The 249191-nt window shown below is 39.8% G+C and overlaps 17 protein-coding genes across 32 annotated transcripts; 10 read left to right on the forward strand and 7 right to left on the reverse strand.

The window, feature by feature from the left end:
* Positions 1-7384: 7384 nt before the first annotated feature.
* On the reverse strand, positions 7385-10842 carry tmem208 (transmembrane protein 208). Its single transcript, XM_028581548.1, has 6 exons — positions 10599-10842; positions 9791-9886; positions 9080-9139; positions 8845-8981; positions 8217-8301; positions 7385-8049 (listed from the first exon to the last, which is right to left on the reverse strand). The coding sequence occupies exons 1-6, from the start codon at positions 10602-10604 to the stop codon at positions 7912-7914; spliced, it is 522 nt and encodes a 173-aa protein (XP_028437349.1). The 5' UTR covers positions 10605-10842; the 3' UTR covers positions 7385-7911.
* A 1631-nt stretch (positions 10843-12473) lies between these two features.
* slc39a1 (solute carrier family 39 member 1) lies at positions 12474-19992 on the forward strand. Its single transcript, XM_028587103.1, has 4 exons — positions 12474-12773; positions 14772-14902; positions 15556-15861; positions 18301-19992. The coding sequence occupies exons 1-4, from the start codon at positions 12659-12661 to the stop codon at positions 18652-18654; spliced, it is 906 nt and encodes a 301-aa protein (XP_028442904.1). The 5' UTR covers positions 12474-12658; the 3' UTR covers positions 18655-19992.
* A 4677-nt stretch (positions 19993-24669) lies between these two features.
* Positions 24670-27141, forward strand: LOC114558422 (retinaldehyde-binding protein 1). Its single transcript, XM_028582461.1, has 7 exons — positions 24670-24697; positions 25025-25153; positions 25299-25503; positions 26274-26452; positions 26534-26692; positions 26780-26890; positions 26995-27141. The coding sequence occupies exons 1-7, from the start codon at positions 24689-24691 to the stop codon at positions 27139-27141; spliced, it is 939 nt and encodes a 312-aa protein (XP_028438262.1). The 5' UTR covers positions 24670-24688.
* A 2292-nt stretch (positions 27142-29433) lies between these two features.
* On the reverse strand, positions 29434-45495 carry LOC114558809 (monoacylglycerol lipase ABHD2-A). 2 transcript variants are annotated; one of them, XM_028583056.1, is made up of 13 exons: positions 45309-45495; positions 43675-43725; positions 43505-43557; positions 42971-43012; positions 42473-42689; positions 39797-39972; positions 38752-38919; positions 36981-37164; positions 35874-35966; positions 35206-35307; positions 35017-35086; positions 34833-34917; positions 29434-32622 (listed from the first exon to the last, which is right to left on the reverse strand). In XM_028583056.1, exons 5-13 carry the CDS (start codon positions 42628-42630, stop codon positions 32414-32416), a joined length of 1245 nt encoding a protein of 414 aa, XP_028438857.1. In that variant the 5' UTR covers positions 42631-42689; positions 42971-43012; positions 43505-43557; positions 43675-43725; positions 45309-45495; the 3' UTR covers positions 29434-32413. The 2 variants fall into 2 exon arrangements, with proteins under 2 accessions (XP_028438857.1, XP_028438866.1); XM_028583065.1 differs by lacking the exon at positions 42971-43012.
* Positions 45496-47797: 2302 nt separating this feature from the next.
* On the forward strand, positions 47798-60820 carry LOC114560406 (EGF-like repeat and discoidin I-like domain-containing protein 3). 2 transcript variants are annotated; one of them, XM_028585764.1, is made up of 10 exons: positions 47798-48034; positions 51177-51302; positions 51387-51518; positions 56009-56122; positions 56551-56732; positions 56819-56974; positions 57101-57245; positions 58055-58257; positions 58362-58517; positions 59755-60820. In XM_028585764.1, the coding sequence occupies exons 1-10, from the start codon at positions 47959-47961 to the stop codon at positions 59896-59898; spliced, it is 1434 nt and encodes a 477-aa protein (XP_028441565.1). In that variant the 5' UTR covers positions 47798-47958; the 3' UTR covers positions 59899-60820. The 2 variants fall into 2 exon arrangements, with proteins under 2 accessions (XP_028441565.1, XP_028441571.1); XM_028585770.1 differs by having other exon boundaries at positions 58073-58257.
* A 1343-nt stretch (positions 60821-62163) lies between these two features.
* Positions 62164-66899, forward strand: LOC114560421 (hyaluronan and proteoglycan link protein 3). Of its 2 annotated transcripts, XM_028585791.1 has the most exons (7): positions 62164-62221; positions 62321-62443; positions 63058-63253; positions 63359-63584; positions 63692-63837; positions 64100-64402; positions 65904-66899. In XM_028585791.1, exons 3-7 carry the CDS (start codon positions 63142-63144, stop codon positions 66191-66193), a joined length of 1077 nt encoding a protein of 358 aa, XP_028441592.1. In that variant the 5' UTR covers positions 62164-62221; positions 62321-62443; positions 63058-63141; the 3' UTR covers positions 66194-66899. The 2 variants fall into 2 exon arrangements, with proteins under 2 accessions (XP_028441592.1, XP_028441584.1); XM_028585783.1 differs by having other exon boundaries at positions 62178-62443.
* An 8467-nt stretch (positions 66900-75366) lies between these two features.
* Positions 75367-78110, forward strand: mibp2 (muscle-specific beta 1 integrin binding protein 2). 2 transcript variants are annotated; one of them, XM_028582787.1, is made up of 8 exons: positions 75367-75626; positions 76250-76340; positions 76525-76573; positions 76799-76985; positions 77082-77153; positions 77256-77362; positions 77682-77776; positions 77856-78110. In XM_028582787.1, the coding sequence occupies exons 1-7, from the start codon at positions 75601-75603 to the stop codon at positions 77765-77767; spliced, it is 618 nt and encodes a 205-aa protein (XP_028438588.1). In that variant the 5' UTR covers positions 75367-75600; the 3' UTR covers positions 77768-77776; positions 77856-78110. The 2 variants fall into 2 exon arrangements, with proteins under 2 accessions (XP_028438588.1, XP_028438596.1); XM_028582795.1 differs by lacking the exon at positions 76525-76573.
* Positions 78111-89013: 10903 nt separating this feature from the next.
* Positions 89014-93470, reverse strand: bloc1s6 (biogenesis of lysosomal organelles complex-1, subunit 6, pallidin). Of its 2 annotated transcripts, none has more exons than XM_028574080.1 (6): positions 93282-93470; positions 92991-93091; positions 91150-91309; positions 90729-90816; positions 90544-90630; positions 89014-90403 (listed from the first exon to the last, which is right to left on the reverse strand). In XM_028574080.1, exons 2-6 carry the CDS (start codon positions 93052-93054, stop codon positions 90284-90286), a joined length of 519 nt encoding a protein of 172 aa, XP_028429881.1. In that variant the 5' UTR covers positions 93055-93091; positions 93282-93470; the 3' UTR covers positions 89014-90283. The 2 variants fall into 2 exon arrangements, with proteins under 2 accessions (XP_028429881.1, XP_028429874.1); XM_028574073.1 differs by having other exon boundaries at positions 93302-93465.
* slc30a4 (solute carrier family 30 member 4) lies at positions 93395-108649 on the forward strand. Its single transcript, XM_028574062.1, has 8 exons — positions 93395-93596; positions 94761-95278; positions 97240-97386; positions 98944-99097; positions 99990-100224; positions 102047-102152; positions 102256-102390; positions 107758-108649. Exons 2-8 carry the CDS (start codon positions 94879-94881, stop codon positions 107910-107912), a joined length of 1332 nt encoding a protein of 443 aa, XP_028429863.1. The 5' UTR covers positions 93395-93596; positions 94761-94878; the 3' UTR covers positions 107913-108649.
* Positions 108650-113485: 4836 nt separating this feature from the next.
* Positions 113486-115028, reverse strand: coxfa4l3 (cytochrome c oxidase associated subunit FA4L3). The gene is made up of 5 exons (XM_028584758.1): positions 114943-115028; positions 114780-114838; positions 114565-114653; positions 114309-114369; positions 113486-113995 (listed from the first exon to the last, which is right to left on the reverse strand). The coding sequence occupies exons 2-5, from the start codon at positions 114816-114818 to the stop codon at positions 113927-113929; spliced, it is 258 nt and encodes an 85-aa protein (XP_028440559.1). The 5' UTR covers positions 114819-114838; positions 114943-115028; the 3' UTR covers positions 113486-113926.
* Positions 115029-115273: 245 nt separating this feature from the next.
* On the reverse strand, positions 115274-120905 carry afg2b (AAA ATPase AFG2B). Its single transcript, XM_028586683.1, has 11 exons — positions 120779-120905; positions 119969-120584; positions 119687-119872; positions 119008-119292; positions 118718-118903; positions 117301-117459; positions 116962-117171; positions 116629-116856; positions 115896-116030; positions 115614-115739; positions 115274-115498 (listed from the first exon to the last, which is right to left on the reverse strand). The coding sequence occupies exons 2-11, from the start codon at positions 120557-120559 to the stop codon at positions 115361-115363; spliced, it is 2244 nt and encodes a 747-aa protein (XP_028442484.1). The 5' UTR covers positions 120560-120584; positions 120779-120905; the 3' UTR covers positions 115274-115360.
* Positions 120906-121868: 963 nt separating this feature from the next.
* Positions 121869-137744, forward strand: nnt2 (nicotinamide nucleotide transhydrogenase 2). 2 transcript variants are annotated; one of them, XM_028573726.1, is made up of 22 exons: positions 121869-122129; positions 122975-123124; positions 123888-124117; positions 124222-124421; positions 124503-124590; positions 124685-124773; positions 124872-125059; positions 125678-125811; positions 125941-126132; positions 126688-126838; positions 127799-127960; positions 128071-128181; positions 128304-128449; positions 129106-129301; positions 130179-130412; positions 131048-131208; positions 131821-132000; positions 132097-132256; positions 135190-135271; positions 136651-136769; positions 137131-137246; positions 137350-137744. In XM_028573726.1, the coding sequence occupies exons 2-22, from the start codon at positions 122995-122997 to the stop codon at positions 137494-137496; spliced, it is 3216 nt and encodes a 1071-aa protein (XP_028429527.1). In that variant the 5' UTR covers positions 121869-122129; positions 122975-122994; the 3' UTR covers positions 137497-137744. The 2 variants fall into 2 exon arrangements, with proteins under 2 accessions (XP_028429527.1, XP_028429518.1); XM_028573717.1 differs by lacking the exon at positions 121869-122129 and having other exon boundaries at positions 122741-123124.
* Positions 137745-138094: 350 nt separating this feature from the next.
* On the reverse strand, positions 138095-142120 carry dtwd1 (DTW motif tRNA-uridine aminocarboxypropyltransferase 1). Of its 2 annotated transcripts, XM_028573763.1 has the most exons (6): positions 141755-142120; positions 141538-141651; positions 140269-140584; positions 139927-140064; positions 138663-138951; positions 138095-138508 (listed from the first exon to the last, which is right to left on the reverse strand). In XM_028573763.1, the coding sequence occupies exons 3-6, from the start codon at positions 140524-140526 to the stop codon at positions 138279-138281; spliced, it is 915 nt and encodes a 304-aa protein (XP_028429564.1). In that variant the 5' UTR covers positions 140527-140584; positions 141538-141651; positions 141755-142120; the 3' UTR covers positions 138095-138278. The 2 variants fall into 2 exon arrangements, with proteins under 2 accessions (XP_028429564.1, XP_028429555.1); XM_028573754.1 differs by having other exon boundaries at positions 141538-142120.
* On the forward strand, positions 141812-223868 carry secisbp2l (SECIS binding protein 2-like). 5 transcript variants are annotated; one of them, XM_028573674.1, is made up of 21 exons: positions 141812-142317; positions 148145-148200; positions 148763-148840; positions 211888-212096; positions 213391-213718; positions 213839-213977; positions 215697-215908; positions 216355-216379; positions 216505-216620; positions 216829-216942; positions 217370-217480; positions 217578-217688; positions 218935-219102; positions 219288-219429; positions 219762-219937; positions 220092-220230; positions 220333-220495; positions 221852-222072; positions 222521-222675; positions 222874-223093; positions 223221-223868. In XM_028573674.1, exons 3-21 carry the CDS (start codon positions 148811-148813, stop codon positions 223859-223861), a joined length of 3420 nt encoding a protein of 1139 aa, XP_028429475.1. In that variant the 5' UTR covers positions 141812-142317; positions 148145-148200; positions 148763-148810; the 3' UTR covers positions 223862-223868. The 5 variants fall into 5 exon arrangements, with proteins under 5 accessions (XP_028429475.1, XP_028429492.1, XP_028429483.1 ...); XM_028573691.1 differs by having other exon boundaries at positions 220092-220224; XM_028573682.1 differs by having other exon boundaries at positions 216508-216620.
* Positions 159731-165563, reverse strand: fgf7 (fibroblast growth factor 7). 2 transcript variants are annotated; one of them, XM_028573783.1, is made up of 5 exons: positions 165316-165563; positions 164539-164871; positions 164216-164421; positions 160832-160938; positions 159731-160660 (listed from the first exon to the last, which is right to left on the reverse strand). In XM_028573783.1, the coding sequence occupies exons 3-5, from the start codon at positions 164370-164372 to the stop codon at positions 160445-160447; spliced, it is 480 nt and encodes a 159-aa protein (XP_028429584.1). In that variant the 5' UTR covers positions 164373-164421; positions 164539-164871; positions 165316-165563; the 3' UTR covers positions 159731-160444. The 2 variants fall into 2 exon arrangements, with proteins under 2 accessions (XP_028429584.1, XP_028429577.1); XM_028573776.1 differs by having other exon boundaries at positions 164216-164871.
* On the forward strand, positions 199293-205612 carry cops2 (COP9 signalosome subunit 2). 2 transcript variants are annotated; one of them, XM_028573734.1, is made up of 13 exons: positions 199293-199669; positions 200176-200289; positions 200384-200461; positions 200556-200681; positions 200783-200872; positions 200972-201049; positions 201459-201633; positions 201764-201942; positions 202177-202229; positions 203353-203450; positions 203571-203653; positions 204437-204495; positions 205171-205612. In XM_028573734.1, the coding sequence occupies exons 1-13, from the start codon at positions 199610-199612 to the stop codon at positions 205313-205315; spliced, it is 1338 nt and encodes a 445-aa protein (XP_028429535.1). In that variant the 5' UTR covers positions 199293-199609; the 3' UTR covers positions 205316-205612. The 2 variants fall into 2 exon arrangements, with proteins under 2 accessions (XP_028429535.1, XP_028429542.1); XM_028573741.1 differs by having other exon boundaries at positions 199321-199663.
* Positions 223869-229288: 5420 nt separating the features above from the next.
* On the forward strand, positions 229289-240975 carry LOC114556819 (SHC-transforming protein 1). 3 transcript variants are annotated; one of them, XM_028579876.1, is made up of 14 exons: positions 229289-229559; positions 229780-229890; positions 229989-230524; positions 233005-233075; positions 234197-234257; positions 234390-234509; positions 234629-234682; positions 237230-237281; positions 237415-237541; positions 238447-238639; positions 239062-239134; positions 240170-240263; positions 240377-240524; positions 240629-240975. In XM_028579876.1, exons 2-14 carry the CDS (start codon positions 229839-229841, stop codon positions 240755-240757), a joined length of 1710 nt encoding a protein of 569 aa, XP_028435677.1. In that variant the 5' UTR covers positions 229289-229559; positions 229780-229838; the 3' UTR covers positions 240758-240975. The 3 variants fall into 3 exon arrangements, with proteins under 3 accessions (XP_028435677.1, XP_028435669.1, XP_028435684.1); XM_028579868.1 differs by having other exon boundaries at positions 229812-229890; XM_028579883.1 differs by having other exon boundaries at positions 229812-229890; positions 234632-234682.
* The last annotated feature ends 8216 nt before the right edge of the window (positions 240976-249191 follow it).

Here is a 249191-nt window from a genome sequence, read left to right on the forward strand (position 1 = left end):
ATGTTATTGACAATATAAAATGTTTTTTTTTTTACGCAAATTTCTGTCTTAAACGGAGAAAAATTAGCTAAATGTGAGGAAAGTGAGCTAACGCCACACAAACACTTTTGAGATAGGACAGAATACCAAATTAAGGACAGAAGTGCAGAAAAGCCAGACATACAGCAACAACATGCATGTAAGACTCATCGAATAAATTTGCACATTATTGAAATATGTAGTATCACAAGAGTTTGGAGAGAATTGTGACTCTGTGTGTGCAAGTTATTACAAACTCAGAGTGTGAATGTAACACCTTTCTCTGTGTACCATGAATTATTTATGATCCATTTAGTTCCAGAGCAGAACATTCATCATTAACTTGACATTTCTGCACTGCATCTTCTGATTAGTTTGTCCAAATACATGTATCCACAAATTAAGCACTTCATGTAAATGAGGTGTCTCTAAATCAAGAATAACGTTAATCTAATCCTCACAGTCTCAGACAATTGAGTATTTAATCAGGAGATGGCAGCTGCATGGGGTTGCTTTAGCCAGCAACTTTTGTACAAAACACAATTTGTTATGCCTTCAAATTCAAAACCTTTCCAGTGATGACCTGGCAGACAACGGCCTAACAACTTAACTTAATCTAGACAGCCTAACAAGGCTGAACTGAGAATAATGACTAAAATAAACCATGAGATCCTCAGGATGTTTTAGTCATGATGTTCATGATTTTCAGAGTCCAGGTTGAAATCAAGGTCGGCTAGTACTGCCTTTGTTTTAAAATCTCACTATAACCCCCATTTTTGGAGAATTGACTGAAAAATATTTGTTTGTTGGTTACATGATAGTGCTTTTTGATGTAACTTGATTTATTTATTTGATAGCAGACAGAAAGACTGGAGACATTGAAGGAAATAGAGAGAGACGACGGGGTATGACTTGCAACAAAGGTCCCTGGCAGGAGCGTTGCGCCAAACCATACGACCACATAGGTCATTTGTTCCTATACCCTTTAATACGACCCATAGGAGCCTTTTGATTAATTAGAGCCCTTGGCGGTGGCAGGAAATATGACCTTCAAGAGCATTTTCCGTTCTCATATCTTAACTTAATGGTCGCTGTTTAAAACATGTTGTAAACGTTGTGAAATGGTCGCAGTTTGGTTAGGTTTAGGCACAAAAACGACTTGTTTATGTTAAAAAAAAGATCATAGTTTGGGTTCAAATCAGTACATTTGTTACGTTACTTCACTTCCATGCATAAGTACATGACATAATTACGCATGTGACGTAGAATGTGACATAGTTCTGTTTCTTAAGTAAAGTTAAAATAACTCGCCGTCTACTTTTATTTCCAAACAGATTTTCAAACAGGACACGGAAACCGGTCTCCTGTGTGAAAGTCCTGTGTTTGTTTGACACTTCCACCTCACCTGTCTCCCACGCTCAACAAACTTTCTGAGTCTCAATATTACGTTACATGACTTCCTGCTTTGCCATAATAATGACTACGGCCAATAGAGGGCGCCGCCTAACAATAAACGTAAATGCGTCATAATTGCTGCTTGTACAAACGACGGGATGGGATGGGATTGTTTTCCAGGGGAGGACATGAGGAGGTCTTGATTATTGACATGCATCATTACTTCACTAATTAAACAAAAATATCCAATCCGTTCGTTACATTGTGAGAAAATGTAGAGGGAGTACTCAGAGATTTGGGTGTGGTAGCGGCTAATGTAGCATTGAGTTGCTGGCCTCAAGCAGAGATAAGGACCGGGCTACAGAGGTCTGGTAAAAACACTTTTTTCTATCTCCACACTGTTAGCCCAAATTAGTTAGTGAAAACGCGCCTTAAAGGAACACGCCGACTTATTGGGAATTTAACTTATTCATCGTAACCCCCAGAGTTAGACAAGTCGATACATACCCTTCTCATCTCCGTGCGTGCTGTAATGCTGTCTGATGGCTCCAGTGGCATCAGGCCAGCACAGAACATGCAGATGAATGGTTCCAGCAATCCTACTGCTCCGAATAAGTGACAAAATAACGCCAACATGTTCCTATTTACATGTTGTGATTTATAGAGTCACAGCGTGTACAAAAAAGAACGTAACATGAGACACAGCCGTCTTCTAACTGTAAACAAACCGGGAACTATATTCTCAGGCGGAAGAATATAGTATTTGGGCGGAGTGATATGCTCGCAGCAAGCCTGTCTGAGAATATAGTTCATGTAACATGTAAATAGGAACATGTTGGCATTATTTTGTCACTTTTGTCACAATTTGGAGCAGTAGGCTAGTTGGAACCAGTTACCTGCAGGATCTGTGCTGGGCTAAGCTAATGCTGGAGCCGTCAGGCACCGTTACAGCACACACGGAGATGAGAAGGGTATGTATGGACTTGTCTTACTCTGGGGGTTACGGTGAATAAGCTAAATTCCCAATAAGTTGGCGTGTTCCTTTAAACCATCTAAGTTTTTACACAAGGTGAAACTTAACAGGTCAAGTTGTATTAACAGAACGGTACGTTTATGCAGTAGAAAAATCAATTACATTAGTAGTCATTACTAAAAATCATTAGTAAACTTAAATTACTTTTTTCTGGAGTCATGTTGTCTAAAATAAGCATGTTAGATTAAAATGCTAAGAAACAAGCAAATTTAAAACATTTGGTTACTTATCACTATTAAGAAACAATCTGTTCTTACAGAGTTTTTCTCCCCTTATGACAATATATATTTAAGAGAAATATATTCAAAACATTAGTTAGTAAAAAAAACAATCATCATACAGAAGATTGAAATTTTCAAATTTATTGTGCAGCATGGCAAGTTCCAGTCAGCAGACCGAGTCACTGATTTCCAATCAGACAGTGTTTGACACGGAATGCTTTCTCCCTGCCCAGACCCCATCAGTCCCCACCCCACCCGATGGTACAACAATAAATGTAAATAAACACACTAAATCACTAAAAACTAAATCAACCATACAAAACAAAAACCCAGATAAAATAAATGCACACCCAAAACCTTAACAGAACATTATTAGAACACACGTTAACTAGGACAGAGCCCGCTCAAAACCTATTTTTTTTCTTCCCGTGAGCCTTTGCACCGCTTCAGCGCAGAATAGTTCAAATGACCCCCACCCCTCCCCTATAGAAACTTAACATCCTTAGTTATCTCTGCTTAACATGATCTGTGCACTGCATACTTCAGGATAATTATTACAAACACTTACTGTGGTTTAGTAATGAATATGGTTTTAAACAAAACATGAAAGAATAAGTAGTGACCACTAAAACGTTTAATTACAACTAAATCTGGGTTTTCAGTGTACACCCCCAGAGTTATTTCATTTTCCAACTTGTAGTCTTCAGCCCGAACCAACACTGACTCAAGTGACATGACATGAGGCAATTTTGTCCTCTGGAGCCACAAAAGGCTTTTTTAACGTTTAACGTTTGTCACATATATAATAATACCCCTCAAGACCTGTAAACAGACTTTAATGTGCAAAAATGGTGGAGTTCCACCTGTAAAGTACTGAGTACTTTACAAGTAGAAGTACTAGTAAGCAGTACTGACTTTGTTTTTGGATGTAGCAAATGACTAAGTGACGTGTAAAACATTAACTTTTTGTCACCTTATATTTAGTTTAATAATAATACCAGACCGTCTAAACAAGGTGTTGCCTTACACTGATGGCCACACTTTGGCAGCAGAGCTAGATGTTAACTGCAATATAAAAGTGTGCAGTATTATTTTTAACTTATGTAACAGCTAGACGACAGCATAGATCATTTTCGGGGAGGTGTTTATGTGAAGACACCTAATTCATCTTGAAATATGTTATAGTCCAAAAGCAGAATATGTTCCAGAAAAACTTTCTTAAATGAATCTGCTAATAGCTGCAGCATATTAACAGATGAGACATTACATCTCTGGTTTTATTGATTTGTCTTCAGCTGGTGACAAACCGGAGCTGATGACCGGCTGGCAGGGGACAAAGTGAGATGATAAACAGAGGTGACAATCTCTGAGGACGGTGGACTATTTGCCACCAAGTCTGATGCTCAAGATGCATTCACACACTCACACACACACACACACACACACACACACACACCAAATGGGGCAGGAATTTTTCACAGCTTCCTTTTAAGGCCATAGGAGCTGTGAATGCTGCCTGGCCAGTGTCCTCTTTGTGCTTAAGGATGATGCTGGAAATAGTGATGCTTATTTGTTGCTAATTAGCTAAAGAAAAAAAATAATAATAAAGATGTGTTTGTCTTGTACTAATACCAGCCACTCCTTCCTTCACTGCAACCCAAACTGTGAGAAGTGTTTGGGTCAGTTTAGTTTGAGTCAAAACAAGGTAGAAACAGAGCAGAGATTATGAACTTGACTACACCCACTGCTCAGCCAAACACACTCAGAGAGCACTGATTCTGTTTACACAGTGGAGGCTAAATGTTCAAGGGAACACACTCTGCATCACATGTAATTGCTTGTGATTCTCTCTCTTCACTTCAACGACTGGGAGCGCTGTAGTTCAAGGGTCAAAGGCTCGACTGTTGCCCAAATGCGCCCCAATTTCCTGTTTTGTCTGGATCTGTGAGTGTAAAGGGATCACAAATGTTAGGGCCATGTTCTGCTGGAGCCAATGAGACAAAAGGCTCCACTTCAGCGGATTCCTTCTCTGCTTTCTATCTTAGATTAAATGGTTTACGTTAACTTGTAAGCATTTATTCTACTCTCACTGGTAAAATGGGTTTAAACTGTACATACAAAGCCTGAAAATGGAATGCAGCTTCTCCCTTCTCAACTCCCCTCCTTCATCTTGTCAGGATGAACCCTTTTTCACTGCCATGATAAACAAGAACCTCTCTCTCCCACTCTTTTTCTTTTCTCTCGATCTTAAATCAGCAACCAAGACAGGGACTCTCATATGCAGCAATATATTTTAGGAGATACCTCTCTGTTCTGTGTTGCACCTCAAAGTAAAGGGAAAAAGGGAAAGTTTGCATATGAAAAAACCTTAAAAGTTTTTTTTTCCAGCCACAAGTTACATTTTTTCGAAGCTTTTACTGGGCAGTTTCTAAGCAGACAATAGGTTGAGATAAACATGTTAAATCCCCCTTTTCTGCACATCTTCCTACAGCCAGAAAAAACAAAGTATTTATGTGAGTTTTGAGGGGGTGGTGCTAGATGCAAGTGAATGGCCCCAGTGCTAAATTACACTGCAACATGGTCCCTCTCAAAGCCCACATCTGGGATTGGCCCTGACAACTGGATGCCGTGCTGCTCTAATTTTGGTTACTTTGTTTATAACCCTATAATAGAGACAGTATAGGACCACAGGGCAGGAATGAAGGAGGGCAGGACACAGGCAAAGTAAAAGCAGTCATTTAGAAAAAAAAAAAAAGCTTCTTGGGATTTCAGAAAGAGCATAAAGTTTAAAGTGAAAAGAGCTGTTTGAATATATTAAATTAAAGTAAATGCCTTGCTGTTTTTGTTTCCCTTTAACATGATTCACACCATCACAGTGATTCCTCTTCAAACCTGAACACTGCAGGTTGTAGCTTGTTAAGGTTGGGTAAGCATGGATGTAACAATAATGAGAAATCTGTAATTATATTGGGAGCAGATCTGGGCTTTACCAGCCCACTCAGTCTCTTTGGAGTCTGAGCATGAACATAATCACTGAATACACTTTGTCAAAACTGGATAGAAAGAATAAAGTCACTTAGTAGACTTGATAATAAACAACATTTTCCCCTTGAGGACAAGGCTCAATTCACCGGATGGAAACAGAAAAGTGGTTGGCATTTCTTCAGTATTTGGGGATTAAATTGTCATCTAAGAGCTGATTTGTCAACTCTAATCTTAAATCTCTAATCTCAAATATGTGCGCAGTTTAAAAAAAACAAACAGGTGCTGACGTTGAAATGTTGCAGCCAGTAACTGATGCTCCTAGACTGTATTTAAAATAATAATTTATAACAAACTGCTTGCTGTCCTCTTAAAGCCTGAAGCTGCCACATCATTCAGGAGGCTGAAGTGCTCACGTCTTTAGAGCAACTGAATTAAATGTAAATTCTAATACAGAGCAGGAAATAAAAAACAAATTCCTTTAAAAGGTTAAGGTGTTGTTTTGTGGACTTGTAGCTTAAATCAAAACATGTCACTGTCAGGTGAAAACTGTTCTGTTCTCAGATGCAAATTGAAGGACTGCAGGACTCTTTATGGATCGAGAACATCCTCTCAAAACACATTATAGTCAGTAATTTAAAACTATACTAGTGCTGAAACAATGACTCAATTAATCAATCAACAGAAATTAATCAACAATAGTTTCGATAATCAATTATTTGTTTAATATTTAAGAAAAGTAGCCTAAATAGAATATTTTTGGATTTTGGTCTGTTAGTTGGACTGAATAAAAATTACGGCAACAACCGCTACTCGCTGTCCTCTCTACCCAACTGACACACTTTCTCGGCTTAAAATTACGGCAACAACCGCTAAAAACAGCACAAACTCACGGTTCTCTCTACCCGATTTACAGCCACCCTTTCTCGGCTTAAAATTACTCACCGTTTGTCGGCTACGGCCGCTGAACAGGCTACACGTTATAAACAGCCGTGGCCCACTTGCCTGGTCCTCTGGTAACGTTAGCAGTTATGGCGTGTTAGCATGGCGGTGTTAGCCTGGACCAGTCGGAAGCACTTTACTGGCTGTGTCTCAGTTGTTTTTGGGAGTAACCAACTCGAGTACGCTATATAAATCAATGCGAGTATACAAATGTTGAAATGACATAAATTGCCCGTCCTTCGTAGCCATGATAAATTAGCCTGAAGCTAATGCTTAGCTACCTGTTCAGGAGGAAATCAGCCAATTCGGCGTCCTTTTGGGCTCTAATCTGTCTCCATCTTTCAAATACATCTCCAATATTTACCCGGAGTTTGTTACTTCTCTGGTCACGCAACTGTTAGAAACATACCAAGTTTTTTTTTTTATAAGTCGGGTAGAATCTATCTCCGTGGATCCAGTTTGTTTGTTTGCTGCTTCCATGGCTGTACTACAGCTGTAGCACGCTGAGTTTGCGTTTTTACAGGTTTATGTCTGAGCAACAGAACTGAACTAAGCATTTTCCCAAGATAATTATGTTACATTTCCTATTAGAATTACATTATAACCCCTTGCAGTAAGTAAGGCCTAGCCATTTTAAAAACCAATGTGTTTATTATGCTCCAAAGATTTCATTAGGGCACCAAAAGCAAATGTTAGCCACCTGGGACAATTGAAAATAATTGCTCAATACTTTAAGCCATGACTGAAGGCATAACGTTAAGAAAACACACTGAAAAACTTCTTGAAACACATATGATCAACCCCACATAATGGAGAGATTTCTTTTTATTGCAAAAAAGTTATTTTCCTATTAAAACTTGAACAGAACAGAACCAGCTGTGTCATGAAGGATCACTGATGAATTCTGTTACATTAGAGACATTTTGAAAAATAAAGTTAAGTAAAGATAAAAGACATGCCATGAGAAACGTGGCATGGACAAGTGACTCATTTTAGCCACTATATTGCGTGGAACACTTGATGTAAACCTGCAGGGGGCAGTGTGACAGGATTGTGCAACATCAAAAACTCTTAAATCTCTGTATGAGGATTAATGATATATGGACCGTGACATTATCGAAATAGGGAACATTTAATTTCATAAATTTGGGAGAAAATCAGATTACAGGAGAAAGCAGAAGGAAAACAAGATTCCACGCTATCAGATTTGGATTGAGTTTAATTTAATAACAAAATTTATTTATGAATAACTTATGAGTTCCTCGCTATCTGTATATTAGATTCTGTGTATAAAAATACTGCTCCGTCTGCCCTGCAGCATCAGAATCTATTTGTCTGTCTGCGCTCTTGTCTTTTCTGCTTCTTCTCATTCACTTCCTCTGATGCCGGCTGGCTTTCTGCCGTAAACCAGGGGCCCAGGAGGTTCACCCACAGCAGGTGGACAGCTCGGGCCGGGGCCTGACACACACACAGACACACACACACACAGAGACACAGAGACACAGACACACAGACACACAGACACAAGATAAAATTATGAAGTATGAGAAAAGCAGAAAAGGAAAGGAATCAGGCAGGAAAATAAAGGATTTATCCGGGAAGCTGGACACAGAACATCCTCTTACCAGCAGCCAAAGATACCAGAAATAAGAGGAGATTGTGCTGAGCACTTGAACTATGGCTGTGAGCAGGATGACATCCTTCAGGTGCCTAAAAGCAGAACACACACACACACACACACACACACAATAAATTATCACTGAAAAATGACATTTGTCTGTACACACAGATAAGAACTTTGTGCCTTTCAGCAAAGGCGTAGGTTTAGTTTGGGAAAATTGGGGGACACAATGAATTCATGGGTTCTGCAACCAGAGAAAAACAACAACAATGTGACTGGCATTTATTCACATACTATTATATTTAGCAAGAAAATAATATTATAATTAATAATTATTAATACAAAAACTCAACTGAACATTTAGTTTCTTTGATGGAAAAGTGAAACTAATGTACTAATTTATTGATGCTGATTTTTCACTTGCCATGTCGTTACATCACTACAGATGCATCGACTTCTCTTCCCGTCCTCAATCAGAGGGTTAGGACAGACTGCTCTCAATACACACCTGAGTATAAAACTGTGTGCATGTCCAAGTTGTTTTTATAGTGTATGTAGACTAAAGACGGAGGTTCTCTCCCCAGTATATTTGAATTCTACTTGTATTTTGGCATGTATCTCATCTTACTTACTCCGCCATTCCCTGCTCCATGTTTAAGTCTATTCCTCCGTCCAGGAGACTCCCATCCTCAGCAAACGATGCCTTGGCCATGGCAGACATGGAGCGGTAGCTCCCGACATACACTGCTAATGCGAACACAAGCAGCAGCTACAGGAGGCATACAAGGTGTTAGGGCCAGGAAGTTAGTGGTACATTAGATTTCTGGTATATTGAGATTTTAAATCATCTTGATTATTTACACTCACCGATGTCCAAAATGTAGACGAACTGTAGAAAACCACAAGATTTACGGCAGTATATATTGCCTGTGAAGGAAGAGCAGTATATTTGAAATGGAGTTTAACGACATGACAGTATAATAGAGCTCCATTGACTGGTCGATTACTCAATTAGTAGCTTACATCTGCAATTATTTTAAAAATAATGATTGAATCATTTTAGCCTCTTTTTTTTTTTTTTTTTTTAAGCAACATGCAATATGTCAAACATTATCTCGTTCCAGCTTCTCAAATGTGATGATTTGCCATTTTTCTCTTTCATATATGGAGGTGTATGAATATCTTCAGGATTTAGACTGTGGCCTCTGATACATTTCATAGATTAAACAATTATGTAATTAATAGAGAAAATACTCAGCAGATTAATCGGTTATGAAAATAACTGTTAGTTTAAGCCCTACAGTAAAATCCATCAAAGGTTTTTCTATACAAAAATATGGATTTGTTTAATATCTCTGGTAATATTAGGCCATTACAGCCATTGTTGCAAACCAATGAGCAGGACTGCATTATTTTTTACTATATATAAAAGATATTTTTATCAATATCACAACTGAAAATAATTTATGCTATGAAAGAGGATATTATCTATATTTGTAACTGAAGAACTGTTATTTGAAGAACTGAAGTTTGACAATAAGAATAATAACAACTCATAAACAGCAATGAGGTTCTTACGTTAGCTCCTAGGATGACTCTGGTGTAGAACTTCAGCGTTGCCTCGTTCTCCTCATAGATCTGCTTCTTTCCCTTTGTGCCAACTTTCCCTTTGGGCTGTGGGGCAAAACACATAATGCAGATTCAGCATTATCAGCCATTCATTTTACAGTTTCTGCTCAATTATTGTTATTGTTTGGAACTGGGACTGCATGTGGATTTTTTTCTTCATTAATCAATTAATTTTTTAGTCAATAAAACATCAGAAAATAGTCAAAATAATTCCCCCAAGGTGATATTTCCACACCCATGGGGATGTCTTAATTGAGACCTCACTTAATCCGCAAACCTGTAGAGTTGTAAAGTTTGTGTCCTCCAATCTTAGAATTTATTAATGCAAGACCTACAAGCTAATCACAAATAAAATCTAAATAATAATGGGGCTTCACATAACCTTGGAAATCAAATCAAATTGTTGTAAGCTGTTAAGTAGTTAAAAATTAGTTTCTCTCGTAAAACATACGACCTGGAAGAGATTAAACCTGCTTTATGCAACATTTGGACTTATCTTAACTGTGATTCAACTCTGTTAAATATCCTGGTTTTGGGGGAACACTGCCATAAATCATATTGTTATGTATTTATTATTCCCTACACAGCTTGTGGTGTCACTGTTAACTGAGTCACTTTGCACAGCAGCGTCAGCTCTACTCAAACCGTTATATAATATAGAAGTGAATCAGTCAGTTGTCGCTGCCTCCATGTTTCTGTTGCAGCCATAGACTCTATATAAAGACATATACATATCTATACTGTGTGTTTCTCTCACCGCCATTCGCTCTCTGAGCCGCTGCTGTAGATCTCTTCCACTGCGCCTTCTTTGACATCGACCTGTAACCCACCGCCGATTCTTCCCGCTATTATATTATTACTGCATCAAAGAAGAAACTCAAAACTCTCCCTTATGGAAGTATGGTCTCCCTGTGGTGTGATTTCTTGTAACACACATAGACAGTATATAGTAACACATCAGCATTTGGGGCTTCTGATGAGCTCAACATATCCGGCGCATAAAAATGTCGTCATCAACTTTTTGTCGTGTAGTGTACTCTTATATACTGTCTATGAGTGTACTCGAGTGTGCTGCTGCAAAGTGCACAGTGTGTCGAAAGTGGCTAGTGAAATTTGGTGATAGGGTACCATCTGCTGGTCATTTTTTTATATAAAATATTAAATTATATAATTAATAACGTTACCAACGGAAAAAGACAAGTAAGATAACTTCATTTATTTATTCCTATATATGAAGTTATTCTATTTATTATTAATAATGTCTCAATTAGAGTCTCATTTGTATTAATGCACGATTTATGTTTTTTTCAAATGCATTTCAGCCTTGGTGAAGTATACACAAAGCTCCTGCTGTAGCCTAATACTTAACTATTATACTATATTTATAAGTTAATTAATTATAAGTTTTAATTTTTTTTTTTTTACTAATGTGCAGATCATTTGCAAGCAAGTTAGTAAGAATAACTTTAGGGTTGCCAGGTTTGAAAAACAACAACAACCTCTGATTGAGGCTACTCCTCTAGTATACTTGCTTTGTTTTTTTTAGCTTTAGTGCATCAGAAAGTCCTGTCAAATTGACATTTGGACTATTTACCTTCTATAGATTAACCTAATAACATTTATAACTGCAGACTTGTTTGGTCAATAGCTAGAATTACCAACATTGATAATTGAATTTCTTCTACCCTCACTATTTCTGTAGGTGCACAGCTATGCAGTGAGTCAAGCTAAACTAGACGTTGGTCTTTAAGATTTTTATTGGAAGCAATTGGGAACCACTCAAAACCTGTACAACAAAGTGATTACACAGCAGAAAAAAATACACTATGCCATAAACAACAGTTACAGGCCTACAACATATTGTAAAATTGAATTAGTACAGCAACAAGACAAATGGATTCATAAAAGCATAGATAACATTTTTGTCTCCTTGTTACGTGTCACATGAGTTGGTCAAAGTTCCACCAAAGAGATATTCCAAATCTAAAATTCATGGTTTCAAAAATAATTCAAGGCCCAAAGAGGTAAAACCATTCAATATTTCACAAAAAAAACAATAATTACCAAACAGTCCAAAAAAATGAATACAAATTTGTACAGCAGAACATGTTGTCTTCTGTCTTTAAAATAGTTTAAACTACTTCTACCTCTAGCAGCTACAACAGTAAAATGCTGCTTACACTTCGTTGCATCAGTATTAATAATCAATACCCTAATGTAAAATATAATATCAGTTTAAGGGGACATTTTACTGCAGATCGGGCGCTTTTACTTTATTAGGCTATATAACTTTGTACTTTTACTTAAGTAGGATTATGAATGCATAATATAGTTGTAAATAGTTTTTTTATTTTATTTTAATTTAATTTTTCTTTTATAGTTTTACATTGTTGTATTGATACTTCAACTTGGCTAAGTAAAATATCTTTCACTTTCTTCCACCACTGATTTTTATTAAAGGTCTGATGGAATAGGGGGGGTGTAGACTGTTCCTAACAGTCAGTACTGACACCTAATTACACTTCATAACATAGGCTAGGCTTTGTTGTCACAGGTTAGTAAAAAGATTTGCTTTGGGGCGCCCTGTGCGGTTTTTCCGCGATGTCACCTTTGACCCTTCTCGACCACCGTAGCCTGAACGTCAGAATCCATGTCGGCAGAATCTTTCCAAACAACACTTCTGGGGCTGCTTCTGTCTCAGTGAAAGTCCTATCGGTTAGCGAGCGGTTAGCAAGCTCCGGCTTCATAAATAACTAATCAAATGATAGTACAGTTAGGGTTGACCTCACTCTTGAACTGACAATTTTATGCTACAAAATGGAATACCTGCTTCAGGTGAAAATAGGCGCGCTGATCGGTTTATTGCTCTTAACTCTTCTTTTTGGATTTATCCCTGCTCGAGTCAAATGGTTCAGAGATACAAACGGGTCAGGTTGGTAAACCTTCATGTACTATAAGCAGCTAACGTTAGCAACTGTTAACGTTAGCAATAGTGTTCATTAAGATATCACAGAGGGACGTTAAAGTCGCCTTTAAACTCAGATAAACAATGTGGTTTATGGCATACAAAAAGTAAACGTTTTACTTTGATTGGATTACTTGTTCATTTATTACACCGATGCCGAACTAAAAAGAGAATGTCGCTGATTCATGTGCAGTTGTCATTCCTGTTCTACGATGTTTTACGATTTGCAGATAAACAAGCCAACCTTTAATTGCCAGAAGTTTCAATGAAGTTTGGTGTAATGGTCACGGCTTAGATTAGCGCAAGGTACAATAATAATAGTGGTTCCTTGTCACCAGCCGTTTGTCTAAATCTGAATCACATGTTTAAGCTGTAGATAGTGTTGTAAAGGCAATGTAACTGCTATTGATTTGATCAACTGTGTCTTAGAAACCATTAACGCAGTGATAACAGTGAGTAGTGGTAAAGTGGATAATGATATCATGGTCATACATCAAACACGACCACCATTATAAGCGAAAACTACAAATTCTTCAGGAAATGTTATAATGTATTTTCTTAGAACATTAACATATGGCTTTTGATGATCTGGCACTTTTTACTAATGCTTGCACAATTACATTGTTGTTGTTGTTGTTATTATTATTATTATTATTATTATTATTATTATTAAATAAATGTGTAAGTTCACTGCTACCATTAATAAACCCCCCTTTAACCCCTGGAGTCACCTGACCGGGATGGAGCCTGAAGCCCAAAGCCTTCTTGGCACACGGTCACATTATATGTAATGTTATGTAGCAGGCAGAACAGGGCTGTCTTGAATGTGAACTTTGGCTTTCTTAAATGGAAGTGAGAGTATCATTTCTCTCCATTACATCCACATGTCTTTAGTGCTTGCTGAGTCATTTTGACTACTGTGCTTTCATAATCATGATGTGTCATACGATCTTCCACTGAAAAGAATGAGATGCCCGCACTCTGCTAATACTCCTATACGTTTATTGTTTTTAACGTTTCGACCCTGCTGGGTCTTCCTCAGGCGAGCGTGCGGGCATCACGCTCTTTTCAGTTGTATCCAGACCCTTTTTGCCCCTTCACCTCACCGACAGGGATGTGCACACTACCACCACTGCATACTGTATGATCTTCCAACAATTATTCTAACTTTGGAAGGAATAACAGGGATTTTATCCCTGTCTCTAATGTAGCACAAACCCATCAGATATAGGCCAATCCAGTAAGAGTTTTTATTTAAGCAATTGATAACAACAAGCAAGACATTGTAAAATGCCCCATTCATTCACATAGAGCATCATGAATACTAAAGATTTTCTACAAAGGAATGCACAACAACAGAGAAACACATATGCTTTGTTTACTCTACACTTAATGGCATTTTGTCTCTAGTAGGCCTGCACGATAAATCGTTATAAAATCGCGATCTCAATTCACCCCTGTTCGCGATTTAATGACTTCGGGTTTTTTTTTCTCCAATTAATTTATTGAAAGCATTTGACATTGACATGTTGTAATTATGTAAAGACATGTTCAAGGAGTTTAGATAGAGCCTGTATCAGGGCCATATGTAGTTCAATGTGTTATATGTCACTTTTTTTGCTAGCGTACTGTACTTAAATGGCCAGTATGTACTTTATTTTCTTTATTCATTGAAGCCTCTATGTTTACAGGCTTGTGGGGATGTGACAATGTGCTATAGGTGCCAAAAAAAATCTGTTTGGTACTGCCAATATCTTTTGTTTTGTCATGGTTTTTTCATGTGTGCAATAAACATTACACTTTGTGAAAAAAATTGTGGCAGAGAATCGTAATATCATTTCTAAGCTAAAAAATCGTGATTCATATTTTTTTCCCCGAATCGTGCAGGCCTAGTCTCTAGTAATTGTACCACTGTATGTAAGTTAATGTTGAAAAACAAGATATATTTTATCTTTCCATTTGCAGAAATCCACCGCACAGTTCTGAGTCTGATCAGCTGTTTTGCCGGAGGGGTTTTCCTGGCAGCATGTCTGCTCGACATTATTCCAGATTATCTGTCAGACATCAACGCAGAGCTGAACGCTCAGAAGGTTGAGGTACATCCAAGTATGGACTGATTTGGAGAAGCTCAGGGCAGTTTGAATAAATCATCCCATATATTAGGCCTATATACACACTTGGGCTGCAACTAACAATTATTTTTATTTTAAATTTTTCTGTAAATCTATTTTTCAAATAATCTATTAGTTCTTTAGTGTATAAAATGTCAGCAAGTAGTAAAAAATGCAAAGAGCACAAACTGCCCTTCTTTTTTCCAACCAGCAGTCCAAAACCCCAACAATGTTCAATTCACAATGATAGAAAACAGAAGAAAAAAAACAGCAAATCCTGACATTCAAGAAGCTGGAAATACAGAATGTTTGATGTTTTTTTAACTTGCTAATTTACTGAAATGGTTAATCAATTATCTAATAAGACGTGTGTTGTAAATAAAGTAAGAACAGTTGACAGTTCCTACAAGAACTTTGTAGTTCTTCAAGAATAAAATAAAACAGAATAAAAGAGTAAAACAGCTATTCCTGTTTTTTCTGACAGAGCACTTTTAGATATCCTATCCTAGTCTTTACATACATAAATACATACATGTACATACATACGTACTGTCATCTTTTTACAATCTGTGCTTCCTAATTCTTGACTTTATCAGATTGACCCTGCATACTGATTAATCTCTCTCTGTCTCAAACAGATCAATTTCCCCTTGCCAGAGTTCATCATGGCTGCCGGCTTCTTCATGGTCCTCATACTGGAGAGGATTGTCCTGAACTGTCGGGAGACGAGAGGGGCTCAGGAGGAGAGGGCACCCCTTATACCGGACACCAACAGGCATGGACACGGCCATGGGACAGGTCCAGATCTGGAGAGCAGCGGCCACCACGTCCACGTTGACTTTCAGGCGCACTCCCCCTTTCGCTCCTTCATGCTTTTCCTCTCTCTCTCGCTCCACTCGGTTTTTGAGGGTCTTGCTATCGGCCTGCAGAGCACGGACTCAAAGGTAAGTTTACCACCACCTGTAAAGTAGTGGAATAATGTGACACCATTGATTGGACTGTGTTTCGTGTCACCTGTGACGTGAGCATGCATCCTTAACAAAACGAAAGACCCACTTTTAGAAAAGCAGCGTTACCAGAGGTCTAAAACTCCACAGGGATCCTTTTAAATCTGCTCAGACTTCCAGACAATATTTGTTTTCTACTCTCTTGTTTTTCCCAAAGAATCAAGTTCTTATTTAAAGTTAACTCTTCTTCAGGCTGTATTTTATACATGCACTTTGTAAACATTTGTCTTAAAAAAGTGCTGCATAAATAGAGTTGGAATCATATTCGCGGCACTCTCTTATTTCCAGAAGAAAGCAGGGTTTCAGTTTATAGCTTAAGGACGCTTTGACAGGAAAGGAATCTCGCTGTCACGAGAGTCAGATCTATGTACTCTGGTCACAAGACATCATAAACAGTCTGAGCATACTATCAGTGTTCCCTCAGGACTTTTCATGTACATGAAATGTGTCTTATCTGTCTGTTCAGCTGGAAATTTACTTCATGGTTTTAATTCAGTTAGCCTAATAGCTGGTTTGATTTGCATTGAGAGATGATCTTATGGAAAGTAGCCCATGCCAATCTCTAGGTATGGTGAAGTTTATGTGATGATGTGGGGCTATATTAATTCCAAAGGCCAAGGGAACTTTATCAGGATGCATAGTATCCTGGATCCATGAAATAACTGGCCTTTAAAAGTAAAAATCTGCCTGCCTCTATGGGAATTTAACATAGGGGTGTACTGACTTTCGTTGCCAGCAGTTTAGACATTAATGGCTGTATGTTGAGTTATTTTGAGGGGACAGCACATTTACACTTATATATATGTTATACAAGCTGTACACTTAATACTTTACATTGTAGCAAAGTGTAATTTATTCAGTGTTGTCCCATTAAAAGATATAACAAAATATTTACTAAAATGTGAGGGGTGTACTCACTTTTGTGAGATACTGTATATTGTATAATGTATAATAATAATAATAATAATAATAATAATAATGTATATAATGTTTATTTAATTAGATAAATCTTCAATAAATTAAGATCTCATTTTCAAGGGGGCCTAAGGAAATACATATATTTTTAAATACATAATTGAAAAAATACAACAAGATGCCAAAGAACAACAAAAGGAAGAAATTATGAATAAGACATAAAATAATAAAACAGACATCACTGTGGTAAAACAAATACATTTTAAACCATACTATGCTGTGGATCAAATGCAGGACAATCAACCACTCAATCAATTTATATTTGTCACATGAAATCATGCGAAGGACAATTCCAGTGAAATGATGTCCCGTCAGCTCATTCAACTTGTGCGTGATTCATCATGAAGCAGAATGTGGCCGTCAGATTAGCACACACCCGGTTGTATGGCACCGGTATCCAGGATCCAGCCGAGTCTCAGTGAAAGGACACATGAGCTCCCGACATCCTGCTGGAAACCGCGGAGGCCACCAAGCTCACTATCTGACGGCTGCACGCTGGCTAGCAGGATGCCCAGCAGAGAAGTCACAGTCGGTGTTCAATTCCTCCATGGTTGCATCGTTGCCCCCTCTGATGTTAAGATGGAGGTGGACCCAGAGTCGGTCCCACTTGTCCATATAGTCGGTATCCCGATAGCCATCTTCACCTTTTCCTCTGTGTTTACTCACAGACAGAGAGGCGACTGGAGAAGTCTGCGCCTTCTAGACAAACATCGATTTAGCTGACCACGAGTCTACTGTATGAATCTAGTAACTTAATACCTTGAGTGGATGCATTTCTCACCTTGGTTGCATTTCTCACCTTGCTATAGTGAAGTAGAAGTGTTGCCAGGATGTGGTCAGTACATACAATTTAAATTAACAACATAAGCCTGTGAGTTAATTGCAAACATTGCGGACTTGCCCATGCAGTACAATGGGCTCAACTGAATATATTAATTAATAAGTTACCCATCTGGAAGTGAGCAAAATGGATAAATCCTTGATTGCCGTAATCTAAGAATATGTTATTTTATATTTTGATGTTGATTAAAGTATGTTATTATATTGTACATTTTCTGGACAATGAAATGAGATTCAGTCAATGGATAACACAACCAGACATGAGTGTCGGTTTTTGGCTAATCCAGAAAAAATTGAATACCTGAAAAATCAGTGCACTTTATTGATAGAGCTTATATAGAAATCTAATTTTGCTATAAAGCAGCCCTGCTCTTTGATTTGCAGCATTGCCCACAATTACCTAACGTTACCGGAGATATCACAACACAAAGCTACCATGGTACAAACAGCATGGCAAAAATATCCCAGCCATTAAAATCCTCAACATTCACTATTGTTTGGGTTTAAATAGGAGCTGTTAAAGGAGCTAGTAATAACCATACACCTCTTTGCTTTCTCCAGGTATTAGAGATCTGCATCGCTATACTTGTCCACAAGAGCATCATAGTGTTCAGCCTGTCTGTGAAGCTGGTCCAGAGCGCAGTTCGTCCATTATGGGTGGCTGCTTACATCGGAGTGTTCGCCATGATGTCGCCTATAGGAATCGGCATTGGCATCAGTGTGACGGAGGCTCATCTAGCTGCTGGAGCACTCATCCAGGCCATCCTGGAGGGGCTTGCCGCAGGGACGTTTATTTACATCACCTTTCTAGAGATCCTCCCACATGAGCTCAACTCCCCCGGGAAGCAGCTTCTCAAGGTGCTCTTCATCCTGCTGGGCTTCAGCGTCATGGCATCTCTGACGTTTTTGGGCTGAGACTGAGAACAGACTGTATTTCAGCTGTCAGTATGTGACCTGGACACTTTGTGGCAACTTCTGCAGCTCACACTAACGTGTGTACAGACAGACAAACTATCTTTATTTGAAAAGAAGATGTAGGTTTATAACCGCCCACCTCTGGAGTTTTTAATGCCTATGGAGCAACAGATGTTGGTGTTTTATTTCTTACAATATACTTTTAAAACCATTTTTTGTATATATAATTTCTTTTTAAGAGGATTTTATGTAAAGAGGAACCACTTACTGCAATGATAAGTTTGTTGAAAGACAGTGGAAATAAGTGGCACATCACTGAGTCCCCTCATTTGTCACTGGCCTTGTTTTTCAAACATGCTTTGGACCTACAAAGAGAGCATCTGACCTTTGACACTGTTGAGGAAATCATTGAAAAATTGAAAAATTACTGGAATATCAACATTTCATACATTTTTCCAGTAAACTAGCGTATATGTAAACTGACTTCCTGATGCCTTGAGAATCTGTATGCCAAAATACTGTTTGCACTTTAAGGCTAAAATGTAATTGGCTTTTAACAACACACTATTTAAAAAGGCTGATCCCTATTATTTACATTATGTTGACTCACTTAAGTCCATTCCGTTTTGCCACTCTGCTGACTGCTTTATTAACTTTCTCAATGTAGAGTGCTTTTAGTTTTCTATTTTGATTGGACAAAATGAAGCTTTATCAGCACAAAGAGAAGTGCAAGATAAAGAATGAATTCTGCAAACGGATACCTATGGTATTTCACTAGCGCGCATACTTGTATTTGTGTCAAGAACTCAAACCAAGCAGGACACCACACTACAGCACATTGGGCACATTATTTCAGTGTTAGTAGAGTTAGTGAAATACAACATATTTTAAAAACAGTGTAGCACACGGACTCCAGCATGTCTCTGCCTTCAGCCTGCTTACACTCAAAGTCCAGTTTTTTGTCACACTTCCTGTTTTAGTCATGGGATAGTCAGATGGTAGAACAAAGCAGGAAGTTGGAAGCTTTGTATTGGTTTATCCTTATACAGCAAAAAATAAGTTTTGTAAGTGCGATCAAATGTGCCAAGACTCAAATGTACCTTTTTTTCCCCCTACGTTAAAAGTAATCTGTCATCACTAATGAAACTGTTCCCCAAAGGGAAAACTACTCCTTGTAATGTGTAAAAAATAACTTGTTTGTACAGTTCAAAAACATCAACTGTCTTTTTGTAAGCACACCTACATTATTTTGTGCCTTATGATTGTTAATCTCATGAAAAACTATTTTGATGTCTGTTGTGTAAACTTGATCAAAGTAAAGATAAAAGAGGAATTGTCTGCAGACTTGTTTGTTGTGTGCAAAGGTTGCTTTTACTTATGGTGCATTCACTTCCTCCTCGAGTGGTCCCATTTCCCAAATTGGGAAGTACTTCCTTCGACTTGTGTTCATGAGCTTGAGGTTGTAATGTGAAAACCACCATGTAAACCATGCTTTACACATTTTAGCTTCTCTTCCTCTAATTTTAAATTCAAAGAAAGCTTGACTTAAATCACAGTCTTAACGGCTACTGAACATTTCGGATGAGGGCTTGTGGGAGGTTTGAGGTCATGTGGGTTAATGTGGCAGCAAGATAACTGGTGCCACTAGGTGGGAGTGTTGGTCCTCTGATAGCCTCCAACAATGAGGGCAGTATTTCACAGGAACATGGAATACTTGGGATTACTAATAAGATCATTTCACAAGATAGTATAACTTTTAAAGACCCTCACTTAATTTGCCTTTTTCACAGAAGACATTTTGACATTTTTCCCTGTGTGAAAAGCAGAGGTGTAAGTGAGAATGAGAATGACAGCCAGACCACACTGCCATGGCTTACTGGGAGCCATCGTTATTGTTATTAACACCTGTCCATGTGATTTTACGTCTCTATCGGTCTTTAGTGTCTTCAGGCTTCTGACATTAGTGGGTATTAGTATTAATGATCAAGTAATTTAAATGTACATATACATCAGTTTCTGTTTCAACCACAAATGCTCATCCGTCATGGATATACCATATATAGCCTACTTTCTAATAAAACCTTCAAGTTATAGATCACATGAATATTTTAAACAGCAGAACAATTCATAATGTGGATGAAAATTACGTTTGTATTCACCCAGGCCTATTTGTCGGCTTGCATGGTGGCATGATTGGCAGGAATCCCTTCACATCAAAGAGCTTAACTGTATACCAGAGGCCTATATAGCCACGGCATTGTTAACCCCTGTTTGTTTTTGCGAGGGAATAGGAGGTTATTCATGAGCGTCCACTAATGAGAGCTGCTGATGGAGGAACAACAGCGCAGTACAGTAAAGTCTGCCAGTTCTGGATCACAGAGGCCTCAGTGTGTGGAGGAGGGAGACCCAGCAGAGCCTCCAGCTTCAGTGTGGGATGGATGTTTCCTCTGTTCACCCACAGCTCATTAAGCGCTCCTATCAGCTCAGCGATGGCATCACACTGTATTCTCCCCTTTTGCTCTCTCAGACATGATGCAGAATGCATCCTAAGCCTATAGCACAAGCTCTGCTTTTTCATGCTTTATTCTCGAGGTGCACAATGTCAAGAGGGAAGAGAAAAATATGCAAAATATGTTTGATCATTTAAAACTTTTACATAAACAATTAGAATAATGCACAAAACAGTATAGCTCTTCCTTTACTATAGTATAAAGACATATCTTTAAAAAGGGTCTGAAAAAGGTTAAAGGAATTGTATGCCATTTTGGGAAATCTCACTCTCTTGTCGAGAGTTAGGCAAGAAGATCTCATGCCGATTAAATATGAAGATAGACCTAGGAGACGGTTAGGTTAGCTTAGCATAGCATAGCATAAAGACTTTAGGTTAACTTAGCATAGCATAAAGACTTGGAGTGAAATCTGTCTACTCCAAGCCAGGAAATAATTCAGCACATAATAACCCCCATAAACATGTTGTCACGCACACTTAGTTTTTTGTACAGATTAAACAAGATACTGTATAACGTATTGATTTATGAGCTTTAAAGGTGCTAATAGGCAAATCTTTTTATCTTTGGACAAGCTAGGCTAGCTGTTTCCCCTGTAAACTAAGATAACTGTCCCTGGCTTGGTTTCCAAATCTAAAACAAATTAAAAGGACAAATCGAAGTGGAAATAGAAAGTCTAAAGCCACGGTGAAATTAAATGTGCAAAGGTAAAGGTAAAAGAAACCACAAACTTCTGGTGGTGCTACAAGAAAAGTCAGGAGATCACCAAAGTCAATGGGATTCATCCTCTGGGGAACATGAATGTCAAAATGGCAGTCGGTCCAAAAATTGATGAGACGTGTCAGTCTGGACCAAAGTTGCTGACCAATCGTCCAATCAAAAAATAACCTCAAAATCATTCACTGCTGTAAGTAACAAAAAGTTGGAGGCAATAAAGGTGGAAATAGAAACAGGGCAAACTATCATCAATCTCCAAAAAATAAAAGCAAACCTGATTGTATTCTAAATTACTGTAATGGATGACAGGCACTAGAAGAGAGGCAAGTTGTCTGATGTTGTGCAATCATGGATGAGTAATCCATAATCTGGGTCACAAAACAAAGTAGTTCCCTCTGATGAGGATTTCAAAGAATGTGCATGAGTATGAAGCATAAATCCCAACTTTCATCTCATGTCACATGTCCGCGGTTAAATATCCTTTCTGAATGGAGGACAACAGGAATGTATGAAACAGCAGGGAGAAAAAAAACATGCAAATTCTCCTATGTCATACAATATGATGTTTAATAGGTAAATACCGGTTTGTGGAGCTGGAATCGCCACATTACTGAAAAACATAAAAATCACTTAAAAACCTTTTAATTATCTTCTCATTCTTTAATTTTTCTTATTGATATAAATCATGTGTGATGAAAATGACCATCAGACCAGAGTACGGTGGCCCAGAGGCGCAAAACACAACAAAATTGCATCAAACACAGGGGTTTTCTAAAATGTTGTGGGGTTTTTTTTCTCTCTAATTTTGTGTTTTCAGAAATGTCATTTCATTTTCTTTTTGTTCGTGTTTTCTGTTTTGGTCATTTGATGAGGTTTTTTGTGAAATCTGTTTTCTAAATGAATGCGTTCCGTGTGTTTTCTGTAATGTCCATGTGATCTAAAATTGTTAAGTTTTCTATTCTTTTAATGTGTTTTGTCAGCTGTGGTTGTGGTTTGCCTGTCAGGACCAACGTAGACCACCAGAGTGAGGGTCCAGACCAACACACCTCTCCTCCTCCATCCCAGCTCCCCCTTCACTTCGCAGTTTGCATTATGTAGATCAGCCGCTCATTGTAATCCACTGTGTCATTTAACTCCTCCCCTCCTGATCCTCTCTCCTCTTGTTGTCCTCTCTGCCACTCCGTCTACTCCTCTCATCCCGTCTGCTTAAAGGTAGGTCTGCTCTTCACTTAAAATAGCACTTGCACTGTAAGTACTATACACTATTGGTATTGATTGAAAGCAATCAATTAAACTGGTGTGATAAACAATACTTGTTTTAATTGGATGTTGAATGGCAGATTGTTTACCGTAATGAATTAATGTGTCATAAAGTGTGTAAATTCAGTTTCCATGCATTGTGGTTTTGTGCGTTGCACTGTTAGATGTTCTTTTTTTGACTGAACTTACAGCCACAAAGATTTCCTAAGTGGTTGATTTTTTCTGAAGAGGAGCTAGGGCATTTGTGACCCTAAATCAACTTATGTCAACATCAGTTTTTGGCTTTATGCAATACTAAATTAACATTATTTGGCCAAATATATGTTACTGTTCTTTTATTAATTTGAAGATTTAAATGTTTATATTGTATATTTTTTGTAAATTTGTAAATTCGATTGTATTGTTATACTGTATACTTAACAGAATTTTTTTTAAATATTTCTTACTGTCCTTTCTGTTTTTATTCTTTATATGTTAAGTGTGTAGTAATACTTTGGATGTACCATGTCCAGTAAATTTTGTTTGAGATAGCATTTAGATTGGGTACAGCCCCAGTTTGTGCCTCTCATGTGTTACCATTACATTCAAGTCACACAGGGAAGCCTCTGATTTTACAAAAACAAATAAAACACTAACTTACTTACTGCTGTACTGAATGTATTTAAAAAATGTTAAGAGTATCTTCTAAGCATCTGGATGTAAAGAATATTCAGTTTCTTCACAATAAAAACAAATCCAAACAAATGTAGTAGCCTGAATATGTCCTTGCTCAATTTGTACATGAATCAAAATTTAAAAAATTGTAATAGATGTTGTTATATACTGATGTTTCTGCATATTTTCATAAAAAAAGAAACACATTATACTATTTTGTGTTTTACATCAAGACATAAGACAGTTAAAACTCTTTTTTTTTGTTCATTATGCAGCAACAGATTACAACAGATTTTTATTTTCTAAAAATTGTAATCTTATTTTCTAAGGAAATATCTTCAGAACAGCAGCAAGTGTTGTTAAACCATCTTTTTGGGATTTTCAAATATTGGCAGGCATTAATTTGGCTTAGCTCTGTGGTCCACATGTAATGGTAATACACGAGGAACACGCTGGGGCTGGATTTGGCCATTCAGTTTCATGGGAGAGTGGTGGTCAGATATCTGCTGTTTTGATGTATTGTGTCAGGCTCTTATGTAAGAGGATGTCTGCTCCACTGATGAGTAAGAAACCACTCTTCATCTATTCATCTAAAACGTCTGCACATCACTGAGCCAGAGGAAAACGTTTTGCTTTTCTACACCACCACCTGTTGTAGGCTATTTATGTAGATTATTTATGTAGATGATGTAATATATTCCAATAACTGCATTAAAGCTTTTCTGACCTCATGCCCTCACCTTAACAAGCTCTGTCATGAATAAACTAAAGGTCTGGATAACTCTGAAAGAAAGGTTTGATGTGATGATCTTCTGTTTGTGCCAATTCTCTTTCTTTCTTTCTTTCTTCTCATTCTTTCTTCACACTTAGTGAAGCTGCTGTGAGACGCTGCAACCATGGCTGCTGTAAGTTGAACTACTTTGCAACACATCAAGAGAAAGCACTTGAGTGTTGCTTTGTCTCTGTTTAAGCCAGTTTGTCAGTGTCTGGCCTCACTTCACTGGTTGGCCCTACGACAAAAACATCAGCTCTTGGAGGTTTGACTGTCAGCGCATGATGCTGTTATTGTGCCAGTAGATGCTGGCCCTGGGATGGACCCTTAAGCTGTTTTTAAGAAGTGGCTTTAGAAGTCCTTTCTGTAATCACGTGAAGCAGATTAACCAGTCCTTCACTGGTGTGAATCGTTACGGGTTAGGGGTTTTCTTTTTATTAAGCTTTTCTTCTTTATACAGATTGGATCTTACCGTATGGTGTCAGAGGAGGAGCAGGCCATGAGGTCTAAGCTGGAGAATTTGACAGTGAAGGATCATGGGCCAGTGTTTGGGCCGTGCCACAAACTGCCTGCACACACTGTGCAAAAGGTAAAAAATGATATTTAACTGGATGCCAGCATATACAGAGTAGTTCAGAATCAGAATATTAGTCCACATTGTAGAGACACTTTTGTCCCTGCAGACAGCAACATTTTGTCTTGAAGTGTTTGTGCTGTTTTTCTTCTTCCGCCAGGCGAAGGATGAGCTGAGTGAGACAGATGAGAGGCGGGCGTCGACGCTGAAGGACCTGCGAGTCATGATGAAGGAGAGAGCAGCGGAGGGAGACGATTTGGCCAAACTGGTGCTGGAGCACTTTGGGGACAAACCGGACTCTCTGATCCTGCGTTTCCTCAGAGCTCGCAAGTTTGAGGTTGTCAGAGCCCACGAGCTCATGAAGGGTTGGTAGTTAGTATACTATTACATTTCTATTGTAGAGTGACAAACTGAGATATCAAAAGTGACTTGTTTGTGGCATCTACATGCTTTGATTCCATTTCTGCAGACATTTTCCAATAGCTTCAGTAATTGAGGGTGAGAACTCTTTTGTGCTCCTGGGTTGCATGAATCCTGCCCATTACTCAGACAGGGAGGCATGTGTTCATTAATTGGGGGCTTTGAGTTGCTTCTGAGTTTCCCTTGACAAAGGCCTCATTTGTGTCCAAATAGGACAGCAAGTTTACTTAACTTGTGAACTCACAGTGTTCTTCTGGGAACTTCACAGCGCATGTGCTGGGGGAGGAGAGGAGATTAAAAGCAGAGTGGTTTGACACTCCTATGAGAAGATCCTTATGACTTGCCTATTGTTCGTGTGTGTGCTTAGGACTCATTGTAAAATTGTATTCATCATTTAATGTTTAAACAACTACTAACTCCAAAATTAATTAATAATTACATAATCCAGAATTACATTGACAGAATTCACTTGGTCAGGGCCAACAGTTTGTTTGGATTCTTTTTTTTTTTTTTTGCTATTGCTGTGAGAACGCGCACACACACACATACACACAGGGTTAATTGGTGCATAGATGCACAGTGGTGTCATTGTGTTTGGCAAATCAGCAACCTGCACTGGACACTCATACCGTACACAAAGGGTTTAGGAACCATTAGTGCCCGATAACAGAATGCAGCTAAACTTTGTGATGTGTGTGTTTGGGGGGTATTCTAGGTTATGTGCGCTTCAGGAAGGAGTATCCCGAGCTGTTTGAGAATCTGACCCCAGAGGCAGTCCGCAGCACCATCGAGGCGGGTTACCCTGTGGTACTGCCCAGCAGGGACAAGTATGGCCACGTAGTCCTGCTCTTCAACATCGAAAACTGGGACCTGGAGGAGATCACGTTCGATGAGGTAACTGTAAAGCAACCTCGCAGAGCACATCTGCAAATGATTCAGAAGTAGTTGTTTGAAATAAGTCTTTGTGTGTCACAGATCTTAAGAGCGTACTGTGTGATCCTGGAGAAGTTGCTGGAGAATGAGGAAACCCAGATCAATGGCTTTGTCCTGATTGAGAATTTCAAAGGCTTCACCATGCAACACGCCTCAGGAATAAAGCCGACTGAGCTCAAGAAGATGGTGGACATGATGCAGGTCAGAACAGACTCTCAAAGGAAAAGCTAAGAATTTCTTGATGTGCAAGTTAAGAACAGTTTGAACCAAATGTGTGTTCTTGTGCAGGACTCTTTCCCTGCGCGTTTCAAGGCGGTCCACGTTACTCACCAGCCCTGGTACTTCACCACCACATACAACGTGGTCAAACCCTTCATGAAGAGCAAGCTGCTGGAGAGGGTATGGATGAAGGGCTATCGACCCCTTTAATCTTAACCCAACATTCAGTTTCGTCCCATTTACATCAGTCATCTCCTCTGAACACTGTTGATAACTTCCCTCAGGTCTTTGTTCACGGCGACGAGATGGACAACTACTTCAAAGAATTCGACGCAGACATCCTGCCAGCAGATTTTGATGGGAAAGCCTCTGTTGCAGACTGCCAGGCTATCGCCACCAAGCTTTTTGGATCTGAAGACACTGCTCTCTGAAAGAACAGCCCCTCCCATTTCAAACCCAAGAGTTATAGTGTCCTTCACCCTAGATGCTTCTTTTGTGATCAGCTCCAGTCTATTTTGAAGCTAGGTTGACATTTTGTATTATTATGGAGGCAGTTCCTATGAGCAAAAAGAAGTATCTAGAGTTAGGAGCAGGGAATGGGTTGCCAATGACTAAATATATGGTGATATAAATAGGAAAGAAAAAAGATGTTTAGCTATTACAGAGAGAATAATTGATGTTTAATGTCTGTTACTTTACAGCACTAACATTCATTGTTACTTAAGGAGCGGAGGGAGAATGAGAAAGTTGATAATGTAAGTCAGTTTGGTTTTTCGCCTTAAAAATGAATTTCACATCATACAGAGCAGCCTTGTGCCTACAATCCTGTCAGTTGAATGAGAACATAAATGTTTCAGTCTCAGGGGTTTGGAAATGTATGAACGGCTAAGCCAGCATTTGATAATTGTTTTAGGAGCCTTCTGATGTAGTGTCATGGAAACAGTTCTTTGTCTCAACAGCCTTGTTTGAGTTGTGACTCTGCCTGATTTACCACAAAGATCCATTCTGCAATTTGCACTGTATTGGAAAATTTTCAATTAAATTGTTTTTTTTTGTGTCTGTCATTTTCTTCTTCTTGTTATTTCACCGGTTTTTAATAAGGCAAGATTAAACCATAAAATCAGGTTTATTTTCAGCTGCTTCATAAATGAGGTTTAAATGGGTCTCACTTAAGTTACCATGGAAACTTACGTATCCCTCCAGACCACTAATGGTGGTGGAAGAAGTACTCAGATAATTCACTTAATTAGCAATACCACCGTGTAGAAATGCTGTTACAAGTCCTACATTGACATTTTTACAAAAAAGTACAAACGTACTAACATCAAATAGCCTATAGTATACTTAAAGTACCAAGTATTGCAGAATGGCCCATTTCAGAATCATGTGTATTGACACACATTGACAGCAGTACATTAGACAGATTATCTGTACAAATAAACAAAAACATTTTGTTTCTCTGCCTCCTCCTTGCGCTCCTAATGGCATTTGCAAGAATCCATAGTACCCAAAGGAAAACAACCAATCAGAGCCGAGCAGCCTCTAACAGTGTCAAACTGGGCCACGGTGATCAAATATGAATCAAGATCCTGTTACAGCATTCCCTTTTTCTCACCTCAAACGTTTTCAGAAAACGGTTTACCGTTTTAGTGGTATTTCATTAATGTGATGTGGTCTTAGTTTGAATATTGGTACTTATATTTATGTAAATGCTCTGAAGAATTCTTCCACAACTGTATGTCACTTGTGCAAACTAAGTAGTTAAAGTTGTATAGTAGAAACAAATTATTATGAGTTTACAATGTGGCTCAACTGTATTAGAAAGTAAAGGTCTGTCTTTTAATCCCATAGCCAAATGTTTTTCACCAGGTTAGCTATAAACCATAAGATATTTTTATTTTACTTTATTATTCACTGAAAGTAAAGAGACAATGAAACATTTTTTCTTTTGAGAAAATAATTTATTTTGGAACACAATAACCGTATTTCCTCACATATTTAGATCACACACACACACACAACTGGTTTTCTTCAACAAAAACACCCAGTGTTCAATATCACTTGAGTACATCATGTTGTGTCACTATGTGTGCCCCATCTTCGTCGCCACGTCCCTTAACAGTCTTAAAACATCAAAATGCTTGTAAACACTAAATTAAAGCCGCATAAGGGTTGCTGTAGCTTAAAACACGGTGGGCTCTCTTCTACTAGGTTGGGTTTATAAGATTTAAAGTTTAAAAAAATCCTTTTAGAAGAACAACACTGAGTAATGTTCATCCCAATCCAATTTTTTGGATTAATTGACAGATGCTTGAAGCCCTGGGGTTTGGTTAAATACACAGGAGCACATTCTCATAAACACAGTAAAACATTTCAGATCCCATACTCCATGAAGAAAATTATCTTAATGTATATGACATATTATGGTCTAACATAATTTGACATTTACAGTCACGTTGAAATGATTAGAGGATCCCTCCTCGTTGGTTATTGCCTTTATTTTTCATACCGGTTCCCTTAAATATTGTAATATACACTATCTCTCTCTTTATTTATTTTTATTATTAAATTTTATATATATATATATATATATATTATATATATATATATATATATATATATATATATATATATATATATATATATATATATATATATATATATATATATATATATATATATATATATATATATATATATATATATATATATATATATCTCTCTCTTTAGGTTTTTCATTGTTAAAGTGAAGACGTTTTGGTATTTGTCAATCAGAGGTGACGACAGTATTCATCTTACTCATTGACGCTCACGCTCTGATGCATTTGCACAAGAAAATAAAACACAAGAAGTCATACAAAATACCCTAAATAATTGACTAGAAAAAAATACATCCAAATAATACATCCAAACCTGCATTTTTGTGCAAAGTTGGGGGAGGCAAAAATCTTAAAACGAACATAAATGGCGCTCACTGCAGAAACTGGGTTTGTGCTGGTGTCATGAATATTCATCAGAACTTTGTTTTACGACCCAGAATAAACTAAACCACAGCTGATTTGGTTGAAATGAGCTCTGTGGACAGAGTGAACCATGAATATAATCTCAGTGCAGATGAATAAGAGGATGCACTTGTAGTTTGGTCTCCCTGACGACAGATGGCAGCAGTGAACAGTGATTTGTGTTTTGAACAATGGAGGAGGACATATATTTTGAGGCAAAAAAGAAGGTGCATTTGGGGATTCACCGACCCGATCTGCCACGATGTCACTGATCCATGTTAAATACAGTTTCATTGTCAATGTCATTATAAAATGTAGCGTTCCTACTTTCAGTTTCAGTAATTAAGTCATGGCGGGTTGCTGACCTACTGCCATGACAATCCCTGCTCTCCACAGTGCATCAAAATGATCGAGTTCCACTCTGTGAGGTGTACAGATTTGCAATGTGGGGAAAAAAGAGAGCACTGGTCTTAGATCGGTGCATGGTATTGGCAGATACCCTGAGTTAAGAGGGATAAAGTTGGATCGGTGAATCCCTATTAGCCAAGCCAGCATTGGCGAGAAACCTAGATTACACAGTATTTGCACTAAAAAAAAAACTCCAATAAAAAGGAGGTTAAATTTAAGCCAATTACATCTCAAAATCCAACAAATCTACATAAACTGTGGACGTGAAATTGCCCTTGAGCCAAAAAACGACCGATTTAATTAGTGGTGGTTGGTGACTGGCTACTATATAACCCATATTTCCCAGGTGAAGAATGAACTTTAATGCTCAGGATAATTATATGTCATAATGTTGCGACTAACAGACACAAAGATAAATATAAATGGTCCTGACCTGCCAAACTTCCTGCAACAAATGCTACTACTTGCAAATACTATCAAACCCAGATCTTTTAAAACACAAACAACCTAAACAAAATGTGCTGTTGTCAATCACTGCGTACCCCTTTGTCATCTAAAACCATCCATCTGTCTCATCACAGTGTTAAGATTACTTGGCTGGACTTTGCCTTGGAAGAAGCTTCCTAAGCCCTTACAAGGTGTGCAACAAGTTCTCAATTAGATTCAGGTTTTGAAAAGTCCACAGGTCCCATTATTGCAGTATAACTTCATCAAGACACATTTCAGATAGATTCCAACGCTCAGCTCAGTCAAGAAAATAAGCTATCAATGCAGTATTTGCAACACAAATATTCCCTTGAATTAAAATATTGCTTATTTCTTGCATGCAGTGTTCTCCATCTAATTATACAGTATAACAATCACCAGTATGATTACTCAAAGTACAAACAATCCTCTATAAACATTTGGTTTAGCATTGTTATCCCTCAGCTCTCCTTACTCATCACACCTCACAGCTTAGATTACAGGAGAATATCTGCTGAACTTTCCCTAGGCAAATTAGAGGACACCACAGAATCATCTGCCGGAAAACACAAAAGTGTACCAACATGTTTGAACCAAGTCAAGTGTTTAGAGGGTGGAGTGCTAGCGTCTGTGTAGTAAGAGAAGGATATCAGCCTTGGCTGGACCTGCAGCTGTTCAAAGGCAGAAGAAAGAGTAAGAGGGCTCAAAGACAACAGACAACACAGGGAACATATGAGTCATCTAACTTTTCGTTATCATCATCGCTCTTTTCAGTTCTTCCTCTCATTCACAAGGAGAGCTAAACCATGAATAATCTCCATAACTGCGCTTTGACTAATGAGGGTGAAAAAAAAAAAAAAATTCAGAAAAAAAAAAAAAAAGAATTGTGTCATAAAGTGCATTGAATCAAAGTGATAAAATGCGACCGTGGGAATGTGCACGGATCCCCTCTGGGGTTAATCCCTGGTCACGTCTGGTAAGCACTGAACACTTTCAATTCAAGTGCCAAAAACAAGTGTCAAGAGGATGTTATGAGCTGGAAATAATGTGTTGAATCCCACCATTATACTTGCATTTTCTACTGTACATTTTCTACCAACACGAACAGAGAATTTGGATCACACCTACCAAACACAAAAGACCACATGCTCTGTCACGGGTCTTTAACTCTCGGTCTACACAGGCACACACAGACATACACACCACATCGGTGTTAAATACATACAAACAAACATACATACATACATACATACATACTACAAAGATGCTGTGTTGGTTAAGACAGCAGACTAGGCTATATGGCCTTGGCGGTGATAAGCAGTGAGCTTCTTACAGGTGCGGTAAATGGGCACCGACTGCAGCACAGTCCTTGATTACTGTAATAGGAGGCTTCTCATGTGCTCTTGTTTTTCACTGGACTACTCTAGAGTGGTGCTCTCATTTTACTTTTTAATGCCAGTTTGACTTCATCTCTCCTCATATTTAGTCAATGCCTCCATTAGCCAAGGATCGTTGTTGAGTACATGAAGAGAAACAAAATGTTCCTGCTCTGAATTCAAAGTCTTCGCAACGGAAAAAAAAAGAGCACAAAGGCAGTTGTTTTTTGTTCCTTTACATAACGTAAGGTGATTGCGATTACAAAGGGGAGACATGTTTGACCGGGATGTGGGTCGGGAGCGGTGAGTAGCACCAGAGGAGAAGGCAGAGAAGAGAGAGCAGTTTAAGGTTTAGTTTAGGCGTCTCCTCAGTGCTGGGGCATTGGTGTTGGAGAGGGTGAGAAGGTAGGGGGAGAGAGAGAGAGAGTGCGAGAGAGAAAACGGTCAGAGGTTTACGCTTTTTCCTCTGCGCAGGAGCTCTCACTCAGGTGGCCACTTTGGCACGGCGGCTTTTGTTTCTCCCACTGGCACATGGCGTTGGCGTAGCCCACAATCACTTTGTCCATCCAGGTGAGGGGCTGGGGGAATAGCACTGCGCCCTCGAAGAAGCCCAGGTGGCCTCCGTGTAGCGTCAGGGAAAAGATCACATTCGGCTTCTTTGCTGGAGGATGATACAGCACACAGGAATTAGGCTTCTGTACTCTGCACAGTGTGTAATCATCAGTATCATAAAACCAAAACGTATCCACATATGGGCTTGCCAGGGATCGTTTTCTGCCTGCTACAGATAGCGTAGGTGTGTAGCTCAGGCTGTCACACAGCTTTTTTGCTTGCGTGGTTGCTGCAATACAGCCAAAAGTATGTGGACACACCTGTCCATGCCTTGTGTACAAAACAAGGTCCCTAAAGAAATGATCTTTTCAAGAGTTTTGTAGAACTTGATTGGTTTGCAGAGAGCTCGGACCCTCAACCCCATCAAAGTTGTTTAGGGTGAACGCTCTTGTGGCTGAATGGGAGCAAATCCCTGCAACCAAAATGTGTGGAGAGCTTCACAGAAGAATGGAGGCTGTTATAGCAGTGAGTTAATGACGCAACAAAATTAAATGCTACACACACCCACCAGGTTTCAAAACTCTCCTTTAGACACTTAAGAGTATGGGTGAGGACTGACACTACAACTGTGTTTTTCTACAGTCTATGAATATGGCAAAATGAAGTAAATTCACTCATACTGATATCATTTCATTCACAATAAATAAACCCTGAACTCAAAGTAGGGCACCTCCACAACGCAGACAAACCCTTAATCTCTTTCTGATTGGCATATGAACCTATGCAGAGTGCTGCAGCTGTGGACAACCAGGCATAGTGGTCTCCTGAAAACTATTGGCCTGGATCTCTTTATTCTCCTGCTCTTATCTGGGTTAGTGGGGTAGCCTGATGCGGTTGACTTGTGAGTAAGATCCCACGGGGCTTTCACCACTGTGCGCTATTCATGACAGCTGCTGGGACAAGTGAGTGCTCGTTCAGACCCAGAGCCACCGCCTCACCAGGCGCTGAGTGACAGGTGGGAACAGTCTGGAGAACAGCTCGTAAAAATAGGAAGAAGAAGGCAAACTAAATTATTGTTTCAAGCTTTTACTTTGTTTTACTGTATACAACCTGTTGCCTCCTTTCCAGGTGCAGCATTCATACTAATTAAACGTTATCCAACATCGTAACATTGCCACATTCAGTACATAAACGCAATAAAGAAAACCAGGGGTGTCTATACCTTGTATTAGCATTTTAGACCAAATGCAACACTTTCACAGCCACAGAACTGCCTTAATATTAAGATGTAAACTCTTATCAAACACATTTAATCCAAGGTAATTACAGAACTAACACAAGCGAGTGTGTATTTCTGTTGAGTCCCTCCCTGGTAGTTATGCGTATGAGTCACTGTATCGCATTTTAGGGCAAAGGGCAGCTGATCCTCATTTCAGTAAGTGTTGCTCTCTAGAGACACATGTAGGATAGAGCACGAGCACACACACACACACAAATATAGCACAGGCTGAAAAGAAGGAAAGAGTAGCTTGCCTCTTCTTGTTCGTAAAATGAGGTTCATCTGCTTCCCCAGATAAAAATCTGTCAAGACGTTAAACTCACTTCAAACTAGAGCTGGGAAAAATATCAATATTATATCGATATCGTGATATGAGAGTAGATATCGTCTTAGATTTTGGATGTCGTAATATCGTACTATGGCATGAGTGTTGTCTTTTACTGGTTTTAAAGGCTGCGTTACAGTAAAGTGATGTCATTTTCTGAACTTACCAGACTGTTGTAACTGTTCTATAATTTGACTTTACCCACTTAGTCATTATATCCACATTACTGATGATTATTTATCAAAAATCTCATTGTGTAAATATTTTGTGAAAGCACCAATAGTCAACACTACAATATCGTTATCGAGGTATTTGGTCAAAAATATCGTGATATTTGATTTTCTCCATAATCGCCCAGCCCTACTTCAAACACATAGGTAGAGGGACACTCAGCTATATGTGTGAGTGAGTGTATAGCTGCTCGAACACCAAAAGACTTTAGACTAATACTTCTTGACCTATGTGCCACACCCTGTTCTGTTCAAGCCAAACTCATCAGAGGTCCTTCTGGGTTTGCAGACATGTTTTCTGAGAAGCATGGGGTGTTTAATGTAGCCAATAGTTAGACAGGACAAGCCTGTTGTATTTAAAAACCTGTTGACTCAAAAGAGGATCAACTTGCATGTTCTTGCTAAGGTGAACATAGCTGTTAAATAGCTGTTTAACACTATGGTTTAGCGTTTCTGCTGTTGCTGTGCGGTGTACGGTTAGTTACCTGCTAGTGTGCGAGGGATGGTGAGCAGTGATTCGTGAACCAGAGGGTCATCTGCAGAGTTCACTAGCAGCAGTGGCACGTTTACCTGGAACATAAACATGGAAAATCCACACATCACACAAACAGACCAAAAAGAGAAACATAACATGAGATGATGTGAGGTGTACACGAAAGCAGTTCTTACATTGTGAATATAATGTACACAGCTCTCCTTCTCATAGTACTCTTTGAGAGAGCTGTGGCCGTGGAATTTTCTGTTCAAACCCCAAAAACAAGAAGTGTCATTAAATAATCCCATTCAACAAATACATCACAGATATTTCATATTTTCACAATTGGCAAGCGATCTCAAATTATTGGTTTCCTAACATACCTCATGATGTTGTCGTCGATCTGCATGAGAGATGTCGCTGTGTACAGCGGACCAAGATCTAGATCTATCATTTTAACTGGGTTTCCCCCAAACAGACTGTGCCTGTAACATGCAAACAAAGTACATTGGTAGGTACACAAACATTATTCATAAAACATGTTGAAATCACTGACTGCTCAGTGTCCCCTTGATTTAGAAAAGACTGCAATAGCCTTCAGCAATATCTCCAAACAATATAACAGTATTGGTGCCATTCATAACTAAAACAGGCAAAGCTAAAAAGAACAAAAAAAAACTATTAAAGATGGTGTTCCCTGAATACTTAACCTGAACAGTAAACCATAATACATTAACAGAATAATATTTTGGTATTTGTTCTCCTTTGCTCTCCCCAAAAAGTCAGACTACCCTCCCTTCAGTAAAAAGAAAAAAAATATGTAACCCTCTACCCTTTTTGACCCACTTCCTCCCTCATGATTTCCATACAGTCCCTTACTTTTAAGTGTAACCTACTAAATCTAAACCATATTCTCTTCGAGCAGAAAAAAAAAATTACTGTCTCAACCTGCACATATGTTTCATTTAACTGATCTGCCTTGCTACAGCAATGAACAACTGTAGCATAAACTAAGATACATGTACAGCATGTGCAGGACCAACAGTGATACCTGTGTGAGAGGATGATTTTCTTCATGTTGTCAGCCATGAGAAAGTTATAGAAGCGTCTGAACTGGTCCCACTGTAGGAATGTTTCCTGTGCCCTGAGAAATAAAGACAAACACACAGGAAGTTAGCTTTGTGCAGCCTGTCTGCATTCCAAACAACACACTAAATGTCCTGTGTAATCCGCTGTACAAAGAGTCACGCTGGTGGAGAGTAGCAATGGTCAGGCATTAACATGCAGCTCACTGACAGAGACAGGCTAAAGCAACACAACAACTGAAGATATTTAACATATAACTGACCATTAAATAGAAGTTTTTTTCTTTTTCTTTCTGGCATTTAAACACCATTTGAGGCTAAATACATAAATAAAAATAATCAAAAGTATGTTTGTTAGTCACATATTATTTGTGGAAAAGAGGGATAGCTACAGTTCTAAAGGAATGCTGACACAAGGGCCAGCTTAGACACTGTTTGGACACTGATTTGAAAACAGAAAAAAAAAGAAGAAGAAAAAAAAAGGGGGAAAAAAACTGAAAATCCAATTTCTCAAAAGGCCAGTTTATAGCACACACCCTTCCGCACTGCATTCATCCAAATGTTAACAGACCCAGCCTGTCATGTCTGCCAAGAGACGCTGGCTGCATTTAAAAAACACAGAAGGTGTGGCTCATTCTAACATGCACACAGGCTACAGAGTCTGCTCTAACACCCACATGCACTAGTGGTTTAAAAAAACACCACTATCATCGTAATACATTTGTTCCTTTATTCTGGACATGTTGGCAGTGAAAGGGATTTACTGTAGGCAAAGTCTCTCTTCAAAATGACAACTTAAGCAAAACTATCTATCTATCTATCTAACTTGCTATCTATCAACTAAGATTAAAATACTAAACTGAATAGCTGAAGGTTTAAACAGCTGCCGAGAGATGCTTTACAGACTTGTGACTATACGTGTGATTATATTATGCAAACACTAATCATTTTGTGGCATTATGCTAAGCTTCATTCACATTTAGAAATGTGTGCACATCAAGTGATAGTGTAATAAAAGGGGCTCTGATTATGCAATGCTTTTTTAATTAAAAGATGAGAGGACAACAACCCACCTGAGAGCGCTGTACCCCTGACAAACGCTGACACAACACAGCACTCGCTCCTGGTTCAGGCTGTTCTCGCCCAGGAACTTGCATACGATGTTTCCACCTAGACTGAAGCCCACCACCATCAGTTGGGTCTGAGGATACGTCCGCTTAATGTAGCCGACCATGGCTGCAAACTCCCATGTGCACCCTGTGAGGTAAACAGTACAGTTACCAATCAATACCTAACACCTCTGCTGGACGCAGCGTTTTTTCTATGCTCAGCAGTTCCAGCTGAAGGTGCCTTTAGTTCAGAGCATTACATTTGTGACTCTATCGACCTTTAAAGTAATGGCAGCAGGTCTGAAATCTTATTATCTCTAATTCTGGGAGCTTTAGGTTCACCCACCAGTTCATATTGCCTTTTACCTTGAAATGAGTTTGTACAGGGATTTCTTCTAAATAAAGGCAAATTGTAAAATGCCATTAACTAAACCAGATTACATCAAAATGAAGTGGATGTGCCACAAAAGGATATAATCTTTTAAAACTGCTTTGAACTAATATTCAGCTGTATTCACTGCTATGAGAATGGCTTTTGACCAGAGCTTCTTAAGCCTCAGACAATTAAATGAGAGCACCAGACTGAGCCAAAAAGTTTGATGCAGTACTCCCGATAATTTGACAAAATCAAATTCTTTCCCCCCCCCCCATTTAGAAAATAGGTTATCATTCCTAGATAGTCCCAATTATGAAAATGTGATTCTTAAGCCCCTGACACACCAACCCGACAGCCAGCGTTGGCAGAAAAGGCAGTCAGAATGATCATTCGGCTCCCCGAGGTCCAAAAAGTGCCTCAGAACTAGAGCTGGGCGATATGGCAAAAATCAAATATCACAATATTTTTGACAAAATACCTCAATGTCGATATTGTGGCGATATTGTAGTGTGTAGTGGGACTATTGATGCTTTCACAAAATATTAAAACATTAATTAACATTTTTGATAAATAAATCACCGTGGATATAATGACTAAGTGGGTAAAGGCACAATGACATCACTTTACTGTAATGCAGCCTCTAAAACCAGGAAAAGACCACTTGTGTCATATCAGGATATTACGATATCCAAAATTGAAGACAATATGTAGTCTCATATATTGATGTTGATATAATACCAATATATTTCCCAGCCCTACTCAGAACACACTGAAGCGACGCCGACTTGAGTGTACGTTCTGCGCGTGCGCGAGACGTAATACGTCTCCATAACCGCAGGCGCCGTTATCTGTATTTTCACCCAAAAAATGAAAACAGGCAGCTGATTGGATGAACGTATCACGTGGGTCTGGCTGCTCCCAGATTTTTCAACAAGGCACAATGGCGACTTCCTTCGGAATACGATTTCATGTTTTACGAAGAGAGTTCTCCGAAACATGTTTCTGAAAACATTTTAAGCAAGAAATAGGCCATGCTGTTGCTGAAAAAACTCGACAAAGGTCAGTTTAAAAGATTTTCGTCAGATTTTGAGAGGCTTAGTCACGCTCGTCATTTCCGGGTTAGCCCTCCACCAATCAGATTGGTCATTGAGTCCGACTGCCCGCCCTCCGACCCAGCAAGTCAGTCAGATCGGCCAAAATGAAGGCTGACAGCTCCTCCAACAGACAACGGCACGGAACACACCAAACAGCCTTGAGTCACCGACCTCGCCAGACTGTCTGACGGCAGATTATCGGGTTGGTGCGTCAGCGCCATTAGGTGACAGGAGAGTAAAACTGAAGACAGCTCTTCGGCCTTACCGTAGGTAAACATGCGTGGAGAGGTAAGCTCGATGTTGGGAAGAGCTCCCAGGTGGTTCAGCACAGCACAGCGGTAACCGTCCTTCTGGGCGTAATCCACAAAGGTTCGGATGTAATGCTTCTCACTGTGGTTACCAATACCAGGGCATATCACCATGGTGATGTCATCTGGTGAAACAGGCAGATGGATCGAAGGGATATTAGCCAGTGAGAAATATGTAAGCAGAGAGTAGGTTAGTCTCCTAAACAGCACATTATTAGATTTCAAAAAGCAAGGCAAAGAACTGCAGCTGATGCAAAATAAAGGATAAGGCTTTGTCTGTAATTTATAGCTTTAGAAAAGCAGAAAGGAAATAGTAACGCTACTTATTTGGGAATCAATGTCGTGTGAGTCTTAAGCTTTCATAGAGGACCACAAGATCATAGCTGAGGTGGTGGGGTTCAAGGTTCAGCTGAGGCATTCAAAGAAAGGAATCCATCTTTAAAACTGTCCTCACACAGCTGCATTACAAACAGTTATGGCCCATTTAAAGATTAATGGCTTAAGACTGAGTAATTTGTATTATCATAAGCTGAACTGGTAAACTTATAGTAAAGATGGACATAATGCCAGTATTTTTCATCAGTTGGTTTTTCATATATCTTGAGTCATGTTTATTTATATAGCTCAAGTCCCATGGTCTGTCAATGGGTCTCGAACTGGATAAAAAATAAATAAATAAATACATACATACATACATACATACAACAAAATGGGAGAACTCTCAGAAAGATTAGCAGAGGACTGATCCCTCCTCCAGGGCGGACAGACACTTAATAGGTGTCACATGAACAGACTACACAAAACTAGCAGTAGTAGAATTGCAATATAACTAAACAGAATTACAATATACAACTAAGAACTACAACATATACGATATATCTATGTTTGGCATGGCAGTGAAGAGCTACTTAGCCATCATCTAATAAGTATCGTCCAAATAGCAGCAACCAACAAAAACAAATTGTTGGTAAAGAAAAAGTAGAGCCTGATCAAATGTGTCACCTCCTGTTCGATGGTCCCCCTGTGGCTCAAAGAGGTCAAAGGTCGCAGTGGCCCCGTCCTGCATGGGTAAGTACTTCCTGACTCCACTGGGGTGAGGTGAGTTCACCCGGCCAAGTTTACCATACAGTGCCGTTTGGAGGTGGCCGCTTTTACCCCACAGTAAGGGAGGAATGTACCTGGAAAACATTACCACATTGTTATCCTGAGCAGATATATTTGCATTGGTGGTTTATGACACAGGCATGAACATTCTGGCACATACATTGCATACAAAGTCACATGCCTCTTGCAACTTTTGAAAGATTGCTCCATGCTCCTAACAGACATCAATGTTTAACGTTGGTCTGTTGCTATGTTTGGATAAGTTATGCCAAGCTTGTGCACTTGAATTCCAGTTACACCTTTGTAGGGGTTAGCTGTAGGAGTCAAGTCTTTGGATTACATAATATTTCTTTGAAATATTGAGCCTTATACTGTGCCTTATAATGAATCACCATTTTATATACACACACTGAGACCAAAATAATGTCACTAACTTGACAGGAAAACCCCCTTTATTTTTTCTTAGGTGCCGTTTTTTTCCGTTGGCTATCTTATCATGTAAAGGAAAGCCAAGTCAATGCAATATTGTAATCATTACTAAATCAGAGTTATAGGGATAACAGCCAAAACAACCATTTGTTTGCTTTTCATGTAATGTGGCAGTCATGAAAAGGTGATAAATGAATGCTCAGTTCATGTGACACTGTCATTCAGTATTGACATAAGCTATTCAACGGGGAATTTAGGAACATTGTAGTTCACAGGTTCAGTTAAAGACAAACTAGACTCCATTTATAAACACACCCTTTTAACAGTACAAACCCAACTTGTTGATTGTGTCAAATAGGTGAACGCCTTTTTCTTCCTTTTCTTATATAATATAACATCATATCCGAAATCTTGGTAGACTTGCTAAAAATGAGGTGAAGAGTGGGCCATCTTGGAGTCGATGGGAATGAGAAACAAGATCAGCATAACTGTGAACTAAAGCACAGGCGCCACATGGACACTAGTTGTGTATAGAGTACATAGACCAAACACATAGACAGTAAGTAGCAGCAGAGGGCAAAGGGTTTAATTACATCAGTAGTTACACAAGTCCCCAACCTTGAGTTGCCTCCTCCCTTACTGTGCCTCCCAGCAATTACTGCACCTAGGAGGGGTGTCAATCAAAAGGCAGTACTACTTCCATTAGGCGACAAGTTGATGTAACCACTTCCAGTACGTACTGTAAGTTAAAGCTTAACCACAGTTTTCTAGAAGGTACTCTGAAGGCTTAATCTATGACTACAAGTAAAGGATAACCCCTCGATTTAATATGGATAGGAGGATAAGCACACTGCCAGGTTAGTGGAGTTCATCCATAGGTAACAGACAACTTTAAACCCAAATAGCTTTTTTTATCCCCCCCCCACCCAATCAATACAGTTTGACAATCCCTATTAATAAATCTAATTAAATACTTTTAAAAACTATTCAACTTATGTGATTAAAAAAAATAAAGTGGCCGCAGGTGAGCCTTCGGTTTGAATTTATCTTAGAGTCTATTTTTTTAAGTGGTAAACACAGTGATGTGTGCTGTTGTTCCTCAAAGCTATTAGGTAACGGGAAAGGAAACAGATGCGTCAGTGTGGTTTGATGAAGCAAAGATCTTAAGTCCAGATCAAAGTCCAGAAGTAAAGTCACAGGCCTTTGGTACTAGCAAGCGGGGAAACACCAAACACTAGGATTAAAAATAAATAAAGACTAAATGGCTTGTACTGACAAATTGTTTAAAAAAAAAAAAAAGAAATCCACCAATCTTAATTTCTCTTATTTATCTTTTAATTTTGCCTCACATTATTGTTAGGCTCTATTCAACTATGATTCTGCCTATGTTTTGCCTGGGGGCAAAAATAAGTTCCTGTAGATAAAAAAAAGAAAGTCAGAGTGACCAGATAACCATCTAACACCCAGACGCATTTAAAAAAACAAATTGTTAAGTATTGTCCCAAACACAGCCGAACAAAATTGCTGTTGACTCTTTCCATTGTGCAATTGATCTCGGTTATACAACACAGCAGGATTACAAACGTGACTTCTCAACAACACCGATGATGCCGACGGGTTCCAGGAATTAAAATATCTCAGTTCAACTACACACCGGGGAATACATTTCTGTGAGCAAAATATGCCTGTTCACAAGGGAATGATAACAAGCCAGGCACAAAAGTAAACATCAGTCACTGCAGCTGAAAGGCAAAGTGCTCAGTAACAATCGGTTATATAAGCAGACACTCGCGATGAAGGCTTAAAGAGAGCCACCACAGAGTACAACACCAGTAGAACCAAGGACTGATAGTTGACATCAGAGTTGCCCTAAGTGGGAGACATGCATCGTCATATATGCAAATGTGTATGAGTCAATATTCGTAATGAAAGTTTTACCCCTTAAAATACAGCCTGGTGTTTAATTCATGCCAGAGCTGACAGTACAGCCAGATATCTCTGGTACAGACACACCCAGGTCTGGGTCAACACTGATGACAGATGGGACCACCGCCAGACAAACTGCTATCTTCACTCACAGCCCCAGGTGGCCGAAAAAGCAGTGTCATTTCCATGGAAACACAGAGAGCTGAGAATGCAACTCACTCTTTGGTCAGCTGAGGACAGGACTTGAGAAGGAAGCGGTTGAGGGGCGTGTCCTGGTAGGTGAGGTCCGGGGGAGCAGTGGGGCTCTTGAGGTTCAAGCAGCGGACGATGATGTAGAGGACCGTGGCCACCGCCGCCAGCTTCATGCCGTCGAACATTGCCGGCAGCTCTGGAGAGATGGTGCTCACGTCTGACTCGTGGGGGGGTCATGATTATTCTGAAAAACAACAACAGTGGCCCAAACTTGTTTCAGTGCTTTCCCTTATGAAACACAAAACATAGTTTAATAGTAAATAAATTAACAAATACACAGCCAATAAATTAAGAAATGCATTTTCAAAACAAAGTTGTACTGTCTTTTAATGATTTAAATATGAATGAATAAAAAGCATACATGACTTGTACAAAATAACACAATTATTTTCTGGGGTGATTAAATCAGAGATGGGATAAAGCACAGACATGAAAAAGAGACATATCTCTTGATGTCTGACTGACCTAAATATTCCTCTTGGTGCCCGAGGCGCTGCAGCGACAGATCTGTGGGAATAGAGAGTAAGACCAACTCAGTAAGATAATAAAGCACGGTCACTTATTTAATACACTCTAATTACAGCTTACGAAGTGCCAACAGGAAGTCTCGCTACATAGAAAAGAGAGGTGCTGACACTACTTTAAATAAATCCTTGCAGATACACTGCACACATTGCTTCTATAGCAAAGCACTGATACAGTTGTATCCTTAACACTTTTACTTAAAAATTGCATATTTTCAAAGCATTAAACAAAATCATCTGAGCTGTGAAATTACAGTTTTACTGGGACTGTAAAGAGTATAGAAAGGTCTCCTTTAACAAAAAGTTGTGGTACAGGATTTTCAATAATAGATGGCAGTGTTACCATTGTTATGATCAAGTAGTCACATAAAATTGCCATAAAAAGAAAGTGAGCTGTGTTGTCACCATTGGTACAGATAAATGATACATTACGCAAGAATGAAATAAAAAAGCTGAAAATGTATTTAATACTCACATTTTATGCTTAAGTTAGCCTCCAATAACAATTTCAAAAGTATGTTGTCAAACCTAAAGACAAACAAATTGAAAACACAATTAGCCCTTCATTATAGTAATTGATCAGTATTATTTTCCATTTTCCCATAATTATGTTGAAAGTCTCATATGAATGCCTCAACTCCTCACCAACATCCTGTTCAGTGTCTCCTTATTCCAGTGTCTTGTCACAAACGGACTCTACATAAGATGCACCAGAAAACAGATGTCAGAGTAATTTAATTTAGTGCTCAAATGATTAGTCAATTAATGGATATTGATATTGGATTGATCTTCAGCCTTTTATCAAGTAAAAACACCAGTGAAACCATGAGAGCCAGTATATTTATCTTCCCACATGTTCTTATTACTATAAAGCAATTAAGTGTATGCAGTTTTATTCGACCAAACCTGTAAATAATAATAATAATAATAATAATAATAACACATGTGCTGTTAATTATCAGTAATTCATATCAGAAACATGTTTTTTTATTCATGGAGTGGTGTGTTGCCATAGAGGGGGGAGTTACCACCACTGCTCTATTATAAAATTTGAATTAATGATTATCACCTACAAAATAGCTGTAGCCTCAGTCTTTTAGAAGTAATGGATTTAAACACCACTAGGGCTGCACAATATATTGTTTTGTTTTTTTAAATCGTTATCGCAATATCAACTTGCGCAATAAACACATTCTGAAAGGCTGCCCCATATTGCCAAAGACACTTAGAGATTATTTTTGTGTTGAAATAAGATATCAGTAGAAAACTGCACTTTATGATGTAATTATTTAGTGGTGCCTTTTATGTTCAATTCAATGATGTTGGAAATGATTTTGCTCAACAAGCCATTTATTGTGTTTTAGAAGAATACTGAAAGCAGCAGAACTGAGTACACTCTCATATCTATTTATTCATCACAAATAATATAGTTATCGCGATATTCAACAACGTTATCGAATATCGCATATTTTTCTCATATCATGCAGCCCTAAACACCAGCTGTGTAAACACAAATCAGCTTCAAACAAACATGGTGCCAAAATTATGCCCAGCTGCTTAAAATTAGCTTCATTAAATCCACACAGCTAATCTCATCCACTGTAAACAAATCCAGTGAGTACCAGAAATACCTGGAAGTTGTGTCTGGCTAATGCCAAGAGAAGTGCGTTTATTCCTGTATAAGCCACGCTGTGTCACTAAATAAACATTCAATTTGGCATCAGAGCAGCTGCTAACATTAGCTCTTCCTTCTTTGTCACGACTGACAACAAGCCAAAGAGGACTTTACAGACACCAGGGCACAAATACTTCCGTTAGTTACCGTTAGTTAGCTAACATAGCGAGAAAATAGTTATAAATAGCCGAATTCCTGGACGTAAAAAAAGGAAGTTATCCTGTTCGTCTGTGTCTATGTCTGTGTGAGAGCAGGCCAACAATCCCCGCCGCATCTGGACTAGAAAATGAAAATCCTGTCGCCTTTTAGACGAGTTTGCTGCTGGTCATCCTGAATATTTAGCTAGCGCAGTAACGTTAAATTCACATTAAAGCAATATAGACGAAAATCAGCACCGTTAGACCTGTGTCCTTCTTAATCCTAGTGTCACGGATCAAGAAAGAGTTATTATGTTATTAAGCAGAGTAGGAGTGTTGTATATCTAGCTAGTTCATATTTCTGCCGTCAAGTATCTATCGTTAATGTAGCCGCATCATTTAAGCAGCGACACACTGACCGCACACAACACACAGTACGCACACAGCAGCATCTTTAGCTCACTTACCTCGGGTTAACAAGAAATTAATGAACTCCTTGCTGCTCAGACGCGAATGGTCTTATTTATATTCGTGGCCTGTCTTTTGTTGGTTGTGTGCCTCTGATAAACCATAGCTGCTGGATGTGTAGCTATTAACGTTACGCCCTCTGTTAGCTAGCCACATTAGCTCAACGCAGCACCGACTATGGATTTCATTTCCTGGAAGAATCTTGAAATTTGCATACCGGGTCTGTCATTGGTTAAAAGAGGCGATGAGCTCACTTTCCACGCCCCCTAATACTGTATATTTTTATTATACTATATGTTTACCTTTTTATGACAGTGTTCTAGAGATTTTTTTACCGCAGGTCTCACACCTTTTTAACTAAATCCTTTCCTCAAGTGACAGGAACGTGAGCTGAAACTAGCATGTAGTTATGATTTATTGGCTCGCCAGATACTTTTCGGTTATGATTTCTCTATCAGCAAATACAACTAACGTTTAATTTTTAAACGTTAGGGTATTCATATCCAGATCCACTACGAGGCAAGAGCTTATTACTTAGTATTGCTGTTTAGTTAGATATTTTCTTAACCACAGCTTAGTGACCAATTAAGTTAAACGTGTCCAGTAGTGGAGTCCTACTAGCCTACTACGCATGGTTCTTTTACGTGTTGCATGTTGCAATTACAGTAGAATATCCACCTGATGGCGACAGTTTAACATATGCTTATGAAGCTCTCAACCCCAATGGTCTTCATAACAGTAAAATAAAGTTACACTTTGCGAAAACAGAACAATAATGCAATTTCTAAATTATAAATATAGTAGTATAATAATAGTAATACTAATAATAATAATAGGCTAATAGTGATAAACTGTATTTTTACAGCACTTTTTGTTTTTTACAAAACAATGCAACAGAAAGTGCTTTACAATAGCAGAAAATAGACAGAATAAACAAAAAAACATACGCTCTTTCTTTCTTAACCAAATGAATAGCTTTTTTTTTATAATTGTATAATTTATAACAGTCAAGGTACAATGTGTTTTTACATTTGTCAAAAAAGTATTGACAACTTTGAGATAGAGACAATATGTACAACAAAACATAACAAATAAAGAAAAATAAAGATACTGGGGGTCTCACTAGTCAAGTAGGGAATGTAAGTCCAACAAATAAAAAAGTCTCTAGGCGTTTTCCTTTGTCAGATGTAGCAAACAGCTTAAGCTTATTTTTTCAAGAACTCTAATTTTTTTCCCTTTACAAATGTTCCAGCTTTAATTGACAACCAAAGGAAATAGTGGCCTAAGGACTGGAGCTGGCTGGGTGCTGTAGGCTACCTGCTGTGTTGCTAAATAGTTGGTCAAATTCAGTTTTCCCACGGGGATTAATTCAAAGTAGGCTACCAATTGGATGTTGGGAGTGGGACCTCACAAATAAAGCCTGTAAGTGAAACATGACAATTATTTAATGAATGGGTGTTAAAATGTCATTCCCGTGCAGCAAATATTTTCATATTCACCTTGGATGGGTGAGAAAAAAGACCCTAAAAAATCCGTGTGGCTAATTCAAATCCCCGCCTACCCTGTTGTGGGGGTAATGGTGCCTTCAAATGCTCAGAATAAAACAGGTTATTTATAACACGTTATTATAAAGGGTTGTTTGTCGTGCATTAAAGGTCCCATGGCATGAGCATGTCACTTTATGAGGTTTTTTAACATTAATATGAGTTCCCACAGCCTGCCTATGGTACCCCAGTGGCTAGAAATGGCGATAGGTGTAAACCGAGCCCTGGGTATCCTGCTCTGCCTTTGAGAAAATGAAAGCTCAGGTGGGCCGATCTGGAATCTTGCTCCTTATGAGGTCATAAGGAGCAAGGTTACCTCCCCTTTCTCTGCTTTGCCCGCCCAGAGAATTTGGCCCACCCATGAGAGAGAGACATCATGGCTTTGCAATGGCACATCCTAAGGAAAGCTCATTGTGGGACTATCTCTGGTGGCTGTAATTCTGCACCAAGACTGGATTTCGGGGAAGAGACTTCAGATACAGTAGCCTATTAGTAATGACAACTAGCCATAGATTGTAAAAAAGAATATTAACAGTCTATGCAACTAGCCTATCAGACTGTGTCATGGATTGCAATGGCTTTCATTTTAGATCTCCAGGTACCAGAGCTTATTTATGTTAAAGAGATAATAATTAAGTCCATGAAGCCTGTAGCTGTTAATATAGCCTAATAGTCTACACAGGCTATTGTTTAACCTTTGTGCAATTCTTTATTTTCGCTCTTTGATTAATTTAGTTGTCTAGCTTGTTTGGTCATAAAACTTCAAACAAAAGCTGCAAATTTTCTTTCTTTCTTTTTTTATAGGCTATTTCTTCTTTTTTTTTTGCCTACTTAGCCCATAGCCTATATTTAGGCTACCGTGAATTACTATGTTAGGAAACGTCACTGTCTGTGTTTACTGACGGCTCCGAGCTCTCCGCCCATACAACGTCACAAATCTTTAACTCGGGTATTATCGAAAAATCCCATGTCCCTCATTCATCACTTCGTCCTTCCTTAATAGTCTGAATTCCGTTTTTTTTTCCGACAGCACTTTAAGGCATCATTAGTTAGACGTCTAGCGGCACGAACAAACAATCCTGCGGAACAAACAAAGTAAACAAATATGAAACGTCCCGGAAATGTTATAACAGCGACTTTAGCAACGTTTACTCTTCTACTTTGCCTGTGTTCAGTCAGAGGTAAGTCCTTTTTTGTAACCACCGACATCAATCTGTATAATCGCTTTCATACAGAACTCCTGTTGCCTGTTTGTGTTGTTGACTTGTCTCATAGGTTTCTACTTCTAACACCAGACTTCATTTATTTTTTCCATATAATCCACAAGAGGACTTTGGCACAGATTTTAGCCACCTAGTCTTATTTTCCATGCCATGTTTCCTGTTTCCTAGTTCACCCTTCAGTTCATAGAACCTTTTACTTTTAGGCTAGGCTACTGACTCATGAAGATCCAGGTTGGTTTTCTCTAGTGTGTGTCAAGGTCTCTTGGTGATGAGGAAACTGGGGCCTTTAATGAATGACAAAAAGGGAGATGTGCAACCGGTTGGTCCTGTCTCTTAAACTACTGGAGCTGCTATGTATGCCAAATGTATTTTATTTTACAGCTGTTTTAACAAAATATTTACAATAGTTTCTTATTTAGCCTATGATCATTTCCCATCACCAAACTACACATGACTTGAGGTTAGTCATTAATATGCAGTTTTTCCTAAAAGCACTCAATACGTTGCCTAACTTAAGTTCCATCACAACATGCCATCTTATTATTTTCATGGAGTAGGCTAAAATAAATGTGAGACTACTCTGTTATTACACGTGAGGCTTATTTCACACAGTGATTCTATTTTAAGAGGCAGGTTTGTAAAATAGATGTTACTTGCAGTAGTGAAATGTAATGATGTACATCACCAGGGGGGCTTTCAGCAACCAAGGTAATTATCACCATACAAATTCTCCTATATGTGCTCCATCTCTATATGTGGAGCCAACGTGAACCAGCTGTCCACTCGCCTAACTTTAGTTTAACCTGGAAATTCGGTGGCAACCAAGATCACTTAAAGTTGTTTTTTACGGTCTTTACTGTAGGCTATGTGGCTGTCGTTCTTCTGCTGCCATGATGTTTGTGTATATTCAGGGCCTATTTTGCTTTGCTCATTACCCACCTGTCAGTCAGGTGTGCTGGGTGTCCTGAGCCACGTGTGAGCTGCTGCACTGTAACGTTGTGTAACTGCTCGTTCCTGAAAGAGCCGCATGCATCTTTGCAACCTGGGTAATCCTGCAAGCTCTTAATACCGCACATGCTGTAGACACGTTCTGTTGTCAGTGTTGGCAGCATAAAAACGTTTTATTTGTTGACACCTTTTAGATTTTTTCATTGAAATCAATAGGTTGCCAAATATTATTTTCAGTATCTACTGTATGCAATAGGAAACACTAACTGTTCTCACGGTTTGTTGTCATGCTCATAAAGACAACATTCCTAAAATATATGGCTGAAAAAGACATTCCAACATTTATTCATAGGGCACTTTTTTAAGATTTTGTTTACACATTAAACTCCATTGTAACCATTTTTATTTACCACATAAAACTTATTTATAACTCCACTGGATAAATTGTTCCCTCTGGTCAATTATGTTATCTGTCAAAATAGTCAGATTCGTTCTCAGGCTAAAACGTGTCACTTCCGTAGCAAAGCCAGTATGCCTAGTTCTAAGAGGTTTGACAACAACTGTCACATGTGTTCTAGTATGAAACAGTTTGAGCAGTGACAAAATCATGTTCACCGATATCATCCATATGATATTTCTATGCCACATTGTTGAGGCTGCAGTCTGCAGCATTTACACATGTCCTACAAGTTTTTTTTAACTCATAGATGCCAAAGAAAATTACAACAAAGTCCAGTAGTCCCACCTGGTGTTGCTCAGAGCTTGAATGTTGACTATGACGTGGCATCTAGTGACTCAAAAAATAAAATGCTTTGTAATTTTGACAGCTCCAGTCCAGTGTGACTCATAAATCTGTGTGCTGCCGCTCCCACTAGAGGTCAATACCATAATTTTCCTAATCCAGCCAGGATCTGTGACTCAGCACTTTGGGCATCACAGCCAAAGCTGCAGCACCACTGTTGTTACAGACGCCCATGCCAGACAATAAAAGGAAACACAGACGTTCCCTCTTTCTCCCCTCCCAGTACAGGGACAACTGCATCCCAAAGTCGTCATGTTATTTTACCATTATCACTTTGATATTGAAGGTTTAGTAGGTACCGTAATAAAAAAAAAACCTTAGTCATATTTGCTGAAACTGTCACTAAATCATGACAGTAGCACATAAAACAGATAATCTGTAAAAAAAAAATGCCCCTAATGGGATCTGCACGTTTCCAGTGTCAATGACTGCTCGGCAACTGCGGTCAAACTGTAAAACTAGGCAGTGCTGATCAGCCTCAATATTCTGTTACTACATTGCCTATTTCTTTCCTCAAATGTTTTCAGATCATATTTTAATGTACTGTTTAGCTGTAAAATGAAAAAAGTTTGTGACCAAGTCAAGCCAAAACCAAGCACCGCTCAGCTCTGATTGGCTGTTTTCCTTATGGCAGGAGCACCAGGAGGAGGCGGAGGAATGTGATATATTTTTTTTTTTTCACAGATTATCTGATTTATATAGTACTGTCAGAATATAGTGACAGTTTGTGCAAATATGACAAGTTATGTTTTTATAAAAGTTACCAACTGTAGCTTAAAAGGGGCCCTCAACCAATTTTACACATCATTATGCACAGGGGCAGTGCCAGATGTTGCAAACATTTTGGTTTCGTATGATGCCAAGCCCGCTATAGCCTCGGAAAGACAGTTATGTCGGCCTAAAAGATTTGGGGCTTTTGAGAAAACATTTGGAAACCCTTTGTTTCACCTCAATCTTCTTAAAATAACATACTGAATCAATTCATTTTACCAGAATGACTTTTGACAACCTCCAGAGAATGAGTGGCAGCTTGTTCTGTTCAGATGTGGCTTAAACCTGTGGTTTGAAATAACAACAGCGATAGCATAACAAGGTCAGGAGGTGTTGTAGCTGCAATTCACTGTTTAGTTTATTGTAGCTACTGGCAGTGGAGAAGTAGGTGTCTTTAGTATCCATAGTAACATGTTAAATACAGTATACCACCATTGTACACACAAAACCTATTGTATGGGTCAAATGTGAATTGCATTGGTAATGGCTGTGTTAAAGTCTTGTCGGATGGATTTTTAATAATGGTGGATGTGATTTTATAACTTCAACTCCCTGTTGTTTTTTTTGCCATTTACTCAGGTGACTACTGTGAGGTGAATGTTTGCCATAATGGAGGAACGTGTGTGACAGGGATAGGAGAGGATCCATTCATCTGCATCTGTGCGGATGGCTTTGGTGGAGACACCTGCAACCTGACAGAGATAGGTACGGAAAAGTGGAACCTTTTGGAGGAAAAGCATGGTTAATCACACACTTGAAACTAATCTCTTTACTTCTTCCTTCTCTCAGGACCCTGCAGTCCTAACCCCTGTCAGAACGATGGGGCGTGTGAGATCATCACTCCAACCAGAAGAGGAGACGTTTTCAACGAGTACATCTGCAAGTGCCAGCCAGGCTTCGAGGGAGTGCATTGCCAGATCAGTAAGCTACTTCTGGATGTGATTCACGAGTCTGAGCTGCTTCTCTTGCCCTGTGCACACATCTAGCTAACATAAATATGTTGTAGTGAAAGTTTCTTTTGCAGCAGGAGTAAAGTTTTACAAGTTTAGTAAAGTGAAACAAATAAGACAGTCGAAGACTAAACCAAGTTAGGTGTTTGTATTTTATTAAAAATATATTTGCAAATATAGGAAGAACATAAATTTCACAAAAGACAGCAGCCCAATGTGGAAAAGTTTCTTCAATGAGTGAACAGGAACACTGAGCTTAAATACATCTTCAGAGTGACCGCACACACGCACTTGGCTTATCATGACTCTGCATTTCTCACAGGCAATCTGATATACATGAAGACAATCTAAAAACATAGGAGACATCTCGGAGCCATTTCGCCTCCTCCTCCCTGTACGACTTTCACCCCGCAGTTACATGTCAACTGGCATGGGAAAACTAGAGATAGTTTTAGGGTGACCTTGTAGCCCCTATCTGTTCAGACAAACAGTGCTCACATTATATTCCAGACTTTGTGATTCTCACTTAGTTAGAATCAGAATCTACATGTGGGAATGAGATAAACATTTTCTGTTACCAGCAATATTCCATTAAAATATTACCTAAGTAAGAAAAGTATCATAAAAATATGTACTTAAGGTACAAAAAAGCAACAATATAGAAAACTGGAAACGATCAAAGCAGTTTTCTGTCAATCAACTAATTGATTTAAGCAACTAATCATTTCAGCTGGACTTGTAGGCCTATATATTTGTCGAGCAGTTTGATGACAATAAAACATATTTCATAAACATATGTTTTGTGTACAAAAATCCTAATTCTTCTTAACCCAAATATGTCAGATTACAATAGTATCTGTAAGCATTTGACAAAGCTCTGCTACAAAGTCTTTTGTCTTTGAAATCCAAATTAGTTATTCCTAAAAATGACACAATTTGTCTTTGAAATCAAAAATCATCTGTTGTCCAACAGGCAGTGTAATAGAAATGGCAGAGTAGTCTCCACTTTCAGCAGATTTCTCTGTAAGTGTGAACACATGAGGTTTTTCCATCTTGTCACAGCATCAGCGAAGATATGTGTAGTCAGCTCAGCAGTTCCATGAAAGGGCCTCATTCAGCGGGTACTGCGGTCATTCTCTTTGGCTAATTAGTAAAAAGACCACTCCAGGTCTCTTAGCATGCAGACGCCTTCCACGCAGGTTCAACGCTGCATCTGTGTGTGCTTCAGCTTGACCAAATCAGATCAGAAGAATTTGAGACTATTGAATTCCATCATATCCTCTTAATATAATGACTTGGTGTTATTGCTGAAGTTTGGGTTTAACAGTGGAAGAATGACTTGAAGGAATGAGAAAAGGAAGGAAGGATTATTTTCTTCAAGCGTGAATGTGATTATCAAAATCCTCTGGAGTAAAAGAAGTGTTTGAAACAACTATAGGCTTTGTGTGAATGACTGCTGTAAGCAAAACTCACGGGAATGAAAAAGATGAATAGAGATAGAGAAGAGAATTATAGTCTGAATTAAAGTAACTCTCAGGACTTCAATTCATGCTATTACTGAAGAGGCATGTTTCTCTCCCTCCCAAAGCCCACAGCCTGACCACCAATTGTAGTCTTTCTGCAGTCTGGTTGTCTACTCCCAAACATTTTCTAAATTGGTTCAGTCGGACGTCACAGGCTGGACTCGTGTTGGAATGGGGTGGAATCTGTCCCATATATTATGTACAGTAAATGCACAGACATAAATTTATAGTTTAAACTAATGATATGTTAGTAGTACAATAGTATTTCAGAGGTTAACAAGTCAAAGTTACTTTGTCAAATGGCAATAGTTGCATTTCATTTGCAAGTAACACTAGAAACAATGGACAAATTACATGCAGGGCATGAATGTCATGCCAACAGTATTGCCAAAACATGTGAATGCTATTAGCTGTGTTGTGCCAGTGTTGTCACAGCCATACAGGCATTTGTTGTGAACAATCCTCTTAGTGTTAACGGGAACAAGAATTAAATCTTGTTCTGATCCATGTGGCATCACGTCAACCTGTCATCTGCTTTAGGCCTATAGTCTGGTTGAGTTCATAAGGGTTAGTAGGAGACTTGAAATAAGGCTGGACAAAAGTTATATTTAATTTATCATTTTATAGTGGAATCTTATTTTGTAGTGTGTAGCGAGTGTTAAAGAATTAGATCTTGGTTCCTAATCATCAGATACATACCCCGTTTACACGTACGTGGTTATTTTGAAAAATTGAGACATTTCCCTTCGTTTGTGCCCTTTGTTTACACGCAAATGGAGAATTAGCCTCTGAAAATGATTCTTTCTAAAAACTCCGGCCAGAGTGGAGATTTTGGAAAACTTTGTTTGCATGTAAACTGAGAAAAACAGAGGTTTCATCTTTGTTCAAAGGAGAAAGAGGAAGTGATTCGTTAGTGTTGTTGCTATTTTCGGGATTCTGATTGGCTAACATGGGCTTGAGCTTCTCGTTACACTGCCACCTACAGGTTTGGCATGCTCTTGACGGCATATATACACGGGTTCAGGTAAACAAACTTTTCTGGACAGGTGTGCACTTTGTTATTTTTGAAAACGGAGAGGCTGAAATGTCAGTTTATGAAAATAGCTGGCCACGTGTAAACGTAGCCTCAGACGTTTTCTTCTGTATCAAAAGTAATCCAGGTGATTGTTGTCTGTACAATACGAAAAGGAACTGCTAGAAGCCAAAGCAGCGGGACTTTTCATGGTACAGATGCGCCAGAATGTAAACAAAAAGGCTATAGGCTAAAAACACAGAGGGCTTAAGTTAAATACTCAGACATTCAGCGGAGGATAAATTCAGTGCATTGGTGACATTCAGTACATGATAAAGCTAAGTGATGTTCCACAGGTGGTATATTTACCTCATGGTCAGATATTGAAGCAGGGCTATGGAAAATGAGGGGCTGAAGTTAGGTTAAGGGCGATCTCGAAGGTGCATGCTTAGGAGCCACAGGAGCATGTTTTATGTGTTTAGCCATGGGTTTGAAGTGAATCCACTTGGAGCAAGCAACCGGGTGTGGAGCTGCACTCAGACCTGTTCTGACTGTCTCACTGCATATGTTAGGGAAACATCGTACAAAATACATTAAGATGCAGTCACAACCAATAATTCCCTGCAAGAACTGTTTTTGACTAGACCATAATGTATGTATACAAAGACCATCATTACCAAGGGATCTTAATACAAGTCTTCCAGTAACACAACACTGCTGGTTTTCTCTCTCGTCATCAGCTGGTTATCTGCAGTCACCCAGAGACTTAGCAGCATACAGAAAAAAGTATTATATTGTTTAGCCGAACATCTGAATAGTGTTTGAATTATCATTTCTCTCAACATTTGGTTTAGCATCCCCCTGTGAAAATATTTGGGTCCTTTTGTTAAGATGAATGTAAAGAGTAAAATGTGCTGTGTGTACTGCTCTAGATAAACCATGTAGACAAGCTGTGCAAGCATTCCACCCTGTGGCAATTGGTGAGCATTACATGTGCAGTGTTCAAAGGGGGATACTGGGAAGTAGTCTGGCTCAACAGATGTACATTACTGGGATAAAGCCTGATGCGCCAGATGTCCCTCCCCTTCCGCTATCTTCGCTATCTATTTTTGCAAGGGCACCATTGCTGCATCCGGGACTTAGTGCCACCCAGGACGGTTGTGATTGGTTTAAAGAAATACAAACAAGCCAGAGTGTTTATTTCCTCTATCCTAGAATAGATACACTGTGTAGCCAGACCATACCTGTAGTCCAGCGCTGACACAGCGCAGTGAAGATAGGTAAGGCAGTGCGAGCATGTACAAGAAGTGACCACAGACTTCCTTTGTTGCAATGGCTACTGTGGCGGAAAGCAAGGCTTTTATCTGTTAAACAGAATCTAAAGTAAATAGAGAAAAGACTGGACATATGACATTTATTGACTAATTTCACTATCAGCTGAAATACGAACTGTATTCCAAAAAGCCCAGTTTGTACTTTCTCCATTTGTGGATATTGGAGCTGTTATTATTATTCCATACACAGTTTTTGGGCTAACTGATGGTGACACAACATGTAAATTCCCTACTAAAATCTCCTGTGTCTGGTCACATTCATCGTGCCATGGCACAAAATAGAATTATCAACCGTGACCTTTAACCCCTAACCTGCTGTGCCCGTTAAACTGGTTGCCACGACTGTCTTCTCAGTGTTGCCCTCAGGGGCATTTCTTTCATCGTGTTCGATTTAAGAGAACATAATTGTATCATCTGTATGTTGGAGACACAGTGAGGCTATTGTAGCCCTCCACCTGCCTCAACCTCCCTCTGCTTTTTGTGGGCAGGTGTGCACCACGTCTCGAACAATCATATTTTTTGTGATTCCTGACTAAAGTTAATTTAAGGAGTTAAAAAAAAAAAATGCAACAAGTTGTTGTCTTTTTTTCAGACGTGAATGACTGTGCCAACCAGCCCTGTAAGAATGGAGGGATATGTCGAGATCTCGATGGAGACTACACCTGCCAGTGCCCTTCACCGAATGTTGGAAAGCAGTGCCAGCTGCGTACGTTCACCAACTACCATGTCATTTAATTTCACACACTTTTCTCAGATATGTGTAGCCTAATGTCACTTGCTTTTCCTAAAAAAAACTTTTTTTCAAAAAATGTAAAAGGAAATCAAGGACTGTGTTTATGGAATTGGCCAAATGAATGTGTGTATTAAATGTAATAATTACCATTGTAAAGAGTGGCATACTATCCTGAACAAGTAATTTAGTTTACACAAGCATGAGTAAAAGTTCACTCTTTCATTCTTCTTTCATTTCTTGTTCTTTTAAGTGGAAAGCTTGGAAAATACAACATATTTTTTAAGCACCACAGTTACACTTTCAGTGGACACTCAGCAAAAAAGTTGCACTGTAATTAATGTGATTTAAACTGTGTAATAAATGTAATTACTCTCTTCCACCCTTGATAATATATGTCCCAGGTTGCATTTCTCTGCTGGGTATGGAGGGAGGAGCAATTGTGGAGTCCCAGATTTCAGCTTCCTCTGTGCACTACGGCATTCTGGGTCTTCAGCGCTGGGGCCCGGACTTGGCTAGACTCAACAACCAAGGCATCGTCAATGCCTGGACGTCAGCCGCCCATGACAAGAACCCCTGGATCGAGGTGAGAGAAGTGAACACTTTAAAATCATGAGGCTGATGAATGAGAGCTGTGAAGCTGACTAACACTCGTTAACTTGTTGACAACAGATTAATATGCAGAAGAAGATGCGTCTGACGGGCATCATCACTCAGGGTGCAAGTCGCATGGGCACGTCTGAGTACATCAAGGCCTTCAAGGTGGCGAGCAGCTTGGATGGAAATGCTTATACCACTTACAGAGTGGATGGCCAACGGAGGGACAAGGTAAGAGCACTTTCCTTGTTATAAATACATATTACTTACCATGTTTTCCAGCAGAAAGCTTCTCTTTCTTCAGCTTACTTAAGATACTTGCCTTATGTCCTGTGTCTGTGTGTCTGTGTGCTGCAGGTTTTCGTGGGCAACGCAGATAACGACAGCACAAAGACCAACTTTTTTGACCCTCCCATCGTGGCTCAGTACATCCGCATCATCCCTGTGGTTTGCCGCAGGGCCTGCACACTACGCATGGAACTGGTGGGCTGTGAACTTAATGGTAAACACACAGAAAACATCCAGTTACAATTATATTAATAACGTGCACAGCAAACTTGGCATGGTGGATAGAAAAACGAATTTGATGTCAATGAAAAAGGACAGATGACCTACAATAACTTCAAGTTAAGGCAACTTATAGCCTCTGAGAATTTTCCATTTTGAACAAAGGATTTAAAAAAAAAAAAAAAAAAAAAAAGACATGTATAGTTCTCTGAAGTAGGGAAAAGTGAGCAGTCTCTTTTGTTTAACTTTCCTTCTGTCTCTTGTTTTACTGTGTTGATTTCTTCTTGCTGTGGTTACACTGACAAGTATAATGACAGTCAAAGAGTTTATTTCAACTACATAACAGTGCCTCCATGCATTAGTGGTTAGATAGAAAATGTATAGTATAAACAGTATTCTGTGGGTAGACCTCACTGTGCAAAAATAAAAAAGCAGCAATTCCAAGCACACACAGAGACCGAAACCATCTACATCATTTTGTCCTTTGTCTTATTTAAACAAAATACCTCAGACATTTACAGAGAAGCATGGTGAATGTTTACACACTGCATACATAGCTTTATACACTTTATTGCATGCATTCTTCTGTGCGCCTCTTTCTTTTCCTTCCTCTTGGTCATTTGTGGGTGTAAAAATGATTTTAATCGATCCCATTCTTCCGAATATTTAAAATGTTCTTCAGATGGAAGGAAAGGTGAAGTTAATTTCTTTGGGTGTATTCTTTCTTTTTTCCTTTTCCTCTTTTTTCTTTCTGTCGCTTTGGTTTCCTCTCCCTCCGTCTCTCCGTCTGCTTTTGATTCACAGTTTATTCAAACACGGCAGGTTGCTCAGAGCCTCTGGGAATGAAGTCTCGCCTCGTCTCAGATGGGCAGCTTTCAGCCTCCAGCTCTTTCCGCACATGGGGTATTGATACCTTCACGTGGCACCCTCAGTTTGCCCGACTGGATAAGCAGGGAAAGACAAACGCCTGGTCCCCTGCACACAATAACCGCTCAGAGTGGATCCAGGTGAGGGGGAAACCTACGTGGTAAAATGTCATTATTGGTTAAAAAATGAAAAGGAAAAAAAAAAAGCCAGCAGAGTATGACTGTTCTCTTTGTTCCTTCACCAGGTCGACCTAGAGAAGACAAAGCGCCTCACAGGCATCATCACTCAGGGGGCCAAGGACTTTGGGGTGGTGCAGTTTGTGTCACTGTTTAAAGTTGCTTACAGTAACGATGGAGAGTCATGGAGTGTGGTGAAGGAGGATAACACCAGCAATGATAAGGTCAGATATACTGTATGTGGATCCCTAAAATGTATTTCACTCATACAGTTTAATACTGTATATGTATGTCTTTGTAAATTAGTCTCATTTCAATGCAGTACTTTAAAAAAAGGCTTTTAGTGTTGAATAATTTAAAACCTCTTTTCAGAAGTGTTTTTGAATAAACCAGAGTCCTTAAAGGTCCAGTGTGTAACGTGTTTAGTTGTTCATTATCAAAATCTGTGTTGCCCGTTCACGAACTTGTCCTTTTTCATGAATATTTACCACCACCATCAATTCCAAGTATTCTTTTTGGCTTGAAATTTTACATTTGCATTTGCATGAACTGGGGTAGACGCTCCATAGTCATGTGCCATCTTTAAATATGTTAGCCGGTAAGGGACATACAGGACATACTGCTCCGCCTTTCGCGTTTTCGCTGTCACATGATAAAATCACGGGTGCTGCTAATGCTGCTAATGGGTATCGTAGCTTCCCGGCCCCGTGGAGGACCAAACGTATTCAAAATCCAAATTTCAGGAACAGGAGGGTTCTTCTTCGCCCAGAAAAAGAAAAAGGATATTGAAAGGAGCAAGCTTTTTGAAGCGTGAAGGCTACCGTAGCTGTAATACGTACTTTGAACTGCGTGGCGCGAGAGAGTTGATTGTGATATATGATCTCAACGCTAGATGGGAGAAATTCCTACACATTGGACCTTTTAAAAAGCAATACAGTTTGTAAAAAGAAGTCCAAAATATCAGCTTCCCTTTGTTCTCTTTCCCTTTATGATGAGATTAATTTGACATCTCTTGCTGGAGGAATGGAACACTAGCCCTCTCTCTCTGAGAGAACTAGGACAGTTTTAGCCACAATGGCTGGACCCAGATGATCCAATAAAACTGTAAAACAAGCTTTGATGTTTTTACTGAGCACAGAGCTCTGGTAGGCTCATGACATAATGATGCTGCCCCAGGGGCTTTGTCTGAAAGCTCTGAACGTCTGGGTGGGACTGTTAGGCTCTGGGTCAGAAGGCTGTCAGAGGGCAGCACAGCTCAGTTTGATTAACAACCCCCGATGACAACTGGTCAATAAGACATTTGGTGGATGTTTTTACCACGTGTACATCTCCTCCCTCCTTATCGCCTGTTTCTTCTTACAACAGAATTGTTGCTCTCAGGAAAATTGAACATGCTTTATATACAATAACTTCTGCTCAATTAATAATTATTTTTACTTTAACCGTAACATTTATTTGCAGCTTTTCCAAGGCAACATTGACAACAACACCCACAGGAAGAATCTATTCGAGCCTCCGTTTTTCGCCCGATACATCCGAGTCGTCCCCTGGGAGTGGCACGAGCGCATCACTCTACGCATGGAGCTGCTGGGCTGCGATGATTAGTAACTCATCAGTCACTAATCTAACAGTGCTCCATCCTAATCCGGTCGCTCCATTTCCTTAAACCCCGGCAGAGAAATGGATCCGGGACAGAATCATCGGTTCTGTACCCCTATTTGTTTCTCTGGATAAAGATTCTGTTGGTTGCTGGGACTGTAACACTTATATCACATTCTGACTAAAGACCTTTTGATGTTTTTGTTAATAACATTGTTTGACATTGCTCACAGAGAATCTTCTATGAAGTATCAATGATTTTAATGTTAGTACCTTTATATATAAACTAAATTTGCATAGATTTGCTCTTAGTCCTTATTATTAGCTCCCTCTAAGAATCTAAATTGTTTTCAGGTTCCCTTGATAATCGTGCCCTTCACCTATTCCAGTTGTACTCCAAGCTAAATTGCCAGTTTTCAACTTTTTCTGTCACTCCTTTGCAGTCCCACACCAGTTAACAACCCATATGTTTTTTGTTTTAGCAGTGTGCAGAGGACAGATGACAAACATCCTCACCAGCATACTCACCGTATCTCAGCAAGCTGCTTAGTTAAGTTACTCGAGCACAAACTATAACGACGCAGGGCCTGTGCAATATGGAGTATATTTTGGCATTCCCAAATATCCTGGAAGAGATAACATTTTCCGAGAGTAGAACATTTACAACTTTCCAATTTGAACTGCAGCACACTGATCTGTCAATCAAATGACGGACTGACAAACTGTAGGGCTTTTTCATGTGAAGTCATTCATGTTTTTTTACACATTTTATCCGCTTATTCCGCTTTCTTACAAATAATATCCTTCTAATTTAATCCTTTTTACAACACGTGAAATATGTAGAAAGATGTGTAGAAAATAAATATTGTTTTACATTCTTTTTTTATTATTATTAATTGTTGATCTTAAACTGAAATTGTTTATTAAATGTTAAAATAAATCTTTGTGTGTGTTTCTTTTCAATCAAGCGACACAAAACATGCTGTAGTATGAGCTGATTAACCAAATGGCACCAGTTACATAACAGTTTATTTCCCACTGCTGGCTATAAGAGTCCCATTTGTTTAGACAATGTCCATGCCAGAGCGGGTGTTGGTGGCTGATTTCTGCATGAACAGACAGGTCAGTGAGGCCACATAGAGGGGACACAAAGGGAGCAGCATGAAGGAGAAGATACTAGCCATTTTAGGAGGCATTGTTCAGATGTTGATATCATCCAAAAAGTACTCCTCCTTTTGTAACATATCACTGCCCAAAGCTAACATGTAAGGACGATACAGTAGCACTTTGTATCTGACTTGCTGCTCTCAGATAAAATAGAATTAAACTCAGAAGAACCTGCTGTCAGTTGCATTCTGCTTTCTTGCGTAAAGCACAAACTCTCCCTGCCACACTAAGATGTTGGGAGTTGTCTCCATGCTGGACTACCAGGCTTTGGCCTGCTGTTTACAAGAGTAATTACACCCTGTTAGATAGTCATCTCCCTGCTAAGCTCACAGTCCTGGTATGTTTGGCCCCTGGCAACAGCTTTCATCTCTATGAAATGATTGCGGTGGAGGACGGAGCATCTCTAACACATCTGTCCTCACTGTGTAACTCTATGCTTACTGTATGTGTATGTGTGTTTTATTACACAACATAGCAGGGTTTCCTATAAAAGATCACAGTGCTTCCAGGGGGAAATAACACAGCTACCAGCTGGAGTGATGTGGGAAACCTCTGCAACAAACAACTGCTTTCAGAGAGTTTAGGAGGGATGTAAAGTTTTCTCCCAAGATATTCCTCCACAAACAGCTGTACAACATAAGCCTATTTCTTATAGTTTTGTACTACAATGCAGTCAAAACTGTCTCCTTAAAAACACAATGGTTTGGTAGCATAAATAATATGGTGTTGAGTTTGAGATTTAAATGGATAGAGGTTTTTTGCAGTAAAATAATTTGAATTTTTGGTAGTTTTGCAGACAAGGATGAGAAACTGTAAACAAGAACATAGAAAGAAAATCAAATATTACAAATCTACACTAGACTCTTAAATATAAACAAACAAAAAATCATTCCTAACATAGTTCTACTTGAACTACTTGAATGTACAATACTAATTAATTAAATTGGGGACTTCTCCATAACTGACAGACAGACGGACAGACAGACACGCACGCACGCACGCACGCACGCACGCACGCACGCACGCACGCACGCACACACACACACACACACACACACACACACACACACACACACACACACACACACACACAGGTGAGTTCCCAGTGCATCAGCTGATAGCGGCAGAGCAGCACCACAGCCGTGCTACTCTTTAGTGAAAAGTTAGGATACACTTATCATTACTGAGTTGTACCTGTTTTATCATCGACAAAAGGTGGAGGAGACTAACCTATTATTGATGTTTTTTGTTCTTTGACCAGAAACCCTCCTTTTGGAGAAAGTGATTTATTCTTAGCAGACTTCTGACTTCTGCTCCTTGGCGTCACAGCTTTTCTCTCCTCAAGGATTTATACCACGCAGGCAGAATATCAAGGTGTTTCACGGTAAGTGAAGAAAATAAAATCAACAAAATGACGTCAAATATGACGTGAAGCTCTTTACAACACCAATCACTTACTACTCAAATGAGCTTTTTTTTTTTTTTTTTTTTTTTAAATGTATTAGTCCTTTAGTTTTTGCATTTTGACTTTTATTTTTATTTTTATACTCACCTGGCGTCTGTTGCTGTTCCTAAATTGTCACAATTGCCATAGGTATTCTTATCAAATGTCGAGTATACCAGAGATAGCCAACACATTATGCTCTTAATCGAAATTGTTGTAGCCTACCTGCAATGTAGGAAAAACGGAAACTACAATGCAAGTCATCAACATTTACATCTTTTGAATCGGTAATTTTAAACTGCAGTTTTGTGGTGTCAAAATGCAGAAGCATTATTTTCATTAACTTATAAAGTGCAGAAAAGTTATCGAAGTGGCAAAATTACATTTTCATATAAAATAGACAGATCTCACTAAAATGGTATCATGCTGCCCTCTACTGGCACTGTCCTGTCACAACATCCGATGGTAAAAATATAGCAGGGTGTATGTTAATTGAAAATGCTTGCAAAAATAACGTAGTTATACAAAAGTAATTATTCCACTGTGCTTTTAAGGACTACTCCAATCACATTTCTCTCTGCGGGCTTTGGGGATTGCACAGAGAACATTAAGGATCCACATTTGTCCTCACAGCCAGGATGATGATTTGTTGCCTCCAAACTCTGCTGTTGTTTGGGGCTCAGCTGGTTTTCTCAATCCCAAACAGCTTCTTCTACCATGACTTCCTCAATGGAAATGGCAACAAAGAAAGTATGCACACGATCAATAAAATATATGTCTATGTGAATAGCTGCAATATGTGTTCTGTTAGTCCATATTTTCAAGCTCCAGATGTAAAGTCAATATTTCCTGCAGTTCATTTCAGTGGCGTAAAGCTCCATGTGGACTCTGCTCAGCCATCAGTGTTTGCAGTCACAGGGGGAAATGCCACCATGCCATGCAGTTTTTGGTATGAGCCTGAGTTGAGCTCGCCAAGGGATATCCGGGTCAAGTGGTCCTGGCTCCCGACTGCTGCTGGGGGACAGGAGACAGACGTGCTGGTGGCTATCGGCTCCCGCAGTCGAACTTTTGGGGACTTCAGGTGGTTGAAATGACACATAATTATAATAATCAGGATTACTCTTTTCTGTTTTTTCATGGCTGTATGAGCTTGTGTGTCCTTTAACTCCCAGTATGTCTGTTGGCCAGGGGTCGTGTGCAGCTCAGACAGGATTTCCCAGGAGATGCTGCACTTGTGATGACTAAACTCCTGTTGAATGATGCAGGCCGTTACCACTGCGAGGTGGTGGACGGACTGGAGGACAAGAGCACTTCAGTTTATCTGGAGCTACAAGGTACAATACACTGAAACCATGAGCTCCATTATCAGAGGCAACCAGAGTCAAAACTTTTCACATAGCCTTCTAGTTGATTTTAGTTGTACGTTGTAAGTATTACTTGTACTGAATGTGTTGATTGTAAAAGGCCTTTTTCACAGCAGACATTGTCATAGACAAAAGCACATACTGTAGGCTCTGTTCTATTCAAGTGTCCATTGAATAACCTTTTAAGCCCACATACTTTGTGTAATAGCGTCTAACTTATTCCTCCACCCAGGTGTGGTGTTCCCGTACCAGCACCCTCGTGGTCATTACTATCTCAGCTTCTTGGGAGCCCAGCAGGCCTGTGAGGAGCAGGGCTCGATCCTGGCCACCTTCACGCAGCTCTTCCAGTCGTGGAAGGAGGGCCTGAACTGGTGCAATGCAGGCTGGCTGGCTGACGGGACAGTCCAGTACCCCATCACCCAGCCCAGAGTGCCCTGCGGGGGGCACGGCCTCGCCCCGGGTGTCCGGAGCTACGGCAGACGACACCTTCACCTTCATCGCTACGATGTCTTCTGCTTCTCCTCTTCACTCCGAGGTGAGGTGGTGTGAGACCAACAATGGCAGGTTCACAATCTGTAGAAAAGGCCTTCTTCACAGCAGAGTTGGACTTGTCATCAAAGGAAACACAAAGGTGTAACGAATAACATTAACAATGGTCCCAGTAAGCCATGACAGTGTGACAGTGAGCCCGCATGCACATACATGCGCATAGTTGTATAATCCAAAGCAAAATTCCTCGTATGTGTGGCAAATAAAGCTGATTCTGATTCTGAATACCAGGACCCTGAAACTGAAGCAGCTGAATGGAATTTAGCAGCCATTAATGCCATTATTTTCACCTGTGCTTTTCCTACTGTGGCATGTCAAAATGTCCTCAGTGAAAATGAGCCATGCCATGCCATGCTCAAGTACCACACTGGAAACTATATTTGCCCAGAAGCACTTCTTTATGCTCTCTGACGCCTCTCATTAGAAGGCGCTGTAACTCTTGAATGTCCCATGACATGGTGCTCTTTAGATGCTTTTATATAGACCTTAGTGGTCCCCTAATACTGTATCTGAAATCTCTTTCCCAAAATTCAGCCTTGGCGCAGAATTACAGCCACTAGAGCCAGTCCCACAATGAGCTTTCCTTAGGAAGTGCCATTTCTGTGTCTGTAGCTATTGAGGAGGAGAGAGGGGGAGCAAGGGGGAGAGTGGGGGTGTGGCCTTGATTAACTGCCACTTTGCTCGTTTGAAAGCCATGATGTTGCTCTCTTTCTCATGGGCGGGCCAAATTTTCTAGCAAGATTCCAGATCGTCCCAGCAGGATACCCAGGGCTCGGTTTACACCTATCACCATTTCTAGCCACTGGTGGACCATAGGCAGGCTGGGGGAATGCATATTAATGTTAAAAAACCTCATAAAGTGACATTTTCATGCTATGGGACCTTTAATAGTGTGCAGCAGCCAACATGAAGTCTGCATTGATCTTAGCTCAACAGCTCAACAATTAATTATGAGCTCACATAGGCCTTAAGACATCGAACACAAATAAATGTAATTAGTAATTCATAGTCTAATCACTGGGAACTTTCCTAAATGCTTTAAACATCACAAGGGCATTGAGTTAACTGTTACATACATCGACTACAATTCAAGACTATTATTTGAACCTTCAAAGCTCATCTCTAGAAGATTACTTTTGCTGTATATGTCACTAGTTTGCCCCAGCTTTCATCCTTATTGTTTTCAAGCAAAGGTTTCCCACCTTACAAGCTAAATAAGCCAGCATTTCAATAAATCTAAAAAGAGAATTGATAACAGATTAAAGAATAAAGAATGAATACCATAATCCCATATTTCTGACTTGAATATGTTTTTTGCATGAGTTAAAAGTAAATTAACATAATAAGAAATGTAAGTCTCCGGGACAAACTCTAGTCAAATGGGTGTCTGTTGTCAAATGTTGGAGGTCTGAAACACAGAAGTGTTTAAAGAGCCTTATCCAGCCTGCAGAAGGTAAATGTAACACTAAATGTGTTTTCTTCAAAAGGGAAAGTCTACTATCTTAAGCCCTCTCACAAGATGAACCTGACTGAGGCTCAACAGGCATGTCAGAAGGACGGAGCAGAGATCGCCAAGGTGGGACAGCTCTACGCCGCCTGGAAACTCACAGGGCTGGACAGCTGCGACGCTGGCTGGCTGGCTGATGGAAGTGTTCGGTATCCCATCACAAGGCCACGAAGAAACTGTGGCCCCTCTGAGCCCGGGGTGCGCAGCTTTGGCTTCCCACCTCCCCAGCACAAGCATGGAGTCTACTGCTACAAGGCAGTTGATGAATGAATGAATGTAGATCCCCCTCTTCTCTGGGGTCAGAAATGTAAAGGTTTCTTAAAAATATGTTTCTTTATGAGCAAGCTGCTTCATTAGTACTGTGTAAACCCTGGAAACCTATATAGCGACAATAGAGATCTGAGGGGTCCTGAGATGATTAACAGAAGAGGAAAGCAGCCAAAAAAGTGTTTAAACAAAATGATATTTACTTTTTCAGGCATTCCACTATTTATTTTCTTGTGATTTTCTTGGATCATTTTATATACTCATGCCTTTAAACTTTTCAGGTAACATGGAGAAAAAACTCCTTTTCATTCAGTCTTTGTTTAAACAAGTTAGAGTGTGTTGATGGGTCACGGGTAGATACAGCTTACAAGTAACAAGTGAAGAAGGTTGGGAACCACTGGTGTAAAACCTTAGGTTTTTTTTCTGTTTTATCTACATCTCACTGTAATTTTTTCTTCTGTGATTTTCTATTTTTGTACATGTGAGCAAAGCCTTTACTATGATGTCTCAGTTAATGCTATTAAGCATTAATAATATTAAAGCTATTCAAATTATTCTATTCGCCGATGAAGGCCAAGACATGATTCAGAAAAAGTTGGACATTGAGTTAAGATTTGCTTCTCAGTTCTACTGTATAACCATGTAACTCAGGAGATTTTCACATCACTTACTTTTTACATCATTGGAATTAAATTATTTTAATAACACATTTTTGTATAACAAATGCTTTTCCTAACCATTAAAATTGTACAGAAGATTCCTGTCTGTCTGTCCACACAGTAATTGAACGTCCACATACACACAACTTGTAGGAGCTTTATTTGCATAAATAACTATTAATAATATATTTCAGGCTTGAAAAAACATCAGCTGTTTTTTTTTTTACATTTCAAAAACACTGGCCCAACTATTAGTACTGTCCAGCTGTGAGACTCCCGCTGCATCTGTCTTGAGGTAGGCTGAGCTGTCTTCACTGCATAAATAATAGATTTTTCATTATTAACCATACAGTGCAACTCTCTATCTTAGTGTCAGGAGTATAGGTCTTAACGCAGTGTGTCAACTATTTGAAGGTTTAAAGAAATACAAACAAGCCCGAGCATTCTTTCCCCAATCCCAGAATAGATAGGCGATGTACAGCATACACTGTGATTGTAGGTACTGGTATACTGAGTCAAGGAAAAGCTGCTGTTAAAGAAAGAATATTCAAAATATCCTGAGTTGTCTATTCTTTTTATTCTGTTCTTTCTTGTTGAAACTTCTGACATCCTGACATATAATTTAAACAAACCAGAGGACCGCTTCACATAGGCGATGTGCGAGCACTGTTTACAAGCTAATCTCAAATGGTAGCAGCATCATGTTTTACAAATGATTGTTGCTAGCAAATAGCAGGTGCATTTGAGTGCTATTGGGTTTTTGCGTGCTAATGTATGGGGTCACAAGTATGACATTTGTTTTGATTATTAAAATACTCCAAAATGAATGTGAGAGGAAATTTATATCATGTTGCAAATTGCTGCTTTCATGTTGTAAATTTAGTGAAACAGGATAGAAAGTGATGGATCATCTCAGCAGAGTATTAACAACACTTCACCAGACCTTAACAATCAAGTTTTTCACCTCCACCGAAGATGCAGTGAGCTAACACAAAGATACTATCGATTATTCTTAATCAAACAGTTTCAAAGAGAAGTCTCTCGATTTTCAGCCTGACCTCTGCCTTTTTCTGAGGGGACAACTTTTTAAACATTTTCACAAGGCTCATGAAGTAGTACTCATCACATTCTTGTGGTTTTTCACTGTTTATCTGTACAGTTGGATGATATTTAGAAGACTGTGTCTCCGTACTCTTCGTCATCCACACAGTGTCACATTCAACGATGGGAGTGACTAGCTGGCTGCTGCTGCTCACTCCTTGGCTGTTTTGGTCATCTGAATCTGTGATGACGGACGGTTACGTCTTTGCGTTCCTGTGGGGACAACACAAACAATTTGTGAGATAAACCAGCGTCCAAAGCTTGCTTAAACTGAAACTTTTCTGGAGCTTTGTCCATCCACATTTACATTTGCAATAAAAATGGCTCTTTGTAGATGTTTGCAAAGCAGTTATTTATCCATGTACAAAGTGTTGTACAATAAGAGGGAGTTTTTCTCCAGATATCTTTGAAATGGTGCCTGATGATTTCACATACAGGATATTGTTCTATCGATTACACCCAATCACATGCAACTTATGATTCCAAAAAAGGAATTACATCCTCCAAAGATGCTGCAGCCTGCAGCCTGCAGACATCATCACAAGATCACTATCACAAAATGTGACATTCTTGTGTACAAGTTAAAGCCGGTTGTAGAGTGAGCAGGCGTAACAGGCAACAGTTTAACAGGCGTAAGGAGCACTATGAGGAAGAAAAGGAGGAGCAAGTCCCTGAAGGTGCAGCTACTTTTTCTTTCTGTATGACACAATATTAAATGCAACATAATAAACTTAAATGTTAAGACACATGTTTAGGAGACAATGCACATGTGCCATGACAAAAAGCAATACAATATAGCATGCTTACTATATCATCATATAACTACTTAATAACATTAGCTCAGTAAAAAAAAACTAAGCATGTTGCCTGCACTTGTTATGAGGGAAATGCAGCTCATTTAAAATGTGAGTTAATTACTGGTGTTGGGAATGTTGGGAATAAATGGAAGGCCCGGAGGCCAGAAAAATCTGACTCCAATAATCTCTCTAAATTCTAATTCCCCGCATATTCGTTGATGACCTATATAACCAGAATACCATAAATGAAGTGTGGAGACGATAGAATAAAGTAAAATACTTTTACTGAACAGTATTTTAAGCATTACAAAGCGCATGTTTTCAACCGCACAATGAGACTAAATTTCCCGAGCATCCAGACAAAACACGAAGCCTCCCAGTTTGTGAGCCCCCTCTAACACCGTCCCTATCTATTTATCTCCTCTTGGGGTGCTGACTGCTGACTCTCCATTACCAGGCAAAAGTGTGTGTGTGTGTGTGTGTGTGTGTGTGTGTGTGTGTGTGTGTGTGTGTGTGTGTGTGTGTGTGTGTGTGTGTGTGTGTGTGTGTGTGTGTGTCTTGAAAACATCAGCTGGTCCCACTTCCTCTTCTTGCTCTTCATGACCTTTTCACCACACACATACATCAACCTAACGGCTATTTCCTATTATCTCGGTCTGGTACAAAAAACAGTCTCTGACACACATTCATCTCTCTTATCAATAATAAACTATAATTTAAGCTTTAAGCTAAACCATCCTGTGCAACTGAGTCATTCTTCCATGTACAAAGGACGCAAGTGTGCTCCCTCTAGAAATTGTAACCATCTTTCTCATATGCACACAACTCCACAATGAGCACAAATGATCTCTTTAGCAATAAAAGAGCACATCTATAAAATAAAAATATCTCTATTCTGGAAACAGGAATGTGATGTGAATGTGTGCAAAAGGACAAGAGGATCTAGCTACTACTTAAACTATGATCATTTAACACAGCTCATGTAAAGACAGATGAACACAGTAATGCACGGATGGGTTTTATATTTGCATCTTCAGTCTTCATTGAGTTTGAATCTGATTTTAATAGGATTTTGGCCCTTTAGATTCTACCGAATAGCTTCTTAATGGCTATTAGTCAGCTAAATAAATATGCCTGCTTCTCTGTTGAAATGTTTCTAACGTGAAAATGCTTAACTAAACTTAAAGGTATTTCTTAGCATCTCCCTAATGACGGTTCAGTGCTTTTAGAGTAAAGTCAACACTAAAAAATACACATTAATATGATTACCGTTAATGTTTGTCAGCTGGCTAACATTACCTGCAAGATAACAGGAACATCAGAGGAAGACATTGTACCACTGTATTTACCTGACAGATTCAGAATGTAATCACAAAATATCACAATGACAATGTGGAGTAATCAGTCGCCTCATGGACTCATGGCAGTGTGCTACCCACCCGGCCCGTTAGGAGAGCTATCAGCGTGTGAGTGAGTGTGTGTGTGTGTGTGTGTGTGTGTGTGTGTGTGTGTGCGTGCAGAGAGAGAGAGAGAGAGAGAGAGAGAGAGAGAGAGAGAGAGAGAGAGAGAGAGAGAGAGACGTGTCATATGATCGTTAACGAATTTAACACTTCAGCAGAGGTGTTCATTTCCATACAGGTACAGTGGCTTGACGGTTAACGGTGAAGTATGGATTTGATTCGCGGGGGTATTTTGGCGACAGTAATGTTATTAGTGTTGTAAGTTAGCAGTAGACTTAATTAACCCGGGGTGAGTCTGATGAAAACTGATGTGTCTGCCCGGTTTAGCTCTGAGATTTTCTCGCATTGCACAGCGCTGTGAATGAATAATCTCTGAGATTACGTTATGTTCTGACAGCTCACAGCAATTTAATACAATAGCAGGAAAAGAGTCCCCCCCTGGAATTGTCGTTTGTTTATTCAAAGTCAAAGACAGTCCAAAGTAGTGCTACTTTGCACATTTTTGTTGGTCTGAGGTGTATGTTACATTTTAGCTGCCAAAGCTCCGCTGCTTTCTGTCTCTGGTCCTCAGTGTGAGAGGGGGTGTGGCCAGTGGCTAGAGCAGCAAAAGCCAATGTGTGCTTCTTTTCCCTATATATTTAACAATCTCTTTTGCATTTCTAATCCAAACAATGTCAAACTTGGCACTACACTTACTCGTGCATGTAGCAAGACACCCGTCACGTTTGAAATCCATCGGACTAACGGTTCGAGAGATATGCGCATAACACACAGACAGACAGACAGATGTTCCTGCGATTTATAAATAGATAAAGAGTTCATCATTGTCGTTTGTTACTGTATTTGCTTACCTTTAGCTGTGGATCACTGTTCATCTTGCCACAGAAAAGAACTTCTACCAAGTGTGTTTTTTTCATAGACAGTAAAAAAAAATTCAGTTTTCTCTTTTTCTTCTTCTACCTCCTCCTCCTCCTCTTCCAAAATGTATTTTTATCTGACTGTAAAGAAAAATGGAAATACATTCCTAAGCTACTTCAGACTGCAGGTTTGGTTTTACTCTACAGCAGCAGTTTTACAATAATTTTACAGTTTTAGCAAGAAGAACAAACAAAGACCTTATTCATGCCTGTTATTATCATGTAATCTGTATCCGCTTATTAGGATGTTAAAGCAAAGATGTTAAAGCATAGTTGAGTAGAATGTATAAATTAAAGGATGTCTGTCTCTTGAGAACAAAACATAGGCAGAGCAGGTTGAAACATTTCCAGTTTCCAGTTTCAGAGCCAAGAGTGCAGCCAGCACTTTCACTGAGTACTAAGTAGAACCACAGAAACAATGCAAACTCTAACCTCACAATCTTTTTCACAACAGAAACAGGAAGCAGCCACAGTTTTAACTTGTTTTAAATTTGTCTCTCATGTCTATTATTTTCTGTCTAATATTATTTATTTAACCATTGATCATAACATTTTCTTTTCAAAGAGACTACAATTTTACTTCAGAAAATAGAAAAAGGAGTTACACTTGCAAATGCAGTACCTTCAATATTTCTTATTTGTTGGTTATTTTGTTTTTTAACTTAAAAAGTTCTCGAAAACAGAGAACCACCTACTTGGCTTCAGGGTAATCAAATCCCTTCCTCAGATGACTAAACGTTTGAGCTGTTTCCAAGTATTTTCTTTACTGTCATTCCACTCACATGCTGCCCTTTGTTAATGCATGTGACAAAAAAAAAACCTATCAATGCATCTATCCCTACTGGAGTGACTCAAAGAGGGGGAAAGCTTCAGATATTGTAATTTTTTAATTCCTATACTTTTGCTATTAGCAAACCTAAAGTCATCTTTACTTTCCATCTTCAAATCTTAACCAATCTCTTTTAGCTTATCCATGCACACTATACTGTTCATACTGTATATATCTAGTGTTATCTGCGCCAGTCAGAAATCACCACCAATACTATACAATAAAAGGAAACATGATGACGCACATCGGAATGAAAACAGCACCCTAAAATTACAGGTTGAAATTACATTTGAAATTTTTGTACTTATTATTCTCTTAATTTTGTATTATTCCTGTTCAGAAATTTTACATATCATTGTAATCAAGTATCCATCGTTATTGCGCTAAAATCCAATAAAAAGGTATTACTGTAAATTGAAAATATTGCAACTTCCGATAACAATAGAGCACCAGCCACCCCACTCATGTTCTGTTTTCACTCCTTCCATCTTAAAAAATAAAATAAAAAAAAAAACGTTATCAGAGCATCAAATCACACACCACTTGCCTCAGTAACCATTTCTTTCCTCAGGCAGTCCGGTTGCTGAACAGCTGACGCACATATGCATGCCACTTGTTGTGTTATCGTGTACCGTATGTATATTAATAATTGTTCAAATACAGGTCTGTAGTGTGTGTCCCTCATGTTAGGACAGAGAGAGCCAAAGCACAAGAATTCCATTGTATTTCTAATACACATGACCATAAAGTTGAACTTTAACTTAAATGGGGATTTCCTTAAAAAAAATCTTTCATTATGTTTCGATGAGAATTCAAGCTCAAGACAGAAAGAAGCATACAACAAAACAGTGTGAGTGCACGTGCACATGTACGTGTGTCTACCTGACCATTGATCTAAATAGATACCTGACAGAGAGAATGTACCAAAACTGAGCAGAACAAAATGTGCAGTAACTATTAAACTGTATCAACTCTCTCAGTTATATCACAAATACACAAACTTTAGAGAAACTTCAGGTTGTATATTCTAATCAGCACTTATTCATTCACTGAACAAACTTCTGTCATGGAGAAAATCTGACATCAATGGAAATACAATCAGATTAAATGTTAAAAAAAAAAAAAAAAAATGCAGAATGACACAAATGTGACTGCTGAAAACCTGAGGTGACATGTGACGACCAAACAGTGAGGGAGGGGAGCAGAGGAGAACAAAGTGTACAGTCACAGAAGTATGTTGGCAGACCCTGCAGGATCTCTCAGGTGGACGATACAGTCTCATGTGGGACAGTGAAATATTTGCTGTGCAGCTGATTCAGCATTTCAAGTGTCATGTGAACTATTAACGCAACATTGAGTTATTACGTAAGAATGCTCATGAATAAGACTGTACAAAGGAGCCACGACAACTGAAATTGGTCGAAAGGAAGCAGATTCATGCTCTGACCTCCACGTCCATGGCTAAAAGTGGATGACACATGTGTGAATGGACACAATAAGGACACTTATTATTAAACTCACTTACCACAGGAAAAAGATGTTACATGGAAAAAGAAAAGAGCACACTGCGTCATTTTACAGCTACATACAGTAGACGTGTTTAAATGCCATCAAATCCAATAAAACTGGAACTAAATAAAAGCCTGCCATAAAATGTGAGCAAATATCAACCAAAATCCACAAAATAAATGACAAGTTTTGGTAAGTTTTAGAACATATAAAGCACTTTTAGCTCCATCTTGCATAACACATGTTGTTCAGTGTCTTATTATTACTTCAAAAAACAAAAGCATTGTGTTGATTTTTTTTCACTCTGAGTGTAATTATTAGTTTTGTTCTTGCATGTTAGGGCCAGTGGTAGAATACATGTATTTCCATGTTACGCTACCATTTACTTGCTCACACTGTACTGTCTAGTAAGATCTGCCCCAGTTAAAAATTACCACCACTACAGTACAATAAAAGGCAACGTGATGAAGTACATGGGAATGAAAGCCACACCCTGAATGTGATGCCCAGAGGAGCAACATAGAACATTAACCAAAGAAACTTAAGAATATGAAAATAACTATGCAAGGTGCAGTCACAAAACTTTCCAGGTGTGTAGGTTGAAAGGGGATAGTATTGTCATTGTATCACAAAGTCTCAAAATGAGAAGGCAACAGTTTGGTGGACAATGTTAATCTGTCTTGTAAACCTGACTGATATCATCCTATTAGTATCAGTAGAATGTGTTTCTCTCCAGTTGATCCCCTTGAAACAATATACCATTCTAATCCATGAATACAAAAAGCTTTTATATTGCTGTAAACATCAAGAAATTTAAGAAAATCTCCTCCAAATTGGCAGACTGAAGCTGAGTCACACTATGAATAGAAATCCTACAAATTCCACTTCACTTGGCGACTTCCTCCTCATAGCTGAGGTTCTCAAGGGTGTAACCCCCAACATAAGTAATATTTTGGGACAACCTCAGGAAACTGTGTCATGGATTTGGTTTGGAAGTTTCTAAACACAGAGAGAGGTCAGCTGCAGGCTGGTGAAATAAACACCACAGCAATGTGAGTGTGTCAAGACGTGTTATCCTTTGCTTTTGTTTGTGTCCCTGATTCAATATGAGCTCTTTTCTATGGCAGTACTGGCAGCCTTATCTTGTATATTATATATATATATATATATATATATATATATATATATATATATATATATATATATATATATATATGTATATGTATTGGTGTGTGTTATGGTTAAGCGAGTAGCTGATAATACTGCTGAATGCAACTAAACTAACATCGGAAATAATAAGGGGGGAAACCCTGACAGGTCATCTACATCATACCCACAATTCAAAGTTGCCCGATAATTAGTCTCTGTTAAGGTCCTAGTGGTCAAAAGAGGTCCTTTATTTCTATACATTACTTAGGGTAAATGTTACCAACAATGAACTGCAAATATCTATTCTCTTTGATGTTTTTGCAATGTTAACCTGATCTATATTTTGCTACAGAATGTATTTGTATGAACATTAAGAGTGGCTTTGAAGAGTGGTCCCTTTCACAAGCTTAGTTATGTGTTAATGTAAGCAGTGTTTTAATGTAGTAGCCTACTGTAGGTCCATGTGGAGCTGTAGTCTAACTACTTTAAACTCAAATGCTTGGTGATTTGCAATGCAGCAATACATAATTTCTTATAAACTTATAGTAGGCTATGTTTCGCATTTTAAACCTAATATATTCCACCACTGCTTGTACCTTTTTTTTCTTGCATTACAAATTAAGATTACGTCATAGAAGGTGTAGAGTGGGCGGAGTGAGGAAGGGCGATGGAGCTGCGGTAACATTCGTTCCTGATTGGCTGTTGTGGGTTTACTGTGCAGCCCGATGTGTTTAAATAGCCAATCACGTCGCCTATCCTCAGTATGTATAGAAGCTGCAGTAGCTAACGGCCCTCTCTCGGTGATACACCGCGTCCCAGTGACACCTCCGTCTCTGCTCTCACCATACCCACTTAACTCAAGTGCCATGGAGGAATTAAGTAGTTGACGTTTCCTGTTGCAACCTTCTCTTTTTAAGCTTTCTTCCCGTTCGGTTTACTGACGTTTTGAACTCTCGGCGACTTTCTACGACCTTTAACCATCCTAAACCATGAAGTACATCATCGGCATCGGCGGGTGAGTTCGGACAGATATGACCGGTAGCTAAACTAAGCTAGCTGGCTAACCTAAACTGCTAGGCCTCAAAAGCCCGGCACACGTGGAGAGAGGGCGGTTATGACAACCGCAGAATTGTTGCTTCCTTTTTGTTGTACTGCTGTTTTGTTCAAAAATTGTCGGTTTCTTTTAGCACTATCGTTTAGTTCCTCTGGTAATTTCCGTCAATAAACCGAGCTAAAGCTAACGTTTACAAGCATGTAGCTAGCTAGTAGAGATAAAAGTAAACCCACCACATGTCCAGTTGACACACCCTTTTTTATTTTTACATGTTTGTATATAAATGCTATAAGTCTACTAAATGTGTGTACTTGTGTTAACGTTCAACAAGCTGCTCTGATGACTTATGGTCAAAAACCTGTGTTAAAATCAGTGAAGATTAAACTGATGTAATGGATAATTACATATATTTAACATTACCTGACATGGACATTTTTTATTTTATTGATGTATAACTGCTCTATCAAATGTTTCAGGTACAATATCTTAAGTGATAGTCTGATCGTTCATCTGTTTTACCACTCTTTATGTGGGTTGCATCATCCACCATTCATTTCCGTTTTTTTATTGCTTTGTCCCTTCAGTGTAACAAATGGAGGGAAAACCACCCTCACCAACAGACTGATCAAGAACCTGCCCAACTGTTGTGTGGTACATCAGGATGACTTCTTCAAGGTGAGCCACATGCACACACGTCTTTTAAATTTTGGATATAGCCAACCAAAGGTATTGCTCTGAGTAACACAAGTTTGTTACTACATACTGTTTGACTATAGTTAAACACTATCAGAGCCTTCCATATAGCAGAGTGTAGCTCTAGTGGAATGTACCTGGGTACATCTTATCATGTATGTTTCAGCCCCAAGATCAGATTGAAGTTGGTGAAGATGGCTTTAAGCAGTATGATGGTAAGCCTGGGTTTTTATGAAAGGGTTTGAGTGTGTGTGTGTGTGTGTGTGTGTGTGTGTATATGTGAATTTTGTGTGTTGTTTGATCCTGCTGTAACATTGTTTAATTTCTAAACTGCATGCAATAAAGACTAACTTGAACATTGAACATGTGTTTCTTACATGCATTTTGCAATTTTCTATTCGCTTCTCCTTCCATCCTTTCTCCCCCACTTTTCTCTTCAGTCCTTACTGCTCTGGACATGGACGCCATGATGAGTACTATCTATGCATGGTTGGACAACCCAGTGAAGTTTGAGAAGTCTCATGGCGTCAATAACACCCTGGATACTGAGATCGTCCCAAAGTCTGACCAAAAGGAAGAGGAGACTCACATCCTTATTGTGGAGGGCTTTCTGCTTTACACCTACGGGTAAGAATTTATGCTCATTAAATTTCTGTTCATGTGTTTCTCACTGTAAAAGAAATGGGACCAGTAGGCCTTGACATTATGTCTCTTACCTTGCAGACCATTGATCGACGTGCTGAACCAACGTTACTTTATTTCCATCCCATATGAAGAATGCAAAAAGAGGAGGTGGTAAGTTCATAAGTGTTCAGACACTGTTCTTAACTCGTGTTCTTAGTCTCGTCTGCTTTTTATTTTTTTACTTCAAGTATTAATTGGTGTGTCACTCTGCAGCTCTAGGAACTACACGGTGCCAGACCCCCCCGGCCTATTCGACGGCCACGTCTGGCCCATGTATTTGAAACACAAGAACATCATGGAGTCAACAGCTGTTGACGTCTGTAAGTGTGGGCATTATCAGAATCAGAAAAGCTGCCAAGTACATTTTTTATACATACAAGGAATTTGTTTTGGTGTCGTAGGTGCATGTCACACATTATCTAAAATAAGTTAAACAAACGGGTTAACAGAACAGACAATAAGTATAAATGTGTGTATACATACACACACACACACACACACACACACACACACACACACACACACAATGTAATAAAATAAGTAACATTTAAGATAAAAAGAGCAGATTAGTACAGTCACTTATGTTTTAATGATTTAAAGTTTCTCCTATTTATTTGACTTGTGTGTTTGCTATTACAGTGCAGCTAGATGGAACCAAGTCAAAGGAACAACTGTTCAACTTTGTCTACGGCGACATCCTGAATAATATCCAGAAATCTCTTTAACAAACAAAGGTAAACAAATCATTCAACTGTCCAGTTATCAAATCTTTGTATCCAAATGTGAGTTTCTGATTGTTTTTCTGTATTGCAGGTCATACGATCGGCTAAAAGGAGCATATACTCAGCCTGCAAGCAGACCACCGCCTTGCCTTAAGTTTCTACCTGGCAGCTCAGTCAGCTGACTGCTACGATTTTTTTGTAACTGTTTTAACTGATGGCATCAATGCTGGCGTGTTTTTATATCTACCATATTTATTGCTTTGTTACAGCCTACACTCAAAAAAGTGTTAATGGATATGTTCAGAGGATGGTTGCACTTATGTCAATAAATGTTCATCCTGCCAACTTTTGTGCTTTACTGCTTGATTTTATTTTAAAGAGTGACCAGCTCTTACACTGAAGGTATTACAAACCTTTCAAAATGTATTCAAAGTAGTCTCGGCATGTGTGAAGCATAAATTTGTAAATTGTCTTAAAATAGTCTCTTAACAATCGCAGCCCTGGGTAGCTGCTAAGTTGAGCACAGTGAGCAAGCGGCTTTCACTATCTCGCTCCCAGGCAGCAGTTGGTGTAAGTGATAAGTGGAATCACATGGTTCACCCTCGTGGCCTCAGTTCTAGAGCACAACCCTTATCTAAATTCAGACACATTTGGACTGTTCCCTGGAAGGGTTACCTTCAGAAACTACTACAAAGGTCCCTTTTAACACCATAGCATTATTATAATGCAGATCAGGTCACTTAATGGAAGAAAATGCATTTATATAAAGTCCTATGCAGGAAAATTGGTGCAAGAGATAAATATATTATAGTATTTCACAAACTGGTACCGGGTTGATGTAAAAATAAGCCAAGCTGAGCAGCATTTCTGGGAAGGAAAGCAGCATCACTTGGGGAAAAATATAGTGGACAAACTCCATTTCAATCCCACACCAACCTTTTGAGTGTAGTTTTTTTTTTTTTTTTAAGAGCAGTGGTTTAATTCCATAAGCAAAGACATTAATTCTAAGATGCTTTCCTCCAGTTGCAATAAATAACTTAACCATGTTGTCAGATTCTCCATAAAGCTGTGGCAACCTAAGATGCTAACACTGCTTAATGTGTTTTTTTTTTATTTTTTTATTGCAAACACACTATATTAAATCTGTATATTCTTATGGTTGTATGTGTACATACACAATCTGTAATAAATGTAATACAATATGTTAATGTGATTAAAAGCTAAAGACATATTTTCATCTTTGCCTTCATAAGTAGAACAAGTTTCTAACAAAAATAAGAGTAGAGTAATTATGCAATGCCATAATTAATTATTGTGCATGTGTGTAGTATGGCATTTGTTTGCATGTAATGGAAAAATACAGCTCATAAAATCAAAATTAAATATCCAAAGTAGTCATGGGTGTGTCATTCCCCTCTGAGGGAACTAACTGTCCTTCTTTCACACTGCTCTGGCCTTTCTTCACTCTACTGTAAAAAGCACACGTTATGTAATGTTACTATAGACATGTATGGCTTTGAAAACAAACCCCATGATATTTTTAGCTATTGCCTCTTTTCATTTAACAGTCACCGTTTCCCCACTGCAGTGATATTCTGGAATAAAAAACAATCCTCAAATGTTGATATTAGGCTACACTGCATGCAGGACAAATGGAGAACTGACAAAGAGAGCACGTGTTGTATTACTCACAGAGCACAAAGTAGCTCTTAGTTTCCTCTAGTTCCAGACAGACAGCATGATTAGTGACACCAGTGTCCCTGTAGCAACTGCTCGGACATACACACAGGCAGAAAAAAAAGCATGTTTTTTCAATGCACTTTTCATTTTTGAGTTATTTAGTTCATACTTGAGGTTTTAGTGTCATATTTATGCATTTCTTTTTTTTTTTTTTTTTTTTTTTTTTTTTCTTTTATTTAGAATCTAATACGTAGAACAAATTAACAATTACAAAGACAAAAACAAACTTCAAACCCCCCACCCACCCCTACCACTCCCCCATGCATTCATACCACAATCATCACCACAATCAACTCCACATTCATAGTTTTAACAAAGAAAATAAAAACTTAACATAAATCAATCCTCTAATTCAAGTAAACAAACATTCCATTTCTTTTCATGCTCAATTATTCTATTATTTGTTGCTAAAAAATTTTCCAGCATATGCTGATGATAAACTCTATTCTTAAAGTGTTTTATACATAAATTTGATATAGTTTTAGCTTTAAAAATAAACATTTTACCTATCAAAATAATCATATTCAAAAACTGTTTGCATTTACCCTCATATACACATAACAAAATATTCTGAGGTGTGATTCGCAAAACAATATCCATAGACTTTAACCATATCTGTATATTGGCCCAAAGTTTAACAACATGCGGGCAAAAATAAAACAAGTGCATCAGATCTTCCTCCTCATCCCCACAGAACCTGCAACAAGGGTCTTTTTCTATCTGCCATTTAACCAGAGACTTTTTTTATTTATGCATTTCTTGCCTTAAATGACTTGTCAGTATCTAGTCCACCCATGTCCTTTCTGGTACCTTTACATTACAACATACGTGCTGAGTCCTCACACACATAAATGTGCTATGAACTTCCAGGTCCTCTGGTGTAGCCTGTAATTGTTGTGATTTTATCTTTTTTACCAGAGGTTTCAATATATATATTCATGCATCAGCTCTAAAACACAAGCTAAAAAAACAATATATGCCATTTAAACTCCAGAATATTCTTTGCTTGCTACCATTCAAGCTCAGGATGTAAATTCAGGTCACGGTATGTTGTATGGAGGATTGATTTTAAGTAGTTCAGGCCACACCAGTATGTCCAAATGTATCAAGGGAGAGAGATAGTGAGTGGGAGATCCTATTACAATCATGTTAGGAATTTCCTGCAGCCTACTTTAGTTTTGAGCTCAACAAACACTAAAATACTTTATCCCATTTGCTAACAATGCAATTAATTAGCTTAGATCAAATATTTTAAGGTGAAAAGTTTAACTTTGTGCTACTTCTTGCAAAGTCACAAACAGATATATCAGTTTTTCAGTATTCCAAAGCAGGTATTCTGTGTGACGACATCCTCATGTGGCTCAACATTTTACTAGTAACTCACAATATCTGAACCTGTACATCAGAAATCTTTTGGCGATGGTGTTATTTTCCTCAAAGGGTTGCTAACTCATTTTAAAAAGGGCGTTTCTTTACAACGTGTGAAAGCTGGTCAGTCTGGACTTGAATGGGTGAGATAAGCAGTTATGTAAGCTTGACTGCTGTTGGTATGACCTCCCTTGGAAAAAAACATCATGGCTGCATATGTTTTACTGGCCTCTCCTTATTTAATATTTTACCTTTCTGTGTCTTGTCTTTACACAGCAGTGTAATGGACAGGGACAACTCAAAATGTTTAGAAAGATTTCAAAAAGTTTTTTTTAACCTAAAATTGCATTATTTCAGTACAGTGGGTCTTAGCTTGCATGAACTAAGTTACTGTGAACTCATTGTCCTCAAATTACAATATTTCATGGATGAATAGCACCGTGGAGATATGACATCGTCTTTTGACACCCGTACTGCCTCGAGACTACAACAAACCTATTTTCTAAACCGCACCAACCACCACACTGTTATGAGAATTGCAGTACTGGCTCCTACTGGATCTTGTTTGTGTATGTGAGCACGTGTGTGTCTGTCTTTCTGTCTGTCTGTATGGGTGTACGTGTGTCTGCGCTGTGCCCGTCTCTTGCTCCGTCTCCCCATATGCACCTCTCCGCAGGGCATCTAAAAAGCAGAGGAAGCAACAGTCTGCTGTGGTTGACTCAAATAGACCATATAAACAACACTATAAATCCTCCGTTCAGACCTCTAACTCCATACAGTTAAGGTTTGGATTATCACATCTCCACCTCACACATGGCAGACAGGACACGGCCGTGCAACCACTAACCGTCCTGGCGGCAGAGGCGACCGATACTCTGTGGCCGCTTGTCTGAAAACAATTTCTTTGTCTTTGCTCTCAGCTTTGCAATGCGTCCTTTAAGATGTTTCCTCCAGTTTTTTTTTTTTCCTTTTGTTAACCGACCAAAGAAAACAACAAATACAGGGCATATTCATTTGGGCCTAATCGACTCATCCTTTTCCCTACACCACAACCCTCTGGTCTTCAAAGCCTTTTCAGCCTACGAGTTGTGTCTATATTTACTGCTTTTACTACAGTCTAAGAGGAGCCCACGAAACCAGCCACTGGTGCCATAAAATCTTTTGTGACGATTAGAGATGCTGCGAGGACTTGTTTATGAAAACAAAACCCTCTGAAGACGACATGGCAGTGAGCTGAGCAGGGTTAACACCACACCTGTGGGGCTGATGGGAGGACAGCTTTGGTTCAACCGCTCTGTCTGTGTTTACACTGGGTGGAACTGGCCTGACCACAGTGCAGACACAACAAGACACTCTGTAACTCATACATGGCATTAAATTCACGGCTGTGGCTGCAGCACAGAGGTGGTGGAAGAAGTATTTAGCCCCTTTACTTAAAAAAGAAAAGAAAAAAAGAAGTCAGTTACAAGTTAGAGTGCATTCGAGAGTTTTTGACTGAATTAAGTTTTCCTTTTAATGCTAGAGCATTATAAGGTCAACACACTAAGGTGTTAAAAGTGGCACGTTTTGTATTTACATAGGTTATTTTTTATTATTGGATTATTGCTACTAAACTATTAACATATACAAAGCAATTTAGAACTCCAGGCGTTATTGCTTTGTATTGATTTAATTGAAAGTGTGTTTGAAAATGCATCACTAAAGCACAATATTTAAAGCATGACAGCACTGACGTGATAAGAGCTTAAAGGTAGGTCCTACTTTAGTACATACTTTTTACAATTTAATCTATTTTGGTATTGTACAAATAAATACACAAAAACACAATAAACAAACTTGAGGCCCTCCTTGGAGAGGGGCCCTTTGTCAAAATCACATTTCAAGACCTTTATTATTTCATTTGTTTTGTGCTTTTATCAGTGGTGGAAAGCAAGTACATTTACCCAAGTAGGCTACTGTTCTTAGGTAGGCCTACTTTACTTACATGTTCTGTCATAAACTTGAGAATAAAATATTGTACTTTTCACTCGACTACATTTATTTGACAGCTGCAGTTAATAATTGTTTTCCAGATTAAGATTTGAGATTAAAAAAGGTACATTGAGTAGGATTTTTTAGAAGTTACAAGTTAGAAGTGTGTGGCGGTGTCTGTATCTGCAGAGACCCTGCCTCTGCCTGTATTTATTTTTTATTTTGCTGTGATCTGGACGTTTCTGGGCATCAACCTCTATAACAAAGTAGGAACAAGATGCCAGATTGTCATAGACAGTATATAAACTGGACAAACAGATCCTGTTGCTCTGGACGGAGACCACTGAAGGATATTAGAAGCACTTTTCCTTGCAGAGACGGAGAGCGTAGGTATATGTAAGGAGATAAAATGGGCACAGGCTAATTATTGCTAAGTAAAATGCTAGTTAACTTTAGTAATTAAACTTAAACAGCTAATGTAAGTTGAAACTGCCTGCGAGCTTCTCCTGTTCTATACGGTAATTCCTCTACTATGCGACAGTAAGTCGCCTGGTTATGACACAATCGTTGCCTGTTTTTACAAAAACGTCTGCTACGGAGATGTAAAATGGGCTACAAGGTAATGGAACCCTTTATACATTGTTGTGTTTCTTTAGAAATAAACAATGGACAAATAAAGTCTTTAAACGCTTCAGATGTAAAGTTATTCGCTGTCAAAGTGACGTCAAAATGAATGGCAGTCAGTGGAGCGCTAACGGTGGTTGAGCGTTTGGTAGCATCAAAATGGCTCAGTCAGATGTAGAATCTCCCGCTAAAATTTAGTGCAGTGGAAGTACCATAGAATACAAACACTGAAGCAAAACACACTTTAAACTGTCAAAACTGTGCTTGGGTTAATATGTTTAGTTACTTCCATCAATGTATACTATCTAAACAAATGTTTTGTTTGGGAAAGATGCGGTGGTTACATAGTAAACTTGTATGCTTAAATATCTACTCTGTACCATCTGTTGAGTCAGAGAAACCTAATTACTAATGTCTCCATGCCCACTTATCCAGACTTGCGTATGTAGAGTTATATAAGAAGTGGTTGAGAAGGGAAAATAACCTCATTCACTGTCACTTTGGTCAGAAACACCACACAGAGATATGTTTTCCAGAACTTTCAACCCAGCTCTTCACACGGTACACAGCGTGCACGGATACTGCTACACGGCAACAAAATGGTAAAGGGGAAATAATAACATAATGCAACCATCCTCAAGTGTGGGCCCGAGGACCATATCCTGTTATGGTTGGTCTGGGTGAGGCCTGGTGCTACCAGTCTGAAGCAGACCACAGCCTCCCACTCCTCAACCGTCTGATTTACTGTTTACTTAGACAGGAAGGCCGTCAACTATACAACATCATCATCGGCTGCTCCTTCTCTGTGGCTCGCTTGTGGCTTTGGCGAAGGGTGGTGGTGGTGGGGGGGGGGCTGTGTTTTCCCCGACGGCCAAGTTTCTAAAAGCAGAGACAAGTTAAAACCAAATGCTTGGAGAAGTAGAGCCTAGCCTCGGAAACCACTGCTTCTCTGAGCTGTTTACCTTTGAAGCCTCATACTGTACGCCCCCTGGAAAAAAACAGAGCCCTATTCAATCACAGTATTGACTGATTAAGAGCAGATCATCATTCAGTAAAATCTCACTGTGTAAAAACTCGGAAAACAGAGTCAAACCAAAGTCATTTTAAAGTGAATGAATACAATAAAGATTTATAATGTGGCTGGAAGTTCAGGAACAAAAAATACTAAGTTGTTTTTTTGTCAGATTTTTGTATTTTTTCCACCCAAGGGCCTTCAGAGCATTTTTGGGGCCCTAAGCAGAACTTTATTTGCTCCCACCCTTCATTCACAAATTTGAATGACCTAAAATCACTAAAATACAACAATGAAAGGGGATCTGCTCATTTCATGCTGGTTTTGAGAAATAAAATAAATTAAAAGTGCCATATTTTACTTGAAAAAGGACAGATTTTCTATTCTGTTATAATAATAATACACCTGTAGGATTTCTCTTCTTGTTTGCCCCTGCCTCACCAGACCCGAGCAAAATATTGTTTTGGCCTTCACGTTACAGTGACCCAGTTTTAGAAAAACAGCAATCAGTGTTGCAAAATGCATTCATGGAGCCACTGTATTTAGACACACACAGATTTCTTTTTTTTTTTTTAAACTAAACCCAAAGTCAAGGTACTGAAAACTATATTCAAAGTGTGGTTTCCACTGCACTGCCTCACATTCATCAGCATAGAATCAGGTTGCCCCCCCCTTCCTGAGTCTGGACCCCTCCATGGCCACACTGTGGTGCAGTTTCCGCTCCAAGAAGGACTGGGTGGGGGTAGACCAGGCCATGTTGGTTTTGACTGAGTTTCCTGATGTAGTAGTAAGTATAAATTTAGAGTTTTATGTGAATAGGAGGGGGTGAGACAGACACATGGTGGTGTTGGGATAGAGAGGAATGTAACCTACTTTTCTGTCAACAAATGCCTCTTTGGATGGATGAAAACATCTAGTGTTTACCAATTCAGTGACAATTAAAGGTTTGTGGGGGAAAGTTGAAGCTGAATCAGGAACCAACTAGGGCAAGAGTCAGTAAACCAAGCTCGGTCCTTGTGCTCCGTCTAACAGCTTGTTAATTACAGTCAACTACATTGACCTGGCGTCCAAGGTGATCAGGTAATCTGGCCATGATTAGATAGGCCTACTACATACATAGAAAAAAAACAGCAGAGAATGTTGGTGAAGTAACGTTACTAGTTTACACCCTAAATGTGTGTGCGTGTGTGATGCATGGAAGACAGAGACTTTTCATAAAAAAAGATTACTGACAGGATGAACTAACATCAGATCTTCCTCTCTGCTTGAAGGTGTGCTAATCAAGGGGGTAAGCTTCGCTTCAGAACTCGAGCCATCATGGCGCCATTTTGTTGCTAACTGGCCATCACCTCCTGTTAGCATTCCACTGACCGCCATTTTTTTTTTACGTCACTTGACTGCGAATAACTTTACATCTGAAGCGTTTAAAGACTCTATTTGTCCGTTGTTTAGTTCCAAAGAAACACGACAATGTATAAAAGGCTCCATTACCTTGTACCTCACGTTATGGCTCCGTAGCAGACGTTTTTGTAAAAATAGGCTAACGATTGTGTCATAACCAAGTGACTTACTGTCGCATAGTAGAGGAATTACCGTATAGTACAGGAGAAGCTCGCAGGCAGTTTCGACTTACATGAGATGTTTACGTTTAATTACTAATGTTAACTAGCATGTTAGTGATCAATAATTAGCCTGTGCCCATGTTATCTCCTTACATACACCTACAGTCTCCGTATCTGTAAGATTGGGAATGATTGAGATTTCTCTTGGCACAGCTACCAGAAGACTTACAACTTTCAGACACGTTGCTCACGTCACATTCTCTCAGTTGGAGGCTGCGCAGTAAAGCTGGCCATCACCGGAAAAGTGCTTCTAATAGCGTTCACTGGTCTCCGTCCAGAGCAACGGGGTCTATTGGTCCATTATATACTGTCTATGGTGCTAATCAGTAACGTCCGCCGGTGCAGAAAGTCTGTGGAGCACATTTGCCCATAAAAGCTCAAGCTCTGTCGAAATTCGTTCTGATCTCTGCTGACACCTGGTGGACTGAGATCCTTAATACAGTCTATACAGACAATCATTGTGCATGTGGGACTGAACAGAGGAAGTTTACACTGTGTTTCACACACACACACACACACACACACACACACACACACACACACACACACACACACACACACACACACACACACACACACAAACAATGTACTAAAGCCAGTAGATTAAAAATGTAAGTCACTTTACAACAAACCAATTACAATATTGAACATATATACACAATATGAATGCGCTGATAATGAATTTGAGTACCTTAATAGGTTGGCCTATATTATGGCTTATATACAAGATAATGCTTCTAGCAGCAACTTTATTGTGGGGGATTTTAATGCGGATCTCTCTGATAATAGGTCCTTGTTTGCTACTCATTTAAAGCATTTTTGCTCAGAAAATATCCTTTCTCTGGCCAGTGAAGTACTTTTACCAAACGATAGCTACACTTACATTAGTGAGGCGTGGCATACCACGCCTGGTTAGATCATTGTATATGTACCAGTGATGCTCATGATTCTATTGTATCCATTCGGATTAATTATGAATTTGCTATGTCGGATCATGTGCCTTTCTCCTTGGTGGTGAATGTGGGCAAAGTTCCATCTCTTAAGTGTGTGAGCAATGAAACGCAAGTTGAAAAAATTAAGTGGTCCACTTTAACGACAGAGGACATCTGTACATATACTGCCCAGACTGAAACTAGGCTGAGTAATATTGAGCTGCCTAAAAGTGCTGTAACCTGTAATGATATTAACTGTCAGAATCTGCAACACAGTTGAATTGTGCTCATTGTATAATAAGATTATAGACTCTCTTCTGGTCTCAAGTCAGCATTTGAATAAGATAAAGACATATAAAGCTAAACCAGGCTGGAATGAATATGTGGAGCAGTCTCATGCTGAGGCTAGAAGGGCCTTTAAAGCTTGGGTTGAATCAGGCAGACCAAAGTTTGGTCATGTTTTTGAGTAGATGAAGAAAGCAAAGAAAAACTTCAAATATGCCCTACGATTTATTAAAAATAATGAGAATACTCTTAAGGCTGACTTACTGGCAAGAAAACTGCAAAGTAATAGCCCTACAGATTTTTGGAAAGAAATAAAAAGAATGAATAGCAATAAACTGTTCCTACCCACACATATTGATGGTGTAAATGGAGCAGAACAGATTGCACGGATGTGGCAAAAAAATTAACAGTAAAGATAATTACAGACCTATAGCTCTGGCCAGCACTTCGTCACTGTGTCTACAACATTAAGGTACTGGAAAGGTGCATTCTGAATAAGATGGAAGAGTTTTTTCTGACTTCTGATAATGGCTTTAAACCCAAACATGGAACAGATATGTGCATTTTTGCTTTGAAAGAAATCTTGGATCTGTACAATAGACATAATACAACAATTTTTATGTGTTTTATTGACGCCTCAAAGGCCTTTGACTATGTAAACCATGAAAGATTATTCTCTAAGTTGTATAAGAAAGGCACTCCAAAATGTCCAAAATTCTGTTTTTTTGGTATGGCCATCAGTTAATGTCTGTAAAATGGGGAAATTGTTTATCTGCATCTTTTTGTGTGTCAAATGGAGTAAGACAGGGCAGCATTTTGTCTCCATTTTTATTTAATGTTTATATGGACGAACTTTCAAGATTTTTAAATGATTGCGGAACGGGCTGCAGGGTTGGCAACAGTACCATTAACCACCTAATGTATGCCGATGACCTTGTTATTTTTTGTCCATACAGCGCCGGGTTACAAGAGCTGTTACATGTGTGCTCACAGTATGGAACAGACTTTGATATAAAATACAACTCAAAGAAAAGTATTATGATAGCTCGAAGTAGAGATGACTCCAAATTGACATTCCTTGATTTCTTTTTGTCAGGTAATAGACTTAAGGTTACTAATGAATGTAAATATTTGGGACATTATGTGACTGCAGACTTGTCTGATGACAGAGATATTTACAGACAGTGTGGCATGCTTTATGGACAGGCTAACATGCTGATCCGCAGGTTTGGAATGTGCTCAATACCTGTTAAAATCAGACTTTTCAAGGCATACTGCACTACCATGTATACTGCACACCTGTGGGGACGCTACAAAAAACGTAGTATGCAAAAGCTAACGGTAGCGTATAATGATGCCTTGCGGATGCTACTGAGGGTCCCACGATGGAGTAGTGCAAGCCAAATGTTTGTAAACGTGGGTTTGCCTAATTGCCCTGCTGTACTACGTAATCTTATGTACAGGTGTATGTGCAGGCTTTCGAGCTCGGCGAATAGTATCATCACTGCACTGACAAATCCTGACAAAAACTAAGCTCTGTACGATACTCCTCTGGTATTTGGACTCACTGGCTTATGAGCCTATCCAGGAGATAATGTATTGTTTTTTATGTGTGTTTTGTTCTTTTTTGTAATATGGACCATTTTTTTACGTGTCTGAAATAAAGCAAATAAATAAATAAAAATAAAATAAAAAACCAGTTTGAGTTGCTTTTATTACTAATTGTACAAACAGTTTCAGCCGTAACTAGTGCATAGAAGCCTTTTGAAAGGTCTGTTAAACAAATTTACAGATGTTGTGTTTGGCGGGGGCAAAGTTTGGTACATATTAACATCCATTAACATATCATCTGAACCCCAGAAATACTGTCAGTTAAGTTTAGTGCAGACCTATTGAAACAACATACCTTTTTTATAACATTCAACACTAACAGGGCATGAGGCCCAGGAACAACATATATTAACACTTTATCTTTAACAAAAGACAGCATACACATTGATTCTCCTGGTGGGAAGTACCAGCATTTGATGATTTAGTCCATGTCTTTGGTTTGTGGTGAACTTGGCAATGTCCCACCTAAAGGATCATACCAGACCTTTTGTACGTTTTAGCCCATTTACTAACAATCACATATACTGTCTATTATAAATGAACCATTTCCCAAAGCAGAGTACAGTCTCGTAGTTTATGAATGAATTTCTTCCTATCCATTTCTTTCAATAAAGACGGTTTCACACTTTCAAATTAAACAATTCTCATTTCCTACTGCAGTGTAGGTATAAAGATGGGTGTGTGTCATCATACAAGTGAGGGGACAACGGGAGTCAAGTTACCAGATAACAATTCATGTCTTTTCTATAATATTGTCGGAAACAAAGACAAACCAAATGTTTATAGCCAATCTCAGTCCTAGTTTAACAACTTCATACCATTTCTAAGCATAAATTGTCCCCCAGAATAAAAAAAAAAAAAAAAAATAGTATTTTAGTAGGTGGTAAACAGATGGGACTCAAGTTGATTTCTAACACCACAATTCCAATTAAAATGGTCTGTACTTTAAAAAAAAACACTGAGACAAGAAACCTGCTTGAGATAGGCAATAAAGCACTGTAAAAATCATGTCTACTACATAATATTCAGCATGATAAATTACGTGTATTAGGCACGTTTTAAATAGATTGTAATACAATACCAAAATGAATGGCTGCCTGGATCTGGTTGGAAATCTTATCTGTATCTCATCTCTCCTTCCTCTGCCCTCACTTTGATTCTCTCCCCTATTTAAAAATAAATAAATGATAAAGGCCTAAAAAATGCCAAGAAATAATCTTTATTAAAAAAAATCTAAAATATTTGCACTTTGGAAAATGGTCAGCAGTAATTTTAACGAATAGTTGATATGTAATAAATAGGCTAAAGCACCTGCATGGTCCATTAATATAGCAGACAGACATACTTGGGGATCCTACGTTCTTTTTGCAGGTTTGGCAATAAGCTGCCTCTCTCTCTCAAGCTCCTTCTCACGTTGCTGCTCCTTCTCCAGCGCCTCCTTCTGCTTCTTTTGCTGCAGCTTCAAAGCTCTTTTCTGAGAGAAAAACAGCAGTCAACATGTATTCAGTGTATGAATTGCGTTACTTGCATCCATCCACCAAATGTTGCTACTTATCTTTGACTATACTATGTCAGCAAAACACTCATGTCAAATCTGACTGAGACGAGAGATACCTTCAGTTTAGTTGTTTTTTCGTGAAGCATAATCATCTCTTTCCTAATGTTCACCAGTTTATTGTGGTAAACCTTGGCCTCTGTAAACTAAAGACAACAAACTGGATTAGAAATCATTCCTGCTGGCTGGTGTAGAGAGTAACAAACAAGAGAACAAATGAGATTATAATTCAGTCCAAACATACCAGTGAATTGAGGTCCAGTAAAGCATTGCATTCCCTGAACTTGGTGACTTCTTGGTCCATTGTGTCTAACAATATCAGCTGATTTTGTCTGTTTGAGACAAAATTTAAGGAGGAAGAAATCAAGCACACTTTTCCCTAAATCAATAGGTATAAAAATGTAAATATTCTAATCATTGAGACAATGACAGGACGTTTAGAAGTGTCCCACAGAATTGAACGTGTGTGAAAGACAGTTCAGGTTGTTTTACATGACTTAACACATGATCGAACGCCAGCATGTCATACTTTACCAGAGTGGATGAGTGCTTATTAACAATTTGTGGTGACATAATACTGGTAAAAAAAAAAAAAAGAGTATTATAAAATATCGCAGCACCTCAAGTGTTGTGTGTTATGAAACACTAAGCAAGGATATACTCACGTGAGCTCTTGGAGGGCCTGTTTAGAGTTCTGTAGATCTGGTAGGTAGTGTGAGAGTAATCCCTCTGTGAGTTTGTCCACAGCTTTCTTATCCACAAACACGTTCTCTGCAGGGGCTAAGCTCTCCAGATGCAGTGATTCCTGCTGTTCCAACTGGAGATCTGTCAAATATTTAAGAAAAGATTTAAATATTTAGTATTATGTCACACAAGTCTCTTCAATCTTTATTTTTAACTAGAAGTGTTACAAAGAGAGTTACAAACTAGGAATATGAAGTTTGAAACATGAGGGTCTAATGATGCTTTCATGTCATATAGGAGAGATGGTGAAGATGAGAAAGCTTGGCATGTTTATGACTTGTGAGTGTTCATGTGATTAGACAACTCAAGATATGACTGCAGAGTTGGTTGAATTAGGGTTAAAAAAAAAATGGCAATCACAATACAACGCTATATTAAATGTAAGTTTCATTTAGGGCTGGGCGATATGGAGTAAATCAGATATCACGATATTCTTGACAAAATACCTCGATATCGATATTGTGGCGATATTCTAGGGTTGAAAATAGGTGCTTTAACAAAATATCTTCACACTTGGATTTTAGATAAATAATCATCAGTAATGTGGACATAATGTCTAAGTGGGGAAAAGGCAAATAATACAACAGCTAGAACAGGCTGGTAAGTTCAGAAAAGTACATCACTTTACTGTAATGCAGCCTTTAAAACCAGGAAAAGACAACACTTTGTCATATCACGATATTACAATATCCAAAATCTAAGACGATATCTAGTCTCATATCACAATATCGATAAATTGCCCAGCCCTATTACCTTGAAAAACACTTAGGCTAATGCGAGGGATCCATGCACTTCTTTATTACTAAGTGCCAAGTCGAATATATCAGAGCTTTCAGTGTATTTCATTCACACAGGAGTTTACAAAAATAGGCTTTACCAAAAGGTTATTTCATACAGACTATTTATTGAATTAAGAGAAACCATGTTATATATATCGTGATAAGATATGATCATTATCAACATATGTAATGACCTACATTGGGATAGAAGATTATTTTGGCCTTGAACCACTGCTGCTGCTTTGATTTTGAAAATCTGTCACTTAGATTTTAATGCCCAGCCAATCTACTCCCAACAAAAGGTTAAATAGTAGGGCTGTGCAATTAATCGAAATTCAATCGCGATTATGATTTTGGCTCCCAATGATCACAAAAACTGAATAATCAAGGAATAATAATAATCAATTATTTAGCTCATTACGTTTTGCAAGTAAACTCTTATTTTCTCTTGTGTTCTGAATGAAAAAATAAAGTTTAAATAGGAAAAGTGTTATGGCAAATTTTTTTTTACTGTTGATTTATCTAACTTTTTCCACAGTTTTTTAAGTTCAATAATAGCAACATGTTTCCAGAAATCAACGAGTAATCGTGTTAAATTATCGTGATTTCAATACTGACCGAAATAATCATGATTATATTTTTTTCCATAATCGAGCAGCCCTATTAAATAAATACATAAAATAACTGCATGCTTCACCTTTAACTACTAAACATTGTTTTGATGCTCACTGACCATTCTTTCAACCCCCACATAAGTGAATAGGGATGCATGAGCTCGAGCTCCCCTATGCACAAACTGGGGCTGGATTCAGCTTATCTCTATTCACTCTAGTTCACGCAGCCTGGTCATCGCAGGCCAGACAGCAGAGAGCAAGACCCGCGCGCGCGCACGCACGCACACGCACGCACACGCACACACACACACACACACACACACACACACACACACACACACACACACACACACACACACACACACACACCTTCACTGTGTGGAGGTTCACTCTGGGTCGAAGGTCCTTCATCTTCCATCTCCTCTACCTCCATATGTAAAGACTCTGTTGGCCCAGACTGCTTGTACAACCTGAAAAACGGCGATACGAAATGAGACAGATTTTTTTCAGATGAAAATTATGAGTCTAACGTTAGCTTAGCACTGCATCGAGCATCTAACCGTTGAGGAAGCATTTTAACTAGCTAGGATAGCTTACTGAGCTGCTTCATAACGTTACAGCGTGACACATTAGCAACCAGACAATCTATAAATATCTCACCTCAGTCAACACCGTCTTACCTATTTCACTGTCAATTTAACAGTAACCGTACGCGTGATAGGTTGAGTTATTTCAACCAAAAGCAGGAGAGACAACGTCAGAGATTTTTGGATTGTTGTTGGAAAAAAAAAAAATGTCATGTGTCTCCTACGTCATCACGTGACTGTGGGAGAAACCAAACTTGCTAGTGTTGCTTCTTGATGCGGAGGTAGCAGTAGCTAGTGTTCCGACTCTGATGTTTACACCACTATTACCATGACAGTCTTTAATTCAACGGCGAACTAAGTTAGTACATTCGTAAAGTACATCTATTAGGTAAGTCCCGGTCATACTTCTTTCCAAGTACCACACTGTAAGGCTTGTCTGTATCGCAAATTGACACGAAAAGGTAGCTTACATTTACTAGCTAGCTTGTTACTGTTTAGCCGAAGCTGTTTTTAACAGCACTTTATCAGTTTATTATCAGCTCATGTGGGGAATATGAGAGACTTAAGGACGTATCTTTGTAGTCACCAACTTGCCATGATGACTATGTCTGTTGGGGTCTTGAGTTGTTGAAATTGCTGAACTGTAACGTTAACGTAGAGGGCCGTCCACACCAACATCGATAGCCTAGATAGTTTTAAAAATCGTTATAAGTGGATAGTGGAGTCGACTGTGGCGAACGATATCGTTGGGCTCACCTTCAGAGCGATTTGATGAACAATATAAACACTGACAGCCAATCACAATCCATCTGAATTGACACCATGGCACAGCAGATGACACTGCGGAGAGACGTGTAACGTTATTTGTTACACACAGGTGGGTCAGTGGCGTGGCGTGGCCTTAACCATATATTTTTTCATAAAATGTACCCGATATACAGATATTCCTGTAATCTTACGTTGCAACGTCTGCTGCATTAGTTTATTATTATCAGTGTGTGTGTGTCAGTCACTCACTGTTGACATCACTGTTTACAGAACGTTGGGTAACACTTTACTTGAAGGTATCTACATAAGAGTTACATGACCAGGGCGTAGCACAAAATTCTGGGCCCTGTAGAAAGGCATTTTCTATGGGCCCCTCCACGCATCCACAGCTATTCATTCTAGCATCTTTTTGGGCCTTCCTCACATGAGGGCCCTGGGTACTCAGTCCCCTTTTTCCCCCCAGTCCATTGCCCCTGGACATGACACTGTCATGAACACATGAACCCTAACTGTAACTCTAACCCTATAGCCCTAACTTGTTAACTTAATGACAGAAGCGTTATTTCATAAACGTTTATGACTTGTTTATAATGTTTATGACACGTTCATGACAGTGTCATGTCACTCTTATGTACATACCGTCAACTAAAGTGTAACCGAACGTTGTTGTTCAACTGTGTGGATGCTCACATAATTTTAGTTATGGTTATATAGTTATCGTTCTTGGTGTGGACAGCCCTTTACAGTCTCTCTGGTGTCCCTTTCATTTCGTTGTCTTCTCCAGGTGCTTGCATGCAGTAGAAATGCAAGATTTCAACCTACAAAGATGTGATTGATTACCTAGGAGGACAGTTACTTACAGACAGTCACAGAGCCCACCCGGATATACCTAGTCGTTAAAGATGTCAGGTGGGAACCTGTTGAGCAAGGTGCGGTCAGCCTTTAGGAGAGAGCGGAGCGACTGGGACCTGAGCGACACGGCGCCCTTTGACTTCTCCGACGAGCTGGTGGACGATGACACGCCCAAATTCAACAAGCTGAAGGTTGTGGTCTCCGGAGAGATGTCCGACTACTCTGCCGGAGCTCCGTCCAACGGCGTGGCGGTGAACACGCTGGTGATGGCAGATGATGATGACTCCCTGCTGGACTCTTCTTCCAGCCTGGGCAGCCCAGCTGGGTTAAACATGGACCCCTGTGACAGCTGCACCAAGAAGAGGGAAAGGATCAAACACAAGAGAGTGATGAAAAGGCTCATCATTGCAGCTTTGCTCTATTTCCTTTTCATGACAGGTGAAATCATAGGTAAGCACGTGCAGAATGAACCTACAGCATTATTTATTATTATATTAGTCAGTGACTTGTCACCACAGGAAACTTGTCACAAAGAGGTGGAGGACAAACTGGTTAACCCCTGTAAAGCTTTGAAGATGTGTTTGCCTGAACAAGGCTGGGAACACAGGACATTCTCTATATTTAATAATTATCTATTGTTTATCGTCTAATGTATTGTTACTTTTTCAAGGCATTGAGCACCACAAATCACATTCTTTTCACCTCCAGTGTATTGTGGTGGAGCGAGAAATCTTAAGAGACAGATATATCTAAACCTGGGCGTACCAACCAAAAAAAACAATTTGCATGCCTTAATATCTCGAGAGAAAAGCGATAATATGTTTTATTGTAATTTGGTGTAATTGAGCCCAGGATGTTAACATACAATCCAATAATCACACACTATTGCCTCAGAAGTGATTGTAGTCAAATTATCACCTTTGTGACGCAGTCTCGAAAACAACATTTAAAAAGTAAGCTTTGTAGTATTTGTGTCAGGGTTGTTGTATATGATTGAATTAGGGACAGCACATGTGTTCGTAATATCAAAGTAGGGATCAACCGATATGGATTTTTTAGTGCCGATACCAATTTACTTGAGCCAATACTGCTTTTGCTCTCTCAATTTACATCATAAAAATGTAAACCCTGCCACGCTGGATTTGTTTTCGGAATCTGCTCTGCCATTTCTTTAAAAATAATAAACAAAAACACAGATCAGTGTCACTTCTGCAATCATCTTACATTCATATCACCCAAATTATGTGTGCAATGTGCATCATATGGATGGGTGCACTGCATTTGGTTAACTGTGCAAGGGTAAAAGGCTTTCATCAACATCTACAACACAGCCTTGATGATGCATTGCTTGATGACATAAGACCGATATATTCAGGTCATCACAAAATGTCCTTTTGACACATTTAAATAATTTAAGAAAACAATAAACCTGAAAAGTAGCCATTGAAATAAAGTACTTGATTTGTAATTTAAGACTGCCATGGTGGAGGGGCAGTGCATGGTCTGCACGTGAACTGCAGCGTCTCCAGCAACACAGAGCTGCCTGTGGACACAAGTCTGTAAATAATGGCAGGAAAAAACTATTGGCAAACGCAGCAGCCGCGTATCGGCCAGCCGATAAAATCGGTCTATCACTTTATCAAAGCCATTGCCTGTATCTTCCAGCTCAACATCAAGATTATAATTGCTGCAGTTTCTGTCAGCCTGGGTGGCCCTTTTTAATTGATCTGTATCCAACCATTATTTCATCTTCTGGTGTAGGAACTTGTGCTGGAGCTTGTGCTGAATAATCTCCTAGATTAATATTAAATGTATCTTAAGTGGTGTTGTTATTTTGATAATCTTTGGATCATACATTTTCTGGTTGAACATTATTATACCAAAAAGAAAACCATGGCACAAAATGACAATGTTGTGACCAAGTTGCATACTGCCCATTTTAAAAACTATTAGGTTGACATGTGCTAGACATTTTCTGTTTTACAGCCCATGAAATATGTTTTTCACACTAGGGGGATTTTGTTTTCTTTGTGTCAGTGTTTCTAATAAAAAAAAATTGGTTATGGGAACATGGCCTTTTTACTATGTTTTTTCTGATAGTGTGTGAAGGTTCACCACCTTTTTGTTTATTAGATTTCATTCTCTCTGGGGCAAATCATATACAATTTTATGCCACTGTTTTCAAAATTCAATTATCTATCAAGTAAAAAATCCCCAAAAATGTACCTGTGGCTCCAAAGAGCATCTGTCACAGCATACCTAGAAATCTAACCATGTACTTTGCTGTCGATGTATATCTGCATGGAGCCAACACCCGTCTGCGTGTTGCATCTCAAAATCTGTGCATGCTCAAATAGCTTAGATAGATCTCAGCGGATGCCATTTTAATTGTCTTTCCCTTTTACTTTCAGGTGGTTACTTGTCAAACAGCTTAGCCATTATGACTGACGCTGTGCACATGCTAACCGATGTGGTGGGCATTTTGTTTTCTCTGCTGGCTCTCTGGCTCTCCACCAAACCTCCCACAAGAAGATTCACATTCGGACTGCACCGCCTTGGTAAGCCTTAACACTTCCTCTTACCATTTCCCCTTTTTAGATTTAGTTAGAAGTATATATATAACTGGAACAGACACAGTCATTAATAGAACCGAATAACAGACAATAAACAAGGTATGTGTTCAATTAAAGCAGTTACTGCCAGGTACAGTAGAGGACATTTATTGAATAGTCTTGAAGATACAGGGAGCTATAAGTGTTTTCATTTTTAGATGACATTGCAGATTATTCCATGAGGCTGCTGCACTAACAGTAAAAGCAGTCTTTGCTATCTCACGCTGTTCCTGAAGCATCGACCAGTGACTGTAGTGGGTCAAGAACGTGCCAGAGTAGCAAATATAAGGTTAACGATGGCAACTGTCCAACAAGGGCTTTCAAAATAACTAAATACCTCCGGCCAACTAACTTTGTTATATAAAAAGAGTGAGTGAGACTGCTAATTATCACCTTTCATGATCTTAAGGACAGCATGGTGAATGGAATTTAGGGGCCTCAGAGTGGAGGCAACATCTCAAACACAGGAAGTGAAAGAGAAACGGCTTCACAATCCTCTTTCTCCACGTCAGAGGGAAGCTGGCTCTGTTGTAGTTTCCCATCAGGGTTTTCTATGTTATTTCTATGTATGCTAAGATATTTGTATTCCAGTACCCAGTTTCAATATTAAACCCAGTCAGAGTTAAGCTGTGCTTTGTAAATTACTGTAATCTATATTTCTGGATCTGGTGAATATCATGAATTGTGTTTTATTTTCATAATGGACTAAAGTGGGATTAAAAAGGGAATCTTTCAGTGTTAAAGCTGACAGTTGAATTTGACAGTCACACATGAAAGGATACAATATGATTTAAATAAATAGAGAACAGGATCCCTGTAGGCGCCATTAATGCAAAATATATTTGATCAGAAACAGCATGTAGCATAGAGACTGAGATGCATCGCTATATGGCTTAAAGCTAAATGTGGATTGTGATAAATATTACATTTTAACAGATTGGATAATTAAAATTGTTCAATCTGCCACACCAACATATTGGGCATTTTGATATTGTTTCTTACACCAGTAGATATTTGTAAGCAGTTTTTGCCCCATACTGTTAAGCTACCCAGTATTGTTCATCCCTAGTTATTTAGGCACGGCTGTTGTAGGGCTGGGCAATATATCAATATCGATATATGAGGCTGGATATTGTCTTAAATGTTGGATATCATAATATCCTGATATGACACAAGTGTTGTCTTTTCCTGGTTTTAAAGGCTGCATTACAGTAGAGTGATGTCATTTTCTGAACAAACCAGACTGTTCTAGCTGTTCCATTACTAACCCTAACCCACATATAGTTATTATATCAACATAACTGATGATTATTTATCAAAAATCTCATTGTGTGCATATTTTGTGAAAGCACCAATTGTCAAGCCTACACTATCGATATAGAGGTATTTGGTCAAAAACATCGGGATATTTGATTTTCTCCATATCGCCCAGCTCTAGGCTGTTGTTGTTTATTGTTAGGAATATGCTTTGAATATACAACTGATTGTGATTTCCTGACTTAGAGGTGGTATCGGCAGTCCTCAGTGTGGTGCTCATCTACATTCTGACGGCCATACTGCTCTATGAGGCGGTTCAGAGGACGGTACACCAAGAATTCGACATAGATGGAGATGTCATGCTCATCACTGCAGCTGTGGGTGTGGCTGTCAACCTCATGTAAGTAAATATGTATGTACTGTATGTCATATGTAAATGTCTGTTTAGAGAAAACTGTGAGGCTTTTACAAAACAAAAACTGAAGTGCAGCTGCGTAACACCACTGAATAAAGTTTAGATTCTCTGCCCGAGCCCGAACCAGACCCGACCCGGCCAGTGTGTCAGCATGCAGACCGTGGCGAAGGATAGTATTAATTAGGTAATCGAGACAAGAAAGTCTCCTATATGGGTCCAGGGCTTTGATTATGTTGCTGCCTTGATCTGTAACCCACACTGTTTAGCTGAGAGCAAAGGTCGAGTTTTTTTTTTTTTTTTTTTTTTTTTTACGTTTCTTCATTCACATCTATTTACGATCCATTCCATTCTGAATAAACAAACAGCGCAGTTTACTTGCTTCGTCCTTGTTGCATTACCGGTATTTATTAAGATAATTCTAAACAGATTTCTGTAGTTCAAACAACTCAGAATTGTAGTTGAGAACGTCAGTTATAACGGACCACGTATTAAAAAAAAAGTTGGGTTTAAATCGGGCTCAGGCTCGGGCTCATAATTCCAGTTAATGTGTCGGGCCGGGCTTGGACACAACGTGCACAGGCTCAGGTAGGGTCGGGCTTGATTTTTTTTGGGCCAGATCTAAGCTCTACCGCTGAATGCATCCCTGTGACTGTGAGTGTCAGCAAAAACAGTTCAGTCCAAAGTGCTGTCTAAAAATGCACTTCATAGCTTCAAGTTGCTGTCCTCAGTGTGTAATGTTTGACCATAGTCAGGAGGTAAATAAATACAGACTCGCTGACTGCAGTTTCTAAGTCAGTCAAGCCATGATTGGGTAAAATATATGTAACGTCAATGCCTAAAATAAATCCCTCTTTCTTTGTTTTCTTGTGTCTTACAGAATGGGTTTCTTGTTAAACCAAGATGGTCACCTCCACTCTCACGGCCATGGTCACTCTCACGGCCATGGTCACTCTCACGGCTCTGCAGCTGCCTCAAGTTTACAGTCAGCTGGGTCAGGTCAGCAGCAGAGGCAGCACGGCAGCCTGGCTGTAAGAGCTGCCTTCATCCACGCTTTGGGAGACCTCGTCCAGAGTGTCGGGGTGCTCATAGCCGCCTACATTGTCCGCTTCAAGGTACCCTGCCTTATTAAAGAATGGTTTGCCATGAACGTTAACAATTACCACAGTTTACTTCAAGATTCAAGATTAACTTTATTGTCCCACATCATGGGAAATTTGTCTTGGGCACTTAACCCATGCTGCAGCCATAGTGAAAACAAATAAACACAAACAGCATGTACAAACAACAGATAATGTACAACAGGCCATACTACCTGATGGTGTATAGAAAACCCAATCGCTTTCATCTGATATAGCTTAACATTTTCTTTGGTAGCTAGATTTTCTTTCTATGAATATAGAGGATTATTTGCAGCTGAATCGTGCCTAACATAGTAATGTTGTTGTGCGTACAAAAATAATGATTTTACTTATTAAACTGTAAGCATGGTGGCCCAGTGGTTAGCAGCAAGAAGGTTCTGGGTTCGAATCCAGGTCGTTCCAGGCCTTTCTGTGGAGTTTGTATGTTCTCCCCATGTTTGCGTGGGTTTCCTCTGGGTGCTCTGCTTTCTAGGTTCTCCAGTCAGTGCCCTTGATCAAGGCACTGTATCAGATCTGGAGTTGGTCCCTGGGTGCTGTAAATGGCTGCCCACTGATTCCTTGAGGGATTGGTTAAATGCAGAGAATGAATTTCGCTACATGTGTGTGTATTTGACAATAAAGTACCATTCTGGTAATTTAGGGAGTGGTTGAAAATGTTGTTGTACAGAGATCATCCCAGAGCACAGTGTGAACCATTTAGTTGTATAAGCATGCTCAGTAACAAGGTAAATGCCAGTGTTAGTTGAGCTGACAGTTATCCATGTTTAACTCTTGAAGCTCTGCAGTGATTTACCTTTGTCAAACACTAACTTTTTTTGTATAGATGCACCGATTACAACTTTCTAGGCCGATTCCGATTTTCTTTGAGTTAGGCCAGCCGATACAGATTTTAGCCGATTCCGATTAAATTTTTTTTTTAACCACTTTCCAGCACACGCAAATATTTATTTTCTATCTTTTCTTTTAATAGAACATTTTGCAATGAACATAGACATTTTTTTTAACAGATAAGGGATTACTATAAAATAGAACTATATAAATTACTCCTGGTGTGGGAAATTCACACACATCTAAAGTGCAATGTTAGAACCATTTCCTTCTTTTCACATCCAATACCCAACAAAAAAAATGTGTTTTGGTTTTTGGTGTTGTCCCTCCACGCCCTACTTTTTCCTTGCAGGTGGTGCATATTGCAAACTTGTTATCTTCTTAACAGCTGACATGTTGCAGGTTAATTCACGAGGTTCCCTACATGTGCGAGAATAGCGCGGACACTCGCTTCACACCGCGAGCGGGTAAACGCAACACATGGCGGAAAAGTTGAGAGAAAGGAAAAAGAGGCCGTGCTGTCGCCTCTGTGTGTGCGTACTTCCTTGAGAACTGTAACTCGTAGAACTTACGTTGTCAAATAATTGTAGCATTGACCGGCATGAAATCGGCAATGTCATGGTCGAGCACGTGAAAACCAGCCAATTCCGGTCACCGGCCGGTCTATCGCTGCATCTCTATTTTTTTTAAACCATTTACAAACATTTAATCTCAAACAAAAATATAGACATTTCTTTCCACAAATGCAGTATGTAAACTTTACCAACAATACCTTATTGAACTCATGGAATTGTACCATGCAGACATTCATTTTCCAGTGATGTATTTCTGTGTAATTGTTGACTTCTAATTGGTGGTCCCTATTTTAAAATAAAGGGCTGAGCATGCAATAAGCGTCCCAACAAATCCATGCATTCATTTGAAACTTTGACTTTAATTGATCTGACGTTACCCCCTGACTTCACAGCCAGAGTTTAAGTTGGCAGACCCCATCTGTACCTACATCTTCTCTGTTCTGGTTCTCTTCACCACATTCCGCATCATACGAGACACAATAGTCATCGTGCTGGAGGGTAAGTCATTGGCCTTAATTCCAGAGTCCTGTCAGATTATGTTGAGTATTCAGAGAGGCGGAGGTGCATTATGGTGTTGTTTTTTATCATCCTGCTGTGTCAGGTGTTCCCAGGCATCTGGACACCCGGAGAATCAAAGAGGACCTTCTGAAGCTGGAGGACGTCCAATCAGTGGATGAGCTGAATGTCTGGGCGCTGACAGCTGACAAGACTGCAGCACTGGTGCACCTGCAGCTCAGTGAGTAGCTACATAACATCAGTACACCCAATACGGGAAAGAGGGATTTAAAGGAATATGTTTCTAAATACAGTACTATTCTGTGAATTATAGTCAACTATGGAATTTATTATTCAGACACGATAGTAATAGTTGCCCATATTTACATTTACTTTAAAAACGGATGTTCAATAATTACTGATTTATTAGGACTTGTTTATTAACCGTCTACATGATAAATATCTTATTGTAGGTTTTTAAGTTACATTAAGGTAGATGTGTATATAAAGGGGCATCAGAACATATTCAGTGTGGCCGGGTTGCTCAGTGGGTAGAGCAGGCGCACATAAACATAGATGTTTATGCCTCGACGCAGTGGTCCAGGGTTTGAATCCGACCTGTGACGATTTCCTGCATGTCTTCCCCCTCTCTCTCCCCTTTCTCCCCTAGCTGTCCTATCAATTAAAGGCGGAAAAGCCCCAAAAAATAATCTAAAAAGCACTTGTGATGTTTTATACAGATTTTTCTGGTGTTTCAGCCCTAATTTGGGAATAATAAAATTTAGTTTTCTTGTTCTATTTTTTGTCCTATCCTATGATTAATAAATCAATTTATTGTTTGGTTTATAAAATGTCAGAAAATAGGGGAAAATTCACATCACAAGTCACTAAAGCCCAAAGTGACGTCATCCTCAAGCTTGTTTTGTTGAACACAAGATATTTAGTTTGCTGTCCCATCAGACAAAGAAAAGCAGCAAATCCTCAAGCAGTAGGAACTAGCGAAGATTTGGCATTTATACTTGACTGAAAAATTTATTAAATGATTTATCAAAATAGTAATCAATGAATTGTTTCAACTTTAATAAAGTGAATCGCATAGTTACTGAAAAGTGAATGCAGAAATGTAATTTAGATAAATATTCAACAACAGCCATGTCAACACGTGTTATAAATACCATTGGCAGTAATTGCAGCTTGACGTGTTGTTGGATATGATTGTTGGTTCAGTGTGTCCTGATTTTGGCACGTCATTTGTTTAAAATTTTCTAAAACTCAGTCATGTAAGATAAAGAGTGTCCAGGCACATCTACCTTCAAGTCTTGCCACAGATTATCAGTGTTGTCAGTGTTCTGGCTTAGCTGCTTTTGGCTTGACCACTTTGATTTAGAGGCTTTCAATATTGTTTTGGCAGTGTGTTAAATGTCTTTATCCCTCTATAGCAAGGTCTGCTCTGGAATTTGCTTGTGTTTAGCTTTGATCTTTGTTTTGGTGATGCTGCCACCATTAGGCTTCACGGTAGTGATGATGTTCGATGAATGATTTGCTGAGACTTGTTTTTGCCAAATGTAGCACGTTGCAGTATGGCTCAAGACTTCAGTTTTCATTTCATCAGGCGCCAGTTCTTCCCTTTGATATCCCCCTTTATTCTTGCACCGCTCATGTACAAAAAAAAAAAAAAAAATCACTATTTGTAGATTAGTGACAACATTTCAATCATTTATCATTTTGATCCAGTTTGAATTCAAGCTGTTGTATCACAAAATGTAGGGTGTAAACCTTTACTGAAGACATTTAAAATAATGTTGGTCTTTGGTATTTGCTTCTGAGTCTCTTTACCTGTATTGATTTATTGGTTTACTCATATTTCTGTTTGGCAGGCTCCAGATTCTTCACAAGAGGGAGCTGTTTGGTCATTTTCAAAGCAGTTCTACACACGTGACCTGCGTCACCTATAGGAAACAAAAGTAACAGCAGCAGCAGCAGTTCAGACCTGCAGATGTAGACATGTCGGTCTGACCTGCTGCCGTGACTTCTCTGCGGCTCTGTCTTGATTGATGCTATAGATTTGAAGTCCGAGTCACAGAAAGTACAAATCTAATTTTGACTTCACGTGTGGGATTAGAGGTGTGAAACAAAGTGCTCCGACCTTTGATCTCATGTCCCCCCCAATCCCGTACTACCACACAAACTGAAAATCACATATACTCAAAAAAGACAAGAAAAAAACATTTACTAAACAAACATACTAAGATTATTTTTGGGGCATTTTTTCCCTTTGTGGGGGATGACCCGCAACAAAGGGCTGCAGGTTGGACTCAAACCCGAGCCGCAGCAAAGGACTCAGCCTACATGGGGCGCACGCTCTTAGTAGCTAGAGTGAATTTTTTAGTGTCTGAAGAATGCGTTCTCAATGACTGATAGCCGACTTCAATAACGTCATAAATCACAAACTATGGCAACAACAAGCGGGCCCCAGTTGTGTGCATCACTTTTAAGTGTCCCCTGGAATCAGTTGCCGTTGTGTTATGAACTTCTTGCTTCTGAACGCTGCGCATGTGCCATCAAAATGAGGTTTTTGTGTGTTAGTGAAGATGTTTTTTCATGTGCTTGTGTTGTCTATATACATGTGTTTTCTGAATTTGCAGTGCGTTGAGCTCTCAGGGCTATCGTAGAATTGACTCTTTCCTCAGCAGACATCGGGCCCGTTCGAGATGAGCCGGGCCTGTGCAGAATAGATCACCAGCGATCGCCGCCCAATGCATGCTGGTTAGATTTGTGTCCGACTTGCTCTGACGCCATGGGTTCATGAGTTTGACACGTGGGCAACGATATGCTTACGAGATCAAGGCGACCACATTTTTTTTTAGAGCCAGGCACCGCAGTTGCTCTCCACCGACTGCGAGACCCAGGGCATGATGGGAAACGCCTGGCTCTCAGCTGATCTAACAGCTGATTGGTTCAGAATTGACTCAACAATATGACGTTTTATATAAAAGTTTTATTGAATTGGATTTTAATTGAAATTTGTCCGATAGAAAGGCTTATTGAGTTAACACAATACATGTTGTGTGGCTGATAGTGACGTTTAGTAGTTAGAGAGACTAAATCCGTTCAAGATCTACAGTCTGTTGTATATTAACATCAGTCAACAGATCGCATGCAGAGCACTTTAACAGCTACTGTGTCATAATAAGAACGACTGGAGATTGTGTACAAGCTGATATATGGGTCTGATAACATTTTAATAAATCGGAATCGGACCTAAGAGGATGTTAGTGTTTCTGTGACTTCCTGTTCAGACTGAAGGCCATTTTATAGTTGTGCGTAAAATCTGCAGACCCCCGCAGACCCCTCTGCGTCTACGCCGGACCCGACGCCGTAGACTGACGCCGTAGACTGACGCCGTAGACTGACGCCCACCTCTCGAAAAATGTAACTACCGTATTTTTCGGACTATAAGTCGCTCCGGAGTATAAGTCGCATCAGTCAAAAAATGCGTCATGAAGAGAAACAAAACATATATAAGTCGCACCGGACTATAAGTCGCATTTATTTAGATTATAAATACAAGAGTTATTCAACTACACAATAGCACACAGAACAATACGCTGAATACGGTAGGTGTCCGGTAACGTAACACATTAACAGTTATTGAACTATACAATAGCACACAGAACAACTAGCTACCAGGGCGTGGAGCATGGAGGTATTAAAAGCCCCTCCCGACTCCTTCCTCCAGCTCTGGCCGTCTTGCTTTCAGCCCACGATTAGCCGATTAGCTTTCTTTGTTTTCTTCATTGCAGTAAGAGTCACCTTTTCGCCAGTCTCCCTCATAAGTTTCTCCCTCATTTCAAACTCTCTTTCTGCTGCTCGATTACCGTTTTCGGCTGCATATTTTACTACCTGCAGTTTGTTATCTCTTTTCTTTCTCAGTTGTCTTTAGGAGGAGCGTTCTAGTTGTCACAAGCCTAGAGCGCCCTCTCGCGGCTGTAGACGGCAATGTTTTCAGTATAAAATAACATGTAAAAACATGTTAAATTATATATATTTTGATATATAAGTCGCACCTGACTATAAGTCGCAGGACCAGCCAAAGTAGGAAAAAAAGTGCGACTTATAGTCCGGAAAATACGGTACACGTCGCAACGATGCACATCGCTCGGCCGTGGCTTGGTTGCATTGCATTTCCCCTGATTCATTTCCTGGTTCTCCTTCTCCATAAACAACATGAAATCAAGGAGAGGGTTAACTTTTCCTGCTACAGATTTCCCACCGTGGTCAGAAAACACAGGGGAGACACTTTGTTTCTCTCACTAGGACTCTAGAGTCGCTACTCGCGCCGAAGCTAATTGCCGTCACTCTCTCACCAGCGCACAAGTATAACATCAGAGTGGAGCCTCCGAACAACTGTAAAACGGCCTTATCTTAATACTGTGTTTATTGGTTTTCAGAATACAAGATTAACAGATCTATGCAATACAAATACCATTTGTTTTCTTCTTTTTTTTTAAGGTGAAAAAAAAAGAGACAAAAAATTATAATAATGAAAATCTGAGAAAATAAATTACCAAAATAGACGAGTATACACATACATATAATATACATACATTAATAAAGTATAATCAATAAAAGAAATATATAATAAATATAATAATAAAAATAATAGTAATAGTTGCTTACCAGTTCAATAAGAAAGGATTAACTGATGCGATGTAAAAAAAAAAAAAGAATAAATAGGTATCTAGATACACCTACAATGACAACGACCAGGGACTAATAATCACATGAGAGGAGATTTAAAGCTTAGATTCAGCATAGACTATAAAAGGACCCCATATTTTCTCAAATCTAAAAGCATGGCCTCGCAGTATTAATCTTAATTTCTCCAGTTTCAAGTGCTGCATTACATCTCTTAACCAGACAACATAACAGGGAGGCTGTGGGTTTTTCCAGTTAAGGAGAACCAATCTCTGTGCTAATAACATTATAAAGGCTGCCATCATACCGTTAGCTCCCCTGAGAGGACTTCCATCTCCAAAGACACCAAATATACCAATCAAAGGATCTGGATCTCTCGTCTTTCCGACAACATCAGATAAAGTCTGGAAAATAGACCTCCAATAATTGTGTATTTTAGGACAAAGCCAGAACATATGTGCCGACATGGCGGGAAACTGTTTACATCGGTCACAAGTAGTATCTACATTAGGATATATTTTGGCAAGTGTGAAATGGCCTTAAAGGTCTGCCTGAAACGGCTGTAAACTGTCCGGCTTGATCGCGGCTTTTTGCCTCCGCCCCCGGCTGCTGCCGCCTGCTCCCGTCCACTTTACAGGCGCGGCGCGGCGCATCTCTAACGAGCCTATTAACAGGAAAACACAGGTGTGACTTATGGCATTAACGATGGCTCAGTGTCCCTGAAGGCTACTTGTTCCAGTGAGTCAGCACCAGTGCCCTGAAACTGGCTCACCCAACCTGAATGCAGCTGGTATTAATTTGATTCGTTATACCTGTGATTTTTCCTGCAATTGCATGTGGAAAAAAGATCTGTTGGGACACACTGCAAGTTGTCATTACATTATATTCAAGTGCATTTTTGTGTTCACAGCGCCCTCTAGCGCCAGCAACTGGGAGGACGTGCAGGCGAAGGCTCGCCACCTGCTGCTTCACACCTACGGTCTCACCAGGTGCACAGTGCAGGTCCAGACACACAGGCTGAGGCCGGTACGCAGTTGTACACACTGCCAGCAGCCCAGTGCCTAAAGAGAGAAACTCGTGTCTACATTGACTTCCACAGTGCATTTCGTGGAGCCAGACGGCAGAGAGTACAGTACACAGAGGGCCTGGATGTCGCACCGCTGTCACAGCTCAGTGCCATAGCAGGTGCCAATAAACGGTATGTAAATGCAAAAAAACAAAAAGACTGGTGCCAAAGGACAGAAGATGCACATTTCCAATTAAAAGGTCACTACAGCCTCCAGGGACCTTAGGCTCGCAAAGCTTAGAGTCTCAGCAGAAAAGAATGAATACGAAAAAAAATATGCTCTTAATTCACCATTAAAGCCTATTTTAACAAGTAACTTTTTTGTATTTGACTGTTTGATTTATCACAACTTATGTTTTGTCATCAAATGTAATTTTTTTTTTACTAGGTGTAAGGACGGTATACTAGGATTTGATTATTTTACTGAGGAAGGCAGCACATTAAAAAACCTTGTTATTTGATAAAAACTGTTTTCACAGTGCAAATACTGTAAGCTGTCCTCACCACAGGCAAACGTGAGGCACGTTATCATTGTGTCCTTTAGTAGACATGATATCTCATTAAACACACTTAATCATTATTTTCTTCAGCCAAAGTCTGTTGTAAGGCAGATTTTTAAAAAAAAGATCTTAAAGCTGTCTGCACCGACCAACTCTTAAAATGCCAACACTTTTATCACTGACATTTTATTTCTAGCATGTCTCTTAATTAATTGTGGGGAGCACGCAACTGACAATCAAAGTGTGACTGACTTTTTTTTACAGTGGTTGGACCGACTTCACTATGGTTTTAGCTTCACATTCTATACTCCTCTTTCGTTTGTATCATTAACGGACCGTATGATAATACAGTCGGGTTTGTGGAATCTTTGGTATTTCAGAGTTGCTGTGTTTTCAGGGAGGGAGGTGTGAGTTGAAATTAGCCAGTAATGGTGTTTATAGTTTAAAGTATTTCTCTGTGAAGTGTTGAGAGGCTGTGGGGGTTTATGGTCAACTTTTCCACATCTCTAACATTAATCAAGGGAAATCAGGAACTGGATCACTATTTGTTTGTAATAAAGTATTTCATCTTTAGTGTGGCTCTTTGTATCTTGTTTTTTTGGGACAACTTCATGTTAGGAAATTGAAACTTTTATTCTACACAATTTATCCACAGATGTTTTTTTTTACAATCAAACTGAAAGTTTCTACTCAAATCTGGATAGCTATTTCCCACTGAATCAGTAACTGTTGCAGACGCTTGACCGATCTTCGGCCACATATGTGTTATTTAAAATTCCAATCAAAGGAGTACTTATTAATATTGATTTGAGACGGTTAGTGTGATGTAGCTGACTGCATACTGTATAAAGTGCTGGATATGTTCCTGTCACTTTTCAACACTAGGCGGTGTACTTTTACAATAGCTGAGAATTTTGTTTTCATGACATGGTCATTTTGATAAGATAACATGCATAAATATAGTTTGCATTACATTCTATTTAACCCCTTAAATGATGCACACATGGGCTGAACTGTAGCGTAAAACACAAATTTCTGTTCTTGTTCTATTCATGAAGAAACTGCTTTAAAAACTAGTTTTTGCATTACTGGTTGCACAGGTTTGGTGGAGAATAAAGCCTTCCTCTGGGACAAAAATGTATGTGAAAAACTAGTTTATAAATATACAGCCGAAAATTGGTGAATTGGTCCTTTTTATAATGTCAAAGCTGAGTAATGTTTGAATATATTATCTAGTTTATTTGTTAAATTGGTGAAAACAACAAAAAAATACTATTGCATGTATTCACAACATACTTGAAACAACTAATTTGAGGCTTTTTACACAAAGGTTACAAGGTTAATAATTAAAATGTAGACATATCAAGGTTTAATTATTGACCACATGAGTTAAATGGGAGCGTCTCAGTTTCCAGGCAACTCCTTTGTTTGTATTGCAGCAGAGCCAGTAAAACAGCATCCAACTTACTGCCCTGCCTTACATGAGAATACCATAAACTGCCTTAATGAGCCCTTCATTGGTCACTAGTGAACTGTGGAGGTAGGTCTGTCAATGCGAAACTACTAGTGAACAAACCATTTAAAGAAACAATGTGCAGGTCAAAAGAGTTCACTTTCTAAAAGTGTTTTCATAGTTAAAGCATTGAATCCAATCCGATCCATTTTATTTATATAGCACATTTAAAAAACAAAGGTTTACAAAGTGCAGGACAAGAAATAAATCATAAAAAACACATAGAACACGTAAAACAACATAAGACCGTGCAGTTCTCATGAAGTATGCTACTAGATTGTTATCTAGGATGGGGAATTCCAACTCTCACTTCTCATGCACTACTGTAGCACTACCGGCTTTACATACTGGTCACGTGTTCTGTGGTGTCATGATGTTTGTGACCGAGTCACGTACGCAAGTTCCAGCACCGCTGTATCCTTCCTCTTCTGTCATTGTTTCCCTAAATAACCTTTCAGTTGCACAGGCTCGATAGGTTAAAATAAGCTCTCTCTCTCTCTCTCTCTCTCTCTCTCCCAGTATATTTGACTAAATCATACTAGATAGATAGCGTGATAGATAGATAGATTAAAAAGTAAAATTGCAAGAATAATGATTTCTAATATTAAATATAAATTGAGGGATAAATATATGAACACATAACCTACAGTCCACCCAAAGGGGATTAAAAAGTAATTACAGTGCAAGAATGATTACTGTGGAAAATATAACAGAGAGTAAATATATAAACAAATCCAAATGGTGTTGACTGACAATCCAGCCGCCTAATGAAAGAATGCAGGGGAGCAACAAATGCCACAGTCCCACCTGTTTACATTCTCTAAAGCTATGAAATGTGACTGGGAATCATTTTAAAGCAGATTTAAAACATATCACAGTCGCAATAAAGAGAAAGGAAATGTTTAAAAAAATGTGTAACACCCTTTCCGACATAGTCATGTATAGCCCAACGTGCACAAACAGTAACACCAAATAGGATAAGAGTTTCCTGATAAAAGATAAACTCCCAACAGACCAGGAAACAATACCTAAGCCTCTTCTTTTCTCTGTCTCTCTCTCTCTCTCTCTCTCTCTCTCTCCCTCTCAATTCATCCCCTTTGTTTAATAATTCATTAAAGAGTTTCAGAGTCAACAGTCCAATGGGCTGTGTATTCCAGATCTTGCCATAGTCAGACACTGTAGGAGGGAGGGTTTTCTGATGTTTTTGGTCTCTTCTGAGATATGAGAGGGACGATAAGAGGATTTTCTGTTATTATGAAACACAATGAATGCCCATACAACCATAAACTAAGCAGATGAGTGCATATTGCCCATTGCTTTCATGGCAGTAATTACTTTACGGCTGCCCTAGCTGGCAACAATTGACCATTTTCTTGTCTGCAAACAACATTCAAACAAATACTGACTGCATCTTTTAGATAAAATGTGGAGATTGAAGAATGAAAAAGTGAAGTTTTACTTGGTGGAGTTTGAAAGGTCATTATTGACCTTATTAACTCACCTTGTAGGAGGATATAAGGCTTTTAGGCTTTATTGTGACTTACTCTTCGATTGTTGTCGTATATGATCTTCAGGAGTTCATTTGTCACGGGATTGTAACTGACTTGGCAAATTCAATCTGTTGTTGAAGATCATGTGGGACTTTGAGGTGAGATTGTTCTGTCAATTAAATATTGGAATTTTAACCTACTCGTATAAAGCATCGGACCCTTTTCCAAGACAGACATTTTGACTTGTCATAGCAGGAAAATAACATTAATAATGCCCTTTCCAGTGAACTGGTTTTGTGCATGTTGGCTTCCTGGCAAGTTTCACTGGGACACCTAAAGGGAGAAGAGCCATCCTTACAATTATTAGTTACAACCATGGGTGTCACACTGGGGTTGGAAAGGGGACTGAGTATCCAGGGCCCTCATGTGAGGAGGGCCCAAAAAGATGCTAAAATGAATTGCTGTGGATGTGGGGAGGGGCCCGTAGTGAATGCCTTTCTACAGGGCCAAGAATTTTGTCTGCTGTGAAAAACATCTATTTAATGATGTTTTTACTGAACATAATCACAACTCAAAAGCATAGGCTGGCATTAATCTTTCATGATGTCAACAAATCCTAGGAAAAGACTAAAATAAACAATACATTAGTCCATTTTTGAATACATTCTGACTTCCCCAGCCTGTCTGAGGCCCTCAGCCACAATGCCCATTTGTTCTTACTTAACACATACATCTTTAAAGGAATAGTTCGACATTTCGGGGAATATACTTGTTGGCTTTCTTGCTGAGAGTCAAATGAGAAGATCGTTTGCCATGTTTGCACACTAAATAGCTATGAAGCTAGAGCCAGCAGACTGTTAGCTTAGCTTAGCATAAACTGAAAGACTGAAAACAGCCCTTTTCTGTCCAAAGGTAACAGAATCCAACTACCAGCAGCTCTAAAGCTCACTAATTAACGTTGTATCTTGTTAGTTTAATTGATACAAAGAGTAAAAACAACAAATTGTGGGTTGTAAAACTTCCTTTTACACCTTAGCCTTTACATAATTTTTGTACAGATTAAACAAACAAGATATAACATGTTGATCAGAGAGCTTTAAAAGGTGCTAGCAGGCAGATTTTTTGAAACTTTTTGATGGAACCAGGCAAGCTGTTTAAGATAACGCTAAGTTAACTGGTTGCTGGTGCTCGTGTCAACCCTGTCATTTGACTTTCAGCACAAAAGTGATCAAATCTGTCAAACTATATATTTAAACTTGAAAAAAAGGCTTAAACTGCTGGGCACTGTAGTTTTTTAAATACATCTTACTGAGTTATAAATTTTCATTTTTCACAGACTATTTTTAGTGGTGGATCTATACACTACATTGTAATACTCTAGTGAGTATGCAAAACACCTGTACAGTGCATGTGGGATCGATTTAAAATAAACTACAGTGCAAATGTTCATCGTAATGGAGGAATATGTGACAAAGTGCCATTATGTGGCTCATTTATGTGTTTTGGGACAACAATAGAACTGTTGTCACGGAGGTGTCAATAATAAAATGAATGGTGGCTGAATTGTAGCTGTTTTGGTTTCAAGGTCCTGGAATGCTGGCTCACTGTCACACGTTAATACAATGGACCCATCGTTAATGCTTTCAGTAACCCCCTGTGGTTTTCCTACTATAATAAATCAAAATGTCTGCTCTATGGCACAGAGCAGTATAAGCTAAATCAGGCTTTGGCAACACAGACTGTTAGTGAGATCAATTCATTGTTAGTTTTGGTCTTTTGGGATTTGGTGACAAAAGAGAAAAATATTGTTTTTTATTATGTTTTGTGATATATTTACATTAAAAGAGGGGATCGATGCAACACCTCTTCTAGCCAAACTCAACTTGTTAGCACTGCATTTATAGGTCAGACCATAGGGTCAGACACACTTTATTTATGAGACAAATGATGGTAAAAGGAGCTATGACTATTAGCTCTGTAACACAATCCAGACTAAGAATATCAGTCTAAAGACAAGAATACAAATATTTCCACATAAATGTTTATACTTTTTTGAACAAAAGACACTCTGATGTTCACAATTATTTATTGCCACTGTACAGTACATTACTAGGACATTATTATATTACAACTGTGTTTACATTTTGTGTCTTTCACATTTAGAAACTATCGTACATTCACATCTACTGTAAGAGCAATTAGACATCACAGTTTATTCAACGTAAATGTAGCTCTCTAGCTGTAATGAAAGAAACCTGGAGTAAGATAGTATTTTTTCAGTTTATGGCAGTATGAGTATCAGTTACCCTAGTTTTCTACTGCTGTGGATGGATGTCCTCGGTCTGGGCCACTACATAGCCAAGTGAAACCCCAACAGTGGAGCAGAAGCATCTCCGCACACTGAGTGTCAAAGCATCCTAGTTTGTGCAGAAAGGATTCTGTTAGACTGATGGGGGGGGGGCAGGCAAGTGGTCAGACTGTGGATCTTTCTAGCAGATGCCCGCCTTCTTTTATTTGGTGAGGCTCTTTACATACTCCAGCTCCTCCACTGGTTTCCACTGCTGATTGATGGTGATGAGCTGCAGCAAAATGTCAGAAATAAAAATGAGGCTTTGCCGGACCTATTTACAAGTGTTACATCAACTTAAAGTGACTTGTAACATGAGTAGCATGGACCAACATGTGTGGCTACATAAACAGCATTAATCTGATGTTGCAATAGCAGGCTGGTAATAATTTGATAACATTTCTTCCTCAGTGACTAGGCAGATTGTAGCTGCATGCTGGAAGATTCTGCTTGTATTTCAGCCAATAAGAATAAAATGGCTTGTTAACTGCCATAGAATTATAACAAGCCAAATTTTATAAAAAGTGAGGAATTTTAGAGATTACCTTTTGGGGTTTTGCTGGGTTAAGTCTCTCCCATGGTTCTGGGTTTAGGGTCTTATTCAAGCTAAAAACAGGGAATGAACATGTTGCATCATCATTAAGCATTTTTTTTTTACATGCCAGAGGCTGATAGAAGTCCGAATAAAGCATGAAAATGGGGAAACAAATTAAGCGCAATTTAAACCACTTTATATTTAAAAAATAAATTCAGTGGAATATAGTTTTATCAAAATAAGAAAAAAAGTACAATAACACTCACATAACATCAGGTTTGGTTAATAGAAAGTAGATAGCAGCCGAGGTGGCTCCTGTTGCAGCAAAAGCCATGAACCCTATCAGAGGGATCAACTGAAATACACAAGTTAAAAAAAAATAGGTTTTCAAATGTGCATCATAATATTAAAATGCATGTCATATTCTAAATGGGCTACAAATCCAATATCCACAACAACAGTAAGAATGTAGCCAGCTCACCTCCTTTTTCTTTCTCAACATTTGGAAAAATCCCACCATTTTTCTAATTTCTCAAAAACCTAAAAGAGAAATTGATCATATTTCCACTTAACAATGATGCTGATAGTCAGTTCGCTGAAATAAAGTCAGTGAGTCATAGAGGCAGCTGTGTGGAAGGTCTCACCTGTTGTTGCCGAGGAGTCCCTGATGTGTCTTAGCGCAGCATCCTGTGAGCCTGGCTGATGTAGGCTGAATGACGAGAGGTAGGACGAGGTGAAAGGCACGTAGACAGACACAGCTTCCTGCCCTAAATGCTACAGTGGAGTCCAATCCATTACATATCTAGTTTGCTGATGATCAATACATTTTCTGAGTGTGCAGCACCTTCTTGTGGTCACATCTGAAAACTGAAAGTCAATGGCTAAGTAGGTGGTTTGGAGTGCAGATCACAAACATTAAGACATTTTAAATGCTTGTCAGTGACGAAAACAAAAGAAAATACCATACACCAAAAGTCAAGTTTTACTTATTTTATTTTCAAACCATTTTTTTCTGTAATAATACATTGTATCAATGCAGAGAACATGGTCATATGTGGTATGTCATCTTGGAGGTTTTTGATATGTTTGGATCTGCTGAGCAGTGAGAGAGGGGCTCATTTTGCTGAGGGCCCGAAGGAAGTATGTGTGTTTGATTATCGAAGCCTCCATGTTCTCCTCTTGTAGCGCCAACAGAGCAGCCTGGAAAAACAAAAAAAAAGTTTTCAGGCATGCTTACATACTATCCGTTTGTCTATGTCAACACTTGGTACCAGGATTATATTTTGTATTTCAGAAAATAAGGTCTTCACATTACCTCTTTACACAGATTTTCCAAGTCAGCTCCAGAGTAAAACTCGGTCTTTGCCGCCAGCTCCTCCAGACACACGTCAGCACCCACGGGCATCGACTCTGTACACACCTTCAGGATGCAAAGACGAGCCTAGATAAACGGATATACAAGGTTAGTTGAAGATTAGTTAATTAAAGATACACTGATACAAAAAGGCATGTATCATCTTTTTAATCTCTTCTGAAAATGTTCTTACAAGATTGCTCTAGTACATAACTTGTTATTCCCTTGAAATAAATGACTAACCTGCTGGTCAGGGGGTGGGACATAGATGATGTGGTCCAACCGGCCAGGTCTGAGGAGGGCATTGTCTAAGCAGTCAGGCCTGTTTGTGGCGGCTACAACCATCACATCTTTGTTGCATACTTCCTGGAAGTCCAACTGTCAAAGAGCAAAAAAAGTTTGTAGCATAAAGTGTCTGTTATGGTTTTGGTGTCTTGTCTTATTTTGGTAGTCTGTTTTGTGCTCTGTTTCCTGTTTTATTTTGACGGTCTTGTTTTCTGTCTTGTCTTGTTGGTTTTACTTCCTGTCTTGTGTTTTCCCACCTTTTTTGATTACTCTGCCCAGCCTAGTGTGTTTCACCTGTTTCCCAGCCCTTGTGTCACTTGTCTTGTGTTATTTCATCACCCTCTGTATTTAGTCTTGGTGTTCCCCCTTGTCCAGTGTCAGATCATTGTTTGTATGTTTCTGTGTGTGCCTGTCGTGTCTCCCGGTGTTAGTTCGTGTCTGGTTTTTTGCTCCGTGGATTTCCTTTTGTTTCATTTTTGGTATTGTTGTTTTTGCCTGCTGGCGCGCTCAGGACTTCCTTGTTTTCTTTTTGTGTTTCATCATTAAATCCTCATTTTTACTTACTCCTGCCTGCCTGCCTGCTCTCTGCATTTTGGGTCCGCCTTTCCGTGCTACACCCTTAACAGTGTCGACTAAATCGCCTCATACTAATCAGCTGTTGTGTTAAGTAATAGAGGGAGGAGTGACACACCGTTTCCTGCTTGCGATTCTCCTCCACTCCCTCTGCCTGGAGGATCTTCTCCGTTCCTCTCCTCTCCAGCGTCTTCAGGCCAATTCCATCCATCTCATTGAGCAGCACAGACAGGAGGCGTGTCTGTACGCTGTTCGGTGTCTGACTGTTTGACCGCGAGCCAATCAGAGAGTCAATCTCATCGAGGAACAGGATACAGGGAGCACAGGCCCGGGCCTGGCGAAACAGCTGCATGTGGACAGACAGGTGCAGGTGTTTATGGATGAAAACAGGAGGACACAAACACAGCAGCCGTTCTCAGGTGTTATTATAGACCGTGAAAAAAGAAAGTACCTGCGCAAAAGCCTTCTCCGAGTCTCCGACATAGGGAGAGTAGAGGTCGGCACCGCCGACAGACAGGAAGGCACAGTGAGATGAGCTGGCTGCAGCCTTGACAAGCGTCGTCTTTGCACATCCTGGAGGTCCGTAGAGCAGCACGCCACGGGGACGACACAGACCCAGACGAACAAACGCCTCGGGGTATAACATCGGCCACTCGATACTCTTTGGTGTTTAGACACAAAAAAAGGACAGATGGGGGGGGATTGAGTACTTAATTCCACTGACAGGAAAAACATGCTCACAACTTTATGTATTTTATGTAGTATAATTCAAGACCTGCCGCTTATTTACCTGTCTTAGTTTGAGTTTGACCTCCTCCAGGCCTCCTATCTGTTCCCATGACATCGAAGCGAGCTCCGTCCTGCCCAGGCTGCTCCGCAGGCAGGACGGACGCACCGCCTTCAGGGCCTCCTGGAAGTGCTTCATGCCTAACGCCTGCTCTCCTAAACTCTGCAGACAACAATAACAAGAGCAAAAGAAAAAAACATTAATAAGTCTTCAATCTTCAACACTGGATGGAATCAGTTTTTACACTCAATTTCAGCTCTATTCAAATTTACTTTATTTTATCAGGATAATCCACTTAGTATTAATACAAATTTCCAAGGAGTCCTGGGTACATACCCTGAATGTTATGACTGTGCAAACCACATTTTAGGTTTATTAGGTACACATGTCCATATGTGCAATGTAGCATGAATGAAAGTGCATCTTTGTTTTTCAAATGAATTGCCTGGTCAACCTTAACATATCCAGCACAACATAGCCCAAACAGTTGTTTTGACTGTGCCACAACTCAGACACTACTTTAAATATGCATACACACATGTTGGGTTGCTGAATGGTATAGAAAGCCTGCAGGATGACTCAGCTTGATTTGTGCCAGTTCTCATTAATATTCAACGAGCTAAGCTGCTTGACTCTGATTGGCTAACAGCTAGCCAATGAGAGCCTGGATATCAGCATCCTTTACCCAGCGCAACTGGACGAGCTCATGAATAGTAATGAGCTCAGGCAACATGACGTCAGACTGACCAGCTTTTGTAATTGGCCTGATTTCTCCGCGTATTTCTTTTCGGTGGCTAGAGCTGACAGAGGAGGTAGAATTTCATTTTCACATTTACCACATAACAAACAAACACATATGGACCTAACATATTTCAAAAAATGCAAGAAAAAACAGTTTTGTGTGGCAGGGCACCTTTAAGGCGTGTGACTGGTTATTGTTGATTTTGTTTAGATATGCCAAATTGTTATTATATATAATTAATAAATAATACATATAATTATATAATTGATTATTGGTCAGACTATATCTTTTAGTTATTTATTATTACTTGACCCTATACACGTTCATAAAACAAAATTGACAAGGGGAAAACAATTAAACTGTTTTATGATAATAAGGAGGCGTGATTTTCTTCATAGGCTGTGTATTTGCGTTCTAACAATATCTGGGTCACATGACAGTGATACATAACCAAAATTTGTATCCTGGGATTTGTTTATTAGTTTAATTCATTTAAAAAAATAAATAAATTAAAATTTCACCAAAAGAGACAATTATATTGTTAATCTAAATTATTTCTGAGACAATTAATTGTACTGCATGTAGCTCTGAAGGGAGCTGCAATGTTTCCCTAGAAGTGATAAAATATCAGTATCTTATTTCTATGTGTTACGTTGTTTGATTGCCGTGATTGCTTACCTTTGAGTTTTCCCGTATAGCTTGCATGGCAGCCTCTCTGCACAGGGCGCTGAGATCTGCCCCTACATAGCCTGTGGTTCTCTGTGCAAGCTCTGCCATGTCCACACTGGGACACACAGGCATCCTCGCACACAGAACAGACAAGATGGCTTTCCTCTGCTGCAAGGTGGGAGCTCCAATAAAAACCTGAAGGAAAGATGTAAAAATTCAGAGCCTCATAGATGCATTTACATTTTGTATTATGTATTGGGTTTCGGTTTTTCATAATACATGTCTAATTTCATCCGCACCTCTCTGTCAAATCTTCCAGGCCTGCGCAGTGCCGGGTCTAAGCTGTCCGGCCGGTTGGTGGCTCCGACGATGAGGAAGCGATCTGACTGATTCATCCCGTCCATCAGCGTGAGGAGCTGAGCGACCAGGCGGTTCTCTGGCGCCGACGAGCCGGTTCTCTTCGGACACAGAGAGTCTAATTCATCTAAGAACAGCACACAGGGACCCTCTTCAGCTGCAGATCGAGCCCGCTCAAACACAGCACGCAACTTCTCCTCACTCTCACCCGGCCGTGATCCCACCACCTGAAATAATCATCAAAACATAATAATAATAATAATAATAATAACAAAGTAATTTATTTTAAGCAATCTCAATCTATCTGGCACAACTCCTTGAAGCCTATAATGCAAATAAATATAAGGCACATTATTATTAAAAGAGCACTTTTTAGTAGTTTTAGAAGACTTGAAAATGTGAAGGAGAACTGTCTTTCTGACAGCCATGAATGGTCGAATCCTCTTATAAAACCAAGGTTTTAGCCTTTAATATCTGTGGTTTTACCAATTGTGGCCAATGTTGCAAAAAGGGGAAGGTTTTATATCAATATTGGATTCAGAAAATTCATCATAATACACATTGGCTTTACGGAATACAATTGCACATTCAAATATAATAGTTATTATTATTATTTTTTACCTCTGGCCCTCTAACCACCACCAGGCTGGCTCCCACCTCCCGAACCACTCTGCGGACCAGCAGGGTCTTGCCCACACCTGGCGGCCCCACCAGGAGCACACCTCTGGGACATGACACACCCAGAGAGCTCAGGGTGCCCGGATAGAGCAGGGGCAGCTGCAGTATTTCTCTCAGGGAGGTGCTCACCTACCATACAGTAAAAATCAAAATGAGGCGTCACATAGTGGAAATACACACTCTGGATGAATACCAATAATGTCATTACAGTGAACATATGCTGACCTCCTCCAGTCCCCCGAGCGGGACGGTGTGCTGGTCCTGCAGCTGACTCATGTAATGTCGGACTGTCTGGATGCCAGTTATCTCCACACCAGTTTTTGAGGTGATGAATCCAGCACTGGCAGAATCCAGATTGACGCTTTCAATAACAACATATTTAATCTCTGTATCAAAATCCTCCAGGTTTATCACATTCTTCTCGTGGACATACACACCTTTAAGCATGTCCTTCACTAGCTCATGAACAAGTCGAAGAGGTGTGTGTTTCTTAAAATCGACACTCTGGACCACCACAGTTATCTTTACAGCTTTCAGTTTGGGACAGGGCACAGGTGTCAGCTGGCCAGGGTCCAAGTTGAGATGTGTGGGTGGGTGAGAGATCAGGCTGGGAGAGGAGCATTTCAGGTCCATTAGCAGGAAACCCTCTGCCAGGTCAGGTCGAGGCCAGGCGGTGCACAGGCAGCTTCCCCCGGGAACAGACACCAACAGAGGGGAGCCCAGACTCAGACCAAGCGCAGACATCAAGCCTGGACCCAGCCTGCATCTCTGAGAGCCCCGGTCTGATGGATCCACTGACAGCAGCCTCAGAGACATTATTGTCCATCAGCTAACAGTGACACTGACAGAAAAATAAAGGCAGCAAATAACGATACAGAAGGAGTGAAGCTAACGGTAGCTACCTACTCTAGCTGCAGTGTAAACTTTAGCAAGGCTTACGTTACATGCTACTAGCTGTTAACTGCTAACAATTCTTAGCTACGATCAATACTTTTATTTATTTTTTAGCACAAACTGTGAGACAGTTATACATACCAGACAATGGGTGAAACTAGTGAATGGTGGCCAAAACGTGGTTTTGGCTGGACGAGTACTTGTTTACAAAAATCCAAGCGGCGTTAAAGAAAGATGGCCAACCAAAACGTTTCCCTGTGCTAGATTGTTTACAGTCTATGGACGAGACGTGTTGAACTGTTAAACCTGGTTTTCAAAGGTATTATGAATTTACATCAAAATAACTCATATCTGGTATTATCTTGAAAGTCAAAGGATATGCTCTTATCCGTAACACCATTATTATACGTTTGTTACGGTTGTAATTGGGTTAAAGATTACTTTTTTTATTTTTTTTACATTATATTAATATTCTATATTATTTATGTAATAATGTACAACTTAATTCTGCAAGTCCAGAATGTGGAATTATTTCTAAATACATATCATTTAACACATTATTCTGTACAGCCTAATAAGCAACACCATGAGTATGGTACATTTAAAGAATTAAATAACCCACAATTTTAATAAATTGCCTACAGTAACTAAGTTAAACTTTTTACATAAGGTGAGAATTTGGAAAACTTTAATTCTTTCGTAGCTTTAATAAAAGGGTTTATTTTGTCTGTTTGGTTTTATAATTTCCTCTGCTACTTAAATAAATATAAATATTTACTAAATAATACAATTAATTATTACTTAAATAATAAATAAATGCATGCCAAAAGATGAATCATCACCGCTAGTACAATAATAATAACAACAATAATACGTATTATGATTATTACAAAATATTATTGTTATTATTATACATATTTAATAATATATGTAAATATACACGAACAAGGAAATAGTCATGGTCGCCCAACAATTAGGTTACATTTACACATTTCTTGTCCCTGGCGCTCTGGCGTCACCCTGCGTCCACAAAAGAAAATGCTGTGATTTTAACGAATGTAAACAAACATTATGTCTAGTAGATATTCCCCAATTATGTGTTTGTGTGTGTGCAACTTTAATATCTTTTTTTTGTTTTAGAGCTGCATAGGAAGAGAGAGGGAGGGACTATCGCGAGACCGCGTGTGTGTGTATACCTTTTGAAAATAAATGTACCTGGGACCATTTGTGATAAACATGTTAATCCAGCCTTTAATTCGCAGGGCGTCTGGCGGCGGGGAGTTTATCTGCTTCAGGGGTGGTTCATGAGTGAAGCCACATGACTTTCTATTTATACATAAATAGTGTGGCAGCGATATCGAAACTGCGGAAGGTCGTTTGTCTGTCGGTCTGTTCCTGCACGCAGACGAAGAAAGGGTAGGACGTCTCACAGGTGACCCTGCTGCTGAGAGAAAGTTGAAACATAAACCTGCTCTTTCTGGAAATCTGAAAGGCAAGTCTGACAATAATAACGCAATCAACTTATCCTTCAATGTATTAATGAATTAGTAAAAGTGGAGACTGAAGACATGATTGACTGTGTGATTCAGTGAGTGAATGAATGGAAAAAATAGCAAATATATTTGTCTTAACAAGTTAGGTTCAGTTGGAAAAGTATTCACAGATTTGAACTTGGATCAATAACCATAGACTGTATCATCTGGTTAAAATGGTTAAAACACAAACCACGCTTCCTTCCTACTACCATAGTAGCCTAAGGTAGACAAGGAGCTACAACCTCATTTCCATCAAAGAGAAAAGAGTTGAAATCAAAACACCAAGCAGAGTACTACAAGTTGCCACACTTGTATTTGTTTATTTTTATTTTTGGTGATGAAATTGTGTTTTTTAAGAGACCAGTATTTAACACCTTTTTTTACAGCTTGATTGTGTAAGAAGATGTGTGTCTGAGTCCTGAGCTGTTCCCTTTAGCCCAACAACATTTGATTGGATTTCTCTGCCCTGCTCACAACCGTAGACTGTATCAAACAGCTCCCAGCAACCAGGCCAGACTTGGCACAGTCCCCCCCCCCACCCTGTGCCGTCATAATTCCAGATCTCGCGAACAAGCCCAGAGTGTGTAATCAACCCTGGGCCCTATGTGTGTCTCGTGTCCAGCAGAGCTGAAATGTCACTTTGCTGTCTGTAGGCCTTGCAGCACAGGCACCCTGAGTGTGTGACTAGGGGGGCTCAGGACCTACTTGTGAAGGGGGGATTATAATGTGCTTTGTTATTTGACAGAAATAGTGTTAATTTACCACCTACCTCTGCTTGTTTGTGTTCATATTCACGAGCCAGAGAGAGGACACTCAGTGGCCATGTCGACCCTCCTGCGCTGCATCTCCAGCTCTTCTGTCGTTTTGTTCCAGCGAGGGGCCCACCAGAGGATACCTGGAAGAAGGCATTTCAGGACTTTCCCTGTGTTATGGGACCAAAAGGCCTCTAGAGGTAGGAAATGCACAGCTCTATTAAAATCTCTCTGCTTAACCTTACAATGTCTTTCATAGAGGACAGCCTTTGCCTGCGTGCTTTCTTTTGGTTTGGATTGAGAGTTTATTCAAGGACACTTTCCCTCTGGCCAGAAGAATGGAAAACTCCACAGATCATCAACTGTTTGCTAGAGATGTTCCCAAAATAGGGAGAGCTGTAGTGAAGCAGGCTGTGGCTATGCTCACTGTAGGAGCTGCTGCTAACATGTGAGAACACATGAGAGGTCAGTTAAAGGTGACATGTTAGTTAAAGTGTAACAGCAGTCTGGCAGATTATGTTGCGACATTTGTTTATGGAGTCTGTCCGCGGGACACATGTCAGCAAGTGTTTGTGAGAGTTTTGCGAGTTACTGAGTCCTTTTTAAGTTTGAATTTTGAGGGTCTGTGTGGGAGTGTAGGCCTCTCTGTGTGTGCTGGCTCCGAGCCAATCACCTGCTAATAATGTCTCCATGGAGGCGAGGTCACCATGCCAAGTATGGAGAGAAATGTGTAAACTGACACTCTTCCCAGCTACACAATCTCAGCTGTACACACTAACTCTCCTGTAGTTGCACAAAAAGATAAAGAAACAAAAGCTCCCCTATATTTTATTATAATTTGATGTTGCTTTTTGTATGAACGTTTCTAATAGTTATTTTAGTTTTTTAGGAAAGAACTGTTGATGCGTTGCATAGCTTTTATATGTTCTGCAGACTCAACTATCAGCCGGGTCTTCTGCTCAGGTGTGCTCTACAAGGACCTGGTGGTTGGGGTTCCTAAGGAGACGCTACAGAGTGAGCGCCGTGTGGCGTTGTCTCCTGTGGGGGTAGAGGCGCTGGTCAAACAGGGCTTTAACGTGCAGGTGGAGAGTGGAGCTGGAGAGGCATCCAAGTTCTCTGATCAGCAATACAAAGATGCTGGAGCCACCATCACTGATGTCAATGGAGCGCTTGGCTCAGACTTGGTCCTTAAGGTCCGTACACGTCTGCTATTTAGTTCTACAGTTCTGTGTATAGTGTGTTTTGAGTCTAGATAATACTGAATTTCTATTCCTCTAACATCCCTTTTCCGCTGTAGGTTCGAGCCCCCAGTTTGAGCGAGGCAGACCTCCTGAAGCCTAACTCCACCTTGGTGAGCTTCATCTATCCAGCCCAGAACCCAGAGCTGATGGAGAAGCTGTCAGAGAGGCGGAGCAATGTGCTGGCCATGGACCAGGTGCCCAGAGTCACCATCGCACAAGGCTACGATGCACTCAGCTCCATGGCTAACATCGCTGGGTAAAGAAAAATATACATTTACGTGCAGATTCCTAGGAATGTCTTGTTACAGTAAATGTAACTTGAATGTTTGTTTTGTAGGTACAAGGCTGTGGTTTTGGCTTCTAACAACTTTGGCAGGTTCTTTACTGGTCAGATCACAGCGGCAGGAAAAGTACCCCCAGCTAAGGTAACTGTATACATGTTATGCAAGTCAACATGAGTGTCTTCCCACAGTCCTCAAAGGTCCCCACTTTGTACAATAATACTTCTGTTGCACTAAGGTCCTGGTTATTGGAGGTGGAGTGGCTGGCTTGGCAGCAGCAGGTACAGCCAAGTCGATGGGAGCCATAGTCAGAGGGTTTGACACGAGGTATAAGATGGAACATTATGTCTCAGCCTGCAGACTGAGTGATGGTGGTTGTTATGATCATGACGTTGACAATAACCTGACTTTTTCTTGGCTATCAGGCCAGCAGCCCTGGAACAGTTCAAATCATTTGGGGCAGAGCCTTTAGAGGTAGACATCAAGGAGTCTGGCGATGGAGTCGGAGGTTATGCCAAAGAGATGTCTAAGGAGTTCATTGACGCTGAGATGGCCCTTTTCGCCAAGCAGTGTAAAGAGGTGGACATTCTCATCACCACTGCCCTGATTCCAGGTCAGTCGCACTGGTACCTTCTCCCCCTCGTCTTTTATCTTTAATAAAGTTTAAAGCCGCATTAATCAATAGTTGTTACATAGTAACATTGAACCAGTGGGGTGAACCCACTGAGAACTACTACCGAACTCTACAAGGCCTTTTGTTTTAGCAGCCTGGAAACTCAACTGTTCTCATCAATCCTTGTTGGCAGCTGTTTCCAGCTAATAAAAACCTGTAGGCTACCTGCCCACAGCTGACAAAGTTTCAGATTGGCTGGTGGTGAACATACAAAATTGATCATCTAGCAGGTAAAGACCCAGACATTTTTCAAGTTGGTGGAGATTAAAACAAAGCTGAAAGAAGGCTAAATAAATATTGTCAGGTGGCCAGACACACAACTTCAAATAAATGCAAATGTTGCTATGTGTCTTTTGATTGTGTAAGTAGGCAATTAACTGCTAACACATTTGCCATAGCAACTCAATAAGATTGTTGCCTGGTGTTTTTTTGGCCCCCTAGTGGCCAAGAATTGAAATGTGGATCCACTATCCTCTGACTTTCCTGTTTCTTAGGTTGCATGATATAATGAACAGTAGATGCACCTCATCTATCCTGTGTTTCCTGTTCCCCATGCAGGTAAGCGGGCTCCCATTCTGATCAAGAAGGAGTTTGTGGAGTCGATGAAGGACGGCTCTGTGGTGGTGGATCTGGCTGCCGAGGCAGGGGGCAACATCGAGACCACCAAGCCTGGAGAGCTGTACGTTCACAAGGTGAGGTTTCTGCCTCCAGCCAGCAGACTTTGATAAAGAACAAAAGAAATCTGAAAAAAAACTGTTTTTATGTTTTGTTCACCCCTGTGTAAAATGTACTAATGATGTACTTTGTTTTTTATTAACCAGGGAGTAACACACATTGGCTACACAGACCTGCCCAGCCGCATGGCCACCCAGGCCAGCACTCTGTATTCAAACAACGTACTGAAGCTGCTGAAGGCAATAAGCCCAGACAAGGAATACTTCCACTATGAGCCCAAAGATGAATTTGACTATGGAACAATTGACCATGTCATCCGTGGGACTCTTGTTATGAAGGTGGGTTTCTATTTGTTGTAACTGTCCACTGGCAGCCTGCGTCTTTGCTGGCATCCCTCCCTCCCTCCCTCCCTCCCTCCCTCCCTCTTGGCACATCAGATCCTGTCATGCTAAAATACTGTGCCAAATGAGTCCTAAAAAACAAATCCCAGCTGGGAATAGCAATGTTGGATCCCAGTAAGAATGTTATGAACGTTTCAAAATATACTTATCCAGGAATTTTGGCTGCGACACATTGTTTATGGCAGAGAAGGCATGCAACCTCAACAGGACATATCAGGTTACCCCTTGTTAAACTAAGCATTATTCAGGCCCCTTAAAAAGAGAATTTATCTTTTAAAAACCACTAGTAACTGGTTCGTGATTGCTGTTTGTTCAGTATAATCTCCTATGTGGTCCGTGAGTTTGTGTTTTGAGTGCTTCCACCATGGAGCCGAGATCTCCCACAATGCAAGACTCCAAAAGTCTTGATGTCTGTTTCTCACGCAAAAATCTGTGGACGTCCTCTGTGTTCTCACACTAGGCCTCTTTGTGTGTGTTTTCTAATGTGTCCAGGAGGGCAAGAACATTTTCCCGTCCCCTCTTCCAAAAACAGTCCCCCCAGCCCCAGTGAAACAGAAAACAGTGGCAGATTTGGAGGCTGAGAAAAAGGCGGTGATCTCTCCCTTCAAACGCACCCTGACCTCTGCTAGCGTCTACACTGCAGGTCGGATACGAATACACAGATGCATACAGAAAAAACTACTAGACATTTGGCACAATTTCATGTTCATGAAGTTATTTAACAAGGAATTGGAAAGACCCTTCTCTACAGAAGAACAAACAAAATGAACTGGATAGCAGTATAATGACGTATTATGTAGCTGTGTTTGGCCTAAATTGCTCAGCAATTGCTTGTTAAAAAATTGTTAAAAAGCATTTACCATAATTTCTTATGTTGTAAAATGTTGGTTGTACAATATGTAGCAGTTCAAAACAGAGCTAAAACAATTAGGTGATTGAATAAGTTAATCACCAGCTAGCTTGACAATCGGTAAAAGTACATTTTCAAGCTAAAACCTCTCAAATGTGAGAAAGATGTGCTGCTTTTGTTGTCTTACATCATAGTAAACAGCATCTTTGGTTGGACAAAAAAGCAATGTGAAGACATCCCCATGGGCGTGAAAATATCACCTTGGGGGAATTAATTTGACTACTTTCTGATGTTTTATTAACCAAAAAAAATGAATTGATTATGAAGAAAATAAACCGCATATTAATTGATAATAAAAATAATTGCTCATTGCAGTCCTAGTTCCAAACAATATCTTGACATATTTGGACATTTTTGCCTTTAAAAAAAAATATATATATATATTATTATTGCAAGAGCACACCACCTTAATGGAACTTTAATGTAGACACTTCGTTATGATGAAGCACAGTGGGGAATACAGTTTTGGTAAAGTATGATGTACGAGTTCAGGAGAAACTATGAATCATCACACATGCATAACCTGTTATGAAAAAAGAAGTGTTTGTATTTTTGCCTCTTCAATTATTCCATTGCTTTTAATGGAAAAAAAATAAAAAAAAATAAAACGAGATTGAAAAACATAACTGCATATTTTTTCCACTACATCAATAAGGAAAGAACTGTACACAAGCAACACTGCTCTCTCTGCAGGTGTGTCCACCTGTCTGGCTCTGGGAATCATCTCCCCCAACGCAGCCTTCACTCAGATGGTCACCACCTTTGGCTTGTCTGGGATTGTGGGATACCACACTGTGTGGGGCGTGACCCCCGCTCTGCACTCACCTCTCATGTCTGTCACCAACGCCATCTCAGGTTAGAAGTCAATATAAGATAGTGGTGGCCAAATTTAGAAACATGGTATAGGTGTTTTTTGCAATTTTTTTATCCCTCCCCCCGTATGTTCCGTCTGTCCTCTCCGACAGGTCTGACAGCAGTTGGAGGTCTGGTGCTGATGGGTGGAGGTCTCACACCCTCCACCTTTCCTGAGAGTCTCGCTCTTGCTGCTGCCTTTGTTTCCTCCATCAACATTGCCGGTTTGATGTTCAACTCCCAAACACAAAAATGAACAACAGAGAACAAGATTTTCTCCGTCCAATCAAATGAAAAATGGGGTTTCTTCTGGAAATGTGTTTTCTTCCTTTTTCTGTGAATGCAGGTGGTTTCCTGATCACCCAGAGGATGTTGGACATGTTCAAGCGTCCCACTGACCCTCCTGAGTACAACTACTTGTACATGCTGCCTGGGGCTGCCTTTGTTGGGGGATACGGAGCCTCAGTGGCTGCTGGGTACAACATCGAGCAGGTCACAGGATAAATATATCTTCATTCCACTCACATTTGTTCTCATTAAAATATACACAAGTAGCTTGTTTTTATGTAACCAGTATTAAGTAGCTTGTCAGTGAATGTGGTTTGTGCTACCCAAGATGACTGTGGTTGTGTTTAAAGTGATTATTTTTTTTTTTTTTTTTTTTTTTCTGATAATTGAATTGATGAGTATTAGGGTAGCAGATGTCCTTAAAACTATAAAATGTCAGAATACTTAAAAATGTCCGTCACGGGCGCCTGGGTAGCTCACAGTAGAGCAGGCGCCCATATATAGAGGTTTACTTCTCGACGCAGCGGCCGCAGGTTCGACTCCGCCCTGCGGCCCTTTGCTACAGGTCATTTCTCCTCTCTCTCTCTCTCCCCTTTTAAGTCTTCAGCTGTCCTAAAAAAATAATCTTAAAAAAAAAAAAGAAATGTCCGTCTCAATTTCCCAGAGTCCAGAGTGATGCCTTTAACTTGTTTTGTGAGACCAATAGTCCAAAATCTAAAGATATTCAATCCACTTACATTAACAGTATTTTAATTAAGCTTTTATTCATACTTTTAACTTGACTGTGTCTGTAACCGTGTTTAAGCGTTACACAAATAAGTCTGACTAGTGTTTTTTTTTTTTTTTTTTTTTTACCTCAGATGATGTACTTGGGCTCAGGTTTGTGTTGTGTCGGGGCGCTGGCAGGCCTCTCTGCCCAGGGCACCAGTCGCTTGGGAAACACGCTGGGCATGATGGGAGTGGCAGGGGGCATCGCTGCCACGCTCGGTGCCCTCAAACCCTCACCAGAGCTGCTGTCTCAGATGTCTCTGGCCATGGCCACTGGGGGAACCCTGGGTAGGTAGCTTCCTGATTTTAGAAGATCTACAATTGAGATACGCGTGATGATCGACTGGCTGCAAATTGCCCACTCTGGCACTGATTGTCATCACTGCCTGATGGAGTTTCAGAACAGATCTTGTTGTTGTTCACTATCTAAAGCCCCTAGAAGGCATTCTGTTCTGTATCATGGCAAGGAGACTCCCAACCAACCAGGGAGGGTTTCAGTCTCCATTTAATAAGAAACAAAAATAATAAAGCTTGGGCATGTCTCCTTTTGAAGTCCAACAGTTTGTTTAGAAAACTACAAGACCATCATGAATGAGTTACATGTTATTAACTTTGTATGTAACTCCTCCGGTCTTTGAAGAGTGTGAGTATTTTGCTAATTCATAACAGAACATCAATCATCCTGTCCAGATACAGAGATGAGTGGATTTCGTCCTCATTGTTGTGCATGTTAATAGTAATCTAAGAAAGCAGGATGAGGAATTGCATTTTAATCAACACACACACACACACACACACACACACACACACACACACACACACACACACACACACACACACACGCAGGCAGGCAGCAGAGCATGAGGGTTTGCTCAGTGATAATTTAGTGACCCTATGTTTATGATGAAACACACTTAAATACTTAACTTAGGACTCATTAGATTGTCTTTGAAGACCAGGCCCTGCTTGTTAAGAGTAAAGTTACTGAAAGCAGGTGTTTGCCTTTTAACCGTCTGCTTTTTAAAAACTTAATATTTTCACTCTTTTGTATTCAAACATAGCCAATATGCATGAGAAGTGTGGTGCCTGGTGCTTGACTTAGCTAGACAAACTAGTAACTCCCAGAGATTTACTCAAAGCTGTTTGTCGGATCTTCATATCTCAGGTCTGACCCTTGCCAAGCGTATTGAAATCTCAGACTTGCCGCAGCTTGTGGCCGCCTTCCACAGCCTTGTGGGGCTGGCAGCTGTTTTCACCTGCGTTGCCGAGTTCATGATTGAGTACCCCCACCTGGACACTCACCCAGCCGCCAGCGTACTCAAGACTGTGGCGTATCTGGGCACCTACATCGGAGGCGTCACTTTCAGTGGCTCACTGGTGGCCTACGGCAAGCTTCAAGGTAATTGATGTAACTCATAAAATATTTGTAACACGAACAGTATATAAGTACACACACACATACATATATATATATATATATATATATATATATATATACATACATTGCGTGTGACATGTTTTAAATTCTGTAGAATGTTTCTGTAGAAAGTCTGATCATTGTTCTCCATTTGACACAGACACACTAATATCTATATAAACACACTGAGCTTTGCGTCCTCTGGTGCTGATTGTCTCTTTCATCTAGTTAAAGCCAAAGATCCTCTGGTAAATCCAGGCCTGGACTGGGAGGGGGAGGGATTGTTTGCATGTGTCAGCAGTTACTAATTTACATAGCAGTGTGACTGATCAAGAGGAACACATAAGAAGCTTTCTGGTAATTTGTAATGGGTACTGGCTGCATGGCTTTGGTTGGTGAAGGGCGGCTGTCTGATTTGTGGATGGGACAGACTCTTAGGCGGCTGATTAGAGGCCTCGACAGAGAAGTCTCAGAGTTCAAAGACACACGACACTGCTTAAGAGAAAAATGTGTTTACATGTTTTATCTTGTAAAAGTATTCCCCTTCAGCCATACAAAATGAGTGACAATTATTTCTGGCTTCTCTGAATATTTGTTGGAAATGAATTTGGTTATAGGCATCCTGGACTCCGCCCCCCTGCATTTGCCAGGACGACACATGCTGAACGCCGGTCTGATGGCAGCGTCAATGGGAGGCATGGTGCCCTTTATGCTCAGTTCCAGCTATGGTACTGGCATGGGGTGTCTAGTGGGAGTGTCTGGGCTTTCCACTATTATGGTGAGTTCCATCGATTCACTAAGCCAAGAAAAAGTGAAGCAAAAAACATATTAAAAATAACTGGATGATGCTGAAGATGTGCAACTTTTTGTCTGTAAAAATGTATTTCATCAACTAAATATTAAAAATGGATTTGGATTGTGCTAGAATGTCAATCACTCTTTTTAACCTTGTGTTGTCCTTCGGGTCCCAGTGACCCGAAAGACAACACAAGGGGTTATGTACTTCTGTTTACTTTGTTGAGAATTGCTCTCTAAACCCTGTCTCTTGTAAAGTAAGTCAGTAAAGTTTATTTCTAGAGCACATTTAAACACAGTTTAAGCTGACCAAAATGCTGTACAAAAAAGTACTAAGGTGCTGTATTATCATACATGGGTTACATTTTTACTTAGAGCAAAAGTTGGTGCCGTGTCACGTCAGTGACTTGTACTCTTGTGTACCCAGTGAGTAAAATGTGATGTAATATTGGTAAAACACTTTAGAAACTTCATTATAAGCGATGATACACATTTTAAACTACCGGTTGTTGCTACAGATTAGGCAGAAGCTGGGTTTTAGTTGGTTTAAGTGGCTCATATGTTTTCTTTAATTTCTTCTTCAACCTCCCCATAGGGTGTAACCCTGACAGCAGCCATCGGGGGCGCTGACATGCCTGTGGTTATCACCGTGTTGAACAGCTACTCTGGATGGGCGCTCTGTGCTGAAGGCTTCTTACTAGATAACAATCTGATGACGATTGTCGGAGCTCTGATTGGCTCCTCCGGTGCCATCCTCTCCTACATCATGTGTGTGGTGAGTAGACACATACATGTATATCCGGCCACATGTGTGATCTTGTACAGCGTACTCAGCACAATGACCTGAGCCTGTGTCCTCTTCTCTTCCAAGGCTATGAACCGCTCCCTGCCTAATGTGATCCTGGGTGGGTACGGCACCACCTCCACAGCGGGCGGTAAACCAATGGAGATTGTTGGCACTCACACTGAGGTCAATCTAGACCAGACCATTGACATAATCAAAGAAGCCAACAGCATCATCATCACACCAGGTACACACTACATGCAACACAAGACTTTAGTGATTCCACTGGGTATTTGGGTATTTTTGATTAAGCAAATCAAAAACTGATTTTAATTTAAAAGAAAAAAAGAATCTAGATGCATGACGGTGCTGAACACATTTTTATTATTTGCTGTATAGAATCAGGTTACAAAACTGTAAACAAAGTGACAGAGGTTTAATTTAATATTATTTTTTTGTTTTGTTTAAGGTCCCATGGCATGAAAATTTCACTTTATGAGGTTTCTTAACATTAATGAGTTCCCCCAGCCTGCCTATGGTCCCCCAGTGGCTAGAAATGGTGATAGGTGTAAACTGAGCCCTGGGTATCCTGCTCTGCCTTTGAGAAAATGAAAGCTCAGATGGGCCAATCTGGAATATTGCTCCTTATGACCTCATAAGGAGCAATATTCCAGATCCAGAAGGAATTTGGCCCACCCATGAGAGAGAGTCATCATGGCTTTCAAACGAGCAAAGTGGCAGTTGGTCCAGGCCACACCCCCACCCTGCCCGCCCCCTCTCCTCCTCAATAGCTACAGACACAGAAATGGCACATACTAAGGAAAGCTCATTGTGGGACTGGCTCTAGTGGCTGTAATTCTGCACCAAGGCTGAATTTTGGGAAAAAATATTAGGTGGACCACTAAGGTCTATATTAAAGGTCCCATGGCATGAAAATTTCACTTTGGTCCCCAAGTGGCTAGAAATGGTGATAGGTGTAAAAAATTTCACTTTGAGAAAAGGAAAGCTCAGATGAGCCGTTTTGGAATCTGCTTGTTATGAAGTCATAAGGAGCAAGGTTACCTCCCCTTTCTCTGCTTTGCCCGCCCAGAGAATTTGGCCCACCCATGACAGAGAGACATCATGGCTTTCAAACGAGCAAAGTGGCAGTTGGTCAAGGCCACACCCCCACCCTCCACCTTGCCCCTCCCTCTCTCCTCCTCAATAGCTTCAGACACAGAAATGGCCCATACTAAGGAAAGCTCATTGTGGGACTGGCTCTAGTGGCTGTTGTTCTGCACCAAAGCTGAATTTCGGGAAAGAGACTTCAGATACAGTATTAGGGGACCACTAAGGTCTATATAAAAGCATCCAAAGAGCACCATGTCATGGGACCTTTTAAAAAACTGTCAAAACCTGGAAATGTTAAAACTGCCGATTTAGCATTTCACTCTTATAACACTGTCGTTGAATCCCTTTAATGTAAGGATTCAGGTGTTTTATGCTAGTAGCGGCTAAAGTAGCCTCGAGCTGCTAGCCTTAAGCAGAGATGAGTAACAAGCTACAGAGGTCTGATAAACTCCCCCTTTGCTATCTCCACACCAACATATTATTTTCATTTTGAAACCTGTAGTCTTTAGCCCCATCCAGTGCGGCCTCAAGTGACATCATTTAAGGCAAGTTTATAAGATTTCACGCAGCTCCCTCTGGAGCCAAAACATGCATTTGTACTCCTAAAGTCCAACAGACAGCTTAATCAAGACAATGTTTGAAAAGCTCATGGTCAAAAAGACTGCACAGTAGTGAACGTGTATATGGCTTGAGAATAGGCAAGTTAGGCTAGTTTGGATTTTGATTAAAACCAAACCATTCAAATGTTATACTTTTTGTCATTTTAGTCAGCTAAAGTCATTTTACAGCATGCATACATATAGTACAGTAGCAAAAGCATTTCCCCCAGTAGAAAGTGGAGACATTGCTGAAAAAGACCATAGCCTTTGGTAAAAATAGGTGTAGAATGAGATTTGGGTTGACATCAGAGACTTTAATATCAGATTCTCTCATCACTTGACAGCGTGGATCCTCCACTGCACTCCACTGCACTTTTCAGACTGTCTCGATCAATTGCATCTGTGATCTTTCTCTCGTCTGATTAACTTCCCCTTACAAAAAGGCGGAGCCTGACCGCTCTGCCAAAATGGGGATTCGCAGCAGCTCTGGAAAAGCTAAAAGCTTTTACAAAGCGGGATTAACTCAGAATATTAAAGCAGGGTAACCAGAAGAGAGAGCCGTTTGTCCAGAAATGATCCCCCAAACTGAGTAAAGAGTAAAGGATGATGGATTTCATTTTTGAGTGTGAGGCAGTCACCACATCCTGATTTATTAAAAAGATAAAGCCAGATTTGTCTGACAACTGAGTAGTTGTCGAGTGGCCTCAGCAAGAGGAACCACTCTGAATAACTTGGATAGCTGTTGTTTTCAAGTGGCTCCAAACCAACCTAAGGACAGCTGTGTGGTCCCACATGCTGGTTAGATTAGAGAAACAGTGAAAAGTCATAAGAGCAATTGAGTCCAGACCCAAGATTTCTCCATGTGCTGTCAACAACAAAGCACGGCAGTGAGGAAACAGAAGGCTTAGTTGTCTGGGGAATTAAAATATACGGGTTAACGGCGACTGGCTTTAAAAAAAACTTGATTAGGGGTAATGCTGAAGTTCAGCATTACTGCCTGAACTCTACAAGGTACCTGACCACCCGGGTTAAATAAGGGTTAGACCCAGAGAAAGGAGTTCTTTGCACGCAGGGGACCCAAATGCACACCACACATGTGAAAGGTTTCTGAAGAAAAGCATTTCTCAGACCAATGAACCATTATGATTTAATACAGAGAGGAGACTTGTGGTTGATGAGGACAAAAGAAAGAATGAAGTGTAGAGGAATCACTGGTTTTATTGTTGTCGAAACCCCTGCTGGATTGCTGTGCTTTCATTTAAAAATGAACAATAACCGTGACAAATGCTCATTTATTCCAACAGGGCCCTTAACAAAACACAAAACCAGAATAGGAAATGCTATTGGATAATGGACTCCAGCCACTATATATTAGATATAGATATTAGTGAAATAAAGATGATTAAAGATTAAAATGCACTTTTTTTTTTAGGCTATTTCATGTTTATTCTCTTTGTGTTTTTGTGCATAGGTTGGGGTCTGTGTGCAGCAAAAGCCCAGTACCCGATTGCAGACATGGTGAAGATGCTGAAGGAACAGGGCAAAAATGTCAGGTGAATGTTAATCTCGCTTTGCCAGACCCTCCTCCAAAGCAAGCTGAAGGAGGGTCTGGCTACTCCACATAGCAGTCGGGGATGGGAGGAAAACGTGCTCCGGTTTATTGGCATTTCCTTAAACCAATCACAATCGTCTTGGGCGGTGCTAAGCTCCAGTGAAAACCCACGGTTACGCTGCAAAATAGGCTCAAAACTTGTACGTTTAAAAGTTGTTTTAGTTGTGCAACAGAAAACTCAGATTGGACAGATAGTCTAGCTAGCTGTCTAAATTTACCCTGCAGAGATCTGAGAAAATGTTAACCATAGTCCTCATAAATCCCCCGGAGTTTAAAATAAATGAGTGAAATCCGGCGGTAACGGAGCAATCCCGGAAGTGGAACGTCAAGGATGTAGACTAGGTGAATATCTGCCCTCATGCTGTTCATCTCCTTTATAAACAAGATTATTGCTGCTTTTTTCCTCACTGGGTTTGCCCTGAGGAAGTTTTTTCAAATATTATTTTAAATGAGGCACTCTAACCGAAAAAGCAACTCCTTACCAACACCTGATATGTGAGAAATATTTGCATCATCTCCTGTTAGCAAAGTGGGAAACTGCAAAGTACTTTTTTTTTTTTTTAAGTATACTACAAAGTACTGACTTAAAGAAGAGACAGACAGAAGTACCTTTTTAGTACTGTACATTTATCAGATTTGACTTGAGTATTCTAATTTGAATGCTACTTTATACTTTTACTCTACTACATTTCCGAGGGAAACGGTTTACTTTTTACTCCATTTATGTGACAAGTTACTATAGTTACTTTTCAGATTTTACATAATAATAAACATGTCAACATGTTATACAGTACATCAAACTACCCAACAACATATAAATAAGTTAACAGTAGCTTCCTCTCCACCAGCTACAATATAAAAATGGTACTTGCATGATAATACATCAGTATTAATCATTAAATTATATATAGTCATTCCGCTGCATAATAAGTACTTTTACTTTCAATACTTTAAGTACATATTGCTGATAATACTTTGGCTTAAGTATGATATTAAATGCAGGATTTTTACTTCTAGCAAGGTATTATGACCATAGAAAAAAAATGATTATGACAGGTATGTTGCTACTTTTAGTAAAAGTACTAGCAGTACTTTAAGTAAAGCTTAAAGTACTGAGTAGCTCTCAGTACTACACCACTGAATATTCCACCACTGCTTTTTTTGCTTTTATGTGAATTTACAACAAATCTGAACTTGCTTAGAAAGTGACGTGTGCATTTTAAGGAGCAGGGCACCATTGATCAGGGAGCTGTGAGTTTTCCATGTAAATCACTAAGTGTTGATGAGCAGTAATAATTTGCGTCCATCCCCTCCAACAAGGTTTGGTATCCACCCGGTAGCCGGTCGTATGCCCGGCCAGCTGAACGTCCTTTTGGCCGAGGCTGGTGTTCCCTACGACGTGGTCCTGGAGATGGATGAGATCAACGAGGACTTCCCAGGTAAACTCTTTTAAAATAAATAAATCTAGAGAGAGCTGATAAAATAGTTGCTACACGGTTGTCACTTTTGCAGGAAGGAGTCGGATAATAATACAAGATCAATTATGTGTAATAATCTCATCCGCACTCGGAGCAGCCTTGTGTTGTGTCTTGATATTTAGACGTGTCATGTTTGCAGGGCGACGGTCTTGTTTTCGTAGCAACCAGGCATGCAGTCTTGAGACACATGGTTCTGTTTATGACAGAGGGAGATAAGTGCGGTGCTGGGGAACCCAATGACATTAGTTAGGACAATTGCAGAGCATTTTGCCAGCGGTTTGTCTGTCTTGTGTATAAATGTGTAAACGTCTGTGGCCCACAGAGACAGACTTGACACTGGTGATCGGAGCCAACGACACAGTGAATTCTGCAGCGCAAGAAGATCCTAACTCCATAATCGCTGGCATGCCTGTCCTGGAAGTGTGGAAGTCCAAACAGGTAGGTCGTTTATTTACCTTTGATTGCCGCTCAGACAATATCACTATTTTTTAGCTGTGATACAAAAAAGTGACCACATACACTAATTTAAACTTTACTCCAGGTGATAGTGATGAAGCGTACCTTGGGCGTGGGCTACGCTGCAGTAGACAACCCCATTTTCTACAAGCCCAACACATCAATGCTGCTGGGAGATGCCAAAAAGACGTGTGACGGCCTGCAAGCGAAGATCAGAGAGACCTTCTACTAGTGACTCTTCATTAGCTCACCATCATCGACAGTAGTTTAAGTACAGAGGCACACTGACCGATACGGCATTTCCACCATTGGCTTTCAGGATATATATTTTTGGAGAGCAGATTTATGGGTTCTGAAACAAATATTCAATTACAAAGATGCCCAAGATTCATAAGATGATTTTTTTTTTTTTTTGAAGGGACATGAATAGCTCAAACTGAAATGTGTACTGATTTGTAAATACAAATATTTAAAACATATCCAAAGTCTTTTTCCTTGCACATTACATTTTAAGATTTAAATAGGAAAATCATACTGTTACTTAGATGGATCAAAGTGGAAAGAATATTGATTAAGTCTCGCACACAAATGTCAAACATGCATTTTTTTTTTTTTTAAATCTGAATAATTTCACATTTATTAAGAGAAATGACAGACTATTTCCCATCTGATTTTAAAATACTATAATTAACTGTTTTTGTGTTTCTCATTTTGCAGACAGAATTGTTGATTTTTTTTTTAAATTGCTATTATGCTGTTTGTTGCAACTGTAGGATTTTTATTTCAGAGCTATATGTCTTGTATTTACTCATGTATCAAAACACACCTTATTAATGTTTGGCAACTGAAAACCCTTTTTTATTATTGCATATTCTTATACAAATAGTATTCCTTACAAAATCAAATGACACTCAGCCAAAAAAGTCTTACAAGGGCTTGCATGTGAATCTACTCTTCAGCTGTAGCTCACAACAGTCTCTTGTAGCCGATTTCAGTTTTTCCTCACAGCATTTCTCAGCATTTTCCAGCAGCAGTCTTCGCTTTGTTGACAACTGAGTGCAGGTAGGAGTAGAAGAAGAGAAGGTTATCATATTCTCCTTTGTACTCCTGAGAAAGGCAATGCACTTGGAAGTCATTGAGGAAATAATAAATGGCCTCGATAGTAGCTAGGTAGGTGTCTGGTTTGCCCTTCTGATGGCGCCAGAAACACGTTTTCCTCATCTTCAGCTCTACCCGGAGCAAATCTGGACGAGAACACACGTCAGTCAGAAGAGATACACACGAACACAGAGTGATATCATGTTAAACAGCGTTGTGGGTGAAGTAAATTTGCCCCAAATAATTACCAGCAATCAGAGCTCTTTGAAAAGCTGAACAAATACAATCGTTCATGATTACCTTGCAGTCTCTCATCTGTGCTGATCTTGTTGGTCTGGTTCCATGTGCTGTCAATGAAGACCACCCTCTGTAGGGGATACACCCTTGACTCCAAGCCCTTTGCTTCATCTGGGTTCCCTGACTCCGGGTTCTCTGCGGTGTGTGTGGAGCCTTGGACTTCCTCACTTTTCCGCCTCTTTATGCAGGGTTCATAAGAGGAGCCATGGGACCTGCTTTTGGTCCTGTCACGCAAACACTGCATCATGTCTTGAACTGAGACAGCCCCTGGACCGGGGAACACCAACACCACCTGGAGAGAGCAGAGGAACGACCCAGATTCAGAGAGGAACATACAAACCAAGACTAGAGTACTAAAAGAAATGTGTTTTTAAAATGTGGTGATTTGCTACATTTAGGAAGCACTGAAAGAGAGAAATACACTTTGGTAGCAGCAAAATAAAGTTGAAAACATGAGATCGTTCAATTGAGTAAAATAGATGAAAGCACAAAAGGGGAAAAAAAAAAAAATCTAAGTTGGAAACTGTCAAATACAATCAACAGACAAGGCTTGTACACTAAAGCCACTGTAATTCTGTATGTCAAGTCAAATTACAGTATAGGATTTTGCCAAATATAACTAGTGCTATGAAATTTAAGACTTGTCAAGCATGAAATGTGAAAATGCAGCAACTGACAGGATCCTCTAAATGGGTTACAAATTCCGCACTTTCATTATAGTTTTATCCAGTATGGATCAACATCTAAAATTAGTTATACTACAACAAATACCGTACAGGGACAGTATAGTTTCAATCAAGTATTAAAAAATGTATATGAATGAATACATTTTTTCCAACAGGTAAAAGAAGAAAATTAAGCAACAGAAATATGAAGATAATAAAGAGCATTAGAGCTGAAACAATAAGTTGATTAATTGATTGGCTGATAGATAAAAATAAATAGCATCTTAATTATGGAGGATTTGCTGTTTTTCTTTGTGTTGTGTGATGGTAAATTGAATATCTTTGGGTTTTGGACTGTTGAGCGGACATAAGACATTTGAAGACGTAACGTCTTTTTTTTTTATCTTGGGCTTTTGAGAAAAAAAAAAAAAAAAATGCAACGGCAGTTGAGTTGTCTCTTTCGATTCTATAGACCAAACAATCTGGGAAAAATAATGGGCAGATTAATTGAGAATAAAAACCATAAAGGGTACAGCTTCACAGTGACACTCAAAAGGTGTGGTAAAATAAACTCCATTCCTTGATGACAAAAAATAACTAACTTGGTCCTTTTCATAGTCAGGTATGCAGGGGTAAGTGTATATGGTGACGTCACTGGGTGCGAGGATCTTGGCGTGGACTGCAGTGCTCTTGCCATCCGTCTCATTGGGATGCTTGATGATGTCTATCTTCACAGGAAGCTGAGCACGACACACAATATGTAGAGTCACGTCCAGAAGACAGTTCCATTTCAACCACACCATGTGCAAAATGTTATTGATCTTACATTAAAGAAAGAACTTGACATTTCCACAACATTATGATACTACTATTACAGCAATTCCATACTCTAGCTGAAGGCCTCTCTTAAAAGAACATCAAGAGGGTCATGACCTCTTACTGACCGTGATTAAGGGGATTTCTTGCAGGCTGACACCCAGTAATGAGCAGCATGTGTAGCAGAAGAACATCCTTGATCCTCCACATTTAGAGCATTTCAACCTGCCCCTCTCCTGTGCCTTCTCCAGCACTGCATGTGATGCCAATTTTAGACCTTGGAGAGGCTGCTTGGCAAGCTCGCAAGTGTCTGATGAATCACTAGAGACGGTTGTTTTGTCACGGCAACTAGGATGGAGACGCTGGTTCTGATCCAGGCTGCTCATTCTTGCTCTTTAAATGTTGACAAACCAGTGCTGAAGTATGCGAGCCCTACATTCATAACTGAACAATATTGACAAAACAAATGATGCAAATATTAGCAGACAGAAATAATCCAACAACTACACAACTTTCAAACTGAGGGGTGCACTAATGTGGAAAAGCCATCAAACAAGCTAGGGGTTGTTACTAAAAAGCTCATACAGTGGTCGTTTTTCAGACAATTTAGTTGAATTTGGTTGGGAGATATTGTGCATATGGATATAACAGACTGGATGTCTAGGATTTTAGTTGCAATGAAAGTATGTAGCCTAGCTTGAATGCGGTCTTTATAGTCTCATATCACAAGCTTTCTGTTTGTGTACCTCAACTCTGAAATGAACTGCCTGATAATGACTTTATTCATGACCTCATTTGACTGTTCTTCAGAGTGAAATGATCAATAATGCTCTTTCTGCTTATATCCACCATAATGACATAATGATATTTTCTGACATCACATTATCCCATCTTAGTTTACACATGAAAGCAAAAACAATCATTCTCGATATGGTGTCACATTATGAGCAGAGTTAAAACATCCTGGTATTTGATTTAGTCACTATCGACCAGTTTAACAGACAGAGTTCTGAGAAACGAGAAAAAAAATACGTACAAGTGAGGGAGGGACATGCTGTTGCATTATAGCATTAAACGAGATGTAGCTAGTTCAGTCCATTAACCACTTGACAAAAGTCAGTAGAAAGACTGTTGCTACCTAGCTAGGTGCAAAGGGAGCATTAGCTAATGTCAGCTAGCTAGAGAATGAATGTAAAGTGAGCTAAACACAGGCTACATAACGTTACAGCTTAGTGATTGCATTTAAGTTAAAGAGCACAGCATGTAGTTAACACTGAATCCTGAGGTAACGTTATCTTTCTTTCCTCTTAAGCTCAGTGAAATCTGACAGTAGACTATACACTGTAGCTACATCTGCCCCAGCTTACCTACATACGTTGCAGTACAGTCAACATTACCTGATCGTGCTAGTGAAGCTAGCTTCTGTTAGCTAGCAAGCTTGAGATGCGCACATCTGTAGCTTCCATCTTCGGCTACGAGCAGACAGAAATCATAGTGGCTAGGTAGGTTAGCTAATAACAAAGACCAAAAGACAACAGAAGTTGGTGTAGTTCAGTTGATTTGCAAGCAATACGTTGTCCACTTGTTCGTCAATCGCGTTAAAAACGTGTTTACCGGTATATATGTTGTACGACAGCGTGAATGTCTTCTTCTACGCCGGAAATACTGTTCCGTATAAAGGAAAGAGTACTTTGTTGCTAAGCACCGAATTCCGAAGGTGTGCGACCCGACGTTACCTGCAGGTGGTGGACAAATGACGCACTGCACGATAGCTAACGTTCCTAACACAAACGAGAAGAACCTCGTAGTTAGATCATGTTAATTTAATAAAAGTCATTAGTTACTGTAAACGGAGGAGTCTGTGTTAGCTAGTTAAATAAACCAGTAGCTACGTGTTGAGTTACAGTTATTAGTTAGCTAGTGGTAGAGTTCAAATTGGCTAGCTAAGCGTCAGGGAACCTTCATTTTACTCCGTCAATCACGTTGTTACGTGTTATGTTAATGGTGTCGCCGTTAAGTAGCTAGCTAGGTTAACATTAACATTTTCCATAGACAAATTTAGTGTAGGCTATGTTTCGTTATTAATTTGAAAAAAACATTCACATAGCTTGTTTTTGGGGGAGTTTCGTGATAAAAGTTATCTTCATATCGAAATAAATCAACAGTAAATGTCAACAGTAAGTATGATTTGTACATTGTTTTTTATTTCCAAATAATTTTAAATAAAAAGTTGTAAATTCAGCTAACAAAGTTTCCAAGGCTTAAAGGTGCAATATGTAATATACTATTTACTGTATATTATCAAAAAATGACCACAATGTGTCATCAGATATTAAGGAAACATGCTAAGTTGAAATACTAGCTTTGCTTTCTGACAACAATGCTAAAGCCAGTATTTTATATATATAGCATATATCTTTTTGAAATGTCTGTTCCATGATGCAATGTTAATGCGTCATTTGATCCAGAAGCTAGGTTGTCAGTGTTGGTAGGCGGTGTCTGACGGTGCCGGTTGGGGGTGTGATGAACAGTGGCAATAATAGTCACGATAAAGATAATGGGACAGTGACTATAAATAGTAGTGATAGTAGTTCATGGCATAGCAGGGCACTGCAGGGCGTTACAGGATGTAGCAGGGCACAGCAACTGCCTATTTTGACAGCCAGGCCGGGTTGCCAGATATACCTGTGAACACAAACCCAGCGCGCTACAGCTGTAGCTAGTACAGCCGTGGAAGCAGCAAACAAACGAACGGGATCAATGGAGATAGATTTATTCTACACGCCCTAAAAAAAAACTTGCCATCTTTCTAAAAGGTTGCATTACCAGAGACGAGGTAAAACACAGGTAAATATTGGAGATGCATTTAAAAGAAGGAGACAGCTTAGAGCCAAAAAGGACACAGAGTTGACAGTTTCCTCCTTAACAGGTAAGCGTTGAGCAGCTTTATTCATTTATATCATGGCTAACGTAGGGATAGTCATTTTCATTTATTTCAACATTCATGTGCTTGCAATAAATTATATAGAGTACTCGAGTTAGTTACTTGCAAAAAAAAGAATTAGACACCGCCAATGAAGTGATCCTGATTGGTGCTAACGCCGCCGTGTTAATACAGGCTAACTGCTAACGTAGGATCCATGACATATGCCAGAAACTGCAAGTTTGACTTCCTCATAATGGAAACATGCAATTTAACTTTGGCAAAACACCCCATAGCCTGAGTTGTTGGACTGGGACACAGTGTTTTCTACAGGTCGCTTTGCAATGTAAACGTTATGTTATTGTTGCTGTTAACGTTACCATTGCTAGCTTCAAGGTTGTGTATGTAATGTGTAATGTACAGTGTACAGACAAGCTGTATAACGGGTCTGGAAGTAGTAGTACCGACATCTCTCCCCTGCCAAAATTGTTCCCCCGCTTCTGTTCAGCGGGCGTAGCCGACAGACAGTCCCTGTGCCCTGGGTACAGGCGACCGTGAGGTCTATTAAGTGGCTGTTGCAGTGACGTTAAGCCGATTAAAGGTGGCTTTCAGTCGGGTACAAAGCTCCGCAAGGTCGCAGTCTTTTTAGCGGTCGTTGTTGTTACAGTTAGTCAATAAAAGATGACTGTCAGCCGGGTACATAGCTCTGTGAGAGCACAGGCTTTTATATGCTGTGGAGTAATGTCTGGCAATGCGAGACTAGCATCAAGCTAACATTGACATTGTGTGACGTTGGGTTTAGTGTTCTCAACCTGGCAACTCCCGTGAACTTCGACGCTGGGGAGGAGGGGCTGGGGAAGATGACTCTTTTCAGTATTTTGAATTTGGACTGCAGCAACCATTTTAAACGCTAGCTGTCAGTATTACATATTGGACCTTTAAACCTACATTGTGTAATTTTTTTGAGTTGATTCTTAGCAAAAAAAACTTTTGTTCTTTCACAAATACGTGCTCATTCATGTGTAATTACAGTGGGGAAATAAGTATTTGACCCCTTGCTGATTTTGCAGGTTTGCCCACTTACAAAGAATGCAAAAATCTACAATTGTAATCATATGTACATTCTAAGAGTGAAAGACAGAATCCCAAAGAAAATTCCAGAAAATCACATCATATGAATTTATTAAAATTGATAACCATCTGATGAGGAAAAACAAGTATTTGACCCCCTGGACAAACAGCAAGTATTCTGGCTCCTACAAGCCAGTTAGTCTTTCTTTAAGACACAGCCCCAATCCGAACCAATTATCTACATCAAATACACCTGCCTCACCTCGTTACCTGTATAAAAGACACCTGTCAACACCCAAACAACCAGCATCCAACATCACCACCATGGCCAAGACCAAAGAGCTTTCTCGGACATCAGGGACAAGATTGTTGATCTGCACAAGGCTGGGATGGGCTACAAGAGAATCGGAAAGCAACTTGGAGAGAAAAGATCAACTGTCGGTGCAGTTATCAGGAAATGGAAGAAGCACCACACCACCGCCAACCTCCCTCGGTCTGGGCCTCCACACAAGATCTTGCCTCGTGGGGTGTCCCTGATCATGCGAACGGTGAGGAATCATCCCAAAACCACAAGGGGGGAACTGATGAATCAACTGAAGGCAGCTGGGACCACAGTTACAAAAGAAACTGTTGGTAACACACTACGCCGTTATGGATTGAAATCCTGCAGCGCACGCAAGGTCGCCCTGCTCAAGAAGAAACATGTACAGGCCCGCATGAAGTTCGCCATTCACCACCTGGACGACTCAGAAGAGGCCTGGAAGAAGGTGATGTGGTCAGATGAGACCAAAATAGAACTTTTTGGCCTCAACTCAACTCGTCGTGTTTGGAGGGCAAAGAACACCGAGTACAACCCAAAGAACACCATCCCCACCGTCAAGCATGGTGGTGGCAACATCATGCTTTGGGGGTGCTTTTCAGCCAAGGGGACGGGACAACTCCATCGTATTGAGGGGAGGATGGACGGGGCCATGTATCGTGGAATTCTGGACCGACATCTCCTTCCCTCAGTGAGAGAGCTGAAGATGGGTCGAGGATGGGTGTTTCAGCACGACAACGACCCTAAGCACACCGCCAAAGCAACAAAAAAGAGTGGCTGAAGAAGAAGCACATCAAGGTTCTGGAGTGGCCTAGCCAGTCTCCAGACCTGAATCCGATTTGAAAATCTTTGGAGGGAGCTTAAAATTGAGTTGCCAGGCGACAACCTCGGAACCTGAATGATTTGGAGGCTGTCTGCAGGGAGGAGTGGGCCAACATCCCTGCCGAAATGTGCACAAACCTTGTCACCAACTATAAAAAACGTTTGACATCTGTGCTGGCCAATAATGGCTTTTCTACAAAATATTAACATGCTGTTTGTCCAGGGGGTCAAATACTTGTTTTTCCTCATCAGATGGTTATCAATTTTAATAAATTCATATGATGTGATTTTCTGGAATTTTCTTTGGGATTCTGTCTTTCACTGTTAGAATGTACATATGATTAAAATTGTAGATTTTTGCATTCTTTGTAAGTGGGCAAACCTGCAAAATCAGCAAGGGGTCAAATACTTATTTCCCCCACTGTACTTCCACCAATTAATCAAAGTATTCTCGTAAGCGTAGCCTCCATCTTTAAAAATACATTAGCCAAAGAGGGACATACCTCCGCCCTTCGCCCTTTTACACTCAGTGGCACCGTGACGAATGCCAGCAGGAGATTACTCGCCAGGGAAGCGAAAAAGAGAATTAAAAAAATGACAACGTGACAGGCAAAGCAGCAAGACCAAAGTTAATATTGGACACTTGCGTGTAAACGATGGAGATACTAAGAGCTAATTTTGGGTTTGGCCACCGTAGGACTTAAAACAAGATCGGTATGGGAGGGACTAGAAAGTAATATTCAGTTGGTTGTCATATACAATTTCACCGCTAGATGGGAGAAATTCTTACACAATGTAGCTTTAAGTGTTTTGTGTCTAATATCTTAACATATCAACAAAAACAGAAAACCCTTGAAACGTGTCCTATTTTGTGTACAATCAAGGACTTGGGAGATCAGACCAGTCTCCTCAAACATTGCATTTATTAAGCGTACAGTATGTATATTTAAATAATCATATACTCTTGTTATACTATTCGAATCATCACATTAAACATAACCAACAACAATATGACCAGGTAGCCTATATAGCCTACAACACATTACATAGAAGCAATGTTATGAATATCCATAAAACACTTGACTATACAACAATTAGATGCATCTCTCAAACATTGCATTTTAAAGCAGTCAACAGAAGGATATGCATTGCTATGCATGTGCCATGAGACACACGCACACACACACACACACACACACACACACACACACGCACACACGCACACACGCACAGAGACTTTGAACCTACCGGTACTTTGAGTGGAGGCAGCCTGTCCTCTCTCCAGTCCCTCCTGTCATTTGAAGCTGCATGCTTATTTAAGCCCTTGTCTGTAAATCTTAAACCCCTTAATGAAGAAGGTCGCGTCCGATGATACAGATGTGAATTTTGTGCTAGCATAACAAAATGCGGAGTCCTTTTCCACTGAGTAGCCTACGCAAGGCAGTCCCTGTTCAAATACCAGCTAGAGGAAAATTATCGGTTTTTTTTAACCAAACATTTTGACTGGATATTTCCTCAACGCAACCTGTTTGGGTTTGTCCGTCACACCCCCTGATTCAACAGTTAGTTGTGGCCCAAATGCTGCCCGTCACGTCGTAGCCTAACTTTCTTTTTAGTAAAGCCGTGATAGGCTGTTGCAGTGTAGATTCCCATCAATCAAACAAAAATCACACCATTGTTTATTTATATTTTTAATGTTTTAATGATAAAGAATGCAACATTAATGCAACACAAAATTAGCAACTATGATAATATAAAATTAAAGTAATTTTTTTAAGAGGTCTGTGCCTCAAGTGGGGGGGCACAAGCATTTTTGGGGGCGGGCCCGGCCCCCTATGGTCCGCCCATAGCGACGGGTGTGGCTTTCATCCTGGACCTTTCTTCCTTTCATTCTTCCCCCTAGCTAACTTTACTTAGAATAACAGACTTCCTGGGCATCACAATTTTTCATATTAGTGTATGTACAATGATAATATGAATATAAATGAATATTGAAGTCAAATAAAATCTTAATTCAGTCTAATTATTATGATTTTTTTCCACTCTACTACAATGGAAAGTTATGAGGTGCTCTGCAACCCGTCATTCTAATCTGTAGCTTCAGAATAGATATTTGGCAGCTCCTATGTTTACTTGTGTCTGACTCCCCGCTCGGTCAGTCTGCCGTTTCCTCTTTCTCTGTTCCTCCAACAATGCATTCCTAGCTTTCTGCTTCTTTTTTGCTGGCTCAGCCATAACGATAGTGTGAAAAAATCCATCGCTACCTTGTTAACCGGTTCCTGAATGGGCGTATGTGTGCAGTGCCGTGAAGCAATTCGTTAGTGCAAAGTTCCCCTTTAAGACACTTTCATTTTTGAAAAAACTTGAAAAAGTTGGTGGCCCCCCAGCAGTAACTCTAAGGATCCCGTAGGGGCCCCAGAAGATCTCTGCTTTAGTCCAATCAAAGCTGGTACTATTAAAAGTCATGTTGCATTATCAACATTCAAGTATAACCGATATTTCTGCAATGTGGCTGATCAAAACTTGAAAGGTTAGTTCAGGGGAAACTTGTGTAAAATATTAATATGCATTTGTCTCATCCAAAGCCAGATGTGCTTCAGATGATGTGAAACAGATTGCTTTACTGTATGTCAGATTTAAAAAGATACCTGAGCTTTTTATGACAACAGACAATCACATGCAGACTTGCATGGCAAATGGATGTGTATTGAATGAGGTCTTCCAGTGTCTGTGATATTAAATTACAAACAATCAGAAATCTGCCAAAAGTGTACTGTGTGCCAGGTTGCTTTAAGAATCATTGCAGTGAAACATAGTTTATCAATATAAATCATATTTTTCAAACCATGCTTACCTGTCTTTCCTGTAGGCTGTGATGTTCAGGATCTAGGAGTCACTTGGTGGTTGTTCCTCCACAGGTTCAAGGTGATTATGCTCTCTAAAACTTTACAAAATGTTTTAAATGTTCTACTTTAGTTTCCATAGACAGGATTTTCTGATTATGCCTTTCACTTTTTTTTGGTCTTTATGCTCTATGTTGCCTTTGGCATTACATTGTCAAATAGCTAGACACAACAATATCATGGTTGAGATCCATCCGCCTGCATCAAATATCAATGGATTGACTGTTCCTGACATGTCATCATTAAAATTCATGTCTTTTTTTTGTTTAGTCTAACACAGAAGAATGAAAAAACAAACTGTCAGGCAGCTGCATTTTCAGGAATGTTTGTTTTACTGTAGACAGCAGTCCATATAAAATCAAAAATAAAACGTCAGTCAGAAATTTAAATATAAAATCAAAAATTTGAAATATGGTCTTTCAAGTGTATCAAGCAATCAACATAGCATTTCATTGAGCATTCCCTGGATCAAAAAGGCAACTGGATGACAGATGGCACATACCTGCAATGCTTCTCTTAGACTGACAGATTTTCCATATTTGACATAGTGTGAGTTTTTGAACAGTTGCACGTGTGCTTTTCAGGTATGAAGCCCAAACAGGAGCTGAAGTTGGCCTGTACAGCAGCTGGAGATGAATATAAAGGGAGAAACCCTGCCTATGGTAAGATATATACTTAAAGTGTGTTTTTGCACGTGGTTTTGTTCTCACTAGTGCATACATGTGTTAATGTGCGTGTCAATGACATGTGCCACGATGACCTCCCAAATCCCAGAGTGATTTTTGCTTAGAATATTAAGTTTAAAAACCTGCTATGCATCCATAATATATATATGTGAAAGCAAACTGAAAATCCAGCATGTCTAAGTCAAAAGCTTTAATCATAAATCCAGTACAATACAGTGGCCTTGTGTTGCAAACCATCCTTTTTTTGGATACCTCCCTATTTCTACAAAAAAAGAAGTTTCTTTGTGCTGATCAAAACACCGAAAACACTCAATAACAACAATGTCCCTGTTTCTCTGGATAATCCACAGACTCTGCTATAAATAGTTGTCAGTGGGACTATTTATTTCCATAGAATGTAGTTTCAAGTAATCATAATGTAGCAGCAAGGGTTAAAAAAAAATGCAGATCAATGCCAGCACTCCTCTTTTAATATAATAGTTTCTGAGATTTTAAGTTTTCAAAACAAGCAGTGTATTTGCAAGGGATTATTCCCAGGCCTCCAAAAATAACCACTGAATACTATGTACTTGGTTTACTTTCTCAGCATCTAAAAGACAAACGGAGCCTCAAATGCTGAAAAACTTCAGTACTGTTATGGAGTTGGCAATACATTTATTGGACAAATAAGAAAGCTAAGTAGCCAACATTAGCCACACAAACCAATGTTGGTGCAATATCTGAAACATAGCAAATATCAGCATTTGCCTGCATTTACAACCACTCTCATTTTGCACCCATTCTAAAATAGTATAACCTCTTTATGTATCTTCTCAGCGTGGTGGACAATGTGTCATATGACTTCTTTATGAGCATGTACCAATTCAAATAACCATCACTGTAATCCACCTATGCTGACCTAGAGCTTGCAGATTAGTCTGCAGCAAAATTTGATCCAGAAGCTAGGTTGTCCGTTCACTGACTTCTCTCGCTGCTGGACCACACTACTGTGGTAAAGACACAACGACTCATTACCTGTGATTAGTGATTACTGAAACACTATGAAGCAATTGTTTGTAAAATGGTTTACCGTTTCGAAGCATGTGATACAGTCAAAACGACAACATCTACTGGCCAAATTCTTGGTATTGCATTTCTACGAATGAAGTAAATCTGAGACTGTAATCAAACAGTCAGAATACTTACTGCTTTTGTTATTGTTATTTTGTTCAATAAAGCTTGTATTATAAAAACACAAAATCACTTTTTAAGATACTTTACAGCTCTGTTTTTAAATACAGTAGCAGAGGCCTCTTTTGGGATGGACACGTGATTTTTGGCATTGTGACGCATCCAAAACATCTCGCCTACATACATCCGCTTTGAAAGGTTGATACTGTGTCGATTAGACTGCTTCAAGCACAATATCACAACATTTCCTGTCCTTTTCTTACTGAAACAAATACAGTTAGCAATCCCTCTACAGGGCTATATCCATGGAGGACTGATTTAAGTGGGATACATTTCAATACAAATTTCAAAAGTATGTTCACCCTCGATTTCTGCCTGACTCCTGGGGGCAGACACTTGGATTGGCAATGCAGTAGGTGACGTCGAGCTAGTTAGTGTTTGTACCACAGTCAACAGCAGAAACACAGCAAACTATGTGTAACGTTGGAAAAACTGCCTGTATTAACATAATACGCCAACAAGAATCTATGTGGTTATGTGAAAAGCACAAAAAGGAACACTGAAAGCAGAAACTTGCAAGTTTGAGAAAGTTTTAAAATCATAAATACGTTAACGGGTCTATCTATGTCTATTTAGCATTTTAAGGCTGTCTATGTGCATCTGTTTCTTTGTAAAACTTTTTGTCTTTGTTGAAAATAAACCAATCGTCCCATATGAGCACATTTCGAGTTTACCCCCACATTTAGTGAACTTTCATAAATGAGGTGTTGGCTGGAAAACAATCTCAAACGTCCTCATGGCAAAACACAAAGAAGTCGTTAATGTTTCATTTGAAAACTTTGACGGAGACTATACCATTTCACTAGACGGGGTAAACCCAGCCCGATCTGCCGGCGATTTGATTTCGCCCTGCAGCTCAGGCTGGAAACCTGTACGTGTTTATCTATCCTGCTTCGGTTACAAATTTGCGGGCACCAATCACAAACTGGCTTATCCACCTGGCACACTATTGGCGGGGACCAAGCAGCTTTTTGTTTACATTCAACAAGCTGGCCACCAAAGCAGCAACCCGTTGATGCCGCTGTCGCTGCTATGTCACCCTGAACGTTGGTCTGATTGGTTCTAGGACTATCCAATTGCGTACAGAGTCATTTGAACTATGCCCGCTGATCACGCCTCTTGTGCAGAGAAAATACAGAGCAGACTCACCAGACTAATGTTCAATCTTAAAAGATTGAGCTTGGTCTGGTGATAGCCAGACTACCATTTCACTGGATTTGTATTGCTATAACTTGGGTCCAACCTGTCAGCTATTGACTTTTGGAACCTGCAACAGGTTAGACCATTTAGAACGTGCATGTTTAAAATTGTGGTCTACTACATTCAGAGGTGTCAAGTAACGAAGTACAAATACTTTGTTACCTTATTTAAGTACAAATTTTGGGTATCTATACTTTACTGGAGTAATTATTTTACAGCAGACTTTTTACTTCTACTCCTTTTCACGCAATTATCTGTACTTTCTACACCTTACATTTTAAAAATAGCCTTGTTACTCCTATTTCAGTTTGGCTTGTTTTCATTCCGGCTTGTCATCGTTCAAAAAGACACACACAAAAAACAAACCTTTTCAGATAAATCGCGCCATCCGGAATGAGTGAATTTGATTGTGGTTGGATGAGAAGTATAAACATATACCCTTCCGACACCCTATTGGTTTGTACGCGATCCATCGCCTATGCACAGACCCGGTGCTAATATGGACCCGGTGCCTTAACGACTGTTATCTACCGGACCGAATAGCAACGCAGATTTCGGTGCCTTAGGTGCCACTTAAATGACTGCGCTTCTCTCTGATGCTCCGAAAAAACAGACGTTAGAGGGAACTGAAACATCGCCGCATGGGACGTTAGTTAACACTACACTCGACAGCAGCTAACGTTAGCCTACCGTTAGCTAGCAGCTGGAGTAAACATGGTTAAAATGCTGTTAAAAAGTGTGTCTGTATTTCACTGGAGAGGATTGTAACACCAGATGTAGCCGTTGTCTGAAAAACACAGAAGAGATGAGTCACCTTTTTCAGCCCTTCTGAGTTTTCAGGTATGATTTTAATATAACATTATAGTCATTATGGCCTTTAGAAAAATGTTTTTTTTGTGGAGGTGGGGTAGTGCACTATAGGCCCCTGTGGGGCAGGCTAAGCTTTTGTCCTTAATGGCATTTTTTCCCCCTTACATTACTTTTACTTTTATACTTTAAGTAGTTTTGAAACCAGTACTTTTACACTTTTACTTGAGTAAAAAGCTTGAGTTGATACTTCAACTTCTACAGAAGTCTTTTCAAACCCTAGTATCTATACTTCTACTTGAGTAATGAATGTGAATACTTTTGGCACCTCTGACTACATTGGATCCAGTGGAATCTTGGCCATTAAACAGTATTATTTGCTCTTGTAGTGTGAATATTTGTTTTATTTGTTTGTAGTCCACAATCATTTCCCAATGTACAGTATCTCAGTTCAGGAGTGCTAAATGTAGCCTACCTTATATACGTACCTTAAGCCAGTAGTGCCAGTTGTCTTTTTTTAGGAAAAAAAAGGTGACTGAATAAGTTTGTTGTCTTTCAAGTCTTAAATATTGTAGGTGATTATCTTGTTTAATCATAATCTCTCTGTGTGCATTTAATACACTGTCTGGTAAGTGCAATATTGCTGTGGAGGTCCCTCTTTCACAATGATCTGGTGTTCTGGGGGGTTCCGTACGAAGGGCTGCAAACAGAATTCCCCATGTTGCATAATCACATATTTCCTCTGGGGAAATGAAGGTTTACGGCCCTGAAATGTATCAAGTTCAGCTGCGTGTTCCCCCTCCCCCTCATGGCCTCCCCTTTCTCCCGCTGTCCCAAGACCACCTCTCCACATCGCACGAGACTCCCCAGCCTCTCTCCCTGTTTATCTTCATTTGCCTTACTTTCTCATCCGCCCCCTCTCTGTTTGTCTCACTCCATCCTTTTTTGCGGTGCTGTTCACAGCCAGTGTCAGGCTTCCTTCAACCTTCCCGTAGATGTTGCCCTCATCTGCACATGCTGTTTGTAATATGGGACACATGTGGTTTTCCGTTTTCATGCTTCCACACAAATGCAAATATAATACTGCTGTTTTAAAGCATTGCAATGAATAGTACATCATTGTCATCAAGTCATTATTCAACCCAGTAGGTCCATCAAACCGCACAGTAGCTCTTTAGCTGCTTTATGAGCGAAGGAAATAAAGAAGTATAGACATGCAATCAATAACACTACTCTAAATTGATATAATTTCTAAAATTGTGCTTTTTCTGTTCTTTAAAACCACAGCAGACCACTGTAACTGTTGATGCGATATCAGCTAATATAGATTATAGTTAGCCTATACATTTTACCCTAAGTTATGACTGCATCTGGTAAGCAATTACCAATATGTAATTATTAATAATACAAAATAAAACTATTTAGACATGCTGTTTAAACAATCTATTGGCATACATTCAGTGATGACATTATAAACAATGTCTTTTACTAGACAGAAACTCTGTCATTGCTTGAAAGAGTACAGCCAGATTTCATAATTTTGCTATTTGATAACTTTAATGCACAGCAGATGAAGAAAAGTGCACGGGAATCCCACATTTTGTAAAAAGAAAAAAAAATATTAAAAGGATTTATGATTTCAGGAGCAACTTATTAAACAAAATCTTTAGGTCTTGAAACACCTTGTAAGTATAATTTATGTGTCTGGTGTGCCTGTGTTGCGTCTTTTCTCTCGGAAGTCTGTTGCTTCACATCTATGACAGTTCTCTCTCATTCTCCTTGGCTTCAGCCTCTCCTTGTCCTGCTGGGAATACACAGCCTTGAGTCTGAAATGTGTTTATATTTTGAGCATGTTACAAATTATCTGCTAAGACTAACTTTGCGTGACTTGGCAGAAGCCTTCACCTTGCTCAGATGTTGTTTGGGTCAAATGTATTTCAGGGGTTTGCTCTCTCAATTTGACTGTCTTTATCTGAAAGGGGTTCTCCAAACCAGATGTGAACTCAGGAAAAAGGTAAAGCTCGTGCTCTCTCTCTCTCTCTCTCTCTCTCTTCTCTCTCTCTCTCTCTCTCTCTCTCTCTCTCTCTCTCTCTCTCTCTCTGTGTGCGTGCCTGCCATGTGTTTATACGTATGTATGAACGTATGGTGTAGGCAGCCTGCCAATATGTCTGTGATATATTTCTGCACTAACAAGACTCCACTACTCTACTCATATACTCACTTATACAATATGAACCCACAGGGAATTAACGTGACATTTGAACATTTTTATCTTCCATCATAAATTAATAGATTTATTCCCGAGTTGTATTACCACATCTTAACCTCCCTTATCAGATTGAGAGATCTTATTCATGCATATTATAGGTGGAGGATTATCCAAGGACACTAAAGTTTTCCCAAACGGATCTTTCAAATGTCTATTCAATCTTCATTGAGAACAGCTCAACAGATTTGATTATCTTGTCATTTAATCGGCTAAATTGGGAAATTGATTGCTTAATATCTCCGGAGGACTGCAGTCATATCAGAGTTTGAAAAACTGTAGTTGCTTAATGTGTAATAGGTTTTCTCTACATGCCTGTGCAAATTATAGATTTAAAGGCTGAATAACCCCGCTTTTATCAAATTATATTTAAATATTAGGTTAGAAATAATCCTCAAACATTTTGTAATAAGATCAAAATCACCGCAAATAACAGATCATACATTTTGTACTTATTTATCATAACAGTTTTATCATGTAGCAAAAATGAGGCCATATCACTTGAGATTACAGATATTTAAAAAGTTGTGACTAGATATAACAAGGTCAACTTTCTTATTAATGGTCAGCTTACAAATGGTAAAAAAAAAACTTGTTTATTTCTCAAATCTGACTTATTAAATTATTGAGGGTGTGTTTAATTTTTTATCACAGTGTGTCAGCAGAATACAATTCTCTCTTCATCTCACTGCAGAGCTCGCTGCTCAGCTTCAAAGTTTCATTATGTGGCAGAATAAAGGCATGGTTCATATCCAGATTTTCTTCATGAAGTTGCATGAAGCAATACTTTTTTTACATCAAGGGCCCTATTTTAACGATCTGAAAAGCAAATATCAAATGCCAAACGCAAGTTTGTGGGCGGATCCCAAATCTAAAATGGGTTTGTCTGAAGTAGCTACATTACTCATAGGTGTGGTTTGGGCGTAACGTGCAATAAACCAGTCCGAGCGTTATCTCACATGCAGTTCAACATCACATCTCCTTAAGTCCGCCTACTAATATTTCCTCATTTATGTAATCGACACATCCATGATTCATGGAAATGTTGTGTAAAACATAGGGCTGGGCGATAAATCGATTTTATCAATTAACTCGAATGTGTAGTTAACGTGGATTTGTTTAAATGAAAAATCGATTTTCTCCTTAACATCCGCTGACGCTCCCCTCTGGGCTCCCGTAGCTCCGAACGGGCTCATCCCTCCCCCCGCGCGTTTGCCATAGAGATACACAAACAACATGGCAGCGACAGAGACTAACATTAATTATTTTCTTAACCAGTCGTTTCATTACTTATCCGTAATCTCCGCCGAAATGACCGGTCACTCGCGGTGCTGTGTCCCCGGCTGAGATTCACCTATTCTGGGATAACTGAACAACCAGCTACCGCTGACCTGAAGGAGCACCATTCGGGGCACCAGAGGCGGTGTTGAGGAACTCTTTTGCAGCTCAACACATCTACTAAATGCCACTGATACGACTGAGCTGTGACGAAGGTCTGTAGCAGCTTAAACAACTTGCAATCGCCGCTCTGTAGCACGGAGCTGCGCTTCGACGTTTGTTTTTATCGCTACGAAGGAGCTTGCTACAGGTATGCTACATTCAAGAGACCATCATGGGATGTTAACGTATGTTACTCAGCAACAGGTGAAAATAGGGGCAAGGTTGCGCAATAACGCTAAAATGATTTAAACTTTTAGCGAGGAACGAGAAGTGAATGACCTGTAGGCCTATGTGTGAAAACAGCTTTATCTCACGCATCCGTTTTGTTGTTGTTGAATATATAGCCCCCCAAAAAAAAAAAAAAAAAAAAAACTGGTAGGGAAAACACTCAAACCAATTTATATTTCCACAAAATTGGCATGAATAATCATAATGGTATACATGCCCCATGTGTGTGCGTGTGTATGAGTCAAAACAAAATAAAACTTGTTTTGAACAATTTCTTTGTCATCTGCAGATTGATTTTAAGTAGACGGAGAAAAAAATCGTTTTAAATTTTAAAAGGATTTTTTTTTTTTTAAAAAATCTGGGATTTTATTTTTTAGGCCATATCGCCCAGCCCTAGTAAAACAAGGTCATATTTTTCCTTGTATTGATGTATGGTTTGCAAAAATGGGAACTGCTGGGTCCGTGAGATGAGAGAAGCAAAGTGTATGCGCGGTGTGCACACTCTACATTACGGCCAAGCATGCGCCCTTAAAATAGCATCTGAATAACGCGCCACTGACTTTAGACCAGGTTTTTCCAGGTCTGTGGCGGAATTGTTTTCTGAAACTGCAAAATAGCATTAGGGAACATTTACGCCGGAACACGCCTCCTCTTTTTGCAGAACCCCCCCCCCATTCCTATTGTGCATCGGGTGCACAATAGGAATGATACATGCGTCGCTGTACAAAGTCAATGCGCTAAATAGGGCCCCAGATGACAATGAATCAAATTACTTCCTATAATGTGAAATTGTTGCTTGTACTGCCAAATCCACATTCACTAGCAAGGACCACGTCACAACAATGTCATTTAGAAGTTTAATGAAAATATGGGATGTATAGACGTTAGAAGATGGATGAATGGAGGAAGAGGGGAAGGGGGATGATGGAAGAAGGATGTTCTGGGAGGACGAACAGAGGACCGGTTGGAGGAGACTCAGTGTGGGGGTTCCGTCTCGGAAGAGTTTTCACCCAAGCGTATTACGGACCCCTAGACAGTACCTAGATGAGACATGAGACCGTGTGCACCGGATTGAATAGGAAGGGAAGAGGAGATGAAGGGATGAGGGTAGGAGGGATGAAGGGATGAGTGTAGGAAGGATGAGGGGATGAAGGGATGAGGGAGGAGATGATGATTTGATTAGTGTAGGGATGAATAGAGGGAGGGATGAGGGGGGGAAAGTGAATGGATGAATGAAGGGAGGGATGAGGGTGGGACAAGCAATCTGAGACAAACGGGGCAGTGGTGTGGTTGAGGCGTGGCCCCGCTCCCGAACCTAAGTCAAAGCTATAGTGTGTAGTTTCTGCCGCCCCCATGAGGAATTCTAAATAATGACAACAAAACTGTTGGCGCGTCCACATGATACAAGCCTTTCGTGACCGCGCACAAACAGTAGTCTACAGCTAGTAGCCAAGGTGGACACGGAGGATTAAAAAACGTGATAGACTCTTCAGAAAAGGTAATTAAATTCACTCGAGGTTCTGCATGGGAAAGTCACCGGACGCCACAATCCTCAGAACATAGCCATTAATTAGCTTTGTAGCAACTCATTTGGCAATGGGTTGAATATAACGGACGTTCATTAAAGGTGCCCTGCCACATGTATTTCATTACTTTGTGGTAATGTCTGAAGTTCTACCATGGACTCTGTAATTTTTGTGGAAAAAATGCCTTGGTTACCTTGTTTCAAGCCATTCTAGCGTGATATAGAAAGCCTGCAGGAAGACTCAGCACGATTTTTTCCAGTTTATAATACTCAACGAGCTAAGCTGCTTGACTCTGATTGGCTAACAGCTAGCCAATGAGAGCCTGGCTATCGACATCCTTTACCCAGCGCAACTGGGCGAGCTCATGAATAGTAATGAGCTCAGGCAATATGACGTCAGACTGACCAGCTTTTGTAATTGGCCTGATTTCTCTGCTTATTTCTTTTCGGTGGCTAGAGCTGACAGAGGAGGTAGCAGTTCATTTTCACGTTCACGACATAACACAAACACATATGGACCTAACATAAATTCATTTCAAATAATATAAGTAAGAACGGTTTCTTGTGACAGGGCACCATTAATATCAAGAAGTTACGCACTAAAGCTTTAACCAGTTCACTTCATAAAAATAATCAACAGTATTCGCAGATGTGGGTTGTATATTAGCAGGTGTCTGATGTGAAATAATGACTTGCTGAAGAAATGTAGAAAATTTAGCAAGTCAAGGAGCGCCAGATATTTTTTCTAAAAAACTGTCAGACCAAAGCAGGAAAAAGTGCTTGTGAATGTTAGAAAAAATGACATAAAAAAGATGTCTGTGTTTCTCTCTTTCTACTCAATGTGTGAAGGCCCTGACATACCAAGCAGACGGCCAAGAACTAGTGGCGACGAAGGCTGACTGTGCCTTACGTCACCCCACGTCGCCCCACTTTGTCTTGGCAAACGTTCTGCGCCTGCGTGAGAAAATAACTCCCCCTATGTTAGCAGGCGGCGGTAATCTATTCTTTATTCAAAAAGGAAGTCGAAAAGAAGTCTCTCGGCAGTGGGAGCGGAGCGGAGGGACCAAACGGCCTGCTGCTGGCTCGTTAGCTAACACTAGCTTACTCATTTTACCCAACATGCCTTCATGCTACACTGGTTACAGAAAATGCGCAGAACAAAGTTGTCACTCATCTGGCGATAGCAATCTCCTTTTTAACAATCTGACAAGAGCGTGTGAATGAAACATTAACATTAACGTAAAATTTTACAAATTTATTTGCCAGCTGGTGGGTCAGCTGGCTCCAACCATGGTACAGAGAGAGAGGAAGAGTGATCTATGCTCTTTATAAGTTTTATGGTAGAGGATATTGAAATGTAATTTTTTGCCAGTTTTGACTGCTATTGAATTAATCAGATGAGATGAAGATGAAAAATGCGAAGAGCCTTCTGTGTGCGCTCTCACGGTCCTTTGTTTGCTTTCCTCACAATACTTTTCTTCTTACTTTACTAGGCTGCCTACTTTTTTAACAGCTCTCGTTCTAGAAGTGTTTTCCCCGTTCTGTATCTCCATTGACGTTTCATTACTGTAAATGCTTTTATAAAGAGTTTTAAGCCTGGAACCAAGCCAACCAGCTACAAGTGACCTTAAAACATTTGATTCGGTGCAAAATATCATTTTGAAATAGGTAAAAAAGCAAAGGTACAAGACTGTGTACAGAAACTATCATAGACTTCAATGGTAGAAGCTCGCTCTAGCCGTTGGTGGGTGCGGTAAACATTTCCATGGTCCCATCGCTGCTATGCTTAGGATTGTGGGTAGTGTAGTATTTCTCTATAAGATTGCGAATAAAACATGTTTTTCTTTAAACATGATGGAGAAAATGAATGGGATTTTACTTCTACTTTTACTACACACTGTTGAGCTCTAACGTTATCCCCTGTATGGAGAAATTGCAGTGATATCATGCAGAGAGAGTTGGCCTTTTAAATTTGAAATGAGTATTTGATTAAGTCTGTTATAAATGTGGGAAGGTCTTAAAACAAACGAAATAAAATTGCCGCATAAATAAACGTGATCTTGTGGTGTACAGGGTTATTAACTCGGATGGAAAGAGATTGCATAGCATACACATTTCTTTTGTTGTTCATTTTGTATTTTATTCTGGATATCTTTTCACCAGCAGCAGCAGAATATTTTAGCATTTCAAAATCACACCTTGATAATGAAGAGGGAATCAGTGAGCAGCTACGATGCATTTGACCACAGTCTGGTCTTCAATGCAGGAAGGACAGACAGATCATCCACAAACAGATTGTCCTACATGCTCTAATTTTACTGAACATGCATTTGTAGTTTATTGTGCTTCTAATTTGTGTGCTCTGAGCACTTGTACCAGGAAAAAAAGACAAGTCCAGCTTGCTTCAGCACATCTTGGTCAAGCCAAATCTCCATTCTAGACCTTACTGTTGATCATACAGGTCTCCTTATCTGGCTGGGTGTAGATCATCTTTGGAAAAGGATACAGTCCTGACTGTGTAATACATTTTACTGTTTTATAAGTAAACACTTAACTGTTTTATATGGAAATATAATATTTAACTCAAAATAACAATAACATTGAGTAGACTTTAGTGGTTTTACAGTTTGTGTACCAGTTGAAGCTATTTCAAATATTTCCTTGTTTCAACATCTTATTTGAGGATGTTTGGAATAGTTGAATGTGCCCATCTGATATCTGTTGCTTATGAAAACTACAACATATTATTGAACATTACATAACTGCTCTATAACTTGAGGAGAGTGGAGCGTGATGTCAGTAATGAGTTTACGTGTGTCTGTTAACATATATAATATGTGATTGAAATCATACAAAATTTGCAACTCAATAGTCCTCGGCTTTTTCAGTCCACCCTCCTCTCCTCTTCCCTGCACTTCATAGGGATGAAGTGAGATGCTATATGCTCCCTCCTGGTCTTCTTCCCTCTCATCGGCCTTCCCTTCTGAGACAGGGCTATAAACATTTCTTTGCCATTTTTAGTCCTCTTTGCAGAGGAGTAAGCGTTGAAGTAGTTTTCTAGGAAAACCTCCTTGAAGTTGCAGTTTTCATTGTAGATCCTCTGTAAAGGATGAGAGAAACATTACTGCAATACTGTTGTCTTTACTGGCAGTTCTTGGTCTTGATTATTTCAAATGGATGTTTTGCAATAGTTCTATTTCTGCTTGACTGGATCATCTTAAAGAAGTGTATGCATTTTCTCATATATTTATATATTATATATAAATATTACCTTGCCTTGCAGCTGTCCAGCCTTGTTCATAGAGATATAATACTGACTCTTCACACCTTTGATAGCCAGTATGCCCCCCTCAGACACTGTCCTGATCTCCAGGATACCTGCCAGACATTCACACAGTTAGGAAAATGAGACATATTACAGGACAGATAAGACACTATCAACATCCAGCCTTCACTCCAGCTCTACAACATTCATCTTCATTAACAAACTGGATGGAAGTTCCTGTGGTTAATCAGTCTGTGGTCTCTCTGGCTTTATTCAAGCCTTGTTAATTGGCCTTGGTGGCCATTACACAAACCACAACCTATGTCATAGCACATATGGGAGAAAGATTAGGCCTCGCTCTCCTGGGATTGAGAAAACTACCTCCTTGAATGAGCTTTGCACGCTACGTTTTAGGCCTGCTCTTCAAATCTGTGGGAGACTAAAAACACTCATGCTTAACTATTTTGGTTTGTGATTTCTTATTATTTTGTTATGCAATATACATATATCTCTTCCAGCTAAAGGCCTCCATCACTTTGTCAGGTCTCATCATAGGAAAAGCTATTATAAGGTCTTCCCTTAGTTCTTGTGGTATGATGTCGCTATTACAAATATGGTGAATCATAAAACATTAACAAATTAACACTATATCCAAAACTTGTAACAGTAAAACTAAGATTAACACACAAATATGCATTTCAAGAACTCTAACAGAGTCCATCTCATTGATTGTTAGGTAATATAAAAACCTTGTTTTTAATGTTAATGTATTGCAGAAATTCTTTCATTTGACAGGTAGCTCCTCAGACTGACATTGAGCATGCTGCATTTTAGTATTTGCTCGATCACAAACAGATGGCAGTGACCCAATCTTGATTTGGAATGTTGTTTGTGCTCTGCTCTGCTTGCACTTGATATTTGACTTAATATTACTGCCCTTTGACTGTGCACGCACATGTATTTAACCCTGCTTTTCTATTCCCCTGTTTGATTTTATTTATCATGACTTAACAAATTAACACATTAACACTGTTGCAGCTATATCTTCATTTGTAAAGCACTTATAAATTCAAAGTCAGTTGATCATTAATTCATTGTAATATATATTGGTGGCAACTGTAGATGCAACTGCATGTTTATTTCTCAAGTAGGGATTTCACTAAGTGCTTCATGCTTAGTTTGTTTTTATGGTTGGTAAGAAGCGTGGAACTGCTATTCCCATAATATTACATGTAACAGCTACCATTGTTTGGTCTACTGTGTAAAGATGGAACACATTTCTACGCACATGCACACATACATATTGTTAACATTTTGGCTCAGACGGAGATAGGATATCCTCAGCTTGGACAGATTAGTCATCACTCGCTGGTCCAGCCTCTGGCTAAGTAAACTCATTTGTGGGTAATCCCTAATCTTACTTTCTCTGAACAGAGTTTGAATTCATTGTTTACATTTGCTTCTAAGGATGTTCTGATGTTGAGATTAATATTGCCTGCTTCATACTAAATACCTTAACAACACTATCTGTACTAAAACTACAACATACTCCATATCTTTATCAGATTATCTGCATTTCATTTTTGGCAAAATACAGTGAATTTAATTGTGGGTGTAATTAGTCTGTGTTATTTTTATTTGGCTGCATTTGAGTGACTTAATAGGAAACTAGGTTAAAACATATTACTACTCTACTGTCTTTGAATTCCCTGTTTTCTAGTTGTCATGCTGTGGTTTAGAAGTTGTTGATTGCCTACTTGTAAGTTGTTTATCTGCTGTTTGCTGTTTCTTAAAACAACGTTTTTGTAACTATATTTCGTAACAATTTTGTTAGAAGTAAGTCAGTTATCTTATACATAACGTGTTTGTTTGCTTTTGAGCACTTCTTTACACATTCAGAACAAAATTGTCCTGGAAACTGTTGCAATACTCCTAAATCACCAGAATGCACACATACTATTTTCTTTTTCAGAAACATTTCTACAGCACAACACTCTCTTTTCTATAATGCCCAATATCAGTGTTAGACATTCTAGTTCTCTATACATTGCAGATACGAAACACATCTTAGACGTTTAGATTTTTAATCAAAACAACCCTTTGAAATGCAATTAAAAAAAAACTTGTGCGGTGCAACAGATGAATTCATTGGAAGTAAGTCTATATTTTTGTTGCAGAGGCACACAAAATGTGGAGGCCCAAAAAAATGCAGCTCCAAGTTTCTCATTTTGGTTTCTTCTTTTTGGTAAAGGAAAAAAAAAAGGCTTTCATGCAATCAGCTTTTCAGGACTTCTTCACTGCAGCCAAAAAGTATGACTCACTGATTTATTACATATATATCTGCATCACACTGGTCTCATCAAAGCCTTATTGATTACATTTCTGTGTGCTTTTAGCGTGCGATTGTCAGCCACATATGGGTGTATATAGTTTTTTGTCTTGCGTTGCCAATTGTTGCACAAGCATCTTTTCCATCCACTTTGACGCATTTCCCTGTCAAGTCAACATTCCAGCCACCGCCAGACTCTCAGATAGGAGGAAATGATAACTACTTAAAACATCCTCATCTTGACCGAGATTTCCAGTGGTAAATGTTGGTTCTAAAGCAACAAATTTAACAATTTACTTTGTTAAATTACAATTACCATGGTTATTAAATAAAATGAGTCACTCAGCAGTGAACTGGCATGCCTTTTTTGACAGTTGTGCTTTTAATTGTATGGAACAGTAATTTTGGACTAAGCACCGTATGGTGGCTGTGTTTGTGTGAGATGTCAGTTGCTAACCATAGTTTCATCAGAAGGTTAATATCATACGTGTTTCCATTTCTAATATGTATGCCAATTCTTTGTCCTAAGATCTCATTCTGACACTGCAAGTTTCTGGGAGAGTAAATCAGGCTGAACAAATGGGTGCCTGTGGCGATACGAACCTGAGGTCACAGGGGCCTGGCACCCATCAGGCTCCAAGACCTTTCAGTTTACTTCATTACAGCCTGTGTTTAGATGGTGTTATGGTTTAGCAAGCCAAAACCCCCACCTGCTATATTTTACCTCTGTCACTTTGACCGCTCTAACAGAGACACGTGACCCATTAACATTGTGATTACACTGTGGAGAATTCTGTACAATAACACCTCCCATGTGCTTCTGTCACCTTGACAGGCCAAAGGTTTTTCACTGACTCAGTGGAAACATCTCACAACTAAACTCTGCATTGTAAAATTACAGCATTTTAAATTCTCGGACCCAAGCTCACAGCTACTTTTAAGTTGATTGACATTTGGAAAATATGTTCTGGCAAATTAGTGGTGTTTGTTTATTACTAATAAATGCAGAGGAACTCATAGTGATCCATTGGTTTTAAAATTAGACAAAAAGTCATCCTTACTGTAGCAGTTGGTGGGATCTTGACTCCCAGTGATGTTGCCATAGTCATCAATTGTTAGGAACCACTGTGTGCGACTGAACAGCTGTCGGATGCGCACATCTCCTCCCTCCATGTAATCGTAGTTCCTGGTGTGGCGCTCGTGTTTGGAGCAGTTCATGATGGCAGAAAGTTGTTCTGGAGTGCAGTCACTGTAGACCACACACACACTGCCGAACAAGAAGATTACATGCAGGTACAGTCCAGAGAACAGATTTTGAAGGTTCCATGTCAGCATCCATTTGTGCATTATAATACAATGCAGTGGGGATCAATGAACAACATACTTAAATGTGAGATAGAGATCTGTGCACTATCCCTCTGCCCAGTAACCCCCTGATCGCTGACTTGTAAGACTTGTGCTGTGACCTCCGGGTCCCTGTTCCTGCAGCAGGGGTTTCTAGTCGGACGTTGAGATGGGGTGGTTGTTGAGGAGACTTTGTGAAGCTGGTTGTGGACGGCTGAAAACTGTTGCCTGGTGAGAAAACAGGTGACGGTATTATGAGATGATGTCTCTCTTAGTCCTCAGTGACGATCTGCGTTGACGGCTTCATCCTTAGAGACCATAGTCCGACAAGGGACGTCATAATCCAGGTCAGGAAATGTTACACAGGATGTCACTATAAAAAAAATATATATTTGATTCTAGCTAATGCAGTTGGAAAAAAATCAAACTCACAGGTTTGCTTACAAGTTGAGATTTTTGTTAAAGCTGCTTCAAAAAAATAATAGATGATTACTAGGATTCAGCCAGTTCTATAGTAGAGTTCACAAAAACAAACACCTTACAAAGAGATTCTGGTTTTCTGTTCATACAAATATGTTTTGAATATTTCCAAGCAATAAATCAAAATTCCTGTGGTGTACTTTGACACATATGTCTTTCTGTCATGTACACAGAACAGTGAAATATTGCATCAATTCCCACTTGCTTCACAAGTCTATCGTCTGTAATCTTCTCTGTATTAGCATACATACAGTATGTACTTTAAAACAAACTATGCTGCTTTTCTTGTATAAAAAAAACAACAACAAACAAAAACAAACCATAGTTTATGACTTACATGTACTCTGAGTGATGACAGGACTTGTCAGAGGTGTGTTCCCTTTCAGAGAGAGTTTTAATTTGAAGACTCTGTAGTTCTAAAGCTGTAGTCTCAGTTGCAAACCAAGCCCAGTAATGCAGTAAAGCTAAGCAAGAGCTGGGAGCTTCTGTCAATTCCCATAGATGTCTCCCTGATTCTGGCAGGCTGACTATGTGCATCTTCCACTGTCGCTGTTCACTCTGCTTAGATAAATGCCTCCTGCTGACCTCACTTGAGAGCAATTAGATCCCAACCAGTCAGCTGTCCCTGGCCGAGATGCAATGGAGAAACACCCTCTGCCTGCCTCTCGCTGTCACTCACCCATCGGACATGAGAGGGAGCTATAAACGCTTATAATAGCAGACTCTCCTTGGTATGCACTCCTAAATACTTTAAGAACATTTGCATGCACACTCACCCTTGCAGAACTTTCTACAACCTCTCTGCCATTTCCAAAAAACATCTCAAACTTAAATATTTTTTTGCTTGTTACTGATCTCATTATGATTCACATTAAGATGTAGTGACGAAGCTTTAAAGAATTTATTCCCTATCAATTTAAATGTCAGAATTAATTAAAAAGTGGTTTTACTTACCTGCACTGAATCATTGGTTAGAATTTATTGACTGAAGTAAAAAAAAACTTCAAAGAAGCCCTTTAGTTCTCATTCTTATTGAGTGTAATAGTGGGAAGTAATAAGTTATGGCTGACAGGTATCCATCCAAGAGGAGAAAAACAGAAGACATAACTTCTCAGAGGTAGTCATCTCTTTGTCAGGGGTCATGCACTCTTTCACTTTTCGTGTTTGTATTTAAAGTCACAATTTATTGCCTTACATACCTGGCCTTTCCTTGGACTCACTACTTCAAAAGTTTATATGGGCCCTAATGACGCGCTTCCCTGTGGAGGTCAGGGCTGCAGGCCTGAGAGAGAGAGACTTCTGGCAGTTCTGGCTCTTCAGTAGGTCTCCTTCTCATCTCTAAACTGGGGGTCGTAAAGACCTGATGTATTAGGTGTCACTCTGGCCTAGTCATCTGTCCCTTCTATCACCTCAGAGACCATTCACACTTTGGTCTTTAGAACGCATAGGCCAAGGAAACATCACTTAAGAATCACTTCGAGAAGCCACCTTCTTAAAGGGGTGATAGAATGATTATATACGGTATTTCACACTGTTCCTTAAGGTCTCCTAATGGGGTATGTAACATTGGTTGGGCTGAAAATGGCCTGGTTGATATTTTATTGACCCTTATGCATCCTTGTGTTTTGGCCCTATTTGTAACAAGGGCTTTTCTTCCAAATATGGTATGCTCATGAATATTTAGATGAGCTGTGTGCTGATTGGTTGAGCGAATCCCCATACACACACATTAGAGACACGCGGTGATTGGTTGAGCAAATCCCCATACACACACATTAGAGAAGCGACAGAATCTCATATTCCAGACATTGCAATGTTTTCATTACTCTACATTACTTTCATAGCTCAAATATGGGACGTTTTACAAAAATTGATGGCTAATTGCAAATTTGGTAAGACGTGTTGGACTTTAGGAGCTCCACACAGTCTGACGAGAAAGCGGCAGCCTGCTGGGCTCCATACCCAGGGCAAAGTCACACTTTGTGGATTACTGCACTACCGAGGCTCCGCAGCTGGCTGCCGGCATAACTATAATATATTTACAGTTTGAATTTCATCACTGCACTTATATCACAGCTACCCCAAGGTCTTACAAAGCTAAAAAAAGTTAACAGTCCGATTTGAATTTAAGGCATTTTTATGAACGTGAGGGGTCTTGTTAGGAGGAGCAGCTAGCTAGCTATATGTCCCATTCAATACAATGGGAAAATATCGCAGCTAGCTAGCTACACTTTCGGCATAACTATAGTATATTTACAGTTTGAATTTCGTCACGCCAGTTATATAACATCTACCCCAAGGTGTTATAAAGCTAACCGTTGGGTCAGATTTCAAATTAAGGCATTTTTTGTGAACGTTGGGGGTCTTGTTAGGAGGAGCAGCTAGCTAGCTATGTGTCCCATTTAATACAATGGGAAACAATTGCGGCTAGCCAGCTACACTTTCGGTATAACTACAGTATATTTACAGTTTGAATTTCGTCACAGCATATATATTACAGGTTCCCCAAGGTCTTACAAAGCCTCTCGTTAGAGGTCTCGTTAGGAGGAGGCTAGCTAGCTAGCTCTCATTGATGGACTCCAGCTCACCGCGGGCTCTATCAATGAGACTATCAATGAGACTCGTGGACAACAGGCATTTATTTCCCCAATCGTTTGTTTAAATAACTCAACACACATATCCATTATAAGATTAACTGGAACCTGCAGTAAGAGATTGCGGGCGTAACAAGCTCGCTGACCGCGCTCTCAGTCACTCACCGGCCGGCCATTTAGCAGGAAGAGGGGAGGGAGAACAGCGAGCTGCAGGCCCTGGAGCTCTGTCAGGACAGTGGCATTTGGTAGTCCAGTCACCCAGAAAGGGTGAGTTTGCGCGGGTATTGAGCACTGCGGGCTGCCGGCCGTGACGGAGCTTAATCGAGCTCACAGCAGGCCCACCGAACTGTTGTTATTCAACTATGACAAGGTAAAATCGGTTTTTCATTCTATCACCCCTTTAAAAATACCAGAGAACTAGACATTAAAATGAATGCAAAATTCTAGATTTTCATACATTAACATTTCAATATAAATAGAAATATAATTCCATGAAATACGTGTACTTCATATGCAATACTTTGTTTGACTCTTGAATAAAACATATTTTTTCCAGACAGGTGGACTGCAGTTTATGAGAATTTTACAGAACCATTACCCATAAATTGCCACCTTCTCATGGTGGAGGGGTTTGTGTGACCCTAGGAGCTGTGTTGTCAAGGCCAGGTAGCATCTGGAAGGGTCCCCCGATTTAAATTGCTGCCAGGAGAGAGGCCAGATAAGGCGATTCCAAGACCCCTATGAATTGGCCTAAACAGAAATGAGTGACCTTGCCTGAAATCGGGAAGCTGGGGCCCCCTCTTGTAAACAGGCCTTTAAGGGGAGTTTGCAGGTGACACCTTAGTGGCTGGGCCTGGTCATGATTAAAACAATGCAGGGTCTCCATGTGGGCTCACTGCCTGCGAGGATCTGCATTGGGTTATAGTACCATGCCAGTTGGGCGACAGGTGGGACCCTTGGAGGACTGATCTTTGGCTTTTGAATGTCACTTTCTTAGTGGGGAAGATGCTGAAGAAACCCAGACCAGAACTGTTGCTCCTTCATTTTAAAAGGAGCAACAGTTGGGGCGGCCTCTAGCTCACCCAGTAAGAGTGTTCGCCCCATGTTGGCCGAGTCCTGCAGCGGCGCGGGTTCAAATCCGACCTGCTGCCCTTTGCTGCATGTCATCCCCGTCTCTCTCCCCCTTTCATGCCTATCCACTGTCTCTATGTAATAAAGGGAAAAGCCCCCAAAAATAATCAAAAAAGAAAAGGAGCAACAGTTGAGTTGAGTCAGGCATCTGATCAGTATGTCTCCCTGTGGTGGTATTTCTGGTATGTTCAACTGGGTGCTGATCCAGAGTGCTTGAATGATTGTATATTCTATCTGGCTTGGGAACACCTCAGGATCTCCCCAAAGGAGTTTGACATGGCTCCAGAGAAGGGTGTTTCGGATTATTTCCCCAGCATGCTGCCACCACAACTCAGACTTGTTGTGCAATGTAAAATGGAAGGATGGAAGGCTCTGCCACTCCATTACTTCCTTTCAATAAGTATCTACATGCCTCACCATTACAATCAGTAACGTCTCGGGGAAAGATCACTTCCAGTACTGTCAGTCATCCACATGTTGACCATTTCATGGCATTTGGTATAAGGTTGGGATGCAAGATGAATGGAGGGTACTGTATGTATCACTAGATAAACAGTTATTCAATCAGTGACCCTTGTCAGCAGGGAACAAGGAAATTATATCTAGTGAGGCCGCTCGGAGATGTGTAACAACTTTGCTTCCGTTATTGAAAACAAAGTCATGTAATAAAGTGAAGGTATACATTTAGGGAGCTGAGGGTCCAACAGCATGCCACTGCAACAGCTCTTGGGATATTTGATTGCAGCAGTTAAATGCACCTCTTTCTAGAGAACTCACAGAGTTCACAGGTTAATGGGCAGATCATTGACCATACAAGATGAGAAAAGGGGAGACAAGTAGGTTGTAAACTTGGCAGACTTCTTTCTTTAACATACAGTATCAGGTTTTCGTGCTCTCACTTTGTTCTCGAAAGATGTTTGTGCTTACCCGTCTGACCTTTGCTTTGACTTACAGCACATCAAATCAGTTTTTATCCTCTGAACGAATCAATTACCTTTGTTACAGGAACTTGTTTCCCCGAGCATTAATTACTAAAGTAGTCCCCTGTTTTGCTTGTCAAATTTATCTTACTGTTGTATTCTGTCCAACCCATTCGCTCCGAAACTGTAAAACGATCTGCCTGAGGACTCCTTAAAACACATCTGGAGACAGTTCTTTTAGTTGCCTGAAATGTTTTTGTTTATTTGTCACTTTCTTATTTCCTTCCTTTATAATAATAAGACTAAAATATAAAACTATTATAGGTAGTAGTAGTAGTAATTGGTTTATTAGTGGTGGTAGTAGATTTACTTGTGTAATAGTAAACAAATTGCTATCAGATAATCAAATTGATTTATTCTGTCTAACCGAAACATGGCTGGGCCCTGAAGATGTCTAAATGAAGCGACTCCTCCCAGTCATGATAATACTCAAATTCCTAGAGGCTCAGGCCGAGGAGGGGGAGTTGCAGCCATATTTGATTCAAGCCTGTTAATTAATCCTAAACCTAAACTAAATTATAACTCTTTTGAAAGCCTTGTTCTTAATCTTCAACATCCAACATGGAAATCAGTACAGCCAATTATATTTGTTGTTGTCTACCGAGCTCCAGGTCCATATTCAGATTTTTTATCGGAATTCTCTGAGTTTCTATCATATGTAGTCCTTAAATCAGACAATGTACTCATTGTAGGTGATTTTAATATCCATGGGGACGTTGACAGCAATAGCCTGAGTATTGCTTTCAACTCACTACTAGATTCTATTGGCTTTTGTCAGAGTGTGCATGAGGCCACGCACTGTTTTAACCACACCCTCGACCTCGTGCTGGCATATGGCATCGAAATTGAAGATGTAATAGTATTCCCGCAGAATCCTTTATTATCAGACCACTTCTTAATAACTTTTGAATTCTTAATACCCGACTATACGAAATTAGATAAAAGCTTCTACACTAGATGCCTATCTGACAGTGCTATAGCTAAATTTAAGGACGATATTCCAACAGCACTAAACTCAATACCGTGCTTTAATAAAACAGAGGACCTTTATGTTAACTTTAGTCCGTCCCAAATTGATAATTTTGTAAACAGTGCTACGGCCTGCTTACGGACCCCTTTAGACTCTGTTGCTCCCCTCAAAAAGAAGATGATGAAGCAAAGGAAACTACCACCTTGGTATAACTTCCAAACTCGTAAATTAAAACAAATCTCGCGAAAACTTGAAAGTAAATGGCGTTCCACCAAACTGGAAGAATCTCGTTTAGATTGGCAAGACAGAACCCCAGACCTCAGAAATGCCAGATCAGACTATTACTCATCACTAATAGAAGAAAATAAGAACAACCCAAGGTTTCTATTCAGCACTGTAGCCAGGCTGACAGATAGCCACAGCTCTACTGACCCATCTATTCCTATAGCTCTGAGTAGTTATAACTTCATGAGCTTCTTTAATGATAAAATTAAAACAATTAGAGATACTATTCATCACCTCTTGCCCTCAACCTCTAACGGTTCACCTTTAAACGACAGACTGCTAGAAAGACAGATAAGACCTGATATATACTTAGACTGCTTTTATCCTATAGACCTTCAACAACTAATGTTAAAGGTCTCTTCAGCTAAGCCATCTACCTGTCTCTTAGACCCCATCCCAACGAGGCTACTTAAAGAAGCTTTACCCGTGGTTAACACTTCATTACTAGAGATGATCAATATGTCTTTATTAAAGTAGCTGTGATAAAACCTCTTCTGAAAAAACCCACCCTTGATCCTGAGGTCTTAGCCAACTATAGACCTATATCTAACCTTCCCTTTCTCTCCAAGATCCTTGAGAAGGTAGTCGCTAATCAGCTATGTGAATTTCTACACGGCAATAGTCTATTTGAGGACTTTCAGTCAGGATTTAGAATGCATCATAGCACAGAGACGGCACTGGTGAAAATGACTAACTACCTTCTAACTGCTTCAGACAAAGGACTTGTCTCTGTACTTGTCCTACTAGATCTTAGTGCTGCATTCGACACTATTGACCATACCATCCTATTACAGAGATTGGAACATTTAGTTGGCATTAAAGGAATTGCACTAAGCTGGTTTAAGTCCTATTTCTCTGACCAATCTCAATTTGTTAATGTTAACAATAAATCCTCCAGGTACACTAAAGTTAGCCATGGCTTTCCACAAGGCTCAGTGCTTGGACCAATTCTATTCTCCTTTATATATGCTTCCTCTAGGCAATATTATTAGGAAACACTCAATTAACTTTCACTGTTATGCGGATGACACCCAATTATACTTCTCAATCAAGCCAGACGAAACCAGTCAGTTAGCTAAACTTGAAGTATGCATTAAAGATATAAAATCAGTATCAGAAGTTATTGTGCTGGGTCCTAAACTTCCAAACCTCATTATCTGAAGATATAATTACTCTGGATGGCGTTGCCCTGGCCTCCAGCACTACTGTCAGAAGTCTAGGAGTTATTTTTGATCAGGATATATCCTTTAATGCCCACTTAAAACAAACCTCTAGAACAGCCTTTTTTCACCTTTGTAACATTGCCAAAATTAGGAACATCCTTTCTCAAAGCGATGCTGAAAAACTAGTCCATGCATTTGTTACTTCCAGGCTGGACTATTGTAATTCCTTACTATCAGGATGCTCAAATAAGTCCCTTAAGACTCTCCAGCTGATCCAGAATGCTGCAGCACGTGTTCTCACAAAAACAAAGAAAAGAGATCATATTTCTCCTGTATTAGCTTCTCTGCATTGGCTTCCTGTAAAATCCAGGATTGAATTTAAAATCCTTCTTCTGACCTACAAAGCTCTAAATGGTCAAGCACCTTCATATCTCGAGGCGCTCATAGTACCTTATTGTCCCACTGGAGCACTGTGCTCCCAGAATGCAGAGTTACTTGTAGTTCCTAGAGTCTCTAATGGCGTTTTTCCATTACATGGTACCTGCTCGACTCGCCTCGACTCTACTCGCCTCGCCTCGACTCAGCGCACTGTGCGTCCCTTTTCCATTGCAGATTTTAGTACCGCCTCAGTGTGGCTGGTCGTCATAGCGACTGCCGTGGGCGTGGCTTGGTAGCGTTGCATTTCCCCTGACTCATTTCCTGGTTCTCCTTCTCCTTAAACAACATGAAATCAACAAGATAGTTAACTTTTCCTGCTCCAGATTTCCCACTGTGGTCAGAAAGAACAGGGGAGACACTTTGTTTCTCTCACTATATGACTCTAGAGTCACTACTCGCTGCGGAGCTAATCGCCAGCACTCTCTCACTTCTCCCTCGCTCACCAGCTACACACACTAGCAATGCAGTGATCAGTGACGATTCTTTCCGACCAATCTGTAGCCTGCAGGGTTTCACGTCACCTTCTCGGCTTGCCTCAGCTCGCTTGGAACCTCGACTGAGGAGGTACTAAAAAAAGTACCTGTTAGCAGGTACCAGGGACTTTTTTTTGTAATGGAAAACCAAAAAAGGCGACTAGAGGCGAGGCGAGTAGGTACCATGTAATGGAAAAGCGCCATTAAAGTAGAATGGGAGCCAGAGCTTTCAGCTACCAGGCTCCTCTCCTGTGGAACCAGCTCCCAATCTGGGTTCGGGGGGCAGACACCGTCACCACTTTTAAGAATAAACTTAAAACTCTCCTCTTCGATAAAGCCTATAGTTAGGGAGTGAGGAGTTGCAACGTACTGGCAGGGAGCCTGTGTAGGCGCACCCCCACCCTATCTCTGCTTCTCCCCATAGAAAGCTTACGTATACTTAGGGAGTAAGGAGTTGCAGCGTTAACCTAGACCGGCAAGGGAAGGTGTGCTCTTTTCTTCTTCCACCCAGCATGTTTCCTTGGATCATGATGACACCTACATCATGGTGACAGCTTTACGCCCTGCTGTGCCCTATTACACCCTGCTACGCTCTGCAATGCCCGGCTTCGACTTGCTATGAGCCTGGGTCTGTCCGAGGTTTCTTGCTGAGTCGCGGTGTCGCCACTGTCGCACTTACGCATTCCTGCATGCTCTTGGGGGAATCATTGAAATTGTTGGGTCCTTATAAATTATAGAGTGTGGTCTAGACCCACTCTATCTGTAAAGTGTCCTGAGATAATTCCTGTTATGATTTGACACTGAAAAAATTGAATTGAATTGAATAAAAGTGAAATAGCAAAAGTAATGCAATGCTGCAATAAGAACATCATAAGGCTACTTCAGCGGGCTACTAACATTTGCGTCCTCAGTTGACACGCCATGTATAGCATATACACTGTTATGAAAACTTACTAGGCCCAGCTCTGTCCAGAGTTTACAGTAGCATAGGAAGTGCAGTGGCTGTGAGGCAGGCACACTGGACCTGCGTGAGTGAGCCTCTTTAAATTTCATTCACCGTATGCCTTCACTTTCATCAGTCTGCCTCGCTTCTTTGTTTATCTCTCTATTTCTCTCTTTTTCTTTCTACTTAGTCGCTAAAATCCTACAACTCCTTTTAATGGATGTTGTTGAAGCCAGTAGAGAGTCTGTGGGGTTCAGATGATTGCAGTGTAACACGCAAACATTCAAGCACATCATAAACTCAAATCCCTTTCCAACTCCAAATTCAGACTATCCTCCAGCTCCAGTCTCAGAGCCTCGCTGTGTGTCTGCCTGCCTTATTCAACATAAACCCACTGTGAAATTATCATAAGTTTGTCTCATTGCTGCTTTTTGTGAAGTTAAAGTGTCTATTAGGTGCATGTCTAACTTTTCCTGGACCATTGTACCATTTTACTAGTTATCATTGGGATAATTAAAAACAAAAGTTATTGTTTTAGTAGACTGTTGTATTGTTTAGCTTTTTGTTGCATTGTGTTTTAACGTTAACTTGTTCAGACATGAGGAGTCTACAGTATCACAGGCACACACAATTTGGGGATTAAGTCACTATTTTTATAAACAAAATACAGTGTTGTAGGGCTTAGCTTTCCAGGAACTTGTTTTAATAAAACCGTTGTCATACAAATCACACATCACTTCATTGTCTGTAGGCTTGATATGCAGTTGTTCAACAAGTTGTTTCCCTCCTGTGCAGGACAGGAATATTGCTTTGTGATGCATTACTGTGTTATATTTGAAGAACCTGGAGTGTTAGCACATGAAGCTACATCCAGAATTTATAATAATTTCCACTAGGGCTGCACAATATCTAGTTTCATCGTCTACATCGCGATGTGCGCATGCGCGATAGTCACATCGCAAGACGTTGCGATGTTGACGCTACAACTTCTTTGCTGCTTGATAAAAAAGTAAACTTTCACCGTTCTCCTTTCACATGATTGTTACCAGCCGACCCTTCCCCTTTAAGACAGGTAGCCATGTGGGCAACGTGTGTGTATGTGACGTAACGTTAGTCCGACAGCTAAAGCTAATAAAGTTAGCCTAAAGAAACAATGTGTCTGTCCCAACTAACATTACGGTTCAGAGCCGCAACGCTGGAAACGTAACACTAATCTACAACAGCAGTCTGTGTCTGCTATAACGTAATATACACTGATTTAAGTGTTCTTGAATACACAGTTTGTTGCTAGTGCGTGACATGCAGGCTCTGCATGCACAGCGAACCACCAATCACAATCAATGTTGATCAATTTATCAAACAACCAAAGCAGGCACTGCTAGTCGACCACAACCTGAAATTTAGAGGAAGCAACATGCATGCATTATTAATATCATTCACTTTAGCCTGGATTGATAGTATATGAATACAATGGAGTCATGTCAGTCAATCAGTGTATTTCTACCTAAATTCCCTCTCCAAAATCTCTTCAGAAGAGTAGTCACAGCGCTTACTTGCTTTGGTGTTTTTAAGGCATTAAAGTTCAACAAAGAATGGTTCACATAAGAAATGTTCCCTTTTCATTTTACTTTCTATGTAGAGCTATTTGTCATCTTGTAAAAATTAGTCTTTTTTTCATATCGCAATATATATCGCGGGGAAAAAAATATCGCAATGTCAGTTTTTTCCAATATCGTGCAGCCCTAGTTTCCACTATTACTACAGAGACATTTGCCTACACACAGTGTCTGCTCTCAACACTCTAAAAGCATTCCTGGAAAGAGAAAAGCCTCTGTGTCTGTATAGGTGTTGTGTGTGTTTGTGCTCTTTACCCTGTCTTCTAGTGATATGACTGCATTTATGCTGGGAGAATGCATTATGTCTAAGCTCAGTCTATTCTTAGCACTGTTTTCGACTGTTTGGGTTTAGCTTTTGCTTTCTAAATTCCATGATAATTGGGGATCTCTAGGGATGGAGCCTCACAACATTAGCTCCAACTATAAATAACTAGCTTACAAATACATGCACGCTTGTAACAACACTGCACACACACACACACACACACACACCCACACACAAAATGGCCCAATGGTGTAACTTTTTTGTAAAATAGCAGCAAACTGTTGAAATGCCAGTTCAGTTCAAAAACTGAAAGACGTTCAGTTCACTGGGAACAACATAGCAGAAACAAAATACTTAATTCATATGGATTACTGTGCTTTTCCAGCCAATATCATGTCTCTCCCAGGCCAGTATCACCTTCTCTCAATCATATAGCCTATGAATTAGATGAAAAGTAATATTTTCATGTTTAGGAAAACTTACATCTCACCAAATAAAGGATGATTTAGCTCCCTATATATTTAGTTTAGGTACTTTTTTTCTCTCTTAAATTGCCTTTTACGAATCAAATGTGTCCAAAAATGCATTTCTTTGCAAGTTAATTGTTTCACCAAAACCACAGATTTTAAGTGTTTAGGCTGTACTCACTAGTTAAGGCCGTGTGCCAACAGGAATAGTGAAGCTTTGTCTGTGACCGCAGGCTTTACTCTCTTATCACAGCACGCATGTACATACACAGTGTCACGCACACACAACCACACACTTCCACTCTGCTCGGCTCTTTAAAGCTTCTCTCCCTGGGTTCTGCTGACACAGAGTGTGCAGTAAAAGGTGACACATGGTCACAGCTCAGGAAGTCATTGCTGCCTCTTTCTGGTCTGAGGTGTGAGATGGAGGTTTCTAATGTTCTTTGGTCTCCTTCAATAAATGGTATTACCCACAGCAATCAATGCAACCTGAGTGATTTGAGTGAGTGACAAACCTAGCGGCTCAAATATTAAGCAATGATGAAGTGATACAAGTGAGTACAGCATGCATGTGTTGGTAGTCACTCTTCTTGATGTTGTAGGCAGTTGCAATGCATTAGGGCTGGTGTAATCGGCCTTGTTAGAGAATGTGAACCGGCGTTGTGCTTCACTGTTGGGGGAATACTCTGATCCCATCTAATGCAGGAACAGCTGTTAGGGATCACAGTCTTAACTGCTCACCATATCTGTTCATGTATCAGAGAAAGCAGAGCCTTGTTTAGAAAGACATGCTCTGCCTTTGTGGCTTTAAAGGAGAAAGAGGTTCTAAAGATATTTATAATTTTAAGCATCAATGCATGAAGAAAAGTTACCAGCTGTTTTCTGGGGTAAAATTGAAATTTTTTAAATAGCTGTCTATCAGTTTCTTTGTATTTAACACAAACAAGAACTTTGTTGTTACTCCTCATACAATGTGTTACATAAAGTATGCTGGTTTGTGGGTCAGTTTTATGAATAAATGCCATACAGTAAATATGTACATATTTGAATGTCCCTGCACATATTCATGCACATATTCATCACTTGTGTTTAGGGTAATTCAGCAGACACGGTTCATATTGTGTAGACCAGAGGACACCGTTTTTCAAAGCATTCTTATTCGTTACATACAATTGACAGCACAATGTAGTGAAATTCAATTACTGCATCCTTACCCATCCTAAGTATTAAGAGCAGTTGACCACTATACATACAGCATCTGGGGAGAAACTTGGGGTTCAGTGTCTTGCTAAGGAACACTTTTGACATGCCTGGGATCAAACCGCCAATCTTGTGGTTGAGGGGCAACCACTTTACCTCCGAACCACAGCCACCCCAAAGTCGTGCTAGCCCGGAGTCAAACCTAGAATCTTCTGATCGGTAGTCAGACGTGTTATCCATTGCGCCACTGACCCTACATATAAGTTATACTTGATAAGTTGCACTTACAAGTTTAGTGAGAAACATGGGCTTGTGCTTCACTGAGGATCTTTGTCATTCTCCATTTGCAATCGCATTTGTCCAATACTTTGATTCATGACCAAATCCCTGCTAAATTAATGACATCAGCCTCAGCTGTACTTTGTGTTTAGTACTAATTATGTGCTAACACACTGATTTAAAACACTATACCTGCTAACAATAGCGTGTTGGCTTTGTCATACTAAGCATGTTTGCATGCTGACTTTAGCATTTAGCTCAAAGCACGGCTATGCCTAAGTACAGCCTCAAAGAGCTGATAACATGACCGTAGACTCTTAGTCTTTGTTCAGCTTTCAGTTATGTGCTCTGCCATGCATTGTATCTCTATTATTTCACAGTTATAACAGTGGGTACGTTTTTGGATCATTGTATGTAATTTGTTATTTATTTCTGCTCAGACAATTCTTGGTGAAGTGAATTGTTTATTGGAAAATATATCTATTGAGAAAACCATTAATAAATTATAAAACGCTAAATGGCAAATTCCATGCCAAATTCAAGAATTCAGTCCTTATTATGAACATGGAGGTCTTGCTGTCTTTCTCTTTCACCTCTCCTGTCTCATGTACTGCCTTGGTTTGGCCCCTTGCTTTTGACCCATCTTGTTATCTTAACTTTAATATCACAATGAAAAAAAAAAAAAGTCATATAGCTATAATATGTTGCTCTCATCAGCCACATAGTTACTCAGTTGCCTTTTTCCCTTTTACTCTGGTTGTCTGGCAGTCTATGATTTTAGCATTTGAACTACATCGTTCCGATATACATGAGTCAAGTCTGTTTTAAAATCAAAAAGCTGTACAGTTTGGTGCAGGAATGTGCAAGAGTTCACAGTATAAAGTATAGAGAATATTTAGACGATCATAATGATCCAAAAGATGTGGGTTAATGTAATGCATTGTGACAGATGTGTAGACTTAACTCTGTAACTCTGCTAACTACCAGGCATTTAAAAGTAGCTTGTTACATACAGGTTACAGACACCGTAATACATACGTTACATACAGTTAAGCCTAGCCAGGAATATATCTGCTATTTGTTGTTAATATATTCTGATTAATAAATATTCTTATTTTAGTGAGGAAAATATCATCGCCTGATAATACGTTTAGTATCAGAATTGGACTATCCAAATAAATTGTGATCATAATTATTCCCAGCAGCCATGTGTTCTCTAAAGAGAGCTTTATAATTATCTGAAATGAATACGTCAGATAACACTCTACTCTCGGAGATTGCTGTCACGACCGTTTTCAGAACACAGTTGCTTTCCTCTTTGACACAAAATACTTCCAGATGAGCGTCCCATTATTACTCTGATTCCCTGAATTACTCTCTCTGTCCTATTTTTCACTTCACCGTCTTTCTCTAGCCATTGCCTCTTGGTTAAGTTAGCTGTGCTTGTCTATGTGTTTCCCCAGTAATACAGCTGGACTGCAGGTTGTTTTACAATAAAGATAACATGTTAAAAGAATAAAACTGCACAACATGCCTTTAAAAACACACTAACAAATAGCGTGCTAATAAAAGGCCATGGCTCATCTACGTGCAACACTTAACATTCAAGTCTAATCATAAAAAGTAGGGGGGGATTTCATACAGCAGGGTGCAGGGATAATAATGTGTGAGCACACCAAGTGTATTAACTTCATGAAAAGAGCCATGTGGGGCTTCACTGAGCTAAATGGGGCACTTAATGAACTTGGCATGAATCTGGCTTTGGAGGGGGGATGGGAAAAGGAGTGCTGGGGTGCATGTTCTCTAACTTGACATGTCAGATGGTGTGTTACACAGGACCATCTGTTTGGAAAAGGGCAGGCACTTTCAAAAAATACTTGACAGGTGATTGGATGAACCATCTGTCTATCGAAGCTGGCCGAAGCTAGTCGGAGATGTGCGAAAATATCTTTTCCATTGAGAAAAACCTTCAGTGACGTTGTTTGCTCTTCTTAAATTAAAAAATACTCTCGATTTCTGATATAACTGATGCTTTTGCAGCATCTACTCAAACCTCTTTAGGTGAGGTATCATGTCACCTGCAAAATCCATAGGGTTCTTTTTAGTTTGGACCAATTAGGGTAATGCCAGAGTAGCCATGTAGTCGCCCAAGTTCTTTGTACAGGGGCCATTGAAGGCCATGTCAGGCTCAGCTCTCAACGTCGGGTGCTGGCTCAACTTTTATTGTTCTACAGTAAGCTGCACATTGTCATTGACATTAAACACAGTTAAAATGCTGACAGCTAACGTCAAACTGTGTAAATTGTGACTGTATTTCACTGTAGAGGATTCCAACACCGGGACGTAACCGGGTAACGGTCTGCTCTGCATCTGCCGTTGTCAGAAAAACAACACAGATGGTGCGTTCACTTGAAACAGGTAGCCTCGTGGTGCATTCAAAGTTATTGTAAAATACCCTTTTCCCATCTGGTGGTTGTTTTTGTCGTTCAACAGTAATTTACTGGTGAAATAAGTTATTGTTATAAGTTATAGTTATTACATTATGATTAAATCTTTAATTTTGACCGTATGGCCTTAGCAATAAACAAGCCATTCTTTAATGTCGCCGACTGTTGTTTAGTACCCTCCTTTTTTCTTTCTTTCTTTTTTACTTTATTAAAATGTATCGCTTTAGCACCGGTATTGGAAAAAAAAAAAAACAATACCCAACCCTACTGAGTATACAAACATACAGAGGTCATCCACTGATAATGCCGCTGGCCCGGTCTAGACAGTTGATGAGCACATTTTTTAAGCAGTTTTGTTGATTGGGGTTTCATTAACTCTAGCATAATAGACATGTTTGTTTATCAAATTGTCAGAAATGACAGGCAAATGTATATAGATTTCTGTCAAATAAGGTAACACAGACTCATTGCCTGTACTGTATGCAAACCGATCACGCTTACTGTCGTCAGTAAAAAAAAAAAGGCCCATTCTGAGTCAGGAAAAACCCTGCAGGCACTTATTTAATTATGGCAAAGAATGATATTTCATGAGGCACAGTTTAGCGATCAGTCTTGGATTGATCACATATTTTACCTCTGTGCCAGTTTTATGGAACAAATTGTTGTTTATAAATTAGAGCTCACTGCTTAACAACTTTCACTTTTCACTCTTGTACAGTATATGATTGACACTGGTTTTAGAATCCAAAAATAAAATGTGTGCCCTGAAAGTCGATTCACTTAAAAAGAAAACTTTGCAACAAAAACCAAAGCCCAAAATAAAAAGTGAATGCTCTGTGAATCACTTGTATGGAACACTTAAGCTGTGGTGTGGTTTGGAGTTGTTATAGACATACAGACAGCAGGAGAGGCCAGCGAGGGAGGCTGTGAGCAGAGACACCTCCAGTCAGTCATAAGGCACACACACACACACTCACTCACTCACTCACTCACTCACTCACTCACTCACTCACTCACTCACTCACTCACTCACTCACACACACACACACACACATACACTAATCAGCTGTCCTTCACTTTTGTATCTGCAATGGCAATTTGTGAAATAATAAGCAGGCTAAATGACTCATGATCGGAATTAATCTCCCTCAAGTGAAAGGCTAAATAAGATTCCTTCTGGGGCAGAGCTCGTTTTGGATCTATCTAAAGTCCTCCTTAATCTTCTCATAGCTACTGGCTTTAGTGGAGCCATAACCATAACACTGAGTCACTCAACTGTTCATTAGCTTCTGAGAGGAATGTCTGTGTCATTTGTTATGACAGAAGTGAACGAGTGCCAGTATTTTGTGTTTTATTTTCATAACCCTTATTGCAAAAGGCTGACAAGTCCATGGCTTCAAGACTTCTCAAAACATGAAGAAAAATCAAGTTAATATCTATTGCTTTCAACACTGAACATAATCTCAGTGGTATTTACATGTTTATTTGCATCCACAAGTTAGTCATCAGTCATGTTTGTCCAAGCGGATCATCTATGCAAATGTCATATGCAAGTGAATCTGCATGTGTGGACATGCACAAGCTGAGGCTCAATGTCCATGTGGTTTTATTTTTTGACTAGTAAAGCACCGCTGTCTATTAGCTTTTTGCTTTTAACAGTGCCTCTCAATCTCTATCGTGCCTTCATCTCTGTCTCATTGTAAAGATGGATGTCATTTTTGAACGGTGGAGGTAGGAGAAGCAGAGCAGAGCTGGAGAACAGGAGCTGATGTTGGAGAGAGAACAGACACATTATCCCTATGAATTCCTGATAGCAGCTAACTCATCAGGAAGTGTCTCTGTCTGCCTTGTGATTGGCCTTGAGCTTACTAGGTGATTAGATATTGCTATTTTATGACAGCCTGGGTTTTTCCTACTTCTATACACCTTTTTATCTCTACACATTCATCTTAGGTTACTCAACGTCCCCGGCTAAGCATTATTCTTGAAAGGTCACAGATCAGAGTTTCTTAGTGTTTCATTAAAGTCCTCCATCCCCTGGGAAGGCAAGACTTACCATAAGGGGAGGAGAGTTTAGTAGTTTTGTAGACAGAGACAGATGAACTGGGGTTGTTCGTGTGGAGAGCAGGTGTTGTCTAGAGGAAAGAGCCAGGTGTGTGTGTGTGTGTGTGTGTGTGTGTGTGTGTGTGTGTGTGTGTGTGTGTGTGTGTGTGTGTGTGTGTTGTCTAGAGGAAAGAGCCTGGTGTGTGTGTGTGTGTGTGTGTGTGTGTGTGTGTGTGTGTGTGTGTGTGTGTGTGTGTGTGTCCAACAGAGACCCATGTGAGGCAACATGCATGCGAGAACCCAGGCCACAGGCCAGAGGAAATAACTTTTGAGATCAGTTATGTCCTGAACTGGCCTGGTTTATAACCAAAGGTGTGCTGCTGTCGTCCGCTTGAGCAAAACAAATTGCTCGAGCTACATATGTTTCGGTTTACCCATGACATCTGTTGTAGGGAATTAGGCATATAAAGCACTTGAAACATTTACCTAACTGGCATTCTGCTTAGTAACAATGCATGGATAGTGAAAACTATTAACATTTTTGAGTAAAATGTTAAAGCAATTACTAAATTAGTGCAGTTGAACCATGCAATCAATGTTTTTTTTTTAAATGTTTCCGTTTAACTGTGAGTAATTTTCAGATGATGTCAAATTTGAAAAGTAAAAGGTGAAAGGTAATTTGTTGCTTTATGCATCTTCATCACAGGTTTGGTTACTTTAAGCTGAACCACGTTTATTGGCATTGTCAACCAGGACGTGCAACTCGACAAACTGTCTCTTAATAGTAGAGTATGCGGCTAGTCTCAGACCATAGTTTATGTCAGGTTTTGTGTTTTCTAATACTCCATGTCGCTTTGAACAAAATCATCCGCCAAATCAATATATGCAAATATTGTATTCGGAGTGAGGGGAACTAGTTATTGGCATTTTACCTTTAGTGCCAGGAGGTGTAATAACTCTATGTAGAGGTCAGCTGAAAGCACTGGCGTTTTAATTTCTAAATATATATTTTTTCAAGTTCAGGAATTTATTATCAGAGAAGATATTTATGTTATGTGACCTCAGTGACCACCACCCACCCCCAATAAACTATTTCAGCCTTGCACCCCTTGTAGAAAAGACTGAATTGCCCGTCTTTATGGCAAGCTTTTTCCATTAGTGAAATAAGACTAGTATTTGAGAAGAATAGTACAGTGCCCGTTCAAAAGTGCCTCTTCAGAATGGGCCGATTGCTTAGCCTCCGACTTGTAGCTTTCTCCAGAACCATTTTACCCCGAAATAATGTTCAGAAGGCCCCCAAAGCACTTAATATTGCAACCCAACTGTATACTACTGACTTGCTTACTTCTACTTCATAGAAAAACATTGTACTACATTGACAAAGAAATGTTACTGATTACGTTGCAGATTCAGATGATACTCCAAAAATATCATAATTAAAATATGATGCATTATTATTCATGAATCTATCAGCATTATATTAGAGCTGAAAGCTCCACTTTGAATAGACTCTAAGTAATTCAAAGTGTTCATTACATTGTTCTGATAATGCCTCTCTTTGACTCTTTACTTGCTTTCTTGCTGATGTTATCTTCTGCCTTCTTCTTAATACATATAGTGTCTGCCATTTGTTTAATATCTAGTGTAGGCAAAAAATGTCCTTAGCGTAGTGTGAGCTATTTTACCGAGTTTCCTGTTATCGGAATGCTCTGAGTGAATTTAAGTTGTGCTTTATTTATGTGCTGCTGTTGTCAATATGGAAGTCAGTAAAAGTGTGTGGTTCACACTGGTTTCGATTATGGACCCTCCGGTTTTTGTTTTTATTACCCTACAGTAGTTAGCATGCATTAGCTCAGAGGGATAGCTTTGCTTGTTTACTTTATTACGTGAACGTCTTTGTCACCCTGAACGTCTCACCAAACCACGTTCAAAAATCTGGCAGCGTGCTGCATTTGACTTTGCACATGCGGGTCACCACATTCAAAGACAGACAGCCGGATGGACTCACTCACAGAGATTCCTGCCTTTATAGTATGATGACATGCCAAAGGGATGAAAACACTGAATAAACAGTCCTGGCGAAATGGAGGGATAGCATGAGTTTACAGATTAGTCCTTCCCACAGGGCGGAGGGGCCTGTTTCACAATGTGCTTTCACTCAGCCCATATCTTGAGTTGCGTGAGAGATTTCCATATCTCACAAACTCTTGTAAATCACAATTGAACAGTAGTAACTCAAATAATGAACTCCAAACACGTCTGTTTTCAATTTGGGCCCAGGGGTCCTGCCAAGGCTGGGGCAGGCTCAGAGACCATCCCTCAGCTTAGATTTAATGGCCTCATCACCCCAGAGGACTGCAGGAACGCCTGCCCTGCTCCTGTCACACTAGGACACACACCTCACACCTATACAGCTGGGGGTGGGTGAAGTGTAGGAAGGTGTGTGTCTGTGTACATTAATGTACAAAGAAAAGGAAACCACTCATATAAAAGTAAAAACAAAATGGTTAAACGTAATATTATTTTTCTTTATTTCACCACAATTAAATATACATATTTTAAATTACATTAAAGATTATAATTGACTAGAAGTTGTGATAGACTCATTGAAATATTTTTCCACTGTATAATGTGAATCTTTGGTAAAAAAAATATATCACTTGTCAGTTGCAATGTGCATGCTTCGAAATGCTGGCTCTATCTGATCTTTAAAATTACACAATTCGTGCAAGCCAGAGAGCTACATTCTCTTTCTCCAGCTCACTGCTGGCCTTACTCAGCAGCAATTGGACACACCAGTTCAAATACTCTCCAGTTTACATTCAGGGCCTGTAACATGGAATGCGTGCATGAATCAGTTTCAGAGCTCATCAATATAGTCTCTGCGGTGTGACTTCCATGTGGTCACACCACTCACCTGTACCAAAGACCAGTGCTGTTCAGGGGCCATAGCAGAGAAGATTACAGTGATGTTGTAATTCCTGCAGAGGTTGAAGAAAGCTGTCTGTTAAATTCAGCTCACTATGGTGCTGTGCATGTTCTTGAAACAGGCAGTGTGGATTACCATATCCCCTGTGGGTGGTCTTGCAGTTGTGGTTTGCTCAGACAGTGGGCAGTGCTCTGTTAGGGCCTCTTTAAAAGGGCTGGTGTGGCAAATGGGCAGTAGGATGTACTTCGGCAGGATGTGTAAACTCACTTTGAAGAGGACAACAAGGAAAACAGCAGTGGAATATTTTTGTTAGAGCTGTCAGATCAATCACATGACTAGTTGATCATGCAAACTTTGGGAGATTTGAACAAGATATTACGTACACTTTATCACCAAAGCTGAACTGTGTTCACTATGTTTATTCCTGGGTAAAGGTTTACGGAAGGACTGTGTAATCCACATAGATAATCATGATATACAGTAGGAGCACCCTGGTGGCCAAGGTGTGAAGGTGCTGATCATGAACCTTTAAAGGGATACTTCACCGATTAGCATTTAGCTTTGTATCAGTAGAAACCCGGTACTATTTTCGAATGACCGTGCTTCCCTCCCTCATGTCCCCCTGAGACTAGATTTCTCTGTATTGTGTGTCTGGAAAAAAAAAACTCTGACGCAAAAATCGTCATTTTGAGGCTTTTTTGGCCAGAGGCTATAGACTACTGCCATTAGAAGCTAGCTAGTTCTGCATGTTTTCAACCCGCCCATAGGGGGTGGGACTGTCACTACCCAATGGGGGTCAAGTGTCAGCCATCTTGAAGCTAAGCTAACCGGTTCTCTCTCTTCCATGCTACATAAATAAGCCGGACAGAGTTGTCCCTCATCTGGCGATAGAAACCCTGCTTTCCCCGTTATGTTGGCTCAGAGCTCAACAGCCTAAGTCCACAGGTACAAATTAGTTTTGCACCAAATGTATCACCACAAGTGTTGCCAAATTTGAGGCCCCCCACTTTGTGATGCGAGAGAGCATATTTGTGAAGTTGCAGTGACAGATTTGAGTAATCACTGAGTTGAGGTTGTGATGGAAAATGAACCCAAGTAAAAAAAAGTATACGAGTAAATGTTGTATTACAAGTTTGCAGATGTGATTGTGTTCATGTAAATATCAATCTACACATTTGTGAATGTTTTTTCTGTGACTTCACATTCAGAATACAGGTGTATGAACATTTTCTACAAGTGCAAATTTCAACTTACAAGTTTAGATTTTTTGTTCTGCAAGTTCTCACATCTTATTTTACAAGCTCTCACATTTTGCACCATATTTAACTTCATAGCACGTCCTTGTTTGATAGTAAATGCCGTAAACATATTCTTTGTACATTTTTACAATCATTCACCGAAAGAACCAAGCACGCCTGTCTTATTGCACGATCCAAATCTTCTTCAAAACTTGCCATTTTCAGCATGTAGCTCAGAGGTTCTGGTTGTTGTTTCCCAAAGTGAACGTAGTTTGAGAATGGCAACACACGGAGAGTGGAAGAGGAGAAACATCTGATGTCAGGCAAGTATCCTGGAAATGTACTACAGTTGATCCAGACTACTGAGCTATTAACCTTATAAACAATGCTTATATAGGCATAGATTTGTACCAAACTAAAGTAAAACAGTTTGAACCAAAAGTATACTTACTTAGAATCAAAGACTGAACTAAAGATCGTCAGAGGCAGCAACATCACAGAATTTTGAACAGTGATGCAAATATAACGATAGCAATGTGATTGCTTAAAGGGGTGATAGAATGATTATATAGGGTATTTCACACTGTTCCTTAAGGTCTCCTAATGGGGTATGTAACATTGGTTGGGCTGAAAATGGCCTGGTTGATATTTTATTGGCCCTTATGCATCCCTGTGTTTTGGCCCTATTTGCAACAAGAGCTTTTTTTCCAAATATGGTATGCTCATGAATATTTAGATGAGCTGCGCGCTGATTGGTTGAGCAAATCCCCATACACATACTAGATACGTGCGATGATTGGTTGAGCGAATCCCTATACACACACATTAGAGACGCGACAGAATCTCATATTCCAGACACTGCAATGTTTTGTTACCAAATTCACTCTTGAGACTTTTTTATGCAAGAAATCAACTATATAAAGCTCAAATATGGGCCATTTTACGAAAATTGATGGCTAATTGCAAATTTGGTAAGATGTGTCGGACTTTAGGAGCTCCACACAGTCTGACTAGAAAGTGGCAGCCTGCTGGGCTCCATATCCAGGGCAAAGTCACCCTTACTGCACTACCGGGGCTCGGCCGGCTGCTGGCATAACTATAATATTTTTACAGTTTGAATTTCATCACGACACTTATATCACAGTTACCCCAAGGTCTTACAAAGCTAACAAAAGCTAACAGTCCGATTTGAATTTAAGGCATTTTTATGAACGTGAGGGGTTTTGTTAAGAGGAGCAGCTAGTTAACTATGTGTCCCATTCAATACGATGGGAAAATATCACGGCTAGCTAGCTACACTTTCAGCATAACTATAGTATATTTACAGTTTGAATTTCGTCTCGCCAGTTTGAATTTCGTCACGCCACTTATATAACACCCAAGGTCTTATAAAGCTAACAATGGTGTCAGATTTCAATTTAATTAATTTTTGTGAACAGTAGGGGTTTCGTTAGCTGCGACTGTCCCTTCAATCCTATGTGTACAGATTACGGCTAGTTAGCTTCATTTTTGACGTAATTAGAGTATATTTACAGTTTGAATTAATCACGCCACTATATAACATCTACCCCAAGGTCTTATAAAGCTGACAATGGTGTCCGATTTCAATTTTATACATTTTTGTGAATTTCAGAGGAATATAAGAGGAGGCTAGCTAACTCTCTTTGATAGAGCTCCATCCAGCTGTAGGCTCTATCAATGAGACTCGCGGACAAGAGGCGTTTATTTCACAGATCGTTTGTTTAAATAACTCAACACATTATAATTACACACATTATAAGATTAACTGGAACCTGTGGTAAGAGATTGGTGGCGTAACAAGCTCGCTGACTGCGCTCTCACTCACACACACTGGCCATTTAGCAGGAAGAGGGGAGCTGCAGGCCCTGGAGCTATGTCCAGGCAGCGGTGTTTGGTAGTCCAATAACCCAAAAACCGGTGACTTTGCGCGGGTATGGAGTGCCGTGGGCTGCCAGCAGTGACGGAGCTCAATCTACCTCACAGCAGGCCAGGGTCTGTGAAGGAAGGCAGGCCAGGCGGCGAGGCAGCAACACAGGCAGCACCGGCTGCTGAACTCCGACACACAGTCAGACAAAATTTGCAATTAGACAAAATGTAAATGTTGGGGCGTGACAAAGAGAGAGACTAGAGCCAAATGAGGAGGAGCCGCCGAGTTGACGTCAACTAGGCTGCTCGTTGAGATTAGACCGTTTTTCAGAGGCAGTTTCAAATTGTGATATTTGCAGAGGAAAAAGGTGTCAATGGGATTTTGAGGTTCTATGTATGTCCTAGTTACCCACTAAACTGTCATTTTTCAACTATGACAAGGTAAAATCAGTTTTGCATTCTATCACCCCTTTAAAGAATAAACAACTAAATAGTCAGTGAATAGACATCTTTGTGCTGAGCTGGATGGAACAAAAGTCAGTGATAAAGTAAAACTCTTCTCGTCTACTGCCATGCTGCAATAAGATGTTTTTTTTTATGACCCTGGTGGAGTCATTAATAAGCCTGAGATCATAGGCTTTGCCCAGACATCCACACTTGACTGGGCAATTCCTAGAAAAAAGAACCCAGCTGTCCAATGATTGCATGCCCTGCAGGACCTCACAGGGATAATGTTTAATTGATCTGATTGAGTCATTGGCTGTTTACAAAGCAAATTTCAAAGCAATGAAAGATATCACCATTGTAAAATTTATTTTCACTTTTTCAGTTGTCCAGTAGTAACATTATGCTGGAATCATGGCTTGCTAGACAAGTCTTGGGCAGAAACCACAACCATGTAAGACTAGAAAAAAGAAGCTGGTAGAGTAAACATAGCTCTGTGGTCTGGATGAACCCCACACCAAGGCCATGTGGGATACGAGGAGGGCTTTTTAAAGCATCCAGAATAATGCATGCGAGATTATGGACACCACTGTGTTTACTGATCTAAAGATAACATGTAACAAATTCATCATCATACAGACCTGGCTCACACATGCTGAGTTTTCACAAGGATGTATATTAACACATTTCTTGGAGTATTCCCCTCTCTCTTAAACTAATGGTTGATTCCTCCATATTTGACTATATTACATAAAGACAGGCAGTAATAAAACAAACTCACACTCTTGTCTATGTGGCCATCGAGGGATGGGAGTGTCACATGAAAAAGCATGACAGAATTTAAACCTGAATACATTGGAGCTAAGTAGGAACAGAGGGTGGCGGACTCGTGTTTGCTTTCCATTTTCAGCTCTCGCACAGATTCAGGCCACCTTGAAAAATCTGAAAACCATTATCCAGGGCCGTCGGTCAAAAGTGCAGACTGTATTGGATATCACAGTGCTGTGCCTCACAGAGAGACAGAGTGATGAGGATGAATATAGAGGGGGAGAGAGAGGAGAGCGGGGAAGGGTGGTATTGGGGATGAGATCTCGTGCGAGAAGGGGAGAAATTGAGACTAACAGAAGTTCAACACGCCTTCCTGCATAGACCTCTCAATTACAGCCAGCTCACCATGTCATTCATGTGGATGTGTTTGGTTTCACAGAAACAAAGGCATCCTCACAAAGTGATGTAATTCAGGGTGGCCGTTTGTCAATCTGAAGTTACCTTCATGGTTGTCTGACACACCACCTTTTTCATGCAACAGCAGATTAGGTATAGACAGGCCTGCAGACAGGCTTTCCCCCACTATTGTCTCTTCCACACGCACCCACTGAACATGCATACAGAGGGGTCACGCACATGGAGACAACATCAACCGCTCTCTCGTACGGCTCTGAACAAGCTGCTGACTAATGCCTGTTAAAGGGAGCCAGTAATAAAGATAGGTGTGTGTAAATGTAGGTCTGTGAGTGTGACCTGATGGGTGCTTCTTTTAATGTGCGTTGTAGTTGATTTAGCTTTATAAAAGTGTTTACTGTATCTACGTGTGCATGTGACTGTATTGTGACCTTGTCAGTCAGCTGATCCCTTTGCTGTAGAGCTTTTAACATTCTGTGGATGTTACAGCATGATTCTTTATATATTCATCTTCAGTGATAGTGGAAATTAACAATATGAAGGAGCAAAACTAATGGACTGCACTGCATTTTGGAATTACTGGGTTCAAATAATATTACAGCTCTACAAATGTTATATGCACGTGTTTGACAGCTTGTTTTTTTACTGTCCTTGTTTCTTCAAGGCTCCAGCTGGAAAACAAAGACAAAATGGTGAGTAAAAAGAAAACTAGAGTAGTCTGACGGAATGACTCACATTGAAGTATATAAACGCAACTTTCATTAGTCTTTTTCTTTATTTGGATCCCCCTACGTGGTTGCTAGCGTTCTTGAGACCAACACAGAATAATAAAACAAATTTAAATAAGCAACACATTAAACAAGGAAAAACAACCATCACAAAATAAGTAGTCTGATGCAAATTGAATTGAAATCAAAAACATACTGTTGAAAAACCTCAAATACTAACTAAAACAAGATTACATCTACATGAGATTAATTTATTTTTGTTTCAGCGTCTAGGAAACTTTTGCTCTGTGGGTAACATATTTGGGACAGAGGAAGCTCTATAGAGTTTTGATACGTATACATATTTGTAACCAGATGACCTTTGCTCAATTTACGTGTATTATATCTATTACAAAAACAAGCACATTTTTCAAATATATATATATATATATATATATATATATATATATATATATATATATATATATATAAACATTTTTATTTAGCACAAGAAGTGTCATCATTAAACTGAATGGCTGCCCCATAATATAATATACCGCAGAGTCATTTGTACAAAAATAGTGACTACAGCATAAGAGTGGAATGCTTTTCAAAGAGTAAATCATACAGTTCAATAATGTCAGTTTAGTCTTGTCTCTTTGTGTTAGCTTTAATAATGGATTTTTTCTTAATGTTTCCAATTTCAGTTAATCATATTCTCTGGAAATCCTTTGATATGCAAGGATATTGTCCAAGTATTCTCCAAGGAGGAGGAAAGGAGCCCAGGTTGATTTTAAGAAGCAAATTATCCCCCTTTAATGATAGGAGAGTAAGGCGATATCTTTTAAAATATTAGATCATTAAATGAGATCATCTTAAAGTAATCATCCCTTGACAGCAATCATGACAGATCCTCAGCAGTCTACCTCCGACTCTCACGCTAACATGCTGATGTCATTTAAAGCTTCCCATTCTAAAAGGATTGTTTGTAGACACTAAAACACAATAATAGACTCTTGTCACGTTATGCCGTGTTAGAGAACAAACAGGTGTAAAAAAACAAAGGAAACAAGTAGATGATGGGACTTCATTAAATGATTCAATACCATAAATAAGAAACTTCACATCACATTTGACAAGTGATGATTACCTCCCTCCTATATGTTTTTTTCCACCTTTCTTATAGTCTGACCACCTGCTACTTGCATATGTCATGCTAGTTAGTGCCTAGTCATGCCAGTGAAGACATAAAGTAAATGAAAGCCAGATATGTGCTTTGGGGTCTAGTGAGTTGTAAGGGGGATGTGTAATGGGAAAGCAGCACACTCCCTCTGCACTGTACACAACAGTCATTAGGCAACCCATCTGCTCAATGCTTGCATGCTAAGCTGTGATTTTCAGGCTCTGGTGTGTGTGTCTGTGTTTCTGTGTGTGTGTGTGTGTGTGTGTGCGTGTGTGTGTGTGTGTGTGTGTGAGAGAGAGAAAAGGCCAGTAGTGGCGGTATGGAGCAGAAGAGATGCTGCGTGTGTTCGTTCGTGCGTGCGTGTGTGCGTGTGTGTGTGTTTCTGCTATTATCTGGATGTCATCATAACCACAGAAATCAGGGCCTGATAGCATCTTCTCCACCCCCCTGCTCCTATCCCCAGCCAGAGTCACGAGAGCCGAGGGTCTCCTTTGACCACACACACACACACACACACACACACACACACTCTGACACTGACACATAGACACTCCATCATGCTTCCACATTTTGTAGGTAAACATCTCCAGATTGGTGTAGCAGGATGGAATTCCCGCCTTTGTGGGAAATGTGCCCAGACCCATTTGTAAACCCTCTTCTCCGCCGCCTCCTAACTCTTTACAGATTGTAAAACTCTGGATTTCCATCGTAGGTTACACTGCTGAGGTTCTCGACCCTTCTTTCTGTGGGTCGTGACAGACCAAAAAAAATAAATATGCAGTCACACAAAAAAACCAAGATATATTTATCTTTCTCAGGCTGAAACTTCTCAGTTTGCTCACATGTATTCATTTCCATGGTATTTTAAGAACATACGCACACTATGCTATAGCCTGTTGCTTCTGTGTAAATATGTGGTTAGCAGACTTCAACATAACGTAGACAGTTTACATGTGGACAACACTGTAAATGATATAGATTTACTGTATTTTGTTGTATGTTACGCATTAAGCCCATGACTTTACTCAGGGGGAAAGTGTTTGCCTGTTTCCCCTTCACAAGCCTAATCACATGAAAGCGTTGGCAGTCGGCCAGCCTTTACTGTGGACATGGCTAAACCTGAGCCATATGCCTCATCTAAATCAGTAATATATGGTGTAATAACATTTATTTTATTATACTTAGCACGAATCTTGTGCTCATAAATGTTGAAATGTTGTGGCAACTGAGTTTGAGTTCATAAAAACGTCTGCACGCAAAGTGTCATCTGATGCAGCGCTGGCCCTAGTAACCTAAACACTAGCCCCAGACTAAGCCCCACAATATGCCTTGGTCCCCGCTTCAGCTCCGGTCTTACTCCAACTTGTGCAATAGGCCTTTGTCAGTTCTTTAGCCTTATCTCAGTTCAGAAGGACCTTACTCATATGGGACCACAGAAAAAGAAAAACACTGAATGCTGAACTGCTATTTGTCTGTCTCATTCCCCTCCTCATTGGATTGCTTAAATCTTGCAAATGTGGTTTTGATGTGTGTTTAATTATGCCTCTTGTGAAATGTCTCTGTTTACGGTGATCCGTGACGATTGGAATTAACGTCTGTGAGTTAATATTTCCAAGAGTGTTGACAGCTATGTGTGTGTCACCTCCACAGCAGCTCCTTATCTTGTATGAGCAGCGATTTCATCAAGTGTGGGAAATGGAAGATCACAGTGGAACATCCATCTCTGGGGAGGTTGTGCAACTAGGCCAACAACATCTTACATCCAAGTAATGATGCACCAACTAACAGTCAGGAAGACACACATATGGACACTTGCTGTCTCAAATGTAAACAAGGCTAGAGCCAATGAATGGCCATCAATCCACACTATGATCAAGACGTTTTCCTCCCACTTACATGTCCTCTGCCTTTCTTAGAACTGTAATTTGTTGCTATTTAACATTGAGGGCACTCAGAGACAGATAAGGTACATCAAAGTAATCTGTCAGCAAGGACCCTGGTCCCATGTAATGGAAAGTTACTATTTGTGACTGACTGGAAAATCTCACATGCCGCCCTGGTAGTAGACCACCAGTCTCAGCTCACAATATGGGCGACTCACTAGTAGAGGAATAAACAAAGTAGATCCTAATGGATGAATGTGAGGGCTTTTATTTGATCCGGGGAATGCTCATAGACTTTAGCCTTAGACAAAACAAGGTCAGACACACAAGGCTGCAAAAGACACTCTGCAATATATACAGTGATATATTCAGCAGTGGTGGATTTATTCAAGTACTACTGTACTTAAGTATGAATTTGAGGTACTTGTACTTTTCTTTTTCGTGCTACTTTCTACTTTTACTCCACTACATTTCAGAGAGAAATACTGTACTTTTTACTCCACTACATTAATCTGACAGCTTTAGTTACTAGTTATTTTACAAAGATAAAGATTTTTGCACACTGGTGGCCATGATGTTGTGGCCATCCTCCCCACGTGGTTCGGGAAAAGTTTGATTTTCCAGTTTGCTTCCTTAGTGGTGAAGGAGTTGGCTAAGGTGAACGCTAGCGATGCTAAGCTGATAGTTGTTGACATACTGTACGTCACAACCAAACGTTAGCGACTGGTTATGGCAGATCCAGAGTGGCTCTGGGCAGGTCCAATAGTTTTAAACTTCAACAGAGTACAAGGAGGTTCAGGGAGCTTAACGCTTGTCAATGGAGAGTGGCCAGACTCTCTGTCCAAATGAAATGTACGAGAGTCTGGTAGGACTAGGCTAACTTCTTCCACCACTGACATTCAATCACTATATCTGTGTTATTGCAAGTTGACTGCATGCAACTGTGAGTTTTGGCTCTTATTCTTGTCTACAACATTTTGGGGCTTTCATTTGCTTTGCCCTTTTAAGATCTTTACTTTTCTTTTAGCTTCGGCGACAGCCCAATGAATGTTTGCAACATGCAGGTTTGTGTACAATCTTGTCTAAATAAACAAAAGGTTGCATCATCTGTTGGAAAACCAACACCGGTTGAATCCTGGACACATTTTATGTCTGGGGTTTTCTGCAAAAAAAATGTATTAAGTGATGGACACATAGAAGCAATAACTCACTGATCTTTACCCAAATGTGTTGATATTCAGTAGCACACTTGGAGACATTGGTTATAATATTACTGCTAGTATTAGTGTTGTTTAGTCTTATTTACAGTATTTGTCCCACAACGTGAAACGGTTAACTGAAATACAACACATGGTGCTTTACGGAGAGCCAAGCACAATCTGAACTTGACTCAAATTGGCAAAACGGAAACTACCATCATTGCCTATGCTCCGAGGAAACCACACAGAGCATAAAAGATACAACTACATATTTTTTAAGCTTGTTGTTATCTTCTCTTCCAGTGAAAGAATCACAATTAGGGCAGATGGCACACTAAAGCCATGCCAGCTGAAAAGAAACCAGAAACTAGGAAAGAAATGACAAACAATACACAGGAAATCAAACTACTTGGTATAATATGCATGAAAAGAAAGACAATAATCCACTGCTCGTAGGCATTCTGAGAGCGTCCAGAAAAATGCACAGTATTTGATCTATAGTTACAGTATTTGGAAGCTTAAGACACATACAGGCCTTTCAACAGGAGCAGAGTTATGTGCAAGCGGAGGTTTTATTACTCAACTTTCTGACAAGCACTTTACAACTGTGGCTCCTTTGAGCTTGGCTGTCAGCTAAGGGCATACATCACGCTGCTTACTCTGACAGGTCCAAACTGTTACAACAAAAGGTAAGTTCATTGCTACAGTCTCACACTGTATGAACCAGCATCCTGTCTTCCAAAGGATTTGATGCTGTCTCGTGTTAATGAAAGCATCTAAAGGGTCACAAATCTTCTGTCAGACTGGACCTGAATGTGGTCATGTTGCTTTGTATAAACGTGAAGTTGGAAACCACCATAGCCTCAGCCTTGGCATTTGAAATATGTAAGGGCATCTAAATATACCCCATCTACTGGTTTGATTTCCTAAACTGAACTCCCAGGGATGGTGCACCAAAAAAAGGGAGAGAACATGAAGCAGCAGCAGAGGAGGAGGAGAAGGGAGAGGGCAGAGAAGACGATGGGTATCTCATAGAGTCCCATCATGCACTCTGCATCCTGGACCTGACCTGAAAGCTGGACTCGCTTTTGTGCCACATCTGTTTTTATTTTCTCCTGCAGAAGAGAATAATAAAACAGGGCAGCTTAGAGCGGTTAGCCTGCCATCCCATTGTCAGCGGGGGGGGGGTCACATCAGCGAGTATGGGTGGGATATTCTGGTGCTCTGTGCTGCAGGGAGAGCTTTGGCTGGCTGGACTTCGTGACATGTTTGCAGTCAATAAAACAACAGTAAACTCTTAGAAACTTCCCTTGTACTCAGACGAGTAATATCATTAACGCTGTAGGCAGAAATTGCTCTGCAATTCAAAAGGTTTAAGGGATATTACTTGACCGAAACCAAAGATATGTCTGACTTCACACTCTTTCAAGGAGTAGTTCAACATAGAAACGCTTTGCAGTAACTTCCTTGAGTCTTGTTGTAGAGGGATTTTGTCACCTTTGGACAGAGCCCGCCTAGCTGTTCCCCCGTGTCCAGTCTTTATGCTAAGCTAAAATAACCGGCTGCTTGCATATTTACTGTACAGATATAGTTGCTGTACATGATATGAGAGTGGTATCAATCAAATATTTTTTTTTTAACCTCCATACATTTCTATTATACTCAAACTCTACCCCAACACCATAAACTCCAACCCACATACCCCACTCTAAGCACATACCACAGTATGCTAGCGTGTGATGCTGAGGGGCTGCATGTGGACTTGGCTGCATTGGCTGTTTCAGCTCTTGGAAGTTGGATTTCATCTGTAATAACAGCCCCACTTTATGGAAGGTGTTGCATAAAATTGAGACACGCTTCTACATACCTTGTAAAAATGAAAACAGCAACAACAACAAAAAAGAGAGAGAAAAACAAACGGGCTAGTCACGCATCTTGCACAAGTTGAGAAGTGAGAGCAGCTATGATGACCTAAGGGTAGATATTACAAAGTTGGCAACTGCAGATTCTCAGGGCATTTAACAGTATGCATGCAGAGGCACACATGATTAGGCAGGTGTGTATATTAGATCATATATATATATATATATATATATATATACACACTATATGAATATCTTTGTGTGTGACTGTGCGTGCATTTGCGTGCATGTATGAGTAATGACCTACAAGGGAGTTGGCAGCAGTACAACAAGGGTAAGCACCCTTGTGTTAGCACTTTAGTGGTGAGAGGCACTTGTGTAGAATATACAAGCAGGCTGCTGAGAGAGGTACACAGGCTTTTGCTGCCAGATGCCAAGCTGTAGATATATTAAAGACTTGTCTCATGTTTGAGGAACTGTCAGAAATTAGATTATATTAACTCTATTAAGGTTATTATGTTCGGCATAAAACAGTTTTTGGCACCCAAAAATTAAACGGCTTATAAATCCCAGTGTATATATTGATGCCAATGGAATAATATATGTACTAATTTTATCAAATGAATCATCTGCTTGGAGGTGTTTATAAGGCTTAATACCACACTTGTTGATGTCTAAATAAGGTTATTAGGTTTACATGGCAAGGTTAAACATGATTGCTTGTGTTTATCACACCATCTTCCCTGAGTCAGTCAGATAAAAGTCTTTGGCGCGCTAAGTTGGTGCCTGAGATAGAGTTGTATTAAACTTGGGCAGGGAGGGTCCTCCTTTGCCCTTCAAGTACTGCAGTATCAATCCACTGCAGCTGGGGAATGCCTTCAGAGATTTTCAATGTGTTGAACCGTGTATTTCAGGTATGTGAAGAAACCAAATGCCATATAATTTGAGGAGGTTGTGTGGGCGTTGTGATGACAAATCAGGGTGTATTAGCACCCATGTGTATTTTGTCTCAGACCCACAGCTTTTCTATCGTTTCCATTTTCCATTCCGTTTTGATGCAAACCCAGCGCAATTAATGACTGCTGACAGACACGACACAGGCACCACTACTGCATCTCACGCATGCACCAAATGGGAGTGCACATACTGTATCATGTCACTAGAGTGTGCACACACACACGGGTCACCATCCCAGTGCTGATGCAGAAAAACCAATAAAACCAATAGACAGCCACATTATGGCTTCAAGTAAGAGATGCAATAACACAGGTGGTATATAATATAGCTGAGGAAAGTGCACTGTGTGAAACATTTGTACACAAACGCCTGTACAAGTAATATTAATCCGGACATTCTTAATGCTTTTAAAGTCTGTGAATACATTTCCCCCTCTAGTATTGGTGTTGGTGATTCATGTCTATTGTAAATATTATGGCTGAGAAAACTGACTGCGTAGGATGATGGACTTCAGTTTTTCACACTGACTTTTTTTTTTTTTTTTAAATAAACTTATGAAACATAACTTGATGACACACAAGCTGATTGCGTAAATTATCGGAATAGGGGCGTCATCTCTTCAGTAATAAAAAAAACTTTCACAGGGTTTGATGTGGAATGACTCCCTGAGTGAGGCAGAGAGGCTGGAGAGGGATGTGATGCTGCCAATGGTCTCTCTGCGTGGCAGCCAAGACTGTTGAGAGAACAGTCACTTTTTGACATGAACCTGATTCACAGGGCTGACTGAAATCAGACACGCACAACTAAAGTTGATGGGATATTTGCAATGATGGTAATGAACAAAATATATTTTCTCAAGTACTGTATATAAGTATACATTACAATTGATCCTTTTTTATTTTACATTTCACTTTATTTATTTGACAAGTATAGTTACTTTGCAGATAAAGATTTTTCATGCAAAACATAATCTTATAAAAATATGCTTATTTTAGTTATTGATTAAAATGCACAACAGTACAGTAATTAAAATCAGCTCCACTTAATAAATCAACCATAGTGAATACTTGAATAACATTTGGCTGATAACAGTTTTGTATTTTTATTTAAGAGATCATCTGAGTACATAACTGTATTGTGAGGGGTATATATTCACATATTTACTTCTTTTAAGTAAAAGTTGCCATGCCACAATGTAAAGTATAATACGTTACACGAATATGTCTTGCATTCCAAATCTATCACAAACAATATTATCAACAAAATGTATACATTATTAGCAGAATAATAATCATAATTTAATGTTATATCATTACATTAAATATTATTGGTATTGATTGTAGATATCAGATATGTACAATACAGTGTCTATCTATAACAATGCATCATATTTTATAATTTAAAAAAAACCTGAGTATGTTTTGTATTTACAATCTGAATCTTGAAATGAACATGTAACTCCCTAAAGATGTCAGATGAATGTAAGCAGCATCAAATGGAAATACCCAAGTTAGGTAGGCCTAGGCTACTTGAGTAAATGTATTTAGTTATTTTTCACCACTCGATGTAAGACTAAAACTCATTATAATATTACAGTAGTAGCCTACACTGTTTAAAAAGTATGCAACTACAGCCATGTCATACTAAAATACTCAGAGGATTGCAGCTGGTGAAACATTTTCACAATGTAAAGTTAATCAAGTACCAGAGGCGATCCAATAGCACCATCTATGGACTGAAATCGGGCTGTTGCTTCTTGGCATCCTGACACACACACACCACCACCACCACCTCACCTTCGCTGCAAAACACAGCACAGGCCGGGCTACTGACTGTCCCTGAATACGAGCAAGGAAGACCATCAGGATGTCTGACATGGAGGACGATTTCATGTGCGACGATGAAGAAGATTACGACCTGGTATCTGTAACTGAAATTATTTACTTTTTGCTTATACATTCTAACCGTTTAACCGTTGAGCGCTAACAGTGAAGGGCCGACAGTACGGGCTAGCTAGCTAATGTTAGCTGTTTAGTTAGCTTGTTGGCTAATACCAATGATGACAGCAGATGACTAACGTTAGCTTCCTAGCTGGCAGCTACAATGCAGTTGGCTAATAATATTAATGAACTTGAACCATGCTAGCTAGATAAGTTAGCTAATGTAGGGTGTATGCGTTCAGCTGTCTTTGGATTTAAGTTACAGGCATGAAAAGCAAACCAATCGGCTCTTTAGCAAGCCATGGCATTGGCTAACTTAACGTTAGCTTAAGGCTCATATCTGCGGATTTATATTCAGGGGCAATTTGCTACCCCTGCCTTTTGTGTTAGCTAGCTAAGAGTTAATGATATCTTTTGTTAGCAAACGTGTAACTTATGTTTGGCTTGGATCTTGTGATTTGAACTTTGACATGATTATGTGCTTACATTCAGGAATACTCAGAGGACAGTAACTCGGAGCCAAATGTGGACCTGGAGAACCAGTACTACAACTCCAAAGCCTTGAAGGAGGATGATCCCAAAGCAGCACTCAGCAGTTTCCAGAAGGTGGGGTGGTATTCCATTAAAACATTATGTTCTAATCTCAGTTCTTTAAAAGCACAACATTTGCTGACACCTGTTGGTTTTATCGTGTGTTCAGGTATTGGAACTAGAAGGAGAGAAAGGAGAATGGGGATTCAAAGCACTAAAACAGATGATCAAAATCAACTTCAAGCTGGTAGGCTCTGCAACACATGCCATAATTTGTTTACACTTACTCCATCAGTCATGACTTTTTGAGGAGTGTTTTTCTTTGTGTTTCAACCCTGTAGACAAATTTTCCCGAGATGATGAACAGGTACAAACAGCTCCTTACATACATCAGAAGTGCTGTCACCAGGAACTACTCAGAGAAGTCTATCAACTCCATTCTGGACTATATCTCTACCTCCAAACAGGTAGGGATTGACAGTATGACATGGGAAAATCCAGCTGGCAGTTACAAATGTTGTATCCTTAGACCTTGCAGTTTTCTGAAATGTGTTTTATGTGTTGCTAGATGGACTTACTACAGGAGTTCTACGAAACCACATTGGAGGCTTTGAAAGATGCAAAAAATGACAGACTGTGGTTTAAAACTAACACAAAGGTAAACAACAGTTCTTCTATGACTCCAGGTAGTCTTAAACCATCATTTCCTAGTAAAACAGGTGTTCAAAATGCTCTTTTTTTTTTTTTTCCCCTGCAGTTGGGGAAGCTGTACTTGGAGAGAGAAGAGTATGGGAAACTGCAAAAGATCCTTAGGCAACTTCACCAGTCATGTCAAGTAATTAGATCAATTCTTAATCATGTTTGTCTATATATGCAATAATAAAGTTAATACCTTTTTTTTGATGAGATACAAAAAAGAGGTTTTACCTTGCAGATCTCATAGAATATTTTGTGGTTGCTCAACTTGTTGATTGCTTTGTCATTCAAACCTTGTTAAACAGTTAAGGGTATCAGTGTCTCAGTATAAGAGACCAAAGTTTTTTTTCTCAGCATGTGTGTGTAAATATATATATATATATATATATATATATATATATATATATATATATATATATATATATATATATATATGTATGTGTGTGTGTGTGTGTGTGTATATATATATATGTGTGTATATATATATATGTGTAGATTTAACCACAATAATGATCTAATAGGTGGTTCTATATTTAAATCAACTACAGACAGATGATGGAGAGGATGACCTGAAGAAAGGCACACAGCTGTTGGAGATCTATGCTCTGGAGATCCAGATGTACACAGCACAAAAAAACAACAAGAAATTGAAAGCCCTGTATGAGCAGTCACTTCACATTAAATCTGCCATTCCTCACCCGCTCATAATGGGAGTTATTAGAGGTATGATGGTGCACATATCTCCTTCATCCATAGCTCAGTTGTTTAGCTTTGTCTTAAGTGTGACTGCCAATACTATGCACTGTCATAGCTGTTCACTGAATGGCCTGTGCTCTCCTCTGCTCCTGACCAGAGTGTGGTGGAAAGATGCATTTGAGAGAGGGTGAGTTTGAGAAAGCTCACACCGACTTCTTTGAGGCCTTTAAAAACTACGATGAGTCTGGCAGCCCAAGAAGGACGACATGCCTGAAGTACCTGGTCCTAGCCAACATGCTGATGAAGTCAGGAATAAACCCTTTTGACTCACAAGAGGTATGAAAGTCATTGTTACCATTTGATATGTTTCCTTTTAATAATTATGCATATACTGTATGTAAGAATTTAAAACATGAGAGAGACTAATGGCTAGACTAGTGGTTGCCACATAGTTTTGTGCAATCTTTCTTTACGCTGAAAGTATTTTTGGGGGTTTTCTGCTCATTCAGTTGACATTTACTTTATTTAACTTTTTAGTGCTATGCATAACTTTTCATATTTTTTCCACAGGCCAAACCATACAAAAATGACCCAGAGATCCTAGCAATGACAAACTTAGTAAGGTAAGCATACATTACTGTATTAATGTAATTTTGTTGTCCTTTGTTTACAACCAAAGTCTTGCTATTATAGTGTTGGCTATTATTTCTATCTGTAACATTTTAGTCACCAATTTTATTCTGAGATCTATACCATGTTGACGGCCACAGTTTTACAAAGCAGCACAAATGGACAAGCGACAAGAATAGTGAGACTACTTTAGTACTGAGAGTTGTTTAACCCGACTGTCCAAACTATTTGTAAGTGAGAACAAAAGTGAATGCACCTACAATGTTTATAGCAGATCATTTTTCTTTTTCTTTTCTTTTTTTTTAAACAATAGGCTTAGATTATATGGTTGAACTGTCTGACTCTTGTATGGTTATCCCATGCATTCAGTTGTAAGGTTGTTTGACAGAGTAACTCCAGAATACACCTTTTTATTCAAATGTGTGCTAGCAGGCCCTCAGCACACTGTACGTGACTGTGCTGCTTTGTGTCCTGCATCTTTATATCACAAAATGTTACTGTTGGTAGCCAAAACTATAACATTGGACCCTGAGTGCTAGTAATGAAAAAGTGTTTCTATAATGGTTTGAATGGACAGATGCTTACATTATTTCCTTTGGTCAGTATTTCAGCTGTGCTTGTCATTCACTGTGTCACAGTTGCATATTAGTCATTACAGTTTGGCGTGTGCAGTATGTTCACTTTTTTAATGGTTATCTTGCATCATTTCCTCTTTAGTACAAAAGGGTACATTACCAACATTAATTATCTTATTATAATTGTATACCAGTTGCCAAAACTGTACATTTCACAGTATTTGCAAAAAGTATGGAACATGACTATTGTCTTCCCAAAGCCTTTAGTTGTCTTCTGCTTCCTTGTTTGCTCTCGTTTGTCCTCATGTTTACATAAATAGCTGGCACTGTCTCAAATTGCTCACGTCCCATGCATATATTTAAAATTGTTATTGCATAAACAAAAAACTAAGAACACACACCCACAACTGTAACAAGAATAGTGTTTACAAAAAGTCCAATATTTTGAAATGTGTTTGACAGCTGTCAGGATGAGACTTTTCATGTGGGTCAAGGAGACACAATGTATAATATAACAACACTGACTGTTTTTTCCTTCCAGCGCCTACCAGAACAATGACATCACTGAATTTGAGAAAATCTTGAAAACAAATCACAGTAACATAATGGACGACCCCTTCATTAGAGAGCACATAGAGGGTGAGTGGTGAACGTGACTTCAGTCCACATGCGCGATACATGTGTTGAAAAACCTTTTTTAAGCTATTGACTTTTTAAGCTTTTTTTTGTGTGTAGCTGATCATTGATGTTGTGTTGCAGAGCTCCTGCGGAACATTAGAACTCAAGTACTTATCAAACTCATCAAACCGTACACGAGAATACACATCCCTTTCATTTCTAAGGTAAGTCCACGTGATCAAAACATTTCCCGTACTGTACAGTGACTGACTATCTGTTATCTTTCCTTGTTGATCACAGTCTCTTGGAATATTATTAGAAAGCTAATCGGTCATATAAAGGAAGAAAAAGGTATAATTGTAAAAAGCACAAAAATAGCAATTTGGTAATAGGGGCAGAACTTTATTGGCATGCCTTAAGTTGCATATAATACAATTAAATACAGTTTCACTAATAACGTAATTCATACATAATAATGAAGTCCACACACAAAGTAACACTTGACATAAATAATATATATTATTTTAGTTTTTCTTGTCAGTTATTTTTTTAAAGATTCTTCTAAATACCTTTTAACCCTCACTAGTGTGGTAATGTCTTTGTCTTTAATTTCAGCTGTACATGTTCACAAAGCGTAGTTGAGATTGTATTGTACTTAAAATGACCGTAACAAATATAGAGAAGCTAAAAAGGCAGCATCAGTATGAGGATATAATGGTATTTCCTCATGTCTCTGGTTCATCTCTCCGTATGCATGACCGTCATCACTAATGGTTTACATAAATGGTATTTGTTAATGCCTTTTTCACATTCTCTGTATTTATTTACTTGTTAGTTTACATACTTGTTTGATAGGTTTTCTCCACAGGTCTTTTGCAACACATCTAACAAAGTATTTACAGCAGGATTTTTAGTGTATTGAATTCTGTGCATCCTTTAATGTTTAATCTAGTTGCCCTACTTTACAGATGTGAGGATGATTTTTGGCTGTTTCTCTTGTGTTTCAGGAACTGAACATTGATGTGTGTGACGTGGAGAGTTTGCTGGTGCAGTGCATCTTGGATAAGTAAGTTACTTCCTCAAGTGCCTTCTGAGAAGTCAAAGAAGAAAAAAAATAGCTCCCTTCTTGTTAATAGTTGTAGTTCCTCATATTTTCCATCTTTTGGCCCTCAAGAGAGTCAGGCGGTATGAATTGACAGTTTGAGAAACATCTTTTACTAAATTCATTTCATTTTGTAATAGTGATATGCTATTTACAGCCTCACATCCCACACTGTTGAATGCAATGTTTAAACTAATAACTTTTACATTGTTTAACATTGTTGGCATCATTCTCTTGACATGTTAAAGAGGTTATTTTCTTAATTACTGCCACTCATTTTGAAAGCATAAGCAATTTGTAAAAAACAAATGGATTTTTTTTCTTTTCTTTTTTTCTTAAGTACAGACTTTCATGTTTAATAAACAGTGAACTCTTCAAGATTGTTTTGGGGATTTTCAGTACTGGGCATTCCCAATCAATCATGCCACATATTTTAGTGTTGTCATTCAATGTCTTTACTGCATTATCCCACAATTAACAGCCAACTCAGATATACAATTGCATCTACTAGAAGACTGGAACTGTTGAATTGGCATTTTGAGACTCAACTATAAGAGCTTGACTAAAATGTTTAGGGAATTTAGTTTTTATTGCAACGTGTGGTTTGTCTGATACCTTCTTTTTATTTCTTTTTCTCAGCACGATCCACGGCCGAATTGACCAAGTCAACCAGCTACTAGAACTGGACTACCAGAAGAGAGGAGGGGCTCGCTACACAGCTTTAGACAAATGGACAAATCAGCTGAACTCTCTCAACCAAGCCATTGTTAGCAAGCTCACATGATGGCATGTAAAATCAAGAGACAAGGAAAATGGCATGTTTGAATACATCCATAAAGTATGCTACTGTGCTTCTTCAAGTAAATCCTCCGAGACAAGATGCACAGCACAGGTTTTGAGAATGCCACCATATTCAGGAAGACGCCAGGAACTCAAAGAACGTGTTCAAAGTGTGTTGTTTTGTGGTGATGAGAGGAAATCACTGACACATATTTTTGTTTTCATGTTCCTGATTGGCAGATTCTTCCATGTGCAACACACAAATGCTTCAGTTGTTTAAAAAAAAAAAAAAAAAAAAAAAGTCCAAATGTGTATGAAAACGTGTACACAGTATTTTAATGTACACTGTTGCCTGTTGGTAATAAACATTTCTCTCAGCACTAAAAGGATTCAGCTGCCTTTGACTAGCTACAAAGTTTGAACTCTGTGACTGACGAGTAGGAGTCGAATAAAATGTTTTTAACTGTCATAAATGAGACAAAAATAAATCTTTCTTTTACTTGGATTTGAATCACTCTTTGAAGGTATTTCTGTGCTTTCGTGACATACTGCATTTCCTAGCCAGTAAAAGCTTTTTGAGCCTCGACGGTTTCCGTTCCAGGTGACTCCTATTTCCATACTGAGAGCAGTTCGCTCACTCGCAGGGAGCTCAGCGCCCAAGCTACAAGCTAGTCTGGAGAGCGCAGCCAGCTGACGCAGCAACAGTCGGCGGTCAGTAGGACCTGGGTGTGAGTCTAATAAGCCTTCAGTGATTATTATTATCATTTATAATGAAGAAATCAAGAGGACCCACATCCTGACGTCCACATTTTGGTCAATGACTGTCTGTCACGGTGACGGTTCCTGACATGGACGCTAGTGACAATAAGGTATCTAATATCTTTTTTTTTTTTTTTTTTTTTTGGGGTCTGGCTAAAGCTTTAGCCTGTGGACGAAGGAACGTTAGTTTATGCAGCCGAGGCCCAACATCGCACTCTCGTTAACGTTATTAAAAAAAAAAGCCACTATTCTGTTATTGTAATTATAACGTCAATTAACAGCGTTGCTTAGTGGTGACTTAAATTTGCTATTTCATACCAACAGCACATTATTAGCTAGCTAGATGTTGGTGTTGTGTCATGGGAAGCAGCAATCCAAACAGTTATCAAATTTGGCTAGTGAGCTAACTGCAGCACATTAAAAAATAACTTATAATGCATTTCTTGTCTTTTGTCACAGTTAGCGTATTTTCGGTCGTTTTACAAAATTATTTAGATTTATTTCCGTGACAATATTTCTATGCGAGAAGACCAGAAAGACAGTCTTGTGTTAAGTGTTAGCTTGGATAGCTAGCTAGCTTCAAAGCTAAATACCTCAGCTGTCATTTGACGGTGCTTGTCATTTTAAGCAGAGCGATAGATAACGTTACAGCTAACGTTAGCAGTATTTTGGAACATGTATAGTTGGGTCACATTGTTTGGAGAGGTAACGTTAACGTAAAAAGGACTTATCAACAAGGTTTCAGTCGGACAGGAATGTGTGCATGAGAGCTGTATTGTCATTAGTTAGTTTCGTGGATCTTCAGTAGAGGAATATCTGGTTCTACTGCATGTATGGCATTCCTCTGTCGCTGTTTGCAATGCAGAAAGTTTAGTTTAGTGCGGTTGGTTTTGGTCTCCCAAGGCGTATTGCCAATGCCTCAGATTAATCCGTTAGCTTGCACATTGAACGATGGTGTTTTCTGGCTGACAACACGGGGGCTGTTTCAGATTTACTGGATCTCAAAATGTTTAATGTATTGTCGTGATATATCCGTTCTGTCTTCATTAACGTAAAATCTCCTTAAAAGCTTTAATGCATATACTCTACTTTCAAAACGGCCCATCCGGGTTGCAGTATAGAAACCGATACGGTCTGTTAGTGTTTGAAAGCAACTGGTGTGAGAATAACTGCTTACACAAATACATAAAGGCGTTTGAGATCAGTAGCCCCCAGTGTAATCACTCCGAGATTTTTCATCCCCAACGAATGCACATCTGGGTCTGACCTCACTGCCTTTTCCACAATCGCAGCTATTCTCACTCACCCTCTCACTAACACACAGCTACTACAAAGACACACATGGTTGTTTCAAGAGATTGATCATCTGACAAGCTCTGTTTTTTTTCTTCACAACTGTTTTTTGATAGTTAGATTTTTCACCACTGTTTAGAAAACAAGGTTCACCATCAGTGCACACAAGGTCTTCTATGCTATGGCTTGCTTTATAATTAGCTTATCAGTGCTGTTCTTATTTTATCCTCTCACACTTAATCCTATAACAAAACCCTGTCAGCTATACCTTACCAATGTACAGGTTCAGACCAACTACTGTATTCCTAAATCCTTGCATCAGTTTGGGCATGGATGCTGCTTCCTGAGGGTTTGTAAAATCTTTCCTTACAACTGTAGTTTGGTCTTCTTTAGTGAACTGGTAGAACAGGCTCTATTCACCATGATACTATTTACATAGTATGGGATCTATAGATTATCGAAGGAAAAGTCAGAGAGCCACCCACGGACAGTAGCAGTGGGAGACAATAGCTGTCTGTGTGACTTCCACTGGCCACACTGATCACTCTATTCATGCATCCCAACCACTGTTTCAGAGAAGTGAGGGGGCGCCTTTGTACTCTGAACCCTGTCACCTTTCCCTATACTTTGCAAAATAGCAGATTATTTAAATTGACCTCTTAGACAGAGTGGCCTCCTCAGGTTAGACCAATGCCACCATGATGTCAAATGAGGATCACCCTGCCAATTAGGAAAATGCTTTGGGGTTTTGCTACAAATTGGTAATTTCAATTACCTCTTGATTTAAAGTTGTATGGCATTATAGCAATAATTGTTTGACATGTTGGAACAAAATGTTTGTGTGTTGCCCATTTTCAGTAGGAATTCTTGATAGTTCACTTTGTCTGACAAGCATGTAAGGAAATTTAGGAAAAGTTAATGCATTTATACCGGCACTAACAAACATGATATTATATTGCTATTAGTGATGTTCTTTATTTGTCATGAATAACTTATTAACAAATATCAACATAATATATAATATTAATATTTTACAATCATGACTTTTTAGATAAGGAACACTAGGTTTAAAAGTGTATACAATGTAGAAAGCATTGTTCTATTGGTTTTTAAATATAGAATGTAGTACATTCAGCAATGATGTGTTTTTTTTATTAGATTTTTGCTTAATTTATTAAGGTAGGCCTGCCTGGTGTCATCACCAAGCATATCTTATCCATTCCCTTTTAGTTTTTTAGTTTAGATGACCGTACAGTATAAAGTTGTTTTTGGCTTTGAGATACAGAGACTCACCTCAACATATTACCAACGTCGTCGTTTATATTGCTCAACTCTGTTTATCTAGTTGCAGATGTCTTAGTTACATGAGAAATTGACGGTGAAATACAGGGCTTGACATTAACTTTTTGAGGCACTTGTCCTTCGGACAAGTACATTTACATTTCACTTGTCCATGCACAAAAGTCACTTGTCCGGGTAAAGATTTATCATTTCATACATTTTTTTTGTGTTTTGCTAATGCAGAATTTGAACAAACCGTTGAAAGCATCCATACTCTATCAACATTAATAAAATTCAGTTTAAACAGTAGAAACAAACGTGTCCCAAGAATAGATTTCCCCTTCAACAAGAAAAAAGGATCTCCAGACTCATAATACAAAGTTATACTTTGCACGCTGGTGTGCAGAAGTTAATATATTGAGATTCTAAGTGAATATTTTAAAGTTTCTCATTACTTTCAGATTCCTAGTCAATATTCTAAGTTACTATGTCAATATATTGAGATATTTTGAGATATTGAGTCAATATATTGAGATTGTAAGTCAATATTTTAAATGTTCTCATTGCTTTGAGATTCTTAGTCAATATTCTGAGTTACTAAGTAAATATATTACAATACTAAGCCAATATATTGAGCTTAAGTCAATATTTTATAGTTTCTCATTACTTTGATATTCTTTGTTTATATTCTGAGATACTGAATCAATATATTGAGATACTAATTCAATATTGAATATATTGAATATTGACTTGAACTTATACTATATCTAAAATAATTTTGTAGACATAACGTGTTTTTTTTTTTTTTTTCTACAATTTCACTTGCTACCCGGCAGAAAGTTACCAAGTGATCCTTTAAAAGGTGTAGCTATTTTACAGTTGATTATTACCTGATATTTAATCCTGCAAGTCGCAGAGCTGAGGTTTTACAATAACTGACGGACAAGCGAGTAGCGGAGTAGCGTTACGAGGCAGAGAGCTAGCCGTCAAGAGTCAAATTAACTTCATGCTTCATCCGCACAAAGCACACTTCTATCGCCACGAGTGACCGCTTTATTCGGCTCGTTTTCTGTGAACGATGTGGGGACGGCGTAACGTTAAAGCGGAGTTCGCATGCTAACGTTAGCTAACTAATACCGGCTGCCTGGCTTGCTGGTTTCGCCGTGCTTTCATGCTGTATCGCTTACAGAGAATGAGCTGAACAGTGGGCTGGGTCTAACGTCAGCGGTCCGCTCACCCGCTGCTGCTGGGTCTAACGTTAGTTAATGTATTTGTTTCAAATCGGTAAAGTCAAATCTGTAACATAAACAGAATGAGTGGCACGTAACGTATAATGCTTCATCCACACAAAGCACATTGCTATCGCCACGAGTGACCTCTGTTTTCAGCTTGTTTTCTGTGAACGATGTGGCGAGGAGGTAACGTTAAGGTGGAGTTAGCAAGCTCATGTTAGCCAACTAACACCGGCTAGATCGCCGTGCTTTCATGGTGCTTCGCTTACAGAGAATGAGCTGAACAGCGGGCTGGGTCTAACGTTAGCGGCCCGCCGACCCGCTGCCCGGGATTGTGGGGTAAAATATGTATTTGTTTCAATTCTGTAACCTAGACAAAATGAGTGGCACATAACGTGAAGTAACATGGTATTTTGTTTAAGTTTTAACTTGTCCAGTGTGGCAAGTAAATTTCTCTTCCACTTGTCCTACAAAAAATCCACTTGTCCCCGACAAGCGGACAAGCCTTAATGTCGAGCCCTGAAATAGCTATGACCCTTTATTGACATGTTGTGTATTTAGCTTAAATCCATCAGATCATATATATATATGTGTGTGTGTCTATATATATATGTATGTATGTATGTGTGTGTGTGTGTGTGTGTGTGTGTGTGTGTGTGTGTGTGTGTGTGTGTGTGTGTGTGTGTGTGTATATATATATATATATATATATATATATATATATATATATATATATATATATATATATATATATATATATATATATATATATATATGTATATATATGTGTGTGTGTATATATATATGTATGTGTATATGTATATATATATATGTGTATGTATGTATGTATGTGTGTATGTATGTGTGTGTGTGTGTGTGTGTGTGTGTGTATGTATATGTTATCTTTGATATCAAAATGTTTTATGTGCTTGTGTTTAGGCCTGATACCTTCTTTTAAAGGTGTCGTAGGTAGGATTGTGAAGATCCAGGACTTAGCCAAAAAATTTGAACATCAACAACTTCTCAGTCCCTCCCCCCTTTCCACTAAAGCCCAAAACTGTCTCCTAAGCCCCTCCCCCCGCAAGGGAAAATGAATGCTTGTGCATGAGCAGTGATTGACACGCAGTTAGACACCCCCCTGGCCCTGAGTGGCGCATCTGAACAGGGAGCGGTGGATTTTTGCAAATTGCACTACAGGCTGTAGGTGGTGCCAGAGGAGCCAGATTCTTTTTTTTTTTTTTTTAAATGACCTGCTTCATGTAGTTCGACTGGAATATAGGGTCAGTTTCAGCAAATATGACAGTAAGTTAGTTTTATAAGGCTTACTTACTGCATCTTTAATGATAGTGGGTAGACACTCGAGACTGTAAACCAACTGGAACAGTAGGAAGAAATCAGTGCTCAGCTGTGATTACCACTAAACAAATAGGTTGGTCAGAGTAGACCATCTACAGCTCTCTCTCTTTTTTTTTTTTTCCCCCTCTCTCTCTCTGTGGCAGAAATTCAATACTCAGTTTAATAACTGAAAAATGCCTGTGCATAGATCCACTCATACAATTGTAGTTTTAACAATCTTTTGAGAGTTGATGTTGGTAAGTTGTGTCATTAGTCTTACAAATGTTAAGCCCTAGAGAGAGAGCTTAACAAACTACACAAACCTGCCCTAACAATAAAGTCAATTTATGGAAGAACGCAGGTAGATTTTTATTACTACGCAGATATGGATTGTTGCTTCCACCCTAGAACTAATCCATTTGATAGGTGTGGGATGGCAATAACCATAAGGAAACAATGTGATCCTTTGTACTGTGTAGATGGAGAGAAGACGAACAGTGGGCTTGATAAAATACAAGTCAAGAATGTGGTGACAACTTTATTTGAGCAATTTGAGACCTAGATCTCTGCTCTTCGGCGTAGACCTACTTCTCACGCAAACAAACCATGTAGTCAATAATTTGGCTGCTGTTGCTCACAGTGTGACTGTAATGGCTGTTCATTTCTTTTTTTGCAGGATGTGAAACTTTCAGCCGAAGTGGAACCATTCATCCCACAGAAGAAAGGTCTCGAAGGATCCCTAGTCAGCATGAGTCTTTCTGGAGAGGCAGGCGGAGGAGGAGGAGGGGGAGGTATAGGAGGGGGCGGTGGAGGGGTGGAAACCACTCCCATACCCAGCTACCTCATCACCTGCTACCCTTTCGTCCAGGAGAACCAACCCAACAGGTATTGTCTCACAGGGGGGAGATTTGAGAATGGGTGAAACTCTAAAGCCAGTCATTTCATCCCCCTTTTAAGTCTGAGCTAATGGCACCAGTAGTTCTAGCAAATATTGCTATTCCTTGTGGTATTGTTAGAAGTCTGGTGTCCCCATTTTGAACCGCACAAGAACAATCTGCTCTCTTCTGGACCTTTCTATTTTCAGATGGACTCATTCACTGCACTGTTTACTATAACAATAATAAGAAACGCTGTGTCCCTGATGTGTTTCTCAAAAGAGATCCCCATCAGATCCTTTAAACAGTGTATTGAGGGAGAGCCATTAGATTGCTGAGTAGTTTAATACTGCTTATGGAAATGGAAACCTCCCCAGAGTTAGTTTACATGGAACAAACTATGCTTCCAGTGGCTCTTTCTTTGTCCCGTGTGATCTGCAGTATCCTTGCACACATCCGTTCCTCTGTTTCCTTCCCCCCCTATTTGAATTCAAGGAAATGCCCGCTATAGTCGGATATGTCATCTGGATCCTTATCAACATTTCTGTATACCATGTACCCCCCAAAAAAAAACAAACCATATCATGCACAACATCACTGCGGCATCACAGATGTTAACACAACACCCCTTATTTGAGCCCCTCTCTTACTAAAGGGGCTTCTTATTTTGTGGATCACATTTTAATCAGCCTCACCAACATTGCTGGATGTTTGGAGAAAATACAAACTGAGAAATGTTTATAATAAGGGAAACTAAAGTCACAAAAACTTTACACAATGCCAGGATTAATTCAGGATGTTGCGATGTTTCTCTAGACTGAGTATGCAAGTTTCTTAACATTGAGTTTCTGCCAATACAGAGTCATTACGTTTTTTTAATCTCTTCCTTTCCCATATAATGCCGGTGCACAGTACACCATTTCAATTGGCCTACAATAAAATACCATTTGACAGCTAAATAGCTTAGTATTAAGACTATTTAACCTGCGTCACAGCCTTTCTTTTATGGTTTTATATGACAATTTGTAAAGTGTCCTGTAGTATTTTCCATAATATCCATATGTAGAGGCGTTTCATTCTGTTAATGTTATGACAAGGAATAGAAATAGTGAAATGCAGTTATCAACCATGAAAAAAAAGCACTGAAATAGATAAAAAAACAAAAACTAACAAAAAATGAATATCCGGAATTGCTCAAAGACTGCACTGCTAGAGACAAATTATTTGAGTTTGGTGTCTCTTCTTAGTTGGAAGAGTAGAATATCAGAAGTCATTTATCATATTACCTCTCTACTCCTTCACAGGCAACATCCTATGTATAATGGAGGGGAGCTGCGCTGGCAGCAGCCTAACCCCAGCCCTGGTGGTTCATACCTGGCCTACCCCATCTTGTCTACGCCCCAGCCTCCTGTCTCCAACGACTATGCTTACTACCAGATTATGCCCGCTCCATGCCAACCTGTGATGGGCTTCTACCAGCCCTTCCCTGGCACCTATGCAGGTCCTGTGCAAGCTGGAGTGGTCAACCCTGTCTCAGCAGATGTTAGTGAAAGACCACTGCCTCTGGGGCCAGCATATGGGATGGCCAGTCAAAGGGGGAGAGGCATGGTCCGACCTAATGTTCTCCCAAAGGTCAGCAGCTTATTGTGATACTGTCACATTGATGCAATTTATGTTATTTGTATCCCTCAAATACAGTGTCCCTCCTCAATCTTAGTGAGCATGCCCTGCCTCTGTTTCTTTCTCCTACAGCAACAGATAGGTGTGTGCCAGCCTCCGAGGGGTCGCCGGCCTCCAACCAGAAGTGTAGCTGTGCAGAAAGAGGTTTGCACCCTGGGGCCTGATGGTAGGACCAAGACAGTCATGCTGGTAGATGCAGCACAGCAGACCGGTAAGAGTACTGCTGCAAAAATTAAAGATACATCGAAGTCCTACCATGCAGAGAATATACAGATGTTTTTTAACAATCAACTTTTACAAATTTAACAAAAAAATCAAACAAAAACTAACTAACAAGCCAACTAAAGATAAGAAGCCTGTTAGCAGGGGGAAATTCTGAGCTTGAATTGATAAGGCGAAGTGTATGACCAACGTCAGTGATGTTCTTCTGTCTTGTGGCTGAAAGGAAGCAGACGCTTAAAACATTCCAGACTTTGTTGTCTGAGCAAGAATCTTTTCTGTCTAAGAGGAATCGGTACACAATGCCAGTAAGAGCGGTGTCTGGTCGTACAGGTTGATGTTGATGATGCTTGTGCTTAACTTATAAAAAGAACTGGAATGCAGAGTTTCCAGTTGGAGAGGTTAACATGTGTGAAGCTCATGATGTCATCAGTGATGTTTCCGTTCGTGAGAAAGCTAATGAGCCTGTGTAAATAGTTTGGCTACTCAATTATGGTTTTACTATATGTGGCATGATAAATGTCATACAGTTAACTAAAAGTAAACTCGGTCCAAGTTTGTGTTCAATGAATCTCGATTAATTCATCATTTTGAACTTTTGAGCTTATCGCTTATTGTAACTTTACTTTTATATAATTTTACTTAGTGTTTTACACGTGTATTTGTATGTATGTATGTGTGTGTATGTATATGTATGTATGTATGTATATATATATATATATATATTAGGGCTGTCAAAATTAATGAGTTAAGTTTTTAATATTTAACTTGTTAAAAAAAAATTAACAAAATTAACGCAGCTGTGTTTGTTTACTTCATGTGGCGGCTGAGAAACGTAATACGTCTCCATAACAGCAGGCGGCGCTACTCTGTATTGTTGCCCAAGTAATGAAAACCGGCAGCTGATTGGACGAACGCGTCACATGGGTTTGTTTTCTCCGGATATTGAGAGCCAGACTGTCATGGCGGCCGTTCAGAATACGATCTCATATTGTACTAAAATAGTTCACTGAAACATGTTTCTGAAAACATTTAAGCGAGAAATAGGCCGTGCAGTTGCTGAATCTGTCTTCATTTCAGCTCAACAAAGGTCAGTTTAGAAGATTTTCGTCAGATTTTGAGACTAGTCACCTCATTCCGCTCGCCATTTCCGGGTGAGTCCCGACTGCCCTGCCGCCGACTGAACATAGGCTCGTTGGAGATGAACTGCTCCTCGCCTGTAAAGTAGACGAGAGTAGGTGACAACAGCCGGGGACGGTGACAAAAATCTGCTCTCAAGTCAGACAGTTTCTAGCCGTTTTAGCAGCCTTCAGCAGGACTAAGCCAAATTGTTGCTGCTGTTCTGAAAGATATTAAACATTCTGAACTTAGCAGAACCTTTCCTTGTTTGGTTTTTTCTTCATATTTGCAAAGTTAAATGATTTAGCATTTAAATATCCATTATTATAAGCTTCAGTCTCAATTTAAAAAAGCGATTAATCGCAATTAATTACAGCAAATTCTGCAATTAATTAGTTAATTTATTTTAATCAATTGACAGCCTATATATATATATATATATATATATATATATATATATATAATTATAATTTCACTTCATGTCATTTTATCCCTGTATTTTAACTTTGCACTATTTTAATGATGGTAGCAGTTTTATTCCACTTTGTAACAAGTTAATTTCAGGTCTGAGTTTCTCCTCCTTTGCCCTCAGATTTCCCAGGTGAGGTGTCGGGGCGGTGTGCTGCTGAGCGGGCTAGTCCCCTGCTGTGGAAGAACCGGACAAAGAGAAGACGGGCGTCCCATCCAGCTGAAGGCTACAACGAGCAGGGTGCCAGTGAGGCAGATATAGACAGCGACAGTGGCTACTGTAGCCCCAAACACAACCAGGCGGCAGGGGTAGCAGCAAATACAGCAGCACCCACAGTAAGTTGGCTACTTACCATCCGCTCCTGACTCAACAGGCTTACAGTGAACAATACATAAATGTCTATTTTGACTTGTGTAATTGCAGGTAGGAAATGATGATTGCAAATTGTCAGATTGTAGCTGAAGTTAACTGAATTTCTGGCTGGAAGTATTTTCATTGCATAAGTGGATTACACTTTTAAATCTAATAAATATTATGGTCATGGCAGTTTTTTGTACAATAGTAGCAATGGTAGAGGTCATAGACATACCACAGAGAACAACTAGGACGTGTTGCAACAAACAAGACTTCTGTAACAGCACCAATGGGAGAGGTGTAATGTAGTTTTAAAATTTCCTTTGCTCTCACAGTGGTGTTGGCATATTTACATATGCACACATACTTACACTTTAACTTGTCTTTTTTTTTTTTTTACCCTCTCCATATCTTCTATGATGTATAGGGAGTAGAGGCTGGTGTAATGACAGGTACGTTTGATGCAACATATTTTTTAACCCTTCCTCCCCTTCCCACCTCACATGTTCACACAGTGCTTTTATAGCCATATTTATTACACATAATATATTTTTTATTTTAACATGTTATTTACTAGCAGGTACCTGGGTAAATGTGGCCTCTCAGGCTACCCAGAAGTCCTGGGGAGACAGGAACAGCCAGTTCCACAGAGCAGACCAGAGGAAGAATCCTGAACATAGGAACTTCTCACAGGTACTGTACAGTAGATCCCATTGCCGCAGACACTGAGTAAAAAGGTTGCCGTATGTCAGGGGAACAACTCTGGTATTAAGTAATGAGAATAGGTAAAATGAAATTCATTTTGGCGTAAAGGCTGCATTCTGTAAGTTGCACGTAAGCTTACTGAGCAGCAGATGAGGATGGATCAATGTACAGTAATTCTCCATTCTCTCGGGAACAGAGCCTGCATGTGTATACTGGTGTTGTGACTGGAACAAAAAATGCACTGAGACAACAAATAAGGAGTATTTTAGCATCAACTGAAGACAGGGGTATCAACAGAATGAATAGCCAGGTGAGCAGGAAAGCACATGAGTTGGTGTCAGCATTTTCTTATCCTGATTTTGGCGTCATAAAAAAGTGATATGCAATATTAGCATCCCTAATTGGCCGAAATAAAGGATGCTAATTCATTTAATTGCTATCTGATAACACCCTGACAGTTTTGAGAAATATATATTATTACAATAACATGAATAATTAGCATACTGTTGTTGGTTTAATGTGGCATTTGAAGATGGAACTTCTTCAGCAGAGGGCTATCAACACTTGTCGCCAGTTCCAAACACACATCTCTCACATAATGCACATCTGCCCGTCACACACAGTCAATAAACATCACTTGACAGCATGTACACAAGTACCCAGAAGATAATGAACTTATGGAATAGCAGTGGTACCCTGTTTGACTAATGTGTTCTCTCTCTGTCTCTGCCTTTTAGGATTTCCACAGTGGCTATCCTGGGCGTGTGCCGCCGAACCAGTCGGAGCAGAGGCTGCAGCAAGCAGGGGTCACTAGTACTGAGCTCACCCCAGAGCCCCTCTACTTTGAGGTGAGAGGTTTCTTGCAGCACTGTCACCATCACACTCATTATAGATTTGTTTTAGGCAGAGTCTGTTGTGCTAAAACGTTTTCTACATTCTTGTCAGGATGAAGACGAGTTCCCAGATCTCACTACTGGAGGGGCTGTCCAACGCAGCACCAAACCAGAATCTACTTCAGCCCAGACAGACGCGCAACCTAAACTGCCTAAAAACCTGGTAAGGAAAAGCACTTTATTTATTTTTTTGAGAGAGAGAGAAAAGGTCCTAGGTCGGAGTTGAACCCGCGACCGCTGCTGCGAGGACCGAGCCTCTGTACATGGGGCGCACGCTTTACATGTGAGCTACCCAGGTGCCCTGGAAAGGGCTTTCTTAAGACAACTGTTTATAAAGGCTCTCTGTGCCATGTACTGACTGAATACAGGACTTACTAAATACTACGGGTGTGTATCTCTCCCTCTCAGATGAATTAAAACATATCTACATAAAGGGTGTACCATCTTATACAAAAATAATGCAAATTAATAAATCAATACATTTGTAAATACGCAGTGTACATGTCTCCTTCTTAAAGGTCACTTTATGAGGTTTTTTAACAACAATATGCGTTCCCCCAGCCTGCCTATGGTCCCCCAGTGGCTAGAAATGGCGATAAGTGTAAACCGAGCCCTGGGTATCCTGCTCTGCCTTTGAGAAAGTGAAAGCTCAGATGGGTCGATCTGGAATATTGCTCCTTATGAGGTCATAAGGAGCAAGGTTACCTCCCCTTTCTCTGCTTTGCCCGCCCAGAGAATTTGGCCCACCCATGAGAGCGAGAGATATCATGGCTTTCAAACGATCAAAGGGGCAGTTGGTCAAGGCCACACCCCCACCCGCCACCTTTCACCCGCTCTCTCCTCCTCAATAGCTACAGACACAGAAATGGCAGATACTAATGAAAGCTTGTTGTGGGACTGGCTCTAGTGGCTGTAATTCTGCACCAAGGCTGAATTTCGGGAAAGAGACTTCAGATACAGTATTAGGGGACCACTAAGGTCTATATAAAAGCATCCAAAGAGCACCATGTCATGGGACCTTTTACGTTAGTAGCAAGGTATGTGGTGCTGCGGGCATATTTTACCATACAGCTGCACGTTTTGAAGACTGCAAATGTGATGTAAACATCAGGCAGCGTTGTACGCAGTGCTGCTGACATTTCTTTCAGTGTGTGAATGTTGTGGATCCTTGAGTATGTGATTTGGGAAATGTCGCAAACCTGCAGGAGAGGCACAGGTTACACTCACAGATACACAAGCACAGGCTATAGGCACAGAAGTGCAGAGGGATAGAGAGTGCACTTTGGAAAGATTGTTTTTTGACAACCGTATTGATTTTTGCAGAATTAGTGTTGAATCTGAGTCTTATCGTATCGGTTTATCTTTACACCCCTACTTAATACTAACTTGTGTCTCTGCACGCATCACAGCTGGATAACCTGCCAGAAAACTCCCCTATCAACATTGTGCAGACACCCATCCCCATTACAACCTCTGTTCCCAAGAGAGCCAAGAGCCAGAGGAAGAAGGCTCTGGCTGCTGCCTTGGCCACTGCACAGGAGTACTCTGAGATCAGCATGGAACAGAAGAAATTACAGGTATAAACTTCCACTATGTGAGCTAGTCACATATTATGGCTTTTTGATGCGTTTCTATGCCTTATTTCATCAGTTCTGGTCCTCACCACTGCCTGGCCTATGATTTCCATTCTGAGCCTGAGTTGTATTTGACTGGTTCATTGGTGGTGTGACCTTGTTCTACCTTATCTTTCCCCATGCGGCAGGAGGCCTTCACCAAAGCAGCAGGGAAGAAGAGTAAAACCTCTGTCGAGTTGGACCTGGGAGACATGCTGGCAGCTTTGGAGAAACACCAGCAGGCTATGAAGGCCAGACAACTCACCAATACCAAGCCACTGTCTTTTACAGGTATTCATAAACTCAATCAGACATTTACAAGTGGTAAAAGAAGATAAACGAGCATCTCACAATACAACAGTCCTGCAGTAAATGACAATATTGGGTTTAAGTTTAGACTGTTAAAGTTTTGATTTAACTCAATTTTAGTTTTGCTGTTTTGGGCTAATGCTAAAATTCTGCCATGTTTATGCCTTTGTAAATGTCCTTACATTTCCATGTAAACAAAACATTAAATATATATTGATTGTCTGACTCACAAAACACACACTCCTAATTTCTTTTTAACCTGCATGTACTTAAACATTCTGCCTGTATTCTGACTTTGTTGTCCTTCTCTCCAGTTGGAACAACTACTCCATTCCACGGTTCAGGCTTGACCAGCATGCCATCCATGTTGAAGGGTCATCAGCAGCCATACTCGGCCCCACACAATGCCCTGGATTCCACCGCACCCCGTATCAAGAGAGGGAAGGAGAGGGAGATCCCTAAAGTAAAACGGCCAACAGCCCTTAAGAAGGTTAATGATTTCATTTGAAGTTAATCGTTTAGGAGACTTAAGAGGAAGATGTTATTTAGTCTACATACAAATTGGTAAAAGAAATGGAGATCTTTGAACCTGCAAATCTTTTTAATGCCCTTGTTTTTGACATGTTTGCTCTGTGTTTTGATAGATTATCTTGAAGGAACGTGAAGGGAAGAAAGGGAAGACGAGTGTAGAACAAGAGTCTTCAGGCCAGGAGGAGCACGGGGAGGAGTCTCTACATTTCACTGACGATCTTGCACGAGAGCCTGCCTCCCAAGAAAGTGAGGGTAATTTATTAGTAAGAAGTGAAAACAATTCAGTGGTGTACCCGTATTTTTTTACCCATGATATATTTTCTAACTATTTCTGGTCTGCTGTTTGTACCACAGACAATGGTCTGAGTATGCCCAGTGATGCATCCCTTTCCCCGGCCAGTCAGAACTCTCCATATAGCATCACCCCAGTGTCCCAGGGTTCTCCTGCCAGCTCTGGCATCGGGAGTCCTATGGCCTCAAATGCCATCACCAAGATCCACAGCCGACGTTTCAGAGAGTAAGTACACACTCTCACCCCACACGGATTGAGAAAAATAATATTGAACAGGGCCGACCTTTTGTAGGAATCCCTGGCATTGAAATGTCTTAAGAATGCACCATGTGGTGATAACAAATGGTTAGCAAAGCAAATGCTTGTCCCACTCCAAAACCAGAGCCTTGGCTGTGAGAAGTGTACTCTAAAAGTTAACGGGTGTTTTTAAGGGTGGAACTGTACAATAAAGAATTGTAGAGTATGGCACAGACGCCGAGCACATTGTTCCTTCTCAGCAAAAAATGTGTGCCACTGGTCACAAACGCAGCTTTGTCTCTGTGTCTTCAGCTGTAGGCCTATTGTCCCAGCCCACCCTTCTCTAACAGATTTTGCATTTAAAGCCTCCAAAAGGCCTCTGTAGCCAAGCTCCTCCTCCTCAGCTCTAAACGGCAGGATGCTTGTTCCTCAGGCCACACTACGTCGATCTTCCGATTTTATCAAACCACGGAGCTACTGGGAGTATGCATGCTTGCTGATGGCTCTGCCTTTCTTAAAAAAGCTGCAAGGCTCATCCTAATTCAGAAAAATGGTCCGATAGCAACAAAGTACCACCAACAAGCAGTTCAACAAAGTTGTCATAAAACAGCTGTATAAACTTTGGGTTACACTTGAAGGTATCTACATAAGAGTGACATGAGTCATGACACTGTCATGAACGTGTCATAAAAACATTATAAACAAGTCATAAATGTTTATGACATAACGCTTTTTTTAGTAAGTGTCATTCGGTTTTTGTCATGACAAGTTCGGGTTAGAGTTCCTGTGTCATGACAGTGTCATGTGTTCATGACAGTGTCATGTCACTCTTATGTAGATACCTTCAAGTAAAGTGTTACCAAACTTTGAGTGAGTTATTTTCAGAAGAACAAAGATTAAATCCTCATAGGTCTTTTTCAATTATTATTGACATCAGACTGCTCTGTGTTTTTTTTTGTTTTTTTTTTCTATGAAATGTCAGAAAATACTATAAAATGCCCGTCAAAATGTTCTAAATCCCAACAAAATTGGACCAACACTCCAAAACCTAAAGCTATTCCGTTAACTGTTGCATAAGACAAAGAGGAGCAGCGTCTCATCACAATTTAAAGGCTGCAACCAAATAATGTTTATCATTTTTGCTTGAATTTTTTTGCTTTCTCTGTTATCAAAGTTGTTCAGATTCTTTTATTTTTTTGTCAATTGACTCGAAAAACATTTTGTAGCATTATTTGTCCCAGTTAATATTTATGTCAATCGTCATTGTTAGCTTTGTAGCCACCCAAAAGATGAAAGCACTCATTTGAACATTTTTCTCTGCCCTCTCATGGTTTTAATTTGCAGGTACTGTAACCAAGTGCTGAGTAAGGAGATAGATGAGAGCGTGACGATGCTGTTACAGGAACTGGTTCGCTTCCAAGAGCGGGTCTACCAGAAGGATCCTACCAAGGCCAAATCCAAACGCCGCCTGGTCATGGGTCTCAGAGAGGTCACCAAGCACATGAAGTTGCATAAGATTAAGTGTGTCATCATCTCTCCCAACTGTGAAAAGATCCAGGCCAAAGGTAAAGGATGTTACTGTACACTACTGTGTAGCACATAACGGCAGACTGAATAGCTAGACTGAATATTGGACTTGCATTCGCCAGGTATCCAGAAATGCTACTCCAGGTGAATGATAATGTTGCTCTGTAACTGCTGGATGTGTAAATAAGCAAGAGTTCGCCATATTAACTTAAAAGTTAATTATATGTCCATGTAATTTAAAAAATATATAATTATGTGTCCACTGCCCCCAAGTGGGCAAAAACATATTGCAGGTTTAAATTTCCAAAAAAGAGAAAGTCATGGTAAACACTCGCCACAGGGCAGAACCAACTTCGGTATTCCCAAAATGGCAGGTTTTTTGCACTTTAGTGTTCAAGTCATTAGCTGATATCTTCTGTTATTGGTGTTCATTTCTTTTCTGAAATTTTGATACATTTGAGTCACTGATTGTTGACTGTGTTGTAGGTGGATTGGATGAAGCTCTATACAATGTAATTGCCATGGCTAGGGATCAGGAGATCCCGTTTGTGTTTGCCTTGGGCAGAAAAGCTCTTGGACGCTGCGTCAACAAACTAGTGCCTGTTAGCGTGGTTGGCATTTTCAACTATTCTGGAGCTGAGGTAAGTCCAACCTATCTACTAAAACCCATTGACTGTTAATATCTATCTATCTAATGTGAATTAATGAACAAATAAAATATATATACAATGGGTCAGTAGTTGTCAGTATAGAGCAGTAGAAACAGCATAATCTCTGAACATCTCATGTTTTTATTTTTTTTTATTTTGCCTCTTACTGACTTGGTTAAACTCCTTCAGGGTCTCTTCAACCGTTTGGTGTCTCTGACAGAAGAGGCTAGGAAGGCCTACAAGGACATGGTGTCAGCTCTGGAGCAGGAGCAGGCCGAGGAGGCTCTGAAAAATGACAAGAAAGTCCCACACCACATGGGGCATTCCCGCAACCACTCTGCAGCTTCTGCTATTTCCTTTTGCTCCATCTTCTCTGAGCCTATCTCAGAGGTCAATGAAAAGGAATACGGTAAGCTCCCTCATTTTCTGTCGTGGCTTTTTAGGGGTTGTCCGTAATCACTGTTGGAACGACGTATTCAGATTACTTAAGTAAAAGTCCCAGTTATGAAGCATACCAAATCTATAAATTCCTTCAGAGACCAACTGGAGGAGTATGGTGGAGACTTCAGATGCCCTGGAGCCTGTAGAGGCTGTGCCGAGTCGCCCTGCACCTGCCACAGCCACCCAGAAAGACGGTGAGACCCTGGCGGCCACCACCAACGCTGCGCCGCCCGGCTCCACTGCTGCCCAGCCCAGGGCAGCGCCTCCGACACTGACACAGGGTCCCAGTGAGAGAGACGAGGTCCGGGTTGACGACAGGCTGGAGCTGGCCTCTCAGCAGAGCACAGAGACGGGCTCGTTGGATGGGAGCTGCAGGGGCCCGCTGAACTCCTCCATCACCTCCACCACTTCCACCCTGGTCCCCGGGATGTTGGAAGAGGCAGAAGAGGAGGAGGAGGAGGAGGAGGACTACACCCCTGAACCCATTTCTGTGGAGGTCCCCACCCTCAGCAGCCGCATCGAATCCTGGGTGTCAAAGACCCTGGAAAACCTGCAGCTGGGGAAGAGCCAGGAAAGTACGGAGGAGGAGGAGGAGGAGGAGGAGGAGGAGGAGGAGGAAGACGATGAAGAGGAAAGAGGGCAGAGTGAAGAGGAGGAGGACCTCGATTCCGCGGACATCACCGAGACGAGGACGGAGGGTAATGAGCAAGAGGAGGCAAAGAAGGTCACTGGTTGATGTCACCTCTCTTCCTCATCCCTCTGTTCTTTCATCCACCCGTCGTCTGTTGCTCTCACATCCCTCTTCACAGCAACCAGCAGCTTTTCGTCTTCGTCTCTAACCCCTGACACCAGACATAATCTCAGGTATCCAACCAACTGACCAACACTCGCATGCATTACAGAGAAACTGACCAACTTACCAACACACAGCGTCGCAGACCCAACCCCAACTAACACGGTCGACCCCTGTCCAGACCTGACATTAGCATACGTCTTGCGTCTTCCGATCACAAGTGGACAGCTCTAAGTACAGATGTAAACGAAATCATGGTAAATCTTGTGTCTTGGCTGTCAGGGTCAGGGTTAGGGTTAGATTATCCTACTGTCTGTGATGTGTCGGGTTTTTTGCTCTGCACAGATCAAAGAGCTCTTTGTCCCGGCTTTCTGCCTCAATGCCACTTTTTTGCCAGGTAACGACTGCGGTGTTGGCTGCTGGTATAAAATAACCTTATATTTTTAGGTTAAAGGTCCCATGACATGGCTTTTATATAGACCTTAGTGGTCCCCTAATACTGTATCTGAAGTCTTTTTCCCGAAGTTCAGCCTTGGTGCAGAATTACAGCCACTAGAGCCAGTCCCACAATGAGCTTTCCTTAGTATGTGTCAATTCTGTGTCTGTAGCTATTGAGGAGGAGAGGGGGGGGGGGCAAGGTGGAGGGTGGGGGTGTGGCCTTGACCAACTGCCACTTTGCTCGTTTGAAAGCCATGATGTCTCTCTCTCATGGGTGGGCCAAATTCTCTGGGCGGGCAAAGCAGAGAAAGGGGAGGTAACCTTGCTCCTTATGACCTCATAAGGAGAAGATTCCAGATCGGCCCATCTGAGCTTTCATTTCCTCCAAGGCAGAGCAGGATACCCAGGGCTCGGTTTACACCTATCGCCATTTCTAGCCACTGGGGGACCATAGGCAGGCTGGGGGAACGCACATTAATGTTAAAAAACCTCCATAAAGTGAAATTTTCATGCCATGGGACCTTTTAATGAAATGTACCCCAAATCACAGATATGAAGGATATTACTGCACTCCTGTAATCTTGCGTCCCAACAGCTGCTGTATTAGCCATGTGTTTACAGCGTGTTTATTTGCGTATAGTGGGGAAGTGATCGTATAAGGGGTCACTAAAGACCCATGTGGAGAAGCCTTCTAATGCCTGGTGTGAACACCCGTACGGAGAGCCGCCCACTTGTCATCGGATCGCCCAAGGTGTCTGTTAATGCCAGGTCTGAACCAGGGCCCCGACACTCATCTTGTAATTTAAAAGGATGCCCTCACTTCTTGGGGCCATAACCTGCTACACTTGAATTCAGAGGGAAGTTTTTGACTTTCCTCCTCCAAAACTGAACTCTTTTAGAGTCAGGGACTTTTCTGGGAGCAAGTGATGAGCGCTTAAAAAAAATGTTGAACTGCTTTCTGTAGCTCACAGAGGAGGAAAGTTGGAACCTTTCAGCTCCCATCTTACTTTAAACAGAGCTCAGAAGGTTTACAGCTCTGAAAGTATTTGTGTGTGTGTGTGTGTTTGTGTTTACAGGCACATTGTTTGCATTTATTATTGCTGTGTTCTTGAGCTTTATCTTTGTAAATAATGTGTTTTTTTTCACCTGCTCCACGAGGGAAGGAAAGACATGCATTTCTTAAATACTTCTTAGTTATTTAGCTTTCCTCGCAGAATATTAGTGTCAGGGGTTCTGTCTTTCTACCCAAACCACTCCCACCTATCGGTCTTCAGAGAGTGTTGTTTTTTTTTTTTTTTTGTTTGTTTTTTAAATGTTCAAATAATAAGTGTCCCATTCTGTATTCAGATGATTCAGACGACTTTAACTTCTAAGAAGCAAAACAAGCTTTGTGTATATAACCTTGTGTATGTGGTTCTACTACAGTATATCTAATGGTTTGTCATATGGATCTTGCCGAGTGTGAAACTATTTGGTTTGTTTTCCTCTGACTGGAGTTCCCCCAAATGTTGTCTGTGTTTCATAAAAAAGAAAGTGCTCCTGTTTTGTTTTCTCTAGTGGTGTGTGTTCTCTGATGGGGGGCCTCCCAAGGCTTGGTGATGACCTAACGCCATCTTTAGAAATCCTAACAATGGGCTCTTCTCATCTCTCATGTTTTGTGCCTCATCGTCTCCTTGTCTCCTCTGTCCTCCTGCCTGTGACCCCAAAATCGATCTTAGCACGCCGTCTTGAATGATGCCTCGATTCCTAAAATGCATCTTGAGGATAGAGGAGGCGTGCCAGAGGGGCTATGAGCGAGGATGCACATGCGTATCGTCTGCAGAAGTCCTTTCAGCACCTGTGACATTAAAAAAAAAAAAAAAAAGAGGTGTGACACACAGCTGGAATATACAAAGCATGGCAGCTGCGCCACACGTCCCATTTAATTGACGTCGCTTTAAAATGACGACTCCAAAGCACGGAGGTCTCGGTTTGATTTAATGCCCGTTGCCTCGACTCCTCTCTCCTCGCGCCTCTTCCTTGCCTCCTCCGCTCGCCTCGCAGGTGGGAGGGACTAGGACACGAGGAGAGGAATCAAAGATGTACAAACTGAGAAATGAGAAGAGGGGATTCAGATTTTTCTTTTTTTTGTCTTCTTCTTCTTTTCATCCAGAAAGCTACTTTTCAGGTGTTTTGTTAAATAAGCAGTAAGAGAGAAGTTAATTGTAAATCCTTAGGCTTGTCGCGGTAGTTTATGACATGAAAGAATCAGGGTACTGGAAAGTTACGCTAAGTCTTAGTTTTTTCCAGTGTATACTCAATCTCCTTTTTTTAAAAATGCCACTTAAATTAAATTAACTCGATAGGATAAGCAGGTGTTTACTGGTATCAAACATTAAACATGAATTTAAACAATGCCGTAGTTGACAAAAAAAAAGCAAATATGGTTGCTTACAAATGCAACGGAGCACCTAGCTGCAACTGCCAGCCAAAAAGTCAATTCCCCACAGCTGAGAAGGTCCCTCATCACTGGAAGTCAAACAAGTGGTCACAAAGTCATGCACATACTAATGATAAACCCTTGTAAATACAAGTGTACAAAAGAGATGTTGCATTGTATAATAAAATACAATCATCCTGTTATTAAAGCCATTTGATAGTTTAAACATTTTAACAGTTGGAATCCAATTTGATAGTGAATCCTAGAGAGGTGTGTGTGTGTGTGGCTGTGTGTGTGGCTGTGTGTGTGTGTGTGGCTGTGTGTGGGGCTGTATGCAATGTAAAGCCCTGAGATGGGAGATGACGTACTGAATATCATACTTATGAAATTGATTATGAAAGTATTTCTAGTATGATAAAAGGTACGCTGTGTGTAGGCTTTTTGTTGCTATGACTTCCATCAAAGTGTTTGAAGTATGTTAATTGACAACAAGTGTGTTTCTTTGCACTATGTAAATACAGTACTGGTAAAGGTCTTGTAACTAATGTGAACAAAAAACGGTTCAATGAAGTACTTTTTTCAGCGTGTTCCTCGTCTTTATATGGATATTTAAGACCGTCTCCTTCAGACTGTACATCACTAGCAACGTTGTTATAGGCTGTTTGTCATAATCCTGTTATCACTCCTAACCTATATGGACTGATGATTAACATCATTAAAATGTTGTTTAAGTAAATCCTTTGACTGATGCCTTGTCTTCTATCCACTGTTGATTGTTTCATCTGTATGTATGTGCATCTGGGTGTCCAACTCCTTTTCAATAAGGGCCACACTAGAAAAAGAATCCCACCAAGGGCCAGACATGTAGAGTTTTTTGATGTGCTTTTGTTACTGCGTGTCACTTTTTTTTTTTTTTTTTTTTTTTTACATTTTGGTAGCTTTTATCCTCATTTTTGTTGTTTTTGTTCGGACTTGTATGTGGCTTTCTCAGATATTTGTCACCTTTTTGAAAATTTGTTGCTTTATCTGACATTTTTGTACGCTTTTTGTCGCATTTTTGTTGACATGAAGCCCTACAAAATACATCAATAGAGTTCATTAGCCATAGAATTTAGCAAATCAAGCAAAACAATGATACTTTTATTTTTTATAACAACAACCTGTTCCACAGCCTGAATATGAAAACTCTCTGCTCCTGGGGAAATTTCTGAGTCTCAGTCGGCAAATCTGCCATACGTCTGCTTTGAATGTCAGGCAATTGCAGTTTAAAAAACACTCAAAATTTATTGTGAACCCAAATTGATATACGGGCCGGTTCTAAATCTGCAACGGACCGGATTTGGCATGCAGGCCTTGAGTTTGACAAATGTGATGTACACAGTTAGATTGCAGCAGAGCTGAAACAGAATAGGAATCTGCAACTAGTTTGATAAATGATCGGTGATGATAAGGTGATTATTCATTTCAGTCATTTTACGAGCAAAATGCCAACTATTCTTTGTTTCCAGGTCCTGAAATGTGAGGATTCAACGCTTTTCTTTGCTGTTTATGATAGTAAATACAATGTCTTTGGGTTTTGGACTGTTGGTTGGATAAAACTATTTGAATCATGTCATGTTGGACTCTGAGAACAACAGGCTTTTTTTAAAAGTATTTTTGCAACATTCCATAGACCAAAAAATACATCAATTAATCAAAAAGCCTTTAGATAATCACTATAAAATAGTAAAGTAGTTGTTAGTTGCAGGCCTAGATTGCACTTTAACTAAACGTCCACTAGGAAGGGACAAAACTCTGCTGTACACTATTTCATACACTCAGACTTGAAGACTTTTTTTCTATTGTCACATCCAGATTATTTACATATACAGTTGTCAAGTTATTTGCAATTAAGCGGTTTGTTTTACGTTACAAATAGTTCTTTACTCTTACATTTCTTTAATTCAACTGTAATTCCAGGTCCAAGTATGGAAGTACTACTACACTCTGCCTGCCTTTTGCTGTTGTTAGATATAAATCTTTTATTCAGGAATAAGTACAGTATGTAAAACACTCTTTAGTTGGTGCTTGGCATACTGCTCTGATTGGAATCAAACGGAAATGCAAATATTTCAGTTAAATCGCCCTTCCTCTTTGCAGGTCAATTGAATATTACATGCAATAGGTACTAATCTCTTTTATTGTGTAAGTCAAGTCTATTTGATCTATTTCTACAAAAGATGTTCTTTAGATTAAGTGAAAACATTTTTATAGGGAAAGCTGGTGTATTAATTACTCATCTGATGTTAGAAGAGAGGAATAGAGCGCTCATGTACTGTAGTGTGTGTGTGTGTGTGTGTGTGTGTGTGTGTGTGTGTGTGTGTGTGTGTGTGTGTGTGTGTGTGTACAGCATGAGTCACCCTACCGTCCTGTGATTGGATGGTAGTTTATGGGTAAGGGAGGGGGAGAGAGCCTTAGGGACCGTCTGTCAATCTCTCCTCCGCTCCATTCACACATTCATCTACATGCACCGTCATAGAGAGATAGAGGAAGTGAGCGAGAGTCTCTCATTCCTAAAAAAAGAGAAAAGTTCATTCATAAAAAGCTGCACAGTTCTGCTGCGCCTCAGAAAGAAAAGACCGAGGGGAGGAAAGTTGATGTGGAGGTGAAGCCGAGCTGGAAGACTGGCAACTGACTGAGAAAGTGTATGGGTTGTGTGAGAGTTATGATGGGGGTGTACACAGCATGACTAGAGCAAAGCAGACTGGACTGTAGACTACACAGGACATCCCCTGTCCCACGCTGGTGAGTTGAATCTACTGTAACGGACCGTAATAATTTGAGGACATAGTACGCCAGATGCTAAGCCATTTCCCAAACATCAACTGATAAGGAATTCAACAAAAATGTTCAACTTAATGTATTTCCAGCCCTTCCTGTTTTCTGCTTTCTGTAGTCAAATCTACGTTATCAAGTCAAACCGCTGCGTGTAATAACTGTGAATGTTTAGTCTAATTCTTGGCAGGGTTTCCTGCTCTCTTTTCTACTTTGTCCTAGTGCTCTCCCTTGTCCAGTTCCCTGATTATGAGAGAGCAAACCTTACCCAGGTTCAAATCACAGAAAGGACTCTCACCAGGTAGCTCATCACTTTATGTCATTACAGACATAATCAGTGCAATGAAAATCACTGTGCTGCATATCCGATTGTCACACTTTCTGTTTCATCTCTTACAGGCATGCTGAAGCGCACCAAATACAGTCGTCTGCGCAACGATTCGCTGACATCTCTGGAGGATCTGCCACAAAGAATGCTGCCCCCTAGAGAGGACCTTTGCTTAGACTCAGATTTTGCCCAGCTGGATCCCGGGACGCCTACACATCACGGGCCGTCCACCCTGAGGGACTTCATCCCCCGTGTGGCCAACATCCGATTGCAAAGTCCTATTTCCCTGCGGGGCATGAGGGGACAGACGGACTCAGAGGACAGAACCATTGATGGACACACTGACAGACCCTTGTCGAGAGCAGAGTGGAGCTCAGGGAGATTTTGTAGCCAACCTTCCCTCAATGTGCCCCTATCCACTAATAACTTGGCTCTGCGCTGCACAAAAAGACCCATAACCCTGCATCGGATGGCCAGCCTGCCCTGGACCCCCGGCTGTCCTTGCTCACAACACAGAGACGGTCTCTGTCGTTTGAAGACCTCCTTGGCGGTAGATGACTGTACAGTGGAGGAGACAGCAGACAGAGTGGTTCACCATCACATCAAGGTACCTGTCACATGTTAACACTCAGAAATCTAATGGTGTAGCAGACTGCGACTAAGAGTGTGGGATGTTCTTTGCCGTACTAATCTTCATGTTTTGACAATTTGTCTAAAATTGTGAATGTGTTATTACTAAGATATTGTGTGTCAGTGTGAAAGCTTCTTCACTTTACACTGAAAGAAAGTCTTTACTAATAATTCCTACCAGTGCCAACACACACAGCCATACAGACCCATTGACACACACACACACACACACACACACACACACACACACACACACACACACACACACACACACACACACACACACACACACATATTGACACTCTGTCTCCCTGTGCTCTTTCCACACCATCACACTCACTTTCGTACGTTCATCCCCTCCCTCTCAGATTAAGCTTCCTGTGTAGGCAGTAGTGACTCATCCTGGCTCTCTGCTTCTCTCTAGATCTGCTCTACTTCACTGTGTGTGTGTGTGTGTGTGTGTGTGTGTGTGTGTGTGTGTGTGTCAATGTATCCGGTATCAGCAGAGCCCATGCTGTCCTAGAACCGGAGGTGTGTCCGCATGGGTGATTAAGAGCAGGGCCTGTGAGCTGACCTCTGATGGAAATGAGAACGGATTGTTTTATTGTCCTTTATAAACATACGCACGCACGCACGCACGCACGCACGCACGCACGCACGCACGCACGCACGCACGCACGCACGCACGCACGCAGGGCCAATAGAAGTGGGACTGGCCAAAGTGTATCCAGGCACATGGCAAAAATGTTGTCTGGTTGCATTAAGATGTCCAAAACTATTTCTTAAGTGCAGAAGTTGCATATCGGATAACTATGGACAGGCTAGTCCACAGTTTTGGTCCATAAGCATAACTGTATGACCATACATTTAATGCTCCACTTGATGATTGCCTGTGATGATTTCTCCTCTAGAACTATTAGCGGGTCAAAGTTTTCTTGTACTGTGAAATATCTCAACATTTACTGGATGGATTGGCACCACAATTTTGTACAGACATTCCTCATTGGTACCAGATGATAAATCCTAAAGACTTTTCATCTTGTGCCATTATAAGGTTTTGTGTGAAAGATTTTGTCAACTACTGTATGGATTACCATGATATTTGGTAGACATTTATGTCCCCCTCAGGGGGGTTGTAACAACTTTAGTGATCCCTTTTTTTTTTTATTCGCCGTCATCAATTCGCTAAATACTTCGATTAATGACCAATCCCTGAAGAACAAATGACTTTCAGCCTCAGCCGTAGTTTGTATTAGCATACAATATTAAACTAAGATGGTGAACATTAAATCTGCTAAACATCAGCATGGTAGCATTGTTCCTGCCAGCATATTAGCATGCTGATGTTAACATTTAGTACAGCCTTACTCTTAGTTTTGTTTACTTGATTTTCTTAAATAGTTTTTTATTGATTTCCTGGGTAGTCCAGCCTGCCAAAGATTGTCAATTGTTGAAAGACAGTCATGAAGAGAGAAAATAAAAGCATGACCGAAATGTGCAATGTCAGAAAAGATATGGTTTGATTTTTGCTATTTCTTGGAAAAATTCAGTATACAATGAGTGATCCCAAAACTTTTTGCCGCAGATTGAACCTGTCGCCATGTCCACTTAAAACTTTGTCTTTCTTTGAATGTGCTCCAGTATTTATAATGTTTCTTGAGCAGTTGTTAATCAATTTAGATTTTTGAGGTCATTAGGAACTACAGATATACAGTTGGCTGTCATCTGCATAGCGACGGTTTCAAACCAGATGCGCAAGTGAATTGCTTGAGTTATAAGAGCACAAAATGAAGCGCAGACCAACCAGACTCCATTTAAATAATCAATAATTTTAGGGTGTATAGAGCCAGCATATTTCCACATGGTAAATGGGTCAATTAAGGGTTTATTTCAACCAAACCAGAGTGGTGATTGTTGGAACAGTGGAAAGACGAACCAAAATGGCTTTTCATAGTTTTATTTTGTTTCTGTCAATTTTGAATGGTGTATTTTACAATGATACAATTACTATTTGTTTACATGGAGTCTGGTGATCTCAGGGATGTTTTTATGTTTAAAAAAATGATCTTACTGAAAGATCTATCTCTGTGGGGATCCTTTCCATAATGTTTTAGACGCTTTGAACAATAATCTGAGCATATCAGTGGCAAAACAAGCACTTTTCTGACGTAAATTGAAGGTGCACAATTGCCCATTAACTTACATTGTAGCTTGTTTTGCTGACTGGCGACTGCAACGATCTTGCTTATTCTATAATTTCAAAGATTCAGTCACTTAAACACAAAAAACATAGGAAAAACAAAGTTACCAATTAAATGAAAGAGAAACAGGCTGGAAACATTGTACACATAAGCACTCTGTCTAAGATCATTTACGACTTTTATTATGGCTGTTTCTAGATATATTATTTTACATTGGAATCCGTGAATAACTGTTTTTTTTCTTGTGTTTTACTAGTACATGGGTAGTGTGGAGGTGACCCAGTCCATGAGAACCCTCGACTTTGATACAAGAATGAAAGTCACACGGTAGGAGGTCCTCCCACTACCACCGTACACACACACACACACTCCCTCTCTCTCTCTACTATATGTGTGTGCATACATGTGTGTAATGGGGTTACTTGTGATTCTGGAGTTTGGCCTCCGTTGGTTTTTTGTCATGAGGTTAACATAATGATAGAATTCTATCAACTGTTTGGACTTGGCCGTCCATTATCACATATGGTCTCCTTCACTAACAAGAGGAAACTGCTTTATAACATACAGTATAGTCGCCAAGCAACACGTGTGGTTTATTTGAAAAATGTTTCAAAGAGGGAAATCAAATTAAATGTATAATGTTTTATAAACCGGGGCTTTCTCCTCATTTGATATTGACATCCTTGTGCTGGATGCCATAACGCCGAAGGACACAGCTACTTCTGTTCACAACAACACTGCTGAATGATGGGGCAGAAAATCTAATTAGATGAATTTCCTCCCAATGATCTCTCATAGTCTTATTAAGAGCAGAAAGAGAGAGAGGGAGCGAGACCTCAATCAATTACATACAATTTGTTTTCAAGGAGAAGAAAAGCACTTCCTGGAAAAAAAAGTCTTGTTTCCTAGATAGTGGGATGTTACTTATGTGTGTGTGTTGTGGGTGTTTGTATGGTTTGGCCTCTCTTACCCAAGCGTCAGCTCTCTGAAAACAAGCAACTGCAAAGCTCTGAAGAATTACAGCCTCAATATGAGCACACATACCAGGAGTATTCTTGTAGCCAATCTTATAGATCAGTCAGTGTTTTAATCTCCTTTTCATCTATATATTTTTGTATCTACTGTTTGTATAGCTTTACCTAAACAGGCAAGTACATGTTGCTGACAATACCTTTGCTGGTTGCATGTTGCTGTACAGTTTCTTGTAAAGTAGTTTCCTTCCTCATGTTCTCACATGAAAGTCACATGTTAGCAGGGCACACTGGATCACATATTTACAAAGGTATCTCTGTGTTTGGTGTGTGTATGTTTATAATGTGTGTGTGTGTGTGTGTGTGTGTGTGTGTGTGTGTGTGTGTGTGTGTGTGTGTGTGTGTGTGTGTGTGTGTGTGTGTGTGTGTGTGTGTGTGTGTGTGTGTGTGTGTGTGTGTGTGCGTGCACATGCACAGTGAGGCAATCAGCAGACTGTGTGAGAGGACATCAGCCAAGAGAGCAGTGAAAACTAAAAGGGTAAGACACATACACACACACACACACACACACACACACACACACACACACACACACACACACACACACACACACACACACACAGCAATCAACACAGACACAACTAGAATAACTGATTTTTGTCATCATCAGCCTGTATGCAAGGGACTGTCTGCTCTTCTGGGTCAAATCAACCTACAGTTTTCTGGGAGCAGGAGCATTCTCACTGTCTCCACAGACAGCGTGACTCTGATTGCTGCCTCCTCCTTACAGGTGACAGCTTCAGCACGCTTAACCAAATTATGACTGTCATACATCTAAATTATTGAGGCATTGCATTAAAAAAAACTTCTGTGCTTCTGTTTTTCTCTCTCTCTTTTCCTCATCCTCAGAAGATTGCCCACCACCCCATGCAGGCCATTTCATTTGCCTCAGGAGGAGATCCAGTATGTTCATATTCTCAAATGTTTCACATGTACCAACATGTTCATGGGCAGATAGGGACACAAACACATACACACACATACACAGTGAGTAATTTGATTACAGCTGGGTTTGCTGCCATTTATGGAGGATTGAATTATTTCCTACCCCAACCCTAGAGCCCTCTTTACTTTTTATTGGTGGTGCAAGGTTTGGGCCCGTATTTATCAAGCCAATAAAAGTGAAATGTTGGACTTAAATAAGATAAATAAGATAAGTGAAATAAACTAATAAAGTCCTTCACTCTTACTACTCGCAAACTTAAGAATAAATGTTTTTTATCAAATTTCCTTCTGACTAAAAATACTCCACAAAAGGTGTCTTTTTATTTAATTTAATTTTTGTATTGGTATCCAGAGCATTACAGAAAAACATTAACCATTAAAGACATCTTGTATCCTTCCCAGCACCCATACCCTCTCAAAAGTAGGCAACAAATACACAATACAAGAATGTATTTACAAAAATAGACAGAGACAAGCAATAGAATCCACATCAGTAAGATCAAAAAGCATCTGGCCAACCTCCTGGTTATTACCCGTCACATTTTTCATGGACTTCACATACAGTATAGATAATAAAAATAGAAGACAAAAAAACAAACAAAACACTTGCCTGTCTTTTGATAACTTGTGCATAATCTTCAATAAAAGTCTTAAGAGTAGATTCTAGATAAACAAGTGAGCACACACCTTCTGAGGCAAGTATGGAAATGATTGTACAAAATATCACTGGTAATGAGGAATAAGTTATCTGAAGCAATATGTTTAATTCACCATAGCTTCAGCCTACTTTTATGAAATTTGATTAAAAAATTTGATAGGATGTTACAACACTTTGCGGGATGCAAATAAATAACATTTAGCCTTACATTGATTTTGTTTGCAATCACTTTTCATGCATCTTCATTGTCTGCACATATCAATGTGGCACTAAATTCTCCTATTGTTAAGATTTCTTTAATGACTCTACCAGCAGAAGTTTACTCCCTGTTTCACTTTGGTTTTCTTGTTGTTTCAGTCATTTTCTCATCATTGTATATTATAAATAAATAAGAAAGTTGTCACTTGCAACTGGAAGGATTTTACACAAATAAAACAAAAGAAAAAAATAATTACATGTTTGGCAGAATATCACTGGACAACTGTGAGGACTCAAATGGGTAAATTCTTATCTCTGATTGGCTTCTCAGGATATTGCGTTACTATAAGCAATTTATAAAATCATTTCTTGTGACTTAATACAACCATCAATCAATGACTCAATCAACTTTATTGGTCACATAAAATTGCACAAGCTACAATTCCAGTGAAATGTAATCCCATCAAAGCTGGTTTGTGCTTTCATCATTTTTACACCTCGACGAATCTGTGTCAAACTAATTACTCGTATCAATTTTTTTTCTTTTTCCCCTCTATACCCGCATTATTTCCATATGACAGACTATGGGTTATTTATCCTGAGTGAAAAAAAAAATCAATGCTGCACAGTTAATGACTGTCTGAACAGCCAGCAGGACATGTCCGTTGTTACAGTAGCTGATGTCTAGGCCAAACCCTGCTTAATAAACTGCTTGACTAACAAAATCTGATATTTATGGTTTGCGTCCATGAACTCACTTTTTCAGCTCTAACAGTGAATACAAATTCTGGGTACACACTCTAATATTTCCTTGCCATTTTGATACTGCGACATCACACTGGCCAAAGATTGTAGAGGACAGGAAGGCAGTTTCTCTCTGGGAAACAACACCAGCAAAGCTATAGATGGGATTATAGCTCGCTGTTTAATTAATTAGCTAAAATAATCTTGTAGTGTACTCTAAGCCTCGGCTCTGTTGGCTTGGACACATAGAAGATAGCGGGGGGAATTAAATCAATCTGCCACAGAGGCTTTATGGTGAAACATATTCAGCTGACTCTGCTCTAGTATTAGTATCAGAGAACCACTGATAGGGAGTGAATTAATTAAACAGAATACACGTGGATGTCCATTTACTGAAAATGTCTGCTGTGTTTTCAATGATCAAATTAGGAAAAGATTAGAAATCGCAAGGCTGATTACAGATCCTAAACCCACCAGATGTACAGGTTATTAAGTGAACTACACAACAACAGTCAAGAGGTTTTTCAGTGACCTTGTGCACATACAGAGAAATACAGAGAATACCTTTAAAGCGAGATTATGTAACTTTTGAAAGAATAAATAACACATTCCTTCTTTTACAAATGAAAGGTTGAATGCATGGGCAACAAAATGCACCATTGCTAAATTCAATACACTCAGGGGTTTTGCTGCTAAAGCCTTACTTTGTCTGGTATGACCAGTAGCTTATGGTGGCTAATTTTAGCAAACTTTAGACAGATACTGCTGTGTAACTGACATTATTATTATTATGTCAACTTTCGGACTTTATTATTGTCTTATCTACTTGTGCTACTGTTAAACTATAAGCTACGTAGACACAGCTTTCAGTAACACTTTTTATTTTTCTCTCAATTGTTTTACAGGACATGGCAGATTACATCGCTTATGTTGCCAAGGACCTCGTCAATCAGAGAGGTGGACAGTTTAATTTCACATTACGATAAGCACGGCTTCCATTGGACTTTCTGCCTTCATTGTGTAAATGCACAACCTTTTACAGCCATTATTATGAAAGAAACATGTCTCTCTTTCTCTCTGTCTCTGTCAGCATGTCACATCCTGGAGTGTCCCCGGGGTTGTGCCGGTGAGGTTATCAACAGCATCGGTCAGGCTTTTGAGACTCGTTTCCGCCAACTTCTCAGCCACACACCATCGCTCCTCTCCAACAATCCCAGGTTGTCCTTCTGTCTACAATATATATATATATATATATACTATATTGGTGTGTTTAATGTACTGTATTTTTCACCCATCTAATCACAAGTGCAATTTAGACTCTCTACATTGGTCTATAATTCTTTTCACTGGGTTTTATAATAGCATAGTTCTTTTTGAGTTTGAGTTTGATCTGGGGCGCCTCATCCTTGGGTTACTTGGTTTTTGTGTATGTAGATTTGTGTAGAGCTGAAAGATGAGTTGATAAATCAATTAGATGATAGAAAGAAAATGAAACTACAATTATTTTGATACTCTAGTAATCGTTTGATTAACGTTTCAAGCAGAAATGCCAAACATTTGCTGGTTGTAGCTTCTCAAATGTGGGCATTTGATACTTTACTTTGTCTTATAGACAGATAATCTAGAAATACTGTACATAGCAGCAGCAGCTTTGGGTTTTGCCCTTAGTTGAACAAAACGTGCAATGTGAAAATGTCGCTTTGGGAATTTGTGTATTTTTCACTATTTAATCTTCTATAACCGAACCAAGACAACAATTGGCAAATTAATCAATAATGAAAATAATCATTAATTGCAGCCATTTCTTTGTGTAGCACAGTTTTTGGGTGTTTAAATCCAAACACGCAGAAGGACTCAATTTTATTCAGCAAACTCAAAGGAATCTATGCTTTTTATTTAAGTATTTGTCTCTATCTTTGTAAGTGTTCTTATGTGTGTGTGTGTGTGTGTGTGTGTGTGTGTGTGTGTGTGTGTGTGTGTGTGTGTGCGTGCGTGCGCGCGCGCGTGCGTGTACTCCGCTTGACTGCATATGCGTGCGCATTAGTGCAGCAGTAACAGTCATGTCACAGCTTCTCCTCAGCAGAGGCAGTGAGGTGAACATCATGTAACTTTATGCGTGCAGGTCAGCAGCAGTGCGAATCTGTCACAAATGGAGCCCGGAGGAGACAATAACAGACCAAAGGTTAGAGCAGGAAGGCGAAGCCAGGAAGCACCGTGACTACTACAATGTGATCCCAGGAAAGACGCCGCCCGCTGGTGGAATAGAGGACCTGCTGATTACAAGAGAGGACAAACAGGATGCTGACATACAAGGGGTAAGGGCCCACTGACATTGTGCAGTTGTAAATGTTACAATGGTTTAATATGTGTGGCATTATATCATTATGTCAGTAGTGGACTGCTTAATTTGAAGTATGTTGATGTTTTAAAGATAATTTTACACTTTAAAAAGAAAGAAATAATCTTTTTTTTTATCTGTTGGCCACTGAGCAGAAGCAGTTGAGCTTTAAGTGCCTTGCTCAAGGACACCTCAGTTGTTGGTAATAACTTCCCAGAATGATTGTGCTAGTCTGGGAATTAAGTCAGCGACTTTCTGATCATGTCTTACACACACACACACACACACACACACACACACACACACACACACACACACACACACACACACACACACACACACACACACACACACACACACACACACACACAGTGTATGACTCATCTAGTGCTGTTGCAGGTTTGTTCATCTCAGCCTGTTTCACTGTGTGAGAACTGCTCCATCACAGAAGAAACTCCAGCTCCACCTGCAGGTGAAACTCATCAATACACTGCCAGCCCAAGTTGAAATGGTTCTACATAACTGTATATGTCTGTATGATACTTCATTAACGTGTGTTGCTCTGTGACTATGTGCATGAGAAAGTGTAGTTTAAACTCACAGGATTAATTCTAGTTCAGGTAAACTTTGTTTAAAATGATCACATCAGATTTAAATGCAATTCCATCTGTGCTGCGTCATTTAAATTTAAAACCTGATTTAATAAAACGTACATAGTTAAATGGTTTGGACCAATGTGCAATATTAGTTTAAACCACAATTGACAATACTATAGGCCAGAATAAAAAATTCTGATCAAAACAGTCACAGACAAAAGCCCAGAGCCACCACTGCACCATCATGCAGCAGTTACCGCAGCTATCGGAATGAAAACTGTTATTTGTACTTCACACACTTAGAGCTGTAGGAGAAGAAAGAGTGGCACCAGCAAGATTTTTGCTCACTGTTATGTTTTGATAGCAGCTCCAACTTTTCTGTTGAGTCTATTAGACACCTCAACTGTCAGTTTAAAGTTAACCACAAATTAGAGTTTAAATTTGAGTTTTACAATCTGGTGCCGATTTAAAAGTAGTTTTAGAGTAAAATGAGATTTAAGGGAAAAGTCTACAATAAAACCTATATATTTAACTTGAAGTTTAAAGATTTGGTGCAAAAGAATTGTAAAGTGATAGCCTAGGTAAACCCTGACGAACATCCGGCAAATTTGAGATTTGCTCCACTCTCAGTTACAACTGAGAAGGGTCTGGTGTCAACCAGGCTAGTAAAGTGAACCATAATCAATAAAACAATGCCAATATAAATTTAAAAATGAATGTGCAACTCTTTTTTGCTTCAGCCTAATCCTTTCAGTCACTATTTACTGTTAGAGTATATATAATTGTTGTTTTTATGATGACTGAATAAACTACTACTACAACAACAATAATCCTGGTTTATAGCTAATCCCAGTTGGAGCATCCCATCCTTGTCAACTATTATATTCCTTATATATTTCTATCTCCATCAGACTCGGTGGTATCGGTGGTCAGTGCTAAACAGTGTACCCCACTCTCTGACACACGGATCCACCTGATCCAGGAGGAAGGCTGGTTCCACGGCAGGTGGATAACCAACATCCCTGTTTCTTGACTACCAGTGAATTACTTTCATGTGTCTGTCTGCTAATGCATATCTCCCTCTTCCTTTCTCAGTAACTTTGTGTCCTTCATCCCAGGTTAGGAAGAGAGCAGGCGGAGTCACTTCTCACCTGTAGTGGGGATTTCCTGGTCAGAGAGAGCAGCTCTGCCTCTCGTCAGTATGTACTCAGCGGGATGGAGGGAGCCACCGTGCGGCACTTACTGCTGGTGGACCCACATGGGCAGGTCAGAGTTGTGCTGTTGGATTTTAAATACACAAAGCATGAGACGAGACAAATGGCAGCTGGCCTTAATGTTTAACCTTGTTGTCTGTGTCTTTGTGTAACCAGGTGCGGACTCGTGATCAGGTGTTTTTGAGTGTGGGTCACCTGGTGCGTTTCCACATGGAGAACCAGATGCCCATTGTCTCTGGAAGCAGTGAGCTGTGTCTGAAACAGCCAATCCTACAAAGACACTAAAACACACATTTGTAGACTGTCATATGCATATATTAGCCTTCAGCAGTGGTTCTCCTCAGTGGTTTTGGAGCTGAAGCACAATGTGCTAAAGCAAAAAAAAAAGGAAATGTTTAAACCTTTCAACACTTTTAAATCAACCTGTCAACATGTGAGACACCACTTCCTAGAATATTTTATTATTTGGTCATTAAAGTTCATATTATACAGTACAGGCCAAAAGTTTGGACACACCTTCTCATTCAATGCATTTCCTTTATTTTCATGACTATTTACATTGTAGATTCTCACTGAAGGCATCAAAACTATGAATGAACACATGGGGAATTATGCACTTAACAAAAAAGTGTGAAATAACTGAAAACATGTCTTATATTCTATTTTCTTCAAAGTAGCCACCCTTTACTCTGATTACTGCTTTGCACACTCTTGGCATTCTCTTGATGAGCTTCAAGAGGTAGTCACCTGAAAACCATCTTGATTGGGTTCAGGTCCGGTGACTGTGGAGGCCAGGTCATCTGGCGCAGAACTCCATCACTCTCCTTCTTGGTCAAATAGCCCTTACACAGCCTGGAGGTGTGTTTGGGGTCATTGTCCTGTTGAAAAATAAATGCTGGTCCAACTAAACGCAAACCGGATGGGATGGCATGTCGCTGCAGGATGCTGTGGTAGCCATGCTGGTTCAGTATGCCTTCAATTTTGAATAAATCCCCAACAGTGTCACCAGCAAAGCACCCCCACACCATCACACCTCCTCCTCCATGCTTCACGGTGGGAACCAGGCATGTAGAATCCATCCGTTCACCTTTTCTGCATCACACAGAGACACAGCGGTTGGAACCAAAGATCTCAAATTTGGACTCATCAGACCAAAGCACAGATTTCCACTGGTCTAATGTCCATTCCTTGTGTTTCTTGGCCCAAACAAATCTCTTCTGCTTCTTGCCTCTCCTTAGCAGTGGTTTCCTAGCAGCTACTTGACCATGAAGGCCTGATTCACGTAGTCTCCTCTTAACAGTTGTTCTAGAGATGTGTCTGCTGCTAGAACTCTGTGTGGCATTCATCTGGTCTCTAATCTGAGCTGCTGTTAACTTGCGATTTCTGAGGCTGGTGACTCGGATGAACTTATCCTCAGCAGCAGAGGTGACTCTTGGTCTTCCTTTCCTGGGGTGGTCCTCATGTGAGCCAGTTTTGTTGTAGCGCTTGATGGTTTTTGCGACTGCACTTGGGGACACATTCAAAGTTTTCGCAATTTTCCGGACTGACTGACCTTCATTTGTTAAAGTAATGATGGTCACTCATTTCTCTTTACTTAGCTGATTGGTTCTTGCCATAATATGAATTCTAACAGTTGTCCAATAAGGCACTTCTGCACAACACAACTGATGGTCCCAACCCCATTAATAAGGGAAAAAATTCCACGAATTAACCCTGACAAGGCCCACCTGTGAAGTGAAAACCATTTCAGGTGACTACCTCATGAAGCTCATTGAAAGAACACCAAGGGTTTGCAGCACTATCAAAAAAGCAAAGGGTGGCTACTTTGAGGAATCTAAAATATAAGACATGTTTTCAGTTATTTCACACTTTTTGTTAAGTACATAATTCCATACATATATTCATAGTTTTGATGCCTTCAGTGAGAATCTACAATGTAAATAGTAATGAAAATAAAGAAAACTCGTGGAATGAGAAGGTGTGTCCAAACTTTTGGCCTGTACTATATATGTGAATTGTTAGATTTTCTTACCATTTGAGTAAATTCTCACACGCCCCGTGTTGAGAACTGGCCTGCAGAACATCCTGTCTCTCTCTCTCTCCCAGGCTGAATTTGCTGGTGTTTTAAGTCAAAGCACAATCACCGATATCAGAAGGAATTTACCACAATGTTGGCAGACTTTCAGAATAATTTTTGACATGGTAACTAATTTTTCTTGTGTTCATTTGTTTTGATTTGTTATTGCCTTGTGTCCTCATTTCCATGCTTGAGTTTTGAAACCCACTTATTTGTTACATTCTGAATAAATAATTCAAATGCTACAGAAACAGATTTGCAGTTTAGTCTTAGATGAACTGGCAAATATGCAAATAGTAATGTTTTTGTTCCACATAAAGTGTTATTAAATACATCTTCAGTTCTTATACAGAATGGATTACTGGACTTTGTCTGACATTTTTTTATTGGTAATCCTCCAACCACAAAAACCCAACTTTATTTCTTCTTACACTTCCATTAATCCAGGCTACTTTATCTTACAGTACAAAACGTAACTGATATGTTTAGGTGCAGGCTCTAGGGAGGTTGTAAGTGCATTGATTTTTCCTCCAAATGTCATGAATATGTCAGAAAACAGCACATTACCAGATGACAGACGCATTGTAAAAATGAGTTAATGGAGATAAAATATTTATAGAACATAAAAATGATATTCACAAACAACTTTTTATTGTGTCAATGTTTTATTAACGTGTAGCTGAGACATAAAGGTGTAATTTGTTGTCTTATTTTGGAAGGTGTCATTAGTTTCCTGTAGAGTTCAACAGCCAATCAAAGTGCTCAATGCAATATGCTGCACAAAGGAAGGAAGAGTTGATTCATTTAATATTTCCTTTTTTACATTCTGGTATGGAATGTGACCAAAGGGCCAAAGACACAAGTCAAGAGCCTCTGGTAAGATTTTGGAGACACAGGAATACACATGCTTAACTAGGCTAATGGTAACTCGTTCAGTATATAAATAACGTTACAGTAGTAATGCGGATACGACTAACCAAATTAGCTAATATGTAAATAATAATAAAAAACCTTAACCGAAAATAAGCTTTACTGATTACTGTAGGCCACAGACCCAGCTGATTTAAAAAGGATAAATGAGAAGAGGCGTCAAGTAAAAATAGAAATACTATAATATAAAAATGCTCCATACAATTGTGCAAAATGGCACTTAAGTAAAAGTACATGCTATTATTAAAAAGTTCTTAAAGTATTAAAAGTAAAAGTACTCACAATTCAGAAACCCCCTGCATGCATTTATGTACAATCGTAATCTGTAGCTAACAATAACGTTAGAGTAACAAGTAAATGTAACATTAGTAGGGAAAATAATACATTTCTCACTGAATGTAGCTAGTGGAGAAGTAGCTAGGTAATGCTTTCCACAGCTAACTACTTTCTTGCTAAAGTTAGCTGGTTACAGGGACCGTAGGAAATACCAACAAGTTAAATCTTTAGTAACAGAATACTACAGACAGAAAAAACTGCTGGTGCGAATACAGCTCAGCTCATATTCTGGTTGTGAAATTTGTGCGGGGGGTAATTTTTCAAGGCTGGGCGCCGCCGGAGTCTTTCTTCCGGCTGCCGCCTAGCTAGCTTATTGCGTACAGCACCGGAGGAGCTAGCTACTGTAGCATCATGCTGTAGCATAACACAGGTGCATCTCCTCCTTAATCAAACTCTCTCTCTTTCTCTCTCTCCCTATCTCCGTCTTTCTCTTAACGTCAGCTTCCATTTTTACTAAAACTAGAAAGAAAACAGCCCAAATGCATAGTAACATTTTACTTGGGCAACTTGAATAATAAACAAACAATAAATAAATCTGGCCACTCCCTTTGGCACTAACTGTTACCTACATTCCCACTATAAACAAAGTCAATGTTTTTGCACTGTGATTTAAAATACTCCTATTACACTGACATTGCACTAACTTTATGTGTATAGTATTAGTAACTATATATTTTTTTAATTCTGTTTTATGTGTGTGTGGTGTAGCATAAACGGGAAAGTCTGGATCGACTTCCAGATATTCCACCGGATGTCCCTTGTCTTGCAATACGCCGTTCGTTTTGGGTACAACAACGGACATTGTGCAACAAGCCAGGCCTGCTTGGTTCTTTTAGGGGAATGATTGTAAAGATTTACAAAGAATATGTTTATGGCATTTACTCTCTAACTGGGACGTTTTGGGGCCGATTGGCGGTGATACACTGGTAAGAGCAAATTACGTTTAACCATGTATCCAGCTAATTTAAATAGCTCACGTTACTGTATTCTGTGAACAGTTAACGTCATTTAATATTGTCTGTGGCGTTTTCTTTTGCGGGTGCAAATGTTCCACCAAAACAAGTTCCTTCCCGAGACTGTTTAGCAGATCAACTGTCTTTGCGACAGGAGCTTAGCACCACCCAAGACAATTGTGAATGGTAAAAGAAATGCAAACAACCCAGAGCGTATTTTTCTCCTATCTAGGAATGTATGTGTGGAGGGGCCAGACCTTACTCCGCAGTGCTGTGGAGATAGGTCTGGCAATGTGAGACTAAAGCTGCTTACACACCAACCAGATGGCCGACCGTTGGCAGAAAAGCCCGTTAATGACCTTAATCTTCTGACAAAAGTAGTCAAGACTGCATCTAAAATCATTGGGGTTCCCCTTGAATCGCTCAAACGCATTTACTGGAAACGCAGCACTAAAAAGGCACAAGGTATTATGCAGGATTCTAGTCATCCTGCATACAATCTCTTCTCCCACCTGCCATCAGGGAGACGTTTGCAGAGCATCCCAACGCGCACAACACGTTTTAGGGATAGTTTTTACCCCCAGGTAATAAAGTTATTAAACGACAGGGCTGTGGTCTGAATTAAGTCACTTATGGATATTGTGTTTGGATATTCTAGATGTTTTTAAATGTTATTTTTTTTTAAATTGTTATTATTGACTGGTGCTGAGAGAGTGCTAAGGCACATTGTATTTCATTGCTGTGGTACTTCGTACTAATATGCATTTTTGTAAAAATAGGCGCTATCTGTAAAAGTCAGATATCATCAAAGCTGAAAGCCATCCGGACCAAGTATAGGCAGACTGTGGATACCCAACGGCGAAGTGGACATGGGCGAGTAATCACTCTATATTTTGATTTATGTAACGAAATATGGGGTGCCACTGTGAGCAGATCGGAGTAGACTTTTGCGTTTTTACCCTTTAGACGGGAACATGACGGTGGAGCATTTTTAAGATTTCCACTCTGGAGGGTGGTTTCAATTTTTAGCGTTTTTAAGCCCCAAAAACGCAGTCGCCATCTAAACAAAAGGCACATCTGATAAAATATTTTGTCGTTTTCACCCGCGAGCGTTGTCGTGTAAACAGGACCTAAGGGGAACATTCATGAGATAAGAAATGCACTTTGAATAACGCTACATCTCGCGTAACGTTAGCAACCTGATCTCGCTCCGTTGAATCCAGCGCACAAAAGGGGCTAAAATAAAATAATTTCCATCTGTTCGGTAACTTACTGGTGGAGCAGCTGCAATTTGTTGATGGAAAAAAAACCTGTAACAGAGAAGACATGGTTGACATGGAGGAGATTCAAGTGTCCCTGAGGTAATGAAATCAAGAGTACAGTCATAGGAGGTTTACAGTTGTTTTGGTCTGTTGGAAATTTGTAAAGTGTTTAAAATTAATTATTTTGGGTTTAATAATGCAAAGGACAAGGTAGTCTTGGTGGGAATAATATTGGGTGATAATATATTGAGCTACTACATGAGAGGGAGCTGGAGTAAAGGGAAATATATAGCAAACTCTTTATTTGCTCATGACAAAATAAAATGCAAGTGAAATATGCAAAAGTAGTATGCATCTACTAAAAATTAGTAGAATGCGTACTTATAAAATAAAACTACATTATTTTACACAAATATATATGTAAATTTCATTTAAATGCAATGTCTAGTGACTAATGAACCAATATGATGGGCAAATGTACTATATATATATATTATGTCCCATCAGTTCTGCAGGTGGGGAATTGTGTCACAGGTGGCTTAACTAGCAGATTATAAGAACCTGATAATGATGATGAAATGTGGTTTTTGAAAACATAAATAATTTTTTTTTTTTTATTCATAAAGACCAATCTGTATTGAAGTGTGGTTTACCTGAGAACCTCTTGTTTAAAGTAACATATCCTGATCCCCTTTCTTTTTGCTCTTAGTTTTGGAGGTGAAAATTCTAGCGAGGAACCATCAATAATTGACACAGAATTTAAAGAGGAAATGGGCAGGTGTCCTCTTTGCTCAGATAAAAAAAACACAGCAAAGTCTGACAGCGGAATTACAGCATATGGCAAAGAACACCAAGCAGTTGCAAACAAAAAACAACTTTTGAGCTCATGTTATCTGAAATTTACCTGTCTGGGAAGTGAATATGGTCAACTGAAGCTGGTCATAAATGCACCAGCTGAACCTGCTCTCTAAGAACACATCGCAAGAAGAAGCACAGCGGAGCCTGCTCTTGAAGAACACATTGCAAGAAAAAACACACTCTGAAGTAGAGAACAAAGAGCTGAAGAAACTTCTGAACTCCACTTAGTAAAACTTCACTCTTCTGGGAAGTAAGTATGGCCAACTGAAGCTGCTCATTAACGCAACACGGTACAACTTCACCTTTTTGTCTGCTGAAACTACCGGGCTGAGCCTGCTCTTGAAGAACACATCACAAGAAAAAGCACAGTTGCAAGTGGAGAACACAAAGCTGAACATGTTTCTAAATTCAACACTGGAAAACTGTGACCTTGTGGAAGAGGAGAACAGGCAACTGAACCTGCTTCTGAATGAATCATTGCACAGCATCACCATGGAGTCTCAAACAATGAAAAACAATCCTCTGTGCAGCTGGCAGCAGAAAATCAACACCAGCATTTAATGCTGTTCTTGTTCTCATTGGGGGAATGCTGTTGTACAGCATTCCACCTATTGTTATTCGTGTCGGCCATTTTCTTTCTTTTTCTTATTATTATTCCGTACGTTTTTTGGCTCAGCGTAACTTCTGCATACTTTCACCTATTTAAACCATTCAACTTTTAAAATGTTCAGCTCTTTCAGCTAATGATGGGACTTCTTCAACTTTTTTCTACTATTTATACTTTTTAAAATTTTAAGCTTTTAACACTTTTTTTTAACATTGAAGTCAACGAGAGCAGCCTTCAACTCCTTAAAATCTTCTTCCGCTCCCAAAATTTTCAGCTCCTTCATACTTTCACCTACAGACACCAAACAAACTTTAAAATGTTCACTAAATATTCAGCTATCAGGCTAAGGCTTTTCAGGATGATATCTTTTAAAGTTTTTGTGAAAAAGCTGTTTAAGTTTAGTGATCATTTCAGGATTTTTTATCGATTAAACAGAGTGTGTATTGGGCTGCTTAGAGTGATGATGTCATCATTCAGAGTGTGAAGCTTCAAAAAAATTATCTTTGTCCCTTCTCTGTAAATTGCTCGTACACCCACAATTGTTACTTGTCATAAACAATTTATACATCAAAACGTAGGTATTTTTGTCTAGTTTCAGAAAATGTTCAGTGTTGTGATACACCTTTTACTTTTGGCTGGTTGAGCTTCCAAACGACAAGAGTAACACAACTCCCTCCATTCACTCTCCTGTATAACTTTTTTCGCATTTCCCAGCGAAACGCACAGCGAACCATTTATTTAAATCGCTGATATGCCCACATTTTTATGTTTATTCACATACATTTTATACCGATACGTTCACAAAGGCCTTGTGGTGCTCAGGGTGACGTCATTTGACTGATAGCAGTTATCGTTTTGCCAGTGTTAGGCTTTGTTTGAGAGCTCGCTCTCAGTCTCTGTATAGCTGTAGCACAGCACAGCTGACAGATTCAGCAGGTGTTGCTCATCAACTTGATTAAAGAGATCAAAGCATGTTTATAAACATCTGCTGGCCATTGGTTACCATGACAACACTTTCACAGCCACACACCCAGATACTACAGGCAGTAATATGAACAGTAGTCTATACAGATACTACAGGCAGTAATATGAACAGTAGTCTATACAGATACTACAGGCAGTAATATGAACAGTTGTCTATACAGATACTACAGGCAGTAATATGAACAGTAGTCTCTTTTTATCTCTTTTTCTCTTTTTTACTTAACCAAACACACAGACACACACTCACACACACAGACCCGCACACAATTGCACATACACACGCACATAGACACCCACACACACATACTTCTGTCTTCCTCCCTCTGTCTGTCTCCCACCCTCCCTCCCTCTGTCTGTATCCCTCCCTCCTGTCTCTCTCCCTCCCTCTCTTTATCCCTCCCTCCCTTCTTTCTCTTTTCTGTCTCCCTCACTCCCTCTCTACCTTCTTCCCTCCCTCTCTGTCTCTCTCCCTCCCTCCTTCTCAATCTCTCTCTCGCTCTCTCTCTCTATCACTCATTCTCGCTCTCTCCCTCCCTTCCCCTCTCTCACTCCCTCTCTCCCTTCCTCCTTCTGTCTCTCTCTCCAGGGTCATTTGTGATTGTGATTTCATCCATGTATATAGCCCGTTTCTTTTCAGCCAATATATCCACCTCTCAGCTCTTTAGGGTCATGCTTGTTTGTTCTACGCAATGGATATGGCTGATAATAATAC

This window comes from Perca flavescens, chromosome 1 (assembly GCF_004354835.1).
Source record: "Perca flavescens isolate YP-PL-M2 chromosome 1, PFLA_1.0, whole genome shotgun sequence".
Classification (NCBI taxonomy): Eukaryota; Metazoa; Chordata; class Actinopteri; order Perciformes; family Percidae; genus Perca; species Perca flavescens.

What these genes read in the sequence shown, in the direction of transcription:
- tmem208 (XM_028581548.1), bottom strand. An exon ending in GAGTCATCCTAGGAGCTAAC is followed by an intron (nt 9,140 to 9,790) that starts GTAAGAACCTCA and finishes CTTCCTTCACAG; the next exon opens with GCAATATATACTGCCGTAAA. An exon ending in CGTCTACATTTTGGACATCG is followed by an intron (nt 8,982 to 9,079) that starts GTGAGTGTAAAT and finishes TGCCTCCTGTAG; the next exon opens with CTGCTGCTTGTGTTCGCATT.
- slc39a1 (XM_028587103.1), top strand. Translation starts at nt 12,659, where the DNA reads ATGGAATACCTGCTTCAGGTGAAAATAGGCGCGCTGATCGGTTTATTG. An exon ending in CAGAGATACAAACGGGTCAG is followed by an intron (nt 12,774 to 14,771) that starts GTTGGTAAACCT and finishes TTCCATTTGCAG; the next exon opens with AAATCCACCGCACAGTTCTG. An exon ending in TGAACGCTCAGAAGGTTGAG is followed by an intron (nt 14,903 to 15,555) that starts GTACATCCAAGT and finishes TGTCTCAAACAG; the next exon opens with ATCAATTTCCCCTTGCCAGA.
- LOC114558422 (XM_028582461.1), top strand. An exon ending in CTGCACACACTGTGCAAAAG is followed by an intron (nt 25,154 to 25,298) that starts GTAAAAAATGAT and finishes TTCTTCCGCCAG; the next exon opens with GCGAAGGATGAGCTGAGTGA. An exon ending in AGCCCACGAGCTCATGAAGG is followed by an intron (nt 25,504 to 26,273) that starts GTTGGTAGTTAG and finishes GGGGTATTCTAG; the next exon opens with GTTATGTGCGCTTCAGGAAG.
- LOC114558809 (XM_028583065.1), bottom strand. Translation starts at nt 42,630, where the DNA reads ATGTTCGACGGCATGAAGCTGGCGGCGGTGGCCACGGTCCTCTACATC. An exon ending in TCCACGCATGTTTACCTACG is followed by an intron (nt 37,165 to 38,751) that starts GTAAGGCCGAAG and finishes TTTACCTCACAG; the next exon opens with GGTGCACATGGGAGTTTGCA. An exon ending in CATCCCTCGCACACTAGCAG is followed by an intron (nt 32,623 to 34,832) that starts GTAACTAACCGT and finishes ATCATCCTCCAG; the next exon opens with CAAAGAAGCCGAATGTGATC.
- LOC114560406 (XM_028585764.1), top strand. Translation starts at nt 47,959, where the DNA reads ATGAAACGTCCCGGAAATGTTATAACAGCGACTTTAGCAACGTTTACT. An exon ending in GGGAGTGCATTGCCAGATCA is followed by an intron (nt 51,519 to 56,008) that starts GTAAGCTACTTC and finishes TCTTTTTTTCAG; the next exon opens with ACGTGAATGACTGTGCCAAC. An exon ending in TGGAAAGCAGTGCCAGCTGC is followed by an intron (nt 56,123 to 56,550) that starts GTACGTTCACCA and finishes TATATGTCCCAG; the next exon opens with GTTGCATTTCTCTGCTGGGT.
- LOC114560421 (XM_028585791.1), top strand. Translation starts at nt 63,142, where the DNA reads ATGATGATTTGTTGCCTCCAAACTCTGCTGTTGTTTGGGGCTCAGCTG. An exon ending in AGTTTATCTGGAGCTACAAG is followed by an intron (nt 63,838 to 64,099) that starts GTACAATACACT and finishes TCCTCCACCCAG; the next exon opens with GTGTGGTGTTCCCGTACCAG. An exon ending in CTTCTCCTCTTCACTCCGAG is followed by an intron (nt 64,403 to 65,903) that starts GTGAGGTGGTGT and finishes TTTCTTCAAAAG; the next exon opens with GGAAAGTCTACTATCTTAAG.
- mibp2 (XM_028582787.1), top strand. Translation starts at nt 75,601, where the DNA reads ATGAAGTACATCATCGGCATCGGCGG. An exon ending in TGGCTTTAAGCAGTATGATG is followed by an intron (nt 76,574 to 76,798) that starts GTAAGCCTGGGT and finishes TTTTCTCTTCAG; the next exon opens with TCCTTACTGCTCTGGACATG. An exon ending in GAATGCAAAAAGAGGAGGTG is followed by an intron (nt 77,154 to 77,255) that starts GTAAGTTCATAA and finishes GTCACTCTGCAG; the next exon opens with CTCTAGGAACTACACGGTGC.
- bloc1s6 (XM_028574080.1), bottom strand. Translation starts at nt 93,054, where the DNA reads ATGGAGGTAGAGGAGATGGAAGATGAAGGACCTTCGACCCAGAGTGAA. An exon ending in TGAACCTCCACACAGTGAAG is followed by an intron (nt 91,310 to 92,990) that starts GTGTGTGTGTGT and finishes AATATTTGACAG; the next exon opens with ATCTCCAGTTGGAACAGCAG. An exon ending in CAGGCCCTCCAAGAGCTCAC is followed by an intron (nt 90,817 to 91,149) that starts GTGAGTATATCC and finishes TGTCTCAAACAG; the next exon opens with ACAAAATCAGCTGATATTGT.
- slc30a4 (XM_028574062.1), top strand. Translation starts at nt 94,879, where the DNA reads ATGTCAGGTGGGAACCTGTTGAGCAAGGTGCGGTCAGCCTTTAGGAGA. An exon ending in GGTGTGGCTGTCAACCTCAT is followed by an intron (nt 99,098 to 99,989) that starts GTAAGTAAATAT and finishes TGTGTCTTACAG; the next exon opens with AATGGGTTTCTTGTTAAACC. An exon ending in AATAGTCATCGTGCTGGAGG is followed by an intron (nt 102,153 to 102,255) that starts GTAAGTCATTGG and finishes CTGCTGTGTCAG; the next exon opens with GTGTTCCCAGGCATCTGGAC.
- coxfa4l3 (XM_028584758.1), bottom strand. Translation starts at nt 114,818, where the DNA reads ATGGTGGGATTTTTCCAAATGTTGAGAAAGAAAAAGGAG. An exon ending in TGTTGAGAAAGAAAAAGGAG is followed by an intron (nt 114,654 to 114,779) that starts GTGAGCTGGCTA and finishes TGTGTATTTCAG; the next exon opens with TTGATCCCTCTGATAGGGTT. An exon ending in ACCCAGCAAAACCCCAAAAG is followed by an intron (nt 113,996 to 114,308) that starts GTAATCTCTAAA and finishes ATTTTGCTGCAG; the next exon opens with CTCATCACCATCAATCAGCA.
- afg2b (XM_028586683.1), bottom strand. Translation starts at nt 120,559, where the DNA reads ATGTCTCTGAGGCTGCTGTCAGTGGATCCATCAGACCGGGGCTCTCAG. An exon ending in CGGAGAAGGCTTTTGCGCAG is followed by an intron (nt 116,857 to 116,961) that starts GTACTTTCTTTT and finishes GTCCACATGCAG; the next exon opens with CTGTTTCGCCAGGCCCGGGC. An exon ending in TGGAAAATCTGTGTAAAGAG is followed by an intron (nt 115,499 to 115,613) that starts GTAATGTGAAGA and finishes TTGTTTTTCCAG; the next exon opens with GCTGCTCTGTTGGCGCTACA.
- nnt2 (XM_028573726.1), top strand. Translation starts at nt 122,995, where the DNA reads ATGTCGACCCTCCTGCGCTGCATCTCCAGCTCTTCTGTCGTTTTGTTC. An exon ending in CTGGGTACAACATCGAGCAG is followed by an intron (nt 128,450 to 129,105) that starts GTCACAGGATAA and finishes TTTTTACCTCAG; the next exon opens with ATGATGTACTTGGGCTCAGG. An exon ending in CAGCATCATCATCACACCAG is followed by an intron (nt 132,257 to 135,189) that starts GTACACACTACA and finishes TTTTGTGCATAG; the next exon opens with GTTGGGGTCTGTGTGCAGCA.
- dtwd1 (XM_028573763.1), bottom strand. Translation starts at nt 140,526, where the DNA reads ATGAGCAGCCTGGATCAGAACCAGCGTCTCCATCCTAGTTGCCGTGAC. An exon ending in AAGAAATCCCCTTAATCACG is followed by an intron (nt 140,065 to 140,268) that starts GTCAGTAAGAGG and finishes TGTCGTGCTCAG; the next exon opens with CTTCCTGTGAAGATAGACAT. An exon ending in CTGACTATGAAAAGGACCAA is followed by an intron (nt 138,952 to 139,926) that starts GTTAGTTATTTT and finishes TGCTCTCTCCAG; the next exon opens with GTGGTGTTGGTGTTCCCCGG.
- secisbp2l (XM_028573674.1), top strand. Translation starts at nt 148,811, where the DNA reads ATGAATATAAAGGGAGAAACCCTGCCTATG. An exon ending in CAGGAGAACCAACCCAACAG is followed by an intron (nt 212,097 to 213,390) that starts GTATTGTCTCAC and finishes ACTCCTTCACAG; the next exon opens with GCAACATCCTATGTATAATG. An exon ending in TGGAACAGAAGAAATTACAG is followed by an intron (nt 219,103 to 219,287) that starts GTATAAACTTCC and finishes CCCATGCGGCAG; the next exon opens with GAGGCCTTCACCAAAGCAGC.
- fgf7 (XM_028573776.1), bottom strand. Translation starts at nt 164,501, where the DNA reads ATGCACAAATGGATGCTGACATGGAACCTTCAAAATCTGTTCTCTGGA. An exon ending in AGATCCCACCAACTGCTACA is followed by an intron (nt 160,939 to 164,215) that starts GTAAGGATGACT and finishes AATGTCTGGCAG; the next exon opens with GTATCCTGGAGATCAGGACA. An exon ending in CTGGACAGCTGCAAGGCAAG is followed by an intron (nt 160,661 to 160,831) that starts GTAATATTTATA and finishes CATCCTTTACAG; the next exon opens with AGGATCTACAATGAAAACTG.
- cops2 (XM_028573734.1), top strand. Translation starts at nt 199,610, where the DNA reads ATGTCTGACATGGAGGACGATTTCATGTGCGACGATGAAGAAGATTAC. An exon ending in AAGATTACGACCTGGTATCT is followed by an intron (nt 199,670 to 200,175) that starts GTAACTGAAATT and finishes GCTTACATTCAG; the next exon opens with GAATACTCAGAGGACAGTAA. An exon ending in AACTTCACCAGTCATGTCAA is followed by an intron (nt 201,050 to 201,458) that starts GTAATTAGATCA and finishes AATCAACTACAG; the next exon opens with ACAGATGATGGAGAGGATGA.
- LOC114556819 (XM_028579876.1), top strand. Translation starts at nt 229,839, where the DNA reads ATGAGAGAGCAAACCTTACCCAGGTTCAAATCACAGAAAGGACTCTCA. An exon ending in TGGTTCACCATCACATCAAG is followed by an intron (nt 230,525 to 233,004) that starts GTACCTGTCACA and finishes GTGTTTTACTAG; the next exon opens with TACATGGGTAGTGTGGAGGT. An exon ending in TTGCCTCAGGAGGAGATCCA is followed by an intron (nt 234,683 to 237,229) that starts GTATGTTCATAT and finishes ATTGTTTTACAG; the next exon opens with GACATGGCAGATTACATCGC.